At 39.1% G+C, this 244,970-nt stretch overlaps 1 protein-coding gene across 4 annotated transcripts; it reads left to right on the top strand.

Annotated features, from left to right (window-relative positions):
* Positions 1–85,403: 85,403 nt before the first annotated feature.
* On the top strand, positions 85,404–244,501 carry PLCB4 (phospholipase C beta 4). 4 transcript variants are annotated; one of them, XM_012455424.3, is made up of 37 exons: positions 85,404–85,502; positions 115,778–115,858; positions 116,778–116,837; positions 118,342–118,485; positions 139,529–139,608; positions 142,097–142,150; positions 147,551–147,632; positions 148,633–148,733; positions 149,381–149,438; positions 156,323–156,431; positions 160,457–160,667; positions 162,026–162,119; positions 164,127–164,206; positions 164,782–164,866; positions 167,849–167,939; positions 169,791–169,886; positions 175,136–175,236; positions 179,314–179,349; positions 181,651–181,792; positions 182,454–182,538; positions 182,880–183,004; positions 184,849–184,900; positions 190,996–191,098; positions 193,012–193,176; positions 195,210–195,414; positions 203,949–204,037; positions 205,462–205,612; positions 213,231–213,280; positions 213,451–213,516; positions 222,855–222,970; positions 226,935–227,010; positions 229,153–229,328; positions 231,923–232,024; positions 237,106–237,163; positions 237,597–237,683; positions 240,750–240,786; positions 242,927–244,501. In XM_012455424.3, the coding sequence occupies exons 1-37, from the start codon at positions 85,419–85,421 to the stop codon at positions 243,013–243,015; spliced, it is 3,621 nt and encodes a 1,206-aa protein (XP_012310847.2). In that variant the 5' UTR covers positions 85,404–85,418; the 3' UTR covers positions 243,016–244,501. The 4 variants fall into 4 exon arrangements, with proteins under 4 accessions (XP_012310847.2, XP_012310849.2, XP_012310848.2 ...); XM_012455426.3 differs by lacking the exon at positions 240,750–240,786; XM_012455425.3 differs by lacking the exon at positions 179,314–179,349 and having other exon boundaries at positions 242,927–244,500.
* Positions 244,502–244,970: the final 469 nt, after the last annotated feature.

The following is a 244,970-nucleotide window of genomic DNA, read 5'->3' as shown; positions in this document are numbered from 1 at the left end:
TTCCAGTGCTCCCCTAATGGTCCATTTTACAAACCTTTAAAGAAACGCTAAAAGAGGAACTGAAAATATCTTTATATGGCTGATTCGTTTTAGTATAAACTGTAACCTGCCAATACTTGTATTCCAGAGCCAGAATCCTAGTGAACAGGAGACATTGTTCTTTTATAATCCCTTGATCAAATTGCTGTTTTTCAATTGCTGTTATAAATAAAGCATTTGGACTATGTATCATGTCTTACCTTCAGCAACAAGAGTTTATTTTATAGCAATGGCATGAACCAGCAACTTTACTGTTCCTCCCAATAGGTCCTCCTGGAGGATCTGTTCCTACAGGTCATTGGCATTTAATGGCAGCATTTTTTTCCTCCAGCGTGTTGCATATCATGTGAGATACTTCATTATCTTCTGGCAGTGCCTGTAGCTGATTTTCTTCCGGCCATTCAGCAAGGGGAAGGAAGAATCACACAACCTGACACTTCTCTAAGTGATCAGTGTTTAATGATGACAAGAGATATCCAGAAAGTTGATTTATTATTGAATGTTCCTACCTATTTTTAGTTAAGTGCACTATCTTTTACTACTCCCCAAGGATGACTCATAAACCATGTCTTAGTAGGCAAAGCAGAGTTGGGGAGTGGGGGAGAATGAATAATTCTCTAAGGATTTTAAATCAGTGTGGACACATCATCTGCTTTTCACTCCTTCGTCACATTAATCTGAACTATCCACTTTCTCTGTATAAGAGTTGTATTATCCTTAAATAGGTCATTTTTCATCAGCTGTATTTATAAATGGTTCCTATCATGAATTATGTGCTTAGTGAATATAATAAACACTTGATTCAAGAGTCCAAAAAAAGAACCCCAACAGAGCTCAGAAGTTTTGTTAAATATTTTAAGTTCAAAGAATAAATTCCTCTACATTAAGGAGTATAAATGCCATGCATCTAATTTTACGAAGACTTTGGATGGCCCTGGTTCCTGGGGCTGAAACATAGTACATGGGCCTTGTATTCTCGTCCTCACCCAATAGGGCCTGATTAGACTTGGAGCCCCAGATGTCACCTGGTGGTTGGTTGCTTATGTTAGTCTTGCCTTCCTCTCAGAGAATCCTTCCAAATGTCCCTCCATCCTCTCCTAAAAATAAAACCATTTGGCCTCTACTCTAGAATCATTCACTTGATACATATCTTGAATTATGAGTTGTTTTTTAAAACACTAAACTAAAATCTGATTCTTCTATAATATCTTCCCATACTCAGAATTGGAAGCATCTAGGCTCTGGAACCTGAGCATTTCTGGTTTTGTCTTGAAATGCCTGTTTTATTTCCCCATACTTCCAACAGTGAGCAGCTCTGACTCTATGTTAGTTCTTAATGTATTTTTTAGGCCCATTTATAACACATTCAGAATATGTTTTTGTTCCTATAAAGGCAGAAGGTCTATTTTGGATCTTGCTTATATGTCACATTCAGTTTTGCTTTTTTTAAAAAAAAAACAGTGTTGGTCAATGAACTCCTAAAATAGAAAATATTTGTTTAGAGAACAAAATGACTGTTTTTGGATGAATTATCCTCACCCTCGCATTGAGTGATCTTTGTATTGGGAGCTTTAGATTGGATCTTGCTGAAGAGGTATGCCTTAGTTTAGTCCAATCAAAAACTGCTCTCAAGTTTCAGGAAAAGAAAGTAAATAACCCTTGATAACTTCTCTCCTGTGGTATTTTAGTTTGGAAGATACACTATTCTTCTGAAAAACCTACCTAATGTTGGAGGTGCTTTCTTCCTAAATTATTTTAAATTGTTTTTATTAAATATTAATTATAGGCCGGGCATGGTGGCTCACGCCTGTAATCCCAGCACTTTGGGAGGCCAAGGCAGGCAGATTACCTGAGGTCAGGAGTTCAAGACCAGCCTCAACATGTCGAAACCCTGTCTCTACTAAAAATACAAAAAAATTAGCCAAATGTGGTGATGCATGCCTGTAATCCCAGCTACTCGAGAGGCTGAGACAGGAGAATCATTTGAACCCAGGAGGCGGAGGTTTGCAGTAAGCTGAGATTGAGCCACTGCATTCCAGCCTGGGTGACAGACAAGACTCCATCTCAAAAAATATTTATATTAATTATATACAGAATTTAGAACATTAGTGTTAGGCATGCAGCTCACCAAACTTAATGTTGACTTTTCTTTCTTGCCTCTACTTTAGAGCCTTACTCATTGTCCTGTCTTCTCTTGCACGTTGGAGACATAGATATGTTGTGCCAGCTATTACCATATTTTTTCTTGATCTAAGATCTATGGCCCAAGGCTGCTGCAATGCTCTTTAGGAATGAAGATACTTCTTATTAACCTGTAAATGCTGCAGTTATTTCAAACTCTTGAGTGTTATAGAAGCTCTTATCCATGGTACAACAATAGCAAGCACAAAAACCTGTGGTTTCCTTCACATTTTCTTAGAGCACATTCACGCATGCCAAGAGTCGTGAGATGAGCTCTCCAGAAGCAGTCTGAGAAGAGGATTTCTGCACAAGTGGTTTATCAAGGCAGGGCTCCCAGGAGAAACTAGTGAGTGGAGGAAGGGAAGGGAAAGGGAAAAAGCAGCCAAGCAGGGGATGATTCAAGCAATGTGCCTGCCCAGCCTGATCCTGGGGGCAGAGTTGGTGGGGTGCAGTGGGGAGCTCTGGAACATAATTGCTCCCTAGAGTCTGTTCCACTTCAAGGCAATGGAGCTAGGCTTTTCCACTCCTGATCAGTCACTGTCTGTGGGCAGGTAAGAGAGGGCTGTAAACTTCCAAGCATGTATGAGCTCTTCATCTGCAGGTCAAACAGTTTCGGGTGGTTGAAGAGGGTTTTTCTTAAGAAATGTTGGTACCATCCCTTAGAAGCAAAGCACGCAAAAGCTGGGAAAGGGCATACACAACCGTTAAAGGGACCCAGTGTTATCTAGGCAGGACACTAGAGTGTCTGCTCTACCAAGCCACATACCATCTTCCTGCCTTCCTCACTCCTGCGGGCACATTTTTAATCCTTAGGCCATTTCCTGGTGTAGGTTAAGCACTTTCAGAAGCTGCATAGAATTCTTTTTCCTCCTCCGAGCCTGTAATGAGCTACTGCTTCAAAGAGCTAAGTCCTAAAGTGATTGCAGTGTTGGGAGACACCTAGCTAATTTTCAGGGAGTACAATTTCTACATATATTAGAGTTTTAGAAATAGAAAACCTGACATTTCAAAGCTTTCCTTAGTAAAATCATGGATAATGATTTCAGTGCCCTAAAAGAAGAGGTGAGGATGTTGTGTGATTGTATGATTAGAGATTATTCTTGCTAGGAACATTTCTAAGCACACATGTTAACTTTACTATTTTTCATTCTCATCTCTTTTAGCCATTCTTTATTTTATTTCCTAATAGTTCACCTTTGCCTTTAAAAGTATTTTCTTTTCATAAGCTTTTAAGGGAATATATAATGTTTCCTGGGTTCTTTCTATTTTAATTTATTATTTTATTTTATGTGTTATGTTATGTTATGTTACGTTATGTTAGACAGGGTCTGGTTCTGTTGCCTGGGCTGAAGTGCAGTGGCTTAACATAGCTCATTGCAGCCTGGAACTCCTGGGCTCAAGTGATCCTCCTGCCTCAGCCTCCTAAGAAGCTGGGACTACAAGTATGCACCACCATACCTGGCTAATTTAAAAAAATTTTTGGAGAGTTGGGGTCTGGCTATGTTGACGAGGCTAGTTTGTAAGTCCTGGCCTCAAGTGATCCTTCCAACTTAGCTTCCCAAGGTTCTAGGATGACAGGCATGAGCTACTGTGCTCAGCCCTCATGGGTTCCTTCGATTCAGTATAGCACAAAATTTCATGATTTTTCACCTGATATCCCAGACCAGGCAGTACTGTCCAACAGAAGTGTCATGTGAAAAACATATAATATGTAAAATTTTCTTGTAGCTTCATTAAAACAGCAAAAAGAAAGAGGTTACAGCAACCTAAACTGGAGGGTAGAATGTCCAAAATCACCGATGAAATTAATTTTATTAACACTTAACTTAGCATATCCAAATAATTATTTCAACGTTTAATGAATGTAAACATTATGGGGGTTTTACCCTTTTTTTTTTTTTTTGTCTACTGAATATTTTGTACTTACAACAAATCTCAAGACTAGCCAGCCGTATTTCAGTGCCTGAAAGCAACATTTGGCTCATGGTACCATATTGGCCAGTGCAACTTTAGAATACTGTAGAGGAACTCTGGCAAAAGGCTTTATTGTCTTTGAATAAGACTCTTTGTGCATGCTCCCGAGTCTCCCAGCTTTTGTAACACTACTCAGTAAGGAAATGAGGCAGTACTGTGGTCCAGAGAGAGTGAGCTGATCTGTCCTTGAGGTGCTATCGCTACTTCCATTTTTAGATTTAGTGCCCTGTTGTACCTGAATTAGTATTAAAACATTTAGGTTTGGCAGCTCAGATGTCACTGATACCCTTCAAGTGTCACTTTTTAGACGATCATGGGCCTTGAATGGAGGGTAGAAAGTAGAGAAATTTTAAAGAGGAAAGGGAGGGTATTTCAATAGGAAAAAAAAATCTATCTATGTATATGATATGTTTTGGGGGAGGATTCTAGAAAAGTTTGGGTATAGTTCTTTTATGTAAACTCATGGGGCTGGAGTGTTAAATATACAATGAAAAAGGTAGAGCTAGTGGCCAAACTGATACCAGGCTCAAAGAGTTGAATTTTGCAGTACATGAAATGAGATATCACTATGATACAGCGTATATGATACGACCTGTTCTGGTTATTTATTGTTATGTAAGAAGTCACTTGAAGATACAGTGGCTGCAAACAACAGCAGTCACCTTTTTACCTCTCCCTTTTTCTGCAATCAGGAGTTAGGGAAGGGCCCAGCTGTGCCTTCCTGGCTCAGGGTCTCTCATGCAGTTGTAGTCAGATGGCAGCTGACAATGGAAGAGCAGGCAGCTGGTGTGGCTCAGCATCTCTTCCTCTTCACGCAGTCTCATGTGGTCCTCTCTATGCGATCTCTCTTCATCGGTAGCTTCATTTTCATAGCATGGCAGCTTCAGGGCAGGGAGACAGCCTGTCTGGGCTTCAGTGTGATTATTCTGGCCGACCAGGTGGAAGCAGCATTGCTTTATGACTTGGCCTTGGAAGTCATGCACGGTCACTTCCATTGTATTGCAATAGTCTTCTCTTATCTGCAGGGGTTATGTCCCAAGACCCTCAGTAGATGCTTGAAACTGTGTTTGGTACTGAATTCTATATATGTTATATTTTTCTGATAATCAAGATAGCTGCTAGTGGCTAATGAGTGGGTAGCCAGAATGTACAGCGTGGGATAAGCTAGACAACAGGATGATTCTGGATGTGAGAGATTGCATCGTGCTCCTCAGAATGGCTCCCAATTTAAAGCTTATGAAGTATCTCTGGAATTTTCCATTTCGTATTTTTGGACTGTGATTTACCTTTGGTACCTGAAACCATGGAAAGCAAAATGGCACCTGCCCAATTTCAAAGGGAGGAGACTTACGAGTTCACTTCTCAGAGACAGGAGTGTTGAAGTCACATTGTATGAAGATAATGTTGCAGCTATTTTTGGGCAATATCATCTGCCTCAGGGACCCTCTCGATTGCCACTGCTGTTTGCATCTTCCCTCCTGAGCTGTGTTCTGGGAGCGCTGCGGTATGAACACAGCTTTCATTCTCGGGGACACTTCTATACAGTGGCTCTGTCTTCTCTCCTTACCTAGTAAGCTGGACTGGGCAGCCCTTGCCAAAATGTAAAGTCTTCTGCTTAGACCCTAAATGACCAACCTTGGTGCTCTGTTTATTTTTCATTATCTTTCCTTCTTTATTGTTAGAAGAATAGTGGACATATGCCAGCCCCATCTGTTCTCCTCTCAGTTTTTATTTGTGGAGGAATTCAGAGAGAGAGGAGAGAGAAAGAGCAAAAATGAAAAGGAGGAGGAATTTTCTAACCCCTTACTGGGCTTACTGAAAAGACTTGTCTTACCTTTTCCACCTAAGGATGTCCTCTCCAGAAAACAGAATTCTTTAGTCTGGCCAACTGCCAGTCTTGTCCCACCATCTTTCCGTTTCTAGGGTGGGTCTCTTTCACTCTGTCTGTTGCTTTCCCTGGCCAACTGGGTTTCTCTTCCCAAGGTGATTAGAAGGAAAGAGGAGAAGCATGGGGCCAACACCATGACCTTTGAGAGAGAACTTCCCTAACAGGTTGCTAAGCTCAACATCCTGCCAAATATTCTTCCCCCTGGTTTTCACAGGAAATCCCCCTCCTTTGCCAGAATCTCATCTTTACCTCAACGTGGGCTCTGAAACTAGGTGCATAGTGAGACTTGGCTTACTTTCTTTTCTTCCTTTCTTTTGCACAGTCATAACTTTCAACTGGAAAGATTGAAATGCCAGCTGTGTAAGAGTTTAGGTGAAGTACGCTGAGTTCTACAACTTATTTATGATGAAATGGCTTCAAAAAAGCTGATGGATGGATAGACTGATGAATGAAGGGCTAGATAGTCAAAAAAGCTAGTAGTGTAAAATGTTCATTGTAGAATCTACCTGGTAAGTATATGGGTATACTGTTCATATATATCACATAGTATATACTTATGGTGTATAAATATATAATATTAATTTTTTTCACTTAAAAAAATTTTTAAAATAAAATGTTAGAGAAGCATTAACCATAAATTATAGTAGTGAGTTATATTTGAAAACAAAATGTTCTTTTTCTACTTAACAAGTGCTTATGGCTTGTCCTCCTTTTCAGTTGAACTTTTTAAAAGGTTGTATTAGCATTGTTAATTGTTCTACCTTCAGTTTGCATTCAAGGTTTGAGGGAACTGGAAAAGATCTAACAGTCCAGTCTAGAAAAATAGTCTAAAATTCTGGCTATTTCACTTGGATTTTGTAGTTTCTTTGAGCTTGCAACATATTGTTTGTGAGTATGCTGCTACTGAAGTCATTTTGATATTACAGTTGTTTTTCTGTGCCATTTCCTAAGGACCTTTGTGGTGGTAACAGTAAGAACTTCTTATTTTCTTGTCTCCTCACCTGTTCCACACACTCCCATGTAAAGTTGGGCATTCTGAATCTTTCCCAGAAATAAAATATGGACTTTTCCCCCACATTGGGAATTTTTGCTTTGTTTTGTCTGCTTCTATAAGAGAGAGGGGAAAAATAAATCTGATTCAGCTCCCTGGATTTTTTTTTTTTGATATATCAATAAAATGTTTAAAATCATTGGACATTGTTGCATTTGAAAAGTTCTTAATAAACTATTATACTTTTCCAAAATGAAAAGAAGAGTAGATGTCTTGTCTTTGCTGTCCTCAGGTGGGATAGGGCAGTTTGCTGAGGACTGAAGACTAAAATAAACCCTCCCAGGAGAGGTACCAGCCGGTGACCTTGGGCTGCAGCCATCTTGCAGATCAGCTGCTTCATTCCTTTCCATATTTTGTGGCCTGTCGGGGGAATCAAGTGTCACAAAAGCAGGAAGAGAGCAGTTTGAGGAAGACTCCAGACACACTGCTGGTAAAAGTGTTGACATGATCTCCTGACCCTTTCTGTATGGCTGGAGGACTGGTGGCTTTACAGCGACCATTCAGGTAGCTGGGAGGAAGCAATCCTCCTGTGAAAAATAAGCTGTAAGAAACTATTTCAACAGTACTGTTTTTTTTTTTTAATACTCCCCACATAATAATAAAGGGGTCTAGCATTTGGATAGATGCTGTTACATTTTTGTGTTGGAGATATGTTAAAGAATCAATATTGAGCTAGGAAAGAAAAATAGAAGTTAACCCACTCCTCTGAGCCATTAGAAGTTTACCGAAAAACTGAATGATGGCTCTTGGTGATTTTTAAATTTGTTATTTGACTGGATACATCACAGTGTGGCGGGAAGAATGTGAGCTCTGAAACATGGGACCTTGGTTGTCCCATCTGTAAAATCAGCACAGTATCACCCTTTTCATTGGTTTTGGAAGTATTGACAGGAAGATGGTGAATGTATTGGACTTGTCTTATTGCAGAGACTCAAAATCTTCGTCCCCATTATCTTTCCTTTCCTATAGATGCTGATATTCTAAAACAAGACTGTTTCATGAGGCTCAGAATTAATTTCTAGTTAACTCACTTATTTCTCCTCCTCTGTGGGCTTCTGCATTTTCTTCTGTACAAGTAGAAGGGAATTAAGAGTCTGCAAGGCACTGGTGTTGAGGGGCTCAGGGTATCACATTATTCTCACTTTGGGACCCTTTCCCTACCTAATGGCGCTCTGCAGCTGGGACTTCACACAGTGACATTTCTGTGGATTCTAATCATTTTACCTTCCCATTAACAACAGTGAGTGTTGTGATTTCTTCACATCCTCACCAACACTTATTTTCTGGTTTTTGTTTGTTTGCTTTTTAAATTAGAGCTTTCTTAGTGGGGATGAAATGGTACCACCTTGTGGTTTTGCTTTATATTCCCTCATGACTGATGCTATTGTTCACCTTTTTACTTGCTTGCTGATCATTTATATCTCTTCTCTGACCTTTGCCCATTTTTAAAGTGGGTTGTCTGCTTTTTGTTGTTGTTGAGTTAGTTGTAAGAGTTTTTTTATATGTACTGGGCACTTGATCCTTTTCAGATATATGACTTGAAGATATTTGCTCCCATTCTGCAGGCTGTCTTTTCATTTTCTTAACAATATTTTCGATACACAAAAGTTTTCAATTTTGACAAGGTCAAATTTATCTTTTTTTTGTTGCTCCCACTTTTCTTGACAAACGTAAGATCTGTTCATATTTTTTTTGTTATATTTAAGAATCCAAGTTTATGAAAAGTTACCCTAAGATTTACCCTATATATTTTCTTCTAACAGTTTTATGATTTTAGCTCTTATATTTAGATCATAGAGCCGTGACTAACTATCATGTGAGGTAGGGGTCTAATTTCATTCATTTGCATGTTGTTATCCAGTTGCCCCAGCACCATTTATTGAAGAAACTATTCTTTCCAAGATTGAATGATCTTGGCACCCTTGTCAGGAGTCCATTGGCCATAGATATGTGGGTTTATTTCTTGATTTTCAATTCCATTGCTTTGTTCTATATGCTTATACTTACATCAGTGACACACTATTTTGTGTGTGTGTGTGTGTGTGTGTGTGTTTACTGTGTCTTTTGTAGTAAGTTTTGAATTCAGGAAATGTGAGTCCTCCAACTTTGTTCTTTTCCATAATTATTTTGGCTACTCGGGGCTCCTCTTGAAGGAAGAGTTTTATTTTATAAATAAAAAAGTAATACCTTTATTTTGTTTTGTCCTGTAGTGATTTTTAAACTATGGTATTACAGCTCAGGAGAAAGCAGCAACTCCAGTGAATAATCATGTGATTGCATATGGGGTTATTACAGACATGCTACAATCCAAGGACTTCTCTTGCTTAAAGTTTTACATTCTAGAAGCCCTGGAAACCTTGATGAGAACTGCATCAGTAGTATTCAAAGCAAAGCCAGTGCACAGACTGCTAAGTTAAAGCTGCTTTTTAGAATTCCAGAGGGCCGTATTCCAGCAGGCTTTTGGAAAAGAGCAAATGTATGAGCTTCTCATTTGCAGTGATAACTAGACATAGTTCTGATTTATGCATATGTTTGCCTGTACTAGTTATTGTCTTCAATTATAGAAGCAATGCTGAACACAACTTTCTCTATATAAAAGAAAGCTGTGATGCAGGCATCAAAATCAGGAAGAAATCAGAATTGTGGTGACAGACAGTAAGGAAGAAGGCAGGTGATTCTGCTGTGACGAGTCACATTTGTTTCCAGTATGTCTGACCTCTAGACTATTCCTTTTTGAGTAGAGGAGACTATGTGGGATTTTTCTTTTGAAAAGAACTTTTAGCTGTGAATCCTCAGCAACTGCTCTTTAAGCACTTCCAGATGGTCTTTAAAGTCCTCATCTAATGGAAGTTGAGAGATTGCTCCTGGGGGTTAGGGGGTGGGGATAGAAAACTGCTTTAACTACTGGATACCTTGATAATGGGAAGTTATAAGAAGGAGACACGTGTTTTTCAGCAGACCCTCATCAAAATACTATTAGAAGTAAGTACATCTGTGTGTTTATGTGTGTATGTGTGTTTATGTGTGTTTGTGTGTTTATGTGTGTATGTATTAGACACTCGTGAGCCTAGAGCATGGAGTAAAACATGTCAGTTAACTGTAATGGGAGAACTTCTTGGAACTGACAAACTAAAGGAGGTAGGAAGAAATGGGCTGAGGCAAAAAGGCCCAGGGCTATCTTCATGGGTAGAGAAAGTTGACTTCCCAGCCCATGCAGAGCTTCCTAAAGCTGAGATGGAGAGAATGCTGAGAATTAGATTCCTAAGAGGCAGCTGATGTCAACAGGCCTGACTTGGGGGCCAGCCAGAACTCACCACTAAGGTCCTTGGTCTTCATGGTTTGGCAGGAGCTTTTGGCATCGCTATGAGGATAACATTCTCATCTGGTGCAAACAAAATAAAACAAACCCCATGCTCTTAGAGAGGGCCTAAGACATAGCGAGTGTTCAATAAATGATAGCTCTTATTTTTGTTTAATGTAGAAAAACTGTAATTCTTAAGGGTCATCCCATAAAGCAGCCTTTTTTTAAGGATCTCCAGAGGAAGTGTGGACTGAAACCTCCTGCTTAATTCATCCACTGTGAGAGTTTGTTTCCCTACGGGAGTGGCAGTACTAACAACAATAAACTGTCATTAAACGGGTACAGAATAAAGCTCCTTTTGGTGGATGTGTGCTTTCAGATCTATTACAAGTGTGAGCAGTTGTCATTTCTTAGCCACTAAAATTGGTTCAGAAATTCCACAAACAAAGGAAGGATATTAGGATGAGGTGCAGCCAGCAAAAGGTCACACATCCCCTGCTTGTGCTCAGTGCCTTTCACGGAGGTTACTGTGGAGTGTGGAAGGTCAGTAACCAAAGTGTGTGCTGCAGGGAGAAACACCAAACGACCAACTGGGATTCCCTCTCAAGGTGACACTGGAGGTAGAAGTTTTACCTCTTTATGCTGTCCCAAGATGTGGTGAACTTATTCATGTATATTTTTTACTTTATTTGGTACCTCTTAATTCATTTAAAAATGGTTTTTACAACAAATCTGGGTTCTTTGTGTTTAAAACTTGTTTTCTTCAAATTTTATTTTAAGCTCAGGGATACATGTGCAGGATGTGCAGGCTTGTTACATAGATAAACATGTGCCATAGTGGTTTGCTGCACAGATCATCCCATCACCTAGGGATTAGGCCCAGCATCCATGAGCTATTCTTCCTGATGCTCTCCCTCCCCACATCCCTTGCCCTCTAACATTTTTTTTTGAAGGTTAAAAAGGAATTATCAGAGTGATTACCAGGGGGAAAATGCTGGGAAATGTATTACACTTTTTTCCCCCCACAGGTAGTGAAAATCAGCTAGGGCTGAAAAATACCACAGACTGGATCATAGTTCTAGAGGCCAGAAGTCCAAGATCAAGGTGTTGGCAGGTGTAGTTTCTTCTGTGGCCCTTCTCCTTGGCTTGCAGATGGCTGCTTTCTCTCTGTGTCCTCACATGGTGTTTGCTCTGTGCACTCACATTCCTGATGCCTCTTTGTGTCCAAATTTCCTCCTCTTATAAAAACACCAATTACATTGGATTTGGGCCCACCCAAACAGCCTTATTCTAACTTAACAACCTCTTCAAAGATTCAGCCAAATACAAATGCAATCCTGTTCTAAGGTACTGGGAGTTAAAGCTTCAAAATATGACATTTGAGGGCAGTGAGGGATAGAATTTTGTCCATAATAGGCAGTATGGGGTAAAGAAGAACATAGATAAAGCAGGAACTAAGAGCTAGAAAAGTGGGTCAATAGTCAGGGCTGAGATCGCGCCATTGCACTCCAGCCTGGGTAACAAGAACGAAACTCCATCTCAAAAAAAAAAAAACAAACGAAAAATAGTCAGGGCCATGAAATTAAGGAAAAGTTTTAGGGGGGAAATCTGTAGACTGATAATGGGAAAGAAATGATTTTCCCGACTGATCAATGTCTCAGTTAGCTTGCACTGAATAACAGCCTACCCCCAAAATTTAGTGGCTCAAAACAGTAGCTCCTCATTTAGCTCACAATTCAGTGGGTCAGCAATTTCAGCTGGCCTTGATTGGGAAGTTCTCCACTGGGCTCACTTATGGGTCTCTGGTCAACTGCTGAGGGCAGTTAGGGTGGTCTTAGCTGGCATGGCTTATTTCTTCTCCATGTGTCTCTTGCCTTCCAGCAGAGCAGTTTGGGCTTGTTCACATGACAGCTACAAAGTACCCAGAGTGCAAGAGCAAAACCATGCCATCATTTCTGCCACAATTCTATTGGCCAAGGCAAGTCACAGGCCAGCCCAGATTCAAGAGGTGAGGAAATAGACCTTTTCAGGTGATGGCTTGGGAGACAAGGAATATTTAACTGTAACAGTCCTGTGGCCCTGTTGTGTATTATATTAATAACAGACTTTGCTTATACTCATGAATCAGAAAATAACAATCTGGAAAGGAATTACAAGTGTATTTATGTATGGGTGGAAGTTCTTTATTGCCAAATTTGGAGAAATAGTTTAATCAGAACATTTCTTACAATGCTGGTTGTCTTTTGTTTTCTTGTGTTGCTTTGTCTATCCAGAGCACTGGGAGAGATCCTAGGAGAACTCTGGGTGATAGTTTCCATTTTTAGAACTCTGGGTGATAATTCCCTTTTCTTCCCATATCCTATTTTGAATGACACCTCCGTGGATGAGGTGACACAGGGGAAACCTCTAGCTTTTATCCTGTGGGGTCAGGTCTCATGAAGCTCTTACAAGAGAACTGGGTTTTTGGGGTCTTGTGTAGGGGGGTAACTTAAGAAAATTCAGCCATAACACCTTATATGGGTGATTATGCTGCATATAAACCCTCTTGGAGAGAGCTGCCACCTTCTTGCCATAGTCACTAGTCCTTGGTATTCACATGGGGCTTTGTTAAGGGAGCCCCCCATCTAATTAGTTCTGGTGTTATATAAAATAATGCTGTATATAGCAGTGCTCCTTAGCCTCGTTGTGAGATAGTGCACTGAATTTCTATGGAGGTGGTGAAGAACATATTAGCATCTTACAGGGCAGAGAGAGGAAACTGGTGTGTAGAGTGTGAAAATTTCAGTATTAAAGTTTTATATTTGGAAAGCAATCATAAAATAATTTTAGTACATTTACATAAAGACATCTTGGTAGATTCTTATCTGGTTAAACATTTACTTGCCATATGACTGCAGCAATTTTACTCCTAGGTTTTATTTCCCAAGAGAATGAAAACACCTCCACACAAAGACTTGTAAATGTATGTTCATAGCAGCTTTAGTCATAATAGCAAAAACTAGAGACAACTAATTATCCACCAACAGGTGATGGATAAAAAAGTTGTGATGTATGCATGCAATGGAGTACTGCTTAGCAATAAAAAAGGAACAGGTCATTGATACAAACAACAACTTGGATGAACCTAAAAAACATTCTGCTGGGTGAAAGAGGCACCTCACAAAAGGATAAACGCTGTGTCATTTAATTTATAGAATGTTCTCAAGCAGGCAGATCTAATCCGTAGTGTTAGAAAGCAGATCAGTGGTTGCTTACATGTGTGAAGGAGGGTGATGGCAGAAGGGTCCAAGAAATTTTTGGGCTGATGGACAAGGCTCTAATATCTTGATTGTGATGCTAGCTAACATGGATACGTTTTATTGCATATAACACATACCTCAGTAAGTTTGGTAATTTGGGAGGAATTGCCCATGTTTCTTGTAATACAAGGCATTATTACTCTAGAACAATGTAAAATCTTTATAGTCATCAAAAGGGAACATGGGTTTGATTAAAGATTAGAGCTCTGATCTACCTTTAGGTCAGAGATTATTTATTTGTCTCTAAATTGTCCATTGTTGAAAACAGTGGGCAGGAACAAGCGAGAAAACTGTTTAGAGTGTCATATTATATACCTGGGTCATATGACTAAGCCAACATCTTATAAATTAAAACCAAATTTTGGGAATTCTTCAACAGAAATATGGAAATTTCACTCATTTAGTTCAATTATGGTAGCTACAGCTGGGTAAAGGTAGTAGGTCATTTTCAACGTTTGATGCAGTGCAAGGGACTAAAGATCAGGTTTATGGTTTATGTCAACCAAATATTATTTCTTTGATGAAAACTGAGTGGTAAAAGTGGAAAAATTTTTATGTATGCTATGAGAGTTCTAGAAGAGACAAAAGTAAATAAGAACAGGAGAAAAATAGTCCCTTAGAATTATCTGGAAATGTTCAATCTAGTCATGCAGAACTTGCCGCTAAAGTCCTATTCTGGCCTGCTCACTCTCCAATAGTTTAAAAGATAAAGCTGAGAGAAAAATTATGTTTGTCATATGTTTATTTGGGTTGAGTGCTTGATGTAACTTAGAGCAATTTCTTTGCTTTTAGCATCAAAGCGTTTATTAATTCCCAGTTGTCACTCATTCCCCAGAGTGCTAGAGACAGTGATTTATATTGTCAAAAGCTGGCAATGCCAAAACGGAAGCAGATTTTGTTTTACTTCTTATGCCAAATTATAGTCTACTTGAAATGACTCAAATGTATCTCATTTTTGTTTCATTTTGATAATCCAAAAATAAGTTTCATATTTCATCTTCTTAATGTTTTAATGTTAAATGATAATGATGCTGGCCTAGAAAATTTTATGTTTCCCTCCTCATTAGTGTTTGCTAGTCACTTTTTTGTATTTTTTCAATCATTTGTTTATTTATTTAGCAAACATTTATTGAGTGTCTGCCATGCACCAAGCACTGTTCTAAGTACTTGGAAGAGAACAATGAACAAAGACACATCCCTGATCTTATAAAGGAATATTTTCTAATAGAGGGAAATAGATAGTAAAGAAGTAAACACGTGAAAGAACAGGATAATTACATGTAGTGATAAACATGAAGAAAATAAAATGAAGTGGTATGGTAGAGGCTATGGCAGGATAGGTGATTCATTTGGATTTATGGTCAAAGAAGATTGTACTACGAACCTGACGTTTGAGCTTAGATCCAAATGATGAAAAAGAGCCAGAAATGATGAAAAAGCTTTACTAAGAGTAAAGCTTTCTAGATGGAGGGAACACTAAGTAAGGTTGCTTGTAAGTAAGGTTGCAAGTAAGTTTGAGATGAACTTATGTTTAACTATCAGTGGCCAGTGGGGAGCAAGTGGTAGATAAGTCAGAGGGGCAGACAGCAGCTAGATGCATGATCACCTTTAGACCTTTGTAGGAAGGAGTGTTTTAAATTGTTGATGTTTCTTATTTGTTTTTGTTTTAAATGGGATGGGAATTTATTGATAGGCACATTCTGATTTCTATTTTAGAAAAATCACTGTTGCAGTGGAAAATGAATTGGGAGTATACAGTTGGAGATAAACTGGAAGAGGAAAAGCCAGTTAGGTAGCTGTTAGATTACCACAAGAGTAAAGGCTCAGACCTAAGTGCTGGAGGTGGTGACGTAGAGGAAATAAGCAAGTTTGGGAACTATTTTGAAGCCACGTCAGTAGCAGATGAGTTGGATACAGATGGTGAGGTAAATAAAAAAATGGCACTGAGGATGACTCTCAGGGTGCCAGATCGAACAATAGGTAGGAAATTTACTGAGACGGAAAAGACTAGAGGAAAAATACGGATTCAAAAAATCAAATGTTCTGCTTTCAACTTTAAAGCTTTATTTGCTTACTGAGTGTTTGAGTGGAAATGGCAGGTAAGCAGTTGGATATGCGAGTCTGGAGCAGTCAGATCTATGAGAGCTGGGGATGCAGAGGTTAGTAATGGAAATAGAGATGGCCTTTAAAGCTTTGGGGCCATCTGTGATCACCTAGGAAGAGAAAATACATAGAGATGGATCATTCAAACATGTAGAGCTTAAGCAAACCAAAAATGGTTAGGATTGTGGACAAGGGGCTGGCGAGGTCAGGAAAAACTTGGAGATTGTAGAATCACTGTCACTAAGAAAAAGAACATTTCAAGAAGGAGAGAGTGATCCATTGGGTCAAATGCTGTCAAGATGATCAATGGAGTCAGAAAAGTCATGGTTGAATTTCACAACCTGGAGATCACTGAGGGCCTTGATGAGAGGGAAGATTGGGCTGGGCTGAGGAAAAGGGAAGGTGAGGCACTGAAGTCTTCATAGGTTGACACTTGTAAGATGTTGGGTTAGTGGTAATTTTATCATTGAAAAAGGGCATAGGAAGAAGAGGCTGGTTCTTTGAGGTTACTATATGACATAATCATTTTAGAGAGTAGAAGTGTAAATATCCCAAGAAGGGTTATTGGACAATGCTTGAGTGTTCATTTGAGAGTTTAAGTAAAGGCCAGTTTATTTGGCCATCAGTTTTCTCCAGCCAAACTCCATTACTGCAGTTGCTTAGTAGAGAATGAAGTGTAACCATGTTTGGGGAATTAGCAAAGCAAGTATGATGGAAAGGGAATGAAGCAAGGGAGTGAAGAATGGTTGTAAGGTGTGATGGACAATGGAATGGAGGATGGGTCAGAAGGAAGGGGACACCTGAAGACTATGATGGATAATGAAAGCGTGGTAGGGTCAGTGGAGTGTAGGTCTCAGTTTGGTCATTGTTGGACTTGGAGTTCTAATAGTAGAGAAGAGGACAATGAATGGTCAGGGAATGGGGTGCTTGCATCTGATTTTGAAAGGAAGTACAGTTGCTGATGAAGATGGCATCAAGCAAATGCACATAGGCATGGTTGACTGAAGTTGAGAGGACAGAAATACCACTAGAAGTTAAAAAGTCAGGGTCTTGACATCACTTTTGCATCTGTTAGGCCCTAAATGTTAAAATGTATTAATCCATAGTAATACAGAAAAATGTATAACGTCTAAGTTCCCTTTGACTGATATTGATGTAAACTGACTCTTTCTGTAGTGGACAGCAAACTATCCATATTGTAGCCTCAGGCATCTGGAAAGACTGGTTTCTTTCCAAATCTCACTTTCAAAAATCCCAGAGAAGACAATGACTAACTCAGCATTGATTGTGAGGCCTATGCAGGAGCAGTCAGCTCTGACTGGCAAAGTTCTCAGATGTAGAAGTGGGTTGTTGGGCAGATAATTCTGTAAATGGCCCCTGTAGACAACAGCTGGTTTACATCATTAAGTGAGTAAGAAAGGCTCAGGCAAGACACACTTCATGAACCAACTCTTATTGACGAGGGATGAATGTAATTTAAGCTCCACAGTCATTGTTTTTGGCATCTTCACGAGTGGTCTGGATCTTGTTATTAACTTACCTTTCCGGTTCAGCTCAGCAGGAAACTTAGCAGGCTGTGATTGTCTTTATCTATTCCAGGCCAGATATCTTTGTTGCCTAGATGCCTTGGCTTGTCTGTGATTTGTTTGTTTATAAGAGTTGTACAGGTCTTAAGGCAATAGCTTACTGGATATTCAGGAAGTAAATGCACCCACGTGACCTGATAAAGAAACAGGATATTCCCAATATTAAGGATCCCCTTCAGGACCTTCCGTGGTCACCATCCCTTCCCCAAGCATAATCTCTTTCTTGACCTTTTATAACTTAGATTAATTTTGTCTCTTGATGTCTTGATGTTTGCACAGGAAAATCTGGTTATGGTAAGCAGGTACCCTGGCACAGATAAAACCAAGAATGTTTAAATGACCTGTAGGTTAGTGATTCCTCCAAGGCCTGAAATTCTTGCTGCTCTCCACCCCTCCAACCCCCGCCTCCCAGAACAAGGAAGAATAACCTTCTGGCATAAAGAACTACTTTACCCTCAAAGGCTTCTTCTTACATAATTATGTAATGATATAAATTGATAGGACACAGGTTCTTTCAGGCCTTTCCTTGTGTGCGTGTGTGTGTGTGTGCGCACGTGCATGCGCGTGTGTGTGTTTTGCAAATATGACTCTCAGAAACATTCATAACAAGAGTCCTGTAGAGAAGAGCCTATTTAGTCTGAGCCTAATTGCACAAGGCAGTGTTTAATCTTTCGTGTGTGTGTCTGTAATGGAGACCTCTCTCTCCTGATAAAGGTAACAGATGCTGATTTTTAAGTGTTCTCTGTTCTTCTGCAACAGAGCAGGGCTGGGAGATGTCAGACACCAAGGCAGGGCTTTCCTGGACTCATTTTTGATTGATGGGAGATGCACTTATTTTAGACAAGCGGGAGCATTCTACATGAGTTTCTATGGAAACTAACAATGTCAGATGAGATCAACAACTGAATGCTGTTTCATCCAAAGGCAGCTTAGGTTATGTGATTTTGGATAAAAGTTGGCCTGTAAGAAACAAAGGAAAAGATCATTTATTTCATGGGAACAGACAACTGAAATATGATTTATTTACCCAGCCACATACAGATTACTCTTGTTATGTGTTGGCCACATAGGACATCATGACACCTACGTGATAGGTTTGATTCTAGTAACTTCTCTAAATGATACCTTCATGATACTGTGTCACAGAAATACAGATTGTGGAATAATGTGACACTCTCCCACAGGTCTGCAGAGAGAATGAATGAAAAAAGACAAAATAATTTTTTAGATGGGCTTTCCTGTATTATACTTTATTTTTCTTCACTTTTCTTCACTGTTCTATTTATTGTGGTATAATTCACTTGTGGGAAAAATGCACAAATCCTAGGTCAAGACTTTTCATATGTAATATACCTGTATCACCACTTCCCAGATCAAGATGTGTGTGTGTGCATAAGTATGTTTAAATGACTTTGTGCTTGTCACACATATCCACATCCCCCACCCCACCCCCATATATCCTAACCTTTATTAGCTGCAGCATAAGATAACCAAAGTGAAGTTATTGGACTAAAGGTGGGTGACGAAGATTTGATTAAAGCAGCAATGACCCTGAATGAAATGCTACTAAGTTTGGACTTTTTCTGGTAGGAGCTTGCTTCTCAAGGTATTGTCCAAGGACCGGCAGCATCACTGAGGAGCTTGTTAGAGATGCCAGATCTTGGGCTCCACTTGATCTATTGCCTCAGATTATCTGGGACGAGGCTCAGCCATCTGTGTTTTCACAAAATCGCCAGGGATTTTTGTGCACACTCGTTTGAGAAGCATGACACTAGACCACAGCTCCCGAAACATAAACCAGTAGTGCTGCCAAAGTTTGCACAAGAAAAGAAGAATTTTAAGTGGTGTTAATAGATGCTTTGCACAGAAGTGAAATGCTGAACTAAACACAGACACTTTTCTTTACCATGATGTTCTCAGAACCCAGAGTGTCCCGATATAGATTTTAAATCCCCCAAAGGGGGTTATAGTATGCAGTGCTATCCAAATTATTTTTTGTGTGTGAAATCTTTTCTTTTTTTTCTTTCTTAGTATTTTAAATAAGAACCAAGGGAGGGATTAATATTGTTTGGTACATTGGAGATACACCATGGTGGGCAGTGACAAGGCAAAGCAAGTTTTGCATTAGGAAAGGAATAGAGTAGCATGATGAGATCGGTGCTCTGCACATAATCACTTTGAGGCATGCAGGTTTAGAAGACTGGGCTGGTTGGGGGATAGGAACTGCAAAAGAAGGAAATGATTAACTTAGACATCACTAGGGAGGCTCTGGAGTTTTCCAGGTAAGAGCACCGAGAAGCTAGATTAGAATGGTGATTCCAAGAAATATGGAGGTATGGCTATTGCAGGAAGAACTTGGTGCCAATGGATATAGTGCCAGCATAGAGTATTTTAACACAGAACTCTGAAGGAGTTCTGTTGTCACTTCAGTACCAGCAAACATCTCATGGCCCATGAACGTGGTTTCAGAAAGAAGTAGTTCTTTGCTAAGGGTTACTGCCTGGTCAGTAGGTGCAGGCTGCTGCGCAGGTGTGCACTGTGGAGGAGGAAGTGGAGTTGACACCCCTGAGGGACACCTTATCCATATGTGGGTGTCATCCTTCAACACAGCAGGAGCACTGGTGAACAACGTAGCCTTTGATCTCCAAATTCAATCTTACCATTTGAGTCCTTTCTGAATCCTTTCTGAGATCACACTGTCACCAGGCAAGGGCACCTTTCTGGGGAGCTGCTGTGTGGACTGATTTTGATACCACAATACCCGTGTCTGTGATTTTCCAGGGCATAAAAGGAAAGTGGACATTGTTAACAGTTCCTCATTACTGAGGCTTTTAGTACAATTTTCCATGCTATAAATAAATGACGTTACTCAAAGACAATTAGGTAATATTTGAGAAACTTTCTGATTTGTCTCAAAAAGTGCCCTCCTGTGTCTCTGGATAGCCAGCTGGGCCTATATTGAGTAGTTATTCACTTGGGAAAGTATAACATTTTAGTTTTTAATAAGAGTAATGTATGCACATGTAATGAGGTGGATCACTTCCTGCACCCCCACTTAACTTTTTGGAGATCACTGTAGCCATTTCTGTTTTTAATTCTTGTGGTGGTCATCTAAGTTATAATCTATACCTATAATCTCTGTTATATAGATTATGATCTGCATATATATAGATCATAATCTATAATCTAAGTTAAATCTTCTATCTTCCAGTACTCAGTTGATTAGTTTTGGTATTAGCTATTGACTTACTTAATGAATAAAGATTTATATAAACTACAATCTTGATTTTTTTGATACTTACCTATTTATAGTTCTTTCTATGGCCTGTGTTAGTTTAAGTAGCATTTTTCTGTTTCTTACTCCTCTGACATTTGAAGGTCTGTCTTGATTCCTTACCATGTAAGATGATGGTGTTTGTTCCGCTATCCTCTCTCGAACTTTCTTCCTTTCACCCTCACTTTTTAACAGTCCTCTTTCACATTGTCAAGTATCCAAGCATTTTCTTTGTTTTATTTTTTCATATCTTACATCATGATAGTCTTCCCATGTTATTATAGATTGCATTATAAACTGGATTTCAATGGATACATCGTGTAGGGCAGAAAAAGCAGTATCTTTTCCACATCTGTCTCATGGTTCATGGCTGACACCCCTATAACAAAGACAGATGAGCAAGAGAAAAATGTGACAAATTTATTTAACCAAAACTTTCTGTGATATAAGAGTCTTCGGAGATGAATGGCCAAGTATCCAGGGAAGACTATTTTTGTGGACAGTTGTGCACATGTATGACTGAAGGATGGAAGGGTACGATATCATGGTATGTATTAGTCAGGGTTCTCTAGAGGGAAAGAACTGACAGGATAGATGTATGTGTATATAAAGCGGAGTTTATTAAGGAGCATTTAATCACACAGTCACAAGATGAAGTCCCACAAGAGGCCATCTGCAAGCTAAGGAGCAAGGAAGCCAGTTGGAGTCTCAAGACCTCAAAAGTAGGAAAGCTGACAGTGCAGTCTTCAGTCTGTGGCTAAAGGCCTCAGAGCCCTGGCAAACCACTCTGTAAGTCCAAGGGCCCAAAGCTGAAGAACTTGGAGTCCAATGCTCGAGGGCAAGAAGCATCTAGCACGGGAAAAAGATAAAGGTCAGAAGACTCAGCAAGTCTGCTCTTCCATCTTTTCCTGCATGCTTTATTCTAGCTGTGCTGGCAGCTGATTAGACGGTGCCCACCCAGATCGAGAGTGGGTCTGCCTCTCCCAGTCCACTGACTCAATTATTAATCTTTGGCAAAACCCTCACAGACACACCTAGGAACAATACTTTGCATCCTTCAATCCAATCAACTTGACAGCATTAACTCAGCATTTAACCATCACATAGTAAGAAACTGGGGTCAGATTCTTGGTGTCTGTGTATAGAGGAGCAGCCCTCTGGAATGAGGGTCTTATGACCTACTTTCAGGGGAGGTTAAGTCGAATAATCTTTTAAGACAGTGCTTCAAGGGAGAGAAGTGAGAGAGGGTCAGAGAGTGACCTCCAGGTGCCGTATTTTGGGGTAGCGTGTTCTGAGCCAAATAATAATACCTAGTGTTAAGTAGGTCTCATAATTTTTGTAACCTTACTATTTCTCTCTGCTCACCTTCTGTCCAGTTTTCCCTTTCATTCTCTCTGTAATCCTAGCGTACTGTAAGTAACTTTACAACTTCAGCCTTCTAACCTGTGATTTTTTTGTGACCGTTATTGTCTTCTATGTTGTGTCTGGGCTTGATTTTTTTCCTCCTATCCCCTGTGCCAGCTCTAAGCCGTGCCCACTGCAGTCCCATCTGGGCATATTCTGGTTTGTAGCTTTCCCTGCTTGAGTCTGTGATCACACACTTGTCCCTACTTTTAAGGTCTCTACCGTCTATTTTTTTTTTTCTTGGCCCTTTCTCTTCTCTTTGGTTATCTGTCAGTTCTCTTTGTTATTCTCTTTTATTTCACTGGGAGGTTGGGAGACTGAGAGGGAAAGGAGATGGGGGAGGGGAGTAATAAACACAGGAGTTCAGTCCAGCAACCCTGGCCACTTAGGTAAACCGTTGTCTGCTCTGATGGATCATGGTACACATCAGAACTTTGTTACTGCATTTCCTGGTGGTAGCAGAGATTTCAATTGTTTGATTTGCAGAAATCCTATCTAATACATTGAATCAGTTATATTTCTTCTTCAATTCTCTGTCTCCAATGGTTTAGAAGGAAAGAGGAGACCTATTGAAGGAATATTTAGGCTCAGTTTTCTTTGAAATATATGTAAAACAGGAAGTAAATGAAAAATTAATTTGTAGTGGGTGTACGTTTATTGCTTAGCTACAAAGGAAAGGTGTACTTGAATGAAGGCTTCTCTGATTTCTTTGTTACTAGTAATGATTTTATGGCTGGGGTAAATACGGTCACCTCTCTTCCCTTTCTCTATTTATCTTGCCCATTTACACACCTCCCTTGCACTTCCTGCTGTCAGAGAAGCTGAAATCAGCCAGTCAGTCTGTAGATCATTTTTTTTAATTCCTCTGATGGCAAAACGGTAACAACACATGAATGCATGTGTACACACACACACACACACACACACACACACACACACTTTCTCTCTCAAAACCATGCAAGAGAAACCAGTGAACCAAAAGCAGAATGGGAAACAAAATTGGCACGGCATAAAAGAAAAGGAAATGAAAGAACTGTGATTACTGTTGACCAACATTGAATATGATTGTCCAAGTTAGGATACTTGTGCGATGAATCACCAGATGCATTCAAGATTATGTCTAGAGTAGCAATGGAAATAGGAGGCTTTAAGCCAGGGGCATACCCTGGAGGAGCCAAAATAAGGAGAGCTCCTTCTCTAGAGAGCGGGTTATGGGAAGGCAGGCAGGAGCCTTGACAAAGTCAGTAGAATCAGAGAATTAAGCTGAAGCGTGACCAGAATGTCAGCATAATCAACTCTCCAGAACCTTGGTTTATGACAGTAAACATTTATTATTGGTCACAAATTAATGGATCAGCTGGGCTTTTTTTTGCAGGTTTGTATTAGGCTCATTTGGGCTTACTCATGCATCTGTGGTCAGCTAGTGGGTCAGTTGGCGGCTGGCCAATTTTGGATCACCTCAGTTGGGATGACTCAGCTCTGTTCCATGGGGCCTCTTGGCCTCTATCAGGTTAGCCTGGGCTTGTTCGTAGCATCTGAACAAGGTTCCAAGAGAAGGAGCAGAAGCATGCAAGGCTTTGGGAAGTCTACGTTTGGAACTGCAGGTGCTGTTTTCTCATTCTGTTGGCCAAAACAAGTCCCAAGGCGAACCCCAGAATCAGAATGGGAAGAGGCATCAAAGTTGCAGGACAAAGGCTAAGGATACAGGGAGGTTATTAATTGGAGGCATCAAAGCAGTCTACTGTAACCTGGGCCATTATTGAGTCAGATTCGTGGGTCTGGGAGATTCCCCAGGGTTCACGGAGTAGAGGAAATTCAGAGAATAAAACAGAGTCCTTATGAGGAGATCAGCTTTAAAGAAGGGGATTTTGGATAGAAAACCTAACAGGATCCTTCCTAGTAACAAGGGCCAAGTTCCTTCTGGGCAAATGAAAACAAAGGGATGGCTCCTGTGTCCCTTGACAAGCTTGCCTCAGGGTGATAATTCAGGTGAGCATTAAAGAGGATCATTCCATCTGGGGGAATCTAACCAATATAAGCAATGGCTGGACCTTCTTAAATTTAGACATTTTCCAGTTTACTAATAGAGTTGAGGTAAGGGGACCTGAATGCCCAGTGGACATAGATGAGACTCTCACGCTCTCCTCTTGACTTAGGCAGTTTAACTGGGGTTTCTACAGGATTGGAGGTGCTTCTTGTACTCTACCCTTAATCAGGGAATTAGAATAGTGATTTTCAAGGTGTGGACCCTGGATGAGCAGTATCCATGTCACCTGACAACTTGTTAGAAATGCAGATTCTCAGGCCCACCTTAGACCCATGGAATCAGAAACTCTAGGAGTGGGATCTGGGCATCTGCGATTTAACAGCCCTCCCCAGGTGATGTTGATGCGTGCTCAATTTGGAGGCAGCTGAATTAGGGTTATGTGTGGTCTTGATGGGTTCAAAGCCCGTCAAAGAAGTGGAACAGATAGATGGATTTAGCAAATAAAAATACAGGACATCCAGGTATATTTGAATTTTCAGATCATCAATGAGTAAATTTTTTAGTGTAAGTATGTTCCACGTAATATTTGGGACATGCTTAATACTAAAACATTATTTGTTGTTGATATGAGAATCAAATGTAACCCAGTGTTCTGTATTTTAACCTGGCAACCCTGGAAAGAGAGATAAAAAAACTGCAAAAGGTTCAGAGAACATCAAGATTATTAACAGAATCGAAATTCTAGAGAGAAAGGTTAAAGAAATTAACTTGATGAACTCAGAGAGAATAGCACTGGTGGGATTAATAGGTTAGAGGATTTTATTTAAAGGGAATGCTGCTGAGCTGTTCTTCATGAATGCCCAAATTAATCGAGAAGAAATTTATTTTAGAAAGAGGCAAGACTTCCTGCCAATAAATGACTTCAGTGGGGGTTCTGAATGATTTTGTGATTCTCAAAGGAGGTCAGATGCATTTGGGATTTCATGGGATTGTATGCAGCCAATACTCCAATTTGTGTTTGTGAAACAGCAGTGTAGAGAGGCATTTGACAATAGGAGGTTGGAGCAGGTGATTTCTCAAAGCTCTTGATGACTTCTCTGTTTGAAGTTGCAATTTTTTGCATCCTTGTTTTTTGAAAAGCTCATAGCCTTTTGATTATTTTTCAAACTTGAATGTATCTGGAAAGTTGGTTTTTAAGAACATGGATGTAAAAAGGAGGCAGTAAGGCAGAGTTGTTAATAGGATGCTTTAGAACCAGACCGCATGGATTCAAATTCCAGCTGTTCCACTTCCTAGCTTCCTGCAACCTTTCACTAGTTTGTGCCTCAAATTTCTCATCTGTAAAAGGGGAATTATTATGAACTATTCATTATTATCTCATAGGTAGTTGTGAGGTTTAATTGAGCTTATTCGTGTAAAATATAAGAATTGTGCCTAGAACATGGTTAGCCTTCATTAAAAGTTATTTTATATTATTAAGACTAGAGTCTCTCAATATATCCTGGACATTCAGAGACTGTTATAGCTAGAAGCCAGCAGTGAATGGTCAGGCCGCTGACATGTATGGTAGAAGAATTGTCCCTTGTGAGCAATAGTGTCCTGTCCTTCTCTCTGACCTCTCATCTTGAGGTGTTGGTTAAGCTTACAGTGATGTTATTCTATGGTTGTATTACTGCATCCTAGTCATGCATTCTTCTTTCTCTATTCAGATGAACTTTCCCACATTTTCTAGAAAACCCCAAGAGATTTGGGTTTCATTTCCCATTGCAAGTTGAATTCAATTAAAAAGCCGTAAGAGAATGCCATATAATGTCACTGAGAATATAATGACATTTCCAAAATAATTTTAAGAAATTTGAACTCTAAATCAATTTAGTTCTGCTAGTAAGGACAGAGAGTTAGTCATGGAAAAATATTAATCTGATGAATAGTTTTTATGAAAATTAAGAATCAGTTGTGATTAGTTACTTTTAGAAACTTATTTTTGGAGATGAAAACCAGTGATCTTCTTTCTGAACTCATGCAGAGAAGAAAAAAAGGTAATATCGGCCCCATACAATACGTAATTTCTGTCTACACGTGATTGAAGTGTCAAATGATAAATCCCAAACCCCTGTTAGAAACAACAGTTCAGTCTCTTCAGGACTTTACTATATTTACTTGATGATCAATAAAAGAAAGAGTGTTTAATTTGACCTTTTTTTTTGTTTTGCTGAAAAGGTTAAGTTTGTTCTTTAAATGAAGTTCCCTTTTGAATTTGCAAAATAGTAGACACCCAATCTTGCAGTGCTTGAATTCTGATAGTAAATAGTGATGGTTATTATTTTTATTTCATTAAAGGAAATGCAGTATATTTCCTACGTCATGGCTTAAAACATTAAGTATTTAGTCTTCTTGAGTCTGTGTGAACACTGGGCAGTTCTGAGCAAGTGGACCAGGCTTGATTGATCTCAATTATGCTCATGTATATGCCTGTCAGCTGACATGTTGGCTGATGGTTGTCGGGTAAGAGCAGCCTTCTCCTTCACACCTCTGGAAGTTGGCCAGTTGTAAATTGAGGATCGGATAACTGTCCCATGTGCCACTTATCCTACAGAAGGCTACCCCAGCCTGCTCACATGATGGAGGCAGGAGTTCAGGAGAGACAGAGAAAGAGATTGGAAGTACGCAAAATCTCCTGAGACCTAAACTAGGAATTGGCACCAAGTCACTTCTGCTGCATTCTGTTGGCTGAAGGAAATCTCAAGGTCAGTCCAGATTTTGTGGGAGTGAGGAAATAGATTCTACTTTTGATGGGAGGAGCCACAGAATCACGAGACAAAGGTGTTTGGGGGTAGGCCAAAAAAGGGCTCCTGAAATCCATGTTAAATCCCTGGAATCTGTCAATGTTACCTTCTATGGCAAAAGATGTGATTAAGTTAAGAATTTTGAAGGGAAGAGTTTATCCTGGATTATCTAGATAGGCCCTACCCTAAACTTAGTCACATGCATCTCTACAAAAGAAAGGCAGAAGAAGTTTGAGAGAGACCCACAAAAGAGGAGAGGGTAATGTTAAGATGGAGGCAGAAATTGGACTGAAGCAACCTCAAGCCAAGGAATGCCTCCACCAGCAGCAGTTGGAAGAGGCAAGAAATCTGCCCCTAGAACGCTTATAGGGAGTATGGCCATGCCAGCACCTTGGTTTTGTACTTCTGGCCTGCAGAACTGAGAGACATTAAATATCTGCTGTTTTTAATGCATCTAGTTGGTAGTAATTTGTAAAGCAGCCTGAAAAAACTGATAAGAGATATTGATACAGGGAGAGATAAAGAATTGAAGACATTTTTGCAATAATCGACATATACTATAAACATATAGTTTTATATAGCTCTTTTTCACTTAATATGGCAAACCATTTTTTTCATGTTATTATAATACTGTTAAAAACACTATTATGAATAATTGTATAATATATAATATATACTGAATTGATCTAGCTGAATATTTGCTTGTTATTGACCATTCCTTCCATTTTTTCTGATGAAGCCCTGTCCATGAAACAACATAATCTCTATGCTCTGATTCACCATTCAGTTTCTCCCTTACCACTATACTCCCTTACACCTTCAATGGCAAAAACCGCAATTACTTTGGCACCAACCTAATATTTCTGGGAATTACTATAATCACCCTTTGAATGGTCTTACTCTCCCTGCAGCAGATATACAAACACAGCTATACCAGATTAGTTTTCTGATGAAAAACATAGTTCAAGTTACCTCTAGCTAAAAACTTTCAAAATTTGATTTCAAATGTTAGTTCTTTAATCCAACACTTAATACCCCTGTGGTAATGTTGTCTAAGAACAATTGTCATGTAGTTCTTTTTTTTCTGCAAGGCTTTGGCATCTTGAGGACAGTGCTGCTTTTTTCAACTTTGTGTATCCTAACATCATCTGTCTTGTTGCTTTGGAAGTATGGTTCGCTCGCTGTCTGCTGCACGATGAATGAATAAAGGAGTTAAAAAGGGAAAAATACTTATAATTGTCTTTTCTTATCATATGTGATCCCAGTTATTCAGTATGACTGGATTTGAAATTGACGTAAATTGCTTTGTTTTAGTGGCTTAGGGGAGTCTTCATATTTTCATACCATTGACCCTTTTGGCATCTGGAGAAGCCTTCACAGAATAATGTTTATTTATACATAGAACAAAACATACAGGACTATCAAAGAAATCAATTATATTGTACAATAGTTCAAAGTCTTATGAATTGCAATATAGTAACTTGTGTGCATCTTTATATTAATACACAAAATAAAATGTAGCATTAGACCTCTTAGTTACTATCATTTCAAAGTAGTGATGACATTGCCCAGCATATTAAGATGCTTCAATATCTTATGTTATATTAAGATATCTGTGGTTTTTATTGGTGCCAGAATCACAGATCTTGTTAGTACTATTGTAGTTTGTTGCCAACACTCATAATTGAAGAAAACTACATTTTAATGGGAGGTAGGTATAAATAAAGTTGTAACTTTGTTTTCATTTTACTTTATGAATTACCTGAATTCTGTAGACTCCAGGCTAAAAGGACCTGAAAAGCTTTTTTAGAAATAGCTATAGTCACTGTTTTCCCCACTTGTCATCACGTAAGTTTGATTAACTATTTTTAAGTAGTTTATGAAGTTATAGGTAGGCAAGACATTTCTGGACACTTGCATGTATAACATAGCACCTAAGATATTGTAGACATTGTGTAAACCCTTTTTGAGTAATAATACAACCTTCTTCAAGTGCAGATGGAAAATAAAAACTCACTCACTTGGACACATTTCTGTTTCTAACCTTTCTGAGTAGTTGTTTTGTTAAGTTTAGTTGTTTAGTTGAATCATTTCCCTGGTGGTACTAAATTGATAAGTTGCTTGCATATAGTGTAGTCTATGAATAATTATCTTTGATATTTATTTGTTGAGTTTTTTCCCACTTCCAAAGGGAGTTGAGGTAGCTTGCATTCTGAAACAAACTGCAAAATAGAGTGATTATGTAAACATAGACCTCCTGGAAGTCCTGAGGGGGTAGATGCTCCAGGCACCTGGTGATCTGATTTCCACTCTTGGGTATTACACTATGGTCTGATTTCTGTAGGTGGAGATAAAATGGGAAGCATATTGTTAGTACAGCTTCCATTTCCTCTCAATAAAAATTATAGAAAACATTTTTTATTACTTAAAAAACTTTTATTAAAAATTTAAATGGACCATAATACATCTGTTCTTTTTACAAAGCCCTGACTTTCAGCAGCATAATATTTATTAATATAGTCAAGCAGAATTAATACATGTGTTCTTGTCACACCGAGAACTGTAGTATTGTGGACAGTGTTTCTAATGTATTGTGATCCATTAGCTCTCATGAGAATAAGATGAATGTTTAATTACATATATATCTCTATCTCTACCCATTACTATATCTGTGTTTATATATGTATATGTGCATATATACACATAAACATTGAAAGCATGTGTATCTGTGTTTATCCATGTACTGTGATTGAAACTCATGTACAATGGTGTTCACTTGAATGCCAGCATTTTTTTATGTGGTTGATCTTTGTATTTTTCTATCTTCAGGCCATCTAAATCCTCTGACTTTGAGACTTTTTGATTTGGTTGAAACTAATACCAAAATTGGAAATCTTTTAATACACCAGTTTAACTAGAAGAGTTTCCTAATATGGGATAAAGGGATAGTTTGTAAGATTAGAAATAAATGTTATAATCACTTGAAGTTCTTGGAGCATACGTAGTGTTTTGATTATTAATTTTGGCATTGCTTAAACATATTAGAAATAAAAAGGGCCAGCAGGCTTTTGTGTCAGATTAACTTAGAAAAAAATTACATGAATAGTTTGCATTATTTATTTTTGTTTTCTGTTTCATTGAGTGGGAAATTTAAATCTGACCTACTGACTCTTTTAACACACTGAGAACTATATATATATTTCTAATTTACTGAGTGTCAGAAATATGTCTTTCAATTCCCTAAGGCTCAACTTCAGGGCTGATTTCTTTATGAGGTTTTTATCTCATCCCCTGCGTTAATTTTCTATTGCTGCTATAGAAAATCATCACAAATTTCAAATTTAGTGACATAAAACAACACAAGTTTGTTTTCTTATAGTTCTGGAAGTCAGAAACCCAGAATGAGTCTCACTGGGCTAAAATCAAGGGGCTGGCAGAGCTGCTTTCCTTTCTGGGGGCTTCTGAGGGGACCTGTTTCCTTCCTTTTCCAGCTTCTAACTGTTGCCTGCTTTCCTTGGTGTGTAGCGCCCTTCTATCTTCAAACCATCAAGTCTTTCTTACAATGTCATCTCTCTGTTTCTTACTCTTCTGCCTCCTTTCTCCCCATTTAAGGACCTTTATACCTTTGTGAGTCCATCCACCTAGATAATCTGGGATAATCTCTTTATTTTAATGTCACTTGATTAGCATTTTGATGCCAGCTTTTTTTTTTTTTTGAGATAAGATATCTCTCTGTCACCTAGGCTTATGTGTAGTGGCACAATCACAGCTCACTGCAGCCTCTAACTCCTGGGTTCAAGGAATCCTTTCACCTCAGCCTCCCAAGTAGCTGGGACTTTAGGTATGTGCCACTATGTCCAACTAATTTTTTATTTTTTTATTATTTTCTGTAGAGACAGAACCTTGCTATGTTGCCTAGGCTGGTCTCAAACTCCTGGCTTCAAGTGTCAATCTCCTAAAGTGTTGCGATTATAGGCATGAGCCACCATGCCTGGTTTCTTAATGCCATCTTTCATCTTAATTCTCTTTTGCCATATAACCTAACATAGTCACAGGTTCTGGCCATTAGGAAATGGTCCTCTTTGGGGAACTATCATTCTGCCTACCACATCCCCTAAACCAGAATTGATCTATGTGTCTTTCATAAGGTTTTAGGGAAACACTATCTCAACTTCCTATTATTCACATGCATGTGTTATCTCTCCCTTATATTTTAACCTATGGAAAAAACAGGACCCTGTCTATATTATATTTATGTTCTTCTCAATATATAGCAACACTGAAAGACCCAGGTAAGTATTTTTTGAGCAAATGGATTATTCTGTATCCAAAGAATGCATCAGTTATAAGGGAGAGAGGTCAGCTATAGAAATAGAGAAAAAGAAAAAAGGCAGAAATTGACAGATTATTATCAACACTACTCATAAGAGAATAGTGTCTTCGTATGCACCATTGCCTCTAAGCAGCAAATAATTTCATTAGTTAAAGTTATGATCCACTTAAGAGTTATCCTAATCTGTCTCACTACATATGAGTATTCTGGCATAAGAAAAATCCTTCAACCTCCTGTTGGCTTACCATGAATCAGTTCCTTGAAGCCTTGCAAGCTCTGGGCATCCTACCTTCATGAAAGTGACTGCCACACTCTGTGATGGATACCCTGTGCAGAGAGATCTATTGAATAGCCAGCCTTTACCCGTCAGGTGGTACCCACAAGCCTTCCTTAAACTCGGTGAGGTTTATGGCATTAAAACACTTCTAAACATATGAAGCACTCTTAAGAACAAAGGAAAGTGAATGAATTCCCCCAATATATTCAGAAAGCCAAGATTTCCCCCAAGTGTTACCTTAAGACTGCACATGAGTTACATATTTTACTCCCATGATGCATTTGTGTAGTTCTAAATATATAAACATTGTTTGTCTGTTACACATCCAAGAAATGTCCTTTTGAGATGTGTGAGCACATATTCTTACCATAGTTCTGTAATGAAGGCAGGCATTATTTTCCCATCTTGCAGGTGAGGGATTCAACTCACAGAATGTAAGTGGCATGTCCCTCATCACATATCTGGTGTGTGTTATGTGGAACATGGTGAGTGATCTCCAACCAGACACATTGTAACCTAAGCAGTATTATAGTGGATGTTCTTGGGTGAGTGACCAACCATGATTTTCCCACTTGGCTTTGCTTCCTTCTGGCCTGTGCACACTTGTAGCAGAGCAAGGGACCCGACTAGATCAGCTATGCTTGCTGGAGTTGCACATTCTTGGTCTTTGTCCTTTCACTCACTGGCTAACTCCTTCCTCCCCTTCCCTGTCAGGAGTTTCCTCATTCTTCACCTTCCTTGTTCTCCAGGTAGCCAACAAGGTAAGGCTCCTGCTCTGTGCTGATACCTACTCAGACCCAATCTGGAAGGCCATCAACGACTGCCAGTTTCTTTCAGCTCCTCATCCCCACTCTTTACCCAGTGAAAATGATTTCCCTTCCCTGTTGCCTTGTTCCCATCTCTTCTTCCACTTATAGATGGCATCTTGCACATTTCCAGTCTTTGTTTCCTTCAGGTGCTCATAATTCTGTAGTTGTTTTGCTTATTGTGTTTTGCCTGTTTGTTGATGATAAGCTCAAATGAGGTACACATAAAGTCTGTTCGTATAAAGCAGCTCTGAATCTGTGAACCCAAACTTAGATGTGATTTTATGACCATATTTGAGTACATTGGAAGCTGCCCATGCACACTTCCCAGGTTTCCTGGAGACTGGGAAGGTGCACAGACCTCAAAACCTAGGCTTGCAAATTTACGTGCCTCTGTTGTGAACTAGATCTGCTGGGTTTCTCTTCTGAGAAGGGAATTTTAGCAGGACACACTTGAAAAAATAAGTCCTCCTCTGTTAGGAATCTTCAACTGAGAAGCTGCCATCAGTGCAAACAAAGCCATGTAAGAGCAAAAGTATGTTTGGTCTGCCCAGCTCTAATAGATGGTGTTCATGTCCCCTGGGCTCAAGAACAAACGGACTGCCCGACAGCCTTTTGAAATCTCACCTGTTTCTTGGTAGAGAGGCTTCTATACAGTGTACATTTCCATGATAAGTAACTGCTGTCATATCTAATAAGAAGACTAATCTAAAATTCAGTCTGTATAACCTTTAGGCTATGTAATAAATAAAATAACCTGATTATATTAAAAAGTAACTTTTTATTTGAAGACCAAGCACTTGGAGAAATATAGTAGTTAGCCAACAAAATCAGTTATTCAGCTTACATTTGAAAATGAAGTTCATGTTTTAACTGTATAGCTCCTATGGTAAAAATGTCTCAGACTAGAGAATGCAATTTTTGAAATGTAAAGTTGTGATGTAGAATTAAAAATATTGTCTTGGCTGGGTGTGGTTGCTTACACCTGTAACCGCAGCACTTTGGGAGGCTGAGGTAGGTGGATCACTTGAGGCCAGGAGTTCGAGACCAGCCTGGCCAACATGGCGAAACCCTGTCTCTACTAAAAATACAAAAATTAGCCAGGCTTGATGTTGCATTCCTGTAATCCCAGTTTCTTGGGAGGCCGAGGCACAAGAATCTCTTGAATCTGGGAGGTTGCAGTGAGCTAAGATTATGCCACTGCACTCCAGTCTGGGCAACAGAGCAGAAGTCTGTCTCCAAAAAATAAAAATAAATTGCTTTATCACATTTACATAATTCTCTAATATTTATATTGCAATGAAAATGAATCTGGTAAAGCTCCATGAAATGTTGGGATGTTTATTGCAAGTGGTCCAATGGCTTTTCAGAGAAGCTCCTTGAGAAATAGCCATATGAATCAAATTGTATATAGAACAGCAAAGTAGTAAAAGTATACCATCAACTTTCTAGTGTTAGAATTAAGAAATGTCATGAAGAACCACCTCAAATTTTGGAAGGCCAGAGAAATTTTGATTCTTCTGCAATCACTCTAGTCAGTAAAAGAGATAACCCAAGTAATAATAATAATAAATACACATATCTAGTAAAATATATATTTGTACATGCATATATAGTGAAGTATATCTAATTTACCTTATACATAAGGCATGGTTGTGTGGTACTTCGCCCTGTTAATGGTGCTCTCACAAATAATCTCATCATCCTCTGTGGCCCTAGGCAGAGTTCATAATACTTTTGTTTCATTTGACAGATTTGAAAACACTCAGAAAAAAGCAGTATATACTCAAAGTCATAAGAATGGTAGGATTAGAAGTCATTCTTCTAATTAGCTACTGTTCTTTTCACTGTGGTGTGCTGCTTTTTATTCCTTGAGGCCCTCAGCCAATAGGATTTTTTAGGCATGCTGGGCTCTTAGACATTAAAGAACTAGCCGGTGAGCTGAACATTCCATGGTGGATTAAACCAGCCTAATTAACTTGTCTCTCCTCTCTACTACAGGTCTTCAGTCTTTGTTTTTTCTTTATTTTTAAAAGCAGTGAAACTTTGAACTTAGTTTTTTGTAGGTTTAGCATAAATTTAGTGGCAAAATCATGTCTGAACCAACAGATGGTAATATATATTCTTTATCCCACTTAGAGCGAGTAGCCATAGATTTCACTCCATAAATACCTATGGTATTTGATAGGGATCAGCAAACATTTTCTGTAAATGGCCAGATAGTGATTATTTTAGGCTTTGTGGACCATACCATCTCTGTTGCAACTACTCAACTCTGTCATCATAGCATGAAAGCAGACATAGACAATACATAAATGAAGTTGTGGCTGAGTCCAAATAAGTCTTTATATAAAAAAATAGGTGGCAGGCTGGACTTGGCCCATTGACTATAGTTTGTCAACCGCCTAGACTGAAAGGTGCTCAGATCTGTTGGGACCATTTCATAACATATGATATATATACACCATATTACCTTTCTGAATTCTGAAATATTTCAGACTTCAAGAGTATTTAGCAAGGGATCAAAAATGTGTACCTAAGATTTAAACGAAGTTTTATAAAGGAGAAATTTCTCTTATGCTCAGGCATTGAAGTTCTTATATACAGATGTGTGCTTGGAACAATTAAGGTTCAGATATAGCTAGTGTGTTAATCAGGAATGAGTTTTGTGAACAACAAAGCGTTTGAACACATAGCCTCTTATTTGTCTCTTGTAACAAGAAGGTCAGAAGTAGGCAGTCTAGAGCTGGTTCAAGAGCTAAGTGATTCCCTCAAGCATCCAGACTCTCTGTCCATATTTATCCTCCAGCATTCTTAGTTGATAAGCGTTCACCCTGATGTTCATTGCCTCATGGTTGAAAGATACATCCTACACATCCAAGTGTCACATGCACACTTCCAGCATAAAGAAAATAAGAAAGCAGGGAGAAATGTCTCTCAGAGAATTAGAAACTTACCCCCTCCAAATCTCAGCATTCCTCTTGTTGGACTAAACAGGGTTACAAAGCTACTCCTAATTGTAAGGAAGACTCAGGAAGCGAGTATTTTTAGTTGGATTCATTTTCATCACCCTGTAAAATCAGGAGAAAGGATGTCGGGTGGGCAAGTTGCACACCATCTGCTGAAGCATCTGTTCTTGTTTTGGTGTCTGTTATATTTCATTACTGATATTTAACATCATATCGTCTTCTCCCCTGGGGAACATATCTTTTTAAGTATCCCCAGTGTTAGCAGCTTGTTTTCCATCTGAGATGGAAAATTAAATAACATTATTCACATTTTTATGTAAATGTTGTGTAATGTGCATATATAATTATTTGAGGATGGTTTTCTTCAGAAATACATTTCCTATTTTCCTGAGGATTTCAGTTTTGGAGGACTTTGTTTAGATGTGGCCCTAGTATGCAGCTTAGCAAGTCTTGAGGGAAGAGTGCAGTTGACATAAATGGAAGGCAACTTGCACATTAATTTTTGTGGGCAAGTGATTGTTCTCATGGAGGATGATTCCATCTAAGAGCAAGATTTTATGAACTCAGAGTACTTAAGAAGAAACAGCTACTTAGTAACTTTCTTAAAATATGGATCTGATACAGGTATGAGAGAAGAGCAATTAAATAGACACACAGATATCATTTTAGTTCTTAACTTGAATACCTTGGGATACTTCTTTTTCCTATAGAGGTAATATTTATTCTCTTTCTGGAAACAGGGCACATAACTTGCTCTTTCTTTGGTGTAGACTACCATAATAAGAAAGGATGGAGGTAACTGCATGATTTTAATTGTGTCTTTTTGCTTTAGTAGAGTGTCCTAAAATGGCACAAGTGGGAATAGTATGAAAATAAATACATTCATTTATTGTTTAAGCTTTTAATGTGAATGAAATTTTCTTCCACTAATTATAATACTAAACTAGTTGAAGAATAATACTGAACTAATTATAATACTGAATTCTAGAATCTATTTCAATGTACCCATATGATTATATGGAATCATGACCCTTTATTGCCCAGATAAATCTTGACCCTGAAATAATGCACAGTAGACCGTTGTCTGCCATAATCTTGAAAACTGCAGTAAGAAAGCCAAATTTTAATCCAAACGTTTCATGGTTCTTTGGGTTTCCAAGATAATAGGTTCATCAAAAATTATTCCTGACTTGGTCAGAAATGGAAAGATCCTCATTTAGATGGGTAGAAATGAAGAAACCATATAGATACATATTTGGACCAAGATTCCTTCCTTTTGGCTTCCAGATCATTCATTAACATGACTGAACAAACTAGAATCAAGAGTATTGGGGAAAAGTAGATAACTAAAAGATAAATCTTAACATGAACAACTTTACCACCTGATTCAGAAGAAATAGAAATCAGAGAAGAGATGGAACTTTAAAATAATTTTAAATTTTATCATCAAGGAGTTATGGAGAAACTCCTATGGAAAAGGAGGAGTTCAACAGCAAGAAGGAATTCTTGGAAATTAAGTCTAATTGTTGACTTTTAAAAACAGTATATTCGCTGAAAGAAAAAATGTGGAACTCTTCCAGAAAACAGAACAAAAGAACTAAGAGTTGGAAAAAACAACAGTGAAAGTGGAGACATTAGAGAATCATTCCATATGGTCCTACATCTTCTAACAGAGGGTCTAGAAAGAGAAAATTTAAAAAGTGGAGAAAATAATTAAAGATACACACACATAAATTTTTAAATTTTGCATTGTATCATATTCTTCCCTGGGCAACATATCTTTTAAAGTATCTCTAGTGTTAGCAGCTTGTTTTCTATCTGAGTTGGAAAATTAAATAACATTATTCACATTTTTATGTAAATGTTATATAATATGCATGTATAATCACTTGATAAGTGATAAGAAAAAGAACATGAGTGGACCAGTAACTAAACACATTCTCATGATATTTCAGAATACCAAGGAAAAGGAGAGGATGTTAAAAGAGTCCAGAAATGGGAATGGGGTGAAAAGTTGACCACAAAGATAATTTCTTGGCTGAGTGTGGTGGCTCATGCTTGTAATCCCAGCACTTTGGGAGATCAAGGTGGATGGATCATGAGTCAGGAGTTTGAGACCATCCTGGCCAACATGGTGGAACCCTGTCTCTACTAAAAATACAAAACTTAGCTGGGTGTGATTGCATGCACCTGCAGTCCCAGCTACTTAGGAGACTGAGGCAGGAGAATTGCTTGAACCTGGGAGGCAGAGGTTGCAGTGAGCCGAGATTGCACCACTGCACTCCTGACTGGGCGACAAAGCTAGACTCTGTCTGAATAAAAAAGAAAATTTCTAATTTCTAGAGGACAAGAGAATGACTTCATGGTTTGGAGGTAAAATGATTCTGAACCTGTAATTTTGTTCTCAGATATACTGCATATTTATCGGAAGGTAAAATAAAATCATTTTCAGACAAGTAAGGACTATATTATTTGATCACCCCATATTATTTCTAAAAGAGTTAATGCAGTGTAAGCTCAATAAAACAAAAGAAGGAAATATGGGTTTCAAGATCAGGTGGAGAAACTAGACCAAGGAATGCAATTAAAAAAAAAAAAAAACTAAGACAATAGTTATTTGGCAAATCTTTTTAAAGCAGAACAGAAAGCAAAATTACAATAGGATTTTTGGGGAACTCGGAAATCCTAAAAGCAAATGACATTTCCGTAACAGAAAGTGTCATGAAATGGAATGGTCTCAGTGAGTGGATGTAGTTTATGCTATTTAAGACGTCCCTCTTCTTCTCAGTGTTTCGTTGTTAATGTTTTATGAGCAGGATAACTTTAGTGATAATATTGCATGACCTTCTCTCTGCATTCATACTTACCGCTTGTTTCTACAGAGAACACAGAGAACAATTATTATGTAATTTTCATATTGTAAATGTCATTCAATGTAAAAATCATGTGTAAAGAAATAGTACAGAACATGATATCACCTTGACAGTGTAAAAGTAATAATTACTGGAGAAAAGTTGGGAAGTAGAAAGGGGAAAAGAGATGAAGAGAAATACAGGGACCCTAATTTGTTATTTTACAGAGAGAGGAGATAAGAGAAACTCAGTTTGGTGAATTAAGAAAGAGAGGTTTAAATACAAGACTCTAAAAGTCGATTAAAAAACAAAATATTGAAATAAAACTGGCAGAGATAGAGAGGGAGGGAATGGCATACTGTGGAGTTAAATGATAATTTTTAAGTAAACAAATCAAGAAATAAAGACTTGAGCATATTATCTAAAGAAACACTCTTCAGCCCAGCATCCCAGCCACATGTGGTTATTGAGCCACTGAAATGCAGCTAGTCCAAATTGAGATGTGCTCTAAGTATAAAATATATACCCAACTTTTCAAGACTTAGTATGAAAATAAAGAACATAAAATACTTCAATAATTTTTATTGATTACATGAACTGATATTTTGGATATATTTGGTTAAATAACATATTTAATTTGTTAATGTTAATTTTACCATTTAATGTTACTACTAGAAAATGTAAAATCACAAATGTGACTCACACTAATTCACACTATACTTTTATTGAACAGTCCCTGATCTAAAGATTTGGAGATACATTTGAAAAATGGAAATCAGAAATGATTTATGTATTTATACCATTGCAGAAGTAGATCAGGGTGCAATAGGAAAGGAAGAGCTTTTATTTTATACCTTTTATGTTTTAGAAAATTATTTTTACTAAACATTGAGCAGTTTCAAAAGGCTATTTGTAAAGTATATGAAAAGCATGAAGAATAACACGACAACAATAAATAAAATACCATAGACTTTGAATGCATTTCCTCCCTCTACCTCAGGCTACTGGACTGTTTTTATTTTCATTTTCTTAATAAAAATAGTTCTATTCTTTTTAAAAAAAGTTTCTAAGTGAAAGACATCTTGTATAGTTTTTTGGAGGGGGTGTTGGATAATTTGGCAGTATTAAATTATATAATGTGTGTGCCATTTGATTCAGTGGTTTTCTTTGAGAAATGTATTCTGTGTGTTTTGTAAAATGTAAACTGCAAAAAATATGAGTGGCGTTAATTTTTAAAAAGCATTTATGTTTGTATATTTATATAATTTTAGATCTACATATGCATGTATATGCTGACATTCATGACATTTACATGATATATATGTGTATGTACATGAGCTTATTCACATATAATAACTGAGACTAGTGCTTCTCTTTCAGAAGTCGTATTAGATGGGCAGAGGAGAGAACTTCATATTCTTGTTTTATAAATTTCCGGAGAGAGAGATGATCATAGAATTATGATTTCATTTACTTAGATGTGTTCATTTTCTGTATTTTTCAAGTAAAAATGTCTTAAATACATATTGAAATATGTTCTAGTGATTGGGACTATCTTAGAACACATTGCCTTAGAAGGTAAGAAGCAATATGTTTACAATTGAAAAAGAGGCTAAGTTGCATGAAAGTATTAAAGCCATTGTTTTTCTTTTCTCCCACCCTAAGTATATCAGTCCAAGAGGCAAGTGTTATCAGTTTCCAAGCAATCCTAAAATTGATTCTTTATCCCATCCTTTCAGTCTAAGATACTTTTAAATAATCCACCAGTCTTCCTCCAGTGTGCTTCATTTTCTAACACAGTGTAACAAGCATGTGAGCAGATCACATTAATATAATGATGTGTGCTTCCCTCAGGACAATCACAGCAAAGGGGATGCATGAATCTCTTTTATGTTTCAATTTACTGAGTGTAGACCATGTATATTTTTTGGTAATGTTTAGTTTTTCTCTAATCATATACGTGCATGTGCATTGAAAAGATTTTAGGAAACTCAAATTACAAACAAGAAATTAAATACTTACAGTAATCCTGTCAGCCAGACATAACCACTAATAATATTTTGTTGTATTTATTTCTAGAATGTCTAGACATGTACATATAACCATTTTTAAAACTTAGGAAATATGCTATGCATATGATATTTATCTTAAAGAATATTGTGAGTTCTTTTTCATGGCGTTGAATGTTCTTCATAAGCATAGTTTTAATGACTCTGAATTAGATGATTTTAGAGAAATCAATTAAAGATATTCTAAGAGTTTAAATAGGGAATGAATATATCTTTGTGGTGAGGACTGAGTATACTTTTTCTTTTACTTGACTTTGAGTATGTAATTGATTTCATAAGTAAAAAGATAATGAAACGCTTACCTTGACATAATCAATAGAGATTTCCTAAGCTGTTAATATTAGGTGAATGGAAGTCTTCCCTGGGGACATGGAAGACATATCCAAGGACACAGTATTAATAAGAACAGATTGGCTATGCACTCTGATACCCTCCAGTAGGTGAAAAAACAGAAACTTCATTAATGCAAAATGACATGGAGCTTTACCCTTTCATTTTAAGACAAAGATGAATCTGTATTCTGTCCTTGTCTCAAGGAGGCAGAAGGTTGCAGGTTCCTTTTTGCTCTGTTGTTTACCCTTAACTAATGACTCATTTGGCATAAACCAGCATCATAAGGTGAATGCCACCTGAGCCAAGTCTAATACGTGTCATGCAAGACAGGATAAGGTGATCATTCTGGAAAGTGGGAATTTGGAATTGTGTCTTCTATGGTCAGTTGAATGAATGGGATAGGCTGAGTTGGAGAAGGAATCCTCTCTTGGGATATGGGAACCCAAGAACTAGTGCCATCTGAGAACCATTAACTTTTTAAAAAAGTAGATCAGAGACATTCACAAGGACTATAATAAGAAAGAGTATGATAGGGCTCCATGAGAGAATAAAAGAGGTAGCCAGGTGAGTGGGTGGGCGAGTGAGTGAGTGAGTGAGTGGGTGCATGAGTGAGTGAGTGAGTAGAAGGCGGAATTTATAAAGAGCAGAGCTCCCACCTCCTGGATGCCTTCTGCAGGCCAGCCACTTGTCTCCCACAGCGTGGGAAGGGAGTCATCTGCAAAAGAAGGAGAATGAAGGATGAGGCAGGATTTCTTTTTACTTGGCATATAAGGATCATGAGACTGAAGGAAGTAGGAAGGAAGGAAGTAGCTTGAGGTAAACAGTTTTAATAATTGAGGGGTTTAAAGAGTTGACACCGTCTGGCATTCCATGAGGAAATGAAGACTCCTTGTACATGACTTGCAGAAGGTTACATGTTTTTTTCACAGGAAGCTCCAGGAAGCTGCCTGGTACTGTTGGATATGGACATGAACTATTTATTCCTCTAAGATGCTGACATCTGAGACAAAGCCAGGATGTTTTATACAACTTCTGGACTAGATGTGTTCTCTGATGTAAAATGAAACTGCATCCTCTTTGCATTGGAATTTGCAGGAACTCTCTCAAGCTAGTTTAAGTGAGAAAAGGGGTAATTTATTGAAAGAACACAAGGCTGTGTCCAGGAATCTCAGAGTAAGCAGGGGAGGATCTAAAAATATGAACTGGAAAGCTTTAAAGAATCCAGGCAGTGATTGATTTGCAGCGGCTCTCTTATCTCTGCTCTTCCAATGCTGTTTTTCTCTGCCCCTGTTTCTCTTTATACATGAGGTTGGGTGACTGTCCTAGATATTTACATGCTAGTTCAGGCAGCTCTTAACTAGCGTCCCTGAAGTAGAATCCCAAACTCTCAAGAGAGGAAGAAGCTGATCCTCTCATGTGCTCAGCTTTGAGCACATGTCCATCCTTGGTCCAGTCAGCACTGGCCATGGGCAAGATCCCAGCACAAATATGGGTGCCATGAATAGCCTTGTGGATAGGGATCTGATAACACTTGTCAAGGAAGGAAATTGTGGGCTGGAAGAGATCTTTAAAATTGACCACTACCTTTGATATTTTAGCAGGTCGGAAACAGGACACATGACCTTTCACCATCACTGTGTTTTCTTTTCTACAAAGAAGAATACCTAGTCCCTTGCTATTGAAAGTATGGCCCATGGACCAGCAGCTTTAGCATCACCTGGGAACTTGTTAGAAATGCAGATCAAAACTACATTGAGATACCATCTCACGCCAGTTAGAATGGTGATCATTAAAAAATCTGGAGAAAATAGATGCTGGAGAGGATGTGGAGAAATAGGAACACTTTTACACTGTTGGTGGGAGTGTAAATTAGTTCAACTACTGTGGAAAACAGTGTGGCGATTCCTCAAGGACCTAGAAATAGAAATTCCATTTGACCCAGCAATCCCATTACTGGGCATATATCCAAAGGATTATAAATCGTTCTACTATAAGGACACATGCACACGAATGTTCATTGCAGCACAGTTTACAATAGCAAAGACCTGGAACCAACCCAAATGCCCATCGATGATAGACTGGACAGGAAAAATGTGGCACATATACACCATGGAATATTATGCAGCCATTAAAAATGAGGAGTTCGCGTCCTTTGTAGGGACATGGATGAACCTGGAAACCATCATTCTCAGCAAACTGACACAAGAACACAAAACCAAACACCACATGTTCTCACTCATAGGAGGGTGTCGAACAAGGAGAACACATGGACACAGGGAGGGGAGCACTATACACGGGGGTCTGTTGCGGGGGAGTGGGGGGGACAGCGGGGGGGGGGGGAGTTGGGGAGGGATAGCATGGGGAGAAATGCCAGATATGGGTGAGGGGGAGGGAGGCAGCAAATCACACTGCCATGAATGCACCTATGCAACAACTTTGCATGTTTTTCACATGTACCCCAAAACCTAAAATGCAATAATAATAATAAAAAAAAAAAACAGGAGGAAAAAAAAAAAAAAAAAAAAAAAGAAATGCAGACTCTCTGGCCCTTCCCTAGGCCTAATGTTTTAGAGTCTCATAGCAAGATACCCTGGTAATTATAGAGCACTGACTTTTGAGAAATGGTAATTAGATGGAGGAGAGAATTAGGAACCGACACAGATCAGGGCTGGTGAGATGGCTTCTTCCACAGGTACCTGGCTCCTTTCATCTGGCAGCTAAGTTGTTTTGGCCAACCTTCAGCTGAGAGCTATCCCCTGCCCTCACGGAGCTCTCATTTAAGGTGTTTCTGCTAGAAACTTGAGTTCAGGAGAGCTGGAGAGAACTGCCTGTGCTCAAGAGAAAGCTAGTTTTTGTGTCCATCTTATTCTGTGTTGGCACCAGAGGGGTGATCAGTGGGATGAAAAAAGGAAAGAGAAAAGCAATATAGGTGTTCAAATCATGTCCAAAAGGCAAGTATCAGCAAATTCACTTTTAATTCGTTGTTATCTTGAGGTTACTTATATGAAATCATTATACTACATCTGTTTTCACATCTACCTCTTAGAAAGGCATCTTTTCATAAAGCTTAAGCTCTTTGTGGGCTAATAACAAGTTTTGATTGTGGAGAAATTACTAGATAATTATGTATTAAGTCTATTTAGAATACAGATTCCCTCAAGAAACTCACCGGGTAGAACATCTTTGGCAGCAGTTCAGAAATCCATGCTGCTAATATTTCGGACTTTGAAGTCTATCTAAAAAGATAAATTTCTGACACTCTACTTTGCAGGAACTCTGTTTTTCTTCATTTTCTCTTTTATGTTCCCTAAAAGGCCCTGGGAACTAACGTGTGTCACTACAACCTGCTATTATTGTTAAATCAATCTGCTTATTTGCAGGAATGCTTTAATTATTTAGTAACCTGATTGGAAAATCCATATAAATTATTTTCTTATAAAAATCCTTACTTTGTAATAGAAGTGACCAGATGGAAATAACAAGAATTTCTAATTCTGTGGGCAATCAGGTGGCCCCTCTCAGTGGGACCCTGCTGACATGAATTCAGAGCTTTCATCAGTGTTATCTTGCTGGAGTAGAAATGTATAGCTTCACTAGATCATGTTGGAATTGTTGAAGCCAATTCCTCTAATGCACTTGATTTTTTGTGTGTGTGACCAAATTTCTATATTTATTAAAACAGTTTCATTTTGTCTGGAAATGTAATGTCCTTTTCTTGAATAGGCATGTGGAAGTATTTGAATATCTTTGAAGCACTTTTTCTCAACCTGAGCTGCACATTGGAATCACCTGTGGAGCTTTCAAAACTACTGATGCCTAAGACCCATCTCCAGAGAATCCAAAGTAATTGCTCTGGGTGCAGCCTCGACTGTGGGATTTTTAATCCTTTCCCTCCCCTGAGATTCTAATGTGCAGCCAATGTTGAGAGACATTATCCTGTTGACCTGTTTACCAAATAGTCACATACGTAGATGTGGGTAGATATGCTTGTTAAAATGTGTTTTCCCAGATACCATCCAAAGACAACAAATTCATTAGTTTTGGGGCAACTCCAATTATCTATTTAAGCAAGTCCAAGCCTCATTGTGATTTTGATAGAGGAAGCCCTCACGCCACATGTAGAAACACTTTCTTGGAGATTATTTCTAAAAACAGAATGACCAGGACCAAAATATGTTCAGTACTGCTTTATTAGGGACCATCAGTGAGTGATTTAGATATACTTGAAAGAGATGACCAGGCTGGGGGTGGTGGCTCATGTCAGCAATCCCAACACTTTGGGAGGTCAAGGCAGTTGGGTCACTTGAGGTCAGGAGTTCAAGACCAGCGTGGCCAATGTGGCAAAACCCCGTCTCTACTAAAAATACAAAAAATAGGTGGGCATGGTGGCATACCTCTGTAATCCCAGCTACTCGGGAAGTTGAGGCATGAAAATCACTTGAACTCAGGTAGTGAAGGTTGCAGTGAGCCAAGGTTGTAGTGAGCCAAGGTTGTGACACTGCACTCCAGCCTGGGCAAAAGAATGAGACTCTGTCTCAAAAAAAAAAAAAAAGACCAGCAGTTATATGGTATAGGGGCAAGACTCCTGGAGTAGCAACGAAAGAATAGAGTTCTGATTCTCATGGTGCTTCCCTAAGCAGTTCTGTGGCCTTGGGTATGACACTTAATCTTTCTGGTGCTGAGTCCCTTAAACTCCAAAAGGAGAGCTTGGAAAATATTAATCTCAGGTCCTCTGAAGCTCCCATACTTGACCATTCTCTGATGGTAAAGATTTTCCATTAGCGTAAATTCTTAAAGAAACTTCTAGCAGTGCTGTTGATGGATGCCCTGCCACAATGGGTCAAAAAGCATAGTGCCTGGGCGAGGAGCAGCACGGTCACCTTGTTAGAAAAGCAGATTCTCAGGCCCCACCACAGATTTACTGAAGAAGCATCTTTGGGAATGGGACCCAGCTGTTTTAATCAGCCCTTCAAGAGATTTTGATGCATGCCCAAATTTGAGGAACACTCCTCTAAAAAAGTACTTGGAAAAAATAAAGTTGAGAAATACTCTTTTTACCTGTGGTGAAGAGAAATCATTTGCTAAACATCTAAGTGTTTAACACTAGAAAGAAACATGTTGGCAAGCAGCTTCAGGTGGAAGGGGAACTGTTAAGAGAAATACTGAAATGTGGAGCTTTGCTGTACAACATGTGGTCTCCTGATGGGTCAACATCAGTATCACTGGAGAATTTGGGAAAATATCAGAATCTCTCTCTCTGCCCCAGATCTGCTGAATGAGAATCTGCATTTTGTTGTTGTTGTTGTTGTTATCATTTTTAACAGGTTCACTTGGTAATTCCTTTGCAGGTTAAAGTCCAAGAAGCACTGTTCTAGATAAAGATGTTAAGACCATAATGTCAGCTTTCACTTAGTTCCGTAATATGTACCTATCAGTAAGCTGTCCCACCCCACGTCTGAAATCAAATCGAGAAAAAAAAAATGTTTGACCCTGTAAGTTGGATCCTATATTAATTTAATAGTAGCTATTGTTTTCATTGTGTTTTGCCTGTTTGTAGTTTTTAAGCCTTTTTAAAAAAATCTTCATAAAAAATTGCTTAACACTTTTGATTTCTTTTTCCTTTTTTTCCCTTTTTTGAAAGCTGTCATTTCAGTCTGACTCCCTATAGTACTTGAATGTTTTAAAATTATTTTTTTCTAGTGTCAGACCACTTTTCTAAAGTGGAGGCTGGGTAGAACATTGAGGGTTTGTTCTTTGCGTTTTGTTTTATCTTGATTCATGGCTACATTTCTGTATTTGTGTGGATCTCAATAACATTATAAATTAGAAGATTAATGTTAAAATGTGATGAATTTTAAATTAGGTTAACATTAAACTGCAAAATGTATGGGAAAGAATCCTTAAGGATCTGCAGCAGAACTTCTAAATTAACAAGGAAGAACTAGCCCTGTGAAGCAGTGCCTTGGATAGAGATAGGCAACTTGAGATTTCACAAATAGAACAGAACAGGTTTATGATAAAATGGGTGGAAATGGAGCATGACACACTACATGTAGATTTTTATGTAGCAACTTTTAAAAATAACTATTTTAATCATTTGTTCCCTTCAAAACTTAGGTACTCTCTCTAGTTACAGTTTCTAGGTACTGGGAAATTTATTGGCTTCAAATTATGAGAAGAAAACAACAATATTGAAGTGCCTTTCATTAAATATGTACCAAACATGACATTTCCTCAACCATTTTGTCAACTAGGACATTATATCAACTTGTAACTGTAAATCATCTTTATGACTTACCTGTAAGCTACATTTGCTGTGGGTGCCTTCAACATACTTGCTATGAGTTGGGGAATCAAGAAAAATTCCTAGAGCTAGGAGTCTTAGAACACTGACCTTCCGTTGTTAATTACTTCCTTTCTTTTCTTCTGTGGTTATTCAATATCTATTTTTCTGTTTAGAAGTAGAAATTAGTCAAGGTTTTTAAAAGAATTATTATTTGTAATAAGAATATATCATAAAAGGGCAATTTTTAGTTGATTTTTTTCTCTCTAGAAAATCAGTTCTTGACCTTTTTTGGTGGTTAAAACTCATCTGAAAATCTCATGAAAGCTTAAGTACCTCTGCTGAGATATATGAAAATATACAGAAAATATACATTTTGGGCTGAAGACTAATCTTCAGTGTCAGTGCTATAATTTGCCTATTTGTCCCCTCCCAAACTTATATTGAAACTTAATCTCCAGTGTGGCAGTATTGAGAAGTGAGTTCATGATGGCCCCGCCCTCATGAATAGATTAATTTGTTCATGGATTAATGGAGTAATGGGTTAGCACTGGAGTGGATCTGTAGCTTTATAAGAAGAGTAGGAGATACCTGACCATGTTAGCATACCTCCCTGAGGTGGCATGGGGCATCACATGGGAAGGAGGCTGAGTCTGCTAACATGGTCAGGTGTCTCTTTCTCTCCCCTCTTTAGAGAGTCCCCACCAGCAAGAAGGCCCTTACCAGATGCAGCTCCCTGACTTGACTTGGGACTTCTCCACCTCCATAACTGTAAGAAATAAATTTCTTTTCTTTACAAACCCAGTTTCAGGTATTTTATTATAAAGCAACAGAAAATGGACTAAAGCAATTAATCATTAAAGACCTTTTTGATGACAAAAACAAATAAACCAACTAGCAAAATTAATGAATATGTTCACCCCAGGAGTTTTAAGTGAGACAAAGGTAACTTTTGGTTCTCATTGAACCCATGGCTGGGTCTAGGGCCTCAATCAGTCTGATCATACTTGGTTTCTTTCTGTTTCTCTGCCATGTTTTCTGCTGTGTTTCATTTCCCATTTCAGTCATTGACAGCTCCAGGCTGATATACCATTATTCCAAACATAGCAGAATAAGACTCTAATTTCAAAGTATCTCAAGTAAATCTCAGAACTGAGCTTGTTAATCTTAATTGGTCATATCTGGGTATTCTGTACATTCTTGAACCAAGAGCATTCCATCTCCAGCTGTGGTAGGTCATAGCCCAGGTCACAGTCGTTCACTTCTAGAGTCAGTGTCACCAGAACCTCAGAAACTGACAGCAAAAAAGGATTTCTAGATGAACATCAGTGCCCTCTTATCCATACAAGGGGGGAATGATGTTAAGCAGGAAAGACTATCAACATCCACTGCTGAAGCAGAAATGTTGTTAAGGGACAAAGACTATCTGCATCTACCATCATGAGCAACCGCTGCTTTAGAGGTAAAGAAATGATATAATTAGCCCAGGCCACCTCTTTTTTTATTTTTATAATGCCCAGACTACATGCATGTCATAATCATTTCTTTAATAGAAAATTCATTTGCACCTAATGAGAAGGTATTTTTAGCTACACATCTATGACCCTTATCCTCTTTGTTCCATTTCTCCTATGAACCTTGTCGTTACATACCTTGCCCCAAATGCACTGCTTGTTTTAGCCTTTGAGCAAGGTGGGTAAGCATACTGAATTTGCTTACAGATCCTCCTCAAAGGTGTAACAATGCAGGTAGCTCATTCACATGGGATTAAAAAATGAGGCTTATTCCTAATACTTTAGGCTATGCTTGCAAAGCCTCTTGGGAAGTTTTTCTTTAAGCAAGTCTACAGCACTTATTTTAGGCTTAACTAATCTGATTAGTTGTTAACAGAAAGGAAAAGATACATTTAAAGTATACGGATATGCAAACATTTAGTTAGTAATAGGTTTTATGTTCTGACTTCATTTATCAGTGATGGGAGTGACCTTGGCTATGACTTTCCACAGCGAAGGATGGAATGCTTTTGGTTCAGGAATGGAGAAGATGCCAAGATCTGACCAGTTAGGATTAACAAGCTCAATTCTGAGACTTTATTTGAAGTACATTAGAAGTGGAGTCGTTCTTCTGCTAGGGTTAATACTACTGGCATATTAGCCTGGAGCTGTCAACCATAAGAGATAATGTGTTCAACTATGTCATCATTCCAACACAGTGAGCAAGGACTGAGTGCTACTGAAAAATCCATTTAACAGAGATTGTTTCACTTTGGCTATGTTTTGTTGGATTTAAATCGAACGTTTCTGAAACTTCTGAATAATTTTGTCATAGAAAGATCCATGACGGGCTGGGGTGCAGTGGCTCACACCTGTAATCCCAGCACTTTGGGAGGCCGAGGTGGGTGGATCATGAGGTCAAGAAGTCAAGACCATCCTTGCCAACATAGTGAAACCCCGTCTCTACTAAAATACAAAATTAGCTGGGTGTGGTGGTGCACACCTGTAGTCCCAGCTATTTAGGAGGCTGAGGCAGGAGAATTGCTTGAACCCAGGAGGCGGAGGCTGCAGTGAGCCAAGATTGCACCACTGCACTGCACTCCAGCCTGACGACAGAGCGAGACTCTGTCTCAAAAAAAAAAAAAAAAAAGATCCATGACAGGGAACACTTTATAAATAAACTGACTCTTATGTCAACAGTGATCAAGAAAAGAGACCATTCTAGGTATTTCACACAGGAAAGATTTAATACAGGGGATTGGATGCTTAGAAAATGGCCTGAAAGGCTAGTGAATAATGAGGAATGATGTAGCTACCACTGGACTTTTGAGTTCAGGAGCACACCCACTGTTGCTATTGCTGCTGTAACTTCCTCTAAAACATGTATCTTTCAAATTGTGATTGCCAGGGCCAGTAGCAGCAGGAAGATGGCACTGCCCTTTAAATATTTAAGTCCTAATTGGTGGAACTTAGACGCATAGGAGTCTTGAAAATTTAATGTTTAGTTTTCTGGCCTCCCTAACCAAGGAAGAGTGGGATGGCAGGGTACAGAGACAATACATGGTACATACTGCAGTATTAAAAAAAAAAATGGATTCCCCTGGGATTTTATTAATGAAGTTTCTTTTTATTCAAGAGAAACTACCTGTCTTTTACAGCTTAAAATAATATTAAGCCTCACTAAACAGTGAATTACATTTTTTCCTTTATAATATTTATTTTAAAAGGTACAAATGGTAAATTCATACTTTTGATATGTTATATGAGAGCTGACAAATTTAGTGAATCTTGTCATCACTGTAATAATAGGATACAGAAGAGTGACATTACTAAAAAAAAGTATTGTCTGTTGTTTGTCTGCATTCCAGCTCTCTTCCCATCCATACCTCCTGGTAACCAGGGATCTATTCTCCATCACTGCTAGCTTTGCCTTTTCCAGAGTGTCATGGAAAAGGATTCATACAAAGTGTATTGAATGTGATATTAGTAGAATGCATTTGAGCTTAATCGATGTTCTTGCTTGTATAGATAATCCATTTCTTTTTATTGCTGATTAGTATTCTGTTGTATGTATGTACCATTCATGACTTGCATTTTGAAACAATCACATATTTCCTTTTATTCAAACTCTCCATGTATTTTTAAAAATAACATGGATATTATAAACCCTACTTTGGTTCCTAGTCATGATAAAAAAATAAAGATAAATGCCTTCCCTTTACTGGGCAACCTCAAACTAAGTATTCTTTATTGATGATGAAACAGGTTATGTAGTTTAACGATGATTTCTGGGTAGGATCAAGAAAATTAGGCAAAACTCAAGAAATGGAATGCTTTCCATTCTCATATTTAGATGAAATATGCAACCTAGAATGTACTATGTACCATTTATGCCACCTCAATGAGTTTTCCAAAAGATACAAATATTTTTTAAATGAATTATTTGTTGATTTCCATATTATCATGGAAAGATCAGTGAAGCCACCCATACTTTCATTTGAAAAGATGGACTCATTTTTGGCCCTATTCACTGAGAGCCTTTCTTCCAGACAAATTTCAGCATATTTTGATGACTCATTGTAGAAATTGGTTTGTCATTTGCAGCAGGAGAAAGCATTGCTAGCCAACAGCTGAGAAAAAGAAAAGGTTACAACATTCAGTTTTAGTTTTTTAAAGGCCTTATTGGGCAGAATGTAATTATCCAGCTGTGGATTCATCTATCTTTTGAGGACTTATCCCCCACCTCTTTTCTGAAGGGTTCTGTGATTGCTCATTGCCTCAAGTTGCCCATTTTGTATCTTATTTGAAAGCAGGACCCTGACAACACTATACCTTCTCAGGCTCAGCTGAACTGTCAGAGGTAAAAAGCAAAAACAAAAACAAAAAAAGAAGTTTGCTTACATTTAATCTGCCTCAGACATTCTGCATAATACATTCATCATCCCACAACTTTATTAGGTAGGTAGTATTGTTATCAACATTTAACAGTTAAGCAAGCTGAAGTTGAAAGAGGTTAGTTACCATGCCCAGGGTTCACATAGCTCATTTAAGAGCTTTTGAACCCAGGACTCTCTAGTAACAAAGTTTATGCTTACAACCACTGAGTTTTAGCTTTTCTTTTGCATTTAAGCTTACTGTCATTTTGGAGACATTGCCCTTGTCATTACTATTTTTTTACATGAATTACATACATCTATAATTAAGATGACAACTGCTTGTCCAGATCACTTATCCCTGTAAAAAATGTTTCCAAACAATGTGAGGTGTGAGTAAATAATACACCTTACATAAAATGTTTTGTGGACCAGTGAGATGACTTACTAGAAACATTTACCTTCTTCCAAGAAGGGTTGTAGTGGAATTCTTTATAACACTTGTACCTGGGATCAGAAGTCACATATAGTATTCAGACTGACTATATTAATTGAGGCTTTTAGGGTTGTGCTTTTTGGATTTTAGAGGGACGTGATTTGACCTTTGATTAAGAAAGCATGGGGGGCTGGGTGTGGTGGCTTATGCCTGTAATCTCAACATTTTGGAAGGCTGAGGAGGGAGGATCGCTTGAGCCCAGGAGTTTGAGACCAGCTTGGGCAACAAAGTAAGACCCTATCTCTACCAAAAAAAAAATGGCTGGGTGTGGTGGCATGCACCTAATAGTCCCAGCTGCTCAGGAGGCTGACATAGGAAGATCACTTGAGCCTGGGAAGTCAAGGTTGCGGTGAACTATGAACACACCACTGTACTCCAGCCTCGGCAACAGAATAAAACCATGTCAAAAAAAGAAAAAAAAATATCAAGGTGCCATGAATAATGAGGTATAAAAATTTCTTCATAAAGAACTTTGTTGCTGTTGTAATGAGGTTCTGCTGTATCACTTGAAAATAATTTCATGAAACTAAATTAGATCAGGGCCTTGTACCTAAAATACTATGTGTGCTTTAGTAGTCATAAAATATGTTCTGCTAATGAGGATGCTAACTGGCAATCAGAAGTCTAAGATGGGGCATTACTGATGCTTTACCTGTCATGGTTACCACCATAGCTGCAGGTCTCCAACCTAGGCTATAGAGGGTCTGTGTCTCAACCCCGTCTCCTCTCCTCCCCTCATTCCCCCTCTACCCTGAATGAAATGTAAGCTTGGACAGCATTGCTTTAGCAGTTTCTAAGTTTATTTTATTTTGGCAAGTCATATATTTACTAAGTTCTTCTGTGCAAAGCAAATAAGCTACTGGTGTTCTCCCCTTGAGGCCATTAATCAAATTGTTTTGGAGTTTGTTCTGGTCCCCAGGGTGGGGAAGTGTGACAGATTTCATAGTGAGCGCACCCTTAAAATGAAAAGATGGTCTTGGATGATATCAGGCAAGGTCAGTTTGTTCTTTGGTCTAATGAAAAGGCCCACCCAGTTTGTTCACTGTTACTAGTGAACTTGACTTACCTGTGAGCTTCTAGCTACAGGGATTATTTTTTTCATTTCATTTTGCCTGCCTGGGTACCTAGCAGTGTTGGATACATAGAAGGTATTTTCTATATTTTGTTTTTGGAAAATACTTTAATGTTACATAGGAGAAAATGTACCCATGTAATTCAGAAAAGGCTGGCTTCCCTTCAGGAATGGGGACATTCTTGGTTTTAATCCTCAGCATATACTTATTTGAAAATAAACAATACATTGCATGTTCAACGTAGGTCAAGTACCATGCAGGAAGGATAATCACAGACCTGCTTTTGCAAAGCATACAATCAAGGGTAGAAGACTTAGAGTGTGAGAATAGAATGATGTCACTACCGCTTTTATCATTGCCATGGCCTAATATGTATCGAGCAATAATGAAATGTCAGAACTTCTTTTAAGTCATTTCAATATTAACACCTTTAATACTCAAAACAGGCCTCTTGAAGTAAGCACTATGATTATTCCCATTTTACAAATGAGGAAGCTGAAGTACAGAGAGCTTAAGTACTTGCTGAAGATCACACCATTTAAAAGGCATGCTTGCTATTTGAATCTGGGCAGTCTGACTCCAGAGCCCATACTTGTACATACGGGTCAGATGAAAGAAGCAGGGGATCCCAAATGAACCCTTCACCCAAAGTTGTGGGTTAGAGAAGGGTCCCAGAGTCAGTGACACCTGTGCTAAATCATGGATGATGGGTAAGAATTTGCCAGGTGATGGAGGAGGAAGAGGAGGGTGTCAAGTTATACAGAACTGGTTGTTGTGGTTGCAGTGTGTGTGTGTGTGTGTTTGGAATGGATGATACAAGTGTGATGCTCGAACCAGATTATGTAAGTCTTTGTGAAGCCTTGTTATTACTAAATGTGGGTTTTTATCTTGTATATTGTTGTGAGTCAGTGAAGGGCTTTAATCAGGTAACATGATAAGACTTACATTTTTGGAAAGTTAGTTGGGCTTCTGTGTAGAGAATGGAAGAAAGGACAGGAGGAAGACTGCTGGCAGGAATATTAACTAGGAAGCTTTGCAGCAGCCCAGGAAAGAACGGATTAATACTCCACCTAGGGTGAGGGTAAGACAGGGGCAGATGCCAGAGAGATCCTTGGGTAGAATCCAGCAGGACTTCATAACTGATTGGCTGGATAGAAGAATTAGATGCAAGAGTCATATTTTGAGTATTTTAAAGAAAAAAAAATTCCGCAGTTCCTGTTCCAGGCCAGTTTTTCATTGTTCTTACAGTTCATTTTTCTTTATAAAGGAAAGGGCACATTAAATGTCAAAGAAACAGATGTGCATGATTTTTTATGGACTCCTGGTCCATTTGACTTTCCTTTCTAATGCTATAGTTTCTTGAGTTTACACTAATTGTGGTGACAGATGCTTTCAGTAAACTTTCCTGTATGTCATCTCTTAAAATTACAATACTGATCCCTTTAAGTTGCCATAAAAAAGAGAGTGCAATGCAGGAGGAGAGAAATTATGCTCATCTTCAGTATCATAATGGGCACCATATTCCTTAGGTATTAAGACTGAACATGACTTACACCCTAGACTATCAGATCTGACCATATTTTATTTGCACATGTAAACACATGTTTGGGAACAGCAAAGTTATTTCCATCATCCTGGGCAATGCTTTTTTTATAATGGCAAATTCTCTCCTTAAATATCCCACGTAGGGTTAAAGAGAAAAATATTTTCTGTCCTATGAAAACCATGCCTTGTGCTTTGCCTCTATTCTTTGTTTTTGATATGGGATACCTGAGGAACAGGCATTTTATTTATTTATTTTGAGACATAGTCTCGCACTATCACCAGGGCTGGAGTGCAATGGTGCAATCTTGGCTTACTGCAACCTCCACCTCCCGGGTTCAAGCAGTTCTCTTGAGTAGCTGGGATTACAGGTGCACACCACCACACCTGGCTAATTTTTTGTATATTTTGTAGAGACGTGGTTTCACTATGTTGGCCAGGCTAGTCTTGAACTCCTGACCTTGTGATCCGCCTGCCTCGGCCTCCCAAAGTGCTGGGATTACAAGCGTGAGACACCGCTCCCTGCCTGTGTTTCTTTTGAGAATTTCTCTCTGCTGATAGGTTTTCTCTATGGCTCAAGAGAGCAAATAAAGATACAAGTATCCCTTATTATCTGACAATCTTGCTTTTTCTATACGGTACAGGTTTCAAGTGGTAAAATTCCTACCTTATTTAAAATTTTAAAAATCTATACTAATTATTTGGTCTCTTTCCTCTTTGTCCCTTTTAGTTTTATAATTGTCATTCAAGTGTAAGAAAAATGTAACCATGCTTAAGATACTTGAAAAAAATCTTTCCAATTCAGAACTCTTTGCATGTAATAGAGACTCTTTAGAATTTTACCAAACAGGAAGAAATATGGTTTAAACAACCACATGAACATTGATTTATGATATTTCTTATTGTATTAGTCCATTTTCATGCTGCTGATAAAGACATACCTGAGACTAGGAAGAAAAGGAGGTTTAATTTGACTTACAGTTCCACATGGCTGGGGAGATCTCACAATCATGGCGGAGGGCACAAGGCACTTCTTACTTAGTAGTAGCAAGAGAGAATGAGGAAGAAGCAAAAGTGGAAACCCGTGATAAACCCATCAGATCTCTTGAGACTTATTCCCTATCATGAGAATAGCGTGGGAAAAACTGACCCTCATGATTCAATTCCCACAACATGTGGGAATTCTGGGAGACACAATTCAAGTTGAGATTTGGGTGGGGACACAGCGAAACCATATCACTGATGAGACAGCATTACCTGGTGTGGAGGAAACAAGTGGCATATTATCAAGTGGGACCCTATTATTGTCCAAGGTCATGTGGCTATTAAATGGTAGAGCCAGAACTCCAGCCTTTTTCTATGCCATTCCTAGGCCCTGCTCTTTTTTCCCATCATACCACACATGTCATTCCTGCCTCTAGCTCACGGCCACAGTCTAGTCCTTTGATAAGAAGCAATTCCAGAAATGAAGATTCAAATACCAACTAATTCTGTTCTACTCAAAATATGGCCCGTGGACCAGCAGCATTGAGATCACCAGGGAGCTTGTTAGAAACCTGCAGTATCATACTTGGGAGGCTGAGGTGGGAGGATCACTTGAGGCTGCCGTGAGCAATGATTGTACCACTGCACTCCAGCCTGGGCGACAGAGCAAGATCTCTCTAAAAGGAAAAGAAAAAGAAAGAAAAATGTGTAATTTCTGTCCCTACCCCAGAACTGCTGAATCACACTGATCATTTTAACGGGGCCCCCAGGTAACCTGGATGCACAATAAAGTCTGGGAAGCCCTGGACCAGGTTCCTGGAAGCCAGCTTCTCCATCTGGTGCTGCTGTGTGACTGTCATCTTCCTTCCATGTGGGAGAAGTAGATTCACTGCATGTTCGCTACAGGGCATAACCACTGGAGTAAAATTTCAGCCTTTTTGAAGAGTAAACACGTTTAACCTAGAAAGGACTACTTAGCAACGTAATATTGAAAGACTGCTCTGCCCATTTTTTGAAAAGCATGAGCTGTTTCCATAGATAAGCCAAACAGGCCTGAGAAAAACACAGGAAAAGGGAACTTTGCTGTTTTGATTTGTGGATGGTGATTTGATTTTCTAAAATGAGCAGCTTTGTTTCTTTCCCTGAGAACATAAGAATACTGAGCTCTTAGCCTCAGCCTGTGCAGTTTTCCTGCTATGGTACATAGGTAGGGCAAAGCCAGATTAAAGATGCACAATAGCAAGCCATCTGACCTTCAATTCCAGATTTCCTGCAGTAGTCTAATTACCAGCTTATCAGCTGTTAACCTTGCACCACAGTTACAAAAGGGCAACTGCTGGTTAGAGTCTTAACAGTTGATGAATGTCAGGGAGGGTCTTCCTTCTGGTGAGACCAGTATCTTTGTGAGTCTCATGATGATAATTTGCTTTTGAACTCAGTCACTGGAGGGGAGGAGAGAAGGGGCATAATGACCAAGGGGACCCAAGTACTGTGACAGAAGGCTATAGACAGCTTTCCTATCTAGGAGGAATTCAGCCTGAAGCCCACAGCTCAAGGGGCACACAGACCAGGCACTCCTGTTTTGAAACAGTAAAATAAAACTGTTGTTTGAAAGTTTTGTTCACTTGATCATTTTGCCCTGTGTCTGTGATTTCCCTTAGAATAAACAAATTAGGAACAGTACCTCAGTTTTAGTATAAGACCATGTGCAACCACAACATTGCCTTAGAAGGTAACTTTATGCTATTTTTATTCAATTAAATCTCACAAGTCACTCAGAGTGAATGTTTTCACATTGCTTTCTTAGAGATATGAACACAGAGGACAGAAACGTGCTTAAGTTCAGAGCAAACAGAATACCAGTTGCATGGGCTCTCCCAGTTACAGCTGTGTTTATCAGTACCTGGTGGATAGGGGAGAGGTGGCTTGTGAACTGCAAGACTGTAATACCTGTCAGTAACCTTCTACTACAAATCGGAATGCTCTGTAAATCAGGAAGGGGTTTTCATGTTTATGCTAGTGGATTTCATTACAGTCCAATTGGAAAGTAGTTAGTATTGATGTTCTATTGGCAAGGTTTCCAGACCAGATTTGATTGATAAGAACAGCATTGCACATAAGTGTGTACATTGCTTAGATAGGACATCCAGAAACCAAGGTAATCTACATTTTCAAGTACTTCTATTCAAGAGAAGCACAGAAAGTTTCTTTACAAAGTTCTAAATTTTAGAAAAAGGTTTGAACAAAAATGTTTGCTTATTAATTCACTCATAGTTACTCCAGCGAGCTCTCTCATGACAATTCATGGCATGCTATACTGGATGCTGGGCCCTATGCTTGGGTTTAATCTACTATTACTCTAAAAAGGACTCTTTGGGTAGATATCATAACCTTCAGCTTACAACTTGAGGGAGCTTCATTGGATTTCACAGCAAGCAGATTAAGAGAGCTGGGCTTCCAGTGTCCTCGAATGTAGCAATCACTGTGAGCACCTGATGGCAGCCAACACACAGAATGGACGGGTCCATACAGGCCATGACTAGGGCAGGTTGTCTCAGTCAGACAATGCCTGTTCATTCCCTCATTCATTTCTTTTCGCTTGTTTAACAAGTGTGCATTGAGAACTTACCATGTGCCAGAAAACACAAAAATGAAAGATTCACAGGTCCTGCCCTCATGGAGTTCCCCACTGAGTTTTTTAAAATAAAAGCTTTTCTGTATTTCCCTTCTTAGGTGGTTACATTTAAGTAAGACAGATATGTTGTATGTTGGATGGCATCAATGAAGCAAGATGATAATAACTTTATGACAACTTTGGGAAAAATTTGGAGTATGTTATTTGGTTAAAGAATAGGAATTTTATAAGGACAGATTACAAAGTTAAACCTAAAATTAAACAGTTTGCTTGCCAATGTATTCCTTTATGTGTATTCCTTTATCTGTAAGTTCACTGAATACTTCCTATGTGCAAGGTATTATGCAGAGTGTAAAAGATGCCTTCAATTTCTCATGCAGCTGAAACTTCTTTCAGACTTGGACATGAGCTTAAAATAATTACAGTGCTAGATAGAAATGTTCATTGCCTTGGAGAGGTATGCATAAAGTACTGGGATTTAAAGGAAGAGAGAATTAGAGAAAACTTCAAGGGGGGAATTGACATTTAGCTAGACATCAAAGGATAGACACAATTGTAAGATGGGGAGATAGAAATGGGAGATTCATTTTAGGCAGAGAGAACAATAGGGAGAATAGGAGAGTGACTCGCAGGAAATTCAGCTGAAATTTGAGATATGAAAGATATTTTAGAGGTATTAGTAATTGACTTCCAAAAAGTTCATCATCGTTTTAATCTCCTTTGAAGGTTGTTTTTTAAATCCAAGTAAGATATTTTTTTAAAAATTAGAATGTACACAAAAGTTGAAAAAGGAAAAAAATGCTGAGCTTCACCTCAGTGAAACCAATTGTTAGCATTTGGATATTTTCTTCAAGTTTTTGCATTTTGTTTCTGTGCCTTTTTTTGAGTAGTTGAAATCATGTATTGCATTCTACCTTTTCATTTAAAATACTACCAGCATTTACCCACGTTATGAAAAGCTCTGTGGAACCGTCACATTTAACAGCCTTGTACTGTTTTGCCGTGTGGCTTTGTCATAGTTGACTTTACCCCACCCTATTGCTGGAGTGTAGGGTGTTTCATGTTTTCCATTGCTATGAACAGACTGGCTGTTGGCCAGCCAGCCCCTTTTGTATTTCACAGATGGTAAAGCCAGGGCACTTGTAATAAGCCAAGATGGGGACCGACTTGTTCAGTTGCTGGAAGCCAAAAGACTCTTACATAAAAAGCAGCTTTCTGACTAGAAGAGGGGCTATGGGGTTTTTAGAAATAAAGATTAATTAGATACTTAGGTCATATCCCCTGAGAAGTTTAATCTGAGTGGGCCACTGACCTTCTGGCCTCTGGAAAGGAGATCCATTGAATTTCGAAGCCCATGGGTACTCCTCCCATTTCCTGTGGAATTAGGATTGTGAGTAAAAGTTCAAAACACTGGTTCTTCATGTTGGATTTCCAGGTTGGAAAGAGAAGGCAGGAAGACCTATCAAAGGACAAAGATACTGTGTTCTCCATTTCGATCTGAAAGATGGAATGGCAGGGGAGAAGGGGACAGAAAAAAGGGAGGTGGGTTTCTCTGTCCTAATTTCACTGGTTTTCTCATCCTCTATTAGTTGAAGTTAGCAAACAGGAAAGCATTCTCCTTAGGAAGAAAATGGCAGGAAAACTGATGCCTGCCTCGCTTGGATTTTTAGCGTTGCCAAACACCCATGTTTGTGACTTATTGATTGTGTACTGTGAACCTAGCCTGCTTCACGTCGGCTCTTCTTGTCTTCGGTCCCATCTTTTCTTTGTGAAATTTCACTCTGTGAGGAAACATTGAATTGGAGGGAGATACAGTCCTTACTGAACATGCTGCAGTAAATCCAGCTATTAAATCCAGCATAAATCCCAGCAGAAGGTAGTGTATTAGAAATGTCATTCTGTATGCTGAACATGTGTTCAGATTAGCAGTGCCTGAAGGTATATTTGTATTATAGTTCAGCAAAGGAAGGTGACAGGAAGGAGACTCTTAGCTTAGGGCAAATAAACATCTGCTCAAAAAAAAAAAAGTATACCACATTTTACATAATAAATGCTGTTTTGAAAGTTTCTCTGGAATTAGTTTCCTATATTAAATCATGCTTTAAACTTTCTTAGGAACTTCACTTTTTCAAAGAACTATTGTATTAAATTTTTGAGAGAAAGTGGAATTTCTTAACAGTTAAGTATACTAACTCTGGAATAAGGCTACCTTATTCAAATATTGGCTTCACCATTTAGTAGCTTTGTGACTTTGGACAAGTGATTTAATTGCTTGAGGGCTTAATTTCCCTACCTTCAAAACAGACACAATAATAGACCATCACATAAAGTCTCTATACAGATTCGATGTGAAGGAACATTTTAGAATGCAGTATTAGAAGTATTTTAATCATTTTAAAATGTTACTATTAATCTGTTAATTAGCAAGTGATATGCATGCAAAATAAAGTTTTGGAACAATATTTTTCTTACTACGAGCCAGGACTATAGGCTAAGCATATTAAAATATTTAAAATAAATCATTGTATATTAGGCTAAAATGATGGAATGAAAACACTCCAGATTAAGAGAGTTTCAAAGTAATTCAACTGAACTGTAAAGCAAAATAGATATAAAAACACAATTGTATTCTAAAATGTTTTACTCTTTGGTTTGTCATATAATATTTTATTACCTAAAACTGCTAAAAAAAAGTAGGTTTTATATTTAAAATGATAGTTTGTATCTAGTTTGAAATGTGGAGCTGAATTATTTTGCAAAATTCAATGAGAATGAGTTATATCTTAGGTTCCCTGGAAAATTGTCTGTGGTTAAATGGCCGATGTCTTTCCTTCTTACTTAGTTTAATTGAAAAAAAAAATTGGCATTGAAGAATTAAACACACTCTAAAATTTCAATAAATATTCCATGACTACTTTATTTATCTAGATATCAACTTACTAACGATATCAGCCATCTAAGTTAAACAAAAAGTAAAACATCCAGAGGTGAAAAATACAGGTAAATGTTGTAAATGGTTGTTATACCATCCTTGCTATAAAATGCTATTATAGAATGCAGCTGCCCTCACTCAGAGCCTACTGATTCTTATGTATCACAAAATCTTTCCCTTGTTCCTTCTTCTAAAGAGAATAGGAACTGTAAACAGGAACAGTTGGGGAGAAAGCAAAGCCCGGCATCAAAGGAGATACAGAACAAATTGTGGAGACACAACTTTGTTGTCACAGGGCATGATGACCAAGGCATTCCTTTCCTCATTCAGTTATTCACTCCTTCATCAAAGATTCTCTAACTACCTGTTATAGTACCAGTTTCTCTTCTAGGTATAGGCTTTAGAGAAGCAGGTAGAAGAGATTCAGAGAAAAATAGGATATAAACATTTCTATGTCAGGTTGCTCAAAATAAGTTGACATATTTGTGTTCATAATAATTCATGTCATCCAGAAAAGTGATGTTACAGTTTTATGTACTTTTTAGAGCCACAGATGGTTTACTTCAATTTTATTATACACCCATACTCACACCCTGGACTGCTTTGCAAGCTTCTAATTGCTTCCTCTCCTTACCTTTTTTCTAGATTTCCTTTCTTCTTCCCTGTATCTCCTTAATACTCTTCAATAATATCATTTACATAACATAACCACCAGAGCCCCACGGAGATCTCTCATCCAATTCAGCCTGTCTTAGCAGGTATATAGGTTAGCTTTTGTTGTGTAATAAACTACCCTTAAATTTTGTATAAATTGTTAAAATCATGTTTTATTTCTCACAATTCTCCATATTTGTTGGGTGGTTTCTCTGTCCATGGCTGGCTTGGCTCAGGCTGGATAATCTAGGATGGCCTCACTCACATATTTGGGGCCTCAGCCAGGATGACTGGATTGACTGAGTCTTCTCTCTATATGGCCTCTCATCTTCTAATAGGTTGTCTTAACCTTTTAAATGATAATCTCAGGGTTCCAAAGAGAGCAAGAAGGAAAACCCCAATGTACAAGGGCTTTTCATGCCTCTGATTTGTTTCAAAGCAAGTCACATGTCTAAAACCCATATCCAAATCCATGTGGAATGATAGTTTTTATATCTTGATGGGAGAAGCTGTGTAGTCATATTACAAAGGAGCATGATCAAGGGAGGGGAAGATGTTGTGGTCATGCTTGGAAATGGTCTACCATGCCTGGAGAAGGAACAGTAAATATATCCCCCCAGAAGGGACACACTTCATCTTCAGGCAGAAACTGTCAGCCTCAACTAGTTATATACCTGCTGCTTCTTCTCCCCGACCCCCAACTTAGGATGCATGCAAAGGAGGATGGTAAGTAAATAAAGCCCTCTATGCAATCATGTATTACATTTGGCTCACATGACAAAGTTCTGTCTCACTTATTTTCCCTTAATAAAATCCACTGAGGCCTTTCAGAGTTAGCCATATTCAAAGACACCATGAATTTCCATGTTCAATTCTATGTGACTGAAGGCTGATCTTCTAATAGGTGGGGATTTGGGGGATGGTTATATGAAGTACTTTAAAGTTTCAGAAGCAATGTGATGTCTTGCTGCTGATCATATATAGTCTCAAACATTACATGTTGCATTTCACATAAGAAGTCTTATCCTTTATGGCCTAGCTCAAAAGCTTTTTCCAGGAGGCCTTTCTACCCTTTTCTGTCCTGGCCAGGGGTCATCTCTGCTGGTTCTAAATTCCTGTAGAATATTATTTTGCTTATGTTGAATAGTCTGCCTACTCTGCTAGATTTGAGTTTGTTGGGACAGAGTCTGTGTCTTATCTACTACCGAATTCTATGTAGTATCTAGTCTTGCAGGGACACAGTGAAATAATAAATCATCCCTTGATAAAGAAGGAGGAGGCTATATTTAACCCTAATGTCCTAGTTTGTTCCCCTTCTACTATATTTTTTCGTGATCCATTTACTTGTTTTCTAGCCCTGGGTCACCAACACTTAAGGCCACAGTCATGTATGGATTCCTCTGTTAATTCCTTCATTGAGAGATGTCAGAAGAGGGATACATTCATTCATTCAAGTCTGTATTGAGCTCCCACTATGTGTCCCACATATTTATGTGACAGAGACACAGCAGAAAATAAAATATAGTCACTACTCTGGTGGAGGAAAACACAAACAAGATATATAAAATACCAGAGATCAAATTGTTGATGTGCGTTAAGTAGAAAAATCTAGGAGGTAACAAGAAAGAGAGATCCTGGTGGTGGTGAGACGCCCTTTTGTTCTGTGTGGCCAGGAAAAGCATCTTCGATATGGTGACATTTATACTATGATCTGCAGGCAGTGAGCCATGCAGATATTTAGGGAAGAACGGTCTAAACTGAGGTAATGGTATCTGCAAAGGCCCTGAGGCAGAATTACAAGTGGCCTCTATGAGGTGCAGGAGAAAGTCCATGTGATTAGAGTCAAGTGAGCATGAGAAAGGAATAGGAGATGAATGGAGAGAGATACAAAGCTAGATTATGTATTGTACAGATTGGCTTGTATCCCAAGGGAGGGGAGGAGCCATATGAAGAAAGGATAAAGAACCAAAGGTATGGGGAATTATATGGGTTTGAAGAAAGAGGTGGGGGAGGGGAAATGTAAGTGTCTGTCTATGATCTTTTTTCTCCATCTCCTCCAACATTAAATGGATTTCTCACCTTGTTCCCCCCGTGAAAAATCTACTTCCAAGATTGACTCTATGTTTGCAAATCATCACTATCTATGGCATATATAGAAATACCTTCTTCCACAGGATATAGATAATTAGAGCAAAGATAAATAGACTATATAGCTTTTGCTGGTAATTTTTGCCAGTTTACCAGATATAATCCTTTTAAAAGCATGTTCCATATTTATGTAGTGCTTTTATTATAATTTAGATTCTCAAAAATATTAGTCTTTAAACCAGGTCTAGAGCTCTGCCTAAGTTGCTTCGATAAAACCCAACTTGTTATATGTTATAAATGAAAAAGCAGTTATTTAAATTACAATGGCCTTGATGTCACAGAACTATAAATGGGAGGATGCCGAGGGGAGGGGAGAACTTTCACTTTCAGCATGATAAAACATCCTGCACGAAGATATGTTATTTTTACAAACTTACTTTCTGCAAAGAAAACCATCAAGAACAAGGAATTTTCTGTGTAAGTGTGCTAGGAATATATTTTTTTTAATTTGTTACAAAAGTAACATATTGTAATAAATGTAAACAATTTAGACAATTTTTGTGTTTAAAAAATATAATTATAGTCAGTGTATAATGGCATTATTTTAACCAGGGCAAACCAGCCTTGTTATGAACACATTTGTTTATTTTCAAGATAATTTGATTATAGCCAACTTACTGGTTTCATGTGACTAATATTTGGCTATGGTGTGCATTGTTTAATCAAAGAAAAAATTAAATTATTTTTACTTTCTGTGGCCTTTAGTAAATAAAGCCTGATTTACTAAATAAAGCCTGAATTACTAAGTTCTTTTTGGCATAGTATAGTTCTCCTTATATTAGAATTCATAGGAAATCTAGAAACCCTTTTAGGTGGCCTCTTTAATAATACGTTGATATGCTTGGGCACATGCTTATTTATTACTGCATTGTAGAGCTGCTTTCTGAGGTTTCTCTTTCTCAGGAAAGTAGTTAAATAAATAAACATTACAGAGGATATTTGCTACTCCTTGTGACCCAGTAAACAGTTCTCCTGGTGACAACTTTGAAATTACATGATCAACAATTGCATGCTTTGGGGCCATAAACAAAATAAGCAAAAAAGATGTTTTAGATCCTAGAAGAGCTTGATGGAACATTCCTCTGACTGGTAAACTGAAGACCAGAGTAAATATGGCTCCAGGTAGCAAGTTAACAGCCAGACCAGGTTCAAGGCCAGTGTTTGCTTCCAGGGGTTAGGATGCTGTACAGCAGTGAAAATATTGTCCAAGTCTATTGCAAAATAGAACAATGCCATAAACATGTAGGTGTCATCTCTTCTACCTTGGGAGCCTCCTGCAAAGTGACATTATAGGTATATTTCTTTCAGATGGGGAAACTCCTTGAAATACAGTTTGTGGGATTCTTTTTTGGCTTCACAGTAATTGGTTGAAGCAGGTCTTTAAATTGGTCTTTTCACATGGAGTGCACTTTGCCATTAAAAGGAATCCATGTGTCTTATGAAAATGTGTGAAATCTTCTGTAAGTGTGTGTGTTGATGAGTATTTGAAATTAGCCTGGAATTTAAGAGTTTTAGGGTTTTTTCCATCTACTTTTAAATTCTTGGACATAGGTGACTACAATTGGGTAATTTATCAATAATCAAATAGGCTAAAATATAATTAACACATTTGAGATATATCTCCACTCAAAAACCTTCATACTTTCTTTGTAAAAGTTTTGCTGAAGAAGTATGTATTTATCATATGAGGAGATTGTTATGGGTATAAGTAGAAGAGACAGAATTAAGTTTGGAAGGTAATAATTAGGGAATACTCTGGTTTTGTTTCAATGTTTACATCTGTTTCTCAGGTCTAAAGCCTTTTGTCCCATTGTCAAAGAATAGTTCAGGTTCAGTATTTTATTCCATGAGACCAAGAGAGAAAATGCCAGTTGTGGGGCTAATCGCTTAAGCTTTAGAAAGTGACATAGTACTCTGCAGAGAACTAAGAATGTATCTTGAGGTACTACATCTGGGTTCAAACATAACCACAAAATACAGTGGGATTCACAGTCTTTTAAGACCATGCCAGTGAAGTCATTCTGAGTCATGACTTCATGGATAGAGGATTCTAATCAACTGCTGAAGTCCACGAGGAACTAAATGAAGGAAAGAGGCCTGAGATCTAGTAGGAGGGCATTTTGAAGAGCCATCAGTATCTTTATATAGACTTTCCATCCCCTGGAATCTGTATGGTCAAATCACCAGAAAGACTTCCATGGTCACCTTCCTGGACACCCGGCTGTAAGCCAAGTGACTTCTTCAATCTCTTGCCAGGTCTCTAGTCTGTGAGTCAAAGAATACCGTATTTATGCGTGATGCTTTGAGATAGTGGGTGCTCTGTGAATTTCAGATAGTGTTTTGTTTTGTTTTTTTCTCACCAGGAGCATCATAAGTTTTCAGCTTGTCTGTTAACAGTGAAGATTTTATTTTTAAAAAATCATGACGACAAATTCACACATTGCCAATAACAGGTGTCTGCTATCTGATTCTATCAGATAAACTTTATACCTTTTCTGGAATATATGAGTTAGAAAACTTAAGATATCAAGACTCAGCTGACTCAAGTACCTGATATACCAGGCAGTATTAGGAAACAGAAGGGATTGTGAAGATGACTAAAGTTATTACTGGCACTTGAACTGAATTTGTCTTGAAATATCAGTTTATTTTGATATATGCTACAAAGACCTTAACCATGTTACTGTCTGATTCTTTTGTGAAATGAAAGTGCCAATACAGAATGAACTGTTTTGATAAGCTCCCTCACAATTTTAGAGTATAAAGTTAATCTCTAAGAACTAAAATGATTCCATTTTCCTGATTTTATTTTTATGAGCCACAGTTTTATATCCCGCTGCTTATCTGATTTGAAAATGGTTGTAATATTTGGAGAAAGTTAATATTGAGTCAGGCCAAAACCTTAATAAACTTAGTCTTGAACTAATATTTTAGGCTCATGAGGGATTTCTGTATGCTAAGATAGATTTTAATATTACAGAAATGCAATAGTGACCTTTCCATAAAACCTTAATAAAATTACTTTGTGATATAAACTGCAGAAGAGATGGGAACTTTCTTGAAAGAGAGTATCCATGATTTATCTGCATTTCACAGCTTAATCTTCTATCTCATTTCTTCAGATCTCTTGTGTTTTTCTTTCCCTTAAGGCAAACAACAGTAATTTCCAAATTTTTAAACTAGACAACAGATAGAATTTTCAAAGGCATGTTTTCCCTTTGCACCAGTGAGACTGGGTTTTGGACCGGCAGTTCAAGGATGTGGTTCTATTGCAGCTCCACCAGCAGGATTGTGGCACCTTGCCCAGCTTACCTAAGGTTTCTTAGCATCTGTTCCCATTCTATTACAGGAAGAGCTCATATTAAGTCTGAAATCCCTAGGATTGTCTTTTATCAACTGTTACTTAAATGTTATAACTTTCATATTCTTCAACATCCCTCTGTTTTGTTGATATGGTTCTTAATATGGTGGCACAGAAATGTGCAAAATACTCTAAGCCGTGGTAGGATCTAAAAGTTCATTAATATTGTTATATCCCTTGATCAGTGACCTCCCTAACACTGCGTTAAGGTTTCAACAAGTACCTCGTCACCATTGGCTCATTAAGGTTGGAGTTCACCAAAAGCTCAGATGTTTTTCACATAAAAAAGCCATTTTACTTTTTCCTATAGTTGATTTTTTTTTAACTTCTCCAATCTTTTCATTGCTCATTTCTCCAACAATCTTGGTAATTTGGCTTATTCTTCAAAGCAGTCCTTTTGTAGCAGTGAGCCCAGCTCAGGACATATTTGGACATCTGGAATACTGGAGGGAGCACTGGTGGAGTTGTCTTAGGAGGCTGCTGAAAACGAGGGAGTGGAGTTTTGGAAGGGAGAGGAGAAGAGTAATACCACAGGATTGCCCTGGGAGAGAGAATACTGAGAGCCAAAAGGATAAAGGACAGAGGAGGTGGAGGGACTGCCACATGTGGAAAGAGGATCACGCTGAAGGTAGGAGTTTCATTCTAGAAAGGTTAAGAAAGATCAGGACCCGCATGAGCACATTGAGCTTGAAGACCAAAAACTTCAGCTACTCAAAAAGGCATATTTTGAACAGAATATATATGCTAGATTCCTTATTTAAGACATTTATAGTGAGTTAACAGGAAGTGAGGGTATTAAGCAAAGTCTATTTTATTTTTTTCACAAAAATTGGCCATGGGAAGTGTAACAAAGATGGCCAAAATATACCTTAATTATAAGCCTTCTTCTCTTTACTACTTCAGGGCACAATAATTAATTGAGTGACAGTAGATGTTTTGTCCACAAAACTCAATTTAACTTATTATTTGTGTAATTGTCATAATTGAATCTTACCTCTTTTCTTGTTTTATCTTGAGGATTGGTTTCAAATAGGGCAGAATAAAAATAAAAATATATATACAATGGCTTAATCACAATTATGATTTCACCAGTACTAAATAATAGGCATCATTGATTTTATTAAAATACTCCCTACAGATATTCCCAAGATAGCATCATAGACCAATTAATGTCATGACCTAAGTGGCTAGATTGTGATGTTTTTATAAAACTAAGTTTTCTCTATCACATTTGGAACACTCTACAAACAAAGCCAGGAATTAAAGACACAGTAATCTTTTTACAGTGAATGATTTTACGAGGGAATTAAAGAATGAAAGAAACTTGAATTTATTGGCTTTTTAAATAATATAAAATATCCTCTGATGTTGATGGTGAGATTACTAGGATCTCTGTTCTCAGGTCATTTTAAAGTGGTGAATTGGATAGTGGTAGTAATATGGCCATCTCCTTTCTTGAAGCAATCCTTATTTTTGATTTAACTACCTCTTATTAAAGCAGCTTAAATACTGTCCCAAGAAAGGATGCGTTTCCTTCATTTTGGTCTCAGGCCATATCTTTAGAGTGTTTTTTACTTGAATTTAAGGAACTTTCTTCATGAGAACCAAGTTCGGATAATGAGGGTGTTCAGTCAAAAGGTTTGTTAAGTTCTATTAATCATTCTACTATATTTGGGGGATTCTAGGCTTTCTGAGCTTTATTTTCCACATTTTTCCGGTTGAGTTAAGATTTCTAACTTTAAGACAGTATGTAAAAATACTTGGTAAATGGTGAAACAGTAAGTGGGTGCTGGGTGCCATTATTGTGAGAGCTTCTAGAAGTGTGTCGGGTCAGTGGTAAATAGCCACTAGCATAAGCTTTTAGAGCAGAGTGATGAGTTTCATTTTTCATTACTGCAGACAGTCCAGTGAGAATGGACTTGCCTAATGAGAATGTCATCCTCCTGGTCTCCAGGTCAGGCTGTTGAGTTCTTTCTGATGTTTCTTTGAAACTTGCTGCAGTCTTACAGCATTTTAGAATATGCTCGATCAAACATTATCCCTTCAGAAAAAGACTGATTGCTGACACTAGGATCAAAGCAATTTTTGTAACTGTTTATTAGTACTGACACTTGGGAAAACCAAGGATTTGTCTAACAGAGGGCAGGGAACTTAGTTAAAGAAGCTCCATTTTCTCTCTTTTTCCCCAGCCTGCGGATATGGTTTGAATTAGAAGTTAAAGAAATTTACTAAAATAAAACACCATGTGAACTCTTGGGAATCGCTTCACATCCAACTCTCTGACCTTTGATATCCTTCCTATTGCCTCTGGGCCTTGTTAGAGTGAGGGATGTTTTTCAGTTTCTATATAAGCAATGGAAGCAAACATGTTTTAAAATAATCCAATAAAAGCACACATCTTATGAAAGGGACAGTTATCTGAAGACTGTTGACCTTACAAGAATTGGGCAAGGATTTGGCATCTTGAAAGTGTGCTTTGATACTGAAGAGTTGTTCCAGAAATGCCACTACGTCATTACTCTATTAGTTACCCTTCAATACACAATAGTAATGCATTGTTTTAAATCTTACTTGGCCCATCTGAATGTGTCTTTCATTTTTTCATTTTTGGAAATATATTTCAGGAAGGATATATATGGGTCTTAAATAGCATTTATATTTCATAGGAGCTCAAATAATGTTTAATCAAACTAATATAAGCTAAGAAGGCATCAGAGAAATGACTGTTTCAGCCTCTGTATTTTACAGACAGGGATATTAAGACTCAAAGGGTAAGGGGCTTTCTCAAAGTCACACACTTAGTTGGGACAGAGCTGGGGCTGGAATGCAGGTTATCCATCTCTGATTGCCCTTCTGTTTCCATTCCAGCAGGCTATACAGCTCATATTAATTTAATATTAATTGCAGAAACAATGTAATATATAATAAAAGGCAGACTCATTTTTAAAGATGGTCAAATTACTTATAAAACCATAAAATTTGTGTCTTTCTAATTAGCTTTTCCAATGTCACATTAGAAGATTTATTTCAAGTTGCATGAATGTTATTGCTGCTATTCTGATGTGACTGAAACAGACTCAATTCCAGTCTCCCTGCTGGTCTATTGGACAAAGCCAAAGACAGCATCTAATATACACCTAGTTTTTATGTTCAGTCTCACTGCATAAGCCAATTTACACAGTAAATTTCCCATTATTTGAAGTAATAGTTAATTAGTAATGCCAAACCTGGGGAGGAGACACCTGAAAAGGTAACACTTTTAATGTAAGTTAACTGAGATTAACGATTTTGATTCCTTTTTCGGGCATAAAAAGACAAAGAGGAAAAAAGGTTTAGAGATTTTGAAAATAATGCGCATGTATAAAAAAATTAAATCAACCTCCCCAAACCTCAAATTTCATGTAATGTTTTCTCACTATTTCTATCTTAGTTCCATCTCTGTAGTTACTTTAAGCTTTTGAATTCCAGGTGGAACAATTTTGAATACATAAGGAGATTAATAACCTTGTATGAGATTTGAGATTTATGTAGGTGACATCTCTTTGACTAAAGGTTACTTTCAGGTCATGGGGCAGTGCCCCTGCGTGTATGAACACATGAAGACTGTTGATTTCGGATATCCTTCAGCTTGAAAACCTGAAGAGGAATGTTTTATTTTCTCCTTCTGTGGTCTGGGATCAGCTCTAATATACATGGTCTTAGGCTTTATCCTCTTCTTATGACTCCTGTGTAATAATAGCAAAGACTTATTTATAAAATAGCTTGGAGAATTTTTAAATACAAAGAATTTTGATTAAATTGAAGAGCTCGTTATGTGTGTGTATGTATGTTTATTTTAATCAGAAAATAGTTTCAATATAAAGGATGCCTTGAATCCTTAAATTTGTGCCTGCTCCTTTCCAAAGCACTTTGCCCATTTTTGTGAAGTCCCATTTTAAATCCTCAGGCTTAATCCACACTCATGCCTTAGGCAACCTTCAGAGAGCTTATTCAAGCGAAGATGAAATAAAAATCTTGCCTTTGAAATAGTGCAATAATTAAAGCAAAATCAGGCTTCTAGAAGGAGCTTTCTCTCTTGACACAGATGATTCATATTGGTGATGTTTTGCCTAATAATTGTGGCAGAGTCAGTCCAAGGACAAATGAAGGGCAAAGTACAGAGGGCAGGGCATAAGAGACAGGGGGACTTTGAGCTGCCCAGAAGGTCTCCTCTAAAGAGACAGTCTGTAGGGATAAGAACACGATGCACCCCATGAAGACATGTCCAGGTCCAGGCCCCACCAGTGAGGACCCAGATGCCAATCTGAACAGCCCTTACTAAGGGATAGTGGTCAGAGGGTCTAAGGAGGTCAGAGGTTCAGGCTACAGAGGAAGTGTGGTTGGGATATTTATTCTAGAAATTATTGATAGCCACCATCAAGCCTGTCAAATCTGGTAAAGAATGGAAACTCATTCTACAGGTCTAGTTTTAGCCTGCAGCAGGCAGGCAGCAGGGTATGAATTGAGAACAAAACACTGTGAAAAGAATTTCAAGATACTGGAGAGAGGAGCAAGTATATACAGAAATGATACCAAAGTGTGCATTTGGGCCAGGTGCAGTGACTCCCACCTGTAATCTCAGCACTTTGGGAGGCCGAGACAGGTGGATCACTTGAGGTCAGGAGTTTGAGACAAGCCGGGCCAACATAGTGGAACCCTGTGTCTACTAAAAAGATGAAAATTAGCCGGGTGTGGTGGCAAGCACCTGTAATCCCAGCTACTTGGGAGGCCGAGGCAGGAGAATCACCTGAATCTGGAAAGCAGAGGTTGCAGTGAGTTGAGATCGTGCCACTGCACTCTAGCCTGGGTGACATAGTGAGAGTCTGAAAGAGAAAGAAGGAAAGAAAGGAAGGAGGGAAAGTAGGAGGGAAGGAAAAGGGAAGGAAAGGGAAGGAAGGAGAAGAAGGAAGGAAGAAAGGAAGGAAGGAGAGAGGAGAAAGAGGGAGGAAGGAAGGGAGGGAGGAAGAGGAAGGAAGAGAGGAAGGGGATAGGAGAGAGAGAGAGAAGGAAAGAAAGAAGAAAGAAAGGAGGGATGAAGGGAAGGGAAGGAAGTGAAGGAAGGAAAGGAAGAAAAGAATAAAGTGTGCATTTGTGTAAGAGAAGAGTCCATTGTCCTTTCTGCCTTGATTTGTTTTGAGAGTTGGTTGGGAGCTCCTCCACAGAGTAAGATATTCATTCATTCATTCTTTTATTCATTCATTGTCTATTGCTATATGCTGGACAGTATAGTAGCAAACAAGGTCCCAGTCTTCACAGAGGTCATCATATAGTGATGATACAGATAAACAAATAGCTGTTTACCATGTAGGGTGGTGAGTTCTTCAAAGAAGGGAAGTACAAGGTGCTTAAGTGAAAATACAGAGTGATTGCTGACCCAGTTTCTCTAAATAATAACCAGTAAGTTTAGGGGAGTAAATAACCAATAAGTTAGTGAATGAGAAGCAAAGAGAAATGTACAAAATGCTCAGTATTGAGGGGCAAGGAATCAAGTCTCATAAATCCAGAGAGGAAAATGTAAAGGGAAAGGTGGTTAGGGAAGATGCTGCTTTCCACTGCAGCTGAGGGCATGTTTCTTCTAGAATCCTTGTGTTTTAACATAATCTTTCTCAGCTCATTTGTCAATTGCAGCTCCTTAAACTTAAAGGAATTTGCTGGTTGAATCTTACTCAATATTTTTTTCCTGAGTTCTTAGGAGAAATATTAGCATTCATAGCTTATAGTTGACAGGGAGCATAAAGGTTTGGGCCAAAAGAGGTAACTGCTTGAGGTTATTTAAGTGACTGCAAAGTCTGCATTGCAGATTGAAAGGATGTTGTGTTGGCTGAGTGTTTGTTTAGGACTCAGTCACCCTATATTTACTTTCTTCTTACTTAACTCTTAAGGATGAGACTTGAAAAAAATTGGTTGAGGAAATTACTCATTTACTTCAGGCCCTCAGTATGTACTCTTGGTCTTGGATGGAAAGCAAATACTGGCCTTCAAAGTCTCCATAGCCTCGATTTTCCATGGACTTCCTGAGAAAAGTGTGCGTTCTAGACAAATGGACTTTTTTTCTTACTTACCCAAGCTTTAGTCCCAAATTCCTAGCCAGCTTCTTTCCTTGGCAAATGGGCCTGGGCTGGGTAAAGATTAAAAGACCATTTTCTTCTTCCCTCTTTTTTCCTTTTTGGTGGAGACTTGATCTGTTTTCTCAAACTTTAGCTTACATTGGAATCACCTGGCTAGCTGGATACCCCGTGGATTCCTGGACCCCACCTGCAGAATTTCTGATTTAGATCTGGATAGGGCTTGAGATTTTGCATTTCTAAGAAGTCCCAGGTGATGTTTGCTGTCTGGGTAGCATACTTTAAGAATCAATAATCTAAGGCAAATCCAGGGGACCTAAAGATTCTCTATTCTTTCCCCTATGCTCCCAGCTTGAGTTCCCTTCTTGGCTAAAAAGAAAAAACTCAAAGAGTATTCCTGCAAAGAAGAAACTTAAGCTAAGGAAGAGGTCAACCCAAGCCTCCATTCTCATGGTCCCTACTCTGGAACCCCAGGACTTTTTAAAGACGAGGGATCCTCTATGTCCAGGAAGCCCTGGGTGAAGAACACCTGGAAAGATCCAGGAGAGACCAGTATTGAATAACCTGTGACCTCTACCTAAAACTGTACTTAATTTGTGCATGTTGCCATTTTGTTTTCGATTTTCCCAGACCTCAGAACTACTACTGTTTGAGCCAAAAGGGCTGAACTCTCCCTGAAAATTGTTTTCTATGGCTAGCACCTCCTGCTAAGGGAGAAGTTGTTGCTTTTCTGCATGGTAAACTGTAGATGTCCATCATATATTCTGTTAGTTCTGTCCTTGAAAACAGTGACAAGTTCTACTTTTGAGAGAGGGAAAAAATCCTTACTATGTAGTCCTTCATTTACAAGTATCCCAGGATGGCCTAATCCTCTTATTTCTCAGGGCTTTTATGTTCTTTAGGGCTAATGATGTTAACTCTGTTTATGTTAAATTCTCAGTAGTAATAACATACCTTCTGCTCTGTGCTGCCCCTTAGTCAGAACAGAAGTACTTTATTTCAGAAGCATTAAAGATAAGAAAGAAGACTTTTACTCTGGAGCATATTTTGTAATATGTAAAAAACAAATCCTACTAAAACAGATTTATTATTCATGAAAGAGAAAAACCCAGTTAGATTATATATTCTTTTCCTAAGGCTTCTGTATTCCCCCCTCACAACTATATATATATATATATATATATATATATATATATATATATATATATTTATTTATTTATTTATTTTTTCTAAAGGTTGATATATCTTGAATGTTATCAAAGAAATTTCTTTCCAGCAGTCACTTTGTAATTCACAGCTATGAAAATAATTAATATGTATACATGTTTTCACTCATAAGTGGGAGCCAAGCTATGAGGATGGAAAGGCATAAGAATGATACGGTGGGCTTTGGGGACTCAGGAGAACGGGTCAGAGGTGGGTGAGGGATAAAAGACTACACATTGGGTACAGTGTACTGCTTGAGTTATGGGTGCACAAAATCTCAGTAATTACCACTAAAGAACCTATTCATGTAACCAAACACCACCTGTTCCCAAAAAACCTGTTGAAATTTGAAGAAGATTAATATGCAAACCATTTTCTTTTTTTGAAAGATCAAAATACTGTTAAAGCAGGAGTGGACTTACTAAGCACTTAAACATATGACCCCTCAGAGAACATCACATGTAGGTAGGCTCCACTTCTGCCACTGAGCCCTCCTGCCCCATTATTGCTCCCTAGCTTGAGCCTTCACCTGCACCAAGCAAAAGGTGAGTGGCAAGGGATTATCAGGCTGGAAAACCTCAGTCATGGACAACTATGTACTTTTAATACAATTTCAGCTCCTTGATGTGTTCTAGAGGATTTTGGAGGGCTGGCATAGGAAGTCATGTCATTTCCAAGGGAGTTGCTACAGGCAACCAACCAACATCCAAGCAATCGTTTGAAACAACTCAGTTCTTCTCTTAGGAAGCTGCTGTACTTCATTGTATTCTAATTTCTTTGAAAATTGATTATTACAGATTGAATTATATTGCCAGGGCTCAGAACACAATACCTGAAAACATGGCACCTTGATATAATGAGTATTTTGAGCTAAAGGAAACTGGGAAAACTGCAGAAACTGGAAAGTCAATCTCTGACCTTCTTTCCAAGATACCTTCATGTGACAGGCATCCCAACTTATACCTGGAGGAAAGGAATGATACCACAAAGATGCCACAAATAATCTGAACAGAGCGTTCTCAATTCCCCCAATTCATGACCATTATATCATACTCCCTTTTGTCTAATCATGCTTCTATGTGACTATCCATTCTTTATCAAAACTAAACATAGACATATAAGATTTTCTCTGTTTCTGTGAGTCTTTGTTTCTGAAGGCCCCTGTGTCACGTAAAACTTACATTAAATAAATTTGTATGCCTCTCTTGTTAATCTGTTTTTTGTTATGGAGGGTTTCAGCCATGAACTTTGTGATGGAGGAGGAAAGATACTACTTTTTATTTCCTAGAATATATTGACAGTTATTCGTTATATTGAAATGAAGCTGGATCTCTAGATACTCCAGGTAATTAAGCATATTTTAGACATGTTTTGCAAAATCCTAATATACTGAAACCTATAACATGATCACAAATGTCATCTAATACATTTATAAACCTGGATCTCTAAATATCCCCAAGTAACTAAGCATATTTTAGACATATTTTATAAAATCTTGATATAATGAAACCTATAACATGATCACAAATGTCACCTAATAAATTTATAAAGGCAACACACTTTAATATTTTTATTCATCTATTTTTAATTATTAAGTTTTAAGGAAGTTACATTTGCCTCTCAACTGTGATTAATACTCAAGTATGAGAGTCAGGGACAAATAGCGAATGGTTGCTTTCTGTTTTTATTTTATTCCTATGCAATTTGCATTTTTTAAAGAAACTCCAGGAAATGTTTTTAATCAGGTGATCCTTTATAAGAGATAAATCATAGCAAAGGCCATAGATTTCCTGTAGCTGAGAATTCATTAAAAACTAATTCCAGCAGGGTCACAATCAGTTTTTTTCCCAAATATAAGTATTGCAGAGGTTTCAGTTAACACTAATGAATTACTAAGTAATGTATGAGGATCAGTCATAACTGGGATGTGTGAAGGCTCCCGTTGTATAATCAAGGTTTTTAAATTCTGAAAAGGAAGGACAGTGTTTTACAGCTTTATATATTTTTCACTTCCTGCTTTTTCTTCTTGCCAAGATTTCTGCTAGAAAAAAAGACTTATTTGAAAACTAATTTATATGAAAAGAAGTAAGTTTTAAAATTTTATCCTCCATTTGCTTTAGAACATTTTTTCTGGAATATAAAAATTATAGTCACTATGAATATTTTTAAATATAGGAAAGTATTAAGAAAAGAAAATTACCTAAAGTTCCATCAGCTAGATGTAACTACTGTTTGTTTTTGTGTATGTCTTGCCAGTCTTTTCTGTTGTAAAATAGTGTGTGTGTGTAAGCAATATGCATATAACACAAAAATTTGGATCAGACTCACATGCACTTTTATAGCTTGTGATTTTTTTTTTTCTTAACCGTATGTTAAGAGCATTTGTATTTGCTTCACAAGAGTTGTGCATATTTTTTAGAAACTCTTCTAAATTTGCTGTTGTTAAGCAAATAACTATTCCTTTAAAGTGTTATTGTAATGAGTACAGTATTTAAGTACTACAGTGTATTTAATCAATTGCTTAGTGATGCTTATATAAGGCCAATATTTTTCTACCATAAACAGTGCAACAGTACTCTTGTACATAGATTTTTGTACACTTTTACATAGGATAAATCCTACTGGTAGAATTACTAGATAAAAGAATATGGATATTTCAAGGCTATAGAAATGTATTACAAAATTCTTTTTTACCAGATAGACAAGAATGCCCTCACCCCATTCCTCAACAGCATTGCATATTTTCATATTCTTTATCCTGTACTCTTTTTATGTTTTTTAAAATGTTATTTGATGACTTAATAAAAATGAAGGTATTTTTGCAAATGGGGAAAGTTATCACTAATATTAGTATCAAATTAGGTTCTTACTTGAGGTAAAGCCATTTATTTAAAAGTCCTGGATAATCTGATGATAGCTTCTTGATCTGTTTTTAGAAATATAAGGATATTTTATTTAAAGATTGAAGAACAAGGTAGTGAAATATGCATGATAGATTCAACTAATTTACTTTTGGTCAGTGGAAATTTTATCTCAATTCTGTATGTTCTGGAAAACAACCTTGGTTGTGCCATCATGAGGTCATTTAAGGTCATGGTTATTTGGTTTAATGGGATTTGTATGGTTGCATAGGGAAGGGATTAATTTGTTATGGAAAATTTTTTGTCATAAGGTTGCAGTTAAAAGTTACACTTAATAAAATTTACAACTGAGTCATGGTGCATTTATTCACTTGAAAGCTATATGTTATCAAGTGGAAGCAAATGCTTTTTCAGATGAAATCATTTTTTTCACAAATAGACATAAAAAGTGAAGAATATCTTGTTTGGCTTCTCAGGAGCTGCAGGATGTGAGGTTTGTATTTATTGCTAAGATGCAAAATTGGTATAAGACATTTGGAACCCAGGGAAGAGTTTGCAGAAACAATGTCATTACTCCTCAGAGGGGCTTTGGAATAGAAGGACAGGAATTATCTGAATTAATTTCTAGATGAGGTTTATTCTGTACTTTTCTTTCTGTCTTCCTCTGATGATTCAGTTGAACACACATATGCTGAATGACCATTCCCTTCAAATCAGAGAAGTCTCTACTGCATTCCAAATTTATCTGGCAACATTTTAGTTCTTTTAGGAAAGATGTTCACCTTCAGGGGGCCCAATACCTGCAGGGGGCCCAATATATGCATTTGCTAGGCTACGATAAAAAATTACCACAAACTACTGGCTGAAAGTAACAGATATTTATGCTGTCACAGTTCTGGAGGCCAGAAGTCTGAACAAGTTATTTTCAGGGCCACATCTCCTCCAGGCTGTGGGAAAGAACCCATTCTTTGCCTATTTCACCTTCTAGTGGCTGCCAACTCTTCTTTACCTATGCTTGCATCAGTCCAGTCTCTGCCTCCGTAGTCACAATGCCTCCTCCCCTTCTGCCTGTGTCATACTCCCTCTGCCTCCCTTTTATAAGAACATTTAAGGCCCACCTGGGTGATCCAGAATTATCTCCCCATCTCAAGGTCTTTCACTTAATCTCATCTGCTAAATCCCTTTTGCCCCGTAAGGTAACATTCATGAGTTCCAGCAAGTAGGAGGTGGGTATCTTTTGGGGGCCATTTATTCAGCCTACCATACCCAGGGACCTTAGATATACCTGGCTTCACATACTGCCCTCTGTTCACTCTATACCAGAACACGAGGCACATGTCCAGAGACAAAAAATTCCTTGTGAAAGTTCTGCCCTAAATGGGTCTAGGCTGGAGGTCGTGGTGAGGGAAAGTGAGCAGCATTGACTCTAAAATTGATCCAGCACATCTGAAATAGGTAGTCTGGTACGTGTTAAAGACAACCTTTTAAGTCTCACAAGGAAGACAAGATTTAAAGACTCAGGACAGAGTAGGCTAAGAAAACCAAATATCTTCCTTGGTTCACCCCAACTGAATGGATGGAAGGCCATCTTTATGGGTAACCCACATGTCCTACTTGAATATTTGGCTCCTCAACAGCCCACCTCAGCCCCATTGTGTTCCTCCTAACTCTGCCAGTTTCTCATAACCATCTTTAGAAGGAGCTTTTGCCACTTGCTCTGGAACAAGATCTTCTGTTACTCCCCTTCTCTCTTGCCCTCCGCTTCCAAAGTCTCTGTAGTCCAGGGAGTTCTTCCTCTGCCCCAGTGCAATAGCTAATCCGATCCAGTTGCATGAGGATTTAGAAACAATGAAACTATTTAAAGTCCTCAGGCCTCCTTAGGTAACTACTCAATGTGTTTACACTGCAAGAGGTTTCGGGCTATCTGTCTATTCTTTGACAATGTAAATTCCCTTTCACTTCCTGTGTTCCTCAAGGAGAAGGTGGATCTTTTCCTGTGGGCTCTGCTCGATGAGGTGATGCCATTCTAGGAGATGGAGGACACAATTAACCTTGAAGTATCTTGTAAGTGAGGCCTTGGAAGGCAAGCTAGAGAATTTGAGAAGAGGAACTTTTGGCATGGCACAATCAGAGCCTTATTTTAAAAACCAGTTGGCTGTGGGTAGGGATTTGAGATAATTGCAATAAGGATGTAGTTATAGGGTGGCCAGTTCCTCCCTTCTTTTAAAAAGAAGTAACTGTCCCTTTAATGTTCTCTGCAGTCACTGGGACTATAGTGTGTACCTTCATTTGTTCCCATTTTAAAATCAATTACCTGGATCAAACTGTTGTTAAACACGATTGGCTGGGTTGACATTTTCTAGTCTGTAGGTCATCATTGTGCCATGTACGTAAAATAATCCAGCTGGTGCCTCTGATGCCAGGCCCTTAAACTTTTCCACAGTTAGCACAAAGAACAGGCTCGACCACAGCCACCAGTTTAACATTGGGAACAGTCAGGATACTCCAACATCATTTTGCCAGAATACCTCTTACCCTGTTCTGAACCCCAGCGCTCTGAAGGAAGAAGCAATGAAATGAACTTCCACCTCCACTGCAGAAAAGATTAAGGTCAAAATTACCCTCCTCCTTCATTAGCCTCTTTCACCCCCAAAGTTCTTCATATAATGAGACTATTGTAATGAAATGAGTACCCAAGGTAGAGATGAATATTTTAGTAGTTAAGAATAGTAGTGAGGTCTGAGAAACATCATATACTGGATCCTTATGCTGATGCTGGGAGAGCCAGAGTTAAACCAGTGAAAGATGATGCAAACTGTAAAAAGCTTTTTTAAAATTATTTTTATTTTTGAGATAAACTTTTTGTATCAGAGCCTCTTGTTGATTTGAAATGAAACCAAAGGGAGAAATTGAAAGCGATGGTTGTCAGGAGTGAGACAATCATAGAACACATAAAATCCTGCAGAAAAAGAGATGTTTTGACCACCATTCTTTGCAGCCTGGAAAACTGGAGTGGCTACTGTTAGAAGTAATTTTTTTCAGTGCCCCAAAAGAAATAGCACTTGAACATAAATTTTCTCAGCAAGGCAATTTTTACTCCTATAGAAGGGTGCATCTTGTGGAGGGAGCAGAGAGCACACAGAACAAAGGAGAGCAGGGGTTTTAATTATCTGTTAACACAACTTGTCCCTGTTACTGTGTCTTTCCTCTATTGGCTGGACTTGGACCACACGATCTAAGCTGAACTAGACTGGCTAACTTGAAAAGTTCAGGAATGTGGTTACACCAGTGGGTGGGTGGAAAGATCTGTTTCAGTGGGAGAAGCTGTTGTGATGGGAGGGGTAATTCAAAGAGTGTGTGGCAGATGTGGAATGTGGGCCCTATAGATAAGGACTGACAGGTTGTTTACCAGGGCTGGGGGAACAGAGAGAGGAAGGAAGTCTGGCCTTGAAAGCAGGGAACAAAGGACAAGGAAACTTAAACAAGCTAAACCTTCAAAGAAGAACTGCTTACTGTATTTAACAGCCACTATGATGTTTTTAAATCTGTTTTTTCAAGCTAACACTTAGCTCCCTGTAGTTGGTTATTAAGGGGGAGGAGGGTCTGTGAATCTATTTTTCTCTGCAGATCTGTTTTATAACATAGAAGACATGAATGCACGTCATCTACCTCCAAAGCTTGTTTCTAAGCTTCTTAGGTGGAAGTTGTGTGGTTATTTGTGCACATACATGCTGTATTCACTAAGCTATGCAAAAGATCTCAAAAAAAGTCAAATTTAATTCTTCTATCTGATAGAAGGCTTTGTATCCTTTGATTATCACCTCCTCACTCCTTCTACTCCTCAGCCTTTGGTAACCACTGTTCTACTCTCTGCTTGTATGAGTCCAACTGTTATAGATTTCACATGTAAGTGAGAACATGTATATTCATCTTTATTTTGCTTATTTCATTTAGCATAATGTTCTCCAATTCCATCCATGTTATCACAAATGACAGAATTTCTTCCCTTTTTTTAAGCCTGAATAATAGTTCACTGTGTATCATACATCACATTTTCTGTATGCATTCATTTGTTGTTAGATACTTGGGTTGATTCCATAACTTGGATCTTGTGAATAGTGCCACATTGAACATAGGAATGCAGATATCTCTTTGACATATTGATTTCAAATCTTTCTGGTAAATGCCTAGAAGTGAGATTGCTGGATCATTTAGTTCCTCAAAAAACCAAAAGTCTATTTTTAGTTTTTTGAAGAACCTCCATACTGTTTTTGACAATGGCTATACTAATTTAAGCCAAATGAATTTTAGCTTTGAAAGATATATACTTTATTTAGCTTTTAAAATAGTCTGATTAAAGTTATACATACTATTCTCTTAGAGTGTTCACATTCTTCTTTAATTATATCCCACTTTTCATTGTAATTGTCGTGAGTTTGTGCTGCAGCCACCTCCTCCTCATCCTTCCCTCTTCCCCCAACTAAATCTCTCTCTCTATGTCTCTCAGTCTTGCTCTCAATACTTGCCAAATATATGTCCAATGCAGATATTCAGAAAAGAATTAATTTTTGCTTTTGATGATCATTGTTTTGGCTTTTTTTTTTTTTGGCTACATATTACATATCTAGGTTTTGGTTTGTAATGCTCTCATTTTTTCTTTCTTAAAAGTTTATAATTTCTGATTAACTCAAGAATGACTTAGGAGTGTGTGTATGTGTGTGTGAATGTTTAATTTTTCATGTATATAGATGTTGTGCACTCTCTGTCATTAATATGTAAGTTTCCTTGTTGTCAATGAGCATGGCCACCATATTTTCTGCCTTTTGAAAAATGCTGAAATTTCCTCTAGGGCCTAATGGTGATCAGATTTTGAGACTGTCACATGTGTGTGGGTAGCCAGGGTGCAAAAGAGGGAAAGAAGAAAATAATATATTTAGAAGGAGAATAAATATATTAAGAGTGAGAATACAGCTAATTAAGTTCTGTTATTTATGTTGCCTTGGGTTGTTCATTTCTACTAATTATTCAGTATGATATTCAGATCTTCAAGAAGATTCTTATTTCTTTGTCTACTTATTCTGTTAATTTTGGAGAATCATTGTCTCCTGTTTGTGACTTTGCTAATTTCTCTTGTACTTTATCAGTTTTTCAACATGTGTTTTGGTGCTGTGTGGTCACATGCTTAAATATTAATGGCAGTTAATTGATGTATTATCACTCTGACTGTGCTTTTTCCTTTGAAGTCTGCTTTGTGTCCTTTTATTGTTATAACTGTTTTCTATTTTTTCTTAGCATGTGCCCATGGTATCTTTTTTCATCCCTGCATTTTCAAACTTCTTAGATAGTTTTCAAAATATTTCTGTAAACAACCATAATTTTACCTAATCTGAAAACATATTTTATAAGTGAATTTAACTAATTTGTATTTACTATGCTTAGTGATGTGTCATTTTATTTTGTGTTTTCTATTTATAATGTGTTCCTGTCTTCTCTCCATTCTTTATCTGCTTTCTTTTTAAAGGAGTCTCAAGTTTCTTTTGCTGTTTCTCCCCTGCTAATCATTTGGAAGTTATATTTTCTAATTTTAATTTTCTATAGGAAAACTCTCAAATTGTTAGCACTCATATTTAAACTTCTGTTATTCTGCTAATGTCTAGAGGTTTAAGTGTCTCTGTTCCCCTCCCAAAATGGTTTTACTTCCCTTTGTCCCATACCTCCTTCCTCCAACCACCTCGCTGGCCACAACTCATGTATTGATATAATCTGGGATTTGGCTTGGCTAATTTTTAAATATATTTATTCTTTTCTACCTTTTTGGCATAATACAGTAAGATTTACAAGTAAGCCTGTTGTTTCTTTTTACTTTCTTTTTCTCAACATTATTTTTCATATCTCTCTTATTTCTCTATATTTATTTTCCTTTTGACAGAATATGTAATACATTAAATTTTTCAGGGTAGATCACTAAATCTTTCAGTTATTTACAAGTCTGTAAATAACTGCATTTTCTCCTAAAAGTTTAAACAGTATCGAACACAGAATTTTAAATCCAAAATTATTTTTCTCAGAACTCTGAAATAGTGTTATTGCATTTAGTGTTGTGGATGATGTGCCTGATATTAGTCTCAGTCTCATCGTCGTTTACCTCTAGATGATCTTTTCTCTCCGGGCGTCTTTAAGAGATTTTGTAATTTCTCTGCATATTTTGTGTCTTCAGTGTCACCTTGAGGTATATTTAGGGATGTATATCTTTTTTCCCCACTTATACTACTTGGAATTGGATTTTTTCACTTTGAGGCCTCAAATATTCAGGTTTCAGAAATGTTCTTCTACGTTGCTTTATTTCCATCCCTCCATTGTCTCCTTATAAGGTGTTGAAACTTTCCTTTCTATTTTCTATATCTCCAACTTTTTCATTCATGTTTTCAATTTCTTTTGGTGTAGCTTTTTTTTTTCCCCGCAGTGGAATCTCGCTCTGTCACCCAGGCTGTAGTGCAGTGAGCTGATCTTAGCTCACTAGAGCCTTCGCCTCCCAGGTTCAAACAATTATCCTGCCTCAGCCTTCCGAGTAGCTGGGATTACAGGTGCCCACCACCACACCCAGCTAATTTTTGTGTTTTTTAGTAGAGATGGGGTTTCGCCATGTTGGCCAGGCTGGTCTTGAACTCCTGACCTCAGGTCATCCACCCACCTCAGCCTCTCAAAGTTCTGAGATTACAGGCGTAAGCTGCTGCACCTGGCCTGGTGTTGCATTTTTAAGAATTCCACCATCATTCTCAGCAAACTGACACAAGAACAGAAAATCAAACACCGCATGTTCTAACTCATAAGTGGGTGTTGAACAGTGAGAACACATGGACACAGGGAAGGGAGCATCACACACTAGGGTCTGTTGCGGGAATAGGGGAGGGACAGCGAGGGGTAAGGAGGTTGGGGAGGGATAACATGGGAAGAAATGCCAGATATAAGTGACAGGGGGATGGAGGCAGCAAACCACATTGCCATGTATGTATCTATGCAGCAACAATCCTGCATGTTCTGCACATGTGCCCAGAACCTAAAGTGCAATCAAATATATAAATTTAAAAAAAAAAAAGAATTCCTTGGCTCAATACTTCATCTGAGTTTTCTTTACAATTTAGCTTATCTATTAAGTTTTATTTAAACAATCTTTATTTAAATTTCTAGTATCTGTAGTTAGTTATATTTTAAGAACAAAATGTGTTCTCTCTTCCCTCTGAGAAAATCTGTATGCTGAAGTCAGATCCTGTTTTTCACTCTCTTTCCTTGGGTGTAAGTTTTACTTGCTGTGTTTGGTGTTCTTCTGTGTTCTTGGCATTGCTTAACTATTTGGTGATTCTTGGTTGTGTGCTGGCCTGTCATGCAAGATGTGCGATGTGTAGTTATTGCATTCCTACCATGGTGCAGGTTGCCAACAAGCATGGGTAAAAGGAACACTGAGTTCTTCCTGGGTGCAGGGAGCCGCTCTGAACAGTGCCTAGCCTCTCTTTAAATGTCCTGTTCACTAGCTATAATAAAACTGTTGCAGGACTTTTCCTTAGTTCAGCTAAAAATGGGGTTCTTTGACTCGCAGACAATTTAAATAGTGAGTAAGACAGGGTTTCATTGGGTAAAAGGAAGAAAAAAGGGGCAACAGGGACTCTTGCAAGGCCAGAGTCCCTGCTAGAGAGAGGGCTTCCTGCCCAGCCCTTGGCCTCCCAGGTTCCACACACAAAGGGGAGGGGCCAAGGTTCTCCTCACTGCAAATGTGAGCTTCCTGAGCACCACAGTGGGCAGGCTGGTTGGAGTTTCTCCAGGGACCCCCTCCCAGCTGGCTGCCTCAAAACCAGACATTCTCTTGTTCCCTGCATGGCCCAAGGGATGAGTAACAAAGGGTTAGGGGAAAGAGTGTGTGTGTGTGTGTGTGTGTGTGTATACGCGTGCGTGCACACACACATACACACACACACACACACACAAACACCCATGCACATCTGGTTGTTTTATAGGATTTGGAGAGGGAATGGAAACTTCTCAAATGATCACCTCTGGTATTTCTTGATTATGATAGCTCCAGGTTTAGAGAAAAGAAAGCAAGTTGGGGGTCAGACAAAGGGAAGAAGAAAAGAAACCTATTCCACATATTTAAAGAAAAGCTTCTGCAAACACAGAAATACAAACTGATTAACCATCCTCAATTGTTTCTTCATTTTATATACTAATGAGCTATTCTTTTTCATTTTTAGGTCTTCAATATAATCATGGCCAAACCTTATGAATTTAACTGGCAGAAGGAAGTTCCTTCCTTTTTGCAAGAAGGAGCAGTTTTTGACAGATACGAAGAGGTACAGAAGTGTTATTAATCTTTTCTCTCAAAACATTCTAACGATTATTGAATTTTAATTACAGTATCCAGTAAATATTCTTTAACATAAGTAAGAACATCTTTAGGATTTATTGGTTGGAGTTGTTGAAAAGAGGCAAGTTATGAGATAGAGTAATAATGATAATGATACTATAAATTTTTGAGTGCTCACTAATGTGTCAGATGACCTTCTAAACATTTTATGTGTATGATTTGTTTAATTTTTTACAACAACCTTATGAGGTTGTTGCTATTAATATTCTCCGTTTACAGATGGTTTTATGTAGTAACAGTTTTTGCTTAATGAAGTGCTTTTGGCAGGCTTTCTACATATAACTTTGTATGTGTTATAAATGTAATAGTGATTGAAGTTTGTGCCAGTCATTGCTTTGCTCATTTCATTGATACAAATCATTTTTGATCAAAGCTCTGGATGCCTCTGATTCTATCATTTATTGTCTGTGCCCTTGCAAGGTGGTGATGGCTCTAGACTTTCTATAGAGCAGGGGCTTTGGGCCACCAATCTGTTCAGAATGGCTGGGTAGATGAATTAAAGCCTAATTTGCATTGTAAATACATGATTTTTCTTCTATTGTACTTGAATTTGAGGTGACTTTGGAAGGAGTATATGATGAAATTGATGTTTCCTTTACCACAAAGTAAAATGTAAAACGTATTAAAACTTCATTTAGAGTCAGAGTTGGTTCCTTTCAAAATCAATGAAAGGGCTTATGAAGTGGCTAATTTGCTGATCTTCCCAGAGGTCCCAATTGTCAGATGCAGAAAGTGATGTAGGTTTTCTGTAGGCTGACATAACTTAATTCTTGTTGACTTGGTTTTTCTGACAGGTATATCATAGTACTCTCTAGATTTACAGAATAGTCACTTCTTAAGTAAACAAAATTGAGAATGCTAAGGATGGAGCTAAACATGGCCACTATTCCTTGTTTGAATTAAAATATTGCAGTGACAGCTGTTCATATGTCTGAAATTGAAATAACAGTGAACAGCATTCTGCTATAAGATGAAACAGAATAATATTCTGCCATCCAGAAACAGCCACTGTTAATTCTTTGGTAGTTTTCTTCTAGTCATTTTTTGTATATTTTTTTCTCTCTCCATGGTTGAGCTCATAGAGTAATATTTTTAAAATATAAAGCAGATCTTCTTTCTCCTGTGTTTAAAATGCTTCGCTCACTTCCCATTGTAACATAAAGGGAACTCCAGAGAATGAAATACAAGACCTTCTGTAATTTGGCTCCTGCTTAACTGCCTCAGCTTCGTTTGTCTCCAGTTTTCAACATAAACCCTACACCTCAACTATAGCAAACCACTTACGGTTTCTCCCATAAACTATTCTACTGCATGGTTTGTTTATGCTATTCCCTCTTCCTGAAATGCATTTGTTCCAACTTGTTTCATTGGTGAACTCCTCTCATCTCAGAACCTAGATGAGAAGTCTCCACTTCTGTGATATCTTCCTTGACTCCTTCAATAAAAGGTGATAACTTATTTGTACCACGACTAACCTACCCTTGCACATTTTACACGGCCTTCACATTGTATTTAATGTTTCTTTCTCTCAAACTATACTCTGAGTTTCTTAAAGTCAAGGATCGTATTTTACTTATCTTTTTCTCTCCAGGGACTAGCAAAATACCTGTAACCACCAAACTCTTTGTAGATGTCTAGCATCAAAAAGGATTTCAGATACAGTTGATTCCAATTCTGATTAATAATTCAGAGAAGGTAATTTTGAAAAGATTACTTGTAATCATTGGTTCAGTATCTGTCCTACTGTTATGTAAGAAAAAGCTATTGGAGGAAAAAGTACTTGACAAATACAAGTGAAATGCGATTTGATGAACCAGGGATTCATCATCATTTGAATCTTTTTTATTTCTTGTGATGATTTTCTTTGGTTATTAGTCGTCACAGCTCATATTAGGAAATACTGATCACCTGTACTTCTAAAGACATTTGCTTTTCCTCTGGATTCTTCTGCAAACTAGGTAAAGTTAGAAGAAAAGAACCCTTGAACAAGTATTAAATATCTAGCTAAGCTTTCAACTCTTTTGAGTGCTGTTTTACTAGGATTTTGTGCAAAACTGTTTTAACTTTATAAAGTAAACATGTCTCTTCATGATAACATACTGAACCACAAAGCCAAAGAATATTTCAAGCTGGATGAGAGCCAGTGTAAAAAAAAAAATTATTTGCCACTCCTATAAGACTCAGTTTTTTGGAGCCAGAGCCATGAAAATATTCAAGGCAATAAAATATAAGCAGAAGGTTCATTTCTATGGTTGGTAAAGAACAGCCATGAGGGATGATGGCTGAAAGCCAGTGGGAGGAACAGGAATTAGAGAAATAAAACCCAAGCATCCCTAAAGTGTCGTAGCAAAGAGACCTTTCATGAAGGGGCATAAATACTGTCAGCACCATATGATAACTAATGTTATCATCATGACCTCAAATAGCAGGTAAACATAAAATTATGTTCCATGTATTTGTTTAAAGAAAGTAGGGAGGTATCTTTAACCATAAGTAGGCAGTCACTAGGTGGGGGAAAAATGTTTAATAGCCGCTGTTTTAAATAGTCAATCAATGTAGTAAGTGCAAATGCATTTAAACCTCATTTTATTATTTCTGCATTATTGAGGAATTGTTTTTGAGGCAGCCAGATTTTTACAAATGACATAAGTGGTAGGCTGTGTTGTGGCATCTGATTGTATTGCCATGACGCTTCTAAATCTCTACTTCCTCTAACTTTGCTTCACTTACACATTACTTAAATGCAAAATATATTTTGTTTCCTGAGTGATGCTTAACATTAAATCTTTAAAATAGAGATTTGTCTCTTGTGGATGAGAGAGAAATAGCAGTGCTTTTAAAAATACATGCAATCCAGTTATCTGTAACTCAGCCAGCTCCCTAACTTTTCTGTAATAACCACATTAAAGATCTGTATTTCCTAGAATTCCTAGGTGCTTACCCACTCGTGGTGATGACTTATGTCCTCAAATGCTTCATTACCATTCAGTTTCCAGGACTGTTACATACTCCAATTTCTTTCCTTCCCTAAATCCATTTTCACATCAAATCCCAGAAACAGAAGGATGTTGTATAAAGCAGACTTTTATTGAAGATTTAGTAGCAGCAGAGGAGAATTGCATCACATACCAGGACAACTTTAAGATTAAAAATTGGAGATCATGCTGAATAAATTTCATTAGCCAACCCAGCCAGGGTGTCTCTCTTTTTTCTTTGTCCCACTCCTCCATCAAGATGGATGTTCCTGTTTCCTTTATTTTATTTAAATCACTCTCAGAGTTTTTTTCTGCTTTTCCAAATGCTTTTTTCTTAAGTGTTAAAAAAAAAAATTATCTCTCTCAATCTAAAGAAGAAAACCTCAAAATTCAAGTCCCTTCTTATCCTGAGCTGCTTGGCTGTCCTTTCACCTCAGACTCTCCCACCCAGACTCTCTTGAGATCTTCCCTTTTGCAGAAGTCTGAAAATTGAAGTGTGCCCTTAAAACAAACAAACAAAATCTAAAAAGAGTTTTATTCTTAAGAAGGAGACTGCCGTCATAGATAAGTGTTCACCAACAGAACTTTCCACAATGACAGAGCTGGTCTACATTTGTGCTGCTGTTTTGGTAGCCACATGTGGCTGTTCAGTACTTGAAATGTGGCTACTGGGACTGAGGGACTTAAGTTTTTAATCTTAGGTAATTTAAATTCAAATTTATATGGGTACATGGGCCTAGTGACTTTCTTATTGGATGGCATAGACAATCAACTCAAACTACAACCGGATTTCAAAATACCATTGTCCTTTCTTGACACTAAGAAATGTTCTCAGTGCATTCCATTGGAATCAACAAAATTCATCAGCCAGTTCTTAGTGGCAGCCAGAGCAGAGGTTCAAATGTTTTATAGATAACTCACCTCAGCCACTGGCCTCGTCTTCCCCACATCATAAACCCTATCTTGGGCTACCCCTTCTTCTCGCCCATGGGACTTTCTTGTATCTGAGTCCAGCTACCTAGATGGAGTACCTTTGTACATTTTTCTAGCAAAGTCTTGGTCCTTATAGTAGCCTTTGTACCTTCTACCCTACACATACACACACACACACACACACACACACGAGGAAAACAGACAATTATTGCAGGTGCCAGGATCAGAGGAGTATCAAAGTACAGAGTCGGCACAAACCTGAAGTCAGGCATAGTGGGACAGGCTGACTTTGGCCTCTTTCCAAAGCGGTTCTGAAATCAAATTGTGAGAAGCCACACTGTGAAGCTTAGAGAAACTCAGACAGCCTACACCCCACAGGCTGTTCATCAGCAAAGCAAAGCACTTTCCGAATATAATTTTCAAAAGACTTAAAAACACAAGAGTCATATAAAGTATTTTGATTAAAAGATTTTATTTAATCAGTGAGGACAATAGCAGGATGATAAAGCTAGTACCAGGAGCACTTCAGGAAGAGAGATTTACATAGGAAAGGAAAGGAAAAGTGAAATAAGTTTTGTCAATTAGATACAAAACTGGCTAATGTCCCATAAGCCACTAAAACCCTAACCTATTATAGATTGGGCTTTTTTGACTGGACACAAGTCATCTACATGACTATAGAACAACCGCAGGAAAATGTTATCTATTAAACTTCGAAGAATCTAGGTGTTAAACAACAGTGAATAGTAGGTCAAACCAAAAGGACATTTTTCTTTTCTTTTTTTTTTTTGAGACGGAGTTTCTCTCTTGTTACCCAGGCTGGAGTGTAATGGCGCGATCTCGGCTCACCGCAACCTCCGCTTCCTGGGTTCAGGCAATTCTCCTGCCTCAGCCTCCTGAGTAGCTGGGATTACAGGCACGCGCCACCATGCCCAGCTAATTTTTTGTATTAGTAGAGACGGGGTTTCACCATGTCGACCAGGATGGTCTACGATCTCTTGACCTCGTGATCCACCCGCCTCGGCCTCCCAAAGTGCTGGGATTACAGGCGTGAGCCACCGCCAAAAGGACATTTTTCTATAGAAGTAAATCATTCTTAGGTATGCCTCTTAAAATTATTCTTAGGTATGCCTCTTAAATCATGCTTTGAGGTAACAATGAAAAGAGAGATAGCCCTCTTTGTAGATTATTTTTAAGCTTTGGATAATTTAAATTAAATTATGCAACAGTGTCTGGATATACCTGTACTTACACTGAAAGATCCTTACAGAGTCATCAAAATGATAATGATAATAATGTTAGTTTTTTAACTTTTATAATCAACCTATTAGTTTTTCAAGTTTTATAATCAACCTAAGGGTAGATAAAACATTTAAATATTTTTGACCAAACATAACAAAAAAAGCTGTTACCTTTATCTGTTTAGAGTAAGGGTGGCAGACAGATGATGGAAATTAGAAGGGGCTTAGAGAAATGGAGGAAAGGCCAGAGGCTTAATAGTCTCAACAAGAGGGAAGGCTGATAGTTGATGTCCAATAGAGTCTTGTGTATATGATTTAAAGTATGAAAGTACCCAATCACAAACCAAAAAAATAAAATAATTTCAAATTTGGAGTTGGGGAAGAAAAAGTAGTGAAAATGAGTTAAATGGAGTTAGACTGCTGTGTTTTCATCCCAAGAAACCTATTCCTGCATGTGCCTGGTGGATAATTAGTTCAGTTACTGGTTGTCTTGCCATGAGTCCTCTTTTCTTAACCTCCTGTCTCTATTTGAGTTGGACATACAGGCAGAAACATGTTGGTGCCGATTTATCATACACTGCAGTTTTTAAGTACTGGCTTCTCAGTTTGGAAGGCAGCTGTACTCACCGCTATACCACCAACACCACTGGCTGGGCTTCTCAGTTTTAAACTCCAGGCTTTCAGCATGTGGCCCCTGAAGGCCTTTCACCCTCCCCCCTCTACTTGCTTCCACTTTTGTATTTTGATGAGAAAGGTAGTAGAACGTTCTTCTTGTGGTGTGAGAGGCGATGAAGGGGCAGCAGGACTAGGGGGACTGACCCCAGAAGCCTCAGTGAGGAGGCTGCTTTTAGGCTGAGTCTTGATCGATGAGTCAGTCAAGCACTCAAAGCACAGCTAAGAGAAAGGGAGAGACCAGCGCTTCTGTAAGGGCGTGAGTATGACAGCACACTCTATTGAAGGGCTAAGGAGATTGTCCAGCTAGGGCAGAAGGTAGGGCGGTGGAGTATGGGGTGAAGCTATAGAGACGGGCAGTGTCCACACCTTCAATGGCTTTACCTTCCAGCCCTGGGCATTGGTATTTGATTCTGAAAGCTCTAGGGAGCCTTTGATGGTTTTCAGCAGGGTAGTAGTCAGTTCTGGATGATCAATAACAAATGGATATGGCTGGATTCCTTGTGTGAGTAGTCTGGGAGGAAGTGTTGGGCTTGAAGGACTCAATGGACAGACAGTCACACACATGGAGCAATAAGGGAGGATTTTGAGTATAGGAGTAAATGAGAGGATTTTTCTAACCTGGTGGATATAGAAGATATGACAGAATAGGTGTAGAATGAGGTTGGAATTTCCAGCACAGGAACTGGACAGTGATGCAAGGCGGAGGGAATGCCAGAGAAAAGGTATGTGTATGGATGCACTTGTATTGTTCCTTTCTGAAATGAGGAAGAACCAAAAGCAAACGTGATACTGTTATATCTTCTGTGGTAGTACCTAAGAAGCATTTTGTATGCGATCACATTAATATTAGGTAAAAATACATTGAGCAGAAAGGGAAGAACATAGTAAATGATCCAAGAGGACAAACACATGGGCGCACCTTCCTCCCTCACTGCTCCTCTCCCAGGGGCACTGTTGCCATCTGATGGGATAAAAGAATGAGGACCCCAAGACTCTCACAGCCGCAGGCTTCCTTCACTCACCCTCTCATATGGGTGATACTGCATTCCTCAGGGTAGAGGAATTTTTTTTTTTTTTTTTTTGAGACGGAGTTTCTCTCTTACTGTCCAGACTGGAGTGAAGTGGTGTGATCTCAGCTCACTGCAACCTCTGCCTCCGGGTTCAAGAAATTCTCCTGCCTCAGCCTGCCAAGTAGCTGGGATTACAAGTGTGTGCCACCATGCCTGACTAAGTTTTGTATTTTTAGTAGAGATGGGGTTTCACCACATTGGCCAGGCTGGTCTCGAACTCCTGACCTCAGGTGAATCTACCCATCTCGGTATCCCAAAGTGCTGGGATTACAAGCATGAGCCACCATGCCTGGCCAGAATTTTTTTTTTAATATTGAAATAATCTCTAAGAATATATGATTTATGCCATATATTTATGTTGGATTTTTATTAAGTCTTAGCGGTGGGTCCCACCTCTTTTCCTACCATGGGAATGATATGAGATAAATGCAGATATCTGAAGGCTGAGTTTTGAACCGCAGCCAGTCCCCTAAAGCTTTGCTTTGACTCTGTCTGCACCTTAGAATCACCTGGAGAGCTTTTCACAAATACTGATGCCCACCGTCTCCTGAGATATTATCTAATTCTGGTTTGGGGCTCAGGCATCAGTATTTTTTAAAAATCTGCTCACATAAATTGAATGTGCAGCCTGGGCTGAGAACCACTGCCCTAAAGACTGATCTTTTGGAACATGGTTGATGCTGTGATTATTGGATAATGATCTGAGAGTAAGTTATTGATCCAACCTAGCTGGAAGATGATATTGAGGTTTCATCAGGCTTTTTGCATAAACAGAAAGCCTGTTTAGACAGAAAGATTTGAGGAAAAAGCACCTCTGACAGAATATTCTGAATTATAATTAGGGGTAAGATTGTAAATGTATATGTTTCCATGAATCTGTCACACATTCTGTATATTGTATGTAAATTACCATATTGGAATCATTAGGCTACAACAACCTATATAGCAGCTTAATGATGTTAAACAATCTTGAGTACAGTTGGCCTTTGGACAATTTGGAAATATTTTAAAGCCATTACAACTTAATCCATGGTGTGAGCCAGTGTTCTAGAAGGCTGACATAAAGCAGTGAACAAGACAAAGTCTCACTCCTTTGGGAGTGTATGGTCCAGTGGCAGACCAACAATAAACCAATAAGCATAGAAATGAACAATTTCCAGCAGTGTTCAATACTATTATGTTACTAAAGGAGTGATCGAGGGATCAGAGAGACAGGCAGACACTGAGGAGTAGGGGAGGGGACATCTCTGTAGGTTGGGTGGTCAGAGCAGGCCCTATTTAGGAAGTGGAGTTTGAAGTTGTAGCTGAATGATAAGAAGGAGCCAGTTTGGCTGGGCACAGTGGCTCACGCCTATAATCCCAGCACTTTGGGAGGCTGAGGCAGGCAGATACCTGAGATTAGGAGTTTGAGACCAGCCTGGCCAACATGGCAAAATCCCATCTCTACTAAGAATATAAAAATTAGCCACGCATGGTGGTGCACGCCTCTAGTTGTAGCTGCTTGGGAGGCTAAGGCACAAGAATCACTTGAACCTGGGAGGCAGTAGTTGCGGTGAGCTGACATTGCGCCACTACACTCCAGCCTGCGTGACAGAGCAAGACTCTTTCTTAAGGGAAAAAAAAAGAGCTAGTTTGGCCAAGAACTAAGGGAAAAGCATTCCAGACATGGAAATAGCAAATGCCAAGCCCAGGGGCAAACATAGTCTTGGCATGTTGAAAGAACAGCACTAAAGGTGGAGTGAGCATCATGGTCAGGGCATGGTAAGATTATTCTGGGAAGCAGACAGACGTCCCCTCATGTTGAGCAATAGTTCTCTCAAAGTGTGGTCCCCAAGCCAGCATCATCAGCACCACCTAGAACCTTATTAGAGATGTTCATTCTCAGGGCCATGTCACGGACCTACCGAATCAGAAACTCCAGGAACTGGCCCAGGAATGTGCGTTAACAAGTCCTTCAAGGAAGTCCAGTGCACACTCAAGTATACAAGAATAAATGGTGTAGAACCAGGCAGAGGTGTTTGGATTTCATTGGGATTGCTATGGGAAGCCATTTTGAACAGGGACTGGCATGATGGGATTTATATTTTGGAGACAGTTACTCTGGCAACCATACAGAGAATGATTCATAGGCAGGGCCAAAAGGTTGGAAAAGACCAGGACTTTAAGGAAGGTGAGCTAGAGGCTTAATCCTTCCTTTTCCTGACTGTGTCTCCATGGGCGATTTTCTTAATATCTCTATGCCAGAAAAGTAGGGAATGTTAAGGTGGACGGGTCGAAGACTATCAGTTGTTCTCGTTAGGATTCTACAAGTCTGTACACACCTGCCAGTCACCTTGCTTGTCAGCACAGCTGTGTGACTTCTTCCTGATGTGAGAAGAAAGCCAAGGCCAGGCATCTGAGCACCACCTCGGCTCGCCCAAACACCGAAGCAACCCAAAGCACCAAAAACTAAGATCGGTCAGGTTTTGCAAAAAAACATTCAGGCCTGTTCCTTCCTCTAGAACCAGACTTTGAAATAACAGTGTTAATAATGTTATCTGGCCTCTCATGCCCCCAAAGCTCGGAGCTCATTGTTATCCAAGCATAAGACCTTTAAGGAACGCTCTGGATGGTAGGCCATCTCATGCTGAAAAGGCCACAGAACTGGGTCAACATACTTTTTCTGTAAGGGACCACATATTAAATATTTTAGGTTTTACAAGTCCTGTAGCCTCTGTAAGTTACAGCGACTCAACTTTGTTATTGTAGCCCAATAGCAGCCATAGGATGTAATATGTAAATAAATGAGCAGGCACCTGGATTAGAAGACAAAAAGTACCACATAGAAATGAGTGACAGATTGGTTTTGATGGTAATGGTAATAATGAAATAATTTTAGTTTCAAGTAATTATTTTTACTCCTCATGTTCTCTTACTACTGTGCTGTATTTTTAGTTTAGTCATCCTCTGTTTTTCTTATCTTGATAGATCGTTGTGTCAGTTTATCAGCTTTTGCTGCATAACAAACTACTCACCTTTCTTTTCTAAGATGCTCTCATTTTTGTGGCAGGACACAGGGGCTTGCTCTTCTCATTTTCATTCTCTTCCCTCTCTGTGAAATTTCTCTGGGCTTGCTTTTATTTTTTCACAAAAGTAGAAGATAACTCTATTTCCTGGAGAAATGGAAGCATCTCACCCATGAAATAGTGTCTCAGTCAATTTCATGGAAAATTGTAATCCTTGAGATCCATGCTTCAAGGGTACAAGAAGGACAACTTATTAATGGAAAGACATGAGATGCATTCATTAGGAAACTAGACAAGGAAATATGGGGTCACACTAGATTTATAAGGAGCTTGTGGAAACAATACAAGACAGGAAGAAAGTATGAAAACAATGTGGTCAATTAAATAAAAATTAAGTGTAACTACCGAGAGATTCTTCCTGCCAGCTGCACAAAGAAAGAACACGGCATTGTAGTAAAGGAAGAGTTGGGCAGGGGTGGTGGCTCATGCCTGTAATCCCAGCACTTTGGGAGGCCAAGGTGGGCAGATCACCTGAGGTCAGGAGTTGGAGACCAGCCTGGCCAACATGGTCAAACCCTGTAACTACCAAAAATACAAAAATTAGCTGGGTGTGGTGGTGTGCACCTATAATCCCAGCTACTCAGGAGGCTGAAGCAGAAGAATCACTTGAATCCTGGGAGACAGGTTGCAGTGAGCCAAGATGGCACCATTGCACTGCAACCTGGGTGACAGTAACAGAATAAGACTCTGTCCCCAACCACCCCTCCCCCCGCAACAGAAAAAAGAGACAGTTTAATAGAGACCAGGCTGGCCATACCACATGAGAGATGAGCTAATACTCAAGTAATACTCAAGTCATCTCATCCAAAGCTCCCAGATGAGGGGTTTTTTAAAGGCAGTTTTGGGGAAGAGGAGGTGGGGTGGCTGGCTTGCTGCTGATTGGATAGGGCAGGGATGAAATCATAGGGGATCAAAGCTGTCCTCCTTTGTGCTGAATCACGTCTGGGTGGGGCCATAGGGGTGGAGTTGGCAAGTCCAGGTGGGTCCAGGTGGAGACATGAGTGTTAGGCATGCAAAAAAAAAAAAAACAACCTGAAAAGGTATCTCAAAAGGCCAATATTAGGTTCTACAGCAGTGATGTTATTTGCAGAAGTAACTGGGAATGTTGTATATCTTCTAACTTCCAGAATAAAGGCTGACAGTTGTATATGTCTGCACCTTAGCAGGACTCAGGCCCCCCTCTCAAACAAAAATGATTGCTTTTTGAGCAAGGCCTATTATCATTTGAACTGTAGCCTAAATGTCTTCCAAAGTTAGCTTGGTCCAAAAGCCCAGGAATACTTAAGGAAAAGGCAAGATGGGAGGTGGGTGAGCTCAGTCACTGTTATGATTTTTCTCACTGATATAATTTTTGCAAAGGTGGTTTCATAAGGAACTAGCCGAGGATCTACTTAGGTCTCTCAAGTACTACTGTACTATGCTAAAGAATTAAACTCAATGGCTAAAATTACAGTGCTGATTCTCTATTGCTTCTTCTCAACCTACAGCGTAAAGAGGAAAATGCTCAGTATTAGCTGCTTCAACCCTTGTCCGTGGGCTGCAGGGGAACAGGAGGGTGTTGGCCAGGGCATCCTTTTAATTAGGTTTGATGAGTGCAGTCTTGTAGATCATCAGGCCAGTGGTGAAGAGGCCCTAAGGACATCCTGGTTTCATTCTCTTTGCACATCTCTTCAGAATTGCACTCTGTTAATGCGTGTGGTATAGTCATTGAATTCATAGAGTTCATTCAAGTGTGAACAAATGCAGTCAGATGAAATATACAGCACATGTTAAAGGGAATAATTTTTTCTGTTGAGCAATATAGGGAGAAAAAAATTTTTAAAAATCAAGTTAACTTTGAAGTCCCTTCTCGAGTGATAAAATTGCATTTCTTTAAAAAACTTGTGCAGTTTCATGCCAGTGAATTCCCTGTTCCTGAAAATTATGAGGAATTATTTGTTGTTGTTTTAGAGAGGGTGCTGTATTAGTGAGGGTTCTTCAGAGAAACAGAACCAATGAGATATATAGAGAGTGATAAAAGGAAGAGTTTTATTATGGAGGATTGGCTCACACGATTACGAAGGCTGAGAAGTCTTATGTCATCTGTCTATAAGCTAGAGGCCTAGGAAAGCCAGTAGGTTAGTTCTAGTGCAAACCTGAAGGCCAGAGAACCAGGGGAGCCAATGGTATGTAAATGTCAGTTGAGTCCAAAGGCCCCAGAACCAGGGGCATCAGTATCCAAGGGTAGGAAAAGATGAATGTCCCAGATCAAGAGAGAGTGAGTTCACCCTCCACCATTTTGTTCGATTCAGGCCCTCCATGGATTCGATGATGCCCTCCTGTATTTGGCAGATCTTCTTTATTCAGTCTATCAATTCAAACACAAATCTCTTCCAGAAACAGCCTTATAGACACACCCAGAAGTAATATTTTATCAGCCATCAGCATTAGCCCAGTCAAGTTGACATGTAAAATTAATCATGACAGGTGTTTTTAACACGGATAGTAGTAAATCACTACCACTTTGAGCACTCACTAGGGGCTAGACCTTGCATTTGACAAATAGTATAAATGATCAGGAAAGGATTCTGATCTAGACCCCAAGAGAGGATTCTTGGATTTCTTGGATCTTGCTCAAGAAAGAATTACAGGTGAGTTGACAGAGTAAAGTGAAAGCAAGTTTATTAAGTAAAAGAATGTCTATTCCATAGACAGAGCAGCCCTGACAGATGCTGGTTAGCTATTTTTGTGGTTATTTCTTGATCATATGCTAAACAAGAGGTAGATTATTCATGAGTTTTCCAGGAAAGGGGCGGTAATTCCTGCAGCTGAGGGTTCCTCCCCTTTTTAGACTATATAGGGTAACTTCTGGACATTGCCATGGCATTTGTAAACTGTCATGGCACTGGTAAGAGTGTCTTTTAGCAGGCTAATGCATTAATATTAACATATAATGAGCAGTGAAGGCAACCAGAGGTCACTTTCTTCTAGTCATCCTAGTTTTGGCAGCTTTTGACTGGCTTTCCTACTGCATCCTGTTTTATCAGTGGGGTCTTTGTAACCTGTGTCTTGTGCTGACCTCTCTCAAGCTGTAACTAAGAATGCCTAACCTCCTGGGAATGCAGCCCAGTAGCTCTCAGCTTTGTTTTATCCAGCCCTTGTTCAAGATGAAATGGTTCTTGTTCCAATGCCTCTGATTTAAACATTATTTCACTTAAGCCTCATAAGAACCCTGTTTTAAGTGGGTCTTTTTAGTTTCCTTTTACAGTTTACAAAACTGGGGCTTAAAATGGTCAAGCATGTTGTTCGAGGTTTCATAGGCTAGTCACAGGCTTAGCAGAAGAATGGCCTGCCAGGTAGCCCACAGTGGATCTCCAAGTATGGTTTCAGACAGCATCAGCAACATTTGTGACACTGTTAGAAATGCAAACTATTAGACTCCACTCCAGACCTATAGAATCAGAAACTCTGGGGCTTGGGTCCAGAAATGTGTGTCTTCAGAGCCCTCCCAGTGATTCTGATGATTCAGCTCAAGTTTGAGAACCTAGGCCTAGGGCAAGGTAAGGAATTGTAGACTTACCTAGAAGGAAACAAAATTAAATCCCTTTAAAGTTCTTTACAGCTTATCTTCTGCAAATAGGTAATGCAGATAAAAGGGTGAAAACTGTTGAATAAAAGAGACTTCTTTATCTAGGTTGAACATACCAGATTTATTGAACCGTTGGCATGGTGCAAAGTACTTGACATCAGTCATCTCTTTAAACCCTCAGGTGGTTGTGAGGACTAAATGAGATTTTCCACCTTTTACAGAGGAGGAAGGAGAAACTTAGGTCACTTAAGAATTGCCTGTTAACCAACATGCAGTACGTGACGGAGCCAGTGTCCAGAACTAGTGTATTGGTAAAGAGAACATACACGGGTCATAGCTTTATGAGCCAGAATGGCTGTCAGCAGAGAAACATGTTCTTGAAGATATATATGATATATAAAATATATAATTAAGCAGTCTTTCTAAAGTTCAGTAATAAGCTGGAACCAAAGACCTGTTTAACTTTTTTACTCACCATTTGCTTTTTTTATTCTAGATCATAAGTGTTATACTACTAAGTCTAGGTGTTTTTAATCCATTTCTCTTAGGGAAATGAGAATGGAAAGACTGTATTTTTCATAGAATTTCTCCTGTAGTCTCCTAAGAAAACTGACAGCTCTACCTTATGATCAATAAAAATCAGCCAGTAAGGCAAGGAAAGTATTTACCAGGGCTTTTTTAGGTGTTAGGGTTTTTTTTGAGACAGGACCTCACTCTGTCACCTAGGCTGGAGTGCAGTGGCACACTCCTAGCTTACTGAAACCTCTAACTCCTGGGCTCAAGCAATTCTCCTGCCTTAGCCTCGCTCCTGAGTAGCTGGGATTACAGGCAAGAGCCACCACGCCCAGCTATTTTTTTTTTCTTTTTTGTAGAGACAAGGTCTCCCTATGTTGATCAGGCTGGTCTTGAACTACTGTGCTCAAGTGACCCTCCTGCCTTGGCCTCCCGGAGTACTGGGATTATAGGGATGAGCCACTGTGCCTGGTCCCTAGTCTCTAATTTTTTAGGAGGGATGGAAACTAGGTAAAATATACTATATGAAAAGAATATAATATTTTGTTTCAATTGATGGAAATAGACATAAAATATTGTCAGCAGGAAAAGCCTATCTTTTTAATATTGATTTTGATAAACTAATAAGGAGCATATAGTTTATAAACAACTTTGTCTTAAAGCCATATATAGTAAGCACTCGCTCTGAAATGCTGCTTTGTCAAGAACGTTAATTGAAGCAGATGGGCAGAGTCAGTATAGCTTCCTAGGTATCTGGCCTGCATATCCTTTCTACTAGAGTTACCCTGAAGACAGCATGCTGGCACCTCCACGGCTCTTCTACTCTGGATTTTCTTCTCCCAAGTACCTGAAAGGGCAGGTGATCTTCTTAACTTTGTAGAGATGTGAAAAGGAGACTAGTTTTTGAATGCTCACCAAAAGCCAAGTTGCCGGGATATTGTTTGCAAATACAGAAAGGATTTTTGTACTAAGTGGTATTTAGGGTAAAATCTTTGCCAAAGAACTCTCTCCAAAAGCTTGAAATACACATAGTTGGTTAAGGGAATGCATTTGGAGTTAAACAGAAATAGGTTCAGTTTTGGCTTTGCTACTCAAGAGATGTGACCGTGAGTCAGCCTTATACCCACCAAGCACTAAGCCACAGCTTCCTTGATTAAAAAATGGGAGTGATAATACCTACCTCACATTGCCATCATGAGGAGTATGGAAGATGGATTTGTTTAGAATGGAAGTCAGATTATGCCCTTGTTTTGATTTAAACCTTCGATGGTTTTCTACCTCATTCCAAGTAATTTCCGAAGTTCTTTCTGCGTCCTGCAAGTCCCCTACATGACCTACCACTTCACTATCCCATTGACGTTCCCTAAGCATTCCAGGGACACTCTGACCTCAGGGCCTTTGTGCCTGCTCTTCTCCCTCTGCACTGCTCTCCCCTGTACAGTCCTAATGGTTCACTTCCTCACTTCATTCTGTTTCTGCTAAAATACCACATTCTCTAAGAGGCCTTCATAATCATCTTACTCACCTACACATACAGGCTCCTGACCCTTCTGGATGTTTTTTTTTGTTTGTTTGTTTTTTTGAGACGGAGTTTCGCTCTTGTTACCCAGGCTGGAGTGCAATGGCGCAATCTCGGCTCACCGCAACCTCCACCTCCTGGGTTCAGGCAATTCTCCTGCCTCAGCCTCCTGAGTAGCTGGGATTACAGGCACGCACCACCATGCCCAGCTAATTTTTTGTATTTTTAGTAGAGACGGGGTTTCACCATGTTGACCAGGATGGTCTCGATCTCTTGACCTCGTGATCCACCCGCCTCAGCCTCCCTGAATGTTTTAATTGTTATATTTATCACTACCTGATAACTTACCCTTTTTTGTTCATTGCTGGAATCCCTCTAGAAGGTAAGCCCTGAGAGCAGACTTTGTTTCCTGCTATATCCCAGCCAGGGAATTCATTTATCACTCAACAAATATTTTATAAGGACCTACTATGATCCAGCACTTCCTTAGTTACTTATCTGAGACTCAAATTCATTGATACTTACAAGGTTCCTAATTTTTAAGGAATTTTAAAGGTCCCAAAGAACTGGAACTGAAAATCTCATTTTGGAGTATAGAGAAAGGTTAAGCCAGAGACACTATCTGTGGCAGCCAAGGAGGGGTATTGCTTACATTTCCCTTCCAGAGACAGCTGCCCTAGGAGTCCCCTCATTGCACAGCTTTGCTGCAGGGTCTTCAGCACCCTCAAAGCGTCCCTGCCCAGGCTGTACTGAATATGGCAAGCTGCTACAGCCAGGCCTTTCCTGCCCAGGTGAGGCTCCTCGGGTGGGCGTTCCGTGCTCTGCAGCTGCAATCCAGCTGTAGCCGCAATCCAGCTCCAGGTGTTCTCAGCTGTACTGCAGTCTGAGACATTTTCTCCCCAGTTCCTCCTCTCCTCTCTCAGGTGTTAGTCCTGAGGTCACTCAGCTTCCTCTCCCCTTTCTCTTTCACAGGCATTTGCCCTAATGAATTGCTCACATTTCCAATTCTGTCTTGGTGGTTTGTTTCTAGATGCAGCAGCCCTTCCCTCAGGGTAAGAGGGCCTCAGGCTAAGTCTTCAGGACTCTGCTGCCATTTCCTGAGGCCAACTCTGAGCTCACTGCAGAATTCTTTAGGTGGTAGGTAGCAGTGGTTCTTGTGTGATGTTCCAGTAATTGCTGCACTTACTTCATACACAATCAAAAGTGACAGAGCCAGCATTGACCCTAAAAGCCAGTGGGGACTGTGTATCTTCAGGGCCTAAATATAAGCTATTTCAGAAGACAAAAGTCCAACTGGAGCAACGTATCTTGCAGCTCTTGTGGGAAAAAAAGCATTTTCAAAAGCTGCATTATTTAAATGAGAAATGTATATATTTAAAGGGAAGTTCCGTAAAAGTCATTTGAGATTCCTTTTCTTTCAATGACTGTGTTCAGCATTGTCTGTCATCTCCAGATAGCAATAGTTTAAAATATTCTTTCATAGACCTGCCTTTTCAGATACATCTTCTATATCACTATATTTTTAATTACTTGCTCAGTGTAACTTATTATGCTGGAACCAACTGTTTTAATTAGAAATGCTTTGCTAAAGAGAAGAACTTATCAGTTGGCGGCTGTCTTTTGCAACTAAAAAGCATATCTCCTGTTGTTCTTAGGATTTTTTTAAATGAGGGGACAGTGACATAATGTGTTTTTAATATTTGCTGTAAATGTTTATTAAATATCCTGTTTACTTGCCTCCATACCTTTAAGTTGTTCTCTTTAATTTTTCCTTATTTTAGTTGCTAAGGCAACTGTTTTGACTACTGTGACAGTTTTCCTGCCCAAGAAAGTTACTTTGAGTGACCACCCACTCCTCTTGAAAACACATTTTGCTTTCTCCTTCTGCACGCTGAGAGGTAGTTGTTGAATATTTTAGGAATAATTTCTTCAGCTCTTTTCTGGCAAGAGTCAGGGAACCCTCCCGGAATCTGAGCATCCAGATTTTACGTCACCGTCCCCACAGCAGCTGGGGAGGGAAAATGCTTCGGGGAGGGGAAACGACAAACCTAGACAGATACAGAGTGTTACAAATCACGCCCCAAAGATTTAACATCTATATCGTCAAGTAAAAGAGAACGTGGGAATCCCTAACTGTTAGTGACCATAAAGTCAGTTGTTTAGAAACAGTTTGGCCTCTCCCAGATGGCTAATCCAGGCACTTCATTTCTCCCCGCCGATTCAATCACAGTTAAGCTGATTACATTCTCACAGAGCCAAGGATATTTCTAAGACCTTGTATCTAAGTTCTTTCAGGCTGTTATAACAAAATACCATATCCTCGGCCGCTATAAACAACACATTTATCCCTCACAGTTCTAGAGTCTGGGATGCTTAAGATCAAGGTGCTGGCAGATTCAGTGTCTGGTAAGAGCCTGTTTCCCGATTCCAAGATGACATTTTCTCGCTGTGTCATCACACGGTGGGTGAAAGAGGCAGCCATCTCTTTGGACTCATTTATAAGGGCACTAATCCTATTCAGTCTCTCAAAGGCTCCCACTTCCTAATTCCATCACATTTGGGATTAGGATTTCAGCATATGAATTTTTGGTGGGGGAGAGCACAAACATTCAGACCATAGCCCCTTGGTAAGCACCATTAAGCCAGATTTCATTTTTTTTTTTAATAAAAAATATATATAATATGAGAGATGGGAAAAGATGGTGTACCTTCCTCGTTACTCTTCAATAGCTTTCTTCGACTCTTCCAAGACAGGTCACTTAGGAAGTTGATGATGCTCTTTATTCCTGAAGTAGGAATAAAATGAAAGGGGTTTTCACTTTTCACTTGACACCAGAATAAGCGTTCTCTCTATCTCACTGTCATTGCTGGAATGAGCACTTTAAATGCTCATGGTTGATTACTGAGGGAGAGACGTTTTCATTTTTGTTTCTGTGGGATTTGGAATGCCAGGTCTATCGCCTTTAGAAGTCACCGAATAACTCACTTCACTGCCCTCTCGTCATCTGAGAATGTGCTGTGTCATGTCAGGGAGCACAAGGTAGAGGCTCCCCACCCAGGAATGACCTCTTCTGCTCGCTATACCCCAACACGCCCTCGAAAGGGGGAGAAAATGAAAACTGTGTGTAGTGATGACTTGTCTGTGGCAGCAGATTCTTGGCCTGAGTGTAGACAGGCTGACTTAGGCAGAGCAGGTTGGAGGAGTTGGAGCAGGAGCAAACACAAGCTGACCTCTTGTGCAGAAACCAAACTTTTTTCTTTTTCTTTTTTTTCTTTTTTTTAAGACAGAGTCTTGCTCTGTCACCTAAAGTAGAATGCAGTGGCTTGATCTTGGCTCACTGCAACCTCCATCTCCCAAGTTCAAGCAATTCTCCTGCCTCAGCCTCCCAAGTAGCTGGAACTATAGGCCCCCACTACCCTGCATGGCTAATGTTTCGTATTTTTAGTAGAGACAGGGTTTGACTGTGTTGCCCAGGCTGGTCTTGAACTCCTGAGCTCAGGCAATCGGCCCACCTCAGCCTCCCAAAGTGCTAGGATTACAGTGTGAGCCACCGCACCTGGCCCAGAAACCAAGCCTTTAATGAGTCTAAGTCAAGCCAGAGTTACAAACTCTGGGTTTCCCTTATGCTTAGCTTTATATTCTAGCTCAGTGGAAATAGGCACACACTAATACCGTTGCTCTTTTTAAAGATCTGCATAACAGAAATGGATTCCCTGTCAAAATGTATTTGTAGATCTCCCTCATATTATATATCACCTGCATCTTGTTGGGTGACTTGTCTAACCTGTTAGGATCAGTTTTCTCGTCTGTAAGGTAGGGATGGTGGTGTTTACCTCATTTGTCTTTGGTGGTTAATAATAATTAATACTAGCAACACTAATAATGATTACTATTACTATGTTTTATATTAATAATCAATACTGGGCCAGGTGCAGTGGCTCATGCTATGATCCCAGTGCTTTTGGAGGCTGAGGCAGGATGAGTGCTTGAAGCCAGCAGTTTGAGTTCAGCCTGGACAACATAGCGAAACTCTGTCTCTACAAAAAAAAAGTTTTTCTTTTTTAAATTAGCCAGCCATGATGGTGAATGTCTGTATTTCTAGCTACTCAGGAGGCTGAGGCAGGAGTATTGCTTGAGCCCAGGAGACTGAGGCTGCAGTGCTATGATTGTACCAGGAATTTGAAGCTGGAGTGCTATGATTGTACCGCTGCACTTCAGCCTGGATGACAGCAAAATTCTGTCTCTTAAAAAAAATCAGTTGTAATTTACTTAATTTATACTGTATATCAAGCACTCTAATGACCAGCAGTAGCCTGTGAGATAGGCATTATGGTTGATGTTGTTGTCTCTGTTTTTAGAGATGAAGAAATGAGTATCTAACCACATTTGGATCATTTCATCAGACCCTAAAGCCCATGTAAAATGCCCAGTTGTTTCTGCTGCTTGTGAGTTGGTTTTTACGCTTACATGTTTCTGTCATCGGCCAGGCATGGTAGCTGTAATCCAAGCACTTTGGAGGCCAAGGCGGGCGGATCACCTGAGGTCAGGAGTTCAAGACCAGCCTGACCAACATGGTGAAACCCCGTCTTAAAAAAAAAAAAATTAAAAATTTTTCCACAGGAAGCTGCAACGTGAAATATGTACCACCAGATAAAATAATGGAAGAGGGATTTAGATTGAAGAGAACAAATAAGGGAGAGTACATCAAACGAGGGCAGGTTTAGCAGGCAGCAACTCTACAGGCAGCAAAAAGGCTCTGTAAAGTTGAAAGAGGTGAGCCTCAGATTTGCTTCTGCTGTTCTGGTGGCTAAAGCAACGTGGAAAACAGAAGTGGTCCTAGAGTTCACAGTGTCCATTAGATGTAAGGAAAGCAACAGGTCAGTAAGAACAGAGTTTTTCCTGGTCCTAGGATCTGAGAAAAAAATTCTTACAAAATGCATGAGGTAATGAAAACACTCCGCCATAAAGTATCTGTAATAAGTACACAACGTTTTCAGTTGTACCGTTGTTCAGTCACTTATGTGGTAGGATTCACAGGGGAATCCATAGAAATGAAATAATTGAAACCAAAACAGGTCAGAAGCCCTTCTGGCCCTTAGTGATGATTACTGGCATCAGTGGCGAGGAGAGTAGCAGAGTCTCCTTCAGGTATGACTGCTGAGCAGTTACCTGAGCCCACTCCTGAACAGCATCAGTCTCTCACTTCTCAGCCTCAAAGAAGACATAGGATATTGTGCAAAACACTTAATCACCATGCCTCAATGTCCTCACCTGTAAAATAGGTATAATAATGAAGCAGCGTTGTTTGTCTGGGGTAAGAACCGAGGTTCGTTGTCCCACAGCCATGGAAAACTGGGATGCGGACACACCAGAGTGAGGTTAAGAGTGAAAGTTTAATAGGTGAAAGAAAGAGAAGAGCTCTCTGCGCAGAAAGGAGTCCCCGAGAAAATGGGTTGCCAGTTCCACAGTGAAATGCAGAAGGTTTAATAGATAAGCTTAAGGAGGGGCTGTCTGATTTACTTCGGGGTGAGAGATTGGTTGGACCAGGCGTGTCATTTGCATAGTGTGAAAAGAAGCTGGCCACTCTACCCTAATCTTTTATTATGCAGATAAGTTCTCTACCTGGCTGGTGCTATGTTGCCTGGTCCTTACTGTACACATGGTGACATAGAAAAGGGAAGATGGAGCCTCCATGTTGAACATACCTGACGTCCAGGTAGCCTTTTCTCTTGGTGCAGCTACTGGCATTCACCTGTACGAGCTTCCAGCTTGCTTAGCTATGTCTGCAGCTCGGTGTTTCAAGCTGCTCTTTGTTAGAAATGATTTGGGGGCTACTTTTTATTAAAAGGGAAACCTTGACAAGGACTCCTTTTACCCTCAATATCGGCCTAATAATTCTTTCTAGCTCCTGTATCAATAATAAAAAATGGTACCTTTCTCATAGGAATGTTGGGAGGCTAATAAGTTAATGTGCAGAAAGTACTTAGAGCATTGCCTGGTGCTTAGGAAGCACTGCATATGTTACCTAGCAATAGTAGGCATATTACTAGGTGCCACAGGCCTTTTGAATTGCTCATCAGGAGATTAGAACTGCATCTCCCTGTTGGGTTCCAGTTGAGCTATCAGTTACTGATGGAAAGGGGAAATGTCTGTATTTGACAGCAACCCAATAGGAACCTCTGTCCAAAGACTCAAAGGCTATGGAAAGGAATGCAGGAGCTACAGATGCTGTTACTTTGTCTGACAGGTTTTTTCACACGGTAATACTTGTAACGCATAGTAAAGGTCTGTGATGGAGCAGCCACGGCCATGCCCTCCGGCTCCTCATGTGGAACATGAGCTGAAAGGCCCAGTGTCTTTCATCTCATGGGATCTTAAAGCAGATGGGAGATGCACAAATGGAATGAACATTCTGTATCCTTCCAAGCAGAATTCAAGCTCATGAGGGTAAAAGCAACTTAATAAGGACTCACGCCTATCTATTACAGCAGTCCATAAATCATTAGGATGGCAGGATGCCATCACTGAGGGCTTTAGTTTAACTTGAAACAAATAAAAATTTGTGGTTCTGTCTGAGAGAGGAAGTGTTTGTGCAGAATCACAAAGGATCTGCTAGGTATGAAGCTAAAGGATTTCTCTAGAATAAGGAGAGGAAATAAATAGGCCATAAAACATCTCTTAGGCTCTGAGTTTTCAGGATCTGATAGAAAGCTGGACCTGTTGGTTAATTCTAAACCAGACTCCACCTGCTTTCCCAGCCTGAAGGCCATACCCATCATTCTCCCTGGTTTATGAGGTCTCTTTGGTGGTAGTCATTCATAATGTGATTTAAATTGGATGAGATCCCTTATGGCCTCTTCCTAACTCAGACTCCTCTTTGTTTCTCTCCAACCCTGACAAGGTCTTTTTAACTTCCTCTCCATTCTTATCAAACTAGGAAGCAAGGAGGGTGAGTCCCATGTGTACCTAAAGGTGGAGTCTACCTAGGAAGTGTTCATTTGTTGACAGTCCAGCAATCTGCTGGTGATAGGCAGAGCAGGCCCTGCTTGGGCAAGGTTGACAGAGTCGGACAAGCATGGGCTTTGGAATCAAAGAAACTGGCTTGAATTTCAGGTTTGTCACTATTGACTGTGGCTTTGAAGAATTTATTCTCCTCTAAACCTTTTTCCCCCCTTCTCTCTAAAACCGAATTGGCCAATGTGGTAACCACGAACCACATATGGCTGTTTAAATGAAAAATTAATTAAAATAAAAAATTCAGCAGCTTGGTTGCATTACCCACATTTCAAGTGCTTCATAGCTCCCTGTGAATCATGGTGAATGTATTGGGCAGAGCCCATCTGGCACATTTCCATTGTCACGGTAAATCCGCTGTACAATGTTGATCTAGTCTAAAACATTGCAGAGTTATCATGAAATTTATGTGAGCTGGCATTTGTAAAATGCCTCATACAAGAGCCCTAAATGAAATGGTAGCTATTTTCTTATAAATATGACTATTTAGTCAGCATTTACTTTGTCCCAGGTACTTAGACATTCTCAATATTAATTCTTTGAGAGCCCTGTGAGTTGGTATCAGTTTTCCCAGTTTACAGCTAGGAAAAGTGAAACATGGCAAGGTTAAGCAGAATAATTGCTAAGATTCTTCAGCAGGTTCCTGGTGAGGAGGCTGACATTCAAACCCAGGAACCAGTCACTACAAGTCCTGGGCCTCAAACACCACTGTGGACTGCCACCTCTGGTGAAGGTCTTCTTTCCCAGAAAATGCAGTTTCCTGATGGAATGTGAATGCCTACTCCATTTCACTCTTCTCTGCATCCTAATTTATCTGTCCAGTGACAAACACAACAGAGCTCTGACCAACTAATGTTTAAAAAGGTAGAGTAAAGCTTTTAGGATCTAGTCCAAATAGCTATCCCTAGCTGGTAATCAGACTTGACTATACCCTATTTGAAGATGCCAATTCCACAGTATAAAGATACAGAAATTTGCAGTTAACTTGGGAAGTGATGATGGGAGAGAGGGCGGGAGAGAAAGCTTAAGAAATAACTACAACTCACAATTAAAATAAAATCAACTACCGCTTAGGTGCATCCCCATCCAAAGAATTTCCTCCACTTCAATCAGAGTATTTGGCTTGCTGAGCTCTCTGACATTCCTTATGAGGGAATTAAACTTTACTGAACAGAATCACTTTAAAAATTGAAATAAAGGAAAAATATTTTAAATCTAAGTTGATTTAAAAGTAACTTGAATCTTTGAAAGATAGATTGTGATATTGATTACTGTTGAAACAGTATGTGTAGGGGAAAATATACTAAAAATAACACACAACTAAAAAAACATACTCTAATAAGAGAGGGAAGTGTCTCGGTAAGCTGGTAGTGGCACAAACCCCTCAGAGCAGGGATCCCTGAGCCAGAAATAGCCTCTAGCAATGGTGATCTCCAGCAAAAGTTATTCTTGACTCTCAAACAGAATGCCCTCTGGCCTCTGCTTTAGTAGTTTCACAAAAGGTGTTCCTGTCCCTTGCTAGGCTTGCTCTCTAGTGGAAACAGTTGGGTTGGATGAACTAACACGACCTTGAGCTCTAAAGGTGTGACTGTGATGAATTTTAACTAATATGAGAATTAAAATTCTGACCCCAACCCCCAACTTCTATTATGGTTTGTTTCTTTACCAGAAAGTTCTATTACCGTTTAACTGAGAAACAAACATACTCACAAAGGAGAAACAACCCAGCTTCCTTTTATGATCTCTCCTGCAGTGCCCAGATCTGGAGGAGGAATTTTGTGGGCTCAGTCTGGTCAGGGAGCCACAGCCCACATTCAGGTTGGGAGGGATCTATGTGAAATTTACAACTTCTGTTAGGGAAAAAGAATAGAGATGATGCGTCTTTACTCACCAGAGCGTCGTGTTATTATGTTTGTTAGTAGGAGGTGGTGAGAAACCTAATTACCTTGTGTTTTAGTTCCGTTCAGCTGATTACCTCTCATCCCTCAAACTTGTTCTTGATTTTTCATGAATGGTTTGAAGCATTTGGTCTGAGAACCTTTTAAGTCACAGTTGATGACCTGATTGTGGGTTTAGTTGTGAGCCTGGTCTTTAGTGTCAACTGGGTTTCATTCTAAGATCCCCTGAAGAATTTCTATTCTGATAATTGCTTCTCTTAACAACTGATATGTTTTTGTTTTATGAACTGGATGGGCACTTGGTAAATATTTTTTTTCCCCGTTTTTGCTTTTGTTGCTAGGGAGCCCAAAGCCAAACTGGCATCCTATGATAACTGTGCAGGACCTGTGACAGGCATTCCTGAGACCTGCCTTTTACTCTGGCCTTATTTTAGTATTCTGCTTTATTTTTCTTCTCTTTGCCCAGATTTCTTAACCGATTTTGAAAATGATTTCTTCCATTGCCATTCAAACAGTGTTCCTGGTTCAATACGAATTCCCAGGAAGTGTCTCAAAGTCACCCCAACCTCTAATATGAGTTTGTATGCATTACAAAAAGAGGCTTCTGCCTTCAGGCACACAGCCTCGACCAGTGCCCTTGTATTTCCACTTCTATCCTTGGCAGCCTTCCAAGGACTTCCCTGATGGGTTCTGGGCCTGGTGCAGCCCCCTCAATTTGAGCAAATTCTTGTTTATTTGTTTTACATATTGGCCTGCCGCAAAATCTTTTCTTTAAAAAAATTCGTTTGTTCATTCATTTTTTAGTTTGTTGGTTTTAGTGTGCTTTTGATGTGCTAGGTGCTAGAACACAAAGGTAAACAAGACTGCTTCAAGGACTCTGCCCTCTTGGAGGTTGCTGCATTCTGGTGTAGGAGCCAGTCAGTAAATCAAGGATCAGGGAAAGCATCTCTGAGGAGGGGATAATGAAGACAAAGTCTGTAGAATGAAGAGGAGTCTGATGCACCAAGGGTAGGAGGAAGAGACTTCTGCGCAGGAGGAACTGCAACTGCAAAGGCCCTGATACTAAAGACAGCTTGAGGGGGTTGCAGGAAAAGAGCTCTTATGGTTGTGAACAGGAAATGGAAGGAAGAACAGAGTGGAATGAGATAAGGTTTGAAGGACCCAGATTGTTCAGGACCTTTTCAGCCATGGTAAGGAGTCGGGATTTTATTCTAAATATAATAGGAATGCTTTTAATGAACTGATTCAAAGTTTAAAGAATCAATCTGGCTCCTATAGGTGTTAAAACGTGCCCTTGGAATGAAGAGACCTCCCCAAACAGGCTTTGTGTAAGCAACATGGCTATTTATTCACCCGGGTGCAGGCAGGCTGAGTCCAAAAAGGGAGTCACATTTTAACAATAGGCAGCAGAAAGAGCAGAAGTGAGAAGATCAATCCATGGGGGAGATAATGTTGGTTTGGGCCAAGGTGTGTGGTGATGGAGAGGGAGTAGAGTGGGCATATATTGGAAATATAGAAGTAGACTTGTTACTGAAAGTGAGAGGAACAGATGAGGGAAAATTAAGGATGACTCTTAGTTTCAATAAGTGATCAGATGCTAATGACATTTATTGAACTAAGAAAGTACTGTGTTGGAGAAACTTGGAGAGAGGGTAGAGAATAAAGAATTCAGTTATGGACATACTTATTTCGAGACATCTTAGTGGAAATGTCAAATAGAAAATATTTGAACTCACAGAGGAGAGGATGGGGCTGCTATTACAAATTTGAGTCATCAGGAAATAGATAATATTGTAGACACAAGATTGAATAAAATCTGGGAACACGGTGGAAATGAGAATTCCCAGAACCAAGTCCTGGGGACTATGTAAAAGTTGAGTATAGAAGGAAAAGTTGGGAAATTAGATTAAGGTAATGGAGCACAACCAAAATTGGAGAGTGTTTCAAGAAGGAAGGAATAACCAACCTCTCAGAAATCAAATCAGATGAGAAAAGGAATGTGTGTACTCTTATTTTGCAGCATGCTGGACCGGCCAGAGAAGTTTTAGAGGATGATAGAAATGAAAGTCAGATAGACTTGATCCGATGGTATAAAGAGAGGTAATGGAAACAGTTAATATTTCCAAGATATTATGTCCTGAAGAGGATCAGGGACCTAGGGTAGTAAATGGAAGTAGGAATGTAAGTGGGGGATGGACCGGGGGCCTCCCGAAGATGCTCTGAGTTCCCCGCTCTGATATGCCCAGGTCCTTGGCCTCTCTTACCCCAGGAATGGGAAAGAGCCCCCCGAGGCTCAGTGAGCTTACCGTTCAAGTAAATATTGTGGACCCAAAGAGTTTTGCAAAGAAGCAATTTATTAGGTAGAAAGAGAGAGAGAGAGAGAGAGAAAGAGAAAGAGAGAGAGAGCTCCCATGCGGCCGTGGGAGGGGATCCAAAGGAGGAATCCCTATAGGTAAGGAGCCACAGGATTTTAACCCTGAAGTTATTCCTGCCCCATTCATGTTTTCATCCAATGAGAGGAGTTCTTTCCAACTTCCACTGGAGTGACTGATCTTTGACTTTGATACCGGATTGGCTACTTGGTCCCCAACAGAGGCCCCTCCTCCCAGAGCTTTCGGTGGGCTTTTTGAACAAAGAAGCTCACCTGGATTTCTCTACCTATCCCTGCAAGAAAATCAGGCAAAGAACTCTAGGTTCCTGGATAGGGGCGTGGATGGAGGCATGGTGCTGGGAAGCTCCTGCCTTTGAAACTACGCCCCTTGTGGACTCGGGAAGAGAAGTTTGTTACGGTAACACAGTCCCTCAGGAGCAGCTAGAACACATTTGTGTGCTGATGGGAATGATCTAGTAAAGAAAAAGAACAAACTTGATGTATGTTAGGTGGTAATAAATGAAGGATTGAAGTCCTTGTGTAGGTGAGAGAAGATTGAATCTAGAGCGGATGCTGGGGAGTTGGCCTTTGACAGGGGAACACATGCTTTATTGGGGAAAGAAAGAGAATTGTGTCCACCTGATGGCTTTTCCTTACTTGATAAAGTACTGTAATTGGCTGAATGTGAACAGGTTTCAAAAGAGCAGTGGTCTCATCCTCTCAAAGAGTAGGCAACCATTAAGAAATAAATATAAGATTGAACATCACTGTTACTATCCATTTGAAGTTTATAAGCTTGAATTTAAACTAAAGCCAGACAGTTCCGTTTTGTGATTTTCACCACCAAGTTTGGTGATAAAATGTGCATAAAACAAACTTCGTTTTTTGGCCAAGAAAACACTAAATGAGACATGGGAATTGTGAGCCACCTGTGAGGGAGTGACTGCAATATTGGGCTGTGGAAATAAGCTATGTAAGGATGGATGGAAAAGGAGGAAGGACCTCGGGGGTAGTCAAAGAGGTTGCAAAGAAGTCAAATGTAGAAGCAGAGAACTATAGAGGGAGGGGCCAGAAGGACCAGATGGAATTCCAAGAGTGAGATAGTAGGAATTGAAATGTCCAGCTGGTGATGGCAAGCTCTGGGGGGTACTCAGGGGGAAGGAAGAAATTATATTTAAGGAGGTCAACAAAGTGAAAGTTCACCCTCAAAATAAGTTGGAAACCCATTCTTATTTATTATTTGTATTTCATGGGTCATCTCAAATCCTTACTTGGAATTAGGTGATAGGGTGCACATAAGTAATGATGGTGGTTGATTCGTTGTCGGTCTACTCCGTAAACACCATTTTAGGATGTACTTTTGTACACTGTGTACCAGCATTCTTCGTTGTCATCAGGATATTGCTTGAGATGTATTTTGAAATGGGCTAATTCTTATGTCTTGGTTAATTGATACTTCTCATGTTTTTAGTCAGTAGCAACATAAGACCCGACATGGCATTTGGGTAAAAGGTAATGCCTTTTAGGTGGCATACAAGTCCCTTGCAATGAAGCAACTCTTATCTTCAGGTCCCCTTACATACCCTGTCACTCTCTTGAGGTGTTCTAGCCACACCAAACAGAAGTTTCTAATGTGAGGGCAAGAGCTGCTCACTCTGCCTGACATGAAGATTCATCAAAAGTATCAACTTCCAGCTTAAGCCTTTTCTGAAAGGTCGAACTGTCCAAAAATATCATTGTGAAGCGTCGAAAAATGTCATATACTGGCACTTTCATATTGTTAGTAATTCACTACTACTATTACAAGTCTGAACCATGTATTATCGATAGAGCTATTACTTGCTGAATTGGAATTCTGTGTTATGTGCTTTATGTTCACCATCTCATTTAATTCCAGCAACAAACCCAAAAGGTAGGTGGAACTACTTCCATTTGTTAGACAAGGATTCTAAAATTTAGAAAGAGTCTCTCTGAGAGAAAGTACATAATAAATGGTGGAACTGGGTCTGACTCCAAAAGCAAAGGTCATACCATGTCCCTTCCTTTGGTCTTATACCTGGCTATGTCTGCAGTGCATAGCACATGCCTGATACAGAGTTGGAATACATATGGTAATTCTTAATCTGCCAGAAAACTACCCAAATTGAAGGCTGCTTTGTTCAGGGACCCCTAGGACTACCTTATGATGGCCTAGTATCTTGACATTGGATTTACCTTAATAAATGTTGTTGTTTTCCTGTAATTTAGAAAGATAAATTTTAACAGGTGAAACTAAGAGTCTGAATGGTCCTTAGAACCTTAATCCTGTAATTACTATTTATTTGTTTTAAGACACTGCCTTGATCCATGTTTGCAAGACAGGTTTCTAATTGTTGGCGTTGAAATGATCTAGGAAGCCAGTTTCTTCAGATCATGAAAATAACATGTAGATTTGTTAAAGTGTGGATGCCTAGTATTGGTGTAATGCAGACGGAGGGCACAGGGCGTCTATGTCCATTTCCCAAACTCCCTTTTTCCTCTCATTGACGTGGATTTTCCTCTCATTCCTAAGCACAGTGGTGCTCTAATAAGACAAGAAGTTGGTTGGCAAGTATAACACAGCTGCTCTAATGCCTTGAGTTTGGCGAGCATTCCTTCTTTATTCAAACTTGATTCTGTAGCTTTCACTGAGTTTCTGGTGTCAAAGTTCAAAGCAATGGTTTTCAAACTTTAGTGTATGTCAGAATCTTCTAGAGGGCTTATTGGAACACAGATTGCTGGGTCGCATCCTCCTAGACTCTGACTTAGTCCATCTGGACTGGGGTCCTTTATTCTGCAATTCAGTAAAGCTCCCAGCTGGTATTGTTGCTGCTGGTCTAGTGACTACACTTTAAGTAGCTCTAGGAGCTGTTCAAGACCTGCTTTACAGGACACCAAATGAGGTTAGATAAAAAAGCAAAAATCTAAGCAAATATCTGAATGCTGAATTTTACAGACAAAAAAACCACAAAAACAAGTGACTTAAAAAATAATGTATCTCCTGATTTTTGACATCAGTGGGCTAGAACTTGGGAGTCCTTCTTTCAAGATACTAAGGAAACTTTCTTCTCTATGACTTTCACACCTTCAGTCATTGTGCTTTGTTCTTAAACCTGTCCTAGAACAAGATGTTTTATTAAATTGATCAGTTTTGCAATACAAAAATGAAGGCAAAGACTTTTCAAGATGAAAACATTCCATAGTACAGGAAGAATTGTGGATATTAGATGCAAAAGGGTGATTTCTAATTTGCCTTTGTTTAGAAGCTCAGCAATATTTGCATTGTTATTGGATTCAAAATGGTGTGAGTCATGAAGATCAACACATTTCTTTTTGACAGGAATCCTTTGTGTTTGAACCCAACTGCCTCTTCAAAGTGGATGAGTTTGGCTTCTTTCTGACCTGGAAAAGTGAAGGCAAGGTATGGCCCAAGAACAGCAAGTCGTTCTTTCTGCTTTATGGTTTAAGCCATTTTGTTTCTCAACAAGTAGACTGAGTGCTATTGATGAACCCTACCCTTATTCATTCATTCAGGATTTTTAAAAATGTGCCTCCATGTGCCAGGCATTGAAGTATACAGTGATGATTAAGGACATTATCCCCATAGATTCCAGTCTAGGAGCAAAGTCAGGCATTAAAAAAAAGTTACAAGTCATTGAGTGCTGTGAAAGAGAAATCTGGATTGTCAAAGAGCTTAATTTAATCTTGGGAGTTAGAAATCTGCCAGAAGATGAGATGCTCAAGCTGAAATCTAAAAGGTACATTCAAAGCGTGTTCAACTCATAATACCCTGGGACTTAATTCAGTATATGGTATGATGGTCACATTTAATGAACATTTAAGCTGAGTTTAAGAAAAGAATTGTAGTTACATAATAATTAGCATTATTCTCACATAATTTATGTACACACATATTTATGATTATTAACACTGTTTTATGTATAAAAGTAACAGTATTTTAGAAACATTTTAATAAATATTCAGCATTTCTTGTCTATTTCATATCTATATCATATCTAAAATATATCAGCATTTCATATCTATATGATGTTTACTTTTCTAAACACAGGTTTACTTATATTGGAAATGGTCTCCAGAATAATGTACAAACATTATTCTGCCCTCTTGTTTTTAATCTATGTATAGATATGAAATGGAATATTTGGGGTCTTGATTATTTCTGATTGTTTGGAATAATTGTTGATACTTGGTTTTAATTCCCTCTTCAACCTGACTGTAATCAGCACTGCCTTCATCGGAAATTTTTACCAAGCACTTTGCCTGTATCATAGGTATGGCAGAATTTAAGCTCATTGCTGTGTTGTATTCTCTCTCTTCAGGAAGGACAGGTGCTAGAATGCTCCCTCATCAACAGTATTCGGTCGGGAGCCATACCAAAGGTACCCGTGACTGATGTTTGCTTTTCTAAACATAGATTTACTTATATTGGAAATGGTCTCCAGAATAATGTTTAACATGTTACTGCCAAAAAGTCACAAGCTGGGAATTAGAAACAGACACAGTTTAGAAATCTTCTCATCTATAACTGTTGGGTGGTCTGGGTTGCACTATTATTAATTTTATTAGAAATATTATTAACAGTTGAAAACCAAGACCCTTGCATGATACCAGCATCAAATTAGACAGTTCCCTTAACTCAGAAATTAATTTGATAAGCTCTTGCCCTCTTGTTTTTAGCAAACAGTGATTCACTTCTCGTCTGTGGATGATGTAGAAATTTAAATGGCTTTGGGTAGTTCCATATTTGTGTAACTGTATACTCAGACATTGGCTCACCTTAAAGGCTAAATTTGCCTCTGAAAGGAAAAAAAATAACAAAACACATAAATCAGTCTTATTCAGAGTGATTGATTTGTTTGAATAAGAATCTATTTGCATCTAGAAAGATGTTTCTTTCTAGAATATTCGAGCACAGTATTATTCCCTTTTCCATAATATCCCTGCAGGGTTTTAGCTGTTGAAAACAAAATTATATTCCTCGCTTTGTTTTTTTAAGGTTGTCCTCTTTTACATTAGTTAATTTTTCTGTGCAACTATATGTTGACATTTCCTCCTGTGTTACTTTGGAGAACAAAGACACTATTTTATTTACTAATTAAGGTAAACTTGCACAGCCTTCATTCCAGCTGAGGATGCCATGGCTTCCAGAGATGAAAAACTCACTCTTTGTATCCAGGCTACTTAAAACATTTAATCTGTTTTGAGAATAACATGTGGTTGCTGGTTGTGGTAATGCCACGTTTATTCATATGAAACCTCTGTGACTCTCTGGTGAGAGAGAGTCTTTGTGGACAAGCACACCCTAATAAAAGCCTTTTCTATCTCGTTGCTATATTCCAGATCCTCCAATAACTACAATCAAAACTCTAAACAAAGACCCTCACATCTAATTTCTAAATCAAAAATTTTAGGCCGGGCACAGTGGCTCACACCTTCCAGCACTTGGGGAGGCAGAAGTAAGACAGATCCCTTGAGCCCAGGAGTTTGAGACCAGCCTGGACAACATACTGAAACTCTGTCTCTACAAAAAATTAGGGTGTGGTAGCATGTGCCTATAGCCCCAGCTACTTGGGAGGCTGCAGTGGGAGGATCCATTGAGCCAGGGAGGCAGATGTTGCCGTGAGTCAAGAATGTACCTCTGTTCTCCAGCCTGGGTGACAGAGCAGAGCCTCAGTTTCTCCTCCCGCCAAAAAATTTATAATACCTTTCTTATCAGTTGATTTCAAGGAATGTATAGTGCTACAAATGGTTTTAGAATAATGCTAGATTTCTGGGGCCTTATGTATATTTTTACATCAAATGTGGTTTCTTTTTACCAACTTTCTTCCTTCATGCTCTGTAATCTAACATTTTTTTTTTTTCCTTTTTGTGTACTCTATACAGGATCCCAAAATCTTGGCTGCTCTTGAAGCTGTTGGAAAATCAGAAAATGATCTGGAAGGGCGGATAGTTTGTGTCTGCAGTGGCACAGATCTAGTGAACATTAGCTTTACCTACATGGTGGCTGAAAATCCAGAAGTAACTAAGGTAGCATCAGTTCAATGGCCTCCCACTCTTCCCCCCATATGTATATATGTTGTGTGTTTAATTTTATGTGTGCTATATTTTTATATATATTCTTAAATTATATGATCATTTAAAAGTTAGCATTGCTTTGCTGACATGTTTCTGTAGAAAATCAGCATGCACAATACCCTTTTAGCATGTCACTCTTGTGGGCCAGCAACCCAAATACCTACTGTGATATGTTGTAGGGAAAAATAGTCCAGCACTTCTCCAACTTGAGTGTGTACCATAATCCCATGGGCTCTTGTGAAAATGCAGATTCTGATTCAATAGGTCTGAGGTGGGAACAAGATCCTCCTTTTCTAACAAGCTCCCAGGTGACCTGGATGCTGTTCATCTGATGACTGCAGTTTGAGTAACAAAGGTCTAGGCCAGTACCACCCAGTAGAAATGCAATGTGAGCCACATATATAATTTAAACTTTTCTTGTAGCCATGTTTTAAAAGTAAAAAGATACAGGTGGAATTAATTTTAATAAAATATTTTATTTAACCCAGTAGACCTAATATATTGTCATTTTAATAGGACATCAATATAAAAATTTATTGGTGACATATTTTACATTCTTTTGCTCATACTAAGTCTTGAAATCTGATGTGTATTTTCAAATCAGACCAACCACATTTTAGGTGTTCAATAGCTGCATATGGCTAATGGCCACCATATTGGGCAGTGCAGGTCTGGATGGTTAAGAAACCCAAACTCCAAAGTTATTAAGTTATTAAAATATTGGGTTAAGGTCCGTCTTTTAATACCATATGCAACATACCATTGCTCTGGCAAGTGAGTCTCAAAGAGACTTCTCAAAGAAATAAAAAGCCTCTTAAAGATTTTTTCTGTGAATAATGTGTTTACAGGGTGATTTTACCTCTGTACAGAGCTCCCATTATCTTTCTGTAATGTGTGTGAGAAGGACTGAGCCTTTACTTGCCATTGCAGAGACACAGGTCTGGGGGAATGGGGAGGCATTTTATCTTCTCATTAATCCTGTAAGTGGAAACTCAATGTAAGTTGATGAGAGAGAGTTCCTACAAGTGGAAACTCAGTGTAGACTGAATTTCTAATATCATTAGAAATATTGAATTTTAGAGCTAAAAGGAAATGTACAGGGAAGGTCATTTGAGGACACGGAGATTTCAAAACTTACCCCTGAATCCAGAGATAACTTATGGCAGAATTGAGTTCTGCTGACCCCTAAACCGTCAAAACTCCATTACACTCACAAACTATGGTCCTCATTCCAGTACAGACCCCTCCTGGGAGCTTTTACACATTTGAATCTCAGGCCCACCCAAATGTACTGATCCTGAATCTTCATTTTTGACAAGATGCTCCAGGTGACTCAGATATGTGGTAAAGTTTAGAAACTCCTGACTTGTAGCTTTGGAAGCAGAAATGGATGCTCCAGATCACATAAGAGTGTTTTTATCATGGCGTTTTGTACTGTTGTTCAGGTCACCTCACTTCAAGAGAACAGATTTTGCAGTGCCTTCAAGTTCTTTTATTACTCCACTCAGATCAACACCTTCTTTAATTACCAATTCATATTACAAGAAACAGGATGATGCAGTATGAGCTCACGTATTGGAGCTTTGGGACCATGTTGCCTGGGTTCAAATCCTTGCTCGTCCCCTTCCCAGCTATGTGAAACAGATGTACCACTCACCTCTCTGTGCCTCATTTTCTTCATCTCTAAGATGGGAACAGTACCCGAATATTGGCTTTTAGGATGATTGTGAGGCTTACATGAGTTATTACATGGGATATGTAAGTTATATTATTATTTTGTAACTTACATGAGTTATTACATGGGATATACAAAGTTATATTATTACTTTGTGTACCGCCTTTTTTATTGAAAGCCTCCGATATGTGTTAGCTATTAGGATGGCAGAGGCACAGAATTTTAGAGTTGGAAATGGACCTTAGGAAGGGCTTCTCACCTCATTTTTCAGATGAGAAAAATGAAGCCAGAGAGGTAAAGGAACTCTGAGACCACACAGCAAGCTGGGCCAGAGTCCAACCTAAAACCAGTTCTTTTCATGCCCTATAAGCTGCAGCCTACTTCGCCCTGTGCCCTGAGCAAATACAGTCCTGGGGAGATGGCTCAAATCAGTAAATCCCATAATGTTTCTGCTTTCTATAATTTGGTTGCTGGTAGTCTTGGCGCATTCTTAAGAACCATGTTTTGAAAGATACTCTTGAGTAGATAGTGGATATGTACAGTTGACCCTTGAACAGTGTGGGGGTTAGGGGTGCCACACCCCTGTGCAGTCAAAAATCCATGTGTAACTTTTGACTCCCCCAAAACATAATAGCCTACTGTTAACTGAATGCCTTACTGATAGTATCAACAGTTAGTTTACATTTATTTTGTGTGGTATACGTATTATTTATTGTATTCTTACAATAAAGTAAGCTAGAGAAAAGCAAATGTTAATAAGAAAATCATAAAGAAGAAAAAATATATTTACTATTCCTGAAGTGGAATTGGATCATCATAAAAATCTTTATCATCATCATCTTCACATTGAGTTAGTGGAGGAGGAGGAAGAGAAAGAGGTTGGACTTGGTATCTCAGGGGTGCCAGAGGTGGAAGAGGTGGAGGAGGCGGAAGTAGAGTCAGGAGAGGCAGGCACATTTACTGTAACTTTTACTGAAAAAAAATCCATGTATAAGTGGGCCCACACAGTTCAAACCCATGTGATTCCATGACCAATGGTATATGTTTGAGAGTTGGGGGTAGGGGGATGTATACTTTAAAACAAGATTTGAAGGTTTTCTCCTAGTATCATTTCCATTGAAATTTAAGAGCAGCTAGCCATACAAGAACTAAAAAATAATTCTGTATTGGATTTTTTATTCAAACTCAATATTATTTGAGTCTACTCTTACTGAAGAAAGTGAGTGTTTCAGCTTCTGGTAACTATTACATTGAATTTCATTAATAGTATAATATATAAATAAATACAAGTCTCATTGTCTAAACTGGACAGTACGTAAGTATTAGAGTATGACTTTTTGGTTAATTGACACTTGGAGAAAATATTGAGTACATTTTTTCACCAAATATACATGCATGTGGATACTCTTGCCCACTTCATTATCTCAAAACTTAAAATAACTGTATTTACCACCTCCAGCGTTGACATTTTCTCCAGCACCACCATTTTATTTCTGTTCCTTTATATGTGTTTCTATTCCTAATAGAACACACAAGCCATCAAAGTGAAAGGCTTTATATGAAATACACACAGATGTAATTACCTCAGTTCAAAATGATGGCAGGATACATAAATCAAATTGGGTCAATGAGAAATGTAGAGATCTCCTGGTGTACGTGAAATAGTGTTTGTGACTCAGTGAGTGGTACTATTCAAACGTGGCTATAGCTTAGGAGCCTAGAATCAGGGGGCCATGAAATATACTAACAGTCCTCTTAGCCCATGCAATGAGAAGCTGCATTCCTGGTCACAAAAGTCAATTCGAGCAAGTAATCGTTTTTTAAAATTAATTTATATATACATTAAACACTGTAACTTGAAGCACACAAATGTTCTGTGGTTGGCTAATCTTTTAATGTTAGGGACAAGCCTTTTCATTAATTATGAGTCTGTTGAGTGGGTCTTATGGTTTCTTTTTGTTTGTTTGTTTTTTTCCCTATACTTTACTCCAAATGCCTTAGATAGCCAGTTTGGTTTCTTGAAAGTGGATCTGAGACTAAGGACACTCATTGGGCAGAGTGCAATGTAATAAAAAATCCTACAGTTCCGTGACTTTTTTCCCTAATCTTTTAGTTATCTTGTCTACACAGTGTTTGAGAAAAATATTTTTAGCAACTTGCTTTTAAAGAAATCTTCCCAAAATATCCAACTAGAGAAACGACAACCTCTTTCTCTCTACAAGCTTGTATCATTGGTTTATGTAATTTTCATGACAACTGACAATAAATAGGTTTGAAAACAAATATAAGTAACTCATGGTAGGCATGTAAGTTGAGAGCAAAGGAGTACAAAACATTGGAAAGTGGCTTACTGACTGGGAGAATTCAGCACTCCCTGGGTACACTGTATTTTGCTTGTCTGATGAACACCTGATGAATCTTGGTCTGACCAGTGAGATATGAGTTAAGTGAGTTTCTAGTACAGAACTTGCTTATGAGTACCTATGAGATTCATGAGTCTTTTTAAAATTCCTAGTCTCTTATTACACTTAAGATATGACCATTCTGAGTAAGTCACTTAACCCAACATTTAATTTATGCAGAGGGGTCAATTTTGAACTTAAGTGTCTTTTATACCAAGGATTACGTTCCAGGTGATGGAAGCTTTCCTGACTTTCAGCAAGCCATTTTCCCTTCTTTGTTCTTCTACTTCTCAAAGTGGGTTTCTGGTAGTTTTTTTTTTTTAATTCAAGTAGGTGTTTTAAGAGTCAATAAAATATTATCTGAAATCTGAGTTTCTCAGAGTTGGATTTTAAATAAATACAAAATACTTTCCAGTACATATGACTCTGAAAATATAATTGTGCTTTTTTCAATAAAAGATAACAGCATTGTAAAAGACACCTTGGTAGCTTAGCTTGCTTTTCCTTCAGCTGCTCTCTCTGCTTAGAGAATAAATAAACTTGCCTTACCACTCTTACTTATAGAGGAGATTTGAGCTCAGTTCTATATACCTTTCTCCTCTACCCATAAGTCCCAAATCAAAGCTTTCAACTCTTCTCACGTGCTTCTCCCACAGTCATTTTCATCTCAACAGGTGTCCTCTCAGTTGCAGAGACCATGAACACCTTCCTCTTACATCCTATGTTAGTCTGTCCACAAATACTGTTTGCTGTACTCTCAGCAGGTATCCAGAATCCAGCTGCTCCTCGCCAGCATCATCACAACACAGTGGTCCAGGCCAATATCATTTCTCCTCTGTTGTGCTCCAAGAGGTGTCTAACTGGTCTCTTTTCCTTAGCCTTGCCCATTTTAGTCTAGTCTCAAAACAGCAGCTGGAGAGATGTTTTTAAAATATAATTCAGATCACATTACTCCACTGCTCAGAACCCTCCAAGGCCCTGCTAGATATCATCCCCACCTCCCTTCCCTTTTCTACCTCAATCCTCTCTTTCCTCCTTTGCATTTTCTTTCAGCCTCTGGGACTTGGCATTTACTGTTCCTTCTGCCTGGATCACGCTCTTTCCCAATTACACACAGAGCTTTCTCCCCTACAGTCCTCATGTGTCTGCTGGAAAATTGCCTTTGCAGGAGCGCCCCATTTCACCAGCCTTCAGCATTTCCTCACTCCTTTTCCTGCTTTATGTTTCTTCTTAGCAGTACTTACATACCATAATATCCATTTGTTCATTTATTTTCTTCCTCTGTCTGCAGGACAGCACTATTCTGTTCACTGCTGTATCCACAACGTCTAGAACTGTCAGTGCCCAAAACTTAGTGAGTGCTCAATAAATAACTGTTCTATTGAGGTATTTATGTTGACTAAATAAATTCTAACCCAGGTGATAAAGATGTATAATTCTTAATGTTGTACACCTTGAGTTTGTAAAGTTTAGTTGTAAAAACAGCTAGGAAAATGATCCTTTGACAAGAAGACTGAGAAAAATGTGATTCAATGATAGTCTAAAGGGAACACGAAAATCTGGGATCCCGCGTGTTATTTTTAGAGTCACATTTCAGGATATAATAGGGCTGCTGCTAAGAATCCATGACGAGACTGGAGGTTTTGACCCTGGTGTCCTGGCCTCTTTCCAGTTTGGATCATTATATCCTGCTTACCTAAATCCTTCCTGCCGTTACAGTTAAAAATTTGGCTTTCATTTCCTCTCCTGAACAACCTTCTGTTAAAAAGAATTACTAACAAATTGCAGTCATATTTACCCCAAACCTAGTATGCCTTTTGGTGTAATAGGTGAGTCTTATATGTCATGCGGCTTAAGATACTTAAGAATAAATGCAGCCTACTAAAAATAAAAAATAAAAAAATTTTACCAGGGTGTGGTGGGTGCCTATAATCTCATCTACTTTGGAGGCTGAGGTAGGATAATCGCTTGAACCCAGGGGGCGGAGGTTCCAGTGAGCCGAGATCGCACCACTGCACTCCAGTCTAGGGGATGAGAATGGCACTCCATCTTAAAAAAATGAATGCAGCCAAATGAAGATATTTTCCCATTTTTTTCTAAACTGTAATGAAGCTCTTTTTTTTTTTTTTCCTGGAATCACTCATCTTTTTGCTCATTGCTTTACAAGAAACTATACAAATAATTTAATACTGAGCATTACGATAACGTCATTAGAAATGTAACTTTAGTTCCTCTCATGTTTTCTTTCTTCTTTCTTTCTTTTTTTTTTTTTTTTCACTCAGAATACAACTAGCTTGGAAGGATTTTGGTGTCTAGCAAGTTGAAGGCAGTTCAGATGTCTTTCATTAAGTTACAGCTGGCACTGCACAGCAAACTGAAATCACAGAGTCACTAGACATAAGATAGAAACGCAGCCCTCATTTAACATCGCCATAAATAAGTCTGTTATTTTATACCAAGTTGAATTTTCCTTTGATTACAAAAAATAAGCTGTTATTACGAGGTTCAAAATGCAAAGATTGGGACTGAGTTTAGACCAGACTGCTCATTATACTTTATGCAGGTTTGTAAATATTTGGCAGACTTCATAAATTATGCCTTGTAATCAAGTCATCAAATAAGCATGTGAATAACTACTATAGAAATTAAATTACAAAAATATTATGTATTCTCTTGTATACAAAAAGATAAAGTCAGGTCATTTATTACCAGTAATAAAATATTATTTTAACAAATTGGGCTGAATGTCAAAATTGCTTTGCTAAACTTGCATTATGTTGAGTGGAAGGCTTACTGCAATGGTTCCAGGAGAAGGAATTTATTATTTGTTTCACTGAAAAAAATTGAGTCACTATTTAAATTGAGTCCTACTGGCTTTGCTAACATCCTGCAAAGCCTCCAAGCCCTGCAACCAGTTCCTCTACTGATATTCAGCCACAGCACTACACCAAGGGATCAGATTAAAGGCTTCAGCCTCATCTGGGGCCTTCTTAGAAATGCTATTGCATTTCTTAAAATTCACTTTTAATTGTACTATATAGGCCAGTGGCTCTCAAAGTGTGGTCTCTAGACCAGCAGCTCCAGCAATACCTGAGAACTTATTAGATATGTAGATTCCCAGGCCCTGCCCCACCCTACTGAATCAGAAACCTGGGATTTTACCAGTCTTCCAGGTGATTCTGATGCACACTCAAGTTTGGGAATTACTGTTACACAGAAAAGCTCAATCACTAGCATTTATATTCTGCATTTCTTGCAGAGGCCTTAAATAACTTATATTAACTTAGTGGTCTGCTGCTCAGGTTCAACCGAGCTGATGCCTGGCGAATATTAAAGCAGCTAACTTATAAATCTGAACTGCCTGTTGATCACCCAAACCCTAGTATACTAATAAAAGTTTCTTCACCACATTGCCTCGACAGTTTTTGAGGCTCAAGTGTGGGATTGAGTGTGTATTTGTGTGTGTGTGCTTTTTCACGTTTCCTGGACTGAAAGTTGACATTTTCTTGTTAATTGTTTTTCTTTAAGCTCTTCGGAGTTCATTGAAAACAAATCAATGAGAGGGGGGCATTAAGAAGCTTTCCACAGTGCAGAGCTATGAATCAGAGCAAATAACTGAGTGCATATTCTTAAATTTAAATGCTCCATCCCACCTGAGAGTTTTCTTTTTGCCAAACAAAGATAATGGGTTTTATTGTTATTTCTATTACTGGGGTGAATTTATGGACCATCAGTCTCTGCCTTACATGGGCTGTGGTCATCAGAGCATCTGCGGAGCTGGTGAAATCAGTCCTCTGGGGCCTCCCATGACCATCTTTTTCCTCTATGGCTGCTGCTTCCTTGCCCTCTCTGCTCCATTTGCTCCTGCAAGACCATCTATCCTAGTAGCTGCTACCTCAGTGTCTCATCCGTGATGGCTCTCTCTGAACTTTGAATTATTTATTTGTACATTACCAAATAAGTTATTTGTGCAATAGTTCCTTTAGACTAGATTTTGTGAACTCGGATGCCTGCGGGAGCCAGGGAGATGATGAGAATGGCTGAAAAAGTGTCAGGCAAAGACAAATATGGGGGTGTGTGGACTTTAGCAAGTTGGAGTGCACATATGCTGTTGAGGGGGGGACTTCCACTTCCAAGTAGTTTTCCAACTACAAAAACATGGGCCTGAGGTTTCTAGATTGTTGTTTTCGTGTCCATTTAATACTGAACATGTGGATTTTTTACATGAAATCTCTTGATATTAAAAGTTGATAACTCATTTTTTTAAACGTTGTGCAAAATAATAAACATGTCTGTGGATCATTTAGAACTCTAGCTGTAGACATCAGGCAGCACGTAGCGTTAACACAGTTGCACTAAAGTGAATGCTAATATTGACTTAATGTGTTCACCTTAACGGCATTTTAAATGAAAGATACCTGATTTTTTCCTTGATTTCTTCATTCAGCTATTCATCCAAGAATTATTTTTTGATGAAACAGAAACTTGGGTAAATTATTTCAATTATATGAGTCTTTTTAATCCTCATTTGAAAAAGAAGGAATTGCACCATGTGTCCTTTGAAGTCACTTTCTCTTATAAGACTTAAGAAGGACCCTCTTTGCAAAATAAAGTGTCCCAGGAGCCAAGGATGATCCAGGTTAGTTGCTTTGACAGGACACTTGTATACACATGGAACTCCCTAGATAAGCTTAACCTGGACCATATCCCCATGACACCAGGAGTCAGCTACTAGGATAGGAGGCTCTGTGGTTGGAGAGGTGAGGGAAGAGAAGTCATTCCAGGTACTTCCTGTGCACGTTAAAGGTTGAGGGATCTTCAGATAGAATGCAAGAAAACCAGTTGTTCTTGGCTTCAATCAGCTATACAAGAAGGAAAAACCTGAGAAACATTTAATGTGGAGTCCAGAGGTATTTTGTTCCTGTGTAGAGAAGCTAAAATAGAGACCAGATTCTAAGTCTAATTAACTGTGAGTATGATGATACAGCTAATCAGATATTGAGGGCCTGGTTATTTAGGGTCAGGGGGAAAAAGGAACAATGAATTTTTTTAAAATTTATTCTCTGAAGAATCTGTTAGTTGCATGACCTGCTATGGGTGATGCAATAGGATGGAGATCATACACTACTTAGGATCCTCAGGGGCTTGTCCATGGGGCCAGCCCTGTCTTCTCTGTCTCTGTGATATACATCTCTGGGCCTCTGACATCCTGAAAAGGTCTATATTTGTTTTTGTTTTTTTCTTTGAAACCTCCTACTTTCATAAGGAATTAAATGTGGATTTTTAGCTGTCATTTTTCTTAGTGCTGGACTGACTTAAAAGCTCCCTGTCAAAATGCTTCTTCAGGAATATGCAGCTGAAGCTAGAGGAGATTTGCTGCTGTTTTCAGGGAATTTTGTCACCTACATCAGTGAAGTGGTTGCCTTGAAGGATGAAAAAGAAGCCTCAAGGCTTTGCTTAGCTCCCAGGTTGTCTGCAAACTACACTGACCACGTTGACAAGGTCGTTTAAACATTTGCATGGACAGTGGTGTGTTTTTATACTGTTGACTGGTGTTTCCTGAATGCTAAAGGAATGTTGCTCGTGGTAGAGGATGTAGTTGTACTGCATTCTACGTAGAAAGTACAGGATAGTAAAAAAGAAAAAAAGAAAGAAACTAAAAATCCCCTAGAGTGCATTCTCCCTTCTGTGTCTTTTCTTAATTCAAGTGAAATTTGCATAACATAAAATTAACCATTTTAAAGTGAACAATTCTGTGCCATTTAGTGCATTCACAATGTTGAGCAAGCACCACTTTTACATACTTTCAAAACATTTTCATCACCCCCAAAGGAAACTCCATGCCCAATAAGTGGTCCCCTCTCCCCACAGCGCTGGCAACCACTCTAAAATCTTTTTAATCCACACACAATTTCCTTTTTATAAGCAGTTGGACTCATGCTGTTTAATATACTGCATTTTATTATTTAACATTTTTATTATATGCATTTTCCTGGTTAAATTAAAACTTTTTCTTAGGTAACTATAAATCCCCATGATCCGCGAGGTAGATTTTCATGGGCGCTAAGTTCTTGCTGTTCTAGAAATCTTCCAGCCTTCTTGACATTTCTGTTTGGAATGCTGTGCTCTTCATGGGATACAGGGTTTTCAGTGCTGGAGCCTTTCTCACCACTGCATTTCATGAACTTGACAGGTTTCATAAGAAGAGACTCTAGGTCCAGCCCAGAGGAGCTCATTTTGTCCTAGTTGCAAGTGTTATCAAATGACTCCACCAAGGGAATGCAAAATGAATTACTCTAATTGCACCAGAAGCATAATGTGAAGTTTATATTTCACCTTTTGGCCCCTGGGAGAGAAAAATGTCACTGACTTTAAATTGCTTTTTTATTTTCCACGTAGCTCCAGTTTCCAGGGCTAGCAAAAATTGCCATTGGGAACATAATGTATGCTAACATGGGCCTACATGTATTTGTATGTTTTCTCATCTGTGTGGCGTAATTCAAAACTGATTGTGTGAAGAGGTGGGTAGAATCCCTTATATTAGATGAGACTTTGTTGCCTCCAAACTCTATGATCTGGACCAAGTAATTTAATGATCATAATCAGGGGATGGCAGGTGCAGGCCATGGTCTGAACACAGCCCTTAACCTGGTCCTATGAACTAAGAATGGCTTTTACATTTTTGAAGGGTTGTTTAAAAACAACAACCCCAAAAAAAAAAAGAAAAAGGAAAACTAAACAACAGAGAACCATATGTGGCCCCAAAGCCTAAAATATTTGTTATCTGGCTTTTAATGGAAAAGACTTGCTGACCCCTAATAATACTAATAATAGTAGCAGCAGCAGTGGGAAAATATATTGTGGGTCAGACACTGTTCAGAGTGCTTGATATGTATTATCTCATTTAACTCTCATAGCAACTCTGGGATAGGTATTATGATTATCCTTATTTTACAAATAAAGAGATAGGCCCAGAGAGGCTGAGTAACTTGACTTCTCCAAGGCCATATGGTCAGTAAGTGGTGTTTTGAACTCAGGCAGTGGCTCTGCTCTAGCGCTCTAGATCCTGAATTCTACCACCACCCTGTGCCACAACTCACAGTTGGCTTCTTTTTCTTTTTTTTCTGAGAGAGTCTCACTCTGTCCCCCAGGCTGAAGTAAAGTGGTATGTTCTCAGCTCACTGCAACCTCTGCCTCCCGGGTTCAAGCTGTTCTCATGCCTCGGCCTCTTAAGTAGCTGGGATTACAGGTGCACGCCACCACACCCGGCTAATTTTTAATTTTTAGTAGAGACTAGTTTCACCATGTTGACCAGGCAGCTCTCGAACTTTTGGCCTCAAGTGATCTGCCCACCTCAGCCTCCCAAAGTGCTGGGATTACAGGGGTGAGCCACCGCGCCAGGCCCTAGAGGCCCTTTTTAACCTAACGGCCCAGCCCAGCGTTGTCAAGATAACCAGCCAGGCTGATAGACTGTTTTGACTCTCTGGGAGTGACTAATTAGTTTTGTCTAGGAATGTATAAATATTATCCTTACCCATTCAGTTCTATCTTTCAAACACAGCCATCCCTACTCATAGATTGCAGCTTGTTTCTTGCCTAAATACTCATTCACCATGCTCTGAGAGTGATTTAAGAATCATATAGTACTTAATACATTTCTTCTTTCACTTTCATCAGCTGTACTTTGTAGCTTCAGACTGTGTCAACAAAAAGAGGCCTCAGTTGCTCTTCCCACTGCTTTCAGTTCTTCTCTTTTGGAATTTGAAAACTTTATGAGGATTATTATTGACCTCCCAAGGGCTTTTGAAATTAATGTTAGGTTGTCTTTTTACTTTTAGAAGGACAAAACTCCTCTTGCATTTTAGCCACCAGTTTAAGAAGTAAGTTGCTGTCAGTCATTATCACAGGCTCATTGATGTAGCGTTCTATCCAGGGTTTATCAAATGGACTTGTGTAGGATGGCAGCTTGGCTCCTTTATTATGCAGGAATGTCTTACCTGTCTTATCTTACACTGATCTTTCTTGCCGCAACAGTTGATAGTGAATTCCCCTCTTGTCCCATGGGCATGTGGGCGTTTCCAACACTGACATTGATATCTTGTGAGACTAACATTTAGTACTTGCACTTGTCTGTCCTTGGTGGAGCCAGGAGAAATCAGCTGACATGAAAGAGATAAATTATTTACTTTTTACTTAACATGATTTAGAAGTTGGTCTGTGTTATACAAACAAACATTAGTGGTTTTGTTCCTTTTTAGTTTTAGGCTGGATTTAGTGTCTAGATGAATACCTTTGAAAGATAAAATGTTGATTTCAGTTGTCAAGTCCTGCCTATACCATCAGTTTCTCCACTCTCCATCTCTGCCACTGGGGTTTTATAATTCCCAGGCCTCAGACCTGGGCCAAATGCCATGGGAACAGAACCCAGGCTTCAGGAACGCTGGCCCTTAGCCTCTGGCTACTCCTGCTGCTCTATCGACTCTGGCCTTGGTCCTTAGGTCTGGACCGGACATTTGGTGGCCCAAGTCATGTTCTGCTCATGGACCCCAATTCTAGGAAGTAAACCTCTGTCTGGTTTCTGTACAGAATCATCTAGTAAGAGTTCTCCCAAGAAGCCCAGGTCTTCCAGACCAGAACTATCTCAAGCAGGAGGAGCTGTAACTTCCAACAGTCTTCCTCTGGGCCAGCTCCCTGCTGCCTGATGAGATCCTGAAAATCACCAGCTCCTGAATTTCCTGTGGCTGTGAAATATCCTCTTACTCAACCTCCCTATGGCTGTCTGCATTGCTTTTATGTTACTTGTAACTTTCTTTAAAATACTTCAACACATGCAGTGGGGGGTGTGTGAATTTTTCATCCAGAACTGGGAATGAGAATTTAAAATTTTAAGTACTCACCCTAAGGGTGGTTAGTTGGCATTTGAAAAATTTGAATCAAAGCCTAAAGGTCAATCATTATATATAAATTATACCTCAATAAAATTAATTCAAAATAAGACAACCCTACTCTCCAGTGGCCACCTACACATTCTCTTCAGTTAATTTTCTCTCTCATTAGCACCAGGTGCTCTGATACTCACCTACTGGCGTGGTTGCTGCATTATAGACACCTGAAGGCTTGTTAAAATGCAGGTTAGTAGACCCAACCCCCAAGTTGCCTGATTCTATAGATTTGGGACACGGCCTGAGAATGGGCACTTTTGGAAAGCTTCTACACGATCCTCAAGCTGCTGATCAAGGGAACCACACTTGAGAATCTCTGGCATAATGCAGACTGGAACTTCCTTTTCTTTGGTGGAGCTCTTCATGATATTCAAGATACGCAGTTTGTCTAGAAATGTATAAGCCCTGGTATCCTTGTGAGCCCAGGGCACAGGAATCTGGCAAGCCCAAATGTCTACCTGGTATCTCTTGGAAGCTTGTTAGAAATGCAGAATCTCAGTGCAGACGGCAGGCTTACAGAGTCCAACTCTATGGTTCCCAAACGCCCCCAGGTGATCCAAATGCACATTAAAGTTTGAGAAACACCTACCTGCCCAAACCAAATTTAGTTCACATCATCTAGTACAATGGTCATCAACTATAGGTTCATGTTAGAATTATCCACAGTGTTTAAAAAGCAGACCTATAGTCCAAGCACATTCTAATTATTAGTTAGAATCTCTAGGGTGAGACCCAGGCTTCTGAAATGTCTTATAAGTCCCCTAGGTGATTCTGGTGTACCACAGCGGCTGGGAACTTCCAGTCTAGTCTCTGAGTGCTATCTGCATAGTTCTTTTAATAGTGGACCAGCAGGACTCTTCCCTTTAGCCTGCCCTCAAATTTAAATACTGACAATTTAATGCCAACTAAACTTTCTGTTAATCCAAATGAAATGATTTCATTTGCCGTGCTTTTATAGACTCATAAGAGAAAACATGTTGGTGGTGATTTATTTACAGTCTGTTTTAGGATCTGAGGCACTGGATGTATTTTGTGGCAAGCTAAAGCTCAAATGCCTTCATGAAACTAAATTTCTAGCTTAAGATGAAGGTGTAGTTGCTGCACTAAATAGCATTCATCTGGAGATTTGTGAAATGTTGTAATTTTACATCTAAGCCCCTTATAAGGAATCTTGTCTTAGACAAGATTAGATGCTGTGGAAATCTTTACTTGAAAAGCTTCATACTTTGCTCCAAGTGCATGGAAATGGGTCTTATTTCCCTTGAATGCCCTTTAGGTCTTAACAGAGCTGTCAGTACAAAGGAGTCAAAAGCTATATTTCAAATTATGTACATTTCTGACATTATTTAAGCAGATTAAAACTAATTGATAGAGCAATTAGGCACCTTGAAAGTAGCTACTTGAAAAATGCTGACTTTTTCTTATCCCCATTCACTTAAACAAAAACAGGCCAGATGCAGTGGCTCATGCCTGTAATCCCAGCACTTTTGGAGGCCAAAGCAGGTGGATAGCTTGAGCCCAGGAGTTTGAGACCAGCCTGGGCAACATGGCAAGACCCCATCTCTACAAAAAATACTAAAATTGGCTGGGTGTGGTGGCACACACTTGTAGTCTCAGCTTCTGGGAGGCTGAGGTAAGAGGATCATCTGGGCCCAGGGAGGTAGAAGCAGCAGTGAGCCATGATTCTGGCCACTGCATTCCAGCCTGGGCCACAGAACAAAACCCTGTCTCAGGAAAACAAAAAAAAAAAAAACTCCTTCGATCTAGATTTGTGAGTTGCAGATACCAAGAAGTTCTCATGTTTTAAGTATTTCAGATGTTCCCTGTCATTGATTATTCTCATAGCTCAGACATAGGGAAGATGAAAGCTGCTGCCCGTAGCATCCTGCATCCTCTTGCTTCCACATACACAAAATGTGAACTTCAATCCCTAAAAAGGTACAGGTCAGAGTTTCCATTCTAGGGAACACATTTATTCAGCCCAGGTTGAGTGGGACATGACAGAAACCAAGAGTGGGTCTGGAATGGTGGGGCTCTTCCCAGGGCCATCACTGTGAGATGGGATATCCCATGTGTAGTCACTCTCGGAAACAGTGAGAAACTGTAGGAAACTGCTATGGCCTGAGTGTTTGTGCCACACCAAAATTCATAAGCTGAAATGCTACCCTCTAAGGTGATGATGGCATTAGGGTATGGGGACTTTGGGAGGTGATTGGATTATGAGCGTGGAGGCCTCAGGAATGGGATTAGTGTCCTTATCTTTAAGAGGCACCAGATAGCCCCCTTTCCCTTTCCACTGCATGAGGACACAGCTAGAAGGCACCATCTGTGAACTAGAAAACCACTACCAAGTCTGTTGGTGCCTTGATCTTGGATTCCCCAGCCCCCAGAACTGTGAGAAATAAATTTCTGTTGTTTATAAACTACCCGTATTTGATATTTTGTTGTGTGTCAAAGAAAGACAGAAACCAAACCCACATCTTATATGGGCAGTGGAAGGAGACCTTCAGGTTGTTGGGGAGGGCTTCTCTTTTAGACCTATGCTTTTCAAATTCTAATGTGTGCACCAGTCACTTGGGGATCACGCTAAAATGCAGATTCTGATTCCATGGTTCTGGGATGAGACCTGGGACGCTGCATTCCTAACAAGCTCCTAGATGGTGTTGATGCTCTTGGCCTAGGAGCCGTTTGAGTAGTAATAGAACAATGCTTCTTAAACATGTGTGTGCAAAAGAATCACATGGAAGGCTGACTAAAAGATTCCTATTTCCCATCCAAAGACTGATTCAGCCTGGGGCCTGGTAATTTGCATTTTAACAAGTTCCTGGGTGATCCTGATGCTGCTGGTCCCTGGACTATGTTTTAATAGCAAGCCTCTAGTTAACTTTTGAACAACTTAGTTAAGATGCCTTCACTAGTAGCCTCTTCTGTGAAAGCAGTGAGCCAAATATCAAAAGATGAAAGAAGATGCTATTGAGTTCCTTTGGAGAAAATTACGTCACAAACTTGGAGACTGCCACAGGGTCTCTGTTCATTTTTCCTTTGACAATATGCTTCTTTAACTAAAGACTAAATATAATTCTTCAGGCTCAAAGCCTAGAGATAAGATTGACATGAAGGAACAAGAACCGTGCCTGACGTTGTGCTGCCTGATGAGTAACAGGACTAGTTTTTTTAGGATAACAGACCAACCTGTGCCTAGAAAAAGGTTATAAATGCCAATAGCAGGCCGGGTACGGTGGCTCACGCCTGTAATCCCAACGCTTTGGGAGGCTGAGTCAGGCGGATCACCGGAGGTCAGGAGTTTGAGACCAGCCTGACCAACATGGCGAAACTCCATCTCTACTAAAAACACACAAAAAAATTAGCCAGGTAGGCCAGGCACAGTAGCTCATGGCTGTAATGCCAGCACACTTTGGGAGTCCGAGGCAGGTGGATCACCTGAAGTCAGGAGTTCGAGACCAGTCTGCCCGACATGGCAAAACCCCATCTCTACTAAAAATACAAAAATTAGCCGAACGTGGTGGGAGGTACCTGTAATCCCAGCTACTCAGGAGACTGAAGCAGGAGAATCACTTGAACCCGAGAGGCAGAGATTGCAGTGAGCTGAGATCACACCACTGCACTCTAGCCTGGGCGACAAGAAGGAGACTCCATTTCAAAAAAAAAAAAAAAGAAAGAAAGAAATATCAATAACGAAATGTTATTGGTAGCCAACTTTTAATATAAGTCATGAGATTTAGGGTGATGTTTACTTTTTGCTCTATATTTCTTCGGTTTACATTTCCCTATGAAGCACATTTAAATATTGTTTTCATAACGTGGGGGAAAACCCCTAGCCAATATTTTTAAAAGAAAAAAGTAAGATCTATGCTCAGTGTAAGTTTATAGTATTTTTGGTCTGGGTTTGTTGTATCTGTATCACTCTACATTTGTATTTTCATGGGAAAGGGATTATTATTTTAGGCTATGTCAGTCCTAATGTTCTGGAGGCAAAGGTAATAGATGGGTAGGGGCAAGGTCAAGACATTTGCCTGGATGCTGGACAGGGCCTGGGTGGTAAAAATAAATTTAAGGAATCCCAGAGGAGAGGTCAAAAGTTCCAGGAGAGAATTAGAGGCAGCTTCTCTTTCTTTCCTTGCCCCACAAACAATTCAGCACAAGCCCTCAAATCCCTTGAAGAGTCTTTCTTTTCCCCCTTCTTCTTAGAAGGGCTGAAATACGCTTTAAGTTGACTTAGAAATGGTTAGAAAAGGTTAAAAAAAATGGAGAAGAGTAACAGTTAACAAGCAGAGAAACCATGCTGACCTGAACGTCTGGTTCCCCAGCACCCAGGCTCAGGCTTCGGCTTGGGGTGGCGCCCAGGCTCAGGCTTCGGCTTGGGGTGGCGCCCAGGCTCAGGCTTCGGCTTGGGGTGGTGCCCGGGCTCACGCTTCGGCTTGGGGTAGCCGGACCAAAAGGAAACTGCCCAGTGTGGCAGCAGTCATCTCCAGAGCATGTCACCATCCAGCCAATGACTGTGTTCCAAGGACTGGAAAATGTGCCTCCTAGTCACTGTGTAAATGATTACCACACAAACTTATTTTCAGCAATTCAAAAAAATGTCCGATTCATGGTGTATTGCTTCTGTTAATCTGGAAACGGTTAAACAAGTTGATAGGCATCTAGTTCACTCCTGGTGTAACTTTCCAACAAAACTCCAGGAATCTGCTGACACCTGCTGGCATTTCATCTACTATATGTTAAAAACAACCACGAGACGAAGCATTAACATTTTTCCTACAGTCCTTTGCCCTTGTTATGTTACGTGTACTTTCCCTGAACGACGATAGAAGGGGCCTTTACCATGTCATGAAGAAAGAAATGTGGGCAAGCCACTGGGTGAAAATTAAAATTCCCGACATGAAGAATGTAACCCAGAGCTCTTGTTGCCTGTCTGCCCTGCGCCAGCTGCTCTGTGACCTTAGACAAGGCCATTGACCTCACTTTCATCATTGCAAGAAGAAAGAAGCAGCAATCTTCACTCCCAGTGCCTTTAGGGCTTCTGAGGATGCTGGTGGCATTTCCTACTAACTAGAGTATGGGCCCTGTCACTGGAGTGATGGCCTTAAAGGTCACTCTCACTGACCTTTCCATCACAATAACAAGATTCCTCACAGCGTTATATGTTCAAAAGATGGATGAAAGTTGTTTAAGCCTCTTCAAAGCGCACCATCTCTGTAATTTATTTTGAGAAACAACTAAATTAGAATGATCAGAAAAAGCCTAGTGAACAGTCTCAGAAATCGTCCACTTTTTTTGTCGTAGGAAACTGTGGACTTTGTTTTGTGTTTTGGAACATGTAATAAGCCAGCAGGTTGAGAAAATGCTTCCCAGTTAATGCCAACCCAATTATTTGTGCTTTTTCTGTCTATTCTTGGGAAACTCTGTGTGGGCCTGTGGTTTGTTAGGTCAATAACAGGATATTTGATAGTCTCCAGGGAGTTATAGTCCATATTTAGCCTGACAGAGGAAGTGAGGTCTGCCGATGAAAAATAATTGAGGCATTTCTTTAATTCTGCTATTTCATTTCTTCCTCCTCCTTCAGAATCCTGACTTCACTGAGGCTTTCAATGCTATTTACAGCTCTGCCTTTGCTAGTCACAAAAGAAAATTTACTTCTTGTAAGCCCTAAGTCTTCCCTCAGAAAACTGTTAGGTATGACCAGGATCAGTAAAAACTATTAGATTCACACTCATTAGTATGGCTACTATTTAAAAAAAAAAAAAACCCAGAAAATACCAAGTGCTGGTGAAGATGTAGACAAATTAGCACCCTTGAGCAAAAAATGCACCCTTGTTGCATTTGCAGTCCTTTGTTGGTGTACAAAAATGGTACAGCCATGATAGTAAACAGTATGGTATTTCCTTTAAAAATTAAAAATAGAATTACTACATGATCCAGAAGTTCCACATCTGGTTATTTATCCATAAATAAGAACTGAAAGCAGTAACTTGAGTTATTTATATACCAGTGTTCGCAGTAGACACACAATTCACAATAGATGAGGAGTCCATCAGAGATGAATGGATAAGCGTCTTATTCAGCCTTTAAAAGGCAAGAAATTCTGACACACAGTAGAGCATGGATTAACCTTGCGGACATTATGCTAAGTGAGGAAAGCCAGTCACAAAATGACAAATTCTGCATGTTTCCACTTATATGAGGTACCTAGAGTAGTCAGAATCATAGAGACAGAAAGGAGACTGGTATTAACATTTATCAAGGGCAGGGAGGAGGGAGAGATGGGGAGTTATTATTTAATGCATATGGAGTTTCAGTTTTGCAAGATGAAAAGAGTTCTGGAGATGGCTGGTTATATTGGTTGCACAACAACGTGAATGTACTTAATGCCACTGAACTTTTCATTTAAAACTAGTGAAGATGCCAGTCACGGTGGCTCATGCCTGTAATCCCAGCACTTTAAGAGGCCAAGGTGGGTGGATCACAAGGTCAGGAGTTCGAGACCATCCTGGCCAACCCTAGCTCTACTAAAAATACACAAATTAGCCTGGCATGGTGGTGCATGCCTGTAATTCCCAGCTACTCAGGAGGCTGAGACAGGAGGACTGCTTGAACCCAGGAGGCAGAGGTTGCCGTGAGCCAAGATCGTGCCACTACACTCCAGCCTGGGTGACAGAGTGAGACTCCATCTCAAAAAAAAAAAAAAAATGAAGATGATAAATTTTATGATACATCCATTTTACCACAATTAAAATTAAAAGAAAGGTAAAACAGCCAAAAAACAAAGCAAAAGAAAACTATACTCTGTTAGAATGCAGTCATCACCTTTGCCCTTACAGAGATTAAATTCCTTGACTTTTTAAAAACATGGCTCTACTAGGCAGTGTTGTCCAACAGTCCCATCTGTAATGATGGAAATGTTCTTTATCTGCATTTTCTGAGCCATCCACCCCATGTTGGCGTTTAAGTGTGTAAAATGCAGCTAGTGAATATGAGACACTGAACTTTATTAAATTTAAAGTCATATGTGGCTAATGGCTACCATACTAGACAGTGCGGATAGAGTTTATGTCTATATTACTATCTATTCCGAAGTATTTTTCCTTCCTCAGCACTAAGCTATAAATCTAAGCAGTCAGGCTGTAGACCTAAGAAGCTAAGGAATTGGCTTATGTGTGGGCCACAGTTCTGTTTAACCCACAATATCAATTTGCTATGAAACGTTTTGCCAAGGGTATGATTCTTTTATGGCATTCATTGGCATCAGTTTTTGGACCCAAGGGTAGAGCTGGCCTTAATTCATGGGCTAAACTTTTCTAGTAAATGCCCTTTTAGAGACCCAAATTCCTCTACTGCCATGCACAGTCTCCCTTCACTTGTCCTTGTAAATCCATGGAGTGATGGTATGAACTACAAGTGAGGTCCAAGTCCTTATACAGAAATTATGTGAGCACATCGCTGTTTGCTCTGATCACCCTGGCAATCAAAGAATGTTTTACTTTTTAAGGCTTTGCTGGAAAACATAGGTAAGATATGTAACAAAGGATCACACAATAAAATTGATGAACCCCTATGCATTCATCCTCTAAAATGAAAATAGCAAAATATGTCATTATGTACTGTATAATGCTGGTTGGAAATAACTAAGATTGCCAGCAACTGCAAAAGGGCTTATATTTAAACAAGCTCCAAATAGAAGGCTTCACAAGTCAACCAGTGGGCAGCATTCCTTTGTGGCAGCCCAGTGTTTAATGGCACGATAGAGCACATTTGTCTTCATGGAAAGAATGAAAGCTGTTTATTAAGGAATAAAATATGAATATGCAAAATATAGACGACTGTGTAACAGGAAAGGGACAAAAGAAGAGTTTGTGTTTTTATTACACAAAACGGATACAATCTATCTAATAAAAACCACTCTATTTGACTCCAGCAGATTTGCTCACCAAGAATCTTTTTTCTTTCTCTTTCAGCAATGGGTAGAAGGCCTGAGATCAATCATACACAACTTCAGGGCCAACAACGTGAGTCCAATGACGTGCCTCAAAAAACAGTGAGTGTTGTTTGCATTTACTCTTTTTTCTTGGCAGTTACCAAACAAATGGTCAGACTAGGAGATGAAGGCTAGGTGGATCCTTCCTCCTCAGGCAGATTCCTGCTTGCCTGTCCCTCCATGCTCCTGACCTTGGAGTTGACCAACACACACCTGTACTCTTCATGCCACCTAGAAGGGCATGCATGGTAAACCCACAGGCCAAAACCTATCTGAAAAGAATAGTTGATGGCCAAAGGACACTGGAACCTCACTCACTCTGTATCCTCTGAGTTGTGGGCACTGGCTTTTGTGTCCCCAGATGGACTTTTCTGATAGATGGTACTGCATGCTGGGGGCCATCGCCGGGTGCTGGGGTAACTCGATGCTCTGCTACATAAAACTGAGAAATGAGGAGTGTGGCCAACAGAAGCACTTGCCAATGCACCTGTTGCTAGGGTGAAAAAAGAAGCCTCAGCCCCAAGTGTAGTGCTCCCTGTTGAGCACACAATCAGGGATCCAAAGATAGCCTCTGAATTTTTTTTCTATAGGATTCAGTCATTTAAAGATTAGATCAAGGATCCAGTGGTGATTTCCACATTTATTTTTTCCATGAAAGAAGAAATTACCCCAGCTTACTGTATCTGAAATCCAGAAGGGCACTACAGTGGTAGATTTAAACCCTACCCAAGTTAAGCTTTCAAGGTGATATGAAAATTACCCACAAAGGAATCCTAGCCAAAGTCAAATGTCAGCAAGTTTGAAAAGCAGTGATCCGTGAAGGTGAGGGCCATCTGCCTTCACAGGGCCATTGGCAGGCAGTTGTGAGGTGCCAAGGGGAACCATGTGGAGAAATGGCAGGGATAAGCCTACATCTCTCAAAATTATGCCCTAGCACCAAGAGTGTGATTATTGTACTCACTTGGCAATGGGCCAAGAGGTTTGTCCTAAAGGTACCGTCATGTCTTATCTTCTGGTCACTTTGGCAGGTGCTTACAAGTATGGTCTCTGGGCTGTAAATTCTACCTTCACCATGGCAAATTCCTAGGCTTGTGCCTCACTGTCCTCATCTGTGACTTGAAATTACCATACATATGAAATTGGAAAGTATTCTTCATTCAGTACTACTTATCTTAATTTTTATTGTATCCCTCCAATTTTCTTTCATCTTCTTAATGGAGGAAAATTATTTAGTCTTGTCTATTCCTATTTGTTGTACAGCTACTTCTTCTTTTCCTCTGCAGTTGCTGTGGCATTTTTTTTTTTTAAAGAGAAACCCAGTGGATATTCTGATGTTATGACTTCAGGCACTGCTAGTCCTAAAGGGTCAAAAACTTTTAGAAGGCTTGCTTATACCTGAGTGACACAAATCTAACAACATCCTGCCCAGATCCCTTTATGGAGCTGGTGTTCACCCAGCCATCATCTGCGATGAGGATAGGCTCACCAAGGGCTCAGACCTGTCCGCTTCTTCAGAGCATTGTCCTCTGCTGCAGAGGGGTGTCTATGCCTGGAAGATTATGCTTTACCCTCCTCCTGGGGGAAGTCCACAGCCAATGATGAGCTGCAACAGGGTACAGAAGGCCATCCCTCTTGCCACCAAGTCTGGCACAAATCACACGAGATCAAGCTAAATAAAGCTCCATCTGAGACCATAACTTTGCTTAACTCTTTTTTCTGCCCAATCTTCTTCTTCCCACTCCCTTCATCCCTAAAACATCCCCTTATTAAAGTAGTTAGTGGTGCTTCTATGAAACTTTACTTAAAACAGAAGCTTTACCAAATCATCATGTTTTGCAGATTGTTAGCATATGATTGATTGGAAACAGTGAGAATGAGAGTCATTAGCTAAGAAAAGTCCTAGCTCCAAAGTATAGATACATGTTCTGAATCTCCTGAAAGCCTGGGGAAACACCACCAATTTGAGTTGATGAACTAGCCTTACCATTGGATATTAAGGAGGAGCCCATGTGATCAGTACTTGGCAGCACTAGGACCTGGGAGCGATGAGTCCTCATGAGTCTTCAAGACAAGGCTGGCTGGTATCACTATGCAGTTGTATTTCCCATCACCTTAATGTGTTATTAAAAAGCAGTAATCAAGGGCAGACCAATCACAAATAAGTACCAACAATATGTTTTGCTCAATGCACGTACCCGGTCATCTCATTTACATAGGATTGCCAGATAAAATAGAGTATACTTAGTCAAATATGAATTTTAGATAAGTAACAAATAATATTTTAGTATAAGTATATCCTATGCAATATTTGGAACATACTTATAGCAAAAAAATTACCCATTTTTTTCCTGAAATTCAAGTTTAACTGAGAGTTCTATATATTTATGTGCTAAATCTGACAACCCTAAATTTGTCTCATAGTACATAATCGTCTGATTTTCAGAACAAATGTTCTTATTTGAATGAACTTTCTTTTAAAGTTCTTAACAGAATTGAAGCTGTTACCCCTAAGAAACATTAAGGCAGTGTTATTGCTATTGTTTTGCAGCTGGATGAAATTGGCATTTATGACCAACACAAATGGTAAAATTCCGGTTAGGAGGTAAGTAGCTATTCCTATCTGCTGTCCAAGCCCTGTGTCAACCCTTGTGATCGCAGTCCAAAGAGAGAACCCTTCACAAGTATTTGTGTATAGAATGCTTTAAAGATTTCTGGAATCTGAGTTTCAATTTCTTTGACAAATGCTATATTCAGTTTGTAAAAATCTTTTATGGAAGTAAAGCTGCATTTTTTGTCAAAATAGTTAGCAAAAGAGGTACTTTGACAATTTAAAGAACATCTGAAAATGTAGCACTATTTTTTAAAATCTGCAAATAAGTTGGTTTTTAGGATTTACATTTATTTTGCTTATTTGCCCTGACCAACTGTTAGCTAAAGTTAAAGAAGACTATATTGTGCACCTACTGTGGAACGGTGTGGACCGTGTCTTGAGAAGTGTGATGCCTCTGAACAGAGGATTTTCATTCTGGGCTTTGCTGCTCCTGTGGTGCTCAGGGCAGATGGGGCTCCTCCTCTGGCTTCGTGCTGCCTACTCTCTACTCTCTGTGTGTACTGTAACTGACACCACTCACTCTGTGGAGCTGTCCTTGCTGCCTTTGCCCTGACCCAGGTAACAATGACAAAGAATGAAAAGGCTTGGGTGGAATCAAGAGTAAAGAAAACATGAACCGGATACATCCTCCACATGCGTTCTTTAATACTTAGGTGGACAGATTGCACCCTCTGAGGATTCCCCGTGCGTCCCTCTTTTCTGCTTCTCACTTCCTTCCAGGGGTTAGGGTTTACGCATGGTCTCTGGGTACAGTTGGAAACTTTTGCCACAGTAGTGATGGGAATTCTTTACCAAACTCTCCAGTACCTTTTTGGTTGGTGTTTGTGTTAAGTATTCATGGAAATTCCAGAAGCTGGGCTGGGCCCCAGAGCATCTGCTGTTCACATGAAGACGTGTGTATCTGGATTCATGAACCTAAGCCCACAACCAGAATCAAACACGGGTTCCCCAGATACCAACTCTCTCTTCCAGGATTCTCCAGATTCAGGTTCATGTTGACTTCTTCTCTGGACACCCCTTTAGCAAAGAAGCAAATCAATAAATAATAACAAACAAAACCCAGAACTGCTGGGTGGAATCCTGTCTTAGAATTGATCTGTCTTTCAGAGATGACAAGGTCACTGAGGGCACAGCATCTGCGTGGGTGCATTGAGCAGTGGCAGGTGCTGGTGGCTCCTGGCCATTTCTGGCTCTCCTTTGCCTCCTTCCCTGCCCAGCAGCTTCATTCTGCTCTTCAGCTTTCATTCTGCATCCCTGTGAGACTATCTCCATACTCCCTTGACATTACTTTTTTCACATTTAACAGAATTGTCCCAGAAGTCATTTTTCTCAATTCTGTGTATTAAACAATCATGATGACCTAAAGTATCCATGCGACCACTGAAATATCAAGAAAATGTAAAGCATAGAAGTCATGAAGAAAACCTTGGGCAATATTTTTTTTTTAATTTAACCCTTTATTGAGGGCTTACTGAGTCACAGACCTCATGCATTTGTTGTGGTCTTTCCAGATCTATCTGTAGGATTCTCTGCTTTTATTTAATAACTTAGTAGCAAGTCAATTTTTTTGTCTACTTTAGAAGTTCAAAAAAAGCCCTGTTAGCAGTCTTGGCTGATGGTTGTTGGCAGATACTTTATGCTTATCCTTATTTTAGTTAAAATTCTTTGCTCAGTTGAGCAATAGCAGAACAATTATTTTAATGTATCCCAGTACCCTACAGTTATCACATTTTTATTTAAAACCACACAGCACAAAGCAGTGTGAAGAATAGAAATGTAGGCTGGTTGTGTTTTTACATGCCTTACTGTCCTGCTTTTTCTTCCAAGATAAGGTTCAGGAAATGGGCAAAGTAGAGATACACAGATTGTGATCAAAGCACTTTTAACCAGCAGTTCTGTTTTCATTTATATGTATCCTACAAATCAAGCCATTGTCATATAAGCTTTAAAGTCACTTCTGATTCCAGTGATTTTTATCTAACATGTTCACATACAAAATTATTACCACCTTTTTATAGAAATAGCTTAGATATTTTGGCATCTTCTTTAGCTCTCTTTGACATGGACTCTTTGGTGTTTGCCAGTATTAACAGGTGTTTGACACAAGACAGCTGTGATTTCAAGGCAGTTAGAGTTAATGGAGAATTGATTGCATGCCAGAAATTCAGATAACTCTATTGGTGAATGAGCTGCCAAGAGTTAGGTGGAAATTGTGAATGTTTTAATGGATATGAAGAATAAACACTTTTAAAATGTTATTTTTTCACTCTCATTCTGATGTTTTTAAAATGGAAACTATTAGTGTGCTGTCGGTAATATTAAAAGAGATCTGGCTTCACAATGATTACATAGCTTTAGCATTAAACCAAAATTTAACATCCAGAAAATTACAGGAATGACACATGAAAAAAGTCTTACCTTTTGTCTCCCTCCTCTCTTGTCTTGCTGTGCACATAACCCATGCAGTCTTCCTTTCTCTCAAACTCACAAATTCACACTCAGTTTATCCTCCCGCTCAGACTAAAGTTTTGGAAATAACACTTCTCTTTCCACCTTCCCTCCTCCGTCATAACCTGGAGTGGACACCAATGACTAGAAAGTTGGGAAATGAGTAGCCAGACAGTAGCTGTGGGCAGGAGCTGGAGGAGATCCCAAAGAAAACAGTAGTGTTGAAGAAGGCTGAGAACTGCAGTGCAGTCATGGAAGCACTCCTGCATAATCAGCCCATTCATGTCCTGAAGGCCCAGCAGCCCACGAGGAGGGTATGATTCTGCTGGGGCAGTAGCCCCTTCCTTCATTTCAAGAGTTCTGTCTGACTTTCAGAATGTGGTGTCAAAATCACTGTGTGGATTACAGACCCTGTGCTGGCTAGCAAAGAGTGGGATTCCCTTGGTTTCTAGAATGGTCGATGTTTTAGCCACCTACAAAGTCCACTGGCGTAGAATTTAACCAGGACTCTAATAGGACTGGTCACAACTCACAGGTGTTTGCTTTTGTAGCATTTCTTTTGGGGGAATGGGTGGTGGCTTGTTTTGATTCAACAAAAACTCATTGAGTACCAGTTAGCTGTGAAGCACTAAGCTTATGTGGACATGGGGCTATATAGAGATTTGAGGAAATCACAGTCCCTTTGTAAATACTCTGTGTTCCCATGAAACACAGCCACGATATTATCTCCCCTCTTGCCCTGCTCCATCTCCCTTCCTCTTGAGACATTCTTCTACTTTCTACTTTTTGGCACCTGGCCAAACCCTAGCCAAAAGATTCAGTTCTTATACATTCTTCCCTTCCTATCAGTACCCAGATTCTGTTTCACCAGAAAGGTTCAGGATCCATACCTGCTCCGTTCATGCCCATGTTGATCATTTTTCATCTTGTTATGCCAGGCATGTCCAAACCTAACAGCGGTGTCAGTTAGCTGGGATACCCCTGAGATTGCTCTGCAGAGATTCTTCTCCTGATAGTGGGTGCCAGATCCTGCCAGAGTCTCACTAGCTAGGTTAACACATACTTTTTATGAAATAAAGGTCACCCGGAACAGCTACTTTCCCCTAAATTAAAAAGGCTAGAAAATTTTTGTCTTACCCCAAATTCGATATCTAAAAATTACATGAACTCTAGAGATGAAAAATATAAACATAGCACCCTCTATACTAGGAACCTTAACTAACATTTATTGATGTCACACACATATTCTCTGCCATGTCTGTAGACTTGTTAAGAGAATTCACAGGCCTCCTTATATTTGAATACAACTGTCTCAAGAACTCCTAAAAATGTACTTGAAGTATTCTTGGACCTGGCATGAAACAATAAAGCCCTGAATGAACACATAATTCATTTACCTAAAGCTACTTCTCCCCAGTCTGTTTTTGGAAGTCCTACTCTGCCACTGAAGTGGTGCTTTCTCCCACTCACCAAGATGAACTGGCTGTCAGCACTCACGTTCAGAGCTTGCCTTCTACTTAGCATGGATGGCGGAAAATATAAAAATGCTGGGCATGAGATGCTCTTAAACATCCTCCCATGCTCACAGGGGAGGCATTCCAAAGCCAGCCTTCAAGGATAGAAGTAAAACTCTATCCTCAAGTCAAGCTGGACTTCTGAATGTTGAGTTAAAATTATTATGGTAACACATTACCTGGGCTTCCAGTCAGGGAGTGAGTGAAGGCTCCTTGGTGGCTAAGGTATGGCTCAGAGCCAAGTTTGGAGTGCTAGGGTATCAAGTCCTCTCCTCAATAGCTTTCATTCTAAGTGGCACCAACGCATTTACAATGGAGAGTTTCTCTCTCCTACTTTTATCATTACCAGGAAGTATGTTCATTAAGGTGTTATCTATTCTACTAGTTTTGATGTTCACTGTTTTATTTAAAAGGCTGTTCAAAAATACTGTATCTTGGGATACTGCCAATATTTGTTGAAACATTAGATAATTGTTCCCCGTTCCCCTTTCCCCTCACCGAACCCGTCATTTTCATAATAAAGTCCCTAATCCTTGAGGCAGCTGACATTTCAGAGGAGCTGAAGGGTGCTTAACTTGAAAACGAGAACAAAATATGTCTGGTCACGCCTGTGTCAACTGTGGTTAAGTGTGTGAACCAGGATAAGGACAACCACAGACGTGGGTTGAGTTGTAAGGGGCTGCCTCCTTTTCCCCAGGCTGAAATATTGTCAACGTGAGGTTTTGTTCTAGAGCTATTGTCTCATTTGCCACACTCCTTTTTCATAAGAAGACAATTTGGTAGCATCAGAATTTATCATTGTTTTTGTCCAAAAATGTGTGTCCCAGGCCAGGCACGGTGGCTCACACCCGTAACCCCAGCACTTCGGGAGGCCAAGGTGAGTGGATCACCTGAGGTCAGGAGTTCAAGACCAGCCTGACTGATATGAAGAAACCCCGTCTCTACTAAAAATACAAAATTAGCTAGGTGTGGCGGTGTGCACCTGTAGTCCTGGCTACTCGGGAGGCTGAGATGGGAGAATTGCTTGAACCTGGGAGGTGGAGGTTGCAGTGAGCTGAGGTAGCACCACTGTACTCCAGCCTGGGCGACAGAGTGAGACTCTGTGTCAAAAAATAATATAATGATAATAATAAATTTAAAAAAATAAAAATAAAATCCTTGTCCCTTCAGTGCCTCTTGTTCTCACAAGTGCAAGGAGACCCCTGGTCTTAGATTCAAGTTGCATCACTAGCATAACCAGCTCTGGGAACCAGAGGGACACTGGATGAACTAGTTTGGGAAATGAAAAACAGCTAGAAATGGGAAGTAATTTTATTCTCCTTTTCCATTTCCCCTAGTCTCGCTCTTCATAGTAGGACCTGGATCTCTGCATCAGAGAAAACATAATGAACAATAACTCGAATGTGTCTTTCTTTCTTTTCTGCCCTAGTATTACTAGAACCTTTGCATCGGGAAAAACAGAAAAAGTGATCTTTCAAGCACTCAAGGAGTTAGGTCTTCCCAGTGGAAAGGTATTCATTAACTTAATAATATGTTTCTAAAACCATTTTGTTTGTTTATATTCTCATATGTAATGAGCTAGATTATTTATATTAAACTGATCTCAATTAGATTTGGCATTAGATTCAGTGACATATAGTACAGCTCATTTTCATTTCTTCTTCCTCCCTCTCCCTTCCTCTCTCCCTCCCTCTTTTCCTCCCTCTCTTCCTTTCTTGTGTTTCCTGGGCATTTTAACCTAAATTTCTAAAAATATAGATAGTTTGCTTCAAATGATTTTTGTCACCTTTCTTAGAAAAGGAAATGAAGCCCAGGCCGCTCTGTTACACAGCTTTTATTTTAGAGAAACTCACCAACACTGCCTCAACCAGGCGTAACGTTAGCATGAATAATTAACTAGTATATTCAGTTCTACAAGATGGCTGTGCAATATTTTGTGAAGCATCTCTTTCTACACCATTTGTATTCATGGCCCTTCAAATATAAAATAAGTGAAATTAATGTATTGACTTCAAGAAAGAGTGAAACCTGTTACTGCTTTAATAAGTCCTATTTGAAATATAAATTTCAGTATGAAAAGTAAAATCTTGCATGGTTACCCTAAGCCCCTTCACGTGGTTAGGTGAAAATTCACAACATAATCATAATTAAACCTTGGGCTTGATTTATTCAGCATCCCTCAGGCAGGCACTTTTCTCCCTCAGGGTGAGTTGGAGGAAATGTTTATATTCGTTATTTGGGGTGTTTCCCAGAGCAAGCCCAGCTGTAGCCAGGTGTTTGCACACATAAAATCTGGCAGCATGATAACTAGAAACACTGATGTACACGCACTGTTTTTTAGTGAGATGGCCTGGCAGTGCCGGGAAGTTAGCCTCCTGGCTTCTGTCAGCAGGAATCAGATGAGGACCCTGAATCCAAGTGGCCTTCACTGTGCTTCATGACCCTGTGGAGTTTCACCCTCCAAGGGAAAAAACAGTTCTATGATTCATGACATGCTCTTATTCCTTACAGAATGATGAAATTGAGCCCGCGGCATTTACTTATGAAAAGTTCTATGAACTGACACAAAAGATTTGTCCTCGGACAGATATAGAAGATCTTTTCAAAAAAATGTAAGTTCCACTAATGAGGAAGTGTCATGTAAATATTATCAGTGTCCTTTTCGATTTTTAAAACATTTTTGTCCTATTTTAATATAGTATATTGGTAGTATTTAGGAATATCTAGTCAGGGTTACATTTTTCACCCCATAGTTTCTCAGTGTAAAAGTTCACTCTTAGTTTTTGAGAAACTTTTACGTACATTTACTGCAGCACCTGGAACTGTTTTTGCATTGGCTTTACTAACTAGCTACAATTTTAACCTGCTCCTTTAGGTATTAACCCATCATGTGAACTAACTAGATTCAATTCGGAATGTTAATACGTTTTTGAGAAGTTCATTCATTCCAATTATTTCAAATGGATGACTTACATGTTGTTTTTGAAATAACATCTTTTGAAAATGGTTAAAAGAAAAATAGAAAAAGAATTGCAGACATTTTCTATGACCTAGTGGGAGTTTTTCTTTCTTTTGTTGTTGTTGTTGGTTTTTTATTTTTCTCCCCTTATGAACAGTCTCTGGCCATTTTAAGAATTCACCACTACTTCAGGGTTAGAAAATAAGTTTAGAATTATCATCAACAAATGTCAACATGTAAATCGTACCTACTGTAGCATCATATACAAAAACTTACTTTTTCTAATAAATTTCTTTTCAGCAATGGAGACAAAACTGATTATTTAACGGTAGACCAATTAGTGAGCTTTCTAAATGAAGTAAGCTTTTTCATACATTAACTCCATAAAGTCTGTGTGCAGTGGCTTGTCTCCTCTGATGTCCTCATTGCATGCCTGCATCGTATGCCCTTATTCGCTTTGCTTCTGACCTGCTGATCTTTCCATTATGGCTCTACCAGGTGCAAAAATCAGCTGCCTCCCTGTGTGTTCATGTGCTTCCTTCACGTTGGCTTTGCACACCGCTTTTTGTTGGTTTCTGGCTGTTATATGTAGCTCTGGTTCTGTGTGTGTGTGTGAATTGTATAATATATTCATTTAAGTAAATATGTCTGTGTTTTTGCAAGATGGTATTTAAGATACTTTTTTTCTATTGATCTAATTAAATAGAGAATGGATTGAGTTTACTACACTGTAGTTGGATTCTCCATTGCTACCTTTATCTCATACCTTTGCATGGATTGGAAAGCTTTATTTTTGTCTTTTAATCGATTGCATGTAAGAAAAATATGTTGGCTTAAATGGAATATTTTGACAACAAGCAAAACACTTGAGTTCCTGGGTGAAAGCATCTTGAGTATTAGGCTAATAGGATTGCAGGTTAAATTTGTACTTTTTCTTTTTATAACAAGCTCAGAGCTAATTTTAGAATGTGATTCACTTAACAACCAAAACTGGTTGATTCAATTTGCTTAAGCACAATAGAAAAATATTTTAGAACAAGAAAAGTTTGCAACTTTTCTTACAACTAAAATGAACTGCTCTTTTCTTTATGCATACAAAAACGTTTTCGCTTCAGTGAAACCCGTCAGGACTCTTGTTAATCCAAAATGGAAAATTCACTTTTTTTTTTCCTAACACATTAATAAGAGTTTAAATGAAAGATGGACAGTATGCTTTTGTTTCAAAATAATTTAAGTTAATCATTCTACCACATAAAAAGAAAAGACTAGAAAAGACGGTATTGTGCCAGTTACAAGGTATTATCTTAAGATAAAAAGGCAGACCGTAATTTGCCACTTCGTAGAGACAAATTACATCTTCTTTTCTTTTTTTGTGAAGGTTCAGTGGCTTCAAATTTATAAAGGTTGCACTTTAGAAACTATGTTAACTAAAGTGTAAATGCACTGATGCAAGGAAGAGAAAGTACTACCCCACATATCAGACAGATGCCTCTAAAATAATCCTTCGGGTACAATACAATATTTATTTAAAACATTTCAAGTTTTTCCACTCCACTGGTTTTTAGCCATACAAATACAACGTTCATAATCTTTACCCAGATATTATCCACATTCTTCTGCCACAGCTGCTCAGAAGTTAAATTGCCTCGTTTTGTTTCTTTAACCCCTTCCCCCTCTTCTGCCTTTTGTTTTTTGGTTTCTTGCTTTGTTTTATGTCCCTCGGCTTCTTCATGCACTTTGGTTCATTGATCATCTTAGGTTTGCTAAGGTGAAGAGGAGATAGTTCAGTGTAAAGGAGAAAACCCACCACATCATCAGTTTGTCACTTTTTAAGACAAGGCCTCTTGTGCTTTTTTGGGATGAAGCTGACACCAGCCCTCTATTAAACATTACAGAGGCCTTAACACTGCATTCACTGTTCAAAGGAGGAAACAACTGAGGTGTTGAGGGTAGGTGCAGTATTTATAGGCTCTTATCTGATGCATTTCCTTTTATGGGTTGTTTTTGTTGGTGTACCCAATAATCAGTCCTGTAGTTCTTACAAGTCTAAGACATAACATTTAATTTTTTAAAAATATCATGAGCCATACTTTCTTGCTGTGGCATTCAGATTCTTTCTTAAGGTACTTATTATTTGTCAAGCTTTTATCCCTCACTATTACAGTAGACAATAGTTTTTTGTTTTGTTTTGTTTTGTTTTAGTGTTTCCTTCTACTTGTTGTCTCATTAACATTAAGGAAGTACCTTAAATTTTTGGGTGTGACTGATGGAATCAGTGCGATTCTAGATTTCTTTAGGTCATAGAGACTGTAAGACTGTTCAGGAACGTCTGTAGCCTTTAGTTTTAATCCAAGTGTCTGCCCTGAATTTCTTCCTTTTCTATCCTAGTGAACTCAACTGGAAGAACTAGACAAAAACATGAATGTCTGCTTGAAGAAGGCTTGTCAAACATAGAGAATATTCTGCCTGCTCCTTGCACCCCCTCTTTTGAGTCCTACCCTGGCCCCTCTTATATCTCCAAAATCAAAAACACCCCTTGGGCAGAACAACTTCAAAACATGATAACAAAAGGAGACAGAGAGAGCTCACTCAAGAAAGGAATGGGCATTGGAATGTAAGGGTCTATGACTCCAAAAGTTTAAACCTAAAAATGTTCAAAATGCCTTAGCCAGGTAGTCTCAACAAGCCAGTATTCATCACTGCATTGGAAGCCCTTGTGAAGGTTCCTTGTGAAGGTTCAGTGGCTTCAAATTTGTAAAGGTTGCACTTTAGAAACTATGTTAACTAAAGTGTAAATGCACTGATGCAGGAAACAGCAAGTGCGACTCCACATATCAGACAGATGCCTCTACTTTTAAATAATCTTTTGAGTACAATACAATATTTATTTTACTTGAAAACATTTCAAGTTTTTCCACTCCACTGGTTCATATAATGAGACCAAAAAAAGGGAAAAAAGAAATAAGCAAATCCCATAAACACTGGAAAGGACAAGGCCCTAGTTTCGTTTGCAGATGTTCATTGTCTACCCTGATATTAACAATTCAATGGAAAAACTTTTTGAAGTATTAGAGAGTTCAGCAAGGTAACCAGAGAAATAATGAGGAAAGCAAAAGCCTAGAGACACATACATGGCCACTAACCAGTTAGGATATATAGTAGGAAAACAAAAATCTTATTTATATTAGCAAAAGGCATGCTGGCTCCTACCATCTTCCAGATTGTAAATCTCTTTGCTCTTTCTGTGAAAGTTTTTATTCATACAGTAATGTGTATCTTCAGGGTGCTGCAAGGAGAGGAGCACCATGAAGAGTCCATTTTCTGCCTTGGTCGCCCTGTAGGATATAACCTTCTCCCTTTCCATGCAATCAACGCTAGCTAGCTTTTCAGTAGTAGCTTTAGACCTGACTCCTCATTGGCTTCTCAGTATCTCCTTGTTCGTCGCTCCCCAGAATGTGATCCATGGACCAGAAGCATCGGTACCCCTTGGGAGCTTATTAGAAATGCAGAGTCTCAGGTCTCACCCAGACCTGCTGAGTCAGAGTCTGAATTTAACAAGATATCTGGGTGATTTATCTGCACATTCAAGTTTATAAATCACTGTCCTAGTGGATTACTGGATTCCTCCCTGGAATGTTTAGTGTGAGTGGGAAGAATATGAGAGCGACATATACCTTCTGTTATTCTCCATTAAGAATTTAGCCATAGAAATCCACCACTCAGAGCTAAAATTTTTGCCACATCTATGCCTCTTAGTCTCATCTGGTGGACTGAGGGAACTCTTCTTTGTCTGTATCATGCAAATACCAAACTAGAGTCCAGGAGGGATAGCAGAGGCACTTAATGTGAGCTGCCACGCGGTGTGACACTACTACTAGCTCAATTGCGTGTATGTGGCAAGACTAGTTAAAATCTCTTAGCTTTGGTTAGTTTTACATCCCCTCTCCCTATTCCTAATGAGAAGCAAAATCGATTTTTAGTGTTACCTTCATTCTCTGTTTGACTTCTTACAAAGATGATAACTAGGGTCCTGCCGAATTGGGAGATGGGTGGAGGGCACGAGAGAGAGATCAAAATAAGGAAGAGAGGAAAAAGGTCTTAGACCACAGGAATCAAGAAGTAGGTTTACTTTCTTGTTGCCTGTAATCTTCTCCCACCTCACACATATCATAGGATCATATCAGGACTCAACCTGACGTCTTTCTTTGTGCAGTTGAAAGAATATTTTAAAAGGACCCATGATCTCTTTCCTTTTACAAGATCTTCATGCTTTAATGTACAGGCAAAGAGAGAGAAGGAGGGTATTTACTCTTATGAGTAAGCTTTTCATTGCCAATTATTCCTTTAATATTTTAAAAATATTATTTATGTCAACACTCATCTCTCCCAGTGCTACTTGGATTGAAGCCAGATGATGCGTCCTCTCAGTACCAGTGAGGACGTAATAGTGGAGCTCTGTTTATCTCTTCCTTACTTACTTGGACACAGTTCTGTCACCTATTTTTTTTTTTTTAGAATCTCATTTTACAAAGCACTGTATACCGTGGGGTGAATAACCTGAGTACATTGCTTCCCCGAATCCTGACTGAAAATTGATGGTTCCTCAGAGATGTGAAGCATTCACCTCACTGTGCTTGTGTCTGTGTGGAACTCCACTACAGCCTTATTACTGTGAGATCAGCTGGAAATCACCCTTCTCCTCTTGTTTTTTCATATGAAAATGATACTTTTCTGTCTCTAATACAAATCTTACACTTGTTTCCTTGCCTTTGGATTACTCAGATTGCTTCATGTTACCTTTTAGAAGCATGAAGATTTTAAGGAGAGCTGAAGATTGTTATCTAGTGGAGCAGAAGCAAAGACAAATGAAATTTCACATTGTCTGTGCTTCATGCTTATTTGCTGCGAATGTAATTTTCAGAACAGGGGATTATGATACATCCATTTTAGGAGTTGGTATTCCTGACTTTGGCTTCCCATAGGCAGGATGGTCTAATGAATGTCATACCCTCTGACTAAATTTTAATAGGGTTTAATTGGGAAGACATCTGAAACGCTGAACATTCTTCTATCCTTGTGGGACTTAGGTACTTTTCTTTTTACCGATGTGCAAACATGTTAAAACGCATACCTTTACATGTTAGGTAGAGTGATTCTTATACTTGAGCACATCAGAATTACTCAGAAGTCTTATTAAAAACACAGATTAATGGGTTCCACCTCAGGATCAGTAGATTCAGTAGATCTAGGGAGGGACCTGAGAATCTGCATTTCTAGCAAGTTGCCAGATGTGATGAGGCTGATGCTGCCATCCACAGATCACACTTCAGGCAGTACCTTGTCAGAATACACACATGTATGTATATTTTAAAATGCACAAAAATGTCTGAGTTCCCTCTCCTTTCCTAATTTTATCTCTTCTCTCCTGTAGCTGAATCCCTTTTCTCTCTCATTTTTTAATTCATATGGATTTGCCTGGTCTCCATGAGTTCAAATATTTACCAACAAACCTATTTTTAAATCAAAAAACTTAATTTTAATAAGGAAGAGAAATAAAGTGGCCAACTGTGAACATAACAGTGCTGAGGTTATCCATCTTCTTCCATAATATGATTTATGGAGATATAAGAAGGGACGTGCCTAGAAAGATGGTTTCTTTTGTTGTTGTCAGCTTGTTTGTTTTTAAAACAATGCGTTCTCACCAGAGGGATGGAGCGCCTTGTTTCCTAGAATAGTGGGCTCCATTGCATGATGGCATCGATTTCCTAAACAAGGTGTAGCATGCCTTCCCTTGCCTGGCACTCCATGATCCAACATACAATCCTCTTTCTCTGCATATCCCATAACTTTTGTTCTTGGGGCCTCAATGCCTGCTGTTACTATAACAGTTTCTGCTCTAGCATATGCATGGATGTGAGCTGTTGTGAGCCATAATTTCTTAGATTACAACAGAAGCATGCTTCATTGGGATAAACTGACAAAATTTGAAATTGATTCCTTATTAGTTAATGCTCTTAACTCGGTAGGGGAGAAAGGGGAACCAGAAAAGGCTGGGACCCATATGCATGAGGAAATGACATCCAAGTGCTCTGTTGGCCAAAGGCATTCATTCTGTGTATAGCTCACTTTTCCAATGCCCATTCTAAGACTAATAGGGAAGGGAAATCCATATGAACTTTAAACAATTGCTTTGTAAATACCTTTCCAACAGTGTTTTTCAGTCTGTGCATATATTTGGGTAAAGAGTTATCACCAAGGTCCTATTTATTGACCAGGTTTTGCTCACATCTGCTTACCTGTCTCTATTCCATTGAAGTTTGCTTTATTTATTCACGTATTTATTTATGTAAGGGATGACTAGAGATACAGTGCAGTCCTCTAATCCTTAGTGAAGAGTGAGGAAGACACACACACACACACACACACACACACACACAATCAATTAGAGCTGAGTCAGTTAGTAAATTAGATTTTTCATCATTGCTATGAAGTCAGGATGACATCACTGCAGAGACAGCATTGCTCCTGGTGTCTCATGTCATAGCAGGAGCTCCTTAGGTGTCGATTTGAAAAAAATAATGTCAACAACCTCTTAAGTCCCATAATCTTTCATGAGACTCTGCCCAGAGAATTCTATATTGTTTATAGCCTATAAATATCCTTGTGCTGATTAATTTTCATCATTACAATTGGTTCATTTTGAAAAAAAATAGTTACTTAAGAAAATGAAATTTGTGTAATGCCCAAGAAATCATGGATTGATACAGAAAGCTGTGATGAAAATGAGATGATGTTGTCCTGTCTAACATCAGGGTTTTTGTTGTTATTGCTTTTGGGGTTTTGGGGAGACACTTAAATTAGTATGTTATCTATTTATTTATTTGAACTATTTCACCTTAATTTTTATAGACATTTATGCCAAATGTCTTCCCTGTTGCATGGGAGCTGGAGGACAGTACAATTGGCATGCACACTGTATTATGTGTCCTTCAACTTTGAAAGGGGAAAAACGTATTCTGTCTCTCTCTAGGTCAGGGAGGTAACCCAAAAGTACTCCCAAATTTGGACTTTTGGAAGTATATTTTAAGGAGAAAGGCAGGAAGGCAGTGAAGTCCTATCTTGGTAATTATAAACCTGATAGTCTAGATATATTTTGTTTAGAAATTATAAACTTAGTACTAAATGTCTAATGCCTCAAGACCAAGAAATATCAACCTAAATGGAGTTATTTTCTTATCATAGCACCAGCGAGATCCTCGATTGAATGAAATTTTATTTCCATTTTATGATGCCAAGAGGGCAATGCAGATCATTGAGATGTATGAACCTGATGAAGATTTGAAGAAAAAAGGTAATAAACATGAAAAAATGATTTTTTTCTTTAAAACAAGAAATTATGCAGCTTTTAAAGTCTTCGTTTTTTAAAGGTATTTGTAAATGCTTTGGAACTTCCTAGAGCCATGGATTGATGACTGATTTTCTTTTCTCGCTCTTAAGTTTGTATAAATTTTTCCTTTTATCAGTGTTAGTCAATGCTGACCGAAGTATACTGTTAAATGTATTGTATTATTAAATACATTATTGTGATTTTCCCCATGTATTTTTTTGTATTAGGTTTTAGTATTGCATATTGCTTGAAATATAAAAACAACCAATACAGTCTCTACTTAGAATCTTTGAAAATAATTTCTATCATATAAAAGCTTATACCTTCTCTTTTTCTCTCTTTTGTTTTGCCAAGCCAAATAAATTTAATATGTGATTTGATGTGCCCTCTCACCTCTCATTTGACCTCTGGTATAAAAGATAAATACAATTGGTATGAAATTAAATGGTGAGGAATCACTTTAGTTAATTGCTGGTGTTTCTGGACCTTTGTCACTTTCAAAGAAACTTTGTAAACAAAGGGTTGTTCACTCAAATATTTGTCAAAGGAAAGGCATGGGGAGAAATTTTTAAATCAGTCCCACAGCAGTAAGAAACGCCTGCGGAATATGGAAGGGAGAGCTGGGGATACCTCAGCTAGAGCCTTTGGCCTTATGTCTCAGTGGAGAATGTACAGAGATGAATGTTCAGGTTCCATCTGTCCCATATGTCCATGAATCTCAAGGCCTCAGTTTCCTCCTTTTTAGAATATGCTTGTTTCTTTGTATCTAATGCCAGTGACTGTGGCTGAATGGTCTATAGGTTATCTGGACACTCTTTATAGATATGCCTGGCCCTCTACACTCCATGATTTCACCCCTGATATTTTTCCAAGCCCAGTATTTTTCCCTTTGGTTGCAGTTGTACATTTATACTTTCTGCTACGGATGAAGGTACCTATTTTAAGCAAGACTGTTTCATTCCTTCCCCCCTGTCAGTATTCTGAATATCATAATTCATTTCACATTGCTTATGATTACAACAAAGGGAGGTACAACTTGATAGAAAATCTAACACTTTGCAGTGGCAGGAGGTGATATGATTCTTGTCACTTCCCTATGACCTTTAGCTAGGAACTAGTCTCCTGGGCCTCAGTCTCCCTGCTTGTAAAGTGGTGGGGATCATGCAGTAATTTGGCTAGTATTTCCCTTCCCTTCCTTCATTCCTTGAAGTTTGTAGAGGGCTGACTGGGTGCCAAGCACTGTGCCAGATGCTAGGAATTCAAAACAGTAAGAAGGGTCCCCAGCCTTGAAGGCAGTTGCCATCTGTTTAAGGAGAAAGGCAAATGATTCAACAATTCCTTGGCAGTGTGATAAATGTCATGATTGAGGTGTGTCCTTGTTTATTTCCAAATTCTTTCTAAGATTTAAAGGTCTGCGAAGTGACCATTGACACATTTAAAAAGGGTAGCTTGACCATTTCACAAGCGATGAAAATTTTAAAGTCTGTCATTTTCAAGTGTGGGTGAGAATGTGGTACAAAGCCATTCTTGTAAACTTCTGGTAAGACCCTACATTGGTACAACCACCTTGGGGAATATTTTGGCAATAGTTTATAAAGTGAAAAATATACCTCTGATACAGCCCAGCATTTCTACCTCTAGATATGTATCCTAGAGAATCTCTCGTGTATTTCCTAAACTCTGGATGTCAGAGCGGCATAGTTCTCAGATCTCCGCTACGTCTGTACTCACTCAGTACCTGAGCTCATCCAAGCCAATAGCTTTACATTTCTTCTATTAAGCTCTCCAGTCCTAACCTCCAGCTTACACTATAGACCTGTAGTAGAACTCTCCATTTTGATGTCGAATGGGCATTTCCAATGTACATATATACAACATATTTTGATTCTTCCTACCCCTGGATCTGTTCCTTTCCAAGCCTATAAAATAGTACCATTATTTACCCAGTCAAAATCCTTGGACTCATCTTGGACTTGTTTCATTCTTTCACATCATATTTGGTTCTTTTGCAAAAATCTGTAAGATCCAACCTCAAAAGAAATCCTAAATGAATCACTTCTCACCATCTCTAGCCTTCCTGACTATCCAAGCCTTCATCATCCCTCTCTGGGCAATGCCTTCTCCTCCCTATTCAGTACAATCCAATTTATGCTCCACACAGCAGCCATACTAAACCTTTTAAAAGCAAATCTAATCATGTTATTCCACTCTTCAAAACCCTCCAAAGGCTTCCTAACACACTTAGAATAAAATCTAAAATACTTAGTGAGAACTAAAGCCCAACTGATGTAGCCTTTGGCTCCGTCTCCAACCTCGCTTCAAGCTACATTCTTCCTTGGTCACTTGCTCTGTCTTGCTGTCATGAATGATGGTGGCATGCACACACCTGCATCAAGGTATTTGCACTTGCTGATCCTTCTGCCTGGACTGGTGTTTCCTGGGTGTGCATGTGGCTTGCTCCTCACATATGCACCTGACCTCAGAAGGGCTTTCACTGGCCACATATTTAACACAGCATCCTGTCATTCTTTATCACCTTCCTTCCTGCTTTCTCTGTCCTTCTAGTACTTCTTTTACATTATATTTATTTGTTTACTTATTTGTTTCTGTCACTCATAATATGAAAATTTCATGAAGGCAGGGCTTACCTCTTTCTTCCCATTACAGCATCTATCCTGGTACTTCTAAAAGTACTTGCTCTTTATAATGAATGAAGGTGCCCAAGAAGAGAGGTATATAAATTTCTACTTTCATTTATAATTAGAAATGACCTAACTATCCATCAGCCAAATAATGGATAATAAATTATGACATATTAGTATATGGATTTCTGTACCTTCAGTGAAAAATCAGTGAATAAGATCTACCTATATAACTGGTATATAAAGACAAAAATAGCAAGTTGCAAGCCCACACAGTAGGATAGCTTTCACATAAAATTGTAAACAGTCCAAACTACCTGTTGTTTGGATAAATGCGTATGTAATAAAGTTGCAAAACCATTTTGGGAGTAAACACCAAAACTAGGATAGTGGCTATCTATCTGGTATGGAACAGAATTGAGGTGGGGACACAGGATGCTGCAGTGGCATCAGGAATTATGTATTATTTTAAATGTAAATCAAATAAGGCAAAATGTTGAGATCTGACCACACTGGTATAGGCCCACGGCTATTCATTATGCTATCATCTGTACACTTCTCTAAGCTTGAAATCAGTTCATAACTTGCAAGTGCTTAAATAAAAAGCTGAGGTTGTCAATGCATCAATCATTTATAAGTTGCATAAATATTGATTGTTGCTCCTGTAGTTACCACATGAGCCCTACCCCGTGTCAGAAAGGTATGATTGAAATGAAGGGTAGTTTTTGGGGCCACATCTTGATGACCACTATATACTCTCTCACCAGTCCCATATCCTGACTTTTAGATAAAATTGAAAACTGAATTGTTTAAATTCAGAGGTGCTATCATCTCCAAGAAAAATCCCTTTTCCAATTCAGTGAGAACAATAATGTCTTACAATTAATACATTTTCCATTTATAAAAAGCACCTCTCATATCTATTCTCATTTCCCATTATGATGATCTTGGAAGTCAGATGGGGCCAGTATTTTTCTCCAATTGATAGAAGAGGAAGCTGAGATCCAGGAGACAAAGGAGTGAGTGGCAGGAGCAGAACTTGATATGGGTCCCCCAGACCCCTGGTCATCATAGCTCCCTGTGCTGTGTTTCTGAACTTGAGGGACCATGTACATCTGCCATCTGGATGTAAAAGCAGAATGCCACCTGTTTGTGGAATTCATTATGTTATTTACAATGTGTAACTCTCTTATTTCATTCAAGTTCTGACAGATGAAGTTTCTTGGGAAAGAGACTATGAAGAAGTTTTTACTCTTCTAATTTAAACTGCCTCAACTTCCACTAATGAAACAAGAGATGTGCATCTTCAGAGCTACAAGTGCTACTAAGATGTTCTTTTTCCCCTAGGCCTTATATCAAGTGATGGGTTTTGCAGATATCTGATGTCAGATGAAAATGCACCAGTCTTCCTAGATCGTTTAGAACTTTACCAAGAAATGGACCACCCTCTGGCTCACTACTTCATCAGTTCTTCCCATAACACTTATCTCACTGGCAGACAGTTCGGCGGGAAGTCTTCAGTAGAAATGTACAGACAGGTTCTCCTGGCTGGTTGCAGGTGAGAAATTCAAGATGGCAATTTGTTTTTCATGTATGATGCTCTTCATTTTAATTTACTTTTCTCTGAAAAAATAGGAAATAGTAATTAGGATGAAAAGGACATTTGTTTATTCCATTTAATTGATTATCATGGTCATTTAACCTTGAGAAAAGAAGGATAATATTCCTTCCAGAAAAATCTACAGTCATCCAAAAAACTTTTTTCTTTACTGTAAAAAGACTTTTCTTTACTTCAAATTTAAAATATGACTCCCAAAACCACAAAAAAAGAAAACATGCATATTGTAAGAGGGCATGTTATTAACACCATGCTCTAACCAATTGAACTAACTGACCATTGATTAAAGGGCACTTGTAAACTAGCTTTATTTGATGTAAAAATTCAAAAATTTAGTTCTCTGAGAATAGAAATTATTGAAAATGGTTTTTGTTTTACAGAAACCGGCAAATATTTGAGTTTTAAAGAATGGCAAAAATGATGAAAGTGAAAAATAAGAAATGTAGTTACATTATGATTTTTTTCTTGGTTATCAATTAAACAATACTTTATTTTTAAGTCACTTTTTTGCATATGGAAATACATTAAAAGAAATTAACTGTGTCACTACTTCCATTCACATGCTTTCTCTGAATACTTGAGTATGAATCACTAAACACTTTCTGATATGGCCAAAGTAACGTCATCCAGCCTATCAAACTTAAAAGTAATTTTAATGTCATGTAAAACCCAGTCCACATTCATATTTTCCCAGTTGTTTCCCAATTGTCTTTTTTTAAAAAATTGAGACAGAGTCTTACTCTGTTGCCCAGGCTAGGGTGCAGTGGCATGATATCGGCTCACTGCAACCTCCCCTCCTGAGTTCAAGCGATTCTCAGGCCTCACCCTCCCAAATACCTGGGATTATAGACACATGCCATCACACCTGGCTAATTTTTGTATTTTTAGTAGAGACAGGGTTTCACCATGTTGACCAGGCTGGTCTCCAACTCCTGACCTCAAGTGATCCGCCCACCTTGGCCTCCCAAAGTGCTGGGATTACAGGCATGAGCCACCATGCCCAGCCTTCAAATTGTCCTTTATTGCAGCTTTGTCACAAGTAGGATTTCATGCAGAACTATGATGCTTATTACATTTCTTAAATCTCTTAATCTCACTCAGACAATCCCTTTATGATAATACCAACCTGATGAGAAGCATAATGTGGTTTTAACCTATATATGCCATGAAATAATCATGTTACTTAATTCAATTTTCTATTCTGTAAGAAAAAAAAACTTATTTTGATGTCTTTTTTTAAATTTGTATACGTACTATTTTATTGTAGTTTCAATATTGTGACTTCACTATGTCCCTAGATGTGTTGAACTTGACTGCTGGGATGGAAAAGGTGAAGACCAAGAACCAATAATAACTCATGGAAAAGCAATGTGTACAGATATCCTTTTTAAGGTAACTTTTAAAATTACACAGACTTTTCCAAACTCTGTGAAAATGTAGGAAATAGGGAGATGGAGAAGAGAAAACAAATGATCCATTTTCTCAAGAATTGTACCTTCATATTCCCTTCTTTCAGTCTTGCTGAAAAAGTCAAGACAAAGATCTTTTCCACTTAATGTCCCCTTAATGATACTGTTCCTGCTTTCAAATGGTGACTGTGTTATGCAACAAGGTTTCTCTGGCAGTGTTTACCTAGTTTTACTTACCTTAAAAACAGCCTCTCCTTTTGTTATCTACTTATTTGCTTATTTATTTTTCATTATTCCTAAAGGACTTCAAGGTGGCATAAAAAGATAAATAGAACACAGAGAATAAAATAGATTGTAAATAGGGCCTATAAGAATAAGAGAATAAGATAATGAGGTTAGACAAGTTTAAAAAAACGAGATTCTGTAGTTGACAAATGTCAAGTACAGCTGTCTGTCAGTTTGGTGTAACTCAGGATAGATGTAACACTGGGAGCAGCGGTTCTCAATTCCACTTACATGTGAAACATCACTGTGGGTATTTTCAAAAACACAGATGCCGCTGGGGGCGGTGGCTCACGCCTGTAATCCTAACACTTTGGGAGGCGGTGGCAGGTAGATCACTTGAGGTCAGGAGTTCGAGACCAGCCCAGCCAACATGATGAAACCCTGTCTCTACTAAAAATACAAAAATTAGCCAGGCCTGGTGGCATGCATCTGTCATCCCAACTACTTGAGAAGCTGAGGCAGGACAATCACTTGGACCTGGGAGGCAGAGGTTGCAGTGAGCCCAGATCACGCCATTGCTCTCCAGCCTCGGCAAGAGAACAAGACTGTCTCCAAAAAATAAAACAAAACAAAAACCACAGATGCCTAAATACTATGCATAGCATTTCTCTTAGCCAAGATGTTGGAGAGTTTTGACCAGCAATTAATTCAAGATTATGCTTCCTGATAAGTACCAAGAGTATATTCAAGTGGGAAGCCAAGAATTTGCACAGCCAGGAAGAATAACTAAATGACTACCTCAGCCATAAGGAATGTCTCAATAAAATATTTCAAGATTATCTAACCTTGGGCTTTATCGTTTCAAATGGATTTGCCTGCATAACTATTGTGAAATATTTTTCTGATTAACTGAATGATGAGATTTTTCCTTTAATTAGCTACAAACCAGCAAGAATTTGGGGATTTTTACCGAATATGATGGTCTTGTTGTAGAAGTGCTGGCTTGAAGCCTTTCTAAAGCTAAGCAGAGACAGAGCCAACCATCTAACGCCTCTCCTATTTCGTGGAGAATAATGAAAGGGAAGATTATGTTCATCTCCTTCAAATGTTGCTTTCTGTAATTAAGCTCTGTGTTATAGATGGGGGGTCCAGAACACTTCTCTGTTTTACTTACATGTTGCTTGACCAACTAGAACACCTTCCCCAATGACCTTTTCACCAGGCCAGTGGGAAACAAGGGATACTGCAAATGTCACATTAGTACACAGAGATCTATATCAAGTAATGAAATATAGCCCAAGACTGATTTCCAAACACATAGGAAAGTCAGTAAAAGCCTCCAACAATCCTTAGGTTACTGTCCACACTTTTCTGCACGAGGTGGGGAGGAGTCATACAGTAATCTAGAGTGAAAACTGTGCCAGAGATCACCTGCTCCTCGAGGAGAAAGGTGGACTCTGAACTCCTGGCTCGGCAGATTAACAAGCAAGAAACTGACATGCCATTTAGGTGACATCTTTTGTACATTAATAGCACCTAATGCTGGAGAAGTAAAAGATAGCTTTAAAAAATTGTCATTAACCATTAACCGCACCCAGGCTATAACTACAGGAAACTCAACTTGTAGAGGTATCAAGGTAGATGGATGTTCCAGGTCTGAATTGCTAGAACTGATTTTCTGAAAGACTCAAATAATAGTTTGTGAATAGTTTTAGGTGCCATAATTTTGTTGCTCTTTTCTTATTAGCATTTTTTGTCTTTAAAGGATGTAATTCAAGCCATCAAGGAAACTGCATTTGTCACATCAGAATATCCTGTAATTCTCTCCTTTGAAAATCACTGCAGGTACAATGATCCATTCTGCCACAAGTCTCTATGTGGTATTGTTTCCTAATCCCTAATGCCCACTCCTGCTCTACCTCTTTTTAAATAGCTGAGTAGTTCATTTTGTGAAGTACTAAGTTCAAATAATCATCCTGCAAGGATACCTACTCTTATGCAAAGCAAAAAACAACAAGAAAAGAAAAACAAAAGCAAAGCCACTCTTTCTCCCCCAAACCAAATCATTTTAATGTGTTTTAGAAATACTTGTTCCGAACAAAAGCTCAGAGATTGGGATACCTTAAAGTTCCATTGAGTTGGAAGATTTGGCAGTACATTTGAAGTCAGATTGATTAACTTGAAAGACATGTTTTATTCTTCTTTCCGGCTCTTTGTTTTGGAACAGACTCTCCTTCTCCTTCTTTTAAAATTATACCAGTTAAGCCAGTTAAAGTTTGTGGTACATCTCACATTAGCATTAAGAGGACAATCATGCATGATGCCGAGTGAGAATCTTTAATTGCCTAGGAATGGGTGTTTCTTATTCTTGGATGGTTAATGGGTGTTCGAATTTACAAATGCCACTTTTTTCTCTCCAGCAAATATCAACAGTACAAGATGTCCAAATATTGCGAAGATCTATTTGGGGATCTCCTGCTGAAACAAGCACTTGAATCACATCCAGTATGTATTTTTAGTAAACCATATTTCCAGCATGAATGGATTTGTTTAAAAAATTTCTGAAGGGTCAAGTAGTACTGGAGGACTAATGCTAAAGATCTTCATATTTATTTAAATTCTTTGATACAGAAAGCTTACATCGTGCTTCAGAGGGATGTAAATGAACATCTGGTTCAATTTAATTTGGAGGATCTTTGGGTTTTACGGTTTTTCAGATCTTAGTCTTAAAATTTCATAAAGCACCCAGGCCAAGAGTCCAGATTGAGGTCAGTTGTTCTCAACTTCAGTTACATGTTAGAATCACCTGCAAAACTGTTATAAACACCTGTGCCGGGGCCCCACTCAGACTGACTTAATTGATGCAGGGCCAGGCCTGAGCATGGTGTTTCAAAAGCCCTCCAGGTGAACTGAGTGTGCACCCAGGATTCAGAACCCATGGGAGCCTGGTGATATGGAAAGTGCCCTGAACTGATGTCACGCCATCCTGAAGTTCACGTTCCTAAGTCCAGAATACACACTTGGGCAATGTTACACATACATTTTGAACTTCGTTTTATACCTGCTAATTTCTTCATAAAGCAAAGGACATTAACTGTGCTCCATAGATAGGCCTTATGAGAGCTATGAATTCATTTTAATTGCATGCAGTTTTTTTGTATATACTCATTCTAGAGAGTTAATCACATTTTTATAAGGATCCATGATCTCCAAGAGATTAAGCTCCACAGTCACACGACGTTATGAGCACCAAGACAGCCAAGGAAATCGAAGTAGAAAGCCCTGCTATTGACAAGCAGCGCCTGATGGGCTCCAATCAGATAGCATGAGGTAGAGGCAGAAGAACATCACAGCAAATGACAGCAGGAAGGTGCTTTGTGCTACATGTAAACACTTTGCGTGGTTTAACAATGAGGTTCTTTTTAGAAGTGTGTTGAAAAAAATATAGGAGACAAGGATAACTGTATCCTTTGCCCCCACACCTTCCATTTTCTCTTGAACCTGAAGAAGCAGTTGCCGCAGGAGACCTGCCCATATCCTTGCAGTGCCTCCTGTTTCCCAGCACACCGGCCTGACTTTCCACTGTTAACATCCATAGCCTTTTGCCTGAGAGTGAGCTCTGGTCACTGGAGCCTGCTCTGCCACACATGAAAGATAGGCCAGCAGTGCCAGAGCATTATCACCCCCACTCCATGCTCCCTCCCTCCCGAGGTGGGATGACCCTGAGCACCTGCTCTTCGTTGCCTTCCAGGGTTTCCCAGCAGGATCACACTCCAGCTGGCTGCAGTGATAACTTGCTTGGTAACACACCCTTGATGGGCTGCCTGTCTTCTTTTTCTCACTTTCCCACGCCTCTTTGGAGTTTCCTCCCAAGTAGACTACCTGGTTTAAGAATTCTTGTCTCTGAGGCCGATTCTAAGGGAACCCAATCTAAGAAACAGCTCTGATTTATTTTATTTATTTTTACCTAGGCCCTCCATTTATTTTCCTGATTGGGTTAAGGGGATTGCTTTTGTAGAAAGATCACTATATTCTTAGTGAAGTGATGTGCACATACTGTTACCAGTTGAAAGGTGTCCAGGTTCTTGGCGTCTTAAACAAAGAATTGGGCACAATGCACAAAGCAAGGAAAGAATGAAGCAACAAAAGCAGAGATTTACTGAAAATGAAAGTACACTCCATGGGATGGGAGCAGCCCGAGCATAGGGGCTCAAGAGCCCCGTTACAGAATTTTCTGAGATTTAAATACCCTCTAGAGGTTTCCATTGGTTAGTTGGTGTCCACCCTTTGTTAATGAATAGGATAAAGTTACAAAGTCATTTACTCGGTGTACATCCTATGTAAATGGAGAGGATATTTCCTGTCATAGCGGAAATGTTTCCATTTGAGTTAGTTCTAAGAAGTCAGCATGAATAGGCCTTATGTTCCCTCCCTCCAGACCCAATTCTCTTTTGAATACAGGACAGGTGTTTTGGGAAGCATAGGTAACTTAAATGGGAATAAGACCTGCTCCCGGAGCTAAAGAGCTTTCAGCCTTGGGAGTAGGAGCAAGACACAAATGTGAACACATAACTAGAAAAGAAGATGGCCTGTGATGCGTTATTTGTTGGAGGTATCCTGATACAAGAGAGATCACTGTGGAATCGGCCAGTTATACCAGGCTGCTGGAAGGAAACAGCATTTCAACAAACAGTTTTGAGGCAAGACAGTCTTATAAGTGGGCAGTGCCTTACGCATAATAAGTAGTGTAAAAGCAAGTTTTGAAAATGAATGGATGGGTGGAAGGGTGTGTGGGTGGGTAGATAGAGAGATGGGTAGAGGAATGGGGAGTGGACGACTGTCTAGTTGGACGACTATCTGCAAAGGAGGTGTCCCTGTATGCTACAGAACCATGTAGATCAGAAGTGGTAGCATACAGGGACACCTCCTTTGAGATACACATCTAAGCAAATGATGCTATAGTCAAGTTTAGATTCCAGTAATTGGAACAACTCCCTTCTTGATTCTCTTATCAAACCCACAAAACCACAATGTGAAGTGTTGAGGGTTGGGTCAGCCTACTAAGCAGATAGGCTTACTGTACAGCCTGACACCTGGGGGGCCCTCTCACTTGGGAAAGCCAATTCTGACCCCAGCTGTCACAATTGTCCCTTGCACTTTACCAGATACTTAAAAGGTGCAAGGCCTTCAAGGGAGCAGGAATCCCTATCCCGCATATCCCCAGCCAGACCCCTGCTCCCCATGGGAGATTGGAGCAGCTCTGCAACACCTCTGGAGACTATGTGGATTTTAAGTTTGCAGCGCTAGTCTAAGGGAAAGTTGAATGGGTGTGCTAATTTGGGGAATGAAAATGGAAGGCTGTGCTGCCTGCCATCTAGTGGGAGTTGGGTTGCATCACTCCCAGGCCTCCTAGGCTCCTCCTGGGCTGGGAAGGAGAATAGAGAAGCACAGCCCTTCCTTAATTCAGCTCTTCCTGTTTCTCTCTAGCTGGAACCAGGCAGGTCTTTGCCCTCCCCCAATGACCTCAAAAGAAAAATACTCATAAAAAACAAGCGGCTGAAACCTGAAGTTGAAAAAAGTAAGTGAAATACACACATACATAATGGAAGCAAACTACATAATGTATGTGGACATTTCAGCTGTTTAGAATTAAAGTTATTTTAAAACCACTGATTTTGGGGGGAAAGGTGTAGGGTTGATGTTACAGGTACTTTTCAGAGCAAGGTTGCCACATTTCAACTTAAGTTTTAATTTCCACATCAATTAATTCATGCAGTGGGAAAAGCATATTTATAAATTCATATGCCAGAATTTGGAGGGGGCCCAGGGAAAACTGAGAGGAAAGTAGAAGACACATTTTAGAATTTCTCAAGATATAAGGAACCAGCATTTTATGATTTTATACACTCTAAAGTCCTCACAAATTTTCCTTTTCAGTTTGCCCCGTGCTCCATGCATATCCGGGGATACTAGACACATATGAGAATGTGTGACTGTGTATATGTGTGAATAGAGAGATCGAGAGACAAATGATTTTACATAGACATGTTTTCTTTTATTCTCCCAGGATGTTTTCCTTGAAAATATTTTCTTTCAGAGTATATCTTAGTTCACTGAAGTAACAATATCAAATATTCACGATTGCACTGCATTTTCCCCCAAGTATTCTAAATGAAAATTTAAAAATTATGTTAATGACAGTTTATTTTTATCACAAAAGCAATAATGCCATAGAAAAATCAAGACAGTGAAAAATGTAAATAAAAAAGCACTAACATGTATTATACACATATTCTTATACTATAGATACATGTATGTAATATACATGCTTAGATGTAGACCCACATTGTTAACATAACAGATTATATTAACTATATTGATTTTTAATTTTTAAAACATAACCAATTAAGTATACTTGCATTAGCAGAATATAAATCTACACATTAACTTTAATCCTAATGTATGAAACACTACACAGAATTTAATATGTATTACATAGAATTGTATGCACTTATTATAGCATGATTTAACCGGTCCCAAGTTGATGGATTTTTCACTGCTATAAACAAGCTTGAATGTTATTTTGTATGTTTGTGCAACCTTCTCCTTGGAATCAGTTGGTGCAATTAGAGTTGTGCAGCCCAAAGCATATACATACTTTATATTGTGATACAGTTTGTTATGCTTTCTTTTAGGAAAGTTGTACCAACTTAGACTTTCACCAGTCATAGATGAGAGTGCCTCTTTCCCACCAATAACCTTAGTGCTGGCTGTTGCCCATTTTTAAATGTGTGTCCAACTCATAGAAAAAAAAATGGGTACCTTAGGGTTTTTTTTATTTGTATGTCTTTAATAACTAGTTTTTTGCATATTATTATATGTGGTTTGTCCCTACATGCTTTCCCATTTTCATTATTTTGTTTATCTCTATCTTTCTGACTTATAAGAAGAATATTAATCTTATTTTGCCTAGTAGGATATAATCCTAGTTAAATCCATTGCAAATATTTTTTCCTGAAGTTTCACTGCTGACCTGCTTGTCTACTTTCTACCAGTTCCTCATGACTGTTCATGAACCTTGGTCTGTGCCAGATTCCCCCGATTATGGGCTTTTGTTATCTAGACTTAACTCCTTCACAAAGACTGAAACTCCTCTCAAACCTGGTGACCAGAATTTTAGGCATTTCACCCAGCGGTTCTTCAGCATGTATATATAAGGTAGTAGTTGCAGGTTTCTTACAAGGTCAAGACCACCAGGAATGGGTGAGAGCGTGATCACTGCTGAATTGTAGGAACATAGCGCATTGGTGCCTGAACAATCTATTTTCTCTCCCTTTTCGTGTCCTCCTCCTCAGTGTCGATCTCAAGGCCTAGGGTTTGTACGTTACCTAGCATCCATCACCACCTCTTTGCATGTTTTTGCTAACAGAACAGCTGGAAGCTTTGAGGAGCATGATGGAAGCTGGAGAAGCTGCCTCCCCAGCAAACATCTTAGAGGATGATAATGAAGAGGAGATCGAAAGTGGTGAGCTGTTTGCTTTTTTTTTTTTTAAGTTACACGCTTCAAAAATACTTTTTAAATAAGAAAACCAGGCTGGGCACAGTGGCTCAAGTCCATAATCCCAGCACTTGGGGAGGCTGAAGTGGGAGGATTACTTGAGCTCAAGAGTTCAAGACCAGTGTGGACAACATTTTTGTAGAGATGAGACCCCATCTCTCAAAAAAATAAAAGAAACATTAGCCAGGCGTGATGGCCTGTGTCTATAATCCCAGCTACTGGGGAGACTGAGGCAGGAGGATCCCTTGAGCCCCGAAGTTCAAGGCTGAAGTGATCTGTAATCGCACCACTACATTCCAGCCTGGACAACAAACTGAGACTTTGTTTCAAAAATAAATAGGTAAGAAAACCAGGAATTTCTTTCAGAAGACCCTTTTATATAATAATGCTGTTTTAATTCTTAATAGTAATATTTTGGTATTCTTGGTATTTTGCCAAATACTTCCAATTGTTTCTAGCTACTAAATATTAATAGCTTTGTCATCTCCCTTCCTATTGGTCATTCAGCTATTCAGCAGAAATTCATAGCCAGAGAATCCTTGAAGCACTTGCTGTAGTAGGCAGAGGAAGGAATATAAAGAACATTTGGAGGCCGAGGCGGGTGGATCACGAGGTCAAGAGATCGAGACCATCCTGGTCAACATGGTGAAACCCCGTCTGTACTAAAAATACAAAAAATTAGCTGGGCATGGTGGTGCGTGCCTGTAATCCCAGCTACTCAGGAGGCTGAGACAGGAGAATTGCCTGAACCCAGGAGGTGAAGGTTGCGGTGAGCCGAGATCGCGCCATTGCACTCCAGCCTGGGTAACAAGAGCGAAACTCCGTCTCAAAAAAAAAAAGAACATTTTGTAATCCCTTTCTATAGACAAAAGCATGAACTTCAGTCTTGTTAATGATGACAGTAGATAGGCAAGGAATGTAAGAGACCTTGAGGCAAATGATTGGTTTGTCTGCAAAATGTGAACTAGAAATTCAAAGCCAGTATTAAAATTTCAAGTTCAAATTCCTTCAGATAACCAGCTCACCAGAATTATCTCTGTGTTGCTAGATAGTTTTAGGAAGGCAGTCTTGCTTAAAATATTTGAATATGCGCTATTACCTTCTCTTTTACTTTGATCACATAGCAACAATCATAATGTTCAGTTGTAAATGGGCCATTTGAGAGTTTGGGGATGATTTTAGAGAATTATTTGCTCATTACATGTCATGAGAATTGATGAACAGAATGACTAGGACTTGCATTGGTTACACAATGCCTTGGATTTATATAGAGGCATACCTTGGAAATACTGCAGATTCAGTTCTAGACCACAACAATAAAGTAAATATTGCAAAAAAGTGACTCACAAGAATTTTTGTTTCCCAGTGGATATAGAAATTACATTTACACTGTACTGTAGGCTATTAAGTGTTCAATAATAGCATTATGTCCAAAAATGTACGTAACTTAATTTAAAAATATCTATTGCTAAAAATGGTAACAATTATCTAAACCTGCATCAAATTGAAATCTTTTTGCTAGTGGAGGGTCTTGCCTTGAGTGATCAGGGAGGTAGTTGCCAAAGATTAGTGTGGCTGTGGCAATTTTTTAAAAACTAAGACAACAGTGAAGTTTGCTGTATCAATTGACCCTTCCTTTCATTAAAGATTTCTCTGAAGCATGCAGTGCCATTTGATGACAGTTTACCCACAGTGGAATTTCTTTCAAAATTGAAGTCAATCCTCTCAAACCCTGCTGTGATGCTTTCTCAACTAAGTTTATGTAATATTTTAAATTCCTTGTTGTCATCTTAACCATGCTCACGGTATCTTTACCTGTAGTAGATTCCACCTCAGAAACCATCTTCTTTGCTCATTCATAAGAAACAACTCCTCATCTGTTTATTTCATCATGAAATTGCAGCAATTCAGTCCCATGTTTAGGCTCCTCTTCAAATTCTAGTTCTCTTACTCTTTCTACCACCTCTGCAGTGACTTCCTTTACTGAAGTCATCCATGGGAGTCTTCCATACTCCTGTGAACATTGTTATTTTTCCCTCTCGCCATAAATTGTGAATGTTCTTAATGGCATTTAGAATGGTGAACACCAGAAGCTTTTCAGTTTACTTCACCCAGATCCATGGAGAGGGCTCTCTCTTTTAGGAAAGTTAGACATACAGCTAAACATCCAAAAGCTGGAAGAATTAACTAACCTTATTCAGGATGCCCTAAAAGACTCCTGACTGTGGAACAGACTTTATAAGTGACTCAGTTGCATGTCTAATCCATAGGTTTGACATTACTCCCAGAGAATAGTTGTAATGACTATACTTTAATTCGTTTCATATGGCAGGGAAGGTCTAGAAAGCTAAGATACCTGATAGTACTCAGTTGATCCTTGTTATGGTCATTTGTTACTATGCAATAAACCATTCCCAAATTTAGAGGCTGATAACAACACCTTATTATTTTCCGTCATAATTCTGTGAGTCATCTGGGCTCAGGTTGGTGGTTCTCCCTTGGGTTTCTCATGCTTTTGTCGGCAGATGACATCTGGGGCTGACAGGTTCCCTTGGGCGGGTTATCCAGGATGGCTCGTTCACATGCTGGCAGTGGATGCTGGCTGAATGCTGGGAGCACAGCTGGGCCTTACTGACCATAGTACCCCTGTGGCCTCTCTCTGTGGTTTGGGCTTCTCACAACACAATGGCTAAGTCCCCTGGATGGGACATCTAAGAGCCAGTGTCCCAAGAGGCAGGAAGCAGAAGCTGCACAGTATCACTTCCTCTATGTTTTATTCATCAAAGCAGTCTCAGAGCCCGTCTAAGTTCAAGGGGGTGAGTGAGTGATAAGGAGACGTTGTATACGATCACAGAGGAGGGAGGATGTTATGGCTGCTGTCTTTGGAAAATATAGTCAGCCATGATGCCTACTATATTTTTTCACATTTTTGCAAATAATAAACCTAAACAAGATTTAAGAAAAATATATCAACAGAAATATATTTCAAACAATCAAGAAAATACTCCTAAGATGGAAAAAAAGATGACTACTCAGTAATACCAGTTCCTTTCATTTAAGTTAAATTTCATAGATGGTAATTAAAGTATGTAAGGCATTACTGATCCAATAATCCAGTAAAACAAAATCCAGAAATAATGGAATAAAGTAACAAGAAAACAGTGTTAATAATAATAACTACTACTATTGTACCAACCAGTGGGCCAGGCGGCTTACATTACAGCCTTATCGAATCTTTATACAGCCTGATGAAATAGGTATTCTTACACCAGTTTTTCAGATGAGGGAACTGAAGCTTAGAGGGGAAACATATTTTGCGCATGTTCTCACGACTGGCAAACAGTGGCACTAAGATTCAATCCCAGAGTTACCTGATTCCAGGGTCAAGGCTTTTTGTACCTTGTAGTACTGCCCTTTCAATTTACAGGAATATGCTAAAAACATAGATATGCAAAAATACTTTTTTAAAAAGGATAAAGAATATAACTCATGAAAGTCAAAGATGTGATGTTTCCTAAACACACACAGTCATCTAAAATGAGCGTTAGTATGACTTAATGTATTATTCTTAAAGATACTTTCCCACCATCTACACGCATTTGTTAATTATTCCTCTAGGCAGAAAAATATTTACCTCTAGTTATTCCCATTTTATTCCAAAATATACTTGAGATTTTGGCTAAGTTTTAACAGAAATAACCAGATTATTTAGTATACAAGTAGGAAAGTACCTAAGGACAGAATCATCCACCTGAATGGCACAAGGCTCCTGTTACACCTGTTACGTGTATGATTCTTAGGTTGCCTCAGTAATACGTGGCTTTGGTTCTGGTCAGCCCATTGGCTATAATTACCTTAGTGCTACTGTATGAATCTACTATACATGTGTGACAACAGTCTCTAATTTAAAGACACCAACACAGCAGGCAAGAGGAAACCAAGCATAGCTGAAGAGGGAAGGCCTGCCTGGAGGCTGTAGAAAATAGAAAAGCCTTTCAATCAGTGAAAGCAGGTGCTCAGGCATTAGGCTGGATTTAGATTCAGAAGGACACATGGCTCCCAAGATAGGAGACAAGCAGTGGGAAATACCAAAATTGTGTGTGGTTATAGGTATGTCCGAGCACACATACACACTCAGGAAGTGATCATGTATTCATACAATTCTCTTAAAATAGTTATTAAGTCTCTACCACTTGTTTGGGGCACGCCCCTTGCCTTCAAGTAGTTTATATTTGTATGGGCAGTTTAGATGTAAATGAAATGAAAATTTAATAGTGACATGAGAAGTTTCAAAATCTTGCTTACAGACTGTAGGTCATGAAAACCTAGTCCTGGAAGAATTGTGCTAAGAATTCAGGAGACAGGTGGATCCATTATCTTGCTCTGTGATTTCAGACAAGTCAAATCATATCTCTGCATCTGTTTCCTCATTTATAAAGACCGATGCTAGATTAGATTATTTTAAGAGTATAAGTAAAGGCAGATGCTGGATTCGATTATTTTAAGACGTATTCTGGCACCCTTGTCACTTTTCTGGACCAGTGAACACAGTGTGTGTGCTTTCTTTCACTGACTAGACCATGCTCCAGGGACACCAGCTTTATTTGGCACCCACTTCCACTTCTCCTCCTACCTCAGCCTGACAAATGAGTCCTGAGACTTTGAAACCTATGCTAGGTTTGACAAATAGTTTGCAGGAGTAGTACAATCCTTCTGAGGCCTTTCTTTTTTATACCACTCCAGGCCCTAAGTCATTATGCCCATAAAATTCAAGTGGACATTTTAGTCTCTTTCAAAATTATCTAATGTATTTGTTTTCTGTATCTTCTTCTTTTCTCTAGATGTCATGAAAGATCAAAATACCCTTTAATGAGTCACAGATATTTCTGCAATGTTTGAGGCTTTCATTTTTAGAGTTAGTGTACTAGGATAGAAGTAGCTATCCACTTAAGAAAAATTTATTAAGCATCAAGCATGTCAAACCACATTTTAGGTGCAGGAGACATAATACATAACAAGATGTGCTCCTTGACCTTGAATAGGTAAGAGTTTAGTGAGAGTTTTACTTGAAAAAATACTTCAAATTTAAATGTCCCCAATTTCTTTTAGCATCCTTTTTCTCTAAAAGTGCTTATGTTCCACCCAAGATTGTGAACAAGGTCTGACTACTTGGCAGTGGTTTGGCGTCATGGATTTTCCATTTGTGTTTCACACAGCTGACCAAGAAGAGGAAGCTCACCCCGAATTCAAATTTGGAAATGAACTTTCTGCTGATGACTTGGGTCACAAGGAAGCTGTTGCAAACAGCGTCAAGAAGGTCAGAGTCCCCTTTCTTTCATCACTTTCAAGAGGTAGCAGCTGTTATTTATGAAATTTTGGAAATGTGAAAACCACAAGAGAATAAAGTCACCTGTCATTTCCCATCTAAATTGCTTAGGATACAAGTCTGTGCTGGGTGACCAGAATTTGACACATACACAATACTAAGTTTAAAAGGACATTTAAATTACTCATTAGGGCCAGTGTTAAACACTACCCATTTGGCCAGTGTCCTCTTACTATTATCATTTATTGTGTTATCATAGCTGGGGAGGGAGACAACAGCATCCCAGTGGTAAGGTTTAGTCTTGAATTCATCAGGAAAATGACCCCTGAACATCCCGAGTCCAGCCCTCATTCGAAACCTTCCTCCTAAAGTAGACTAAGCATAAAAATGTTTCCAAATATTCAGCCCAGAAAAATAGTTATTCATATACTTACCTTTTCTCAGGCATAGTCTAGGCTGCATGACCTAAAAGGGTAAAACATACTTGCCTTCGGCCCCTAGGCAGCTCATGGCCCCCTGTAGTTTAGGGAAAGGGATGGGAGACATCAAACAAGCAAGTAGCCAAATAACTACATAATTACAACTTGTGATAAGTGCAACTAAGAAAATAAACGTGAGTGCTGGAGAATAATGAGGTCGAAGGAATAAGGAAACCAGAATGCAAAGGGGCAAGAAGAACTGGCCACGCACAGAGATAGAGGAATCACTTTCCATGCGGAGGGGCCACAATAACTACAGGAAGGCTTGCAAGTAGAGGGCTCGAGTGAGGGTGGAGTGAGGAAAGATGAGATGGGGCAGGTATGTGGGAACTGGGTGATACAGGATTTGGGAGACCAGTATAAGAAATTCAAACATTAAGTGAAATGTGACACCACTAGAAAAGTTTAGAGTAGGGGTCAGTGTAACCTGATTCAAGTTCTAAAAGATTGCTGTGATTGCCATATGGACACTAGTTTAGGAAACAAGAGTGGAAGCAGGAAAAAGCAGTGAGACAGCCTGCTGCTCTAGGCCAGACAAGAGTCCCTGATGGTCAAACCAGACAATGGATACAGAGAGGACTAAGTGGCTTCAAGACATGTTGAGTAATGGGACAGCCTACTGATGGATGGAATGTGGGAATGAAGGAGAGAGAAGAAGTCAGATGACCCTCGAGTGTCCTTGTTTGAGGAACTGGGTAGGTGGTGGTACCATTACTGGCATGGGGAAGACCGAAAGAGAAAGAACTCAGGAGTTTCAAATGGGATGACTATTTGAGATGCCTGTGAAGTATTCAAGGGGAGGTGTTCATATAGCATTGCCATCTGACTCTCTCTCTGGGTTCATTTCCTAACTGTCTAACTTTGGGTAAGTTACTTAACCTCTGTGTACCTTAGTTTCCTCATCTGCAAAGTGAAGACGATAACACCTGTTTCATGGGGTCACTGTGAAGAGTGGATGTTTTGTGACATGTCAAGAGCTTAGCTTGGTGCCTGGCACATGGTAACTCCTGTAAAGGTATTAGTTGCTGGTATATTATCATCCTTTTCATCTTTATCATTGTCATTATCCTCATGATCACTGGCGTCATCATCACACGTATGTAGAAGACAGGTTGAGCTAGAGATACAAGTTAGGAGTTCAAGAGATCACATTTGAAGCAATGGAAATGCTGAGATGATTCACAGGGAGAGGTGGAAAAGAAGGCCCAAGTGGAGTACTAGTTAAAGGTGGGTTCACAGGAGAGGAGCCAGAAAAGAAGAGCAAGGTATAGTCAGAGATGTAGGAGGGAAATTAGGCAGTGGCACCAAGAAGCCAGGAAAGAGAAGTGTTATCAGAAAGGTCAAGTGGTTGACTGTGGAATCTGTGAAAAACTTAGATAGGCCAGGAACAGGGACTCACGCCTGTAGTCCTAGCAGTGTGGGAGGCCAAGACAAATTCTCATCAGCAAGGGCCGAGAGTGGAGGGCCTGAGTGAGGGTGGATCACTTGAGGTCAGGAGTTTGAAACCAGCCTGGCCAACATGGTGAAACCCTGTCTCTACTAAAAATACAAAAAAAAAAAAAATGAGTCAGGCATGGTGGTGGGCGCCTGTAATCCCAGCTATTCAAGTGGCTGAGGCAGGTGAATCGCTTGAACCTGGGAGACGGAGGTTGCAGTGAGCTGAGGTCGCGCCACTGCACTCCAGCCTGGGTGACAGAGCAAGACTTCGTCTCAAAATAAAATAATAAAATAAAACAAAACCTTAGACAAATTAAATTTAATAGAGTTTAGTTGAGAAAAAAAAATTCACAAATTGGGCAGGCCCCAAACCAGAAGAGATTCAGAAAGACTCCAGTGAAGCCATGTGGTAGAAGATTTATTGACAGAAAAAGGAAAGTGACCTACAGAAAACAGAGTGAGGTACAGAAGCAGCTGGATTGGTTACAGCCTTGTTTGCCCTATTTGAACAGAGGTTGAATAGTTGGCCACCTTTGATTGGCTGAAACTCAGTGACTGGCACATGAGTAGGTTACTGTCTGTTTACACATCCATTCAGTCTACAGCTTACTATGTGAAAGTTTATGGAGAAACCATTAGAATATGTAAAGAGACAGCTTTGGGCTAAACTTAACAAATGCTACTGACTAAGTAAGAAGACTCAAGAGTGTCCACTGGGCTGTTAGCATGGAGGTCATTGGCAACCTTAAAGAGATGTTTCAGTGGAGTGCCAGGCAACGTGGTGACTCTAGATCACACAGATATGAATGAGTAGTCTATGCTTTTGAGAAGTTTTGCTGTGAAGGGGAGCAAGAAATGGACTGGTGGCCAAAGGAAACCTGAGGAGCAAGGAAGTGTTTTCTTTTTAGCATGAATGAATCTGGAGTGTGTTTGCAGACTTGAAAGAGTTGCAGTAGAGAGGAAGAGATTAGTTTTGCAGGAAAGAGAGGGGATAACTGCCTGGAATTCCTTAAGAAGGTGGAAGAGAGTGGGATCGCTGTGGTGCAAAGGTGTGGCCCTTCAAAGGAGCAGGAACACCTGATTAGTGAAGACAGTGGATGAAGATGCAGGTAGGCAGATACATTTGGTGATAGGAAAAGGGGAGAGTGTTTGTCTGATGAGCAAAGCCAAAGGCATATTGCCTTTACATCCTACCTTTTCTGATAGAAGGAATTGTAACTACTTTGAGAATATTGAACACCTACTAAGACTTAAGAATGTTGTTTTAATACAAAATTAGCTGAGTGCCATGGCATGTGCCTGTATTCCCAGCTACTCTGGAGGCGGAGGCAGGAGAATTGCTTGAATCCAGAAGGCATAGGTTGTAGTGAGCCAAGACTGTGTCACTGCACTCCAGCCTGGGCAACATAGTGAGACTGTCTCAAAAAGAAAAAAAAAAGAATGTTGCTAAAGCCTTCATCGGTACTGTCATAGTCAGTTGGGAATGCTATCACAAAAATACCATAGACTGATTAGTTTAAAAAACAAAAATCTTTTTCTCACTATTCTGGAGTTTGGGAAGTCTGAGATCAAGGTGCCACCTAATCAGGTCCTAGTGAGGGGGCCCTCTTCATAGCTATGTCCTCACATGGTGGAGAGAGAATAAAGAGGCAAGCTCTCTTTTGGCTTGGCCCTCACGACCGAATTACCTCCCAAAGGCTATCACAGTGGGGATTCAGATTTCAATATATGAATTTGGGAGAGTATGGGGGGCTGCACCAGCATTCAGTCCGTGGCAAATACCCAGACATGAATACTGAGTTACTCGAGAGTAACCATTCACACTGCTGCCCCTTACAGATCAGGGGAGGTAGCCACATTGATTATTTATTTTCCAAGCCCCATGACTAAAGCACTAATTAAATAATTATAATAAAGCATCCAAGTAGGTAAAGACTGTCCACAAAGGAGGGAAAGAGCACTAAGATTAGCCCTTCTGGTGCATAAAACAGTGAGGTTGTCCATGTTATGTCATCAATAATGTCCCATCTCAGCAAATAAATAGAGTAACAAGTTCACCTATGCTTATTTAAATATCTATGTATGTATGGCTAATACATTTGGAATTTTGCCCTTTAGAGAAGTAAATAAATTATTTCCTTTCTCTAATTAGGCCTCAGATGACCTTGAACATGAAAACAACAAAAAGGTAACAGAATAATTCCCTTGCACATTTAAATTAGATGCATCTAATTTTAAAAATCTTCAAAGGAAGGAATTGAGCGTTGTGATAAAATGATTAAATCCTGATAAAATTACAAAACCAGGGCATGTAGGATGATTTTTCTAAAAGTAGGTATTTAATGTAGTAAGGCATTTCCTTCATTGGAATTAGAGATTTCATTCCTGCAGTAGAACTACATGATCATCAGCATATTGAACTTGAAAATGAAAATGAGCTAATAGGTCATCAGATCCATATTATAGCGTAATAGAAAGGTTGATCTTAGTTCCCACTACATTGACATTCTGGAAGATCATTGATTAGTTTTACACTCCATAACTTCTAGGATTATTGCGTGATGTTATTAGATACTGGCTTTATTGTAGGGAAGGTAAAGTTACATTTTCACTTTCTTTCATCCTCTACAAAGTTCTTCATAATGATCAAAGTGGTCTTATTTAGTAAGTGTTTATGGTTTATCCTACAACAGTGAGACTGATAGCCACTGGCAAAAGTTTGCCTGATAACTTGGTTCTCATACTTCAGAGCTTCAGAAAGTACTGTCCCTGTCAGTCCTATCCTATTTGGAGTTGAGATCCGGTCTTCTTACCCTCTAAATATTAAATTTGAAAGAATCATGAATAAATATGGTCATAGGCCTCTCCCAAAATATTTGTGATTACATTTGTCTCCTGTCCTAGAATTTCATAATTCATAATTGGAGTCAACAGTGTACAGATCAACATTGGTCACTGCCATTTTTTAGTTGTTATGTTAATTCTCAAGGCATCAATCTTCACACGTGGTCAGTGGGTAGGACTCTAATCCCCACTACACATCACAAAGAGTGATGAGACCGTGCCTACAAGAATTCATCCTGGTGCCCAGCACATAGCACTGGTGGTATTTATTATCATTAAACACACATGGAAGGAATGGACATGGCGCTTGTTTGGTGGGAGAGCAGGAGGGACACATGAAAATGATAAAAACAAAAACAAAACCAAGTTACATTACTTGATTATTTCAGTTTGAAATAATCAGTTTGATAATTTAGAATGCTCAGATTGTTAAGTCATGAGTTAAGACAATTTTTAACTCATGCAACTGAGGAGTTTATCCAACTAGATTCACTCTGTGCAGAAAATATAGCTTTGCAAAGTTCTCAGCAAAAATATCAGTCACTTTTGAGGGCATTATTTTTGTTGTGGGTTTTGTTGTTGTTTTTTCTGATTTATCAAGAAATAAACTAATTTGTTTTCTTTTTTCCATATGCAAAGTAATATGATTTCGACATGTCCTATGCAGCAAGTTATTAGATTGCTTTTAAGAATAAGCACTTTTTTATATACTATAAACCACGTATGTATGTGGCTTACATTATAGAGTAGTGCTACAGTGAAACATAGTCCCCAAAGAGGCAGCGTCATTACCACCTAGGAACTAGTTATAGCAGCGACTGGCCTCACTGCAGACTACTTCAACAGAAACTCTGACCATGGGGCCCATGAATCTGTTTTATTTTAAAAAGCCTTCCAGGTGATTCTGATGCACGCTAAAGTTCGAGCGTCACTATTTTTGACATAGTGCTTCAATTTGTAAAAATATGAATGATAATACCTGCTATATCTACTTCATAGCATTGCTGTGAGGTCTAATACAGTAATTTATTTCTTTCTTTCTTCTTTCTTTCTTTTTAAGGTGGAGTCTTGCTCTGTTGCATGAGACTCTTGCACTGAGACTGCTCAGTGGCGAAGTCTCAGCTCACTGCAACCTCTGCCTCCCAGGTTCAAGTGATTCTCCTGCCTCAGCCTCCCAAGTAGCTGGGATTACAGGCATGCACCACCATGCCCGGCTAATTTTTGGCATTTTTAGTAGAGACTGGGGTTTTGCCATGTTCGCCAGGCTTGTCTTGAACTCCTGGTCTCAAGTGATTCACCTGCCTCAGCCTCCCAAAGTGCTGGGATTACAGGTGTAAGCCTCTGCTCCCAGCCAGTAATTTCTTCAATATTTGAAGTCCCTTAAAAATCTAAAAATGTCCTACAAATGTAAGATAAGCATAATATTTTTTAAGCTTAATATTTTATGATTACCTCCTTTTGCATTATATAGAGCTACAACAGACACTAATGTCTTAAAGTATCCTTTAGTATAAATTGAGGAAGAAAAAGTCTTTACCTTTCCACTTATGTGTTTGCAAATTATCTTTAGTAAGGAAATCTGTAGCACATGTTTGTGAGTCCACTGAAGTCATCGACTTATATGTTCTCTTCCTTGTGCTTATAGGGCCTGGTCACTGTAGAAGATGAGCAGGCGTGGATGGCATCTTATAAATATGTAGGTGCTACCACTAATATCCATCCATATTTGTCCACAATGATCAACTACGCCCAGCCTGTAAAGTTTCAAGGTTTCAATGTGGCAGAAGGTAACACATAAGGTTAAATGCCATCGCCTTTTTTTGCCTGATTTTCTTTTATGGTGCTGATGAGCTTTGATCTAACTTGTTGCCATTTTACTTTGTGGGCATGGGGTCTGTTCCACCTCACCTTATTTTTGTTTCACAGACCATAGAAGCCACTTGTCATTGGTATGTGGTGACATTACATTGTCATTTGTGACATCATCCACAAGGTGGCGCAGAGAGACTATGGATTTGTTAGCACTGGGTCATATAGCCTCTTCTGTTCCCACGTGCATTCACAAGACTTCTTTTAATCAAAATCAGGTTTTCAAAAACATAAGTATTTAAAAACTTCATTTCTGGGCTAGAGAAGCCATCATCATCATTATCATCATCATCATCATTATCATTATCATTATCAAAAATCTGTATTTCAGGGGTGGCTAAGGCAATTGGGGTACACATAATTTCTTTAATGACTCCCAATTTAATTCAGTACATTTTTTTTAAAGACAGATGTCTCTATCCACAGGATGTTAATGAAAGTAGGAGCTACTAACATGATAATGTAGCATTACCCTCCAAGGCCTCGTGATTCAGGGTGTAATGATATATATTTATTTCTGTTTTTCGATGAGGGTTTGATGGCAGGGTTCCTGAGTCCATCTTTGCTTTTCTTTTACAGAACGCAATATTCATTACAACATGTCTTCTTTTAATGAATCAGTCGGTCTTGGCTACTTGAAGACACACGCAATTGAATTTGTCAAGTATCCTTATGTATCAAGTGGAATGAGTGGGTGACTCACGTTGATTTGGCAGGAGCCTCTGAAATAGATAAATAGCTAATATATCATTCTAGTGGTGGAGTTAATAAAATAGTATGTGTGAAAGACTATGGCAGCCGTGACAATCTGCCCAAATGAAAATGGTTTTTATAATCCACACAGTGAACTGTGATCTTAAGCATCGTTTGTAAATGTGAAATTTGCTCTGTGCTGTCTACTTGTCTGGCATTGTTGGCCTAGACTTTTGTTGTTTTAGCTCTTTGTTGTTTATTTTTCTCTGCTGTAGGACGATTTTTTTCTGTTTTCCTTAATAAGTTACACAGTTATAACAAACGGCAAATGAGTCGCATTTACCCCAAGGGAGGCCGAGTCGATTCCAGTAATTACATGCCTCAGATTTTCTGGAACGCTGGCTGCCAGATGGTTTCACTGAACTATCAAACCCCAGGTAGGAGCTGATGTCCAGTGACCCCAAATTCCATGAGAACACTTTGACAGGATGGTGCCAGCACTTCCCATCAATTGGCTGTGGGCATTTTTTAAAGGAAGCAGACATATGGCAAAGCAATGTGTTATTGGATTTATATAATGGTGAGAAATAAAAAACCCAAAATAGAGCAAACAATGGTAGAAGAGAATGTGTTGTGATTTAAATTTAATTCCTTTCATAAATGCTATGACTATTCCTGCTAACCATTATTCCCTATTCCAAAATATTTCTCATTTTTCTTCCTTTTGGATCAAAGTTTTTATCTTTGTTTCCAGAGGCAGAATTAAGTGAAAAGAATTTGAGCATCTTTGCACAGTAACAGCTACTCCTTTCTCCTTTGGTGAATACTCTGACCACTGTGAACATTTGGCAAATATGACTGACACAGAGGCACTTCACCAGAGAAGTACAGAATGTTTTGGAGTAAACTCCACTAAAACGATATATAAGGAGTTACATATTCTAAGAAGTACTAATGTATAATTTGGTCTTCCAAAGTATACTCCAAGATAGGTTTTCAGTATATAATGACTTTTTTTTTTTCTGGAAGGAAAAGAGTAAATTTTTATAAAAACAAACAAATTTTTAAAGTTTTTGAGGTTTGCTTAAGAGCCTAGGATCACAGTATTAAGATTAGAGTTAGCAAAATAGAAATAGAATAGATAGAAATATGCCACAAAACCTGTTCACTGTATATGGTCAGTTCTACAGCATGGTTCTTACAATTGTTAAAATAAAACAAAACCAGAAAACCCTATTTTCCTTCCTTTTTTTGCTATATGAGAGTACTGCCCATGCTTCTCAATTTGAGGATTTTAAAAAATCTATTGTATTTTAAGAATCTTTGTCCACCTTGTTCCCTGCTATCTGGACTGAGAGGAAGATCCTTTGACTTTCATTCCTTTGGCGTAGGCATGAGCTGACTCTACTTCCCACACCTTGGGGGAGCCTCCCCAGTGACCAGAAGCCCCTCCTACTGGAGTCACCATTCTGCATGGGGTCCCCACACTGCTTGCTAGGTTAGACTATGACATGATAGGTACCAATTCAGTCCCTGAGTGTTTATAGTGGGGCCCAGTAACAAAACCCTGATGACTTCACTTACTTAATAAGAGGTCAAGTTGTGTTCTCAGCTGTCAGTGAGTCCATAATATGGATTAAATGGTTCTAAAACAGTTTATTCACTAGCCCAGCTTATGTTTTATTCTATAATATTAGGTTTAAACACAGCATTTTGAAGAGGAAAAAAAGGCATCAGTTTACCCATTTCTTTTGCTGATGAGAAGAAAGATTTTATTCACTTACAAGCGAAAAATCACAAGCCATGCACTGCCAGTGTAGACCCCATGACGCATCTCATCATGGAAGCATGCCACCAAGTTTTAAGCGATACTTTTCTAGTTCATTTTCGAATCTTTTAAATCAAGTTTCATATTCACCCTCCTGGGTATCTCCAGTGTTCCTCTCCCCAGGGATCCTGAGACCCAATCACTGTAGCAGGTTGGGTATCTCTACTCACAATACTCATTGAACAATCGTATGAGTCCTATATGGAATCCAGTTTTAAAAGTGATCTTTAGCATAATCTTTATGAAAACAGTTTTATGCTTAATTTAAATGAAACATGAGGTCAATTCAGCATGGAAAAGAGTATGTCTTAAATAGACCAAGCAGAACCTTGTAGTATTAAAGAGGGACCTGTGGGCCTGGGAGCAATCTGATACCCATTGTTTAAAATCGCCCCATCAGGGTCTTTTTTGTCCAGGAAGACAAGATGCTAAATTATTTTTGTCTCTTGACAGATTTAGCGATGCAGTTGAATCAGGGAAAATTTGAGTATAATGGATCATGCGGGTGAGTAATGTGATTTAAACTGTTATCACCTAGATTTAGAACTCCATACTACAGCTATAATGAAGCCATGTCATTTTCAGTTATGGGCTAAAGAATTTAAGCTGGGTTTGAGGGATGGGATAGAAACAAATGAAATACCTAGAGTATATTTGCAAATATACATTCTTCATCTACCCCATTTTACTAAGCAGGTTTTGGTTTTTTTAAATCACAAGTGAAGCAGTTCATACATATCCTAGAGTTTAATTCTCTCACTTTAAAATCAATAGTGGAGGTTTTTATGTCTGGGACAGGTAATATTCCCTGCACACTTGGATATTAACTGCAGATATAGGTCTTAAATATGTGCATTTTACCTAGGACAAATCAAGAAATGAAGTTAACTTCATATGTAATAAAGTTGTGGACATCAAGTTGAATTTCATTCAGTTGGGAATAAACCTTTGTCCTCTATTGATTCTTTTTTTGTGTCTTGTAGGTAACAGTTATCAAAGAATAATGCTATGAATATTGTTCTACTTTCCTTAAATAGCACTCTTGAAAATCTGTGAACAAAGAAGTGAAATAGGAAATGTTAATTCCACAGAAACGCTGAAAGGTTAAATGAAAATATAAAATTAGGATTCTGTAGAGATAAAAAAAAAAAAAAAAAAAAGTATGTGTTCATCTTCTCACCTCACCCTGGCCCCATACGTCTGTCCCCAAGCAAGTAAATATTAATAACTCCAGACCACTGCCCAAAGGCCTCTAGAGAACTCCCGTGGAAAACCAGCCCCTGTCATAATGATACTATTAGAATTTCTTCATGGTGGCTTTATCACTGAAAACTGCCAATCAAGGTAACATTTTTCAGCAGTTATGTTAGGAATGACTTTTCAGAATGCTCGCTTCCTCCCTCTGCTTGCCTGGTGAATGGTTCTCTGCCAGTCTGGCTGCACACATGGGACTGTGCTAGTCCCTGAATCACCCACCAATTACATACCTGGAGTATACCCTACATTTTCCTCTGCTGTGTGCTTTGGAAGAAAAAAATGTGTAGTTGGGGAGAAAAAGATCAGAATTCACATTTCAGAATTTTGTGAAAGCTATTTTGTTATTTAATGCCAAGTGTTCCAACTCAGGAGATTTTGCACATAAATTGCTTCATAGACTTCCTCCTCCCCCAAGTCGTGGACCGAGGCATAAAGTCCCAGGGATTCAGCCGTGGGCTGGGCATAAAAGCCCTAGGTTGGGAGTTTAAAGATCAGGATTTGAGCTCAGCTCCCAGCTGCTCCTAGTTCTTGCTGTATTGCCTAGAGCAGGTGTGTTAGACTCAGAGCCTCTCTTCTCTGCTTGATAAAATGAAGATGGTGACACCTGCCACACAGAGTCTATTGTAGTCAAAGGCAAAAAAGATGTCTTTTTCCTTGAACAAAATGGGGAACTGAAAAAAACTTTGTCCTAAAACTAAAACTGAGTCCTTTCTCATGAGGCCCACCTTTGGGCTTCCCTTTCAGTCACTGTAGAATCCAGTTTGAGCAACAATCTTGCTAATTCAGTTTAGGGAAAATCCCCAGCCCTTGGTATCTGACCATCCTGGATATACTATCACCTTAGCCTACCTTCAGCAATAATCCCATCAAGTCCGTTTGGCCAGAAATCCTCATCCTTGATGTTTGCTCTTAGTAATTTTCCATCTGCTGGCCCTCACCCTACTCCTTGGTTCTAAATCTCCACGTATGCTTCTTGGGGTCAGAGTTGAGCCCCTATACCTGTAGCCACGGCTCTCTACCCCTTTGAATAAAGTCTATTTACCATGTTTAACCAGTGTTTGGGTGTATTTTTTTTCTTTGATAGTTACGATAGCTCAGTAAGGTCAAATGGGTGAGTGTGTACAAAAGGACTTCAGGAGCTGCACATTTCTGTGTAAAAGTGAGAATTAAGAAAAACTTAAGGTCTTACCATCAATCGCACACACATACATTGCAAGATTGAATGAGTGCTCTGTTCAGTTGGCCTTTAAGGAGCCCTGGGAGGCAGCCTTGGCAGTCCTGGCTCTTAAAGGACCCATCAGGCATGGCTGTGCTCACTTCTGGAACCCTGCAGTGGCCCGGTGATGCTTAAAGCAGTTTCCTCACCCACCTCAACGATCCCATGAGGAATCCTGGCAGCCTGGCCTGATGCAGGGAGTAGAATTATTTCTGCATAAAAAAGTCCTGACAATTCTGTGTTCAGTTTGTTTATCCTAGAGTTTCTGCTTAGCCATCATTAGCATGTGCAGTGTCTCACTCTCTACCATTTTTTTTTTTTTCTTAAGACAGGGTCTCGCTCTGTCACCCAGGCTCAAGTGCAGTGCTACAAACGTGGCTTAGTGCAACCTTGACCTCCTGGGCTCAATCCATCCTCCCACCTCCACTCCCCAAGTAGCTGGAGGTTCCCCCACCACACCTGGATAGTTTTTGTATTTTTTGTACAGACAGGATTTCACCATGTTGTCCAGGCTGGTCTCGAACTCTTGAGCTCAGGCAGTCCACCTGCCTTGGCCTCCCAAAGTGCTGGGATTACAAGCATGAGCCACTATGCCCAACCTCATTGGTCATTTTAAATGCATTCATTTATTTTAAAATACTTTCACAAACAAGGATAATGTTGCTACTTCAGCCTGAATTCTATGCTGATGTATTGGATGCTATGTGACCAAAGGCATAGCATACATCTCACCAGAAAGGCTGAAAAATAGCATGCAGTGGGGATACTGTTGAGTCTTTAATCTCCTAATTCTCCTTTCCATACACCCAGCTGGTGGCAAAGGCTGTCACTGGCAGGGAAAAGAGAAGAAATTGCCCTCACCTGCATGCCTCTGTGTTCTGTGGTGGTGGTAGCTGTTGGGCCCGGTACTGCACAGGAGCTCCTGTCCCTGGTGCTTGGCCAGCTGGAGCCATGCATGGCTCTCACCGCATCACCCTTGTGGTTATCTCACCCACCTGCAAAAACTTAAAACCACCCCTTTGGACAGAGTGAGGACTGCATTTCTTAAAGAGGCATTCCATGCCCTTTAGGCCTGTGGAGGCAATGATCCCTGTTTTATTTAGAACATCAGTGTGCAAAGTACACAAACCCCCTCTGTGCTCCCTGGCTGATCTTGTGGGAGGGCATACCGTTGGGACCAGTAATTGTGAATGTGACCAGGAAAGTAAACAGTGTTTTTAACAGTATCATTTTGGAAGATGGAAAAATGAAAGACATTTCCCTAATTCCAAATGAAACAAAATAGTGTAAATTAATATCTACAATCATTTTAGGCTTTCATAGAAAAGTGGATGATTGATATCGAAATGGTGTGACATTTTATGATTCAGAGGCAGTTTTTATACAGTAGTTCTCCATTGCCCACAGGCCATATGTTCTAAGAACTCCAGCAGATGCCTGAAATCACCAAACCCAATATATGTTACATATACTGTGGTTCTATATATACATACCTGTGATAAAGTTTAATTTATAAATTAGGCATAGCAAGAGATTAACATCAATAACTAATAATAAAACAGTATAGTGTAACAAAAGTTATGTGACTGGTCTCAAAATATCTTAATTTTTTTCATTTTTTATATTTACTGGCTATTTGGATATTCGATTTTGTGAAGAACTTGTCTTTTACTCATTTTCCTATTGGGGGTTTTCTATCTGTTAAAATAGATTTTTTTATTTCAAATTTTTATTTTCCAACTTTTATATTAGGTTCTATTTTAATATTTTTGGAACAGAGTTGACCAGGGATAGCTGAAAGCTCAGAGAGCAAAATTGCAAATAAAGGGGGATACCATATGATATCTTCACGTTGGAATGTGTCTTATAATGCATGGCAGCTTGCAGTTATAGTCAGCAGCCATTTTGCTTTCTTGCAGCTAATTAAAATAATGGCATGTTGGCACCTGTGGTCCCAGCTACTCGGGAGGCTGAGGCGGAAGAATCGCTTGAACCCAGGAGGCGGAGGTCGTAGTGAGCCGAGATTGTGCCACTGCACTTCAGCCTGGTTACAGAGCAAGACTCCATCTCAAAATAAAATAAATAAATAAATAAAATAAAAAATAATGGCATGTTGGACAACTGATGGCATCGTAGGTGTCACCCCATTTGCTTCCTTATGACCCCATTTTCTCATTCCTGGAGCTCCTGTCCACCCACCTGGTTGACAACCCTTCTTCTCTCCCCGTCTTGCCTTCCAAGGCCCTACACAGTCCACAGAGAATCCTTAGATCCCAGGTTTGCTATTAGCTTTGGTCTTGCGCCTGTGCCTACCACACAGACCTAGATGTCTGGAATGAGTTCATTTTCTGTACCAGAAATCACCAAACAGACCATCTATGTCATTTGCAGTTTAAGCTAGAATATGAATTGTAATTTTTTTCCTTTCTGTGGCTTGTCTTTTTACTTTCTTGATAATATCTTTTAAAGCACAAAAGTTTTCAAAGGAAATCCAGTGTACTGTGACGTGTGCTTTTGGTATTTAGAATCCATTGCCAAATTTAGGTCATAAAGATTTGTCCTTATGGATTCTTTTAGGAGTTTTGTAGTTTGGCTCTTGCATTTAGTTTTTTTTTTTTTTTTTTTTAATCCTCTTTGGGCTAATTTTTGTATATGGTATAAGGTAAGGATCCAGTTTTATTTATTTATTTGCGTGGAACTATCCTGTTATCTTGTCACTCTTTATTTAAAAGACTATTATTTTTACCCATTGATTGGTCTTGGCATCCTTGTCAAAAATCAATTGGCCATAGATACATGGATTTCTTTATAGACTTTGATTCTGTCTCATTGATTGATGTGTTTTTCCTTATGTCAGTACCAGACTGTCTTGATTAAATCTTGTTGCTTTGTAGTAAGTTTTGAAATTAAGAAGTGTGAGACATTCAGTTTTGTTCTCCCTTTTAACATTGTTTTGGCTATACTTGATCCCTTGAGTTTCTATATGAATTTTAGGATTAACTTGTCAGTTTCTACCAAAAAGTCAGCTGGGATTTTGATAGCGATTACACTGAATTCACACATCAATTTGAGAAATATTGCCAGCTTCACAATATGGTCTTCCAACCCATGAACACAAGATGTTTTCTAATTTATTTAGATCTTCTTTAATTTTTTAACAGTGTTAACTGTAGGCACTTTTTTTTTAAATTTATTCCTAAGTGTTTTATATTTTGTTGCTATTATAAGTGGAATTGTTTTCTTAATTTCATATTTGGATTGTTCATTGCCATTGTATAGAAATACAAATGAATTTTTATGTTTATCTGGTATCCTGTAATAGTGGTGCATTTATTTATTCCAATAGTTTTTTTTAGTGGATTCCTTAGAGTTTTTTATGTATAGGATCATGTCATCTGTGACTAGAAATAGGTTTACTTCTTTCTTTCCAATCTGGATGCCTTTTAATTCATTTTCTTGCCTAACTGTTTCTGCTAGAAATGGGAAAATAATTTATTTTTATTTTTACCTACCTCTAGCCGAAATTTCAATTTCCTTTGATTGTGAATGTAGACAACAATCCACAGTCACATTAGTGGTAACCTTTGTCTCTCTCACCAATGTAAATCACAGACATTGTCATAGCTCATTACTGTTGTTACAGCTGTCTCAAAATATGTTTGTACACATCAGTACTTTAAGATTATTGTCATCATAATTAGATCTTATCATTAGATCTTATAATTTAATGCATTAACAAAAGTACGATTAATACAGAGGTAGAATATCACGTTTCATATTTTGATAACTATAACTAATATAATTGGTTTTTCATTGTTATTCTTTGCATTTTATTTTATACATATAAAGAAAAGCGTTTAAAGGGGACGAGGGAAAAAAACGTTCAAGAGAAGATGATAGGATCAGGAAGTCCTGGATGCCACTGAGCCTCCCATTGAACCTGAGACTCTTTAAGGTTTTCCATAAGGGCAGGCATATTCTCTTCCATCCTTAAGACCCTCTGCCTAAAAGCCTGGCTCCTATGTTACAGATGGAGAAAAGGAAGCATGCAGTGTTTCAACTAGCAAGTGTTTTAGTCTTTGTAGAACCTACTAATAAAATAAACTTTTGTGCTTTTGTCCTTCCAGGTACCTTCTCAAACCAGATTTCATGAGGCGGCCTGATCGAACATTTGATCCCTTCTCTGAAACTCCTGTTGATGGCGTTATTGCAGCCACTTGCTCAGTGCAGGTAAGCTCGTCACAAGGTAGTATAAATATATATGCAAATAGTCCTTGAAATGATAAAATATTTAATGTTAAATTGCAAGATCCATGTGCTGCTCACAACTTTGACTTAAGATGCCCTCTGCTTTTTAAAAATGAGACACTTTTTTTTTAAATTGTACTTTAGGTTCTGGGGTACATGTGCAGATCATGCAGGATTGTTGCATATATACATACATGGCAAGGTGGTTTGCTGCCTCCATCCCCCCGTCACCTATATCTGGCATTTCTTCCCACGTTATCCCACCCCAACCTCCCCATCCCCTGCTGTCCCTCCTGTAGCCCCCCACAACAGACCCCAGAGTGTGATGTTCCCCTCCCTGTGTCCATGTGTTCTCATTGTTCAACACCCACCTATGAGAGAGAACATGCGTTGTTTGATTTTCTGTTCTTGTGTCAGTTTGCTGAGAATGATGGTTTCCAGATTCATCCATGTCCCTACAAAGGACACAAACTCATTGTTTTTTTTATGGCTGCATAGTATTCCATGGTGTATATGTGCCACATTTTCCTTGGCCAGTCTATCATTGATGGGCATGTGGGTTAGTTCCAGGTCTTTGCTATTGTAAACAGTGCCGCAATGAACATACGTGTGCATGGAGACACATTTTTTCACTAGTAAAATTATTAGCTACTTAAAGTGAAAGACACCATCAAAAAGTACCTGCTCCATGATTCCATTTATACAAAATTCTAGAAAATGCAAATTATAGTGACAGAAATTAAATCAGTGCTTGCCTTTGAAAAAAGGGCAGGGAGGAAAGGGTTATAAAAGGGCACAAAGAAACTTTGGGTGATGATACAAATGTGTATCATCTCAATTATGGAGATAGTTTCACAGATGTGCTCATATGTCCCAACTGATCTCATTGTACATTTTACTTTTTTATTTTTTATTTTTTGACACTGAGTATCACTCTGTCACCCAGGTTGGAGTGCAATGGCACTATCTCGGCTCACTGCAATCTCCGTCTCCCAGGTTCAAATGATTCTTCTGCCTCGGCCTCTGAGTAGCTGGGATTACAGGTGCCTACCACCATGCCTGGCTAATTTTTGTATTTTTAGTAGAGAAGGGGGTTTCACCATGTTGGCCAGTCTGGTCTCGAACTCCTGACCTCAGGTGATCCTCCTGCCTCAGCCTCCCAAAGTGCTGGAATCACAGGCATGAGCCACGGCACCCAGCCTAATTAATTGTACAGCCAATGAATTGCATATAATTCATTGTATGTCAATTATACCTCAAAAAATCTGTTTCAAATTGTTAGCTAGTAAATAATGTAAACAAAAAGGAAACCTAATAAATGGCTATAGTCATTTGAACACCAAATAAAAAATTATGTCTCCATAGCTTTATTGTAGATAGACTAATATTGGTCTTTACAAATATGTAAAACTGCCTAGCTGACCAGTGTCAGTATCAGTAATAACAGACAAATTCTAGCTTTGTTTTTCTTTCTGTGTGTCTCTTTTCAAGACTTTTAAAAGAATTCACTAATTAGTATGGCATGATGGAATTTCAGAGCTATGAAGGGATCTTAGGACATACCTGAATTCATCACTTCGTTTCATAGGTGTAGACACTTAGGTAAGATGAAGAGGCCGTGGACACTATTTCTTTGTATTATGTATATTTTTTCTTTGTTCTTTTTCTAGACAGTTCTAAAAGGTAGAACATCTGCTTGAAACAGCTGGGGTCTTTTTACATATAGTAGTTGTTCAATGTTGTGGTTTATAAAAAAATGAACACATGACTACGATAGATAATTGAAATTCTCACTCCGCCCCAAAAAAACAGAATTTCTTACTTCCTGATTATTCTTTGCTACTAATGCTTACACAGAGTTTACTTCTCTTTGTTTTATTTCTCTGCTGCTGCAGGTTATATCAGGTCAATTCTTATCAGATAAGAAAATTGGCACCTACGTAGAAGTGGATATGTATGGGTTGCCCACTGACACCATACGTAAGGAATTCCGAACTCGCATGGTTATGAATAATGGACTAAATCCAGTTTACAATGAAGAGTCATTTGTATTTCGGAAGGTAGGACATTTTCAGCATGTTAAACTTACTCTACTAACTTGGGAGCCATGTTTTAGTGCACAGACACTGCACGATACAGGGACAGTTATTCGACCCACAACATCTTCTTTTTCTCTTCTCCTAATGGCTAACTTCTGTAGCTGTCACAGGATCATTGGTTCTGTTTGGTCCTGCCCTCCTTTTGGTTCTCCTCTCCTCCTTGGAGGAGCCCATCTCCTGCATGGCAGTGCCTAAGCTCTGGTTTGCCATCTTTTAGAATGAGTCTTTGCTGTTGGACGCCATTGTATACTGGAGAGTTCTTCCCTATCCTGGAAGTTACTGGTGACTTACACTATTCCTTTAGCCAATTTTTTTTTTGTCAATTGAAGATGCAGTGGAAAATCCACACCTCGGTAGTGCTGTCTCTAAGAATGATCGCTTTGCCTTCTTACTCACTCTGTTATCCTGACCAAAATGATTTCTTGCTGCTTCTTTGGGCATAAGTTTTCCAGCTGGTTCTGCTCCATTTATACATTATGCAACACAAACAATCGGCTTCTTGCCTTCACAAAATAGGGATTATCCATTTCAGAATAGAGTAAATGGCTTACAGAAACCAAACGAAGGAAGATCAATGTAGATTTGATGAAACGAGCCATTTTGACATTTAAGTTTACCCTGGGGTGTGAATCCCATTATCCACACAACCTTCACATCCCATTGTCTCCTTCCCTGCCCCTGTTAGGACATGGCGTAAATTACATACACAACTGTGATTTGGTTTTGTTCTTTCCTGGATTTTCCAATTTGTTATAGCTGGACCGTTGCCACATGGCTACTGTTCTTTGGCATAATGAATAATCCCTACTCACATTTCTAGAAGTTGAGAAAGTTGACTCAGGCATTCTTTGTTTTGAATGAATGAGGAAATATCCAACTTAGTGTTTATATATAATAGTTCTGGCACTAGAAACAAGATTCCAATTCTGAGTCCTCCCATTTTCTTCAGAAGTTAAATAGTTTTTTTCACTGCTAACAAGTGCTTTAACTTTGTTGTCTTTCTTGTCATTGTTGCATTTTTCACTAATCTCACATGGCAAGAATGACAAAGCCCAAGCCTCTGTTCACTGCATAAGGAGGAAGAGAGGGAGATTGGCTAATTTACCATGATTTCTCCTCTTCATCTTCATTAAGTTGGAATTAAATTGTAGCCTCCAGATGTAAATAGGCAACATCCATTGTCTAGCTTTAAACATAGCACTCAGATGGAGCAAGATGTCCTGGTTGCTTTTAGCCAATAAGAAGGCATTCCTGATTAAACACATTGGATACCCTTTTTGTAATATTGCTATTTTGTAACTGAATCAGGTTTCTGCCATCTGAACCTGGATTTTATGTTCGTTTATTCAGTTTGGGGATGGCAGGTGTAGGTGTCTTAGAATCAAGTATGTTAACGTTTCTAGCTACAGCATCTTACTCTATTTAACATCCCAACATGTGGTAGAAACTGAGGAGTGCAAGAAACAAGGAAGACCTAAATTTATACATAAAAGTTATCTCTTATGCCTAAAACAGTTATTCAAAGATACCTTTCATATTCTTAAAAACAAGCAAATATAGATGTTAGGAGCATGCCAGATATTAGATCACAGGGTTAGACCTCAAGATCCCCAATTCCCAGGCCCTACTCTGTCACTGATATCTCTGTGATTGAGGAAAGTGGCTTTATTTCTCAGTGTGTCCTTTTTCTCATCCATTATATGGGTGGGGACAAGGATCAATCACAAGAGTTGAAGTAGTAATCTTTAACATTCATTTCATCTAACATTTTTCTGAAGATAATTTCCACGAAACATGTTCCAATTGCTTTTCTCAGTGTCTGGGGCATTGTAGCTTACTCAGTACGTTTTTGGGAATGCAGATTGATCATGGACTTATTTTCACCATTAGAGAACATTTACGAACAGCATGGATTTAGTCCACACCCCTTAGAGTCATGATTCTTGGGCACTGCATTGGAAAAATCCATGAAAAGTCCTGTTCTCTGTTTGCAGGTGATCCTGCCAGACCTGGCTGTCTTGAGAATAGCAGTGTATGATGATAACAACAAGCTGATTGGCCAGAGGATCCTCCCGCTTGATGGCCTCCAAGCAGGGTATCGACACATTTCCCTTCGAAATGAGGGAAATAAACCATTATCACTGCCAACAATTTTCTGCAATATTGTCCTTAAAACATATGTGCCTGATGGATTTGGAGGTAAGATAAATATTTGGTTACAGAATATGATATAGATGAGGACTTAGATTATAAGATTATAAAACATCTTGCCCATGCTTTAAATAATGCTATTTATAATACTATCTATTTATAAATACTATCTATTTAAATAATACTATCCCTGCTAATGCTGCCAACCCTGATCACCTTGAATATATCAAGAATACTTCATAACCTCAGGTTTCATAGTAAGAAATAAAAGCACAGAGCTACATTATCTTTTGAGTCCTTTCTTATTTTAAAATACTATAATTTTATGTTGTTTATTAATTTTTACAAACACATTTTGTGAAGCCTATATTTATACCGACAATCAGACTAGGGGAAAAAAGACACAATTAAGGTGAAACCGTGATATCTTATTAATAGTATCACTAAAAGATTTAAATTGAACTCAGTTATCAACATGCCTGAATTTTCTTCCAAATCCACAAGAGTTCAATTTCATAAAAAATCCCAGTCATCAATCCCCATGCTTTAAGGTAATCAGTGGGAGGAATCCAAAGCTAGATTAAGTCTTAGGATGTTGCTTACGTGCAAACATGTTAACTTTTTATGGGCCCCATCTAAGCCATAACTTATTTTTTTTTTTTTGAGACAGTGTCTCACTCTGTTGTCCAGGCTGGAGTGCAGTGGCACATTCTCGGCTCACTGCTTCCTCTGATTCCTTGGTTCAAGTGATTCTCCTGCCTAAGCCTCCCAAGTAGCTGGGACTACAGGCATGTGCCACCATGCCCAGCTAATTTTTGTATTTTTAGTAGAGACGGGGTTTCACCATGTTGACCAGAATGGCCTCTATCTCTTGACCTCGTGATCCACCTGCCTCGGCCTCTCAAAGTGCTGGGATTACAGGCGTGAGCCACCGCGCCCTCCTAACATGTCATTGTGGCTACTTACTTTTTATCAGAAGCATTTGAAATTTCTGTGTACCATTGATAAGATTCTGCAGTTGATGCCTTGACCAGATTTGACATTCAAATACAATTTATTCAAAATTATTTTTTCATCTATTTTATATGTGAAGAAACCAGGGGCACACATTATGAGGTTTCAGGGTCTTCCCTGTAGATAACAGAAGAAGAATATGAGAATTGCCTTTTTCCAAATCTCTGATCTTTATAGCTTCCCGACTTATTCAAAATATATTTATATTTTCTTTGTTTAGCTAACCTCCCACATTCATGTCTCAATGTGTTTACGTGCTGAGTCAGGGAGATAGGAAATCTATAGAGTCTGTGTTCCTGGAGTATTGCTAGTCCCTGTTCATTCCAGAGGAACAAGTTCAAAATGAAGCTCAGCACCATCACACTCAGCATTTTTTAGGAAAAAAAAATTTATTTTTCTAGAAAAACAAAGAAATTTGTCAAATGTATATCATTAGATTTTTATTTAGCCAAAGGATAGTGTGGATTTTTATTAGTTTGTTCCACAAATATGTGTAGCAGGTTTATTCTATAGAAATTAAAGTAGCTAAAATATGTATCAGAGAGAAATTCTAAGAACACAGGGAATCAAATGGGGTCCCTCACAAATCTACTGCCCAGAGAGAGCTACTTTTTACTTCTAATCTCATTTTTTTTTCTGTTTGTTTATTGTTTGTTTGTTTATTTATTTATTTTGAGACAGAGTTTCACTCTTGTTGCCCAGGCTGGAGTGGCATGGAGCAATCTCGGCTCACTGCAAACTCTGCCTCCCAGGTTCAGGCAATTCTCCTGCCTCAGCCTTCTGAGTAGCTGAAGCTACCAGAATGCACCATCGTGCTCGGCTAATTTTGTATTTTTAGTAGAGACAGGGTTTCGTCATATTGGCCAGGCTGATCTTGAACTCCTGACCTCAGGTGATCCACCCACCTCGGCCTCCCAAAGTGCTGGGATTATAGGGGTGAGCCATTGCACCTGGCCTTTTGTTTTATTTTTAATAAAATTAAATCTTACTGTACCTACTCATTTGGAACCTTAATCTTTTCTATGTTATGAAATATTTTTATATTTTTATTAGCTGTATAGGATTACATTTTATGTCAGCCATAATTTAGTTATGGGTAAACACTGAAGTTTTCTTCCTTGGCCCCTCAGGAAACAGAGGCAGGAATTTGAGTACAACTCCTTATCCTTCTCATTTCTACAGTATAAAAACTCTCAAAACTGGCCAGGCATGGTGGCTCATGCCTATAATCCCAGCACTTTGGGAGGCTGAGGCAGGTGGATCACTTGAGGCCAGGAGTTCAAAGCCAGCCTGGCTAACATGGCAAAACACTGCCTCTACTAAAAATACAAAAATTAGCTGGGCATGGTGGCACGAATCTGTAATCCCAGCTACTCCGGAAGCTGAGGCATGAGAATATATTGTACCTGGGAGGCGGAAGTTGAAGTGAGTCAAGATTGCACGACTGCACACTAGCCTGGGTAACAGAGCAAGACTCTGTTTAAAAAAAACAAAAACAAACAAACAAAAAAAACACCCTTCCTGGCTGTTTCTGAACCTTCTGAACCCTTTCTGGCTGTTTCTAAGTGGCCCAGATGCAAAATGTCCCACAATACTAAATTTTGATATGAAAAAAAAAAGGTAACATTTAGGACAGATGATTAGGAATAAATCACAAAACATTGGTTTAATGTTTTCAGTATTATTTTGCTACAGAACATAAAGAAAAACAACCCTGTCTTTTACTCCCTCAGTCATACACAAATAGAAGTACTAGATTGGGTACTAGGAGCATTCTTCCTTTGTCAAGTCCAGTGAGACTCCGAGTGCTGGGGTCATCTTTGCTGCTTTATCTGTAGGTGCCAACACCACCACAGATGACATTTGCCCATTGCGAGGCTTTATCATTGTTAGACTGCTGTTGGAGACCCGGAAGCACTTCCAGGGCTAATGACAATGAAACAAGTGTCGGTATTTCTTTTTCACCCACTGTTGCTTTGCGTGGGTTTTATCACTTGTATTTCTTTTATTATTACTGAGTGATAGGGAGGGGAGCAAATAAGAGAGTTGACGCTTTGCTTCCGGAATCTATGGAGCCTCAGCCCTGTATTGAAGTGTCACTCCCGGCTGTGTTTCATGAGCCTCCCAGCACTTTGTTTCTTGGGCAGTGCTGATCATTACTTCTGCAACCATACATTTTGTCTCCTCTTCTACAACTATTTTACATAAGGGAAGATGAAGTGACCCTCTATTTCTTTGTACCTTTCCCCTTTCCACCTTCCCTATTATTAAAAATATATCCTGGGGAGTGGGGTGGTGTTTTTTGTTCTCTCTGCCCAGCGTTTTCATAGGGTTGCTTTCCAACCATTTTTAAAAAGATGGGTGGCTGTTTCTTATATCAGATATTTCCAAAGGAAGAATATTCTTAATTAAGATGCCATTCCTTGGGAATAATGTCAGGACTTCCTGATACAATTTAAACTTGTTCCATCTGTCTTTTTCTTTGTGGGTGCTAAAATGTCATATTCTATTAAATATTTGTTGAAAAACTTGGTTGCATATTCACAATGATATCTTTCTATGGCCCTTTCTGAACTACAGAAAATATTAATAAGACTTCCAGAAAAAAATGCTCTGGAGGGGAAGGGGGCAGGATAGATGGTGAAATACATTGGAAATTGCTAGACTAAGCAAATTTCAACAGGCTTATCTATTGCACTAGGTTCTACTGTGAATGCCCAAGAGGAGGGAGAGAATATGAGCATTTCCCAACCTTATTTGACCACAAGATCTTGTTGCCCAAGCAGCTACTGTATTTTCTACCATTCTAGGAAATGAAGTTTGAGAAATGCTTAATCTTTTGGTAGGAACCTAAAGGACTAAGACAAAACCATAGATGTGGGATTTGCCTTTATTTATCAGCACCACAGCTGACTGGAGAACATGTATTTCTCTTCTGCCTATACCTCTTGATAAGTTAGAGATAGTAGAGGGAAACGGGAGGGAACCTGAACCAGGAGCCAGCACATACGGGTGGGGAGGGGGAGTGTAGGTGCCATGGGTAGTGCTCACCACTGAGGCACTCGGTGATTTGAAAAGCATTGGTTAAACAAACAAAAATCAACCAAGTTCTCCTGAAAAGTCAATAAGCATCTGGAAGTCAGTACTAAGGAATTGCTGTCTTTATTTCCATTCTTAGAGACGCCTAAATTGATGCTTTCAACTCTATGTGGAAGTCAGGAAGCATAGGAGGGAGGAAGGGAGGGGAAAAGCAGGGAATATGTGGAGAATCTTCACTAGGAAAGACCAGCTTCATGGAAATGGCATTATGCCCAGAAATAGATGTTGTTTTTAAAAATATACGTAAGTAAAGTCTTAAGTCTTAAAGAACCAAATCAGAAAAAGCAGACTGGTTTCTTTTTAAAAGGAGAGGTTCCGGAGCCCCTGCTGTGGCCTCCAAGTTTCTAGGGTGTTTTAGGTCACCCTCGTTGGTTCTGCAGAGTCAGGAGTTTGCGTGCATCCATCTCTGCCGTGTTAGATGTACAATGTCGCTCATCCCTAGCGAGGCCTACTCACCTGCCACCGGATGCTGATCAGCATTGAAAATGAATTCTTGCCGCAGTGATTTGTCCTGTGGAACTCTAAACTAAATGGGAAATAGGCAACAAGGGTATTCAGCAATAAAAGGAAGGAAACCCAAGGAAATGTCATATTGGCACCAAAGAAAGATACTAGGTTTACTTGAATATGCAAAACTTTGGCCAAGAATATACCAGATTTATTTAACCACTTCCTCAAGTTATTTTTCTGGGCTGAGGCAGGAAAAAATAAATACCATTTTCAAGTACAGTTACACAAGTACATAGGTATGAGATAGTTGAGGTACAGCTTTTCATTCTCTGATTACAGATTATTTTAAATGTGGCTATTAAAAATCAGTTTCCTTTTTTGATATGCAGCTCTCTTCCTATCTACCTATCCATATGTCTCAGATGTATACACCCCTGGTCAGTGGAGACACTGAATTACAATGAAAAATTATCTTAAAGATGCCAAGAAGGGCCTTGGCTCCCTAATGCTGAGCCCTTTGCACTTTGGCAGAAAAATTTTGGCATAACTGTCCCCAGTATTCAAATGCCATTCTTCTGCATTGATCTATAACTCCAGCTGCAGAATGAACACCTGCCACCACATGACCAAATTATACATCCTAGAAAGGGGTGTCCAACCTTTTGTCCTCCCTTGGCCACATTGGAAGAATAAGAATTGTCTTGGGCCACACATAAATTATACTAACACTAACTATAGCTGATGAGCTAAAAAAAAAAAAAAAAAAGGCCGGGCGCGGTGGCTCAAGCCTGTAATCCCAGCACTTTGGGAGGCCGAGGCGGGTGGATCACGAGGTCGAGAGATCGAGACCATCCTGGTCAACATTGTGAAACCCCGTCTCTACTAATACAAAAAAAAAAAACTAGCTGGGCATGGTGGCGCGTGCCTGTAATCCCAGCTACTCAGGAGGCTGAGGCAGGAGAATTGCCTGAACCCAGGAGGCGGAGGTTGCGGTGAGCCGAGATCGCGCCATTGCACTCCAGCCTGGGTAAGGAGCGAAACTCCGTCTCAAAAAAAAAAAAAAAAATGGTTCATGCGTTAAATCTCAGAATGTTTCAAGAAAGTTTACAAATTCGTGTTGGACCACATTCAAGCCGTCCTGGGCCGCATGTGGCCTGCAGGCTGTGGGTTGGACATGCTTGTCCTTGAAGTATCTAGTTTGTTACTTGAAATTGGGAGCTCTTGGGAAGAATCCTTCTGTGCCTCTTCCTGGCTTCTGGTGGCTGCAGACAGTGCTTGACATTCCTTGGCTTGTAGCTGCACTACTCCAGTCTCTGCCACTGTTGTCACATGGCCTTCTTCCCTGTGACTCCATGTCCTCTCCCTTCATATAGTGACACTAGTGATTGGATTTAAGACCTACCTTGATCTAGTATGATCTCATTTCAGTCCTTTTCTAAAACCTAAGCAAAGATCCTATTTATAAATAACATCATGTTCTGAGGTTCTAGGTAGACAGGAGTTTTGGTGGACACTATTCAACCTACTCCACTCTCTTAATACTGCTTTTAATTTATATATATATATATATATATATTTTTTTTTTTAAACAGAGTCTTGCTCTGTCACCCAGGCTGCAGTACAGTGGCGTGATCTCATCTCACTGCAACCTCCACTTCCCAGGTTCAAGCAATTCTTCTGCCTCAGCCTCCTGAGTAGCTGGGATTAGAGGTGTGCACCACCACGCCCAGCTATTTTTTTTTTTTTTTTATTTTTAGTAAAGATGAGGTTTCACCATGTTGACCAGGCTGGTCTTGAACTTCTGACCTCAAATGATCCACCCGCCTCAGCCTCCCAGAATACTGGGATTATAGGCATAAGCCACTGTGCCCGACCTCTGCTTTATTTTCTTAGTTCCCCTTCCATTCATTATTCCTCAATAACTATTTTAAAGCTTATTAAGAATAAATTTTGTTAGAATGCCTATCCAGGTATATGAGTTATGTAAATTGGTATATTATTTAACTGAACCATTAACTTTCTGATAAAAGAAAATGACAGAGAAATCATTTTTTACACTAAGATATTTCTAAATTCATCTTTTATAGAAAAATTGAAAAGCCATCTAAATATCTACCAGTGGAGAATAGGTTAATATAGAAAATCAATGGGACACTACCCATTTGCTAAAAATAATTTTCAGAACTATACAGATATAATGTATGCATCAATGAAAAAGCAGGTTATATAACATAAACCATGTAAAATATGTATTCATATGCAAAAATGACACAAAAACATACAAAAATGCTTGGTTAGGATAGAAGGGATTATTTCATTCTGTAATGTCTTGCTTTATTAATTTTATAACTTGTTTTAAGTAATTAAAGTACTATCTGTTATTCCTATGGAAAAGACTACCAGTTTCTCCTCAAAAATGCCATATATTCTCTTCAGGTCCCCAGACTGATTATATGTCATTAAAAATTAGCGAGTATTTGTTTCCTGACCACCCAGTCCTGTGTGTCATCACTGAAATGTGCCATTGGGATTGGATACCTGGCAAAGCATATCCAACCTGGGAGTGTGAAGAGAAGCGTAGACCAAGTATATCTCCTCCAAAGAAGGGCAGGAAAGTTTAATGTATACAAGTTAAACCTCACTCTGCCCCATGATGGTGTGGACAAGTGGCAGGAAGAGGCATTTGAGAGTCAGGCACAAAGAGTTGTGCTAAAAGTCCAGGTTGGTCAAATTGTGTCCCCATGTGCTAAAGGACCTTAGTCATGCCTACTCGTGGCACCCTGATGACAATGAGAAGGCCATGTGGTTCTCCTAACAGAGCATCACCTTGTGGGTGACCAGTGACCACAGGGTAGAGGGATGCTGAGTAGAAAGGACCTGAACTGGCATCAAAGTAGTCATCTGAACATTGTATTTCCTCTCTGTGCAATGGTGGTAGACCCTGTGTCTCCTCCAGACACTGCTAACTGAAGAGAAATGTCAACACCATCAGCACCACTAAAAGTAATCTTGCCAACACACCCAGCTAATTTTTGTATTTTTAGTAGAGACGGCGTTTCACCATGTTGCCCAGGCTGGTCTCGAACTTGTGACCTCAAGTGATCCACTTGTCTCGGCCTCCCAAAATGCTGGGATTACAGGCGTGAGCCACTGTGCCCGGCCAACCATGTGCAGATGTTATTTTCTGTTATAAAATTGAAAAGAAAAAACTGAAACTGAGAGAATTATGTGTCCCGTATACTGAGAAGGTTGTCTTAAGAATTATCTTAAGATTGTAATTAGGAAGGTGATTCTGTTAGGAAAAACTTTATAAACTTACACAGTATTTAAAATGTATAAATTGTGGAGGGTTTCAAGTTAACAAGAATAATTATGCCTTTAATACTATGAGTAAATTGTACACAATTATGTGAAACTCTGAAAGTACTTGGAACTCTTCAAATGACATTAATATAAATATGAAATTTTACTTTTTTGTAAGTTCAAGTTATACTTGAGAAAACACTAGAGAAAGATTTCATTTTGTCTACCATGGAACCAAAATTGGCTTTGAATATATATTAGCCTCTGTATGGAAGAATAAGACCTACATGCCTCAGGTACTTTTTACATTCATCATCTCATTGAAGTATTATGATGATTCTGCAGGGCAGGTGGTATCCACCCTAATTTTCAGACAAAGAAACTGAGGCTGGGGATATTAATCAACTTGTTGAAAGTCACACACAAGTGAAAAAACAGCACTCGGTTTGTCCTGACACTCTGCCTCCTTCATATCGGGAAAAACTAAAGGGAAAAAAGGGACAATAAAAAAAATCATCTGGTCTTTGGCCCTTGCTTTTACTCCTTTCTTGGTTTCTGCAACTAACTGTGCCTTCCTCAGTGTGTTTATGTCCTAGGAAAAGATTGTTAACAGAAAGCACAACAGGTGTCCAGATTGTAGTTTATTGAGCAAAGTTTTCTTGAATATTTTCAATAAAACAGAGAATTAACAGCTCGTTGGTTTTTTTCCTGCTTAGATATTGTGGATGCTTTATCAGATCCAAAGAAATTTCTCTCAATTACGGAAAAGAGAGCAGACCAAATGAGAGCTATGGGCATTGAAACCGTAAGTAGAAATGGTTGATTAAAGATGGCCAAGTTGTGGGAGTTTGCTTGTCCAACAGTGATTACAAAAGCAAGATAAAGTAATGAATTAGCAAGTTTAAAGAGGGTTTTTAAAACTCAGCCCATCAACTCAACAATAGTTTCAAGGGTCTACAAAAGTGCGGCATGTTTAATAAAATGTGACTGCCATCAGAAAAACCCGCTTCATCATCAGTGGCTTAACTCACATCTGGGGACCCTTTCCCCATTAGAAACAAAATGAAAAACCATTTGTGATGCTTTTAGGAAGGTTTAAAATGTAAGTGGAGCATTTCTAATCAGAAAATCCAAAATCTGAAATGCTCCAAAATTCAAAACTTTTTGAGTGCTGACATGAGATAGTCATCCCTTTGCTTTTTGAAGGTTCGGTGTATACAAACTTTCTTTCATGTACAAAATTACTAAAAATATTGTGTAAAATTAGCTTTAGCTGTGTAGAAGATGTATATGAAACATAAATGAATTTTCTCTTTAGACTTGGGTTCCGTCCCTAAGATACGTCATTATGTATATGCAAATATCCCCAAATCTGATATCGGAAACATTTCTGGTCCCAAGCATTTCAGATAAGGGATATTCAAACAGAATAGGATATTCAAACAAAAACAGGACATTTCTGTGATACACTGAAATACCAGTTAACCCAGTTCAGTGAATTAATGATAATTGCTTTTTATTTTTAATTGTTTATTTTTTTTAACAGATAGGATCTTGCTCTATTGCCCAGGCTGGAGTACAGTAGTGTGATCATACCTTGAACTCCTGGGCTCAAGCCATCCCCCGACCTCAGCTTCCTGAGCAGTTGGGACTACAGATGCATGCCACTGTGCCTGGCTAAGTTTTTGCTTTTTCTGTCGAGACAGGGTCTCGCTCTGTTGCCTAGGCTGGTGTCAGACTCTTGGCCTCAAGCGATCCTCCCACTTGACCTGCCAAAGCATTGAAATTACTGGCATGAGCCACCATGCCAATACTGGCACCAGCCAAAATGGCATTTATTACTGATTTTTTACGGTTTGCCAGCCTTGCATCCCAACCTTCTCGCATTCCAGTGCACACTTGGGTTGTTTCTTTGTTTTTAAACGTTTTCTTTACCAAAGTCCTCAGTTTGGAATGGATGTAGCATCTCTCCAATAGCTAGAAAAAGAAAATATTCTCTGCTTGTTAAGAAGTTGGATCTTCTTTCCTTGGCTGGATCCTTTGCATCAAGCCTAAGGAAACCACATAATTTTTAGTCCTGCTAGGCAAAGATCTTTAAGAGAGTAGAAGTCTAGGAAGGGTATGGGAGAAGTTGAGTGGTACCAACTAGATTCAGTAAAATAAAGAATGTGCAAGATATTTGACCTTGAGTGACCTTCATTTGGGTCAATGTAAATGTTTCTATTCCAGAGTGACATAGCCGATGTGCCCAGTGACACTTCCAAAAATGACAAGAAAGGAAAGGCCAACACCGCCAAAGCAAATGTGACCCCTCAGAGTAGCTCTGAGCTCAGACCAACCACCACAGCTGCCCTGGCCTCTGGTGTGGAAGCCAAGAAAGGTGAGAGAGAGCCAATGGGCTCGTTATCTTCTGCACCCATCTTAATTGCACAGAGTAAAGTATCTATAGCTTTAGGAAATATATAAATTCGAAGTTCTTTGTGGGAAAGAACCTTTTACATAGTGATGTTAGCTAATTCATCCCCACTCTGTTCCAGATTCTCTCATAGGATCTTGTCTGGACAGGCAGTGGGCTCATGAACCAACAGAGTTATCACTATTGGACATTCCTAAATTCCCATACTGATAATTTCCCCCCATAAGTAGATGTTTAGCACCCACGATTATTTATTTATATCATTATCAAATGAGCACTTGAAGGCGAATTCCTTGTGGTTACCTGTGGATGAAACAAAAGACCATTAAGAGGTGTCATCTCAAAGAAGCATGTGTCTCATATTCAGCCAGTATGCAGGGAAACAACAGTGCTGGTTATTTTAATTGGCTTTCATTCTAATTGGCCAGACATCCATTAATTGGATGGTGCCCATTCCATACTGGTAATTAAATATATAAACACTTTAAATATCTTTCTTGAACATGAATTGTTTACTAAACTCACTACATTAATAAGAATTTATCTTTCTCCTAATTTTTTTTTACTCAGTATTTGTAGTTCCCATCTATATGTGAATTTAGAGTGTCCAATCTAAGTTTGAAATAAAGTTGTTCATACACTTAAGTACACACAATGCTACAGTTTAAGGTAAGATATGCCAGGCTTTCCAAACCACAGCAGCATTGTAATTTAGCAGGAAACTAAATGTGCATTGAGCCTTGAGAAGCAAATTAGAAAAATGGGACTGGACAAAAGCAGTCCAATTTGTACTTGACCTGCAGCTGTTTGTTCTTCTCTTGAGACAACACAGAGCAAGGTAATGATACAGGCTTTGGGCGTTCCCTACTAGCCTGGTCATTAGGAACACCAGCCACTCAGAGAGAGGCAGTGGAAAATGAGCAAGTTGATGTGTAGGTAAAGTTCTTGTATCACACCCACTGGTACATAAAAGACATTAGTAATAATATTGCATTAGGTGTCCTGAACAATGATGCAGTGTGACCAGCCTGCAGAAGACAAAAGTTATCCTAGTTCTAGAAGAGACTGTGCATGCGATTAGTGCTGCCCCACCCCTGGTTCCAAAAAAGGCTGCATTTGAAAGAGCCAAGCAACTGTCACCTCCACTCTAGTCTCTTCTGCTGATGCCCTGAGAAAGGGTCTACATGCTCTTTTATTTGGGCATTTTATTCAGGAGACTTAGAAGTCTAAGTCACAGTACTAGATTCTATAAGAAGTGTCTACCAACCTTCAGGGAACTCACATAACCAGAGTTGGGACAGAAGTGAGACAAGACAGGCCCCACTACACGGCCAACCAAGCAGTATACAATGAAGGTTCAGGAACCAGAGGGGAGAGGGCATCCTTTCCAGCAAGAATCCCAGAGGATACTCAAGGATAAGATCCCACCTGAGCTGGGATTTGAAACCTAGGTCTGACTTGAATGGAGGACAGAGTGAAGGAACCCAGAGAAGGCTGCCTAGGAGGAAGGAACATAAGAAGCAACCTAGGTGGAAGGAGAATTCTGATAGGGAGTAGCAAGGAGTTTATTTTTCCTGGGTTCGAAAGAATTCTGGGGTCACCCTGAGAAGGTCATGGGAAATGACAGTCAAAGGAGTATTTTAAGAAAATTATAGTCTTGGCAAAAGAATTCATTGAAAGTGGGCATGCTAAGGGCAAGGTAAGAATTATGATACTCGTGCTTCTGTTATAACACGTCTATCACATTGTGTTGATAGAATATTAACAACCAGAGAAGAGGTTATTGCAGGGGAGACCACACCTCATCATCACTGTGTCCCTGGAACCATGCCTATTTAAGATCTAGTAGTTTGTATTCTCAGGAAGGGCTGTTTAATGAATGACATGGACAAGGAAGTCTGGATTAAGCTGGAAATTATCAAAGGGAAGGAAGACTGGAAATAAGTTGGCAGGTTGGATATGGGTCTTAGGTAGAAAGAGGCTTTGTAGTAACTCAGACTTAAAGGAAAGAAAACCCAGAGATACATGGTACCATTGAGAGAAGTAGAGGAGTTAGGAGGAGGAGCTGCTTTTGGTAAGGAAGATGATTTTGGTCCTGGACATCACTGGGGTCAAGCTGTTGCTGATACATCTGGGTAGAAATATGCAGTTACCAGATCTATGCCAGGTGAAGAAGAAGGAGAGATAGAGAAACAGAATAATAACACTTAGAAGGCAGAATGAATGGGGAAAAAGAAAAAAGAGAGGTCTATGTTCTAAGAAGAATTAGTTTTGAGAAGATGTTGTAGACAGGTCCAGAGAAGTGAAGACTACAAAATTATTGTTGAACCAGGGATGATTGGATGATGAGGGCTGAAACATGGTTAGAAAAATGTGAGACATAATTCAAGACATAAAATGGTTGTTCTGGAGGACAGTAGCTTGTTGGTAGGAACTAATAAAGAGAAACAAGGAAAATGCAAAAGAGAGTACATGGTAAAACAAGGCTAAAAGGAAGATCTGAATCAACAGAAAGGGTGAAATTCTGCTGGATAAGGAAGGAAGAGCCAAGAAGAATGATGAGTAAATAGAAGTTTCAGGGTGGACAGGAAGAATTCTGACAGTGTATCAGTCAGCTTATGCTGCATAACAAATGACCTCAAATTTTAGTAGCTTAAGATAACCACCATTTATTGAGATCATGTTTCATTGGGTTGGTTGGTCCAAGCTGGCTTGGCTAATCTCTGTGTCTTGCTTATGCAACTGTGATCAGCTGATGGGTTGACTGGAAGGTAGATGTGGGATGACCTTATGCACACATCTGTCATTTGGCAAGCTGTTTCACATCATCCTGAAGCCTAAGCAGGCTTATTCATATGGTACTCCTTGAGTTTAAAGCAGCTTTTTTTCAGTCTCTGCTAGTGTCTCATTGGCCATAGCAGGTCACAAAGTGAACCAATATTCAAGGGATAGAGAAATAGACTGTACCTCTTGATTAGAGGGGAAAGAAATATTGGCCATTTTGTAGTATATCACAGATAGATTCTATCTGATCTAAGAAGTTGGTTAGGTGGCTGCTCTCTGCTGAGAAAAGTAGAGGCAGGACAGAAAAACAACAGGATAGAAAAGCTTTGGAGTAGTCTCTGGCTAGACTAGAACAATCCACAAGAAATAAAGAGAAGGTCCGCCACATAGCACACAGGATTCTGGTGTGTGTTAGTGGTATGTATTAAGTTGATGTAGCTTGATCTCATTACTTCTTCAGCAGTGCCCAGAAGCTCACCAAGTATGGACAAAGCTTAGGGAGTTCCAAGCCTGAAATTGTCATAATGTGTATGTCTTAATGTGTCATAATGAGTATGGTCTGGAGCCAAAGGATTGAAGAGCACTAAATTATGAGACTGTAACAGTTAGCTATTGCTGTGTAACAAGCAATCCCAAAAGTCAGTAACTTAAATAAGTAAGCATCTATTATAGCTCATGAGGTTGTCTGGGTGGCTTTTCTGGTTACAGGTGGGTTAGTATCAGTGACTCAGCTGATCTTGGCTATGCTCATGCAAATGTTTGAGGTTGAGCTAAGGTGTCATTGGCTGGGACAAGTGGGCTGTCTTCCTTGTGGACTCTCATCCTTTATCAGCTTAGCCTGGGCCTGTTCACATGGTAGTTGCAATGTTCTAAAATGGAGGTGGAAGTACAGTTGACTTATGGAAGACTTATGGAAGACTTATGAAAGTGTTACATCCTCATAAGCTGAACATATATCATTAAGTCAAAAATATATTTAATACCTAAGCTACCGAACATCATAGCTTAACTTAGCCTAGCCTATCTTAAATGTGCTCAGAACATTTACATTAGTCTAAAGTTGAGCAAAATCATCTAACACAAAGCCTATTTTATAATAAAGTGTTAAATATTTCATGTAACTTACTAAATGCAGTACACTGTAAAGTCTATGGCTGAATGGGAGCTGAAGTTTGCTGTGGCCCCAGTGCATATCCCTAGCTTAGGAAAAGATCAAAATTCAGAATTCAATATATGCTTTCTACTGAATGCATATCACTTTTGCATCATCATAAAGTTGAACCTCTGTAAGTTGGGGAGCATCTGTATGTCAGCTTCCTTGATGAGTCCTAGACTTAGAACTGGCATGGCTTCCTTCCCACTACATTCCATCATCCCAAGCAAGTCACATGGCCCAGCCCAGATTCAAGAGTTGGGGAAACAGATTCCACATCTTGATGGGAAGAGTTCCAAAGTCACATGTAAGTAGGTGTGGAAACAGGGAGGGGTGGAACTTTTTGGCCATTTTTCCACTCAGTCTGCCACCCTGATCATAATATATAGGTTAATGTCCCAGTGGAGTAGATACTAGAGGAGAGAGACTTTGCTAGGAAAGGAAAAGGTTAAAGGGAACCAGGAACAAGATGAAAGTAAAAGGCTTACTTGGTGGGTGTGAGGGAGTAAGTGAAGTTGGCGGGATGGAGATTGCAGTCAGAAACAGGTACCTCTAAACTACATGTCTTGGAGGAGGGGCAGTTTCAAGCAGTGTTAACATCCCATTTACAACTGTCTGTAGGAGGTGAGGTAAAGTGGAGATGAAGATTTCTAGAATGGAAGGCATCGTGGAAACGGAAAGGAAAATCACCCAGCATATTCTTCTCATTCATATTGAATCACTGTGTTGGATGTCTAGGAATGCCTGCATAGAGAAACCACAAGTCAGATGCTGAAGTTCATGGAGCAGGGCAGTGTGTGACCTAGAAGGACACATGTGGAGGTAGCTAGGCTCAGCAGAGCCTGGTGTAAGTGAGAGGCCTGTTCTTTTGTATGATAGCTTTTAGGAGAATGGCATGGAAGTACAAGAGGTAAATCTGTAGTTGTTCTTCTCACACCTGTCCATGGATTGGGGTGGGGTGGGGAATAAACTCTACTCCAGAAGCCTTTGGGGGAAGAGATGTCATCTGAGAAAACAAGCTTCCATTTCTTCCCAGAAAACTGTCTTGATCTGGGTCACCTCAAAGCAGACTCTGAGAGAAGGTTTCCAGCGCAAGTAGTTTATTCTGGTGTACAGTGGTCATGGGTAGAGGTGTGAAGAAGTGATACCAGGGAGAGAAGGCAGCCAGTAATTAGAGTGTTTTGAAGCCAGTTGCCAGGAGGCACCTGGAACTTAATGCCCTGGAGAAACCTTGGGGGCTGGTATTGGATGCACATCTCAGAGGTCTCCTCTTAGAGAGATGAGGGAGCTGGGGAATGTATACCCCGACTCCTGTCAGCCTTTTCTTGAGGATTCCCATGGAAGGGATAAATTCTCCAACAGTTCTAGATTGACAACAGGGTGATAAAGCACCCTGTCGGTTTTGGAGGACAGAAAAATCCTCAGGCAAAGACATTCAGATGCTGGCAATTGGAAGTGAACTAGAAGAGCTGATGTAGAGAGGGCATGGTGTGTGGCTGAAGCAGACAGCATTTGCTACAGACATCTATGAAGGTGGGGAGGTATGCAATTCCAAACTGTTTTTCTTAGACATGCAGCCAAACAGCAACGAGTGCACCAACATGACTTTATTTTCTTTTTGATTTTAAGAACAAAGGATTAAGAAAACCCAGCTCCTAATTTCCAGATCAGTGATTAAGAGAAAACAAGTTATTGTTAAGGAACTATGCTGATATGAACAAAAACTTTATGTAGTGAAACTTCAATTAGCCAAAACCTTTGGATCCCAAAATGTGCTGCTTAACCTGCTTTCTTACCAGGGAAATCTGTAGATCTGCACAGTCCTATATAGTAGCCACTAACCATATGGGACTATTTAAATTTATTTAAAAATTAATTTAAAAGCTAAACCTTGAGTTCCTCATTCACACTAGCCACATTTCAGGTGCTCAAGAACCACGTGGCTAGAGGCTGTCAGCTGGACAGCCCCACACGTGGAACATTCCCATTATCATGCAAAGCTCTACGAGGAAGGCTGGCCTTGGCACGCAGGTAGAACTGTCCTTTTCTGCAGAGTGTGGGTTTTTCTCTAACTAAATCACTTATGGGAATGACAATTTTTTCTAATTTTGTCTTTCTCCAAAAACACAAAACCAGGTAATTGAGGGAAGTTAATGTTTTTGTAGGTTTCTTTTAATCAAGACGTAGTTGAACCAAGACCAAAAAAGTAATATAAAAATTAAAGAGGGAGAGAGAAATTTTCATCAGACTGGGTCAAACTCTTAGAATTTGCTACATCTCTGAAGGACCGTGCATACTCCCCAAACCTGTATATTCATTTTACAAACAAGAGAGTTGAGACCTAAAGACAGGGAGCTCTTTGTGTGCCAGGAGGCACTCCCTTGTCTTACCCTGCCTCAGTCACTAGGGAGATAGCTTGTGAAAATCGACTTAGGAGATGAGTAGAGAGCCCCATGGACCCTTCACACCCCAATTATAAAATGTTACAGATCGCAAGGCTGATTTCCACCATCCAAAACTTTCCTTCTGTGGCCTGACCACCCTGTCGTTGAATGTGCACGTCTTAAAATGAATAAAAGGAAAAAACAAGAGCCTGGAACTTGATGCCTATCTTTCTTGACATATCATACCTAACCTTTGGGATTCTAATGGAAATCAATTATGGCACAGAGCGCACATTCATTTTGTTTGCCTAAGATAAAAATCTGCAGTCAAACAAACTGAGGATCTGGCTACAACTGTGGTTGCCATGACAACACCTGGCCTGGCATCACTCAGATGGCAGGGTGACTTCTTATATTGCTGTAGCCCCTCCTGGTAGCCTCCTGTTATACACTGGTTTGATTTTATTTTGTTTATTCCTTATGTTTAAGGCATTGCTATGCTTAGTAGCACATTTCTTAAATGCGAAGATTGAATTTGGTAAAAGGGAGAAGCCAGAAAAACATTTTATTCTTTGATGATGATGAAATTGAGAATAGAGGTGGGAATTAGTTGACTGGTATGCTATGCCTTGAAATACAAAGGTAAGAGTAACTATAATAGATTCTTTCGTGTCTGATCAGCTCCCCTTTATTGGGTCACTATCCCATCTGCCAGTTCCTATGAATTTTGACTGATTGGGCATTCAGCTGCTCTTCTCCAGAGAATTGCCTTGGGACCATGAGAGTTCCCTTGCCTGGAAATGCCTGAAGGGTTTTGTGAAACCTCTGTAGCTCTCAACTGACTGATCAAGGGTTACAAAAGCCCAGCCTCTTTTCACCAAGGTAGAACGACTCTTGGGTGCCGTTTATACTGAAGTGCTCCTTGTAGGATCAGACTGAGGCTGGATTTCAACTAGAAACACTCTGCTTTCTTCCATTGATCCACTCCGCTTCTTTCACTCCCTTAGGGGTTTCACCTGAGAGTCTGTCCTCAATCAATTACATGCACATGAATCTCCTTCTCAGGCTCTGCTAGTAAGACGTTCAGCATTTCAAATGTCCAGTTAATTGCTTTGTAGTAAGAACTTAAGATGTTTATATTCATCACATGTAAAGCTGCTTCAAAGTCTTTCCATGAGATTTCAATATGTCAATTCTATATTATCAGTTGTTCTCTCTAATTTTTAGTATATGTAGTGACTTAATTGTTATTTTTTTTAAGGTATTGAACTTATCCCTCAAATAAGGATAGAAGATTTAAAGCAGATGAAGGTAAAATTGCTTGACTGTTTTGCAAGCACTCTTGTATTATGACTGTTTTGCAAGCACTCTTGTATTATACATATTGGTGTCACCAATATGTCTTTGTTTCTCACCAAGTGTAATCATTATGATTACAAAAAAAAAAAAAACCCTATTTTTGATTCTCTTTTTCTCCAAAGGCTTACTTGAAGCATTTAAAGAAACAGCAGAAGGAGCTAAATTCTTTAAAGAAGAAACATGCAAAGGTACAGTGTTTAAAAGCTACTATTTTGTGTTATATATGGATGAATCATTTATAGCCGAAACTGCAACTTTGATGCTGATACCAGACCACTTAACAGCGATAATTCATTCTAACTGGTTAACAATGAAATTAAGAAATAGAATCTGTTTGGGAGTGCTTGTCACTGGTTTGTGGTCTACATTTCTAACAGATCTTTCAAATGCAGAAAGCTTCATCCATTTAAAAATTGTTTCACTGATAACATGACTGTATAAAACATTGGATCATAGTCTATTAAAGACCGACTCACAATTGTAGCCACTAGTTACCTAAATTGCCAAGTCACTGTCACATAGTTTGCCACACACAGTGGTTCATGGAGGGAGATGCTAGCAATCTCTCAACCTCCCACTCATGGCACCTAGAGAGAGAATGCTTGTCACTTGTTCTCCCTTATGTAAACCTTGCCCAGTAGCCTACTTCTGAAATAGATTTATTTTTGCTTTTTACCCATAAGAGGTGGTCTTTTTGGTAGTGATTGTGAAAAATTATAAGAGCTAGTTGCATTGTAAGAGAACAGCAGGAGGTGGCCCCAGGAATTCTCCTGTGTGTTGAAAAGCTTCACAGACTCAAACATCATCACTTCCAGACTCCCTCACAGATAAAGAAGAAAAGGGTAGTGGCTGGGCTGGTGGCTCCCCCCATAATTCTAGCACTTTGGGAGGCTGAGGCGGGTGGATCACGAGGTCGAGGTTGGGAATTTAAGACGAGCCTGGCCAGCATGATGAAACCCCATCTCTACTAAAAATACAACAATTAGTTGGGCGTGTTGGCAGGTGCCTGTAATCCCAGCTCTTCAGAAGGCTGAGGCAGGAGAATTGCTTGAACCTGGGAGGCAGAGGTTGCAGTGAGCCGAGATCACGCCATTGGACTCCAGCCTGGACAACAGAGCAAAACTCTGTCTCAAAAAAAAAAAGGAAAAGCAACTCTTTCCTTCCTAAAGATGTATAATAACCAGGTACTGCTGGTAGGATAATGTCTGTCCTCTTCCAGTAAGGACAATGAGAGCAAGAGAAACTTAATCTCTAATTTATTTATTTGACAGAACTTCTGAATTCTTTTAAACTAATCTTGCATTCCTGCTTCTTTATTCTCTGACCCAAGCCTCAAACCAAAGCATGTCCTTCATAACTTGGCTTGGGTGATGTACCTTTCAATCATTCCACATGTTGAGATGCCCGAGCGTTGTCTGGAACCCTGTCATTTCTTTAAAAGTTTGTACTCCTTTGAGAAGTTGGGCCTAATCTTATCCTAGTAGTGTTCCTTGCATTATTGAACTGATGGCTCAATGGATTTGCTGATACAGTCACTTCACTTCAAAGACTGTTTGTTTCTAAGTTGCATGAATAATTCCATTCAGTGAAATTCCTTACATTGCTCAGTGGGGTTATTGGAGACAGAACAATTTAAAGTAGGGACTTGAATGCTGTTGGTTATTGACAACGGGCTGAACTATGGAAAACCAACAGAAAAATGGTAAGAATGGGAAATAAGAGACAAAGCACCTTAAATGACTTTAATTATTAGAAGTAGAGTGGGTGCCCCTATGCTGTGGCACTGTCTAACAGATTTTTCTTGCATTTAAGTTGGATCACTTTCATTGAGCAGACACCTCAGTGGCCTTTGGGCTAGTTGGACACATAAAGATTTTGGCTTCATTTATTATTTTCTTGAGGCATGATCAGAAAATAATATGCTGTGGTGGATGGTAATAAAGCAACAATAATAGCAGCTAGAATTCCTGCTTGCTCAGTAATTCTCAGATGCTGTGCTCAGCACTTTACATGCATTGACTCATTTAACACTCTCTACCCTGCAAAGTAAATGCTATGTGAGTCTCTATTTACGTGTAAGGGAATTAAGAATTAGTGAAGTTGCCGGGTGCGGTGGCTCAAGCCTGTAATCCCAGCACTTTGGGAGGCCGAGGCGGGTGGATCACGAGGTCAAGAGATCGAGACCATCCTGGTCAACATGGTGAAACCCCGTCTCTACTAATACAAAAAAATTAGCTGGGCACGGTGGCGCATGCCTGTAATCCCAGCTACTCAGGAGGCTGAGGCAGGAGAATTGCCTGAACCCAGGAGGCGGAGGTTGCGGTGAGCCGAGATGGCGCCATTGCACTCCAGCCCGGGTAACAAGAGCGAAACCCCGTCTCAAAAAAAAAAAAAAAAAAAAAAAAAAAGAATTAGTGAAGTTATCTGATGTCCCAGAGTTAGGGAGCAGCAGAGCTTGTATTTGAACCAAAATCAAGAGTCCAGAATCCATACTCTTGCAGCATTCTCCTGTGTAGGATATGGGATGCTTTACTAGGTGGACCAGTTTGTCACTGGGTCAAATACGGTGACAGCACATGGGACATTAGGGAAAATCACTATCAACTTTGGACAGTGTTGATATGCTGCTGGTTATCAGGACTGTTACTAAGGAAAGTTGGTCCTCAATTTTTAGAACTCAACCTACATCAAAGTTGTCCGTTAACTTCCTCGAGCCACTATGCCTGGCCCAAGCTAACCTCTCAGATGAAGAATATAATGAATATATAATGAATATAATGAATATATATTTGCCAAATATATAGTGAGGCCATCTCTATTAACATGTTGTCTTTAGGCCAGGCACGATGACTCACTCCTGTAATCTCAGCACTTTGGGAAGCCAAGGCAGGTGGATCACCTGAGGTCAGGAGTTCAAGACCAGCTTGGCCAACATGGCAAAACCCTGTCTCTACTAAAAATACAAAAAGCTGGGTGGGTTGGCACATGCCTGTAGTCCCAGCTACTTGAGAGGCTAAGGCAGGAGAGCCGCTGGAACCCAGGAGGTGGAGGTTGCAGTGAGCTGAGATCATGCCACTGCACTTTAGCCTGGGTGGCAAGAGCTGGACTCTGTCTTGAAAGCAACATCACCACCACCACCATGTTGTCTTTAAAACTGAAAAATGAAAAACTGGTTAAGGAGAGGCGAGCAATGTGGTGAATCTATTACCATTGGACATACTTCATGCCTGATCTCCATGTGACTAATTTTTCTGTCAGTCAACACTTAAGTGGCAATACTAGCTTATACATATTGATACTTGCTTAAGCACATATTCTTAGGTATTCTCATAACAATTATATAAAGGAGTACTATAATTATATGAGCTTTGTATCTGTTAGCTTTTGCAGGGTAACAAACCAGCCTAAAATGTAGTGTCTTAAAATAATGACCATTTATTTGGCTCACAGTTTTGTGCATCAGCAGTTGGAGCTGGGTTCCAGCTGCTGGGTGATTCTTCTGGTCTCGGCTGGATTCACTCATGAATCTGCCATCACTACCAGTTTGGTCGGCAGATGGGGGACTGACTGTTTTAGAAAGGCCTCTGCTAAACCACTTCCTCTCTGCTTTAAGTGGTCTCCTGTCTTCCAGCAGGCTAGTCCAGACTTGTTCACATGGCTGGGGTCCCAAAAGACCAAGCAGGTCATGCATGGTTTCTTGTGGCCCTAGCTCAGAACTGACACACCATCACTTCCACCTCATTTTTTTGGCCAAAGCAAGTTCTAAGTCTGGCCTTATGAGGACTCTACCTTTTGACAGGTGGCAAAGTTACATCAGAAGTGGGAGTGGATACAGAAAGGGAAATAATTTTGGCCGTTTTTATAGTCTACCAGTCATTCAACAGATTAGTTTATTCATACTTTAAAAAAAAATACAACTTCATTAAATCACATAGTTTTTAAGTGATAGAGCCAGGATTTGAACCAAAATCAGCGTAACTTGAGAACTCAAACTTGTAACCAGCTGCCTCTGATGTTTCCCACGCTAAAGTTTTCTTCTCTTCATACATCTTTTTCCTTATGGTCTCAGCAACAGGTTTTTTAAGAGCAATCATGAATCTATCAGGGCACAAATATCTTGTGTTCCTTCAGGACTCATTTTTCAATGTAAGATCATTGGGCCAAGAGATGGAGATTTTACAAAAATATTTATTCTTGTGCCTACATGACACTTAGCTATCATCCCCAAGAAAAGAGTATAGGAAATACATTTTAAATAAAGTCCTCTCCTATGCATGCTAAATTTTGAGGACTGTTTTTTTAGGAACATTATTTAGTACTTTTTACTATCTCTTGACCCTTTAGTAGAAACCCCACTAGTTGCCTGCAAAGATGCTTATCAAGCCTTCTTAAAGAAAAGAGGTTTTACCCTGTTGTCACATAATAGCGAGAATTAATTCTCCCATCCTTTCTGTTTTATAATAGTTTTCACCCACCCAACATGGGGCTAAGGCTTACCACCCTAAAGCCTTATGTTATAAAATGACCTGCTGAAGAATAAATATGGCCTGGACTTCACTCTCCCTACTACTGTGCCCCTGGCCCAAACAGCACTTGGTAGCTAAGAGCAGGGACTAGTATTTAGTCTATATCCAGCAACTGCAAGGAGATCTCAGCTCTTACATATCAGCCTAGATCAAGCTTGTCCAACCTGCAGCCCCAGGCTACGTGCAGCTTAGGTCAGCTTTGAATGCAGCCCAACACAAATTTGTAAACTTTCTTAAATCATTACGAGATTTATGCACAGACCTCTTTTTTTTTAAGCTCATTGGCTATCATTAGTGTTAGTGTTTCATGTTTGGCCCCAGACAATTCTTCTTCCAATGGGGCCCAAGGAAGCCAAAAGATTGGACACTCCTGGCCTAGATAAATAATTCGATTTTTTAGACTTAAAGGGAAGCAGAGGATCTATGAACTAAATCTCAGCAGTTTAAGAAGGACAGCTTATTTCCAAACTTACAGGTTAGCTACCAGCTAGAAAAGGAACAGTGGTATGAATATGAGGTTCTTCCATCTGCAAATAGGTGTGTGATTTGCTGTTAGGAAATTGAGAAGAAAAGATGGGGATAATGACCATTTATGCCCCAAATGGATACAAAAATGCTCATTAAGATGGCTGTTTTTGGAAAATGGCAATGGTCAACTGCCTTTGACCCTCTGAATCTACTGGCAATCAGACTTCTACTTGTCTCTCACTTTCTAGAACCACTTCTTCAATTTGAAATAGAAACTAGGGTCATGGTTTTCAAGTGTCTATTATATGAGACACAGAAAAAGGAGAACTAATTAACTATTTCTCCCCCAGCACATGACTCATTCGGATCCAGAGCAGTGGTTACTTTCATTAAAAGACAGGCATGCTTTTCAATTGTCCAATGAGGTCAATTTCTTAGAGCAAAAAATGTAAAATCCAAAGTTGGATACGTATCTCCAGTAACATGTTAGAAGAGGAATTACAATTCAAATGCTGATGGGGGCCAAACAGGAAGTAGCTGAGGGAAGTTGGCCAGGTGTTGACTCCACAAAAGCTGGGAGCACTCATCTCTCTCCACAGGCCAAGTCAGACTGAGCTACCCCCATTGGTGCCTGTAGAGTAGATGGGCCATCTGTGTTTTCTTAAAGGAGAGTCAAAATATCAGAAATCTTATCTGAATTTCCTGTCTTTTACTATCGGCCTTTAATTCAACCTCTTTTTGAAACCATGTAGACAAAAAAAAAAAAAGAAAAGAAAAGAAAAAGAAAAAGAAAAAAACTAAACTTAAAACTGTATCTGCAGGCTGGATACAGTCCTTAGGCCACCAGTTTGCAGCATCAGCATTAAATGAGTCAAATGAAATGCCTGAGAAGCCTATAAACTGGCATTTTTAGTAAAGCCACTGATGGAAAATTTTCTCTTTGCTATGCAAGCAATTTAGCTGACAGCACCAAGACTGCTGTTTAACTCATCAATTTTAACTCATGGTCAGACCTTAGAACCAGACCTGTAACTCGGTTATGCAGTGGAAAGGGGCAAAGACACAGCAGTTGCTGGCAAAGTCCACCTATCCGTAATCTCAGAGTTACATGCTGAGCAATCATGATTTACTCAAAATTTTCAGCACCCTCTGAGGTGCGATCATTCACACCCATAGTCACATCAGTCACAAGAATGAATTGCAGCAGCAGTTTTTCCAAAAAGAGCTGAATTTACTCTTAACTTGGATAAGAAATATATACAAATTCTGCTAAAAGCTATACATTTTTTCCCCAAAATGTCCCGATTAAGATTGACTTTAAGTCAACACATTTAATTATGGTACTTGTGGTGTGAATGAATAAAAAATGTATGTCTCCTCCATAGTGTTTCATGATTTAACTAAGGACCAAAAGAATAAAATCAATGATGGACTTTTTTTAAAAGCTAAGACGGACTTAGGGATCATTTCATGCCTCCTTCATTTTATAGAACAAGAAGCTGAGGCTTCAGCAGAGTTACATGGAAATCAGTAATTAGGATCCCCATTTGTTTCCAAAAGGAGAAATGGTGTCTGGGAGCCAAGTTATCCCAAAACACTTCAGCGATCACTGCTTACCGCACAGGGATGGAGTTCTGAGAACAAAGATAAACAGACAATTTTTCAGGACCAGCTTTTCTATTACTGACATTAATTGTAATCATTTTATTTCAATATGCTTTCAGTTTTTCAAATTATTTCTGGATACATTAGGTAACCTTGCATCTCATAAGCAACTCATGAATTAGCTTAGGCAAAGGTACGTAACTCAGTTTTCTTTCTTTCTTTTTTTTTTTTTTTGAGATGGAGTCTTACTCTATCACCCAGGCTGAAGTGCGGTGGCGCAGTCTTGGCTCACTGCAACCTCTGCCTCCTGGGTTCAAGTGATTCTCCTGCCTAAGCCTCCAGAGTAGCTGGGATTACAGGCATGTACCACCACACCCAGCTAAATTTTGTATTTTTAGTAGAGACGGGTTTTTGCTGTGTTGGCCAGGCTAATCTTGAACTTCTGACCTCAGGTGATCTGCCCGCCTCGTTCTCCCAAAGTGCTACTGGCATGGGCTACCCCATACCCAGCCCTAACTCAATTTTCTAATAAAGACATTGAGGCCTGGAAAGATTTATATACATTACACAAGGCCAGTTGGTTAATTATTGGCTGAGCTGGGACCGGAATCCAAGTCCTTTTGCTATTTTCCCATGCTGACTTTTTATTCATGCAGTAATTACTTATTGAGCATCTACTTTGTACCAGGCTTTGTGCCATGTACTGGTAAACAGAAAAGACTGGCCCTGCCCTTGTAGAGCATATCATATAGAGTTGAGTCAATCATAAACAACTTTATGATACAAACAGCCCCATTTCTCATATCTAATTGAGTTAATAAGGTTCACCAAAATATTTTCTTAGGAAATAATCTGTGTCAGTTTACTTCCAAGCCTCAAAGGCTCTACTTGTCCTGTTCTACACTAAAATATTTAAAGAAATAGTCTTCACCCTCCTTTCAATGATATTTGCAAGATAATATAGGACTGTGGCACTTCTGATACATTTTGAGACTGGCATAAAGCCCCTTATTTATTATTTTTTGCCCAGGAAAAATTAACATGTGTTAGCCAACCATAATGACTTCTAAATCTTAGAAAGAAAATAGGAGGAAGGCATTTTAGTAGGTACCAAGGTATTACAAGAGTAGTTAAATACATTCAGGGATACATCAATGTGTTCCTCTATTCCTGGGGCAGTAGATTAAGCTTGGAGGAAAGATATATTGATTTAATTAGTCTGATTGATATCTCTATCTCAAGTCACTCCTGTATGTTATTATGGGTATTGAATAGTATAGATAGGTTTGTATGTCACTGTGTTTTGAATAAGCTGTAACACGCATTTGAAATGTGATTTACATTAGATTTGCTTTTAATCCTAACAACTCTATGAAGTAAGTGTTACTCTCCCAATTATAAAGATGAGCAGACTCTGGAAGAGTAAGCAACTCATCCCAGGACAGAAGAACTCATGTCCTTAACCTAGTGCCACATTGCAGAAGCTCTGGCTGAAATGTGTTTATATCACAGAGGTGCACACACATTGGTAATATGGCAGGATTTATGGGGCATTCCAATTACAAATTAAGCAAGACATTGTTACCCTAAACCCAGATCCACAGCAAGCTCACATAGCCTTTGTCCCCACTGTTAGTTCCCATGTTGGGAATCTTCTACCCAGCATCACCCTTCTCCACTCCTTCTCCCAAAGAAAAGAATACTGAGGCCTTGTGTATGAATACATTTCTAAAGAATTTATATATAAATGAATTGTAGATCAAGTCCTGTGTTAATTCACTTAACAGCTGGGAAATTAAGGAAGTCTCAGTAAAACTTAAAATTTCCTTCCCCATTTATATTTTATGAAATCTTTAAAAGAAGTTCGTGAATTAGATTTGCTTAAAGTCAAGCCTACCTTGGAAAGAATAAATTTGCTTTTAAATTAAGGCACTCATTTTTTTCAATAAGTTAAAGGAAATATGACTGTGAAAGTGCTTATATAACCTGAACAACATGTTCACCCATTCCAGTCATGAATAGCATCCCATTTCTCTGGTTCTCAAGAGTAAGATTAGGCTACAACATCAAGTATTATTTAGAGTTGGAACTTTCTGATTGTACTGATTTCATCTGTGCTTGGGAGGCTGAACAGCTAAAGAAATCTGATTTCATATAGGTCATTGGCTGTAGTCAAATGCCTTTCTCATTGTATGGGAAGAAATAATGTTTATATTGAAATACCTACTTTCCAAAGCATTGCAGCCCCAATTTCAGTGATTATGTGAAGCAGATGGGAAAATATTTTTAAATATCTGTAAAACAGAAGGTCACAGCTCCTGAACACTTTATCCTCATAAACTGCATCTAGATAAGTAAGCCACTGAAAATATTAAATGATATAGATTCAAATTCAGCTGATGGTGACAAACACAGTGGTGACTCTCATTATATAATGATGGTATTCAAGAGCTCCAAAATGTGCAGGTGTTTACAAACCATGTCACATGATGAATAGTTATATTTAGCGTATACAAGAGAAGAAACATGGTGGCTGAACTTGCATGTTTGAGGACCAATGTGTGGAAGGGGCAATAAGCTAATTACATATCTCAGAAGAATAAAGATTAACGGGTGGAAATTCTACAGAGATGTGTATGTGTGGAAGAAAGGACTTTGAGATGATTGGCACTACTCACTGGTGAGCAGGGGTGCCTTTGAATTGGGCATGTTCACTAGACTGAGGCTAGAGGCTTCCATGATGGAAATGCACTTGGACAAAACACTGGTGTTTAATGAGAGAGCTGGAGTCTACACTGTTCTCAGATTTGGTTACTCCTTGACTTTCTAAATGAAGACTCTAGGGAAACTGGTGAAAGTTAGGCCAGCCCTATATAGTGTGAGCCATGCTGAGAGTCCAGTTCATAACTACAAATCCTTCTTTTCAGGAGCACAGTACCATGCAGAAGTTACACTGCACACAAGTTGACAAAATTGTGGCACAGTATGACAAAGAGAAGTCGACTCACGAGAAAATCCTAGAGAAGGCAATGAAGAAGAAGGGGTAATACTGTTTATTTCCTGCTGAAGACTTTTCAATGTTTATGTTTTGTCCTTTCCTACAGTTTTGCTGCCTGTTTAGGTAAAGGAAGAACTTAGTGTTGACTTGATTTTCATCTTTAAAAATTATTCCTGGAAAGTAAGAAACTCATTCATTTTAAATGCTCTAACATCATAACAGGTCAAGGAGTAGATGTACCTTTTCGTTTCAGGAAGGTTCTCAGCAGAGATTCTGAAATCTTTTAATTCATCATAATTAGTTCTAATATGGATTAGCCTCAAATAATTGAAAAAATTCTTCTTTTCTCTGAGAATTGATTGTCCTTTTTGATTTTGAGCTAATTTTAACTTGACAGAAAAATTGCAAAAATAGTACAGAGTTCCCTTATGCCCTTAACTCACTTTCCCTGAATGTTAACATCTCCACAGTACAGTTGTCAAACCAGGAAACTGTCAGTGGCACAATACCATTAATTAAGCTACAGTGATTTTTCACATTTTACCAGTTTTTCTACAAGTACTCATTTTCCATTCTGGGATAGCCTCCAAAATCACACATGACATTTAGTTGTCATCTAAGTAGATGTCTGTGATAATTCCTCCATCTCTCCCTGTCTTTTGTGACTTTCACTTTTGAAGAGTCTATGATAATTCCTCAGTCTCTTCTTGTCTTTTGTGACTTTCACTTTTGAAGAGTTCTGATCAGTTCTTTTTGTAGAATGTCTCTCCTTTGGGATTCGTCTGATATTTTCTCATGATGAGAGTGAGGTTATGCATTTGTGGCAAGCATATCACAGAAGTGATGGTGCTTCCTTCTCAGTGCATGATATTGGGTAGGGGGAGTGGGGGTGATGTTGATATGTCCCATCATTGGTGGTGTTAACCTGGATCACTTGGTTAAGGTGGTATCTGACAGGTTTCTGCACTGTCAGGTTATGTTTTTCCCTTTATAAATACTTTAGGGGAAAATTCTGTGAGATCATGCATACATTCTATTTATCTGAGAAATGATTTTCCCACCTTTGACCTCCTCCAGTAGATTCCCTCTGGTTTGTATCTCTTTCCTTCAATCCCTGCTGATGTCTTTGGCATGAGAGAAAAGGAGACTGAGATTTCTTTTTACTATTTGGGTTTTTTTTTTCTGTTTGTTTATTTTTTTACAGTCACTCAAGATATACCTAGAAAACTAAGCTTTGAAAGTAGAACAGATTATGCTTGTTATAATTTTCTTGGACATTGGTTCTTATTGCTGAAATTTCAGATCCCAAGACCTAAGTTCATGACATGAAACCAATGTCATTTGCTTGAGGAGTAAATGGTGGGTAACTGCATATGCCTGCTCTGGTCTCAGGCCTCACTATTTGAGAGGTGCCTTCATTTTTATTACAGTTGTATTTTTCAGAAAAATACAAACCAGGCACTGATTATTGAGCATCTGTTATTATGTGTCATCTGCCTTTTGTTTTTCCTGTAGGTTTCACTATGTATCACTGAGGCAGAAACGTGCCTGTTGCTTAGAAAACATTTTGATCTGTATGTTAAGGGAGTAAGTCGCTCACCTCAGAGCTCATGTGGCAATATTGGTGGTGATTACAGTAAGTTTTGACGAGCTGTGATTCTTCTAGATTCTAACCACATCGGCAGCTTTTGCCTATTTCTTTTTTATAAATTAATTTCTCATATTTAATGACATTTCAGGCTATAATATTGAAACTGATGATAGACGTAGACTCTAATACCAAGGAACAAATTGTCGACAACTTTATAGTACTCTCCAAGAATAAGGTTATTGGTATTCACAAGATACCTTTTCAAAAAATGTTTCATGCATTTTTGTGGATGGCTGTATTTAGAAACACAGCTTTGTCTTAACCAAAGCAAAAAGCTTTATTAAAGAGATTTCAGACCCGAGCACAATAAAGTACGTTTCTTTGCTAAAAATAATATTACAATTTTCTGATTCAATCAATCATGAGTGCTACATTTCGAAATGTAAAAAAATGAATAAAATGTATCTTTACCTCATGATTGTTTTTACTCTCAAAATGTGGGATCAAGATGTAATTTACTATAAACTTGGTAGTTAGTAGAAGTATTCCTGGTGTGACACTTAATCCCTCAAAACAGGCTATTGAGTGTTCTTGGAGGTCTCTCAACAAATAAAGCCCTATTTTATCCTTAATGCAGATGAGACTGGAAAAGTCTAATCTGCAGATTTCTTCCTGAGCCTGTGCTGTCAAACTCAGCACGCCCACTGGGCTCTTTATACAGAGCATTTTCCAAGTACTCTAAACAGTAGAATCTTAGCAGTACATTAAAAGTTACTTCAAAATCAGACATCAGATACTTTCTTCTGGAAAGCCGTATCTGAAGAAAGTTCCTCATTATTAAGATTGACCATGGTATCAGGGTGGCCTGGACTTGGTCCTGCTGTGTCACCCAGGCTGAAGTGCAGTAGCCAATCTTGGCTCAATGCAATCTCTGCCTCCTAGGTCCAAGCAATTGTCCTGCCTCAGCTTCCTGAGTAACCAGGATTACAGACGTGCACCACCACGCCTGGCTAATTTTTTGTATTTTTATAGAAATGGGGTTTCAGCACATTGGCCAGGCTGGTCTCCAACTCATGACCTCAAGTGGTCTGCCTGCCTTATCCTCCCAAAGTGCTGGGATTACAAGCCTGAGCCACTGCGCCTGGCCCATTTGGACTTTTAACTACAACTGCTAAAAAGTTAGTGAAAAGGGAAACTGGTAACAGTCCTTGGAGCTTTCTCATGCAGTATCTATTTTTAAGACAAATGAAAGGTTTCCCCTTACTTACCTACTCAGCTGAAAGGATCAATTGACCTGGGAAAGGGAAGCTTTATTCAAGTGCTTTCCAGCTTTGGCTAATGATTATCTCTCATATGCTTTCCTCTCAGGGATCTTTAAGGTGATGGTGAAAAGATGAATGGGTGGACAAGGAAGGACAAGCTAAAGCTGGGAAAATACAAAATTACAAAAATTGTTTTGCATAGCCCAAATATAAAGAAGGTTGATGCACTAGAAGGGGGAAGATAAAATCTTGACTTTTAATAAATATTACAAGTGCATGCCCTTATGCCCACAGATGAGACTGTTGAATAAAACCTCTCATTGCATTTACTGTTAAAGACCGGTCTAGAATTAAGATAGGGGAATGTTTCAGCTGTGCTGCAAGCTCACTGAATAACAGACGAAAGAAACTTGCTCAGTGCCAGCCATTGAGAAGTGCTACATTTGATGCGAGACCTCGCATTTTTAGAGTAATGCTTCTCTCAGAGGAACTAAGAATTAATATTATAATGAAGCATTCTGACTTGAGCTATAATAACCTAGAGCATACATGCTGAAGACGAAGCTCAGGACCTGTTCTTGTTTCAGCAGCGACGTGGATATTCCAAAAGGAAAGCATAATCGCTGAAATAAGCAATAATGGTTGCTGGGCAATCGCCTAGCATATATTTCCTACTCACAATAGAAGAAGAAGCAGAAATTGCCCTATGGTGCCAAGGATTGCTATTTTCTCCTTCACTGGCATGTTTAAAAGACAAAAATTGGCTTTATAACCAAACGGAAGAATTAAAAATTCACTTCAAGGCTGAGGACCTATTTTCCAGTTTTCATCCCCAAATAATATTTCATTGAATAAGTGAAAAATAGCTTGAAGAAAAACAGGAACCAAAATGGAAACTGACAACAGCCCCTTAACAATGAAATAATTGTGAGGTTTGAAGTGCCTCTTTGTGTAATGGTTGAATTGAGTAATCATGAAACAGATAATATCTTGTAAGGTGTGACTCTGTTGCTAGAAAGACCCGTGTTGCCCAATGAGCTATGGCATCTCATATTTGGTGAATATATTATCTTCATCAGAAGGCTTTGTAGCAAAGACCTATGGGAATGGGAAAATATCTAATTTCTGGCATGCATTTGCAACTTTCCATTTTCAGGGGAAGTAATTGTCTCGAGATGAAAAAAGAAACAGAAATTAAAATACAGACACTGACATCAGATCACAAATCTAAGGTAAGAAAATGCCCATTTTTACAGCAGTGACTTGCAGAAGATACTTTGTAATTTTTTAGAAGGAGTACCTGGTATAAATCAGAAATAACAGTAGCCCAGAGGTGGACTAGTAGCCTGCAGCTGATCTGGATGTCAGTGGAGCCAAGGGTTCACGTTTGTCTCAGACTCACTGGCTTTGAGAAGAGCCGCTTCATGGAATATCTTCTTTTGTCTTGTCTGTTGAATTGTGCTAACAGTATTTATGTTGCCTGCCTCAGAGGCATCAAGTAAAACAATAAATGAAGATACTAAAAGGAAACATTACATAAAATGTAGAATATTCTTCCCCATTGAAGTAACATTAAACATAGGACAGAAAACTATCCAGACTGGGCGTTGATACTTACTCTGTCCTAACTTTACTGTGGAAATTTGGGATGAGAAAAAATTAAGAGCCGATATTCTAAAAAAGAAGACCGGGGGAAATAGGAGCTCGAGAGACTTTAATCAAATTTGTGGGCATTTGGAGAACTAAGTGTTAAGTCCCAGTTAAGAACACAAACAATTCTTCCAGCAATACTAATTTTTAAGAGAAAAGGGGAAAAAAAAAACTGTTAAAGAAAGCTCCAAACAATAGCTGCGGTCGAACTAGCCAGCCTCCATCTATCTATATGCAGCTGTGTCACCTGGCCCAATAGCCCTGCTATGTGCATGGAGTAGCCAAGCTGTTCAAGATGTTCTCCTTGGTAGCTATATATTTTATAGAGCATGAACTCTATAGAGGTAGTAAGCCATGTGTCTTTAAGAGTTATTCCCCATTCTCCCTCTCTTCTTAACTGGAATGTTTGAGAATTAGTGGTTGTGCAAACTGACACGATTCTTAGACGCCTCGCATAAATAAGAGAAGCCTTAGCAACAATATTAGTTTGCTTTTGCTGTATAATGAACTGTGCCAAAGTATAGTATATTAAAGCAATGACTACAGTTTATTCGGTCACAATTTAGTGGGTCAGAAATTTGAGCCATACTCTACTGGATAGTTCTACTGATTTTGGCTGGACTCACTTTGTATCTACAGTCAGCAGGGGGCGTATGTCCTCACTTGTGTATCTGGTAGTTGGCTAGCTGTTGGTTGTTTTCCTACATGACCTCTCAACCTCTAGCAGGATAGCACAGGCTCAGTCACAGGGTAGCCTCAGGGCTGCAAGCATAGCAGAAGGGCAAGTACGTTCCAGCCTCTGCTTGCATCACATTTTCTACTATCTCATTGGCTAAAGCGAGTCACAGGTCACCCAGATTCAAAGAGCTGGAGAAACAGACTCCAGCTCTTGACAAGAGCTCTGTGAAACCCCGCTGCAAAACCCTACTGCAAAATACCACTGCAAAGAGCATGGATACTGGGCAGGGAGGACTTTCTACCCTAGTATCTACCAGGGTTGACACAGTAAGTCATGATTCAGAAATAAAAGAACACACAGCTCTCTACTCAGACATGTGCTCTTATGGAAGTGAAGCTGGAAAAACATGAGGTGATAAAGAGAATCCTGATGGAATTGGTAAAGGAGCCCAAGGACCACACAAACCAGAGTGTTGGCTGGCGCAGTGGCTCATGCCTGTAATCCCAGCACTTTGGGAGGCCAAGGTGGGAAGATCACCTGAGGTCGGGAGTTCGAGAGCCTGGCCAACATGGTGAAAGCCTGTCGCTACTAAAAATACAAAAATTAGCTGAGCGTGGTGGTGCACATGTGTAATCCCAGCTACTTGGGAAGCTGAGGCAGAAGAAGCTCTTGAACCTGGGAGGTGGAGGTTGCAGTGAACCAAGATCAAGCCACTGCACTCCAGCCTGGGCAACAGAGGCAGACTCTGTCAAAACAAAACAAAACAAAACAAAAACAAAAAACAGAGTGTGGCTAAGTGAAGCAGTGAAATAAGGGGTGACAATTCACAGTTAGCTATTCAGAGCCAAAGCAGTTGATTTATTTCAGTAAACAATAACTTCCTGCTTCCCATTGATTAGCACATATTTTTTGGTGGTTATAGGTGTCTCATGTTTCACCAAGTAAATTGGTGGGAGGAATCTAAATACCTGAATAATGTTGTGCTTTTGGGTTCATACCTGACCTATGAGGATGACAATGGCACCATCCCCCTTTTCCCAAACAGGTCAAAGAGATTGTAGCACAGCACACAAAGGAATGGTCAGAAATGATCAATACTCACAGTGCTGAGGAGCAAGAAATCCGAGACCTGCACCTCAGCCAGCAGTGCGAGCTGCTGAAGAAGCTACTCATCAACGCCCACGAGCAGCAGACCCAGCAGCTGAAACTGTCCCATGACAGGTGGGGGAGTTGCCATCTCCACAGTAAACATCTAATCTTTAAAAACAAAAGCTGATTTTGTGGTTATAAGAGAGCCAAGGTAATAAGTGAAATCAGTTTGACATATAACATGTAGCTCTTTTGTATATCTCATCATATGGCTGACTATACGAAATGGCCCCCAGGGGCCAGGTGTAGTGGCTCACACCTGTAATTCCAGTGCTTTGGGAGGCCAAGGCAGGAGGATTACTAGAGCCCAGGAGTTCAAGACATAGCAAGATCCTGTCTCTATTTAAAAAAATAAAGAAAAGAAAAAAGAAATGACCCTGCCATCAGAGGGCTTACAGGTGTTGGCAAGATACTGCACTTATATGAAAAGTTAAGTCAGATAACAAAGTAGCATATGACACATATTTTCAAATGTCGGGGGCACTAAAGGCATTCAGCTCAGAGGAGCTCTGCCTTTTCAGAGTGGTCATGGAGACCTTGCAAAATGCTAGTGCTGGAACTGGCCCTTGGAAAGTGATCTGGAGCCTCTTAGGAAGAAAAGACACACAGCGAGATAAAGACCAATCAGTTGAGCTCCTAGAGTGACTGGGTTCTGGTCACTTAAAGGCTACATGTGGAGAGAGCCTCCATTTCCCTTTGTTCCAGTGTTAGGACGTCTGTGAATTTTGGAAAGATAGGCCTGATTAAGAAACAGTGAAGTATCTGTTTATTTTGGCCCATGTCCACTTCAGTGAAGTGAATGTTGCATCTGAAATAGTGCAAGCCATGAGCTGGACTTATCCCTGAGCCAAAGGTTGGTGTCTGTTACATCTTTTTATCATAGCTCGGTTGCAGCTTGGTTGGTTCTTACTTAGTGCCTACCGTATGCCACAGATAGGGTCTACGGAGACACAACAGGAGCAGAAAATAGAAGCATTATACAAATAAATCAAACAAAAATGTTTTTAAGGCCAATTGCATAAATTATCTGGCGGTATGCCCAAATTCCCAGCTTGACTTTGAAGTGACAGATATTTTGCCACAAGAACAAAGTGTTTGTGCTGTGGTTTCCAGTTCTCATTTGAAGCAACTAATGAGGCCTACCATGCTCCATTTTCTGTGGGATAATGTGCTGTACCTCCATGTATTTTAAAGCATTCTATTTAGTCCTATAGGATTAGAAGTTGTCTTTTCTTTGTTCCTTAGAAATGCTCTTGATTTACTATGCAGAAAGATGTGTTCATCATTCTGCCTTTGATGATTGCTACAATGACAGATTTTAGGTGCCTCCCCTTGTTCAAAGATACTTCACGGAATACAGCACAGCACTTGTCTAATCTTCTTTTATGTTGTTGAATAAAGAAAAATATTAGCTCACAACAGTAGGCATTATCCGAAAGGAAAAGACAAAGTATACTAACTCTTACATTGCTTAGGAAGTCATTTGAAGAGACCGTAACCTAGTTACCAGTATACCTTAAACATTAAAGCCATGGCAGAAGCACTTTTCAAAGTGACAGCAGTATTTAAGCTTTTTCAAGCCGCTGGTGGTTGTATTTCTTCATCATCATCACAACTATTCTTGGTTAAAAACGTTTGCTTTCTTGACACTTGTCAGCAACATTTGGGCATTGGTGTTTGTTGAATGAATGAATACAGGAAGGTCAATTTCCTAACAAGTTATGGAAAAATCTGAGATTGACCTTCTTGGGTCCAGAGTGTCTATACATGTTCCTGCTGAAGTGGCTCTAGGGTAGCTGAGTGAGCAACTCTCCACTTCCGCGTTGCCCATCCCGCTGGATGCAGAGCTTGCTGTTACAGTGCCTAGGCAACCCGACTGCTTGGATGCTGGTTTCCAGGCAGTGCTTTAAGCAGGTCTCCATAGGTTATAGAAAAAATTCTTTGTAATCACATTCTTTTAGCATTTTAAGTTTTATTCCTTTAATGTCCACATAAATAAACATATGCGTATCATGCATGCACATGCATTCACACACACGGTGGTCGGTCACCTGCAGACCTACTTTTTTTGCTACTCTCTGTGCTTACTTGAAACCATTTAGTCCCTTTCATTCCCATGGATGATAGAAACAGGAAGGCCGTATGTGAGGGTTAGAATATTTTTTTTTTCTCTCTCTCTTCCAGCCCATCTGGTCCCAGATAATATGAGGCAAAGCTGAGCTCTCTATATTTATGGACAAAAATACTGTCTCCTCATCACAGCCCATCACTGTCACTTCACCACTAGGTGGCCACTGCCCCTCAGGGATCAGCATCCACATGGCCTGAACTCCCTTCCCTCCTTTTCCAAACTACAGAACTTGATGAGCTCAATAATAGAAAAAACAAAGAGTGAGAGGAGTGAGCCTAGTCCTATTGCTATGCACAGAAGTATTTGTGTTTTTTTTCTTTTCATTTTTAAACTGTGTCTATATGTATATATAAAACGTGAACTTTAATATTGTAACCATTAAGCGCATGGCATTAAGTACATTCACATTGTTGTGTACCCGTCACTGCCACCCACCTCCAGAACTTTTTCATCTTTCTCAGGTGAATCTCTCTGCCCCTTAAGCTCTAACTCTCCATCCCCGCTCCCTGTTTGTTTTCTTGTGTTTAATGCATAGGGAAAGCAAGGAAATGCGAGCACACCAGGCTAAGATTTCTATGGAAAATAGCAAAGCCATCAGCCAAGATAAATCCATCAAGAATAAAGCAGAACGGGAAAGGTAAGTCTGAGAGTGCTCACTGCAGGAATGTGGCGTTGACTTGAGGACACTGTCTCGACTGTGTTTATGTGTGTATACACGCAGCCATCTAAGACATAAAAACACTTGTGGCTTTTAACTGGGAATCTTGCTATTGTAACTACAATGAAGATTTGTTATCACAATTGTCTACATTTTCTGGTTGCATACTACCACCAGTAAAATTAGTTTACATTCAATATATATGTGCTTCTTTACAAACAAAGTTGTATAAAATATGACATAATTAACATAATTTTTTTTTTTTTTTTGCTTATTATTTTTGAGACGGAGTCTCACTCTGTCACTCAGGCTGGAGTGCAGTGGCACAATCTCTGCTCACTGCAACCTCCGACTCACAGGTTTGAGTGATTCTCCTGCCTCAGCCTCCTGAGTAGCTGGAATTACAGTCACACACTACTTACTGCACCTGGCTAATTTTTCTATTTTTAGTAGAGATGGGCTTTCACTATGTTGGCCAGGCTGGTCTTGAACTCTTGACTTCAAGTGATCCACCCACCCCGGCCTCCCAAAGTGCTGGGATTACAGGCTTGAGCCACTGCACCCGGCCTATAATCAATATAATTCTGAAGCATCCTTCCCAGGTTCCATTGGGTCATTCTGCAAGCCTCTCCCTTGCTCAGGTGTTAGTCTGCTCTGGATGGGCCAGTTCTGAATAGCTGCAGCAGTCAGGAGGGCGTTCTTCTTCAGTAGTCCTTCACTTGGGATCATCTTTAAAGTCCCCACCCCATTTGTCTCGTTGGTCCCTATGTTAGGTGAGGTTTTTGGAAGCAGATCAAGGTAGGAATTTAGGTGCTTGTGATTCACCAAGTAACGGACCTTCAGAGAAAGAAAGGGAGTGAGGAAGCAGAAAGGCCCAGGGCAGGCCCTAAGCAAGGATGTGGTTTCACCTAGAGTCCCTATAGCCTCAAGTTAAAAATTGCACCACAAGTTTGTCCCTCTTTGAAGCAAGAGTACCTGGCTTTTGTGTATCTGTATTAGGCAGTTATTGGCTGTCTGAGATTGGGGGGAAGGTTTGTGTGACTCCAGAGAAGGTGCCAGGTGCAAGCTCTGTAGACACAGCTGGTAAAGGGGATCTGAGGAGCTGTCAATAGTCATGTTAGCCAAGGGATAGGCACTTAATTCCCAGCAATCACCTGTGCTGCCCATCATCCACCTCCAGAAACCTCTGAGAAAAAATATGCTGTCAGCTCCTTAACCAAGAGACTGGGTTAGGCCACCAGCAGTTAGGGATAGAGAGGTTCCTTCTTTTGCGGGAATAATACGTAGCTAGAAGGTAGTCTTCTGGCCAAAGTCCATGTCTCAGAGAAAAACTGTTTATGGGCCAGGCACAGTGGCTCACACAGCACTTTGGGAGGCTGAGGTGGGGGGATCACCAGAGGTCAGGAGTTTGGGACCACCTTGACCAACATGGTAAAACCCTATCTCTACTAAAAATACAAAACATTAGCTGGGCATGGTGGCGCATGCCTGTAATCCCAGCTACTCAAGAGGGCTGAGGCAGGAGAATCACTTGAACCTGGGAGGCAGAGGTTGCAGTGGGCCGAGATTGCACCGCTGCCATCCAGCCTGGGTGACAGAGCAAGACTCCATCTTTTTAAAAAAAAAAAGAAGAAAAAGAAAAACTGTTTTATGCCCCACCACCAAACACTGAGCAAAGTGAAGATTCACAGTTGGGGTTGAAACCTGAACATGAAGTTTAGGGCCTTGGGTCACTCATCCATCTGTTAAACACAGGCTGAGATGTTAGAAGCTTTGTGGCTACAAAGTAGAGCACCCATGTTCCAACTCCTCTGCTACCTGACCTTTTTTGGGGTGCTTACTGGATACCTGATGTTTTTTCCTTGCTTTGAACATAGCAGGACTATTAACTTTGCCTTGATGTTGTTAGTTTTTAGAACACATTTCAATTATTGAACAATAATTAATGTTAAAGTCAAAGCATGATAAAATATAAAGCATCGCACCACCCAGCACATATTTTGTGCTGAAATTTTGTTGGATTAAATGCTGTTTTGAAATACCGATCTACTAATACGATATGGAATTCCATGGTAATTTTGACCTGGAGAGGAATTTCCCTTTCAAGACATTGTCCATGACATTTCCCAGTCAACATGGAGTATTATTTCTGTCTCACAATAAGAAGGTTCTAGGGAGATGATTATCATTTTAATCAATGCTTATTTGCACCAGCATATTATATCTCCCTAGTTCTCATTTATTTTTTAAAAGTGTCATTCTCAGCCAGGCACGGTGGCTCACACCTGTAATCCCAGCACTTTGGGAGGCCAAGGCAGGCACTACCTGAGATCAGGAGTTCGAGACCAGCTTGACCAACATGGTGAAACCCCATCTCTACTAAAAATACAAAATTAGCCAAGCATGGTGGCACATGCCTGTAATCCCAGCTCCTTGGGAGCCTGAGGCAGGAGAATCGCTTGAACCTGGGGGATAGAGGTTGCAGTGAACCAAGATTGCACCATTGCACTCCAGCCTGGGCAACAAGAGCCAAACTCTGTCTCAAAAAAAAAAAAAAAAAAAGTGTCATTCTCTGGATGTTATTCTCAGATAATCAACTTTATTTAAGGTTGCTTAAACAAAATACATGGAAATGATACCTTCTTCAGCTTGAAAACATCAAATATTTCAGCCATGATAAAACCTCATTAATTTGAACTGTTATAGACTGTCCAAAGTAAAATATAGAATTAACCATGACAAATGTGCCAATTAATAGCTTTTCACCATCTTTTTCAAATACATTACAAAGTGGACTTTAGCTTGGTTGAGGTCAAATTATCTTCAATTTGGAGTTACTGCTAACTTAATTAGCAAGGTTCTTAAAATTTATCTTATTTTGAAAAATGTACTTATTTATTCTACCTTTGTATTTTTATTTGTGCAACTGTATGGGGGTACATGAGAAAAATTGTTATATGTATACAATGCCCAGTGATCAAGTCAGGGCATTCAGGGTGTCCGTTACCCACGTACTGTACATTTTTGGTTAAGTATTGTCATCCCACTCTGCTCTCTTTTGTAAGTTTGCATCAGGTGGTAGGTGGTTCCAAAATATCTACAAATTGGCTTTTTAAAAAATGATTATGTATACCAAATGATAGTTATCTTCTAAACCCACACTGTGTGTATGTTTGTATCCACTTTATCAAACTAAGGAGAACTAGAATTTAAAAATTTGTCATGGCACTAAGAAAGATATATAGAAACTGAAAATACTACTTCCATTTTTGGATCAAAGAAGACATTGTAACAGAAATTGCACAATATTATAACTGAATGACAATAAACACTATCAATGTGTAGAGGGTAGAGGGTAGCTAACGTGATATTTGGAGTGAAAAGTATAGCCTAGATGCATGTATTTTTTTTTTAAAGATGTAAAAATTAATGAACTAAACACTCAAAGAGAATATGAAGTTAGAAAAACAGAATGAACCCAAAGATCTCTAATGGAAAGAAATAACAAATTTAAAAAGCAAAATATATGAAATAGAAAACGAAATGCAGTAGAGAATATTCAGAAAAACAAAAGCTTATTTGAAAAGAATAATAAATCAGTTAGCTTCCATCAAGACTAAAGAAGAAAGAGAAAGCATGAATTAGTGATGTTAGGAATGAAAAGGGGAAATAACAACAGAGAAAAACACTGAAAAACTAAGTCTATAAAAAACTGAAAAACTAAATATAAAACAAGTATAAAAAACTAAGTATAAAAACTAAGTATAAAAAAAACACTGAAAAACTAAGTATAAAAGAAAACTACCAATAAATTTGAAAACTTGAGTGGAGAATTGCTTTGAAAAATACAAATATCTAAAATTGACTGAAAATGGAGAAAACCTGAACAGACTGTCAATTATTACTGAAGTTCCAGAAGTTACAGGTCTTTTTACTCATGAAAAACACTCTTACCTTGCCAGTAGTCAAGGAAATGCAAGTTAAAACAATGGAACAATGCCATTCCACAGGAGCATTCAAATGACAAAAAAGTCATAGTACTAAGAGTGGGCAAAGATACGGGGAAAGAGTAACACCTAGACACTGCAGTTGGAAATACAGTTGGGACAACTGGATTGGAGGAAGGAGAAGCCTGTTCATACCCTGCCAATTGGCAAGTCTAAGTATATACTCAAGCAGCCTTTGCCTATGTGCACAAGGTGATATGCACCACACTTTATCCACTCATCTATTCATCCAACAGACACTTATTGTGTCAGGTATTACAGGGCCCACGCACCCCATCGTTGTAGCGCTGTTTGAAAATAACCTACTTTTTCTTAATGGCAATGAGGAAATAGTGTAGTCTGTTCACAAATGGAAAAATCCATATGGAAAATGAAAATAATGACGTGGTTTGGAACACAGATATTTCTCTAAAACCTAAGACTAAGTGGCAAGCTATGGGAAGAAACCCAGACTGTGTTACTCTTTGGATACATTTAGGAAACAGACAACACCAGCAACATCAGCATCACCTGAGAGCTTATTAGAAATGCAGACCTCCCAGCCCAGGCCCACTGAATCAAAGCCTCCAGGGGGAGGGCACAACTGTCTGTGGTTTTGATCATCTCTCCAGGTGACTGGTATGCACAGGAAAGTTTGAGAAGCTCTTATATTACACATGGGCACATCTATATGTGGTTTAAAATATTAAAATGTGGGTGAGAAGATCCACACCAAATTCACAATGATGGTTACCTCCGGTGAGAGAGGAAGAAAGGAAAACTGAATCAGGAAGAATACAAATGGGGTTTTAATTATATCTGTAACTGTTTACTGCCTTTAAAAATATGAGATAAACATGGCAGAACATTAATATTGGTTAATCTGAGGGATATACAGATTTTTAAATATTCTTCTATGTACATTATATGTTTGAAAATGCTGCAATAAAAATTAGAAAAATGAAGCAGTAATTCTATCCAGAGAATTTGATAGAATATAGCTCTTTCTTATTTGATATAATATTAATTTTATTCAATGTTATGCCAACCATTATTTGTGCCCATTACTTTTAGGCGAGTCAGGGAGTTAAACAGCAGCAACACTAAAAAGTTTCTGGAAGAAAGAAAGAGAGTAAGTATTTTATTATATTTTTGGCATTCTTCCTTTAAAAAACTGTAAACAATAACTTATGCTTAGCCACCAGACCGCTAGCTACTTTGCTTAATTTGATTTTTCTGTACATTAAACATTCCAGCTTCTCTGCTCCTGAAAGCTAAAATAATCTGTCACTAAAATCTTTAAGGTAATGATTTGGCATCGTTTTATACAGAAAATGAAGCCCAAGTTTAGTCATGTGGAAGTCCTCTATTATAATTTTCTAAGATTTTAGCAGGAAAGAACTTCCCAGAAAGAATTACCAGTTTAAACTCTATAAATTTTGAGATTTTTCTTCTTTTTTAAAAATTATTATCTCTTTCACTTAAATTTATAAACTTACAAGTCATTCTTGTCCCTGTTTTAAGATTGCAACCCAAAGTTTATCAGAATTTTTTTTTTTTTGCAGCTCGCAATGAAGCAGTCCAAAGAGATGGATCAGTTGAAAAAAGTCCAGCTTGAACATCTAGAATTCCTAGAGAAACAGAATGAGCAGGTATTTTACCTAAAATACATAAAAACATGTAGGCATCTAGCCAACTTTGGGATATACATGCCATGGCCCACAGTGACCCTTCTGGAAAAGCCAGTGGCTCGCATATTGTAATGGAAAGGTGGATAGAAGAATTTGTTGCCCATTTCTATATTTTCTTTATTATATCCAAAAAGAAAAGAAAGTACCTGCTTTTGAAGCAGGAGCAGAAAGTGGCTGTGCCAATAAAAAAAAAAAAAAAAAAGAATACTTGGATAAATTCTGGAAATTCTAAGAATGAAATCACTAAAAGTGAGAGGATGAAAAACAGAACTTACAAAGTGTTTCTCCATTTTCATTAAGAGTTTATAATTTGCAAACTGCAGGCAAGGGATATTATGTTTAAAAGCAAATGAGAGAAACCACCTATTTTCAACCTCAATCTAAAAATAAAGTTTAAGCATCTCCCTGGAATTTACAAGTGGTATCTAAAGTTATGAGCCCCCATCACACTACAAACCACTGAGCATGAGTGGATACCATAGTCTTGGTACTTTTTCCCAGCAACACAAGACACTAAAGAAAGAAATATACACAAATAAAGAGTTATACAAACGCCAACTGTTTAGTTAGGCCATTGGGCATATATCAGCACCAAGATAAATGTATTTTTATCTGGTGCATAGTACAGGTAGGCATCATTCCAAATGGGCTACAGCCCATCAGCCTCCCACAGTGACCTTCGACTTGATGGAAATCCCTCTAGTTCCTATGGCAACATGACCCTCATTTATTGTTTAAATTTCAGACTCTCTCAGCTCAAATTTTCTTCATTAGGTGTAGTTGGTGCGGAAGTTATTATTCCTAGGAAACTCAATTTAGAAACTGAGAGGTTTTGATGAAGTATATACTTGTGCCACATTGTACCTTCCTGTTTTCTCCCATCTATAAAACAGTCCTGTTTAAGGTATGTTTTTTTCCAGAGTAAATGGCTCCCATTGGAGAATACTTAAGTAGGAATTATACTAAAAAGTACCTTTGAGAAAGTTAAAAAAAAAAAAACACTATGGAATTTTTTTTTGTATGGCAATTGGGTAACAGATAAATCCGACTTCTAGTTTCAGATTCTTTACTTTTTGGTGGACAGAAATTTTATTCATCAACATACTTCCTAGTTATGTTTCCCATTTTCTTTTCAGCTAAATGCTTCTATTCATGAGCAAGTCCACTCCGAGGGGACAATACATGGTTATTGTCTCATAGGTCCAATTCATTTGACCAACTCATAAACACATCACATTCTGGTACAAGTTACCTAGCTTGTGATTTTGCTCTTAAAGCACTTCTCAGAAAGTGCTCCTGGGGGAAAGAAAGGTGGGAATATGAATAAGGGTAAGGAAGGCCACCATCTCCAAAGCTTTAGAAGCCACTTTAGGGATTCAACAATGGGTAGGGATAAGGATGCCTTGGAGAAGGTTTTTAAAACTTCTCCCTAGAAGACGGGCACAGTTAAAGGTAAGACACAGTCATGTGTTAGTTAACTAAATTAAGAAACTACTTGGAAATTAATTGTGTTGCTTAGCAACAAGTTTGACTAAAGAATGTAAATGTGCTCAGAATTACTCATCACTACAATAGTGGTGTATGCCAGAGCTAGAGAATACAGTTTTCTTGTGTTGCTAGTTTCGGAGCTGAAGTACATAATTTTTAAAAATCACTGAGTTTTATCCTAATACATGGCTAATTCCAGCCACACCAGAGTTCTTGCATTAAATTACTAGATTAGTGGTAAGTGTACTGATTGGATTGTATTGGGAGGGTTCTGGCTTTTTGTTCCAAAAATTCAAATTATGCCTTTTAATGTCTACCACCCACGACTGATACTTTGAGTCACAAAAGCTTGGGAAAGTATAGAACATGAAAAGGCTTGAGACCTGGTAAAGTTTAATGAGATTCAAGGAAAAGACACTCAAGATATCATATTGATGCTTCTGGCAAGCAAAGAATTTGGACTTGAATTTTCGTGTTAAGCTTTGCTTTACAAATATGTCCTGTTCAATTGCAAATTCAATCCCAGATCTTTCTAGTGTACATTTTTTGCCATTTAAAGGTGAGAAAGCTCTCAATTCACAGTTTTTCTGTACAATACAACACTGTCTTGGGCACCGTGCAAAAGATACAGTGACTTCATTTCTTCCCTCATAAAAAGGCAAGGTCTGGAACTATATAGCATAGCTCCCTTCATAACCAGGTAAACATTTCATCAGCAAGAACAGTTCTCTGTCTCCAGACAATTCAAACTTCTATAACAATCTTCTAAATAATTGTTACATCCCAAGACTTTTTTTCTAAGCCAGAGATAAATTTAAACATTCTCCCATACTATTTCCCTCAAAGGTTTCTTTCTGTTTTCCTGTGACCCTACTCCTAATCAGTGTCCCAAATCTCCCTTTCCAAAGCAAGGCATGGAGTGGATTCAGTCCATTAGCTGAGCCAGCGTTGAGGGCACTGGAGGAAACGAACCAAGCGTCAGTATGTTTTGGTCCTGATTCTGGATCCTCACCTCCTAAGTTTTTTGTAAACCACTTTATGGCCTTGCCTACTTGGTCAGCCAATTATTCACTTAAAACTCTGAAGATCGGGGATGTTTTTCCTACTTGAGTTTTTTCATAGACCTCCCAGCTACACAGTATATCTCATCCATCTTGACATGTACCATTTCAAACATTAACAACTCCATTACTGTCACACACTTGAGTCTCAAAAATTGATTTTTGTCATCAATCCTATCATTTAATGAAGACAGGTAAAAGGTTTTGCTTAAAGGTCAGGTTTTCCACTTATTGCCACAGAAGAGAGGCACAGTCCGGGGATGACAGGCATTGGCTGTTTGTTTTGTTTCTTTTTTTTCTGTTGAGATCAAATAGGGGAAAGTTTGTCACTGAGGGGTGTGTACATGTTTTATCCTTAGCTTTTTGCTTTTCTGTATATGGTTTTGCATTCATTTCTCAAATTCACTTCGATATTCATTTATTTTATTTGTTTTGTATGTATGACTCAATTTTGACATTACTATTTTTGTACAAACAGCTTTTGAAATCCTGTCATGCAGTGTCCCAAACGCAAGGTAGGACTGAAACTCTGATAAGCAAGACATTGCTTTCCTTCTCAACTACGTCCGTATTCTCTGTGCAGTCTCCGTTTATGAGTCACATCTGGGTCGTAACATATATCTAAAGGGTTTGGATTTAAAAGATTGACTATTCCATGCTTGGATTTCTGATGTCATATTCATACCAAAATGTCCAAGTCTTCAAAGGATTATTTCTGAGGGTACTTGAGCCTGTATTTTCTATTGCAGATCTGGGAGACAGATCATGGTAATAAAGATATAACCAGAGCAGTGATTTGCAGTTGTCCTTTGGATCGACCACAGCTAAGACAGGGTCACAAAGTCAGATCATTCACGAATATTAATATGACTCCAGTTAATTTTTGAAGCACCTGCTAACCTGCTAAAAGTTTGTTGGTGTTTTTTAATGACAGAGCTATTTGAAACTCTGCATGTAGAAACATTACACAATGACTCTTGTCATGCTCTCTGCTGTCCCAACTGTCAAAGACCCTAATCACCCCTCATAAGTAAGTGACCATATAATTTATTGTCCACACCAGGATAGTTTTGAGAGTGAAAGGCAACTCTTTTCATAATAGCTAGGACTACAGGCATAAACTGGAATTGCCTCAGGTAAATGAGAATGAATGAATCACCCAACTCATACAAGAACTTAGCTGTTGGAATAGTCTTCTAATGTACTCTTTTTCTTCCTTCTATGCCATGGTCAATACTTTCTTCAGGTGCTAAAGGGGGAGAAGCACAGAGAATCGTTTCTAACTATTTACTGAACATGGAAGTATTTAATTTCCAGTGCTGATAATGTTTCACTGTCATCCTTTATGAATACTGTTTGTGTCATAGTTTCATGTTTGTATATTTTTCTCCATTTCTTCATTTCTCTATTAGAGTATTACTATACTTCAGGCACATAAAATATCTGGGTAGAGGGAACCACCCATCCCAAATTTACACAGAAAGATTTAATTCTTTGGTGTTATTCTATCCATCCTCACCAAAATGAAACTTAACAACAAAATAGAGAAGTAAGAAGAAGAAAATCACAGTATAGCCTGTGGGTTAAATTAATTTTGTCATAAGAATTCACTTGGAAGATGCTTCTCCTGTGATCTAGAGTTGACCAGACCCCCTCCCAGTGATTTTTCCATTTAGTTGGAATATCTAAGCAGACATGAATAGTAACATCAGAGTGCTTCAGAATCTTCCTCTGATTTATATCTTCATAGGTCCTTGTTTCTATTTTCAAATGTCCTTTATTTCAAAGCAGCATGTCAGTAAAAAAAGGAAATGGGCAATCCTCATTCCTCAGAAGATACAGGCATTGGGTTGGGCAAAGCATCCAGGCTACCAGTTGGATAATAAAAGTTGAAATCTATTATTTTATTTTTTCCTGTGTTGCCAAGCAAATATTTCTCACCAGATGCTGCCGCCATCAGACCCGCTTTCCTCTTCTCACATTAGCTGGTTGTCTTAGTGACAGTCTGGACTCATGAGATTGAATTCACCATTGCTTACTTCCTGGTAGTCCAAAAAGTTACCCTAGAGAAGTAAGAGCCCACAGAGATAGAGTTTGCACAATAGGATTCCTGAAAGCCTGCATGTTCCTGTAACATTCCACTTACGGAAGACTCCAGCCAATCCAGTGTAATATGCTCTCACCTGAACTTCTCTATCAATTAGTTTCTTAGAGAATTACTTTTAACTAAATTTCAGGCTATTTAGGAAATAAGTTGTACATAAGCAATACTTATTGTAAATGTGATAAAATTATAATTTTATAGATTTAATTGATGGGGCATAGTCTAAAAATAAAGTGGTTCAGCCTCTTTTCAAGTGGTTCTCCTGGCACTGGGTAAACCAGTCCTTCTCAAAATTTAATGTGCATAAAAATTTCCTGGAGATCTTGTTAAAATGAAGATTTTAACTGATTCAGTAGGTCTGGGTAGACTCCAAGATTCTATGTTTCTAAGAAGGTCCCAGGCAATCCTGGTGCTGCTTGTGCATGGACCATACTTTGAGTAGCAAGAATGTGGTGACAAGATCATATTTATGGGAGAAGAGAGGCCAGGGTTGTTAAGTGCCTTCAGATAAGGATTTCAACACATGTAAGACCATGTTTCTGATGTTATAGGCGAAGGAGATGCAGCAGATGGTGAAATTGGAAGCCGAGATGGACCGCAGACCAGCAACAGTAGTATGAAACTCCAAAATGCAAACTGAAGCAGCAAACCCAAAAGCATCAAAAGATTCACTCACAAACTTCTGAACACAAACTCCATGGATGAAAGCTGTTTTGTTTTGTTTCCTTTATGTGTAAACAAGATGATATCTGAAACCACAGAGACTTGGGATGTCTGACTGACTTCTCTTTAACAGCTTGAGTATTGCATTTCCTTGGCCAAACAAAAGTAGCTACAAATCCACAAAAATTTACTGTTCCAGTAAGGCAGAGTTTAACCATTGATAATACAACTTAAACATGTGTGCTGTAAAATACCATCACAAGTAAAAGAGCTTGGTGTTAACAACTCTGCTTTGTGATGCCTTAGGACATGTTTGACCTGCAACAAAAAAGAATAACAAAAATCAGTGCATTAGCAATTTCATAGCAAGTGCATGCACTAGGAAAAGAAAACTCTGTCTACAAATTTATTAGCAGAAGTGGTGGTCTGCTAGACAAATAATTTTGCAAAATTTTTCTACATCTAAGTTACCTCATCAGTAAGTGCCATGTCTCTATCATGCCATAAGAGGCTATTTTCCTGTAAAAGTTATGGAAGTTGTTAGAACAACAGAAAAATAGAGCAGTGTACGTGTGCCAAAGCTCATCATTACTCAAAGAAGAACTGTGTTAGGCACATTTAAGAAAGTTTACATCTGACATTGCTTTGTAGGAATTGCTTCTGCAAATTCCAGGTATTACAATTCACACCACAAAGATTGTGAAGTGGTTATTGGCAAACGTTTGTAAATGTGACCATGTATAAAGTATTTATACTCTTTAATTCACACCGTTAGAGAGCAAAATCATCTAAGTATTGCCACATGACAAGATTAGTAAACAGGAATACTAGAACTATGTTTGCATGATACACAAGCACCAATAATGTCTAATCCATACAGACACAGTTAACCTAATGCCAAATAAATACTGGTTAAATAAATGTATGGCACAGAATATAATTTGACTATCAAGACCTTAGCATAATGAAAAAGTCTATATATATGTGTATATGAATTATGTGGGCATTCTTGATACTTCAAGTTCTAGTTTGAAAAAACATAACTAATTTAATTTTACACAAAAATATTTATGCAGATTTTCAGAATTTCATATCAGGAAATGACCTTTTTATGTCTGTTAAATATCAAAACAATTTGCTACAGTGTTAATCTGCATGGTCTTTAAGCCTGCTGTAGTTGAGTTGCAGGCAGTGCATGAAAAAGTATTCCGCTGGGAATTGAGCCATGCCACCAAAGCCAAGAGGAGCGCATGGAAACCCGGTAGTCTAGAACTAATCAGATTACTGATTTTAGGGCACAGCACCAAATGAATTGCTGTATATGCTTGTACAAATTGATTCTGTGTGTTCCTCTGAACAAAGTGGAGAAAATGATGATACCATCGATACTGAAATTAACAACTTCTCTAATAAAATATTAAAACACACATAACACTTGTCAGAGTATTTGCTCCCAAGAGGCATTCTAGCAAATGTTTTGCCCTTTTCATATACATGATCCCATCATTATTTTCAAAGGGTGCTTATTAATACCCCAACATGTTTTTCACTCAAATGATGAAAAACATGTAGAATCTCGTTGACTTCAGATGTAATATACTTGTTTTTCTCCTATTTATGATTTGAACTGGATTCTCTAAAATTTCTCTGGTTTTTAGTTTTCGTATCTGTAAAACAGTGGAGTTAGACTACATATCTTTTGGCACTAATATCTCATGAAAAATTATGGTTAATAAAATATCACCACATTTGGATTGCCAGTTTTTAAAAATTCTGAATGGCTTCTCATCATCAACTCAAATCACATCCGAGAGCTCAGCTATGCTCACCATTCTGTAACACTTGGCCGAATTCATCACTTGCCTCCTCTTGCTTCTGCTTTGGAGAGCTACTACTAGTTTTTCCATTTTTCTTATTTTTTCTCTGGCATTT

This window comes from Aotus nancymaae, unplaced genomic scaffold, assembly GCF_030222135.1.
Source record: "Aotus nancymaae isolate 86718 unplaced genomic scaffold, 86718_ANA_hifiasm-v0.15.2.pri h1tg000029l, whole genome shotgun sequence".
Taxonomy (NCBI): domain Eukaryota; kingdom Metazoa; phylum Chordata; class Mammalia; order Primates; family Aotidae; genus Aotus; species Aotus nancymaae.
The sequence above is the reverse complement of the archived record's forward strand: the minus strand, read 5'-3'. Positions and strand labels throughout refer to the sequence as shown.

Coding starts and splice junctions, on each gene's coding strand:
- PLCB4 (XM_012455424.3), top strand. CDS start 85,419: ATGGCCAAACCTTATGAATTTAACTGGCAGAAGGAAGTTCCTTCCTTT. Junction 142,151..147,550: donor GGTAAAATTCCGGTTAGGAG/GTAAGTAGCTAT, acceptor TTTCTGCCCTAG/TATTACTAGAACCTTTGCAT. Junction 240,787..242,926: donor TGCAGTGTCCCAAACGCAAG/GTAGGACTGAAA, acceptor CTGATGTTATAG/GCGAAGGAGATGCAGCAGAT.